Below are 277,777 nucleotides of genomic sequence, written 5' to 3' on the forward strand. Positions count from 1 at the left end.
CTTTTCTCTGACCTCAGCATCTATCCTGAAAAATATAAAAAGAATAAAAAAAACCCTTGTGGTTCATATATTTTATGTGCCAACAAACACATCCTCCCATTCATAAACAGATCAGCCTCAAATTATGATGCCTTGCTGATGTCACATCACTGAATCCATTAACATTGAGAGGAGAAAGTAGGAATGTGTTTTCCTCTCTTTACTCAATTTCCCTCCTGGGATCAGTAAAATCTTATCTTATCTTATCTTAAAAATTATATCTGCCTGTAGTTGAATTATTTTTACTTACATTCATGGTTGCTTTATGTTTTGAAGCAAGCTTTAAATACACACTTGTTTACTTATCTGGTTGCTTCCAACCAAACAGAGGACAGGGTGCCTCCATGCCTCCAACAGAATCAATAATAATTTACTTCCTAAAAATTTGCATGATATGAATCTGTCTTTAATTTCTTTTATATAACATTATTCAAAGTGCTGCCCCACTTTTGGACATTTCTGCATCCGGGAAAAAAACCGTATCAGATGCAGTTCGCTGGTTATAACATGATTCAGAGCAGATCTGGGGGTCTACGCTCTGAGGAGGGCTGCTCCTCCGAGCTGCCAGCCAGAGAAGTGATCAATGGTAATGGATGAATGGTGGACATGGCCACCTACTGGTGACGGTGCGTACAACAATTTACTGTTTTTCACTGAACCGGGGACCTTATAGGGGCTTGTGCGCTGTACTGCTGGCCATTCCGACTCTTAGCAGAGAGGATGATGGAGCTTTCCATTTCTGCATTATTCTCCTTTCTTGCAACGTTTTAATTCTGAGACTTTCTTTTACATTTTAAAAGCAAATCTTTCTTTGGTATTAATATTATTTATTGTTGGAAATTAGCCTACCTCTAGATATTTGTTGGGTTGTCTTCTGCATCTTGCAGTTGCGTAAATGTTTCACTTAGATACGTGGAAACATTTGCTTCTCTCTTTTATTCTCATTTTAGAAAAAGATGGATTATTATGGTACACAAAGTGAATCCCTTCTCCTATCTATTAAGAAACGCATTCTGAGCCTGACAGTAGCTCACTCTTCGTCTTGTCACCTGTGAGGACTCAGAGAAGACTTTGGCACATCAGACCCTCCAGGTGACTGTTTAAGCCACTGTAAGACTGCATAGCCCTGACGCATCTGCAGAGACGAGACTGCGGCAATGGAAAGTATTTCAAACGAAAGTGACTTTTGGCAGTTTAACGAGTCCTGGAGGAACTCAAGTCTCATCAACGGGACCAGCGGTTTGAATCAGACGAACCCCCTGAAGCGGAATGAGGAGGTGGCAAAAGTGGAGGTGACCGTCCTCGCCCTGGTGCTGTTTCTGGCGCTGGCAGGGAACCTGTGCGTCCTGCTGGCCATCCACACCACCAAACACAGCCAGTCTCGTATGTATTACTTCATGAAGCACCTGAGCATCGCCGATCTAGTTGTGGCGATATTTCAAGTTCTCCCCCAACTTATCTGGGACATCACATTTCGGTTCTATGGACCAGACATTTTGTGCCGGTTGGTAAAATACCTGCAGGTCGTTGGGATGTTCGCCTCCACTTACATGCTAGTTTTGATGTCCGTGGACAGGTGTTTGGCCATTTGTCAGCCGCTCCGCTCTTTGCACAGGAGAAAAGACCGTTTCTATGTCATATTCTCCTGGCTCCTCAGTCTGCTCTTCAGCGTCCCGCAGATGTTCATCTTTTCCCTTAGAGAGGTTGGCTCGGTCGGATCAGGAGTCTATGACTGCTGGGGTGACTTCGTGAAACCGTGGGGTGCCAAAGCTTACATCACATGGATCAGCCTCACCATATACATCATCCCAGTGGCTATACTGAGCATTTGTTACGGGCTGATAAGCTTCAAAATATGGCAAAACTTTAAACTGAAAACCAGACGGGAGCAGTGTATCAGCCTGACGCCCAAAACCTCCAAAGGCAACACTTTGGCCCGAGTGAGCAGCGTGAGGCTCATCTCCAAGGCGAAGATAACCACAGTGAAAATGACTTTTGTCATCGTCGTGGCGTACATCGTCTGCTGGACCCCTTTTTTCTCCGTTCAGATGTGGTCTGCGTGGGATCCAGCAGCTCCCCGCGAGGGTAGGTTGAATTTTAAAGTTTGATATGTCACCCTGCGCGCGCCTGTGCGCAAAGGATGATGCACCACATGTCATTACGCATTTGCAACATGCAGCAGCTGACCGCCCTTTATCTTAATACACATATAGACACCATTATCTAGTAGAAATGACACCTGTATAACTATTCATCCTGTTTCCTTTCATGCCTTTTCATGCAATGCGCACAAAGTGGTGCTTTAGGCTTTGTGTATTCTATTCTCCCTGTTCAGAGTACCGGAGGTGTGTAGCTGAGGATCTAGTTGTGTTGTGGGATAAACAGTTGAGGATAATGTAGGCTGGAGCTTTGACCCTTTATGCCCCTAATGAAATGGTTACTTTGAATAAAAATACATCTTTTTAAAAGAAAAGCTCTCATTCTGAGTCCATCATTGGTGTCATTTATCCACATGCACTTTATCAGAGCACTGTCAGGTCAAACAATGAAAAAATAAATTTCTTTTAATTATGTTCCCTATTTACAGTCTTAAATTGTTGCGGTCTGGTTAGGAAAAGAAATAATGGTTGACAGAGTCTGTGCAAAAGCTGCATATAGATTTTTTTTTCAAGTTTCTTACGACCCTCTTTGTGCTGCAGAGACCATCTCCCGACTAATCATTCATCAAATTAGTGTGCGCCTCCGCGCTCCAAGCAGCTTTTATTTGTGCCTCTGGGACATGTTGACATTTAACCACAACAGGCGACAAAGCAGCTTTATACTGTACATGTGACCTCTGTGTGTATCGATCTGCAGGCTCTTGGCCGCACCCACATAGCAATAGAAAATTGAATATTTTTACAGTTGCAAAACCCTGCCCTTCTGTGCAGCTTTTAAAGCATAAAGAATATTACACATATGGACAATTGCATGCAGTTAAAATGTCTATTTATGAGTTATATAATGAAACATTTGTTCTTTAACCCCTAATGATTGTTCATTGTAACAAAATAACTGTTAAAAATAAGTCAATAATATCAAAGTTTCCTGTTGAGAACAAAGTGGTCATGGAGGTTTTTAGCATGCAGGTTTTTAGCTTCTTTGTGTGCCCCCAAGCCCCATTGTCCACACCTACTATTTACACTTATCTGTCACTACACTGACATATTGCATGATGCTTGACTGAAATAACCAAGAAAAAAACAAGTAAGAAAAGTGCTCCAGCCTGTGAATAAAAAAAAGAAAAAAGTAATTAAGCCATTTTCTTGTGAAGAGGCTGCAGGGTGGAGGCTGACGTCTGAGCGAGAACAGCTCTCAGAAAGGGCAGAATTGGCAGTGACACGTGCCTGCGTTTGTGTACGTAAGGACAGACTAGATTGTCATCTGTGTGTGTCCAGATAAAGCTGTCCATTAGTCACAGGCTGCACAGAGGAGTGAGCCTGGACAGAAAAGACAAGGATGAATCTCTATCACTAAACAGAAATGTAAACAAAACACAAACAGATTCATTTTCATATTCTTGCCTAATAAATAATATTTAATACCTGTAGCTGCACTTGTTGCTGGAAGTGATATCATGTTTCAAACATTTGCTTTAAATGTTGGTTTTGAGGTAACAGGATTAGAGAGTGTACATTTAAAAGTGTTTGTTTTGTCGCTTAGCTATAGATTAGCAATTATTGCAGGACATGCAATAAACAGATTAATCTGTTTAATCATTTCCTTGTCTTATATTGACAATAACGATATTTCACAAAGTCAATTAAAACTGATGGTGTATAGTTTGTCTGTTTTTTTAAATGGTTAAATACTTTGGAAAGTATGATTGTTTTCTTGTCCAGGAGAACATTGATGTTACTGTGAGGTCTGTATGGTGGATACAGCCAGGCTAAACATGGAGTGGTAATTGCTTGGAGTTTCTGCTTCATATCTGAATAAATGTACAATGACAGTCTTATCTTTTCTTAAACATTAAACGCCTAAATAAAATATGCTAAAAGATTACCTAAAATTAAACTACCATCAGAATCAGATATCAGATATCAAATACTTTATTAATCCCAGGGGGAAATGGTTTACCATGGTTAGTAACAAGGTGGCATACTTACATAAGAGTCATTTTTGTATCACAAAGGTTTGACTCTTGAGCACAGAGAACGCCCCTGAACACCTTCAACAAAAAGCCTTTTTTTCCTACTGGTTATAGAATGCTGCAAAAAATAAGCTTTGTGACAAAAAATAATGCTTTCATTGATATTTTAAAATGAATACTATTTACCATACCAATACCATAATTTATTAAGTTCCATAAGCAGCACACTAAACCCTAAACTCTTGTTTCACAAACATATTCTGACAGATGAGTCATAAATACCTGTTATGTCTCCTGGTTTGACACCGTCTGTCAAACTCCCAAATTGCACATATTCGCTGTTTATGAAATCTTGACCTTTGATTACTCTTCATTGTTTTCATAATGGCCAATCAGTCTGATATAAATGTAGTCTGAATGAAAAGCCAAAGTGCAGCATGGTTCCAAGTTTCTCCAAAACAATCTGGATGTTGTCTTTATTACCGTACATTGTGATTACAACAAGGAGCCAGGACCTTTCACAGATAGGAGGTTTACCATTCTTAGCAGCAGATTAGGCTTATCAAACCAATTTCTGTGAAATGTCAGAAAGCAAAGTGGCTCATTCCTCCAAGGTTTGTTAGGGGGACATCACTGGCGTCCGTGATTTCACATTTAACAGCCAGACAGATTTCATTATGTAGAGGACAAAAACAGCTGAAGGTTAAACCCTGACGCAGACACTCACACAACCTCCAAAAAAAAATTGGCAAACACAAACATCTCCCTGCTGAGCCCAGTGCCCTCTGACGCTGACTCACACTCCCTATATTATTGATCTGCATTAAGTGCTCAACAGACCCAGAGCACCACTGTTTGAGCTCCAAGTGTTGCATTTTTTAAAGGTCAACAACGATATAGTGTCCTAACAAGAAACAAGAAAAGCAATTTTACCTACAAATATCACGTAAATAATATAAAAACGAAACAAGATTACGACTGATGCTTTTATACCTTAAGGGGACAAGCATTAGGTGTTCCTATAATGAATTGCAGTGTTAGCTCTGACACAGAAGGATGTACCACCCAGGGGATGATTATTCTTTCTCTCCATTTGCTTGTGATTTATTATTGTCCCCTAAACTAGCCTAATCCAGTAAAGACTTAGTCCTGATACTCGTCCAATTATTTAATTGAGGTTCCAGGCTCTTTTTTTTCTTATATACTTTGATAATAAATGTCTGATTACCACCAGTGTAGTTGTTTGCACTGTATCTGTTCCAGCAGGGGCTGAAGAGCAGATTAAAAACCTATGACACTGTAACAAAAGGGTAACTGGATGAGCTACATTCAGTTTGTCTCATAAATCCAAATTTTAATAGCTGATGATCAGTTTTTAATAATCATAACTTTCATTCTGTTGCAGAGATCATTTGGACTGATCATTTTTTGGTTACGGCTCAGGGACTGTCATTAGTGTCAGTGTTGAAAATAGCAGGCGCTCCGACAGACTGGGAGAGAGATTAGCAATCAGCAAGAAGAGGTTAAACACTGGATACGGAACAATTACATAAATCCCAAACTCATTTGCCAAATGTCAGTTGGACGGCAGAGTTGACATGGTGGAAATGTCATCTGACATGATACTGCGGGTTCCTGTCACCTCAGTGTTCTGCAAGCAATGTTTCCACTTCTTAGCAGAGAAGTTTGCAGGACTGCGATCTCTCAGACATTAAACAGTTTACCTTGTGTGACAGTGGTGGAAAGTGACTTTGGTCATTAACATTCAAGTACAATGATTTTTTTTCTCCTCTACAATATTTATCTGACAGCTACAGATACCTTTAATGTGAAGATCTGGCACAGTGTCAAGTGTCCACAAATTGATTAAATGATCAAATATCATTGGGTTTGTGTGTCTACTTCTTCCTCCCTATTTATCATCTGATATCTCATCATAAGTCCACTTACTCTTCAATAATCTCCCTTCTTAATTAAAAGATCAGACCATTTTTGTGCCAGACTGTAAACAGATTAAGATTAAGATTTACTTTATTAATCCCCGCAGGGAAATTAGGTGGTTACATTGGTAAAGTTGGACACTTATTATTGAGGTTTGTGTCGACAGCCTTGAACATCAGTCTTCTGATTGAGCGCAGTCTGGATCTAAGTGGTGGAAGCACTGACTCACCATGTTGCTGTCTGTACATCCACATCGTTAGGAAGGCTAAAAAGCATTAACAGTCAATTTTATGGCAGACAAACACAGGTATATATATATATATATATATAAATGATGTCTGCATTCTATTTAGGGAACGTGCTGCTTTTGTACACGCTGGTTCAATGTTTTGGCTCATTAAGACACTTAATGGAAAGATGGAGTCTGTTCCACCTGTGCAACCCCTCCTGTGATGAGTCATAACGTCTGTTTTTAAAAAGGTCTTTTGGGTATAAGGTGTGATCAAATATGTGTTCATAAAGAAAGAAAATATGTAACTATTGTTTGTCAGTATGCAGCAGACACGCCTGCAAATGCTTTTACTTGTTGGAACAAAATGTTTCAGGTCAGACACAGTGTAACTTTTCTGTCTTTCTGTCTCTCTGTACATGCAGCCATGCCCTTCATAATCTCCATGCTGCTGGCCAGCCTCAACAGCTGCTGTAACCCCTGGATCTACATGTGCTTTGCAGGGCATCTGTTCCAGGACCTTAGGCAGAATTTTCTGTGCTGTTCCACTCGCTACCTCAAATCATCCCAGTGCCGCTGTGAGCGTGAATTTGAGTCCAGCCACAAGAGCAACTCCTCCACCTTTGCCATTAAGAGCACCAGCAGTCAGAGGAGCATCACACAGACCTCCACCACATAGCCCCACCCCCCTCCTTTCTTCCTGCCTTTCACTACATTCTGTCACCCATAAAATATCAAGCAGTTTGACTCCTTCAAATTACCTCTCCCCCACAGGTTTGGTGTTCAAGCCCAGAAGGGGGAAAAAACACAAGTCTTAATTCTTTTCAATGGATGTGTGAACATGAAAAATGTATTATTAAGAGGTTGACGTATTGTACATTAACATAAGCTGAGAAATCAACTGAGTCTTTTCTATGCTTATTTTTACACGTATTGTAGATCTACAGTGTATATTTGTGGGGCAGGAAACTGTGAAGAGATTCAGTATGTCAGCTTTGGCCAACCACACTATTGATTCAGCTCCTGTCACCAGCAAAGCTTATGGGTCCTGTTTGTCCATGTTAAGATGAAACCGCTTATCTTGTGTTCTATAACTATTGTGCACAATGTTACTTTTGCAAAGGATGACGTACATGTAAACTGTTACTTCTTGTTGATGTGAGTTGTCCTGGCTGGTGTCCTGGTTTCAACTAAAGATTAAAAAAATAAAAAATAAAGAATGAAATGAATGCAACAAAATACAGGATTTTATTATTTGCACCACATGCCTTTTATTTATATTACTGGCAGCGCATCCAGCCCTGAGCAGCTCAGACTGCAGGAGTGCTTCTTATTTCTTAAGGTACCTTGAGTGAAGGGGTGCTGCATAACATGACAATCAAGGTAAACTGTGAATTCAGCATTCTTTGTTGTTAGGCTAATTAAGTCTGTAGATGTTGTTTAATTGGGTACTTTAATATTCATCTATAGGGTTCAGACCCCACACGCTCCATCAATGTCTTGGGTCAGAACCATTGGTTGAATTAATTACAATACGTGAATCATTTTTTAATAAAGAGGAAGGTAAGGTGGCTGAAACATGCAAATACTCACAGGCACAACCAAATATGAAATGTGCTGCAAATAGAAATATTATATATAAAAAAAACCTGAACATTTACAGACCAGTTACATGTTTTGAACGTGTTTCCTTTTGTTCATTGTGAGACGTTAACATCTTGGCTGGTTCTATTGTCCTCTGGAAACATTTATATTAGCACTACATGCAGAATTTTGTATTTAGTTTTATTCACTGTGCATGTATTGTCAAATCGAAGAAAATGTTTTCTTAATTTTCACATTGTTTGGAAAGTATTACATGAAGTGAAATTCTGTAAAATATCAATATTTTAAAGACACAAATTAATTCACAGACCACATGAACAACCCTATGTGTAAATTATGTCAGTTCTGTTAGTTGCAAAGAATAAATGAATGAACTCATGAGAACTTTATTGTTGGAGAGTTTGTTGTTGTTGTTGCCAACGTTTTCATTCATCATTTTGTGTGTCTATAGTGAGCTTAGTTCACTCAGAATTCTTTCATTCATTGCAATGCCAATATGTTTATTTACTCTGCTTTACAGCTGATCCAGTATGGATTTGTGACACATATTATTGTATTTTGTCATTTTTTACAGATGTGTTTTCATAGGGTATACGTCAAGAATCACCTGCTAAGATAAAATGACGTTTTTAATGTTTATTTTTAATCAAATGTGAGCAAGTTAAAACCCAACAAATCATGAAGAAATATATTATATCCACAAAGTGAGCTGATAAACAAATTAGGGTGTGGTGACACTGAATCCTCAGTCACGAAAGAGAAGCATATTAAAGATACAGAAACAGCAACCTCTAGTGGGTCACAGGTCACTGCTTCCACTGAAGGTTTCAAAAATAGCACTGAATCAGACGTGTGGTATGAAAACATTCAGAGCCCTACGAGAACGGTTTTAAACCAATCATCAGAAGGTTTTAAATGTCTTTGTTTCATCCATTTTATACTGCAGGAACTTAATAGCAGCAGTCTTTATATTTTTCTATCCCAGTAATTAAAAATAAGTCAAATCTTACACAAAGGTGTTGCTTTAATCAATCAGTAGTTATTGTTTAAACATATGTAACTCAAATATACAACAAATGTGATTATTCCACTTAACACACTCTCACATGCACAGCTGTAACGTTTGTAAACCACAAATCTGAGGAAAAGTGGGAGAATTTATTTTGAAATAAAAACCAGACAATACTGGACAAAATAATGACTTCCCACTACTTTTCATTCAGTTTTTTTTAACAATAATAATAAAATACCAGGCACAGCAACATACAGCCTCATTATAACTTTTAAGAATGGCCAAAAGTAACTCATACAGACAGCATCGTCCACAGGGGCAGCAGTGTTGGGGAGTCCATTACATACGGACAAATAGCCATTGTCTGAGCTTTCAGTGATGCATAAGGGCTGTCGGATCATCCTCATGGCAGGCAGCCCACTTCTCCCTCAGTGGGGAGCACTGAGCCCTCCCAGAGTGCCAGACTTGTCACAGAACCACGCTGTCTGCTGCAGCTGTCATAGAACTTCTGGTGGCAAAAGGCACACTGGGCACGTCAGGGCTCAGATCTCTGAGAGGGTGGGGAGCAGCGTGTAACGAAGCATGGAGGATAAGGTGTTATCTGGGAGTAAGCAAAATGCCAGGACCGATCTTCTGCTGTATAAAAAGATGCCGCACTTCATCCATTTGTACTATAAACACCTCTGTGTGAGTTCTTAGACTTCTTTGCGCAACGCCACACGCACACTGCTGAAGATTTTGCCCAGGGCTTCAAAGAAGGGATCACAGAAGGTCTGGATGCAGAGAGAATAGATGCGGCTGATGCACTGCGACTCAATCAGACAGCTCTTGATGCAGGGAACCACAGCCCAGATGTGGCAGAAGGAGATGCAAGCAAATAGGAAGCCCCAGAGCAGAGCGACAGGAATACCAAAGACAGCAGACAGGATACGGTAGCACCAGTACTTGGACACAGTAAAGGTGGTGTAGCTGAGCTTCCACACTCCATCAAGGCTGTGTGTGCCGTCAGGCTCTGCGATCACATCCTCAAACTCCACCTAATAACACATTTTGAAAGGTATTCATTAATAACAGGTCTCTAAGTGCTTCTTTCCAATTCCCTCTGTGGACTCTGAGTATTGTGCACATGCCAGTGGTAAGTGTTAAGTATGTGCTTTTGAAAGCTGCAGGGAAAGCTGCAGAGGGTCAGATTTATGCAGAGAATCTGTATAGTTCACAAGGAGTCATGTGGGCAAAGCTGTGGCTTTTAAAGCTACATCCAAATGAAAAAAACATTCTAAAAGCTCTATTCCAGCACATTTTTTAACCATCAAAGTAACCTCATGTAAAATTCATGAGTGCAACTGTACAATGGTCCAATTTATTTGAGTCAGTGTGTGCCACCTGGTCTTCTGTAAGAGCTGGCCATTGCATTCTCAGCTGAGACTCGTCTATAAAATGTTAATTAACTTGTCAGTTATCATTGCAGGCAGGCACACTGTACAGCCATTTCTTTGCTTCTAGACCCGTGAATGGGATCAGTATAGAAAGTAACAAGGCCACTTCCCGTGGAGATATGAGATCATCCTCTGAATAAATGGAAAAACATGCACTACTGTTTTTTTCTGCTTCTTTCTTTCCAGTGTTAAAGGATTTGTATACACAATGTACAATTCTTAGAAAATGTCAATGGACAGCTTAGGAACAGAGTCTTAATAGATATTAATGACACAAAATGACAAAAAAAAACAAATTATTTGAAATGTTAGCAGAAAATGTAATAATTCATCACCTACTGTAACACATCATTGAGAGCAAGGCTAAGAATCTATATAGTTAAGCATATGTTGTCATCAGTCTTTAACAGGGTATGAAAATGAATCATTCCAAACTGAGCCATACACACACTACACGTGACTCATCCACACTGACTTTGTTTAGACTGAGCACCTTCCAGTCAAACAAAGTATAATCCTAAAGTATATTGGGTCCTGTGTTGCTAACATGGCAACAATGACAAGATAAACAGCAACCTTAACACAACATGGTTGCACGGTGGATCAGTTTCACTCTGCCCCATTCCCAAAATAAACTTCTGCACAAGCCACAGGAATAGCTCTAGGTCTATTTAGGGCCTTTTTTGACAGAACAATAACCTGTTCTCCTGCCCTTTTTCCCCCAGTAAACACATTTGCCTCCACACATACTGCACAGACAGGATTTAAACATTTCCATGTGTCCCAGGCTGTCTTTTCCATGCTGCACAAACCTTAACCACGTCTTCATTGATCTGCTTGGGGTCTCTGTTAATGAGATCGATCTCTTTGGTGTGGCTGTCCTTCACAATCTTCTCCTCGTTCGTGTTGTACTGGTACTGATCCGCCATGGTTAAGGCTGCAGATCCTGGACGGGCACAGAGACAGTGGAGGATAAACCTTCCTACAATCAAACCGTTCTAAAGCCACCTCACTTCACTTCTGACCCCTGTACCACGACTGGGACGCTCCCTCCTGACATGCCAGGAGACAGCTGCTGCAGGCGTCCTGGTAAAAATGGAGGCTTAACCCCCACCCATCAACACACCCACCCTGACACACACACACACACACACACACACATATATATAGAAAGTATTCTCCCTACACATACGCACAATGTAATACACACAGACAGAACAGGAATGCCTTAAAGGAGAAACCAGGCTTGTGTCACATTTCACATGGGGTTGTTGGGCTAACTGGGCTGGGTTTGCACTGTGGCACTAACTTCCACCGCTATGTGAGGCAGAGAGAGCATGGTATTTTTTTAATGTTTTTATAGAAGACGAATTTTCCTTTATTCCCTTTACTGTAAAATTGTGAATGCATATATATATTCACCAACATTGCATGATAAATATTTTTGTACACACACATACTGGAGCTGTTTTGATCAAAATCAATCGCAGTAGAGCTGCACAGCTGCAAAAAGAAGTCCTCCTTTACGGGTATTTATTTTAGCAAAGAGATAAAATTCAATCGTTCCTCAAAATAAAACTCTTCAGACTTTCTTAAGCTGTGCAGTTGTTGCTATCAGTCATAGCTTTCTATATCAGTGCATAAACACATTTATACAGCTGGGCTGCCAAAAAGAGCAGGAGCTGGTGATGGTGCAGCGATAGTTCCTATGAAAAGTGCCACAACGGCTCATGCACCAGCAGTGCTGTGTTGCTATTTATCTCAATCTGTTGGGTGTAAAAGAAGTACAGGAAGTGTGACTTCTGGGATTGGCATTCCTCTTCCTGGTTCCCTGGTGGAACAGACGAAGATGAGGAGGGGAGAGGTGGAATGAGATCAGAGTGCATGTGATTGGTTGCCAAGCCAATTAGAAGAGTATTCTTGGTGTGGCAGTAAAGAGAGTGGAGGCCAGTTAGGAAGATGGACAGGAATAGCTCTGCACAGAGTCATTGTGGGCATACCTCTGTCTCTATGGGTGTCAGTACAGTTAGCTGAGCCTGCACAGGCTCTTATCTTCCATTTAATGTGGACATGAAGCACTCTCAGACCTATATTTAGAGTCTTATGGTATGTAATGGGTAGAGTATGGGTTTCACCAGCCCAGGCTGGTTTACAAATAATGATGGCATGCCCTGTACAGTGAACAGTGTTGGGTCACATACATAACACTTCTTATTTACACTGTACTTCCTAATGTTCTTACAGGTTTGTTAAAATCATTAGTTTTAATTACCCAAACTGTCACTTTAACACAACTCAGAGGATTCCACAAATGTTTAATTTCTTGTGTGTATCAAGTTTCATAGTCTATTTTTCATTACCCATGATGCAACTCATCTGTGTCTTTTGTCACAGCCCTCCTGATGCATCTGTGTCTTACCATGTCCACACATTATAATGCTTTTCATATAATAGATTTATTCTTTCTAAACTCATGTCAAAAACAAATCAGTTGTCTCAGCTTTGGTTTCACAGTTTGCATTGATTAGCTTGCCTCCTGTGCACATCACTTCACCAACAATCATCACAGCAACATCTTAAAGTCTGACAGTGTCAGCCTCCATGAAGCAGCGAACCAGCATCATGGGACATGGTGGATGGTATGGTGGTATTTTCTCTGTTTCAGGACTACTGTTTAGATGTGTCAGAAGCAAAATACATGATCCCCAATTTCACAGTGTCTGACAGCATTAAGACAGGAGACTGAGCCAAAGGAGAGCTATAATACAAACATGTGGATCTGATGTATCTTTGAGGTTCTCTCTGAATAAACTAACTACTATATACTATAACTACTCTTTATTACTGCAAGTAGGGCTATACTCAACCTACTAGTTGTTGTCCTCAATTTTCCCTAACCCTAAACCCTCAAATTATACCCCAACCCTAACTCAGCTGTTTCTGGGCATAGAGCCTGAACTGAAGCATAAAAAGAAATGTCTTGGTGATTGTGTTGATCATTTGTAGCTGGCAGGCCCTTTTGGGAACAAATGCTATACTGGATCACTGTGACCATAGACTATAGCGTGATATAAAGTGTGAACAATGGCCCCTGAGGCCAGAGCACCTGTTTGGAGGATTAAAAGATTCTATATCTCTCTTGTCCCCGAGTGCTGTTGACACACCCTTAAAGAAAATTAGCTCTCTGGCTGCACTGCTTGCACTACCCTGGAACATTTGCACTCTTGCATATTGTATTCGTGTTTGTGATTTATTGTTGATGCAAAATTAGTAGCAACCATTTTCAAATCCACTCCAACCCCATCTGTCACCTGTTTGTCAGATGAATTGCTTGATGTAAGATGCTATTTCATTCAATGTCATTCATTTACTTCACAATAAAAAACAAAAGAATCATACTCCTTGACACATTTGAACACTTTTATTGAACATTACTTCCCTGCAACACTAATTAAGGCTTGCTTATTTTTCAGTGTGTGTGGATGCATCATCAGTTCTACACTTTGCATTATACTCAGCTCACATAAAGCTTTAACTTTTTACATAATTTGTTGGTCAAAAATCTGTTCTTCTTTTTTTAGCTAGTATTATCATGCTCATGCAATAAACAAGCAAGTAAATAAATTTTAGCCTAACTATTTCTGTTGTTTTTATTACATAATGTTGACTTAACTAACATGCAAACAACCAGCTAGCTACTTTAGTGACAAGATCTAACCCAGGAATTTATTGGATCTTATTATCCACTCTCTAGATTGCTGCATTAGGCAGTGAGCAATTCATCTTCATGAGCAAGCAAGCTAACGTTAGCTGGTGTTCTACAATGAGGCAAGGCACTTTGGATTTTTGCCAAACAGCAAACTAAGATCCACAGGCTATTTTAGGCATCTGTGTGATTATATAAATAACAATAAAGATCATTATTATGGGTTAATTCATTACTTATGGAGTCCACATACATATACATTGCTTTGTATCTTAATACTTTGCTAGATTTATGGTGATTTGACCACAGCACTTCCCCATACTGGCAAAGAAAGGCCTGATAAAAATGTTCAGTATGCTGGCCCACACAGTCTGGACCCAGTGCATATAGATGAGAACGAGCTGCACACACGGCATGATCATCCTAAAGAGACACAAGGAAAAAGGGGCAAAACATGAGCTCATTTAATTAATAGGAGGTTTAAAACTTACACTCCTAAAAACGAGGTCCCACTTGGGTGAAAATGTTCTTCTTGTCATATAGAATGCTTATTAAACAGAAAATAGAGGTAAAGAAACAGTTCATCCTCCTCTTTGTGTAACAGTCCTACCAGATGTGAAGGCAGCTGAGCACAGCAAAGAGGAGCCCTGCTGCCAGTGAGACAGGCACCGCCAGCAGGAGGGAGATGAAGCGGTAGCACCACAATCTGGACACCTCAAACAGGGCGTGACTCCATAACCACACTTTATCGAAGCTGCGCACCGAGGGAGGTTCTGCAATAACGTCCTCAAACATGACCTCCAGACACACACACACACACAGACACTGTTAGTGATTTCTGCTGCATGCAGGCATGAAGGATGCATCCTACAAACACCCGGCATGCAGAATGACACATTTTACTGCCATAATTTGATTTATTGCAAAACACATAACCAATGTGATGTGTTTTAATGTGATAATGTCCACTTGAGGTCAGTATTGCACAAGTAAATAACAATTCCACATTGAGTTATCAGCTGTAATAATTGAAACTAAAAATGACCAATAGGTTACAGGCTTCAGGATCATTATCATAAATCATAAACAAAATATAAATTAAATTGCTAAAACCATATTTCTCGGCTCAGCTTAAGCACATCTGCACCGTCTATGTGCATCAGGTTTGTTTTAGTGACCTGTTGCTGTTTTTATTACCATGCTGCATGGTTCATGCTGGTTAACTCCTTGTGACACTGCACATTAGTTACCTTAAGAATCTTGTTGACTCTTTTAGGATCCCTGTCTTGAATCAGAGGCTCTGTGACACTTCCAGCGAAATCCAGACCCTCAGAATGTACATCCACCTTCACTTCCATCAGTTCCCCTGCTGCTCCATTGTCTGTTAATCTCTCGACTTCCATTTCCACTGAGCTGAGCCGTGTGCCGGCTGGTTATCATAGGAAACATGGAAGATGAGCAAGGTTGTAGTTGAAGAGCTTTGGGCATGACGCTGACACCCAGGTGGAACATAGTATACTGCTGACTGCCTTGACCCTTACTGAGAAATGCCTTTATTGGCTTTTGCAAGCCTGCCTTTAGTGACACTTTGTATGGGACACACTTATTATGTACCCTGCTTGAGAAATACATCCATCACTAATTGCACACAATCAGCCATGAGTTAATAATGGCAGTGTTAAACACAGAGTTTGGCAGCATTGGGTGATTAAATATAGTCTTTGAAGGTTGTTCTGCTGGCTGTCTATCTGAGATCTGCCAGACCACTGAAGATCCTTTTTTACACTTCATTACAATGTAGTTTGTATGACCTTACAGCACAGAGAAATAACTCTGACCTCCTTACAATCTGCTTCCCAGAACTGAAAGCAACACGTACACTTCAGGCTTTTCTTTTATGCAAACTGGTCAGAATTGTTACAGGTAAGTGCTGTCATGCATTACACACCATTATTTGCAAAATACAGCCTCATGTTTCTGTCACTTACATAATTCTTGTCTTTTTTAACATGCCAGTGTTACATCATCCAGTTGCGTCACAATCTTCGTCAGCTTCAGATGTCATTCTCATTTGGAAAAGGACATAACCAGAGAACCAGCAGACAACACGTATCTCACCACTGGCTGAAAATTCCTACAAGCTTTCTTCTTGTCAGAGATGTCTAAACCAAGAGGAGGGGGGGGGGGTTCACTTGGTATATAGCGCACTCTGTTGACCATGATCTGTATTGTAGTTTTTTTTTTAGCTAATGTTACATTATTAATAAGTTAAATCAGCTCCATTTCCTCTTATACAAGCACTCATATCTTTTCTCACACGCTTGAGATTCAGCAGCAGACACAGTGTGCAGCGGTCTTGCTGGAAAGGCCTGATTAGTTGATGATTAATGGTGTGTGGAAACCATGGTGATGAAGAGCCTCTATAAGATTGTATTGTGATCGTGTCTGAGGCCGCTGGATTTTCTTCTTAGCAGAGGCTAATTTGGTTACCTCTAGCATTGATTTGTTCAAAGATCATTTAGAGAACGCTAACAACTTAGCATGAGCTTTTTTCTGACAGCAGCAGCAGCAATATAGGCGACACAAAAGTGTGGTTACTTGATTACTTGGTTTGGTTTCATAGAAATAATGAAGTAAAATTCAGTTGTTTTAAAATTATATTATTGATATAAAGCTGCAAAACATATTAGAGATGAAGAAGATTACAGTTCAAGTTAAATAGTCCTTAAACAGGAAACTGCAACAATTTACTGACTGAATACAGTATCATAACTTGATGTTTTTGTTTTATTTTCTTCGTTGTCAGCTGCAAAAAGCATCACAGTGTACACATGTTTGTGCTGAGATCTTTGACATCTTGGGATCAAAGTGGGTGTTTTTCCTCATTGGGTCAGATAAGATTAACATATCTGTTCAGCAGGTGGTCCTTGCTCCCGCTGTGTCATCTTCCTCTTTCCCAGGTGGCTGGACCTGAAACCTGGAATTACTCTTTTAGGGAAGTTCTGACAGTAACGATGTGCTGCCATGATTATGTAACACCTGCAGCTTAGTCTGATGTGATGCTGAGAAGTCAGACTGGTGTTGCCGCATCTGTGCTTTTAGATGTTTCTGCATAAACAAACTGAAGCAGTAGAGCTGGGTTTGAAAGTGAGCAAATCATTAAAAAAATGAAACAAACTATTTTATTTGAGCTGCTTTCTGTGAAAAATGATGTCAAATAATCACAGCTAATAAGATGCTAAATGACTGTGGTGATTCCTAATTAACACTAACTCAACTGGTGTAGTTTTACTCCTATTATGTTTGTTTCCTTTTGTTTTGTTTTTCACTGTGGACATAAGCCTTTAAAATATCAATATCGCTGTGGTGAGTTACATTATTAGCACTGGTTGTATCCTATGATCAGGATGAATTCAAGTTTACCTTTATAACATAACTAACCGGCATGTAAGAACACTAATGCAGTCAGCCGAGTATTAAATGCACAGTTATGTAAGGGTGTTGTATACTTGAGTACATGGCAGTCATACAGTGAAATGGTGTTTGCTGTTATTTGCTGTAACCACACCATTGTGTCTTTTCTGCTGTTTGTGAGCGACTAATACAAACATCCAAGGCTATAAAACTGCACTTTGTCACCGCTCTCGGTGCATTATCAATGCCTAGTAATGATTTCCATTGTAAAGTCACTATCTCCACCTCCTTATACCTATGTCACTGTTACAGTGCTGCCTACCTCCAGCCTCTGTTCACATGTTAATGTGTCTCTATCTAAATTCATGGGCCTTGTGTAATCAGTCTGCATGTGAATTAGTCCAATCGGGATCTAAAGCATACATCCAGCCAAAACGTTCTTGTTGCTATGTGAGTCACCGGCTCACTCAATTTCCATGACAACAGGGGCCAATGACATTCACCATTTTTCAGCATATCTGATGCACACAGGAACTCAGAGGTACTATCCCTCTGATTTATACTCGCAGTGTAGGTGTCAGCACAAGGAATAATTCAGTGACATGTGGGAATGTGCTGCTGTTTATGCAAGTATTCCTTATATACACTGCAGGGCAACACTAACACTTCACACAAACAGTTGGACATCAAACCGACACTTACACTTTGTTGTTATTGACATAAAAAAAGACACAGTGGCACCAACTTATATTCATAGACTCTGTCCACAATTAAATACAGTAAAACATTAAGGAATGCCCCCAAATTGTGGCCTCGTTATTACAATTACAATCCAAATATACATATTTACATAAAGCATTTCAACATTTGTTAAAATCAGGCCACTGCAATATGAATGGAAAATATACAGTGAAAAATCTATTATCATTACACTATATATGTTACAGTACAGGCATAGTTTGATCAGAATCAAACAAATGACACCGGATGTTCAAGATGTATCTAAAGGTCAGGTACACTTTTTTTGTATACTTGTGTGTATTGTAGCAGGTAGTGTAGCTCTGTTTATACTGGCCGCTGCATTCTGTCTACCATCAGCTTTAAAGGGCGTGTCTTTGTAGCCAGTATGAACAGGGGCACAGTTATATCATGTTTGAAGTGGGTTAGCATGAGGTATGCATCCATAGTCATTGTATTACCCTTCTACGGCATGATAAGCCACCTAAAACAAAACAAAAAAGATCAATTTAGGAATAGGCTATATTCAGACAATTTACCGTCTTTACCTTGCTGTCAGAAGCTATTATAACAATCTATGCACTCTTCAGAACCACCAAACTTGACTGACAAAATAAGAGTAATTATACCTCACAGAGAACTCAGAGCAATCAGCTTGTTTTTATTACTGCACTTGTGTGAGACTTTAGTTTGGATATGAATTGCTTAGTTCGAAGCTCTCAGACTGAGGTTTTTCTAGAAGGTGGTATAAAACACTTACAGAATAATGTCCCTCAAAAAGGTGAACACTGTAGCACTGTGGTCTATAAGTCATGTTGTCTAAGCATTTTCTTCAGGTATCTGTCCAGGGATTTTTACTCCTTGGTCCAAGGTGTTTCTAGGACTGGAGTTGGTACAGCTGGACCGAGTCTCAGCTGTGCTGGTGGTTCTCTGAATGAACTGGAGGAAGTTTTCCTGGAGGGAACCCTCTTGGCTGGATGCACCAAACTCCACAGGCTGAGTCAAACAGCATCGTCGGAACTTCACCAGCTCCTCCCTGATCTGTCTGTTCAGCAGGCCATAGAAGAACGGGTTAACTGCAAAGGAGGAGTAGGCCAGCCACGTGACTGTCTCCTCTACGTCTCCAGGGCTCTGCATGGAGCCAGTCAGAGACATTTGTAGGTGGAAGATGAAGTAGGGCAGCCAACACACCAGAAACTGTCCCACAATGAACACCAAAGTAAGAGCAGCTTTGCCTCCACTGAAGGCCCTTTCAGGAGAGAGTCTTTGGGGCAGAGTGCGAGTGGTGTTGATCATAGTGGTCTGGCTGTTGATGGAGTCTGAGCGGTCTTTAGCAGGGCTTGCATTTGTCCATGTAGGCACAGCAGGGACTTGCTGCAAGGCTGCAGAACGAGCAACTTTGTACACAGCACAGTAAACAGCAAAGATAACCACTGCTGGAGCCAGGAAACAAACCACACTGAAGAGCACAGCGAACCCTCTCCTCAGGCGACTGTGGCTGGCATGAAGGGAACAATGCGCCGCTGCAATAGAGCTCTGAGGTCCATAAGCTGGCCACCCAAACAGCGTGACCAAAGCTAAGATTACTGACTTAATCCAGATTAGGAGCATAACACCAATAGCAAGGTTGATGGTCATCTTGACTTCATAGCGCATTGGGTGCACGATGTAGAAGTAGCGCTCTACACTGATGGCTGTGACAGTGAGAATGGACAGGCAGATAAGGAAAACATTCAGAAAGATGTAAACCTGGCACTCCAGTACAGTAAACGCCATAGTGCCAAAGAAAGGTGAGCTGCATATGATGCCTAAAGGCATGAGGAGGATGGCACACAGCAGGTCCACTGCACACAGGTGACACACAAATGCAAACCTCTTCAGGTGAGGAGCACGGGCAATAGCCACCATCACACCTGTGTTGGCCAACAAAGCAATGAGGTTAAGGGTCACCATGCAGAACAAGCCGAAAAGGTCCTTGATCTGTGACTGAGAGCTTGTAACAACACCCACATCAGCAGGGACTGTAGGATCAGGATCCCATGGGGTTGTGGTAGGATTTGGTACTGAATAATTTGGCACAGAGGAAAGCATGGGACCAGTCTTGTCTGCCATTATTTATTCACAGATCCCTCCATGTCTTCATCTGTGGACATCCTGTGGTCAGAGGACAGTAACCATTTAAAATCATTTATAAAACATTTATCTGTAAACCTCTGGTATTGTGTTTTTGTTGTCAACACTAATGCAAACAGACATAATGCAAACAGTTACCCATAGTTACAGTTACCATAAGTGTAAACAGATACGTGTATGGGTTAAACAGGGATCTATTTACAGTAAAACACATCTTTAACGGTAAGAGCTCTTACTCCTCTGATTCTTCACGCTATCGTAATATATGCACAAACACGCAATGACGTGAGCGATCAGTAGAGTGGGACATCTGTATTATAAAATACCTTTGGAGCACCGTGAGGATAGATGAGAGACTATCAGGAAAATGAATGGTACATGGACTTTATTGGGCACCCCTGCTGTAAAACAAACTAATATAAAGTGGTGTGATATAGACAGAATGAATATGTGAGTTTAATTAACATGGGCTGTGATATTAACCAAAGGTAAAATGCAATTTAAAATGTGACCTGTTGCATGAACACACATTTTTAAGATGCATGTTTTTACTGCTTTGCTTTAAAGAAAGAAAAAAAACTACTCCTGCAAATTACCAGTAACTTAAAAATTGCATTTTGTGGTTCAAATATAAAAACATTTTTTTTAAAGTATATAACATAAAATTACTTACCCATGAGAATTTTATTTAAACTACATAAATTAATCAAGCAGCTGAAGACCCACACATTTAAGCTGACATAAACCAGTGGCAGTCCATCTTTATTTCTGTATTCCAAAAAGTAGAATAATCCACCTTGAACCCAAAAATGAAATCTTTGCTGAGTTTTGTTTCTTCTGTAGAGAGGTGCACCAGCAACCCAAAGTTATCACACATGTATCTTTCCAGATAAAGAAGCACTGACCGATTTCATGATGTTTCAGAGGTTGAATGATGCTTCCTTTCTCCTATCACCCCTCCTCCTCCGACAACCTCACTGCTGTCCGGTGCTGTGTATGGCAGTGACTGTCACACATTGTATTGTGTGTATGTGTTAGTTTTTTTTTTCTCTTTCAAATAGACACACACTTCACTGTCCAGCTCAGACCCCCCCCCCTGGGTCCTAAATGCCACCAGATAAAAAAAAAAACCTCCTGAGTTCTGTATACTGTATGTGTATGAATTATTATAGAATAATATTTCTGGTGAAACCCATTCAAATTTACATATATTATTATATATATATTCCTTCCTCTGTAGTGTCCGCCTACAGTTACCAGTTAAACAGTTCCACTTCAGAAACCAGGATAAGTCTCTGTCCTCAATGCAATGCAAAGTAATGAATATTAATAACAAAATCACATTATAATAGAACAACTCAGATTACAACATTGACATATTTTAAGTCATATTTAGACACAGATTTTTGAGGACTTTTTTTGTGTAGGCCATATATTCTTGAACAGCCTTTGAGCTTCACTTGCTTCATTGATTGACACTTAAGAAACTAAACTTAAGCTGCACCTGACATGTTATAGATGTGTTATAGTTTCACTTTTTGTAGCTTAATTTATGTAAAGCACTTCAATCAGCTGGTGGTGCTAACTACATTTTATTTTTACATACATTGTTCACAGTCACACTGTGTATCACTGTCATGCTACAGAACTACTAATTTCTCAGAAAGAGAATACACAGCAACAAAGTTGGAGCAGCACTTACATTTATTAACATGTTCAAGTGACGCTAAGACACTTTTATCACAGAGCAAGTTGCTCTTTACTGACACCCTGTGGTCACATTTGTGACACAGCTGGGACGCCTATTGAGCAACAGAAAGCTACTGTATTATTAACACGGTCCTAACAACAACATGCGAACATGAGAACAGTTCAGCCGCAACTTGCACTATGTACTTCTGTAAACATGTAGGTTACCATTTTATTTATGGTCTACTATAGTCTTCATCTTATTAACATTCAAATGTCTTTATAAATGCACATGCAGCAAGTATCCCCAAATATCCTCTTCCTGGGGATAAAGTTTTTTTATATATATATATATATATATATATTACCTTTTGGGTAAAATGATGCAAAAGAGACACAGATGGATAGAACCAGAGTTTCAAAACTATAAAGGTTCAAATATTTAGCCTTTTATAAAGGTATGAGATGACTAAACTAAACTTCTAACTAATCTCACAAAAAAATTCCTTTTACTATTTTATGTTTCACCATGCTTCACTGGATTTAAAGTAATAGTGCACCAGCAGCCTGATAACCAGCCGCCACAGTTCAAAACTATGAATATTTGCTGGTATTAACGATACCAGCAAATGGAAGTGTAATAAAAGTGCAAACAGCATCATAAGGCACAGGAAGAAAGTGTCATTTATGTATGTGTGTTGCAGGAGCAACAACACAATCGCTAATGGAACCAAAAAACATATAGGCCAAGAAAGCAGCAACCTCCTAGAATAGAAAGCCCATTAAATAAAGGCAATGACTAACTATTCGCGTACAAAGGACCTGCTCTTCTTCTTTGATTTAAAGTATCAGAACATTTTCAGCTCCAGCAGGTAGCGAAGGCGACACTGACTCTCTTTGTAGATGAGATATTCACTGTTGCTGAAGTAGCTGTCTGAAAACTGAGGCTGTGTTAGGGGCTTACCCTGAGGCACAGCAACCCTCTTACCCTCCAGAGTGATGAAGGTATCCTTGGAGGGATCTGGAAACACACAGGTTTACAGCTTCACTAAACACAACACACACGCACAGTATCACACTAGGACTAGGACAAACTAATACAAGTAGAAATGTACATATGTATGTATGTATGTGTGAAGCTAATAACCTCATAACCTTGTTCTGGATAAAGATCATGCATTTTAAACTTGAACTCACGAGCAAAATATTACCGTGTGAATAAAACTGAGGAGGTACTGTACCTGGCTCCACATTGCCTCGTGCCACCACACAATCATAGCCTGCAGGAGCCTTTTTCAAAGAACAGTCGTCTTTCGTTATGGTGTACTCTTTGCCCAGGGCAACCTCGCTCAGAAACATCACTCCAGTGTTTTTAGAGCAGCGCACTAAGAATACACAGCAGAAAATATGATTCAATATCATCTTACAAGTCAGACTGGATGTCTGTATTCTCGTCTTCCTGTTTGTCCTTCCTCACCGTAACCTGCAGACTTGCTGTTTTCAGATGCAAAGTAGATGCCACTACCTACTCGGCCTCCTGAATGCGGCATAATCCTCAAGCCGCTCTTAAGGATTGCTGCCACAACGGCTATGTTTGTACCATGCCACAGCAGACGGCGGTTCTCCAGATTATCATGCTCACTAAAGCGCTCTCCCTGCAACATGTAGCACATGTATTACTCCACAGGACTACAAGCCCAGCAGTGGCCATAGGCAGGACAAATATAATACATGTGATTGGGAAAACTGTAGCCTGTGGATGTTGATGTCTTCCTCTCTATGACCACTCTAGGGTTCAGTAACTTTGGTGTGAGAGTTATGAAAACAGCTGTAGTACCCACCTCTGCCTCTCGATCACTCTCCCAGACATTGATAATCTTTGGACTACAGTAACTATTTGAAGTCGCTTTCAGGTACTTCTCTATTATCTTCAAATGCAAAAAGAAAGAGAAGTTAATGAAGCAACAAGACTGCTGCACAGGACCCATAAAGAACAAAAGATCATTATAAAACAACACCTTTGTACTCACGGACCCTGATAACACCATACCTTGAATGTTTCCTTTTCTTTGTCCAATAGAGTCAGCCTGCATTTTAGAGAATTGTAGTCCTGGTCCAGAGGATGAGGAACCGTCTCTATCATCTCTTCCTGAGCCTTCTCAGTCTCAGACTTCAGAGTTTGGGCTAGCTCAATGTCAGCCAGCACCTAAAAAGCAGAGAGAGCATTTAAAAAAGAGAAGTTGCTTCAGAACACATTACAACATAAACAAATCTCACCATAAGCATCTCTTTCTTCTTCTCCACAATCTCTTTGTTGTCAATGGTTGGTGGTCTGGTCCTGCCAAAGTTGTGCGGGATTGTGGTGAAGAACTTTGAGGAAAGCTCTTCCAGACATTTTCGGCTGCCTTTTTGGTTCATAGCTGCTTCTATCTCCTCCAAAACTTCAAATCCCTTCGCAATCTGCACCTTGCTGAGCTTACCCAATGGCATCTTTTTGATGTCTGTGTAAAGGCCACACATAGAGAACAACAAATCCTAAACAGACTGCTTATCGTTTCTTTTGTTGTTTTAAGAAAAGTTATTTTAAACTTTGTTTGTATTTCTAATACTTAGATAACTAAGACAAAGAAGACACTGATTATATATGAAAATGCTGACATGAGGATCCATGCAAATATAGACTTTACTCTTTGGTTATAGCAAATCATTTCCAATTTTTATATTGTACTCTTGTGTCTTCTTTGACTCATACGGTTCTATGCAACACTGACAATCAAGCTAAATAAACAAAAACTTTTATTTGTATTATTTTAAAACAGGCCATCTAGCCCAGCGGCCCTGTTACACAACAGGTGTAACATGCACTATGAACACTGACAAACAGTGTACACTGTGACAATGTTAACTGAGACACACCCACCTAGGTTCATACATTCCATCGCCTCCTTGAACATGTCGTTGCTGAAAATAAGCGCGATGAGCTCCTGTGTGGCTTGGTCAAGGGTGCAGGGCTGGACGTTTTTAGTGACTTTATTTATCTTCCCATCTACACTGTCCACCTGCAATGTGTACATGTAGAGACAAAGTTGCTAAAGCTTATGATAGCACCTACACACCCAACATGTTTCAACACCTTCAATATTTCAGACATGATGAAAAATGTTTTTTTTATTTAAGGTTTCATATTCATAGTCAGCACTTTGGTCCAGTGAAATGTGTGTTTATGTTACCTTGACCTCCGCATCCTGCTCTCCATCCACCTCAATCAAGGTGTACTTCCCAGGGTGAGAGACAAAATCGATGCGGTCTCTCCAGTTGTTCTTTGTCTTGTCCTTAAACTTTTTCTCAAAGTCCTTGACAGCCTGTTCCGCGCTGTTAAATTCTCCAAGTTTGTTACATCCCACCTCACCCTGAATCAGAAAGGAAGCAGTCAGCTAAGGTCCAGACATGTTTGTCAGTAGGAGTGGCTTTGTGGGACAAACTTACCACTCTGCCCCATCTGTTCCATATGTAGTACTTGTTACTCACTGCAATAACTTGGATGACATAAAACTTATTATTGTTGTTTCCGATGTTTGTTTGATTGAGCATGCAGTCATAGTCCTCATACACCTGGTGGAGATGACGCAAGCTCAAAAGTTGTTTTAAATTATTTTGATTAATAACATAGCTGCAGTGTTACACAGTGTATTACCTCTGCATGGGATGACAGGGGACAATGCTCATCCACCTTCCTCCTGCTTTTTACCTGTGGCCCCGCAGCCAGAAGGGCCTCTTTGGCAGTAGTGAAGGCATCTTTCGGCTTCTGAGTCTCAGGTTCCTCCTTCACTTTCTTCCCACCCGCCTTGGCAGCAGAAGCAGCTCGTCTCTTTGGTGCCATGATCCAGACTGAAACCCGGGCACAGAAAAACTTACCACGCCGGTTTAATGATGCCTGGACAAGTTCAGACATGCCGGCACTGCTGCCCGGGCAGCTCTCTGCTCTTTATCAAAACCAATTAATGTAACCCACAAGCATGTACTTACACAGTTATTACCGACGAGCCAGAGTTATAAACAACTAGTTATCAAAGAGTGGTTCTGATGAGTTGTGGGGAAAGGCACCTACTCCACCGTCCCGCTGCTCATTTATCCCGCAGCAGACCTGTACAGTAAACGCCTCAGCTGGTAGCTCACCTCTTTACAGTGTCAGCAGCAGGCGGAAGCACACCCTGTGTTCGTCGCTAAAGCAGAACAGTGGCTGCAGTGGTTTGGTAAGTTTACAATCACTTTACTGTCTGAGGAGGAAGAGGAGGAGTTCACTGTACTCGTTCTTTTCCGCTGCTGCTGCTGCTGCTGGAGTCGATGCAAATTCAGAGCTAGCTAACTGCTATACCGCCACCTAGCGGAGCCTGAAGGTACTGACGTCTCACTCTATTACATGTTATACAGATATTCCTGTAAAGCTTAAGTCACACATTATAAATGTATATAATCTAAACTTGTGCACTTTTATGCGTCTATTTGCTGCGACCATGACAGAAAATATGTTATTGTTATTTAATAATTACACAAAAAGATTAGGATAACGAGTGAAATGTAATTTACATAATCAGTCCATTAAAAACAGAAACCACGTAGTGCTACAGCCTAATTATTGTTGTATGCCATAATTTATACTAAACAATATACCAGCCGATGTTGTCATGTGGCAAATAAATAAATAGATACATAAATAAATATTAAAATAGCATGTTTGAAACCTGTTTTCTTGAATAAACTAGTTTTTTAAGTCAATACATTGCCAGCAAATAGCTGACATAACTACAGGCCTTGGCGAAATGTATGTGACAAAATGGTAAGCATCAGCAGTTCCCCTCTGTGACTGTCTGAGTCAGATGTATGATGATATATTGGACTGCTGTAACCACCTTTTTATTCAGTATACATGTGTATAGAGTAATACAGAGCTGTCATTGTATGTCCACTTCCTCCATATTCAAATGTATTTGCAGAAAGCCCCAGGACACCTTTCGGGTTGATGCTCAAGTCAACATCCATAAATGTGGACACAAGGTGGCAGTGTTAAATCACTGATAAGAAACTGTGTGGCTCTGTTTTTCACATTATTCAGAGCCACAGCCTTGACTGCTGTGTGTATTCTGAGGACAGCTTTGGTGGATTTTGTCCCATCTCAGCAGATGATATTTGTGCTGATAATTTTCATTTTAGAGACTGTTTGGTCTTGGCAGATGGTGTAGATTTAGGCTGTTAAATATTGGGCAGAGCTGATTCCAGAGCCCAGCTATGCCAAATTTGCACCAACATCATATAATGTATTTTAATGAGACATTAAACCTCAGTGTTGTAGCTCTGGTGGTTTGATTCTCTGTCTGTGCTCTTCCCTGTGTTCTTTTTTTTTCTGTGCTTATGTCGAAGTGTCCTTGAGCATGACGCTGGACTCAGATCTTGCTTTGCAGGGTCAAGCCAGTTCTTTGGACAGTGTATGAATATTGTGAACAGTGAATGAGAGGCTGAATAAAGAAGTGCAAGGTGAAAGAAATGAAGGCTGAACAGTATTTAAGCATATCATTGGTGTTTCCTGCAGTAGGCAAGGAAGAAACTTACATACAAGGAAATCATCACTTCAAAGAATGTTTGCATATTTTATCCTCTGGAATATGCATTACACATAGATGTTCACAAAATAGACTTTAAGTCATGTTAGTATTAATAAAAAACACAGTTTATTTACATAAATTACAAGAAAGCACAAACTGGTTCACCAGAATCTACATTAAAAATGTCTTGTATATATTACATTTAACAGATTTACTATCATTTATTCCATTGTTGCAAGTAGAATCTTCAAAAACAAGGGCTATATGCGACTTTATTGGCATCTCATTTAAATTTGCTACGAGTCAAAAACAAAATAAAAGTAATTGGGACATTGTACTCACAGCACTTTGAGGACAACAAAGTCAGGACGATCGTCTGTGTGACCTCCTTGATATCTGAGACACCTGATTCAGGACTAGTGATTATATAACTCTGTTTACAATGCTTGGCAAAAGAACAGATGATCTTCACAAGGACGATGTTGTGGAGTCCACCACCTCTCGTCCATTACACACTGTTGGAACAACATTGGAGGCTGACACTGCAAAACATTGGGGAAAAAAAAACAATCAAGTGTAATTTAGAATGAGAGAAAAACATTTGTGCATATATCTATATTGACATCAGCATTCCTTCAATGTGTGTTAAAAAATAACGGTGCCTCTGTAGTAAAGTGATGTCAACATTAGAGGTTCGGCTGAGATGTGGCCTCAGTTTGGAGCAGAAAATGTAATAATAAAATTGTTTGATACCACAGTAGCACTTGTACTTATTGTCTGAGGTTGTACCTTGAGAAAAACTGGAGCCCTGGCCAGTGGTGACACTGAAGCGGGTGGTGGCCACCCTGAGGGTGCTGACATTCTTCTGCGGCTGGAAAAGGATGATGTGGATCTTCGGAGCAAAGAGGCATCCCAGCACCACCGAACCACTGAGGCTCACAGAGATGCACATGGTGGTGGTTTGCACCTGTAGGATGAAAACAAAGGTGAGAAATTTAGTCTACTGTTAAAGATACTACTCGAGAAATAGGGAAGAGAATTACATTTCTGCACTAGTTTATCGGGTGCTGAGAGAATTCATGTGGCTCAATACAAGTGTTAATCATAATTTGACACCAGTTGAATGAAACAAAATGTTAAAATGTTACTGTTATTAATATCATAGAACACACATAGAAAATCACACTCTATATGCACATGTTTAATAATGAGGAACATTTTTGCTGCAGAAGGAGTTAGAAAAGAAATAATAAGCACATCTTTCATAATTCAGGATCAAGGTCAGGTGCTACAGAGGAGGGAGATGCTATCAGCAGGGACTGCAAAATCAAGGTGTTAAGAAATATGTTTATTTGCCTGTCAATCAAATGCTTAACCCTCTTTTTTTTAACTCTCACCCTGCCCACATCTTGCTATTTGTCATCAGTCTGCTCCTTCATTTCCAACTCGTTCACAGCCTTCTTTTTTGTTTTCCTGAATAAGAGGATAGAGCTCAGTATCATGTGGAGCGTGGCAGGTGCATTTCTTTTTCACTTCACAGCAGGTGTCTGTCATCACTCTGAATGGTAATGTTGGTATTAAAATGATGTGTTATTTTGTGCACAAACTGTGCACACATAACATGATAACAGAAAGTAAGTACTTTTTGTAGGCTGGGATGTAACTGACACAAAGTCGGTTTTCATTTGCATACAAGGTTTCATGATTTAATGATATTTGTTTACATATTGTGAGAAATGTATATTAGAAAATAGGGATTCGATAAAGAAGAAAAACTCAGGGAGATTATTTAATTCATCTCTAGTGTGTGTGTGTGTTGCCATGTGCAATGAATCCAACATTAAGATTCACCTCATGCCTTTTTGAAAATACGGCACACACTGACTTGGTCCTAGGTTGTTGATGTAAATTCTTCTTCTCTCACAGCAAGTTTTTCTTCTGTTGATCAGAGCATTACCACAAAGGTTAAATGCTCTCTGCTTAATTCGTAAATAGTTTTAAATAAAACCATGGAAAGTACGGCATAGCAATGACCAGTTAAGTGCTTTTAATAATTCACATGATGTTGCTTTGGAAGAGCAGAGGACAAGGAATCTGCCTTTCCAGTCATATTTATCCAGATGGGTTCTGCTTGAGCGTGGAGAGCAGCGTGTAGAGAGTTAGCTGCTTCGGTTACTTCTTGTCTCTGCTCACTGCTGCTGTTTTTTCTACAGCATTGACCTTTGAAGGTATTATTTTATTTCAACAAATACAGCACTTCTGTTTCAGATATAAATGTGTGCAGTATTCAGGTAGCTGGATCCCTCTTGAGAACCTCACAGTGGAGATGAGATTCATCCTTTTAGTGGGCTTTGCGTGAGACTTGTATTGAAAAGTTTTATTGCATGAACCAGCTATAAGCCAGCAGAGCTAAACGTGCATTTTCCAAAATTCACAAGCAATGTAATGTGGGGTTTGTTGAGATTAAGTTAAGGTTTGTTTTCTTAAGTATTGTAACATTCATAGGGAATAAGACTCATGCTGCACTACACAAGGTATCAACCTACAATTCAACGGTAATAAAACTTCTGTTCCATTACATCAAAATAGGAAATAGCTATGTTTACACCTCTGAATGTATAATTTTCAACGTAAAGGCCCCTTAAATTGAATGATGCTCGATGTTTCTGTGTTTTTGTTCTTTGGTTACTTTTTAGCAAGCACAAAGAATTCTTTTTTTAAGCTAGGTTTTATTTTCACTTTCTGTTTACTCTTTGTGCTGCTTTTTTCCTATGAGGAGGATGCAACAAAACCAGCTGGTTAGGCTTAAATCCTGGCTTAAAAATGTAGACATGTCACATTTTCTAAACTTTAGATGGTTATAGCTATAGCCATATTTCCGTGAGACTGAGTTTACTTTGAATTTTAATCTGGTTGTTGTAAGACAACACATCTGTGACCACTGCTGCATTTTGTAAACAGGCTGTATGGTGTATGGTGTTGAACTAATGTAATGTCATTCCAGCTAACTTAACTGTCAGACATGATTTAGGAAAGGTCCATTTCAACAAATGAGATCAGGCATCACTGACTTGCAGCCTTCAGTGGTTTTGTGTGTGTACTGTGAATTTTGCTATTTAATTAGTTGTGTTTACTGCTAAAATGACCAGAGCTGGGATAAGAGGAGAACCCTCTCCCCCAGGCTCTGCAGAGCTTCTTCAATATTTTATATGACAATCAAATGTGTTATTCACGGCTCACTGGATTGTATTTAGTGTCGTTTTACATTTCATGACTGACTACAATCAAATCTGTATTTGTTATTCAGCTAGAGTTTTGCATCGGGCTGCGACAGCAATTTCAGATGTGGTGTCAAACTAGGAGAACACTGGTAACGTGTTCCTGCTTGTGAAAAACTAGAGACGCCGTGCCAACTCAGTTGCTTCAGTAATTATTCATTGGTCAAAGGGGAGTTTTGCATCATCATCAGATAGACGCAAAACTCCCCAAAACTCTATCAGGCTGTAAATTTGTGTAGCCTAGAGGGCCTTGCGGAAGGGTTCCTCTGAGCCTCACTATAGTCCCATGACACGGAGCACAGCTGGGACACAGCATCCCAGTCTTTCACACTCCATTCCACACAGCTACGCACAGGGACACACAGGGACGTTCAGTTCCCTTTCAGCCCTCATGGTCTTGCCTGCCTTCTTCATGTTTCTGCAGAGGCAGCTGTGTTAGAAGGTTCCTCTTTCTGTTTCTCCCTTCTGTCTCTCTCTCGTTGCACGGTGTTTAAAGCCCACTGGGATAAACCCCCACACCTTAAGCCACCCATTTCTCTGATGTTCTATCAATTCTGTGTATATTCCCACATCTACAGATGACCAACTGTTATGCATTCCATATGCAGGGTGAGAAAATGAACAGTGTTTATGCTGTCATTTTCCATTTTGCTTTGTTCTGTGTATTATCAGAATCAGAATCAGAGATACTTTATTGATCCCAGGGGGAAATTGCTTTAAATTGTATTACACACATGCTCTTCTATCAAGCCTTTCTGTATTAATTTACATCACAGTTTTTATAAGAACTGTAGGGAATAAAGAGATGATAATCCAATCCAGGTCCATGGCAGACTTTCACCAGGCAGATTACATTTAGAAGTAGGCTTTTATTGTGACAAGATGTTTGGTGCCAGGTTGCAGTTCTCCATGACTTTGAAATTTTAGACAGTCAAAATCGCATGTGGCTCATGACCATCTTAAATATTCATCTAGAAAAGCCAAGCAGTAATAAAGAATACATATTCCTATAAGCCACAGGCAATGCAGACCGGCAGACTGTGGAATCAATACTAGCTGACATTAGTTTGTAATTTCACGCTTATAAAACCCAAATTCAGACCCAAAAGAAGTCATTATGTGATCGGATGTTTTCTGCCCAGATTATAAAAACCTGAAGTCAAATGAACAAATGATATATTCCAAATGATTTCCACTACATGCTGAGACAAATGATGTAACAATTCATTAATAGAAGAAACAGCAGGTGACTCACCCTGTAGTCGCTGGCGGTAACGTAGAAAATGGGCTGGAAAGCCAGCCAGATGATGCAGGTGGTGTACATGGTAAACCCGATGAATTTGGCCTCATTGAAGTTCTCAGGGCATTTGCGGGTCTTGAAGGCGTAGACTGTGCAGAGGATAATTAGGATGCAGTTGTAAGTCAGAGACATCAGCATGCTGGAGTCCTTGCTGTTACACTTGAGGGTCACCACATCTCTTCTTTCTGGGCTCACTTCCTTTCTAACCCCAGGGGCCTCCACCAGCAGCCAGACCACCACCACCACCAGCTGGCAAGAGATGAGAGCACCACAGATGGCAACCTGGGAGGCCGGGCTGATAAATCGAGGCCTCTGAGCTCCGTCCTTCACTCCACTGAAGATGCGAGCGATGCGGTTTGTCTTGGTTAGGAGAGCTGAGTAGCACACCGCAAAGGAGGTGCCTAGACCTAGCCGGCGCAGTGTGCACACTGCTGTGGAAGGTTTGGCAATGTAGATAAACGTCATGCTATAGCACATCAGCACCCCTAGCAGAAGAATGTAGGAGAGTTCACGCCCACTGGCTTTTACCACAGGAGTTTCATTGTGCTTAAGGAAGAGGCCAATGACGAAGAGTGTACACATCATCCCTAGACAGGAAATGGTGACAGGTCCAATGGCCCAGGCATCTTCCCAGCGGATGTACTCCTCGGGCAGGTCATAACAGCCCGTCAGATTGGCCAGGGGCCACTGTCCGAAGCTGCAGTCAGCACAGGTGAATTCATCCTGCAGGTACTGGTATGGCTGGCAGGGGATGCAGATCCAGCAGCACACATCTCCTGGCTGCATGCTCTTCACTTCATTCTTCCTGCAGGGGTCACTACACTGGGAGGTGGGCACAACCTGTGAAGGCCATGGGATCAGGCTGGTGTTTAAGGTCAGACTCTGAGCCCAGTAGCCAACTTTACGGTAGATGTAGCGTCCACCCTCTTTGTGATAGTGGAAGATGTTGTAACGGCCGAGGCTGTCTCCAAAGGCATCAAAGCGAACTACATTCTCTGTGTCTGGGGGACGAAAGGGAGCTGAAAATGAAAGGTGAAAAAAGGTAGTGTCATAAAATAGCATGTTTAAAGACATAAGCATGTAGAAAGGACGACAAAAGGAAAAAAGTATGAGAATGACAGAGTTTTTTAACTGTGTCTTGTATAATTCATGTATGTCTGCTGACATTTCTTTGTCTTGCAGTGTGAAGTGACGATGGATGCCACAGTTTGAGTTTTATAGAAAATCTTTTGGAACCATTGAAATTTCAGACATTTTATAAAAAAACATTGGTCCGGGTTTAACATTTCATGGTTTAACTAAATCAAACATCCTTTAATTGACTTTATTTGACCTGATACTTTATTTGCATCATATCTAATGTTTTTTGGAGCTTAGCGGTCTACCTGTTTTTGTGTGTTTTCTCCCTGAGGTGTTGCCATGTCTCATGAGAGAGGCTAATTTAAGGGCTTTATCCAATTTTGAAGTCTCTGGATAATAAAATCCATTGGGTATTTTTTATATTTATTTATTTATTATAAACTGTGAAGAGCAGAAAAGCACAGCTGGATAAGAGCACAATGTTCCACCTTCACCTCCCATCAATGGAAATGTCAGTATTTCCATAAATCGAAGTATTCAACAAAACAGCTAATTTACAAAAGTGAGAGCATCTGATTTGGTGGACTATCATTTGTGATGTGTGGATGAGTTGATTACAAGCTACAGGTCTTGTTTGTGTGTGGATGAGCAGAGAGCAAGTGTTATTTACACGATCCGCATCTGCAGCATTGAAACTGAAGAACACTCGCTCTGCTCACACTTGTGTGGGGAAAAAAAAGCCGCCTCCGTGCGCGAGGGTGTGGAAATCGTTTCATCTTCGTTAATTGAATCATTACAGAATTTATCTGCAGCTGTAGTGTATAAACATGTAGGATTGCTCTTGCATTAATTCAGCATTTTATATAAATTGCCACAATGAATCAAAGCTGCAGTATCCAGTGGCTGTGTATGGCACTTGGGGAAATGAAATGAGTATAGTGAGGTCTGTATGGAGGACAACATATAATTCATTTAAATAGCACCACTGTGAGTTCATCTAGATTCTACTCACCATCAAATTTGACCTTGAGGATGTAGTCCCTGTAAAACTTGCGGCCATTGCCAGGTTTAAGAGCATCGCACATCTTGGTGGAGTTTGGGCACAGGGCTTGTCTCATGTTATGTAAAGCAACAGCCATAGCATAGACAGCATTGATTATAAACATGATCTTGGATTCGGGTTGAAATGGAACCTCTCGCAGTGAGTGTTTCCCACAGCCCAGATCATGGAGGCTGCACTGGAACTGGTTTTCCCAGAACTCTCTGAACCAGGGGTTCCTTGTGTTGTTGTATGGGTGCAGGTTAGTGAAGTAGTCATTGAAATGGGGGATTTGATAGGAAGCCAGTTCAATGGTGAAAGCTCCATCAGCCACAGCTTCACTCCCTCTCACCACACTCTCCTGCGCTCCCCAGCCATCGCTGGCCACCCAGGTGAAGGTCACGTTCATGCGGTTGGCTGCCACCAGCAACTCACGTGCATCTTCGCTACGTGTGAACAAGATGACCACCTTGGCATTGGACTTCTGCTGCAGGGAGCGGATCACATTCTCATAGCTCCAGCGGCTCATGGAGCGACTCACCTTTGCTGAAGTTGCAATGCAAATCTGACGGGCACGAGCCTCCTGCTGGAAGGCATCGATGCCGGTCTCACCATAGTCGCCCTCTGATGCCACTGTTGATACATATGTCCAGTTAAAGTAACGTAGGATCTCTGCCATAGCCTTGGCTTGGTAGAAGTCAGGGGGCACTGTACGGGCAAAGTAGTCGTAGCGGGTCTTGTCACTTAGCTTTGCACTGGTAGAAGCATAGCTGATCTGAGGGATCTGGAAAAGTCGCAGCAGGTTGGCCACCTGGAATCAGACAGCAGAGGGATACGTTTACCGGTGTCAATAAACAATCATTAAGTTAGTAAAGAACACAGTAATTAACCTATTTATGCTACAGGGAAAACATACACCTGCTGGGAATTGTTATAATTGCCCATCATTAAATAAATTAATGAAATTGGCTACACTACATGTTATTCCCCTGCAGATGCCATTAGTCTCTACCCATTCAGTCTCTCATTTCTTCACTGGATCCCCGCTGGGTTCTTTACAACCTGACTCTCCTGCTGACTGACTGAGTGCTGAGATCCTGCACTGCATTGTAGGATTTGTCTGTCAACCTCATTATTTCTGTTCTGTTATTTCATTATTTATTTCTGTAATGCTGTCAGTGACACTAAACAAAAAAATGTCCTGAATAGTGAATTAATTGCTACTGATATCACATACCATAAAATTTACCACACTACAAAAATGAACAGATTTTTGGAAAGTTTTGCAGACAGGAGGAGACAGAGTGAGGCTGAGGACAGCGATTGGGGAGTGAAAGAGAGCCAGAGTATCAGAATCCTAAAACTGTGTTTTCTGTGTAATGGGTTTTGTCAGTGTCATGACACTGCTCAGAGTGCGCAGAAGCAGCTACTGACTAGCTTCTGCTGCAGGCATTTCTGAGGAAGCCTAAGGGGAGCCGTCTGATCAGTCAAAAGAATGCCAACCTAAATCTGGTTGACTTTAATTCCGACTCTCACACCAGCACACTCTTGGCACTACATCTTGAATGCCAATGAGTTGTTCTTGAGAAAGTCTTGGAGGAAATTTACATTCAGACCCATTCACCATGGGTTTAATTCATCATTCCTATATTATCATATTGTGGCTGGAGAGAAAGCTCTTTCACATTCTAAAGAGCTGAGAGCAGTCTAACTGTAGTATGGCACAGAATAATTCATCGTTTTGTTTCTTGATATAATCATGTACTAAAACAAGTGCACATTGAAAACTTGATTTAGTCAATGCATAAACTGAGGTACTTAAAAACATGTTGTCTAAAGGGCTTCAGTGGGAGCTTAAACACACAAACATGCACAAGTAACAAGTGTATAAAACCACACAATGTTAAAGCAACAAATAAGTCGCTACAAGATGAGCTGTACACATACACCCCTACTCTTTGGGGGATAAAGATAAAGAAACTTGGTATTTAAAAATGACACTCTGAATGTATGCAAAATCATCCTTGTTTATCAGATCTTGTACAAATAAATAAATAAATGACTCCAAAGGTATCCTCAAACAATTTAAAGCAAATATTATTTGTACAATACAAGAGCCCTGAAGATATGTGTTTGTGTCTCAAAAGATTTGAATCTTCAGATCTTTGTTATTCTGCAAGTTCACAGATAGAATGAATATTAAATGAACCAGTGATTTTCAGACCACCAGATTTATTGGAATTAATGAGGAAATAAGTGCACAATCAAAGTGTCATTTTTTTTAACACTACAAATAGAAATAATGTTAAACTCTATGACCAGTATAAGACACTACTGACTCTGTGATCTGTGATGTGTAGAAAAGGAAAATTAACATAAAGACCTAAACTGCTGAAACACAAGTGGATTTTAATGCCTTTGAACAGGTCAGTTGCTGCTGCTTAGAGTTTCAGGTCAGAAACTGACATAATGCAAACATCACTTAAACCACCCCCCCTCTTTCTGCAAACCTAGCTGACAGTCCTTATAAACATGTGGTGAAACAGCTGGCAGCAGTGCGCTCGCTCTCAGGAGGAGTATGATCTAAGCGATTATTCAGTTTCACATCACTCAGTCCTTTATTAAAAACTGCAAAACTCCATTTCCTATTATGATAACATCTAATGTGAGTCTTCCTCATAACTCACTAGAAATTGCATGAATACGTTAGAAAAAGTCTTAACAAACGGTGTCACATTCTGAGGACAGTCCGAAACAGATAATGCTGGACTGAAGGACGATTTAACAATTTCTCCTCATATGTGAAAAGATCACTGGTTAATTGTGGACTAGCTAAAAATTCGAAGGATTTGGCTCACCTGAAGGAGTGTAATACGTAGCCCTCCTTGAAATAATTTAATACAGTCAGAAAGGTAGAGAGGGATCCTATAGAGACAGAAGGCTCTCAGGGGATTTGAATCCAGGCCAGTAAGACTACATATGATCCTGAGCACTGAGCTGCTGCACACACATAAGGCACAGAACACATGCTGGTGCAATAACATGTTAGCATGTGCTGGATGTGAAACAAAAGGGTGCAGATTTGCACATTGTAATCAGTAGGTGTAATGCTACATAATAATTACTGATACATTAAAAAAAAGAGGTTGCCTCAAAACAACCACATCTAAGCTGTGTGTCAGTTCAAGGACAACATTTTTCAAAGGCTGTATTTGCTGACCTTTTGTGGTGCAACAAAAATACCTGTTTTTTTTTCAGAGAAATTCATTTTTTTTTAATACAGGATACAGCAGGTCTTTACTTCTTAACAAATCCAAAAAAATCACTGTGTGATTAACATACAATGTGCCAATAACAGTTAGATTGTAATTTAGGGAGAATATGGCTGGTTCTGCAAACAAAACTTCAACACTTTTTAACTATGGCTGAGACTGGAGCTTTATCCTACCCCATCCATCGAAGGATGCAGCCTTTAAATATAGCTGTCTTTGATATGTGTATGTGCATGACCTTATCTGATACTTGTTTAAAAAAGCTTTATTATCAGTTAATTATCAGTCATAACCTTCTGCTATGTTTGTAAAAAACCTTGTTGGACCTTTATGTGTAAGAAAATCAATACATCCGCCTGACATGGTTGTGTTTAAGTCTTAGTTTTCTCTGCAGGTAAAATCCATTGGTGTATTCTGCTGAAAGTGAATGAGTAATTTCTCTGCAGGGTATTAAATGAGGCTCTAACACACATTTGTGGCTTATGAGATTTTTTAAAGCACAGTGTCAGGTGTGACAATGATATTACAGGGATTATTGGAAATCATTATATCGATGTGTACAAGGCTTACATGAAAAGCCAAGACCCCCACACCTGCCAGAGCCTCTTACTACACATTTATCATGTGGGCGGCTGAGAGAGCAGTGGTGGATATCTGGCAGCAGACTTGGAGCATATGAAAATATAAAGTCTATGACCATAGTGGTGACCGTGTTCCTTATTTCTGCTTATGATCATTTAATCTTTTAGTTTTCAAATGAGATATGAAAAGAGAAAAGTTTCAGCAATAAATCAGATCACAGCATAAAATCTGAGCCAACAGAGGGAAGCGATGTGCAATACATAAAATCAGTGTGCAGGAAATGTAAGGTTTATATGTGCATTCATTATTGTTTAGCAATTTGCACTTGGAGGGTGTTCCTTTCCATTGCAGCCACATTCAGCACAGCAAAACAAATATAGACATACATAAGTCTGCAAGGAACTCACACGGTTGCTTTTGCTTTTAGCTCTTTGACAGACACATCAACAGTATGGACTAATTAAAAGAACCGCCTTTGGTCCATAATAAACATTGACTGTCAGACAACAACAAGGGCGTAGTTTTACCATGGACAGAGGTGATGCGTCCCCACCAATTCTCATTGGGTGCAGGAAGGGTTAAATTCAGTTCTTTTCTGGCATCCTACCAATAGATATCTTCCTATCGTTGGTCCTACTCAAAGCCCTTGATATTCTGATTCTGATTGAGTTATAAGGGCTCTGGTCCGTAACACATATGGCCACGTGATTGGCTGTGCCTTTCCCTCCTGTCACGTGTGTAGCTTCGTTGGTTGGCAGCGCCAAAACACATGCGAGACAGCGAGTGTGAGTGTGTTGGAATCTTAGGTCCCCACAAAAAAGCAAATCTATGCCCTTGGATAACAGTGATCACTGTGTCACTGACAGAAAGGTTTGTGTGCATTAGAAATGAAGTACTCATGTCAGTGGCTACTTCAAGAGAGATTGGATGTTTTCCAGTTAGCGGTCAAGAAAAGATGTGTATATTTTAGTCAAACAGTCAAAGTCAGGCATGTCACAACATTTTTTTTCTTGGCTTATCAATTATTATTTGTATTGGCTAAGATTTTACATCTCAATGAGGGACCACCAATTCTTAGACAGCACCTTATTTAATGAAATTAAAGCCTTGTGTAGATTTGCAGTGCATGTCTGGAACTGAGCAGATTACTGTGAAAGTGGTTTCTTCCAAGCAATGAGAGCATGCAGGACCTCTGTGCACACTAAGGAGCCTAAAAATACTCTTTATATATAGAACGATGAGGTTTTAAACCATTACATCTGCATGTGTGAAAAGCCAAAGTACACTGTAGTAGAATTTACAGGGATACTTTTGGATATTTAGCACATATCATGCACCACATTTGTTGTGTTTCTAGCATGATTAGGATGGCATTGAGAAGAGGAGGAGGATTAAAGAAAAGGTAACAACAGAGCCAGAGATACACAGAAACACAGAAATAAGAGGCCAAAAGGAGTGTCCTAGTCCAGCAAATATCAAGCCTATAGAGATGTCATGATTTTTTCTACATGAAAAGCCCATCTGCTCTTCCCAGAAGACTGTCTCAGTCTGCTTCTACAGCAATAACACTGTATTCCCAAATCAACAGTCCTTAGCTCCACTCAGTATCACACATACACAGCTCACTGCAGCACTGCGAAACACTTGGGCTAAAAAACATACATGAGGAGTGCACATGCATGCACACACTCTACTGTACTGCACATACACTCAACAAAAATATAAACGCAACACTTTTGTTTTTGCTCCCATGTTTCATGAGATGGACTTGAAGATCTAAACTTCATTCCAGATACACAATATTACCATTCCTCTCAAACATTGTTCACAAATCTGTCTAAATGTGTGATAGTGAGCACTTCTGCTTTGCTGAGATAATCCATCCCACCTCACAGGTGTGCCACATCAAGATGCTGATCTGACATCATGATTAGTGCACATGTGTACCTTAAACTGCCCACAATAAAAGGCCACCCTGAAATGTGCATTTTGTTTCTGCTTTATTGGCGGTCTGGGGACTCAGAACCAGTCAGTATCTGGTGTGACCACCATTTGCCTCAAGCAGTGCAACACATCTTCTTCGCATAGAGTTTATCAGATTGTCTATTGTGGCCTGTGGAATGTTGGTCCACTCCTCTTCAATGGCTGTGCGAAGTTGCTGGATATTAGTGGGAACCGGTGCACGCTGTCGTATACGCCGGTCAAGCACATCCCAAACATGTTCAATGGGTGACATGTCCGGTGAGTTATTGCCATGCAAGAACTGGGACATTTTCAGCTTCCAAGAATTGTGTACAGATCCTTGCAACATGGGGCCGTGCATTATCTTGCTGAAACATGAGGTGATGTTCATGGATGTATGGCACAACAATGGGCCTCAGGATCTCATCACGGTATCTCTGTGCATTCAAAATGCCATCAATAAAATGCACCTGTGTTCTTCGTCCATAACAGATGCCTGCCCATACCATGACCCCACCACCACCATGGGCCACTCGATCCACAACATTGACATCAGCAAAGCGCTCACCCACACGACGCCACACACGCTGTCTGCCATCTGCCCTGAACAATGTAAACCGAGATTCATCCGTGAAGAGAACACCTCTCCAACGTGCTAGACGCCATCGAATGTGAGCATTTGCCCACTCAAGTCTGTTACGGCGACGATCTGGAGTCAGGTTAAGACCCCGATGAGGACGACGAGCATGCAGTTGAGCTTCCCTGAGATGGTTTCTGACAGTTTGTGCAGAAATTGTTTGGTTATGCAAACCAATTGTTTCAGCAGCTGTCTGAGTGGCTGGTCTCAGACGATCTCGGAGGTGAACCTGCTGGATGTGGAGGTCCTGGGCTGGTGTGGTTACTCGTGGTCTGCGGTTGTGAGGCCGGTTGGATGTACTGCCATATTCTCTGAAACGCCTTTGGAGACGGCTTATGGTGGAGAAATGAACATTCAATGCACGAGCAACAGATCTGGTTGACATTCCTGCTGTCAGCATGCCAATTGCACGCTCCCTCAATGCTTGTGGCATCTGTGGCATTGCTGTGAGACAAAACTGCACATTTCAGGGTGGCCTTTTATTGTGGGCAGTTTGAGGTACACCTGTGCACTAATCATGATGTCAGATCAGCATCTTGATGTGGCACACTTGTGAGGTGGGATGGATTATCTCAGCAAAGCAGAAGTGCTCACTATCACACATTTAGACAGATTTGTGAACAATGTTTGAGAGGAATGGTAATATTGTGTATCTGGAATGAAGTTTAGATCTTCAAGTCCATCTCATGAAACATGGGAGCAAAAACAAAAGTGTTGCGTTTATATTTTTGTTGAGTGTATGAAGAGTTATCATTAGAGCATGCACTGGATCATTATTAGTTTATTTTTCATGATTTAGTTGCTTGGCAACAGCTTTGCCAACAAGGTGAGCTGTTAGATATACTTAGAGCAAGGATGTGTTTCTTTTTCTTTTGATCAGGTTCTGCCCTCTGAAGCTGTAGATAATATGAATCTCTTCTGTGCTGCACTAGTCTGTCAAAGCTCAGAGAGTCACGAAAACAGTTAGACTAAACCACATGTTAAGCTAAGACTGCACTCCCATTCATTTACAATGCCAGTAACTCAGCTTTGACGTGTACTCGGCTCCATTAATTTCATCTCTCATACAGTCAGTTCTGTCACACAAAGACATTCAGGAGACCCGTCTAGTTTACGCACAATACACTAAATTAGGTTTTAGCTGACTTATGCCATCCTGTCACTTATACGTGATATAAGGGGAACATTCATAGAGTTTGCGGTGTGGTCATGATATGTATTTTAACCGCACAAATAGTGCATTTGGCCAAGCCTCTGAATAATCCAATCATGTGAATTATTTATGATTTCTGAGCACGTTCTTTACTTTTATCCATGAATAATGCATTTTCACTGCATGACTTTACTGATACGTTTCATCATTATTGTTCTCTCTGGCATGAATTCTGTCATGTGTGTATCCATGTTTAAATCCTTTGTATGATTTATGTATGCTCCAGAGACTGGCACTGTCTACCTGCACATATAAAGACAATTCTATAAATAGAATTGTTTGTGGGCGATGATGAAAAATGAGGTTCTAGAGCTCGCTGTCTCTTTAGTCTTTAAATATCCAGCCAAGTGTTCATACCTGTATCTATATCATGCATGTGAATGTGTAAAATACAGTAAAGAGATGCCATTACTGACTACATCTCCCATCAAAATAGTGATTTTTGTCTTCTGTCTTCTTGCCTGAGAACAGTTCTTATTGTGAGCATTTGAGTATTTGACATTCCAGAGGTGTTCTTCTTCTATTGCGCCCTGGTGATTATGATGTGTTGCCTGGGGATGCTCTCTTACCAATGAGTCATATTTAGCAGCACAGACTGCTGTCAGGGTAACAAAAGTGGAGTCCCATCCATGTATTAATCAGCAGCCAGGCCTGAGGCTAGATGTTCCTGGACTGTAATTGTAGAATATAATACAGCCCTGATTACCCCCCACATTTAGGACAGCACAGAGGAATAATAGTAATACCTGCAATACACCCCAAAAATTTCACTTAGAACATATCTTATGCTTAAAGGGACGATTCACCTTAAATCAAATATTCCAATTATTCCGGTGTCCTTTGCTGCAGTTTGTCCATCTATAAACTGTGAGGTGCAGAGTTTTGAAGAAAGCAGCCAAAGAGGCTTCTGATTACTTACGCTGTAACATTTGTCGTAGGTAGCTACAAGTTTTGTAGAAAATTCCCACATAATATTGCTCAACGAAGTCTATGGATTTTCTTGCATACCCAGGACATGATTTTTGGGAAAAGACAGTTTAGTTTTTGCAGTTGTGTTTTTGGTATGTTTAGCTCTGGGGCCATAAGCAAGCTGGTTCTCTTAAGAATTCATCTTCACAAATGACTACCGCATTTGGTTAGTATTCACCTACAATACAAATGTCAGATGACCATGTTATTGTTGGAAGAGCCAAGTAACACATCTGGAAGAGGGTCTAACATAATCTGGGCCTGGAGCTGACACATATAAGTAAATATCTATAATTTTAACCCAGACTTTGAAGGCGATGTTAAGATGTGGCTTGGGTGAAAACATATCCTTTCACAGTTAAACACCATGCAACACTGTTCCCCTGGGGAGGACTGGCTGGATAGGATAGTGGAAAATGTCTCAGATAACTCACCAGCACACAGTGTGGCTGGCATTGTAAGCTACAAAGAAAGAATTACTTGAAAGGTGAATGTCATAAAAAACGTTTTAAATCGTTCTTGTCCGATATGAGAAAATGTAGACTAAAGATACTGAGTGGACATGTCTTGTCAAGGTCATTACTTTGCACTGATGACCTGCTGTTTGGACAAACCACAGACAAAATGTCAAAACGTTCAAAGTGCATAAATATGCAGTCAAACAGTCCAGATGGCATCACAGACTTCCCCTAACTGTTTAAGATACAGGCTTTGGTTGTGAAATGCTTTGATGCCATATGATGCCTTGTGACTCACTCGGTCTCCTTCCCTCCATGATCGTATCTACCCATCACTGTGTTTCTGTGAAACATGAGCTCCTGTTCAATCCCTCTACATCCTCTGTGTGCATGCACACCTCTGCCAAACTACCAGACAGCCCGGCTGCAACCACAGAAGGGGGAGACAGGACCTAGCGTGCAAGAGCGTCATAGAACTTCGCCTCCACACTTAACTCAATCTGTGCCCATGTAACGCCAGTATGGCTCGGCCTGCGGCCAGATCCACCCACATATCTGTGATTGTCACACCGCAACACCAGCAGCACAGCAACACGCTTCTTCATTGTGACAGATTTAGACAGCACTCAGCGTTCGCACCACCTGTCAGTTCGCCATGTTCCACCATGTCACCATGGTGATAATGGTCTTTAAACTAATATTGTTACATGTCCTGCAAGTGCCTTGCCTTTGGGGTGAAACATGCACATCTGTACTAACCACCTGCTGTTCACTGGCATTGTAACCTTTCACATGGTCGGGTTGGTTCACTCAAAGGTCTGACAGGCTATAGATTACACAGGAACCATGCAGGCAGAGAGGGTTTCCAGCAGCAACATGAAAAAATGCCTCATATTCTCTTTTTACATAAAAACACTGTCCAACAGGTACAACTAATCCCCTTTTCAAAGGGCACATCCCACACTTTACAACGCTAGACAGATTAAATATTATTATCCGGTCATAGCTGATTTAATAAGCCAGCAAGTGGTAAAGAAATTAAGATGTGAGCAAATACTCTGCCATTATTAGATGCTCAACAACCAGCCGGGAGAAAGAGCGAGAGCTTGCACACCTTATGACTGAACTTCATTACAATGAAGAGAGTTATTCATGGTGAGAAAGGTAACTGCGTCCTGTGGTGCCTTCCTACTGATGAGGAAAATTCACTGAGAAGCTGGGGCAGACCTCAGACCTCAGGCTTGTAATAGTACATCCATAAATTACCACAAGACAAGGGCACTCTCTGAGGAGCCCCAGATGCAGGGCTTTGCTAAAATTACAGCTCGTTTATCAAATTCTTTATTTCCAAACTGTCCTTTTTTTACCAGGAATCCCATTATAGGTGCTCTGAATCCTCCTCTTACAGCATTTCCCAGGAGCTTTCTGCCCATACAATGCATCTGTGTACAGTACTGCATGTTAGGCATTGTGTTTTGCCAAGGCTACAGTTAACACATATGTTTGCAGTGTTCTAGTACAATGGAGGAATATTAAACCTGGCATACATTCAATAATAGCATTTACCTATTTCAAGCTATAAGCTACTGTTTTTCAGTTTTTTTGTTTTTCCTTTAAATTTGTCAAAAAAGGCTGAGATGTGTCCTTATTTAAACAAACTGAGTTTAAATAGTCATTTATGAGTCATTTATTATTGGCACATCAGTGTTGACATGTTCTGGCTGCTGTCATCGAAACATAACTAAAAAAGTATGCAGAAATTTCCCTGCCAGCCTTTGTCCTGAAGTACCCACTGGAAGGAAGCAGCAGCCAGCCACTGGCAGGGATTCCTATGGTTTATCAGCGATCTGAATCCAATTATTATTTCTGGATGGGCAGAAGTGCACACTCTTCTTCAAACAAGCGGATATCTGGAACATGAGACTGCGTGTCTCTAGTGAGGTGAACCATACGCCTCAGCTGAGACAGAAGACTTGGGTATCTGGCTGACTGAGCCAGGATGATGAGTCTGAGTTAAAGCGTTTGGGCATGTATATTTGTGGATATTTACAAATCTCAGTACCACGGGACACACTATCACTTTTACAATGACTGGCTATTACATTGATGTGGCAGCCACATTACAGCTGAAGATTTGGAAACCCAATTAGCAGAGCTTTCATCGCATCAGCTTGAATGAGCCGAAAGGAGCCGTGCTGCTGAGAGTAATCATGCCATCACTAGTCATCCTGTCAGGCCATCCTGAGCACAACATCTGTAGCATGTCTGCCTCCGACAGGACCACTGCTGAAGTGTGAATTACCGGGAAAGAGATAGAGATTCTCTAAATTAGATCAGCCAAGCATTTGGGCACACAGGTAAACAGATCCTCCTTGTGGAACCGATACTCATTAAGTCCCCGTGTTAACATCTAGTAAAGGGTAATTGCGCTTGGTACTTAAGTCTAAATGGACAGTTATATGACAGTCCATCACACTCACTTGGGTGCATGTACTCCCCCCCCCCCCCCCCCCCCCCTTCCTGGCTCACTCTCAAGCTCGGAGTAGCTGCTGATGTTGAAGTGCACCCTTTGTAATTGCGCTGTCTGACCAAATTAATGTAGCATTTTACCATCTCATTTCAAGGCATAAAACAAGAAGGGTTTTCAACAGCAAATTGAACTTGAATTATTGTAATAAAGGTGCAATGTAAGGAGTACACTCTCATTTATTCATACCTGAATGGAGACATCACTGTAGGAACCTCCAATGACCCCAGAGATGGCCAGAGGGACATCATCGTGGATGGCGTAGGAGCCGTCAGGACACGTGTACTCACTGTCATCCACTTTGGTGAGTGAGGCCCTGACAAACTCTAGAGACTGCTCCAGAGCGTAGGTGTCCTTAGAGCATGTGTCTAGTATATGAGCCCCCAGTCTGATCCCAGGAAGGATGTGCTCATCCTTGTTGATTTCATCTAATGCTAGCAGCATGGCCTCCAGTCTCTGGATCCCTCTCTGAGCATTGATCTTCCCACAGTCCTCTGCCCCCTCACCCTTCTGGTGCACAGGGAAAAGGCCACCGATCATCAAATCTCCATCCAGTGTGATCTCCCTCTTGGAGTCAGTGTTATAACCTACCACAGGCAGACCCTGGGGAGCCTGGGCAAAGAGAGACACACATAAGCACAGCAGGCTGAGGTGGGACAGCCAGAGGGGTCGGGGCACAGGGCGCACCCCCAGCACAGGGGATTTCCCCAATGACATATCCCTGGGAAAAACAAGGTCACCGTCCTGCCTGTGGGTTCTGGTCAGCCTCTGGTCAGCTTTTGATGACGGCGGCTCTGAAGGAAAGAACAGTAAGGCGCAGCCTCACCACCAGATCTCAAAGCACCGGTGTTTTTATTCTGACAGAGGCCATTTACAGCATCATTACAATCCTCTCGGCCCCTCTCTTCTTCAGAGTGTTTGTAGATTACAGCCTGCAGATCAAACAGAGAGAAAGTCAGTCACAGCTTTTGAGCTGAAGTACAATGATCCCTTTGTCTCACAAACATGCTGTGTGCCAGGGACAGACTCGTCCCATGGAGATACTTGACATCTGTACAAGTTACAGTAAATATTTGTATCCTCTGATGCCCACTGTTGATAGACATGCAAACAAAATACATTCATTTGTTAACAGCCAAAACACGTGCTACTACACAGCTGCACAAATGTATTGCTTCTTTTTTTTTAACTGTAGCATATAATCTGGAAATAATCTGCTAATATAAATGCTCAAGCCAGAAGACAGAGTTCACTATTAGGGCAGAGTGTTTGTGAGTTTGTGTGTTTTCGAGCATTCTTTCAGTGTGAGAGGTCTTAGTTAGTGTGTGCGATAATTTAAGAACTCTGTACTCCCCCTCTCCCTCTGATGTGTTTGTTGGTGTGACCGCATGTTACTTTTTGTCTCAGGCAGATGATTGTACAACCTTTTTATAATCACATGTGCACATGCTCCTGTACACCGAAGGTCTACAGAGATAACAAATCATGTCCCCAAGGAACACTTTGTCAAATCACATTAACTGCTCACAGTCTTCCAAAAATACAATTATGCACAACAAAAAGAAAAATCCACATGCAAATGAAAGGAGATGAAGGACTGAAATCTATTTCAAGCATACAAATACATTTTGTTGCCAGCAGATTGAATGAGTGGGATTTTATATGAAGATACATAAATATATTCAGCAGTGTATAATGGGGTACATTATGCATTCTCCATACAACATGAAATCACTGTGAGACACATGTGATTCATACTGACACAAATTGAGTGTTTGGAATTCAAATGTTGAAAGAAAATTACTGTATGACTTTATTTTGAGTGATACACCGTTTCTCTGCCACTCCTCACTCCTCAGAGAGTTGTTGCAAAAATTTTTTTACTGCACTGCTGCAGAAGCTTTAATGAATATTTGTATAATGAATACATGTATATGAAATGCTTCTTTACTGAGAGCATGGGAATTCAGATCCATTTTACATCATCTTTACAGAGTTTAATCTTCTAACATGTAATTTTATAACGTTAGATGGTAAAATATATAATAACCCAGGGCGATTAATGTGCTTTTCATATACAGTTAGACAATAGCAGGTTGTCCTAACCCCAACAGGTGGTAACAGTGCACAACAAAGGAAAATAGTCAAAAGGTATCCAAATCTGCATGGCAACGGCTCTAAAGCTGACATGTTTTAGCGTGTTGAATTCCTGTGTTTGTGCTAAGCTAGGCTTAGCAGCTGCTGTGACTGTAGCATCACATGATGGTCCAGCAGCTGAGGCCAATGAACAGTGTTTCAGGATTTCTAGTGTAGCAAGATAGTTGATAATATAGGCCATGGTTGAATGTTACACACAATGCTCACTGTTTACAGTCTGTCCAGAAACATGAAGCAAAAGTTAAAAGGTGAGAGCGGACATCTGGGTCCAGATAGTTTACACCGTCACTACCACTGTGATGTACCTTTATGATACTTTATTTGTGTGACTGATGCAATGCACCAAACCCTGCAAAACATTTGTCAACACCATAATATGAAACCTTCTGCTACCAAAATCTCTCCATGTTTGCACAGATTAATTGATATGGAACACACTGAGATTCAGAGATTTATCTTCTCTCAATCAAAATCATCAAACAAATGTATTTTCCAGAATGTCTTTCTTTATGTCAGTTCAGCCCACTTTAAGCATCTAAAATCCAACATGCATCCGCTGATTATTCGCTGCTGGAACAACAATAATCCAGTTATTTCGATTTGTCATACTGCCAGAAATACTTGCAGAAACATGTCACAATTTAGCGTGACAAGTCCGTGTAACGACTTAAAGCTGATCCAGTCCATGTACGAATTGGCAACAGAAGAGCTGCAGAGTTATTGTTCAGTCCTGTGGCCATGTATCTACTATTTTCTCATTTCTCATAAACTGCTATTTATAAAAGTCAATTGTGTGGTAAAAAATAGTTTGCACACACTTCAGACCAGCCGTGCACACACTTCTAAAACCTGCTGAGAGATATATGATGATGTGGGAATTAATTGCAAAGTGAGAGATGTGATCCTATAGTAAAACAACAATCTGAGCTAAATCCTAAACAGCTGTTCCTTGTTTATTTCAACCAATTTTATTGGTTATGGCTGGGACTCCCTGCTGTAGAGCTGTTTGTATGATAAACGATTGACACATGCAGTGAGTGGTGTGTGTGTAATCACACAAACGATATTTAATTGTGTCTCTACCTCCACTGATGAATTGTGTAACACTTATGTATGTGTGACCAACCACACAGTGACTGAGATTTCTAGAACAGAACCTGGCGTACTTATGTTTCTTTTTTTCTTTCTTAAATCTGCTGAAATCTGCACATCTATATTTGTATGCATAACTGGGTTTCAGTTGTTAATCTGCGCTGAGTTTTACACTCCTGGTCTCCTGGTGTCATTCACTGTAAATCCCAGAGGCTTAATTAAGAAGTAGTGGGAGAAGTGTATCAGAGTAAATTATTGAGCCAGAATGATCTGTCTTATATCCATTGTCTCAACAAGTCAAGTAGGCTGACAAGCAGTAATTAACTGTATTGATGAGAGATAATGAAAACAGAGCAGAGGGATATTATTACCCATATTTCTTTCTTTCAGTTTCAAAATACTGACTTCCCTATTAAAACAACATAAAACACTCCATAGGAGTCAGACTGCATCCATTGGGTTCTCCCTCTCCCTCTCCCTCTCTCTATCTCTTGCTGTTGTTTCCATGGAAACTTGCCAGTAGATGAAGAGGGTGACGGGAAAGTGGAAGACAGACCAGGACAAGTGGGCCAGTCTGATCATGCATGATGCCCAGTCTTGTGGGAGAACTGGGAGGTCTGCACTGTGAACTGACCAGGCTGACCAGATTTCTGCCAATGCTTTTCATGTGTTCAACAACACTCTGGAAATGAAAGGAAAATACCCGCTTTTGTTTCAGAGTCTCTGATGTCTTTAGTTTACTACCTTTTCTTTGGTGGATCAGCATTCGTAGCCTTAGCAGGACTCAGGTATAACATGTAGCTACACATCAGTGAGACTTAAAAGGTACTTTTTGTTACAAACAAAATAAGAGTGTGGATGTCAGACTTTCCATTTACTCCCCCTGCAGCTTCTCAACAAGTAAAACTGCACTGTAACATCCTGCACACAGGGACAAAGTCACTACTACTTCCCATGCATACAAAGGCAACTACAACAAGCCAAGGAATAAGACTGTGTACAACGAGATGGTTTTAGTGCAGCGTGGAAAACACCACACATGCTGTAAATGCACGGCTGGCAGAAATACATTTTCTGACCAGCCAGCTAAGTAAATGTATGTCCTTTAAAAAAAATCTGCAGTCAAGGAATGAAAGCTCACACTCTCAGGAAAGAAGGGTGACAAAAGGATTTCTGGCTGACACATTGTCAGTCGCCTCCCTGATCCTCCATTCCCACAGGATGCCTTCACCAGTGGACTCCATTCTCTGTCTTTGTTCACTCCAGTATCCAACCTATTAAGAGAGCAGAGAGGCTCCTTCTGGGAAAAAAAATCTCACTATCAGACCAAAGTCATGAGCCATAAAGGTTGACCATCCCCATTTATTCTACAGTGTACCTCTACATTAAAGATTTATACCAATTGAAGCAGCAGCTGTTGGGGGCTGACAAAGCAACACCAACATATCCTCACAAATGATGCATTCGCACACAGATGATGACACTTACATCACAGGAACACCACATCTGGCTGTGGAGCCAAGTGTCTGGTTTACACATGTAAACAAAGAGACTGTAGTTTATCTCCACTTTTTCACTGCATTCAACAGAAAACTGCCGCAATAACGCAATTGACATTTCCTATATGGCATAGTTACATCCGTACTAAAGTGCTTAAAACTGCAGTTTCTTACGGGGGCACATGAGGCTGGCTCCAAAAGCAGCTCAGCCCCCACAGACCCACATGTTAAAATGTCCAACATTACAGTGCTTTTTACTTATTTGGATTTGTTATTTTGACTCAGTTGCTGTCGAGATGGCAACGACTGGAGACCGACCATCCTCACAAAAATACACAACTGCACCTAAGGCTGATGTCATGGCATGTGGTTGTTTTTTAATCTATTTCTACAGTCTGTTAAAACAACAGACTCTAGGTGTTTGTAACTTATATCCATATAATGTAAGTCCAAAATTACTCTGTGTACATGCATAAATGACAGATGCTCAGACTAATGTTTGCACATGAGATGTAAAATCCCACCCAGGATTCTGTCTGCACGTTAACTTCAAAGAAAAACTCTGCCTCTCATTTTTTTCTCTCTCCTCCTATCCAGCCATCTCTCTCTTCACCAGATGGCCTTTTTAATTCAAGAGTGTAAAGCCTGCCAGCCTCTTACACACTTCAAACCAGACTGTGTGAAGGAATGGGAGGATGGGGGGGCTGAAAAATACAAGCTAGCAGATGAGGGGAAAAGGGCAGCAAAGAAAAAAAGAAAGCCTAGTGGATGTGACAGTGTGGGCAGCAGCACCAAAAAAAGGCATAAGGGTAGGGTTTGAGAAAGATGCTACACAGACTGATTTTTTTTATGACACTCATTTGCCCCCGGAGTGGAGTGCAGCATTAATATGGTAATGTCCCCCCAGGCAATAGCAAGTGTAGAGGTCATCTACTGTATCTGCAGCCCTGAGCATGGATGAGCAGGTTGGAGATCCCCAGGGGACTGACTCGGAGCCTCGCTAAGAGGGAGCAAAAGTAATGGAAGTCAGGCTTCCCTAAAATCACATTTCCAGCTGACAAAGAGAGTGATCCTAGGTGGTTGTGTGTGTGTGCATGATAATGTGTGTATGTGTGTGTGTGTACACTTTTCAGCCTTTCCCATTAAAACACCGTCTTCAGTGCATGGGCGGCTGAAGACGATGTGCTAATGGGAAAGAAGGCTGAAATGTGCCCAAACAATCAATCATGCACACTATAGAGGAAGCTGGAAGCACCTGTGACAGATGAAACTGTGAAATTAAAGAATGGTACAGTATTCACAGGAAATTTAGCAGCTACATCTCCAATCATCAGCAATAGAAATGTAACATCCTGGTGGACATAATAATTTGAAAACTTTTTCTATCAAAAAGCAGCCACAGCCACAACTTTCATCTGTCTCCTTACAAGCTGCACCTGAAAGATCTGAAAATATAACCGTCCTGACATCATGGGTTTTCCAGGAGTTCATGACATCATACAGGATAATAAAAAAGAAAGGCACACCGTCAAAGGCATTTAAACAAAACTGAATATCTGTGCTAACTTCAGTATAAACAGGATGTTGGGTTGGATTTAGTTCCTCTGACATTGTTAGGGTGTCCCTCTTACAGTTGGTAGGAATGGGAGTGTTTGTTTACCAATTTTTATGACATGCATGTGTCGCCACTGCAAGTACCTGCTGCAGCTCTGTCATGTCAACCAAAAAAAATCATCTCTAATGTTGCTAGTTGGCTTTAAAGGTAGGGGAGGAGATTTTGAAAACTCAGTGAGTCAGCCAGATTTCGAACATAAACACACGCCCCTTTCTTTGGAGCTTAACCCAGAGCTCATCACATGGACGCGCATAACCTGAAGACAAGCTGTGGTCTGTGACTTCGGCCATCATGCACGTACCTCTCTGGTGCACGCAGGGCAGGAAGAGAGTGACAACCAGCCAATACTCCGCGCAGGGTTGTCTCATAGGATTGGCTGATGTTTTTTAGCGTTTTCTAGCTTCCACAGATGATTAATATTCTTTATTTTAAAGCAAAACTGCCGAACTAATTGGTTGCTATCAGATTGTAAAGAGAAGTTACACTAATTTAACAAAAAATGCATCAGAATGAGATCTCCTACCCTACCTTTAAGAGGCTGAAGTAAAATAAATTAAATGCTATACAATTATTAAATGTACATTAAGTATAGTATATACAGTATAGTATAGTATATAGTAAGTAACCCTGGGCTTTGAGGTATAATCCAGTTTTTGGTTACATCAGAAAAAACTTTAAAGACGAGGTTGCAACACACTGAAAGGAGCACATTTGACGCCCATATTTAAACACTCATGGATTATTTCTTAAGACACGTTAGAATCAAACATTTGAATTTGCTTCAATTAATGTTGCTTGGATGACTGACTGGATCAATAATAACTGTTACATCATTAAAACCCTGAAATGTCTCACTCAAACACAATCACTGACCTTCTCTGATAAGGTCATTGCGCCAACTACCAATTAAAGAGTGAGGACTTTGAAGTTTGAACATGAGATGAGAAATGTAAGGCATCTGACATGAGTAGCTGCTGCAAGTCAGAGACATCCACATCACTGTTGCTGAACGTTTGCACACAACTTTCAGTCTAAGGCAGCCTGTAAATGAAAAAACTAACCTCAGATTCAGCTCTAGATAATCATGCGATGCACCTATGTTGGCTGCAATCCAAGCTGCTCCATCTTTCAGACATGAATGTACCACACCTCCCCCTCATCCATCTCCCTTCTTCTCATGTGAAGGGGGAATCCCTTGCTTCCCTTTCTGCCTCCCTCATCAAACATTCATCCACTCTCTTTGTCTCTCAGAGATCATTACTGCCAGGCTTACGATTGGCCTGAGCCCAGTGATGGATGTGTGGTGCTTTTGTTTCAGAGGTTTTTATTGTAGCTTTGCATTATTCACCATCACACCGGCACACTTTTAAAAGGCTGTGGCTTCAAACAGGATTGTTTTGGGGCAGGGTGTAGTGACATTAGAAGTGCTATTACCAGGCCTGGAATTCAAATTAACAAGGTAATTTAAGTTACATTATTTCACAAATCAACAAAATTAGAACTTTTATTTTATTTCTTACCACAGCAAGAAAAAACGTTTGAGACCAATAAAACCAGCAGGCATGATTACACCGTGATTTTTCAGTGGGTCACTGTGTTCTCTAAAGATTATTCTTGACCCTAAAAAAAACCTCCTTTCTAATCATGAGATGAAGATCAATGTGAGAATAGAAGAAGAACAATGCAGAGAACATCACTGAGTTTGATTTCTGATACTTCCATAGATGCAGAATACTATCAACACTATTTTGTGTTTTTACTGTTGTGTGTGTGAATTTCAGCAGGTTGGCTGGAATTAAGCACATCAATCACATGATAACAACAACACCAGCTGATACATCACAGACTGCAAGTGCTAGTAGCTTAGTAAAAAATAGAAACTTGGTCCAATGATAACAGGTACACCGTCTTTTGCTGCCATCTTGACAGGATGATCCCCATCTGCTAACCAAAACGCCAACCAATAAGGGTTTCTATTCACCCTTTACCCTTAGTGTTTTGGCCATAAAGAGCCCTGCATGTTGCCTGTTGCAGCTCAGTGTAAGCAGCTCAGTGTAAAGAATAAATAAGCACCCAAAAGTGAACCCTTCATCATTAGCCCACAGTAAAATCTTCCAAACAGGATGTGACTTGTCACCACTTTTATTTAAACCTAACAAAAAGTGATGATCTGACTTCATGATGATTTAGAAAAACAGGTTGCCAGGAGCAGTTACTAAATATTAACATTGGCAAATCAAAGTTGTGAGTCTCAAAACACTAATCAATTACCTTCAGAAGTGTTTCCACGCTCCCAGCTTTGACTGAACAGCAAATTAGCATCATCAGAAGCAGAGGTCAGCTGGCCTGACCCTTCTCCTCCCACGACTATTTCTACAAACAGACTGTATGCTTCTGTGAACACGGGCCTCTCCTGAAGGTGTAACATCCATCCACAGTCTGAGTTCACCCTCTTTTCATCTACTGCAGAGTATTGTAGTTCATCATTACTCATAGAGGAAGTTATTGGTCCAGCTGACCTGGGATTCACCTAGGAACCTCTCACACAAAGCCAGTGCAGCAGTAAATTTTAATCTGAGAGTCACGTCATTAATTAATTGGAAGCTGCTCTACGCTTTCACTCAAGTAAGTCTGTGCTTAAACCTTTCTACTTGAGTAGAGATGTGCTGAAGGTACAATGTGGTTTAATGTGCTGTTTAGCCATGCTTTAAGCAGGACTGCATCCTCATTGAATGGGAGACACGTGAAGTACATCATTAAAACATAAACAACATACATGTTCCTACTCACTGCGTACATCAGTCTCCTCTTGTTTTTTTTATCATTGGTTGGTCAGCCTTCAACACAACTGTGATTCATCAACATCAGCTTCACTACATAAATGTCTACATTATCATTATGTGCAGATATTAAAGATTTCATTTAACAGAGGTTATGGGTATCATCCACCCCATAAACCCCACCTGCATATGTGTGTGTGTGTGTGTGTGTGTGTGTGTGTGTGTGTGTGTGTGCATGCATGACCATAAGGAAGCGTATGCTCTTAAGCTGTCCTTCTAATAGGACCTGAGTGATTCATCATCCAGGAATTTAATCACTGATGGCTGGTAGCTTATACAGTCCATGTGTGCTGTTAAGAGTTTGAAAGATGATGAAGTAACAAGGCAGATGTCACTTTATGTTAAAGCAAGATGTAGGAAACAGGACAGGCAAAGCTCCATTATAAATGGGTAGGTAGCCAATCATATATTGGACATGATGAGTAAGCTGGTGTGTAGAATAGCACTGATGCTTACTCAACTAGCACTGCATGTAACCGCCAGATGGGTCAAGAGCTAGCCAATAAACAGGAGAAGTTTGCCAGGTAAAATGTGTTTGTGTACGCATTTGTCCTGATTAGGATCTTCTCCTAAACCTAATCAAGTAGTTTTAATGTAAAACGGTGGAAACAGGGGTTTAATGGCACTTGTTGCTTTTGGAGTTTCTACTAATCAACCTATTTTGTCACTAATTTATAGGAATGTGTTGAGGATTTTTGATCTCCAATGCTTAGGAAACTGTTAATAAAACGATTAATTCAGCATCACAGTTAGAATATAACAGGTTCAGTTTCTCTGTTTATAGTGACAGACAGGATGCCTCTGAGCCGAGTGGGAGATGACGCGTTCAGGAAATTGATCAAAGGAGCAGACTGCAGGTACAAAGTCCCAGCAATAAAACTGGAAACAAAATTCTGCTTTGAGACTTCAGTTGTTATCAGGCAGCATCATCAGATAAAATATGCTGTGAAAATTGTAGTCACTCAGCTCTGACCCACAGTATAATTAAAGTGATCCCAGTCCTGACAGCTTAGCTCCAGAAGTAACAGGTGATACGACCTGGGCAGCTCAAAGAGCAGAGGTCAGACCTCCTCAGCCGCCCCCTCCCCCCCCTCCTGCCACGCTTTGTTTCTGGATTCAGATGATGGTAGTAGAGCATGTTCCTCCTCAGTCAGCCATGACCTGAATAATTTACAGCAATCAACATCTTCAGCCATGAATGCTGGGCTCGCTCATCATTCTCAGCCTTTTTACTGACATGCCCACTGTCATTCAGTTATATAAGAAATGCATCCAAATATTTTTTTTTGGTTTAGTATATGTTTACTGAATTGATTGCAGTGCAGGTTCTATTGTGTTGTATGTGCTGAACATGCAGCACATATGCCCCTGGGACTGCAGGAAGCATCCACAGTACAATTTGCTTCCTATAATGACTTTGTCCAGTAATAAGGATGCAGCCTAAGGCTACTCATACATATTCCTCCTGTGTTTGAAATATTTTACAAATTGTGTCACTGTGTGTGTAGACGCATTGTCCTCATACTAGTACAACATGCAATCTACTTCACTGCTGTGCTTCTGAAATTAAAATGTCAGAAACATCTGATGTAAAAGAGACAAAAAAAGCAGATGCAGCCTGTTTGTGAGGATCATTTTCATCTCTACAGCATTGTGTGTCACACAGACCAATAGCCATGAATGAAGTTTTTGACTTTCTCAGCACTTTTAATCACACAAGTGAAGTGCCAAATGAGAGGAATAAGGAGATACGACAGTCGCTGTGTAGTAGCCACTGCAGCGCCTGTTCATAGTTTTTCAGCAGGGTTTGAAGCTAACAGACATGGCTGGAGCTGGAGATGTGGTATTGAACAAAAAAAGGCGGCAAAATGAGCTCAGTAGGTGTAAACAATAACAACGGTGAATAAAAACGTGCAAAAACGCAAGAAAACTGTAAATTACGCACGAAATGAGTCCTATACTAAAAGAATGTGGCAATATTTCAAAGATGTAAACTACAGAGATTGTATCTCTAATCTGAAAACACTGATTGAGTTCTGAAAGTTGGGAAAAAACGAGCATTCAAAACACTACAGCCAAACACACACACTCACAGGTTTTCTTACCTGCGCAGGGTCCCTCAGTTTCCAGCGCTGCCGTGCAGATTTGATCTCACTGTGGGAAACAAACGCATATCCTCCGCAGCAGCAGCTTCTTAGTGTCTGTGTGAAGTACAGAGAGGCTGGAGGAATGAATGAATGAATGACGGATGGAAGGAAGTAAGGAAGGAAGGAAGGAAGGAGGGAAGGAGGCGGCTGCCTCTGACTCAAGTTTGAACCGCGTGCAGCTGAGCCGCGTGCCAGGAGCTGTCCGTGGTGCTGAAAATAAATAAATAACTAAATAAAAACACACCGAGCAGCCGGATTCCTGGAAGTCGAATCCCTCTGTGCGTTTCAAAAGTCACACTTCCTAAAAAACCTTTTTGACAGCTGATGCCCACTTCTTTCTTTGTTTTGATCGAATAAGCCGTTCTCGTTCTGGAGCGAAATCAGCAATCAAATGTGACGTTCATGAGCCTGATGGGACACTAGATTATCTGACTTAACGCGGAGGAAATTTGCAATTTTACAACAAAGTTTGATTTCTACCTGTTACTCGCGAAGGCAAAGCAAAAATCTTCAGTTACTGGAAACAATATTTTTTAAAGCATCGCTGCGATAAACTCTGAACAGGTTTTCACACTTGAACAAAGACGCAGTTGCTCCACAGTCCTGGAGATGCTCTGCCTCGTCGAAAATGAGTGCTAAATTAACAAAATGTAATTTATAGCCTGGTGGAGGCGGCTGTGCGCTCTCTGTCAGCCGCTTTGTTCAGTTTATGAGACAGTTTGGGTGCATCAGTGAGGAATCTGCTCATATTTGTTCATGCAGTCCGGAGGAGGGGGCGCACAATGCGTTAAAATACCGATTCTTTGGAGACTTATTATCTTCTGAATTTTATTCGAGATCTGCCAACAAGTTGTGACACGACACGCGAGAGTGTGAGGTCAGTCCCATGGTGGAGGGATGCGCGCAGGGAGGACGTGCAGTTTGAGCTGCGACCCTTCTCTCTCTCTCCTGCCAAATGCAGCTTCAGACACGCAGTGGTCGGGATCTAAATTTGTATGTTGAGACATCTCGCTCGCCCGCTCCTTCCTTTCTCTCTTTCTCCACTTCCAATGTAATGAGATTAATAATTAACATCATGGGAAGGCAATAATCTCCGTGCCCCCAAAGCTGCATGACACCCCTGCGGGTTTCACAATTAATTAAATCAGTTGTTGACCCAGTGTGTCATCGCAGTTTCTTCCAGACTGATTTTCATTTTTTGCCTTTGGACAAAGGTTGGGGTGCCAGGATTAAAACTGAAAATGCAACAGCCATGTGGCGAGGGCATCTGTCCCTGCAGACAGATCACGCCTCTGCAAGCAGAAGCTACCAATCTCATCGTCTTAACAGCAGACAAAGTGATATGAAAGGTCTGACAGGGGAGAAACAAACAGGGTGCTGTGTCATCTGGTCAGCAGGAGTTGGTGCTTAATTTTTATTCTGGAAGGATGTTATTAAGCAACAGAATTCCAGTATATATTCCAGTGTAGTATTCTAAAAGATGTCACACCTGGGTACTCTATATATCTTCTAATACATACTGAGTTATAAATCATTTTAAATGTCACATTTACTTCAATGTATCCTTACCATAATTCACTCTTATTATGATACTGCACATGTGGAATATCTGCACTGACTGTGTGTGTTAGTTGCTCCAAAATAACCCACAGGTGTAGAACTGGGTGAAGGCCACATCATGCACATGGTTTTTACACTAAGCTAAAAAAGACTTAACTAAAGCTATGAGTGTGAAGATACATTTATATATGTGTGATGTTGCAGATTTATCTAAATATGTTAATGTAAACAACACAGACTCAGCAATACAACACGACCTTGTACCACTAGATGGACCAGTGAGCCAATCTAGTCTGCCTCATCTAGTTTGAGTTTATTTCTGGTATAAAAGTCATCCAACTTCTCACCCTGAATGATGACGTCCTGGCTGCACGGTCACTGCTTGCTGTGGTGACCAGGGACCTTACACAGAGACCTGCTGTCAGGGGAGTGGTGCACAATGAATAAACTGAGATCTAAAAAGAAATTCTCCATTGATCCATCAGAGCATGCGGAGCTGGTGGAGTAGTGGGTCAACTCTACAATTTACTACAGGTTACTCTGCTCTCTACTCAGAGTAGGTTACCACGCTGTTGTGTGTGATTTCATAATAAAAGTAACTTAAAAAAAACTAACCCTTCAATAATAAACTAAACTGAAAATACTTAAATGTATTTTTGACAAACTTTTTAAAGAACTATAGCTACAGCTGAAGAATCTGTTTCTGCTGAACACATTATGTAAATACTGACTCTAATTCAAATATATCATTTAACATGTTGTCATAGCAATAACATATTCTGTATTAATAAGACAACATCCTGCACAGTATCAGCCTGACCTGGAGTGTAAAAGTCTCTCTAAGGAAAATGGCGAATTAATCAGTGAATTTCCATGCCTTCACCATGGTGTTGGACTGGAAAGAAAACAATTATACTTATAGGTCATGATGCTCATTAAGGACTACTGGCTAAAGAACACGTATGTCCATCAAACACCGATAGTCCGCTGCAGCCTATCCTTCCTCTGCTGCTGCACACACACAGCTGATTAAATAAATTGTGACACAAATGCCAAACCACTCAGTCAAATGTGGGCCGATCAATGCTGCTGCTAAATGACAGAATTTAGATACAGTTTGTAATAATAATCTTTAGCACTGTTTATGCTCCTGTTTGTGTAACTTTGCACACTCATGATAAAAAAGTTGAAGTGTGCCAGGAGAAGAGAGCTCCCTGAAGAAATTCTTGTACCAGTTGAGCTTAGTTTGCTCAGCTGGTACGGCCATTATTGCTTTTTCTTTTATTCAGCTTCTGCCTGCAGACAGCAGAGGCTCTGCCAATCGTTGGATTGTGTAAAACCTTGAAAGCAGCCACCATTTAAGAGAAAGCTTAATAACTTATTAGGAGCTTACAGCTTCATCAATGACTTCAGAACGACAGCGTGTCCCGCTGCCACCCACCCTCCGCTCCATCTCTCTGTCTACTTCAAGAAACAAATGAAAATGGATAAGAGCTGTCCTCAGAGCAGAGCAGTAATCACGCAGGCTTTGTGTTCAATCGCTGCTTTCTGTATAGAATACTGGTTACACGCTGTAAAACACAAAATCTATTCTTCACCGGTTCCCGTCAAATAAACTTTTTTTTGAAAGTTTTATTACACACAGAAAAAACACAAACATGGCAAATCCTACACATGTCACAACTGCTAGTGAGAGGATTCAGATGGTTTTACACAACCATCTGTAGAATGGGAACTTTACATTAAAAATCGCAGAGTGCGCAAAGTGACAGAGTGAACAGTCTCTGAGAGGAAAAGCTCACTTCTTTAAATTTCATTATAAATTCTCGTCTTGGTGACTTTTGGAAGTGTTATAAATCTTCATCTCCACCTCAGATTGCAGAATTCCCCCTGTGTACATAACACAATGAAACAGTTTCAACATTTCTACAGCAGCAGCAGCAGCAGCAGCTCTGGCACGTTTTCACCAGTCATTACTGTTTATCAAGACACCAACATCAGGTAATGTACACAAACACGTGACATTAATTTCCTCAGGACATAACCTTGACAGCAGGGGTAAAATATCAACTGTCACACATGGGCAAAAACACTGACCCAGGGTGAAGTGTCGCTCCTAATCTGAAGAGGAATGGTGGACAAGATTACTAATGACTATTTAAACAAATCTTTTAAAACCTACACATCTCTCTGTTGTTCTTTCCTGACGAGGACAAATATAGGAATTATTTTGAAAAACTGAGATTTCAGTATAACAAAAACAAAAAATACAGAATTAGAAGGCATAGAAAAACGGCATGTTGGTCATGGCATGAACAGCTTTAGATCCACCATCAAGATTACATAACAGATAACCAGCAACAGCACAGCTGAGAGACTCTTTAACATGCCTGTGTTACATGGCTACATCCCTTATCTCTTTAGCATCCTCCCTACTCCTCTCCATCCCCCAAAGGCTCCTTCCTCTTCTCATCCACCAGTTTAGCTGCTTCTCTAGCTCCCTCTTGGCCCTGAGGGTTGTCCTCCTCCTGCCCATCTGGCTTCTCTTCCATCTTTTCCCCCTCTCCCTCCCTCTCTTCCTCCTCCTCCTCCTCCCCCTGCTGCTCTTCCTGGTCCATGTCGAGCTCCTCAAAGGACGAGCCGCTGCCCACAGACTCGTCTGAGCCTCTGTCGCTGTGGTCCCTGTGCTTAATGTCTTCATTTTCATCCATTACATCCCTGAGAGGCAGGGAGGAAGCCAGGGAGGCGGCTGTGGACGCAGCCAGGGACGTCTCTCTGCTGTCCCAGGGCATGCCACCACTCACTGAGCTCACATCACTGTGAGAATCTGCACCTGCAGCAATATAAAAAGACAGATCCAAAAGGTTATATGACAGAGGGCTGTGCAACACTAACCCAACAAGCTAAATGTGGATGAACCAAGAACATCATTGCAAAATCATTTCTTGTATCACGTGTGGGTGGAATGCTGGCAAACAAAACAGCATGGAAGCCACTGATGATACTGTTGCTACTTTGAACAATGTGTGAGTACTTCTTTTATATGAAAACATGCAGTTTGTGGTTAAGATTTAAATTTCATTTGAATTGTGTTGGAAAAGGGGTTAATATTAACATCTCAGTGTGAAGGGAGAGAGGACAACTGAGTCTCACCATGGCTGTCACGCTGTTGGGCAGTAGGTATGCTGTATGTTGAGCAGGGTCTTAATGGGTTTTATTTTTAGTGTGAAAAGGGGCCCACCACACTTGGTTGGTTGCAATTTGCAACCATACCACTAGATGTCTCTAATGTAAATGCAACACACTGACCCTTTAACTCACTTAACATGATGCTTTGAATTTAAGCTCATCAGAGCTGATGTAAGGCTGTGAAGATATTTACATCCTCTGATCAAAGATGAGATATATAATGTTGAAACTCTGCTCACTTAAAATTCACAAGATATAGCTCAGAGAAACTGAACTCACCAACGCTCGGAGGAGCCATATATTTATAGAGACAAAAGGTCCTTCATATAAAGTCAAAGACCAGTCGTTAATGTGTTACTTGAATGTGATTATGTTGCATCGTGTTATTGAGCGCTGCCTGTAGCTTTGTGGATTATGAATGTTCTCGCTGCTGCTGTCTGCGACATGTGTAATCATGGAAAACGACTATTAGCCTAATTGATGGAGATTTTCCTCACCCACACTATCAGCTTGCTAATGCTTTCTGTCTAAACCTGATCCTAATTGGCCTTTGATCTATGATTCACTGTGACCTAATGACCATTCATTATCCCCGGCTACTGTTATTCAGAGGTGTTTTTGTGTGAGCGATCCAGAAGGGTACTGCAGAAATGTGCACAGCTGTGAAAAATTCAACAAAAAAAGGTCGACTGTAGTTTAAGTTTAAGTAAACCTGAAATAGATGGAATCACGTATCACACCTACACAACAAATATTATACAAATATCACAGGTAAGAAAATGTGCATAGAAACATTAAATGTGCTTGAACATTAATATCTGAGACAATATATACAGTGATTGATAAGTTTGTGGCCCAACGCAGGAGACAAGTTACACAGTTCTTGTAATATGAACACTAAATGTATTCATCTGATTTCGGGATACCTCTTCCCCAAAATGATTAAGGAGCTCAGCAGTCACCATTTTGATAGTGACGATGATGTCATCACTTCTGTGGATCACTGTCTGAAGATACCATCTTCTAAAAGGAAAGAATACATATCCGCCACACCTCCTGAACTATGTAGGAAGGAAAATGGACTTCTTTAAGCTTAGGCCACAAACATATTTATTAATGTTTTATAAATCAATTGTCTCCCATTGTTGTACAAAACATTTTATCTCCTATTGAGTCCTTTGTTTCTGCAAAGTAAAATGAAGATCCTTGAGATTAAATGTGTTTGGCATCTAAAATTGGACTTCAATATCTCCCTGGACACCAAACAACTACATCCTTTCCTTCTGTGTTCACACACTAAAAAAATATCTCATCCACACATCTATGTGTGTTTGCACTAAATGTGTCATCAGGGACCCAAATACAATAAACAGGGAGTCTCCAGGCTGCTCACCGAGGTCAGCCATTTCTTTTCATTCATTTGAAACTCTTCAATCTAATTATCACATCTTGCAGATCTGATCCTGTCTGGGGTGTAAAATAGCATATATATGGGAAGTCCATTTAGGTTGTTATAATCTCTATTTATGGGGCTGTTGATTAGCTGGCAGGTCCAAACCAAACCAGTGGGAGCGGTGTGGGCGTGACATGACATTGATATTACTTTAAAATGCATATAGAAAAGCCGATGTACTGATTCATACCCTATTAGCTAGGGCTTTTCCCATAGAGACTCTTTTTACAATACAGGAGATTTTATAGGAAATAATGGATCCATTTAGGGTAATTGGGTGCGCAGCTAACCCCCCCAAGGAAGACCCTCAACACACTGGACAGCTTTCACCCTCTCTACAACTGCAAGCAAGTCCTGAAATTGGTCCTGTGGTTGAAGCTTCTGAAAGTCTTTTAAATAACATTTGCCTAAATTAGTTGCTAAATTGGGCCCATTGGGATTATTAGCAGAGAATCAAGGTCTGGTTCTTCAAACTGTTTGAAACAGAGGAGGGAGTTTTTTAAGGAGGTAATTAGACTCACTAAGGGCTGAAGCATGCTGATGGTTTGCAGAATCAGAGTCTGAGTGGATGGCAAGAAAAGTGTGACAGGAAATGCACAAACCTAAATGTGATACAGTAAAATGGATCAAACTGTCATTTAAGGATGCTCATCTTAAAAAATTCAAAAGTATTAGCTGCTTCTCAGTTAAGGGGGCTCCTCCAAAGCACGGTCTCCATGAAAGCCACGCCTTGGTTTGTCACGTATATCTTATGGGGGTGATGTAATGGCCGATAGAAAATATCATATTTACAGTTTTTATATATACATATATATATATGCATATACATATATATATATATGTATGCATATACATATATATATATATATGTATGTATATATATATATATATATATATATATATATATATATATATATATATATATATATATATATATGTATATATATATGTATATATATATATACATATATATATATATATATATATATATGTGTATATATATATATATATATATATATATATACATATATACATACAGCTGTCTGTTCCATCTCTTGGGAGCTATAGATAATACTTACATTTGAAGATGTGCTTTTCACCATTAAAGTCCTGTTTGTGTCTATTATCTCAAATAGAAAGTTGTTAACACTCCGCACAACAACTCTTGGAATATGTTGGTACAAATGGTATAATATGGTAATAAGGTAATAAGGTTCGTGTCCTCAAAAGATATAACAAGTTTCTCGCAGTACAAACAGCTACTGCTGTGATCACCAGATGATCATTGAAGAGTTTTGTGTGTTTTCCGCTGTCTCTCTGGTGGAAGCAGGACAAAGGTTCAGGCACACTGAGGATGTGCAGGAAAGTCTATAATGCGGACAGTGGATGAAGGATGAAAAGTTGAAGTCAATCTCCCAGGTGCCAAAGCAGGATTTTCACAGTTGGCTTGTCAGACAAAGCTTAACTGATTGATCGGTCTCCCATTAAGAAAGCCTGGCTGTGTCTGAGCCTGAGGACACATGTGCACACACAGAAAAAAAAACTGAAAATGTGTTCTAAAGAGCATCAATTCATAAATCGCATATAATATATGAAAAATATTGCTAAAACACACATCCACAGCCACATACCTGCCCACAAACACATGACTCTTCTCATCTATTTTCTACTCACCATTATCGTACATACTTGAAAAATCAACTGCTGTTTAAATCACTTCCTCGGATTTAAAGACATTCAATAAATCTTTCCAAACAAACAAGCATTACCAACCTACTCAATGTCATTCAGTGAAAAGTCCCGCTACCCACTACCAAACACACTGCAGCTCCTCTTCTCCTCTCCTTTGAACAAAAAGACACCCGGGGTGTTTCAAAACAAGAAGCATGAAAAGAATCTTACACTCCAGCATCTAACGCCTGTAATGTGAATCTGTAAGGTCAATATTTCTTTCTTGATTTGGTTTGATTTATTAGTATTGTTTTGTCCATTTGAGGAATGCCTAACAATCATAATTCTGTAATTATTGTCATCATTATTATCAGAATGTAAAACTGAGTGTAAAAACCTTAGGTAATAAACACATTTTACCATATTTCTACTACTGTTGTTTCTGCAAAGTCTCTTTGTCTTTCATGCTTTGATTCAAACAGATTGAAACATGGGCTGGTTTATGACATTTCTCCAAGGTTCTAAAAATCCTGACCAGAATCAGCTCTTGAATCAGAGCTAATAGTGGAAAAGGAGTATGTGGCACCTCTGCACACATTCAGGTTTTTTGTTTTGTGCCTTCTTCTCTGTGTGCTTGTGGAGAAGGCTCATAAAGCCTCAGGATTTGCACAGTGAAAGATTTCCAACATGCATGTCTGCATTGTTGTCTGCACTGTTTATGTCAGTTCACGCAGTCCGGAGTAGATTCAAGTCTCATTAAAAAACTTCGACTTGTGTCTATTTGTGTAAATGTACCAAACAAAAGAGAGCCATGCTAACCATTTGCTGCCGACTTTATGTTAATACAAGCTAATCAGTACTCTGCTTTAGCTCCATTCCTAATACACAAGCATGAGAATGGAAGGCATTTCATAAGTCAGTCACATCAGGTTTGTTACATGGTTACACACTAACATCTAAAAGGGAGAAAGACAAAGTTAATATTAGATAAATCAAAACATATGAGTGAAAGCATTTATGTGTATTTGTGTATTTATGTGAGAGCGCATGATTATGTGTCTGTGTGTATGAGGATAGAAGGCAGTATTAACAAAATGAGTTTCTCCTTGTTTGATTATACATCAGTGCAATATCAACTTCAACTGTTTTCTAGCACTCAAGTTCTTATTAACTTTCTCATTTGTTAGAATAAGAAAACTCCATGGTGACCCCTATCTAAACATGCCAAAACTCACAACCATACAGAGATGTAAATACCTTCCATAAACATCTCTCACATTCAAGCACTGTTCACAGAGTGTCACATCGGACAGTGCCTGTTGTATATCAGCCCACCTCCACCCACTCTGCCCACTCCGACCCAAAGCCTCGCACCATTTTCTTTCTCCAGTGATTTGTACGCTGACAAAGTCAATACTGCCACGAGACCAACCCACATGTCCAGCGAGTTTCAAAGAGTAATGGCAGTGGAGAAGACATTGCGCTTGAAGACACATACTTGTAATGACAGAACAATTACAGATCCTCATATATCACATGTCCTCTGTGACCAAGGGCAGGACAAGAGTCCCACAAAGTAAAAGCTGTCACATATTTTCTCTTTGTTTGTTTCTAACTGACACAAGCTGTGGTCTCAACAGAGCAGAAACTTTCACCAGGCTTCACTGCAATAAGAAAGTGTTCACTTCATTCATAACAGATGGGTGAGGTCAGAGGTGTGGTCTGCAGCCAGGTGAAAGTTAAAGTGTGGTCAGCAAAAATATTCATGAGACTGTTAAAGGGGTCATGGTATGTAAATTTCTTTTTGTTTATTGCCATGCATGTCTTAAAATCATGTGTATGATCACAGTTGATGAGTTTGTTTGATTGGGCTGAGACCTGTGGCATGGCTGGTTGAACTTCTTTGATTTTTGTCTCCCACTATGTCACTCATTCTGGCCTGTTTTTTTTTAATCTGTGATAGTGGAGGGAAGGCATGTCCCCCATCAACAACAGCTTATTTGCCTCTCTGGTTTTATCTGTTTAATTACCTAACTCTTATTTACAGTCAGACAAATAGAAACTTCTCTTCTGTGGTTTGAGAAAACTTTTGTTGGTGATCCTGTCACTTATTTCCTGACAGTGTGTGGGAATGTGTGAAATGTAACCTGTAATGTCCGTTCCTCTGTCCTCATCAGACTCCTCTTCCTTCACCTCTGTTCTGACCTCCTCTTTCATTTCTGGTACAAAGAAGTCTGTCTGGCGGGACAGTGGGACCATGTAGTTGATGACGTCTGAGCTGCATATCTCAATAGTTGGGAATGCACACAGCTTCCTCTCCTGTTAACATGTGAAACAAAAAGGAAAGACACAAAACAGGAAGTTAGTTATACAACATAGACTAGCATCATCACAAAGCTGCTCCATGGTGTATTCTATAGTAATGCATATGCTGCAGAAGCTTTAAGAAAACCCCTGAATAATAGCTGATGTTCACAACTTAACAAATTTGTCCCTCTAATTAGGAGAGTGTTAACCTTTCATAATTACATTGTGCCAGGAGTGGAAAAAAGGCGGAAGCAAGCAAAGTCTGCACAAACTGTTACTACATTTAAGCTTAGAGCTGTTCATCTGCTGAGTTCACTGCTTCACACACACACACAGGAAGACAGAGGAGTGTGAATTCATCCTCATGACAATCAAATACAACAATCGGTCATTGCTTCTATAATCCTTTAAAAATAACCACAATAAAGACAGTCAGCACAAAGCGAAGCTAGGACTAAACGTGGAGGAAGATTTTAGACGGACAGAATACCTCAGATGAGCAGAAAATATCTGCCATGTGTAGCTTTAAAATGTCTTCACTTTGCTGACATAACACTTCACACATTAATATGAATACATGCCCTCCCGTGTGAGTCCATTAAAGTTGCATTACCATCCACATCGATGTGTCTACATTTGCACTCCTCAGCGGTGTGTGTAGAAAGTGGAGAGTTTATAAATATTATAAAATATATTCTCTAAAGCGGACATTAGCCTTGCATAATTTTGCATTATGCATCCATACAGTTCGTGAGGGATTGATGAGGAGTGAGCTCTCTGACGAGCCATCGCAGTCGACCCAGCAGGGTGAGCCGACAGGCTGGTCTGAGCTATGATCAGTCGCAAAGTGACAGATAAATGTTTATGTGAGACACATGACCAAAATGGCTTGGCATAAGCACTATAAGTCCATTGAAATCATCCTCTGTAACATTTTGCTTGACTCCATGACTGTAGAGCTCCCTCACAGTGGGGATTTTTTCATTTTCTTGTGCTACATTTTGCATTCCATCTGATCCATATGAACAGTTGGTGTATCTGCCCAACACTACTGCCAGATACTACAGTAATGAGAGCTGATGTGACACTTTACATGATGCAACTTTTTCCCTGACAGTCTGCAGCTGATCTGCCCTGCTGTGAGGGCTGAATCTGTGCTGTGGAGGTAAGTCCAACAGGAGTATTTGAACCTGCAGTGCTTCAGTAACAGATGTGCAACCAAAACATCACATTAGTGAATACAGTATAGCTTCAATTTGACTCTTATTCTGCATGACCAGCATGGGGTCGGTGGGAGCTATTGTGTCACAGCGAGAGTCGTAACAACCTAAGAACAGCCAGGGCTACAGCCACAATCACATTGACAGCTATGTCATCCCAACGGCCACAGTCTAAATCGTAGTTACAGACTGTCTCATCCAACCACAGCAACAGTCAATCCTCTGCTCTCCAACTACAATGATGCAGATATTTGCATGAGAAGCACTAAGAAATTAAATAACATTTTTCACATCACATAAAAATATGATGTTAATATATATAGATACTTTTGTGTCTGCGCTGTTGCAACAATGCAGTTTCCCTATGATAATCTTAATCTTAATATCAGTATATGTAAGCTCTTCCTATACAAAGTCACTTTGACCTAAAGCTGTGACTTGAAGGTGCAGTAGTGCTATAAACACATGCTGTAGATTGGAAGTATAAATGTTGGACATTAAGGTATCAGCAAAGTAAAAATAAAACCAGCTTTAAATTCATTTTTTTTAATTCATTTTTTTTAATTCAAACCTCCAAATTTTAAAATGACTTGACACTGAATGCATATTTCCCAAGAAGCACTTTCTGAGATATCTTGACCCTTTCTAACAGACATTGCACTTTAATAGTGTACACTGCCAAATAAAGAGACTGAATGGTTTATTCAGCTGCGACTGGATAACTTCATTTTTATGTTAAATAGCTCTTGTGTGTTATCTGTTCCTTTGTTGCGGATCCCTTGTGGTTTTCTTGCACATATTATTTCCCACATGGGCATGCTAACAGATGGATCTCACACTCTTTCTAATACACACTATACACTACACTATAATACTGACTTTCTTTGAATTTTTATGCTCATGCTGCTCTGTCTCTTACTGTGTGAATGTTCTTAGATTTTCATGAAAGCCTCCTCTCTAAAGTTTAAGTGAATGTTGTCATGGCAGTGAGACAAAAAGGGGGCTATTCTGAGAAGGAAAAAAGCTGGTCAGTCTAACAGCAGCCACCTGGCTCATTTTCCTTAGGGTCAGGCTGATCTTGGCTGATTGATTGGTTTTAATCTAATCCCTGCAGAATACAGCTGTGGGAGATGGTATGAATCACCTGGCTGTTACACAGAAAGGCTCCTGTTATGGGACTGCCTATGTAAATGAGTGCCCATCTCCTTGAACCCGTTCCAATAATGAGCAGGGAATCCTAGACAAAGAGAGTTCGCTACAGTATAGGAGAGCACATACATGTCTCCAACATATGCTCTAACAGATATGAGAAAGCAAACAGCATATAAGTGATGATTTGCTTCACGTGTGCATTACAAGCAGCACCTTGTTAAAACTTTTTATATTCCCTGTATGTCCGAGGTGTCAGTCACCCTGTGCTGGGAGTTTTTACTGATTAACACAGCAGAATGAGGACATTTTTTTCTACAAATGTATAACATCATATTCAAAGGTGCAGTAATTAGTGCTACTTTTGACAACACCTTATGTGAAGCTAAGTCAAGCATCTAGTGAAACTCTGGAACAGACACAATGGTACTTACTGTCATCTTTGACAGTGTAACTTTCATCTGACTTGATCAAAACTAGTAATTAGTGTCACATTGTTCACTCCTTCATGTTTTATCTCATAATCCGGTAAAATGAGCATTCACAACTGACAGACAGGGCTTGTTAAAGAAGTGCAAACCACAGATAACAGATAATACACTTATAATACCACTGTGCACATGTGTGGCTACTGAGCTGGTGTAGTGTCTATGAAACACTACATGAGTTCACTAAGAAGATGGAGGGGCTTTGCCGTTGTTTGTGTCTGGACAGAAATCACATGACAATGTATCTGTATGATGACCTGCTGAATAAGCTACATGATCCCTGCTCTCTGTGTTGCCTGAGTCTGAAAGCGAAGTGCAAAAGGGAAGCCCAGTGGTTTAACCCTTTGCGGCTTCACTATCTCAGGCCTGTTTAACAGAAACAATGGCGACCACTGCCACTTCACATTATTTACAAATGGCTCCTTTATTGTCTTTTGTGGAGTGGAGTGGAGATTTCATGCTCACCCTTCAAACAGAAGTGTTTATTACACGGTGTCCATCCCTGCAGGTATACAATGTTTAATCTGGGGTTATAAAACTCATTTTAGTTCCACTTTCTTCTGATATCCAGCTGCCCTTTGATGTATTTCAAAGCAGTCTGTGACACTCTATGTGTGAATATTGAGGTCATTCCCTATCGCCTGCCCTCTAATGGTAAAATGTAAAACCACTCCAAACTAGACTGGACTTTATACACAGCTGTCTCCACCTCCATTTGTCTTTGTAAACACAGCACAAACCATGCACCTATTAAAAATAATTGGCTACAATATATATACAACCTTTTCCAAGTAAGTCTTTTACGGTTGGGCGTTTAATTAAACACACATAGACACAGATGGCCAGGAACTTTTAAGTGTTTTTTTATTATTATTTTAAACATATATTTTATCTTTTTATTTGCTACACTATTTTGTTCTTGTAATGCCCTTGATTTGAGAAAATTCAGAAATATAATGTTTTTATTATTACATGCAGACCAAAGCAGGTGTCCTCTTTGGAAGGTACATTTCACTGACCACTAATCCGTATTTCCTCTCACTGGGAAATGAATAAATAAATAACAGACAGATTAACTGTCCTGTCACAATCAAATCAGGCTCCGGGCATAAATGTTTTAATTATAAGACAAGCAAGATGTTCTATTTCCTCCCAGTCCCCTTTAATGGCCTCTGCCTCCATGTCTGCCGTCTGATTGGGTGCCATCTATTTCCTTATCATAGAGTCAACATGCATCCACTTAACCTGGGTCTGCGTCTTGGCACTGCTGGGATTGAAATGCACTCTCCTGCAGGATACAAAGGCCAATGAGACTGAACCCTGTGAAAGCAGGTCAGCCTGCAGACTGAGCAACAGACTCAACAGTTGTAATCATCATCACTTTAAATGTATTCTCTCAAGACTGATACATAATACAAAGGAGAAGTAAGTTAAAAGAAACACTCACAAAAGTGCCACTAAAACAACAATAAAACCACTAAACCCCTAAAAGAACTATTCCACATTACCTTTTCCTAACCTTGATAACAGCATCTGGGTCATTTTACATCCTGGGCCCCGCACCATGTTCAGCAGCTTCACTTCTTAATAATTAATGATCTTGCAGCACTGAAGTGTTTTGGCTATTAAATGTGTTAACCTTAAATATGTGGAGAAAGAAAGTGATTGATAATAAGTCATCCTGATATATATATAGAAAAAAACAATTTAAGTGAGGTGATTTTAAAGAAAATATTGACAATAAGAAACGTCCTCATTTTTGATGCTTTGCAGAAAGGAATCAGGGTGCTTTAACATCAATTTTTAACTAAGTAACAAATAATGTAGGATAATGGGCTTAACCTAAAATGCTTTGAACTGTGAGTCCACCATTTAACAGAACAGAGGACAATAGTGCAAGCATCAGCTCTGCAGAAGTGTCCTCGACCACACTGAACCTTTTTACATTCCCAGGGTACTACTCTCTGGCTGACGTTTTACCTCCAGTGGAAGATAAAAGTGTCACTTTTTGTATTACTGCTCATCAAGCATCCTTCCAGGAGCAGCCTATTTGCAGTTGTAACAATCCAGATAGGTTTTCTAATCTTCATAAGCCGAAAGTGACAGTCCAAAGCCAAACTGCTTCTCAAATATCCAATGAGCAAGGCCAGATTACAGTTATTTAGGTGAAATAATTGAAAAAGATATTCCCCATCAACAAAAGCAAACAGTTTTAAGAAGCTACTGTTGTTAAAGAAACCGATTAGAGGTTGATGTATTTTCAGTGTAGACAAGTCATTTGTGATTGGAACAGTGAATGTGTCTTTGAGAGCAATGTGTTGTGTGTGGTATGATCAGGGACAAACAGATACAGGGAGGGTCTCATGGGACTCTGTGGTGTCTTTGACCTCTCTGGCAGCTGCTCTGTGAATACACTTTATCCCTCCACCAATAGAAATACCAATAAGAGAAAAGTAAACATAGATAACAACACTCCTGGAGCTAGATTTACTGCATCACTTAACTAAATATGGCCACAGAGTAACTGGGCCATAAGTACAGCAGAGGAGCTCAATAACGGACACAGAGCATTTCAAACTTTCACATATGAAATGTATTCCACCCTCTCAGGTTTGATAAATAATATTAACACAAACAAGCTTCTACTTCCAGATGTGTGTTGAAAGATATGACATTTCAAAGATCTGATCATTAGGTTGCTTCTTCTTTTTCATGTCTCATCTCTCAGCTCAGTGTTTGTGCTCAGTTGCTGTTCTGGCTGCTGGCCAGAAAAAAGACAGAGAGGCGGAAAGAGAATCTCACTCACAAGAGGCAGCAGGCTGACAAAGTCAAGGAGCAAACCACAACAAATATAAGGAGGTCTGACTTGAAATCGACCCAGACAGAGGGGTGATTTTTACTTCACTTCGCTCAGTGCACTTTCAGAGATGCACAACACGCTCTGCATATAAACAACAAAACAGGTCGATTCCCAGAGAATCCCAAACATATATGTGCATGGTCCACCTACAAGATCCACAAAATGGAGCTCCAGACTTCCATGCAGCAGGCTGAGGTTTATGTATCCCAACACATTCTCACACAGGAGTTCGATTTTGGAATTCTAGGAAATTCAAAGCAACACTTCTTTGAATAGATATAAACCAGGCAGGTAGAGAAAAAATATCCACAACAAATCCCTTTACCACAATTCCAGCCATAGTGGACATCAGCATATGATTTTGTGTGTTAAATCACCCTAAAGCTCATATTTTAGAGGTGAAGAAGAAGAGTGGAATTTGGAGACAATTTTCTACTTCACCTAAACATAAACAGTGTTGGTCCATTGGTTTGAAGTTCCGGTCTATAATGCTTAACGCTGGCTAACTTGATTTTTCTTAGCCAAACAGGAAGCAGTACTTCTTCCTTATGTGATTGGCCATCTGAAAAGCCAAGAAATGACTGTGTTATACCTGGCTGAACACAATTTGTGACAGGTAGCCCATGATGATGGCAGATTACCATGCGGGGGGGGGCTGTTTTTTGTGGGTTTGTTTAAGGTGTGTTGGTCCACCGCTTTGAATTGTTTTGAGTAGTAGCTCACAGAACTATTGTGCCTAAATACACCCTTACAGAGCTGCTAGCATGGCTATGGGTCCTTAGGCTGGGTCTCACTTTAACTACATGATGACAAGCATCCATTGTTTAACACTTGGCATCCTGATGCTCATACAAACACCATCTAGGTGATTACAAGATAGTGAATGTGCACATGGAAGGATAGGAGCTTAGAGGCAGCATAAGTCTGTTCATGTTTTTCATGCTGCCTTATGATACATGATAGGTTACTGCAGGCCAGGAAGTGCTGTTGCTTCTATGTTTACACTCCTACTTAGCTACACTACTTGAAAGCAAACACTATATTGTCGGTTTTAGTCACGGTAATCAGCTTTTTCATTCCATAGCCAACCAAACACAAAGAAATCTCTGATACAAGACACACCTTTTTGTACCAAACAATAGCTTCAATTGAAAATAATACAATGTCATGACTTAGTTCATGACAATTATCTAAGTCAGTTTCCTTCTTAACCAAGAAGCTGATGCTTGAGTGGGAGTGCATTTACTAAGAAAGTCAATAGTTACAGCATCACAGATTATTTCACCAGCCAAAGGTGAGTTCTTCCTTTACCTCACTATCATTTAAAGAAACAACTGATTCTAAGACAGAAAAAGCTGTAGTCTTGTCAGCGGTAAGAATATATGACAGCACACCTCCCCCTCAGGGGAAAGATGTGAGATATGGCTGTGGAGCGATGGTGAATAATGAAAAGAAGGCAGAATGTTCCTTCAGCCCTTTGTTCATAGTCTATGGACCCTACTGCAAGCTGGAGAAAAAAACATCCTGTAGTCTCTTCATCACAATAGGTTATGTACAGAACACACACTCCATACAAATACACAAACATCTATTTATAGCTGGATGATTTCTCACCCTGGTCCACAGCACACAAAAACGACAAATTAATACAAAAGCAAGGCGACTCGTGGTGACAATTGGAGGCGGTCCCCCGAGTTCTCTCTTCCCCCTGTTCTATTTACTCCCACTGCACTATTACAGCCACAATCCACCCTACTCACACCCACCATAACCTCATCTCCCCTTCTTGTCTGTGGAGAGAGACAAAAACTCTACTTCACACCTCTGCAGAGGTGTTCAATTCAGACTGTCCCTCATGGTCACACACTTCCCTGGAACAGAGTATTTTTATTCTGCCTGCAATAAGGCTATTTTCTGCACCCCTCTCAGCAAGCCCATGCCTCCTCCGTCACCATCTTGCTTCCATGCTCATGTGGAAGCAAGTGGATGCAGTGGGGATGTTTGGACTGTATAATATGGCATAGCTGTGAAGACTTTGGTGATGAAAGAGCAGAGAGCAGTGCAACGGGTTTGTTGCAACCTCTCTGTGCACCCGTCCAATCAATAAGCACAAACACTTGATGAGCTACAAGTATAGTGACTCTGTCAGCAGCTGCTCTGGTCTCCAGAGCACTCCACAATTGATCTGGTGAGCTGGAAAGGGGTGAGAAGCAATAAGAACAACTTGCTCCCAACTGTGGAATGTAAAATTCCCCTCCATTAACTTCTTCTGACCTAAGAGCGTGTAAACATGCAGATTGATACAAAAATAAATAAAAACAGACCAGGTGGCACTATAAAATATACAGATGAAGTTTTGTTCTACACACTACATAAGATGAGGTCCTGGACAACAGAAAACGTGTACATATTCTTCTAGCTGCATCTCTACATGTTTACAGGGGCAGGTACTTGTTGCGATTGTTGATAAAAATGGTGACCACAAGGTTTTCCATGTAAAATGTGTTTAATGTTATTCGTTTACAAAAGAGCTCGCAGCGTCAGGGGATCTTGATCCTGAGTTTACTGGATTTTTGATGCTGTATCGGTCCCATTATTATATGACGTCAGGCAATATGTTCCATAATTTGTCATATTTGGAAGATGTATTGTCAAATCTGTTAACATGTTGTCAGGTGTCATCTAAAACCTGAGCCATATTTAGCTATGCTGGATGGTCCCAATATTAACTAAAGAGTTTGGGTGTTGGATAACAGGGCTGAACCATGGGGCCAATCTATTAGCACACTTCATTATAATACCAGACAGCATGGTGGATTCTTATACATAGTATTTTTACAAGGATGCTGTAGTTTTAATTTTTTGTTATTGATTTGACTTCTCCAGTGACCGACTTCAGCTTTCATTAGATTTGGGATTCTAAGTTTTTCTTTTGCATCAGAGCAATATTTTCCCTGTCTGAATTTCATGTAAGCATTTGCATACAAAATCAGGCAATGTTGAATGGCTTTTTCGTATCAACATGAATGAAAACATGCTGAATGAATTTCAGGGTTCCTAGAGCTAAAAAAAAACCTTCAAGGAGGAAACTTAATATGCCTACAAGGTCTGAAGTAAACAGTGTACAAAAGCAAACAGCTTCACAGCAGCTGTGAGATTTCCCTGTAAAAAACACAGAAGAATACGAACGAAGGCCATTAAGAAACCCATTGGAGAGGTTTGCAGTCAATTAGTCCTAGACAATAAAGCTTCCAGATTCAGTGAACCATTGCTCAGAAAGAAGGATATGGAAATATAGTAAGTAATATGAATAGTGATTAATTTTAAACAGGCAGACAGATCCCCTCTTCTAATTGAGATCTTAATCTGGGAGTCTAATGTTGGAGATATTCACATCTCTATTCTAATGAGATACAATTAGGAGGAGGGGATGTGGACAGCAGCGGCTGTGACATGGACAGAGACTGAACCGTCTATCCTCTGCTCCTGTAGGCCTCTTATACACAGATCACCTTACATATAAGCCTCCACACTGCTGCAGGGTCTTTGCACAAGCAAAACCCAGAGGCATTTAGTGGAAACAAAAATTATTAGTGAATCATTTCTGACCTGTCAAAGTGAAAAGAGCTTGATTCAACAGAAATGGCACTTTGTTAAGTTTCAGCAGTATAATGATGCTCCACAAAAAACCCCATAAAAACTAAGGGCAGATTATTAGATTGTGTCTATGTCCCTGTGGTATATTTATAGAGGCAACCACAGCCGATCAATGTCTACACACACACACACGCACACACACATCTGGTCCAGACATAATTAAAAGTTATGAAAGGCAGCAGCAAGAAAAAACTATTGTACAAAGACAGGAAAAAAGTGATTAATGTGGCAGCAGAGTGATTAATGTGGCAATAATGAGTTCTGTCTCATGTTTTGTGAGATTTGGCACAAAAAAAATATTTTAACAAAGAATGGAAAAGAAATAATGGCTGATGAAAATCCACCCTCAATCCACACATCAAAATTCCTAATCAACAGAGAGAAACAGAATCCTGTTGATCAGGATTCATTTGAGCAGTTGTCCTGGCCTTGAAGCCCCCAAAATTGGCCATTGGGCATTCTACAGCCTCTCTATGAATAAACCATGCGGAGACCAATTCCTGGCAGGAAGAGGGTGCACAAACCAAATCAAGTTAAACTAAACACAAGAAAGAAAAGGAGTTAAACCAGACTTATATTCTGTATAAGATCCATGTGTCAGTATAGAACAGATTCACAGTCTGGTGTAACTAATTGTCAGAGGTCTCAGCTCTTCATGTGAGACAGTGAAGTCTCCAGTTTTGGATACTTTTTTCTTTTTCTTTTTTAAGTCTAGGAGCAGAACAGTAAGACTTTAACATCCCCATTGTGTCTTGGAGCTCAACATGACATCTCCTTAACTAGAGAGCCAATTTCAGAAGCTCTGTCAGATCATCAAATGGATCCTCACAGCCTGGAAAATTTAAAGTGAGAATTGAAACGAGAGAATGCACACAATTGTTGATGGGTTAACAGATATGGACACCAAGCCAATAACATGGCTCTGAAATCTGCTACTGAGAAGATGAGTAGTAGAAACAAAAAATTACACAATTACAAGGTTTAGACCCAAAAATCCCAAACATCTGGACATCCCCTCTGTTCTCCAGTACAGCTTGAATATGGAGCTGAACTCTCAAATGCTTTTTCAGCTCCAGCCTGTTGTCAGGTCCATTTGACACCCATCCCAACATATAGTCCTCAAAGCAGTAGTGCCAATATCTAATTACTGGCACAGCACAGTGGCTAATGGGAGTTTAATTTTGTTTGAGTCTTTCAATTAACCCCCATAAACGGCACATAGAGCCGACAGAACAGCAATCATGGAGGCAAACAAACTTCACTTCCACAGCCACAATCTGTGTAAATGAAACAGAGAAAAGGAAACAGGAAACTGGAACTAATCTTATGACTAATGGCATGTTTTAAGTGGAACAAAGGATAACAATTTGTTTTCACATCACGCCTCCATCCCCAAAGACCAGGCGAAAAAAAAACACAGGGAGGGATGATCCAGTGTCAGCCACACGACACAAGCTGTTGGGTCTGGGTTAAAGTCGCCATTGCCCTGCTGCTGTCCACAGGGCAAGAACCATGTTTAAGCCACAGGCCACCCTTTATTAAAGCTCTGTCAGCGTGGCACAACGGCAGGCTAATGGTTACAATTAACAATCCCTTCTGCTGACAGAGCGCCGATCTGAATGCTCCTTGCTGCCTGATCCTGCCCTAATCACTGTGTTTTATGGGTGCAGTGAAAGAGAAACCTGAGCCAAAAGATGGAGCAGGAATGTGAAGAAGGAACAGATTTACCGAGAACAGAAGAAGTAAAAATGAGAAATCTAACAATGAAAGGAACTTTGAGAAAATAAAAGAGAATGTGTCGGCTTTTGACAAGCTATAGGATGCGGTGCTATGATTTCATAGATGAAAAAAGCTCTATTACATTACAGAACATAAGAGAAAAACAATTCAGTTTAAAGGCAGTTTTAGAGGTTTGTACTATACATTTGCAGTAAGTTTGAACAAAAAAATGGCTGTTTGAAGGAATTCCTACAATTTTACTGGTTCTTTTGTAAAAAAAAAAAAGGTAACATTAAATTTGTAACCATCTCATAACACGATGAGAAAAACTGTGTACCTTTTGATATTACTGCTTTAATTATTTAGTTATTCAGAATAAAGTTTACATGGTTATTGGCAGTCTGCAGCTAACAGGCCATCTGGAGGAGTGGGAGTTTTTTACTGGTGGGCTGGTGATGAGTCTAGCAACACCAAATATGAAATCAGGAAGAAAAATTATCCTGTTTTTTGATCCTTTGGACCACCTGGCTCCATGCAGATGTGAGTCTGGCAATGTTTAAATTAACATCTCATGAGTGCATTTTTATTTTTTTAATGCTGTTAGCTTCACTTAAATACATTCTGTCTCTAAAACACTCACCTGACAATGACAAAGTATTTGTGTGACGCTGTGTCCAAGACAACCAACAAATATTTAAAATATTATTTTAAAGCCCAGATTTGAAAACAACAATACATACACACTTTCTAAGTAACAAATTAAAAAAATGCATACAGAAAAACAACTTGCTGATTGTCTTTTTATCATCACTGTGTTCTGCTCATACTTTCCTCACTCTTTTCATATAACAGCATATCACCTTGCTCCAGAGGGAACTTATGTCTGCCCCATCTGCCTTCCTAAAGCTCATTCAATTTGGCTACACCTCAGTGAGTCTAAATTACAATTTAAATGGCTAAGAAAATCCTCATCAGAAGAGCCCTGTGTTAGAGCAAACCCCTCCATTAACAAGTCTATTTCAATGGTTTCCTTCACTATTTCTGTCCGTCTGTGCAAAGTGTATTTCCAATGGCTGTCACTCCACCTCTGATAGGTACTTATTATGTGCTGTGCCCGGAGGTAAAACTTTTAACTTCCAATCGACTGTCTCTTTTGAAATTCAACCAGCTTTTATAACTACTGTTTTTACAACACTGAACCCAAAGATATTGCTTTCTACTGTTTCTGAAACTTTCTAAAAAGTTTTTGATTTAATTCAAAGCTTCTTTGCAATGTTTCATACTGCATGGTATTTTATTGATGATGCTGCATGACTGAAAAATATAAAAGTAGTTAACATTTCCTGACATTGAAGTAGTCTGACAAAACTTCGGAGCAAACACCAGACACAGTGACACTGTTAGGACGGACATTTGTCCATTAACCGCTAGGCTGACACTTTTATTTTGACCTTTACTTTCAATTATTTCTATTCTCAACTTGTCAACAAATGTCTAATTGGATTGTACGGTTCCATAGACAGGTCTGTGTCAGCAGAGTTGCTTACAGTCAGGCCCAAGCAGCCCTGAGGCTGCTGTATAAGGCTGTGCAGGTAAAAACTACAGGAATTGTCAGGCCACATCAATTAGACATAAATTATTTAGTCTTCCTGATTTTGAATGCAGCCTCAAACAAGAGTGAATCAATATTTTTTCTCTTCCTGACATAATGTACTGAGCTGCAGTGTATGAAAGTGTCGGGATCTGGATGCAAAGTCTTTCAAATAAAACATTTCACAGCATTAGTTCATTTTACTCTGGCACATCTGAGCACTTCACACAAACCTCTGGTTGGAGGAGAACCTGGAGCTTGTCAGGTACACTTTTATGATTTTTGATAGGAGCTGACAGACACATAGATGATACAAATGTGTCAACGATGAGTGCTTCTTAAAGAGAAAGACATGACACTGACTTCAGTCTGACAGTCTTCCTAAAAAGACACTTTTGCACAGGAATGTGAAGGAAACTGAAGCATTATGCAGCTCAGCCAAACAGTCTCACTGAGACCGAGAATGTTCACTAAATGCACAACTGGTACAAGACTATACACTGCTGCCATACACCACTGTATATAACCAGTAGCCTCAATACCACTAATGAGCACTTTGTGTCAATGTGGATTAACAAAAAAAGGGGAGTGAAACTGCAGAAAAATAATTGTTTTGGGAACACACACATACAGTTCATCAGATGGAAGGGTGCAAAGATCTATCAGTGCAGGTTTATCCTCTTAAGATCTTAAGCTGTAGGATTTTTCCTGCTTTCCTCACCTTGTTCGTCTTACTGTGCAGAGACAGGTAGGTACTCCATCCTGTCAACTGTCTGCCAACTTCCACTTATGTGGTTTACTCTGTTTTGTTCTACCCTTGCTATGGGCAGCTTAACTGAGCTTGTTGCTATGGCAACCGCCTCAGCCAAAGATCCCCCCTCTCCCTGTTTTCCATGGAGACCGGATACTTTGATAATCTGAGGGATTGCAGAGGACGTGGTGGAGAGAGGGTGGAGGGGGCGGCCAAATGTCTTCTGAAGCATGGGAGTCCTTTCAAAAGAGAAAAGAAATGCCACCAGTGATACTGTGTGTTCATGAGATCTATTTTCTCTTTTAAGAGCTACATTTATTTTCTACTAACTAGAGATAAAACAAATTAACAGATTATGGCATCTTTAAAGATTTTTCAGGCTTCTTAAGATGCTAATATTTATGATCATCCTAACACGGTATTGCCTGTGGTCACAGATACTGACCTTGTGTATCAATAATCAAACAACATTGGCCTCACCAGTTAAGATTCTTCTCAACCTTTTTAACAAAAATAACAACAAGCTAAAATTAATTCTTGTCACAGAGGGGATTTCAGAGTATACTCATTGTCATAAAGGGACTTCTTTCCAGCTTTGTATTTTTACTTTGTGGCTCAACATGATTTTAATATAATGATTTGTAATGTTATGCATCCTTCCATTCAGCCTCTGTTTAGGTTAGTTTTAGGTTTAACTATCTGCAAAAAAGAAATGCAGTTCTCATTATTATACTTTCATTGGTGCAACAATGATTCACTGTGTTCTTACTGGTTTAGACTTAGTTAAACTATATCTACATAGAGGACGCAACAGTGAGTCACAATGTTTCTACAGTGACCCAGATTTGAAAAACCAAATTCTGGATCAGGAGGTCATTTGAGTTTTTACAATGAACTCACACCACCCCACATGACTTGGTGAAGAGAAGATGAAGACAAGTCATATCAGATTCTGTGACGTTTGTGTGCAGTAATAGAATTAAATTTCACATACATATATATTTAATCTATTTGTTGGTTTGCTCAGACTAAGAACAATTACACAATAAGTGGAACCAAATTAGTTTCAGGTGATTCATTCAACAATGTACAAAAATATTCTTCAAACTAATTGTTTCCATTTTCAGTCTCTTCTGTTTCTTTGTCAAAAAAAAGAAAAAAGTTGCCCCTGAGTTAGCCTCATGATGTTAATTGAATTTATGATGAAAATTATAATAAAAAGGAAATGATGAAAAATGCAATTATTAAATAAATGAAGAACAATGAAAAAATTTAAAGTTATAAAGTAATAAAACTAATGGAAACATTTTGTTTTCGATAACCATTAGAGATTCAGAAGAGACAACCTATGTAATAAATAAACATATGGTAAATCACCAGGTGACATAAAATGTGAATCTTCTATAAGCATTGCTCATTTAAATCTCCCACAAACCATTACACTGCATCAACAGAACAGTCCGGGTGCCTGTGGGCAGAGAAACACAGAAAATGAGCCTATATGCAAATGAATGAGGGAAGGAGAAAAATGTAAATGTGTTCCCCGCTTTCCACATAAAACAGAGATGCAATTTATCTTCATTTTGGCCAAATATAAAAAAGTTCCTCAGACATAAAAATATGGGGAACAATAAGCTGCCAACGAGTCTCAGGGGACAGTGGATCCATACGAAAGTATTCCTTATAGCTGAGACTGTGCCTGTGACAGGAGGGAGATGAATGAAGGTGCAGCAGATTGTTCTGTTCTCAACAGTGGTGGAGTGATGCCATTATGTCACATTATTAATGCGCAGCAAACAGGGGGCTCCATTCTGGAGTGCCGATCATCAGCTGATTACAACTGTCAGAGGCAGCAATAGGGATGTAACACACACACACATACATACCTACACACACACACAAACACAGTATTACATGGTGAGGAATGTGTCGGCAACAAATTTGACTTCCCACCAATGTGAAAAGGATCCAGAAAACTCTATTTATAGTACATTCTCTGCAATTACCAGACGTGTAGAAGCAAAGCAGCACACCCCCACATACACACACACAGCATAAACTCAAGGTCTTCCCATGACTGATGTTATCAGTTCACCTGGCTCACAAGCACTGAACTGTGTGGGAAAAACATGTTACCCAATACAGTACATGTACAGCATAATTACATTCACGTTACCTATACTTCATGCCATAGCGAAACAGGCTGGCTTGATTACACATCAAAGACTAGAATAGCTCAATGAGGTTTTGGACAAGAGCTAAGACCACCTCAACATAAAAACAGGGGGGCAAATTCTTAAAAAAAAAACTCTATCTTGATATGAATTAATTCAAGCAATTTTTATTATGCATGTTTGTTTTAACACAGACCAAAGCAAATGTTCAGAATACTGGCTCTCTGCATCACATTTCAGGGACTTGTATAGTCTATCCACTTAATTTCCGATCTGTCTTTGGCCTTATGACTGCTGGCATTCAGCATGGCTCCTGCAGGCTTGAACCAGGTAGGTGCGATACATGCCATAAGCCATACATATAAGAGCCATAAAAATACACATCACAAGAATCCAGAGTGGAGGAAGAGGATGATGTTTAGCAATCTAATGGTCTACATGTGCTCTTTAGCCCTCTACTCATGTGGTACTCTTCATTGCACTCGGATGAATCCCATCAACGTCTGCCGTCCTGCTCAGCTAACGGCTCAGTGGCATGAAGATGTTTATGGTATTTCACACCCTGCCCTGCTCTGCCTCATTCCTCTGAGCGACAGCTTCCTGAATGGCATTAATAAATTGAGTCGCCCTGCTGGCTGTCTTCACTTTAGTTCACAGAGGAACAAGCATTCAGCAATTATAAAGGACCTCGAGTCAAAAGGGTCAGTTTGTCTGAAGCATTTTATCATCTGTAAAATACTCACTGTACAGTGTAAGCCTGTAAACTGTTTGCTTTCATATACTGCTGAAGGGAGAGTTTACATGATGTCAATAAAACACCTAGTTTAAAGGGACTCAGACTGTTTCGCTGAACCCACATGAGGATTACCAATGCTTTCATACTGCATCTGTTTCATCATCCATGGTTTTAAAAGGCTACTGCTGGAAGGCACGTTTAAACTAACCCATTTGTATTCATCATCATCTCACATGGACTCACACATGGACATCACTGTGTACCATTAACCTTTCCTCCTGGTCTTAATGTTTCCAATAAACAAACAATAAAATGACAGTGGACATTTAAAGCTAAGGCACGATACACACATACAGTACATACATGCCGTGGTGATTTATGAAGAACGTGAAGGGGAGGTGTTGAGGCACGTGCTTTAGACTGCTGATCCATAATCTGTGGCATGTCGAATGTTAAAATATCACATCTGCCCTTGAGAAGAGAAGCCCTCATCTCTCCCACTATCCCCGGAAACAGCTAAATGATTTAACTTAGTGCCAGGGACGAATGCAGCTGAAAGGAACATACAAGTGTTTATCTTCTTTTTTGGCATGCACCTTATATTAATTGAACATTAACCCTGGGCCAGTTCCTGGAGCATGGTTCTCTGTGTATTTTAAAACATGACTTGAATCATGTTAACAGTTAAACTAAGGGGATTACAGCGCTATGAACATTCACTAAACAAGGAAACACCTCAAGTCACCAAAATTTCATTCATCTCTTGCCATCATCAAAACATAAGCCACAAAATCACAATTTCACAGTACACCCTCCTCAAATATTTGTTCATCAGTGGTAATTTTTAAAGGTAATTAGCTGCAAAAGTTAACCTTGATTCCCACTTCTGTATTGCATGCTTACACAGAAGGGCCTACGATTCGTTTTTGTACTTATCGACAGTGAGTGGATCAAGTTAGAATTTGAGTTAATAAATTTTGTAAATGAAGTAAATTACAAAGCCATGAAGAATACATTCCAAAACACAAGAAAAAAGCTCTAATTTCTCTTTTTGTGTCAGCAAAGTCTGACTATAATAAGCTTTGATTGTATAATTCGGTATTTACTCTAGCAGAGGCTGATGACTTAGTGGTGGACTCGTTCATCACCTGTGCTGAAGTTGCCGAGGTAGTCAAAAAGCTCCCCGGCGGCAAGGCACCGGGGGTGGATGAGATTCGCCCTGGGTACCTTAAGTCTCTGGATGTTGTGGGGCTGTCTTGGCTGACACGCCTCTGCAACATCGCGTGGCAATCGGGGGCAGTGCCGCTGGACTGGCAGACCGGGGTGGTGGTCCCTCTTTTTAAAAAGGGGAACCGGAGGGTGTGCTCCAACTACAGGGGGATCACACTCCTCAGCCTCCCTGGGAAAGTCTATGCCAGGGTACTGGAGAGGAGAATTAGGCCTATAGTCGAACCTCGGATTCAGGAGGAGCAATGTGGTTTTCGTCCTGGCCGCGGAATGCTGGACCAGCTCTATACCCTCCGCAGGGTGCTGGAGGGTTCATGGGAGTTCGCCCAACCAGTCCACATGTGTTTTGTGGACTTGGAGAAGGCATTCGACCGTGTCCCTCGCGGCATCTTGTGGGAGGTGCTCTGGGAGTATGGGGTCCGTGGCCCTCTGCTGAGGGCTGTTAGGTCCCTGTATGACCGGAGCAGGAGTTTGGTTCGCATTGCCGGCAGTAAGTCAGACCTGTTCCCAGTGCATGTTGGACTCCGGCAGGGCTGCCCTTTGTCACCGGTTCTGTTCATAATTTTTATGGACAGAATTTCTAGGCGCAGTGAGGGACCAGATGGGATCTGGTTCGGGAACCATAGGATTTCATCTCTGCTTTTTGCAGATGATGTTGTCCTGTTGGCTTCATCGAGCCGGGACCTTCAGTGTGCACTGGGGCGGTTTGCAGCTGAGTGTGAAGCGGCTGGGATGAGAATCAGCACTTCCAAGTCTGAGGCCATGGTTCTCGACCGGAAAAGGTAGTTTGTCCTCTCTGGGTGGGAGGAGAGCTCCTGCCCCAAGTGGAGGAGTTTGTGTATCTCGGGGTCTCGTTCACGAGTGAGGGAAAAATGGAGCGGGAGATTGACAGACGGATCGGTGCAGCCTCCGCAGTAATGCGGTCGCTGTACCGGTCTGTTGTGGTGAAGAAGGAGCTGAGCCGGAAGGCCAGGCTTTCGATTTACCGGTCAATCTACGTCCCTACCCTCACCTATGGTCATGAGCTTTGGGTAGTGACCGAAAGAATGAGATCGCGAATACAGGCGGCCGAAATGAGTTTCCTTCGAAGGGTGGCTGGGCGCTCCCTTAGAGATAGGGTGAGAAGCTCAGTCACCCGAGAGGAGCTCGGAGTAGAGCCTCTGCTCCTCCACATCGAGAGGAGCCAGCTGAGGTGGCTCGGGCATCTGGTTCGGATGCCTCCTGGACGCCTCCCTGGGGAGGTGTTCCGGGCATGTCCCACTGGGAGGAGGCCCCGGGGAAGACCCAGGACGCGGTGGAGAGACTATGTCTCTCAGCTGGCCTGGGAACGCCTCGGGATTCCCCCAGAGGAGCTGGAGGAAGTGTCTGGTGAGAGGGAAGTCTGGGTGTCCCTGCTTAGACTGCTGCCCCCGCGACCCGGCCCCGGATAAGCGGTTGAAGATGGATGGATGGATGGATGGTATTTACTCTATAGAGCCACTGTATGAGGGTGTTAATTTTGGCTTATTCATGTCAGGTTTATTTATTATAGTGTCACTCGCCCTACATTTCTCTGGTTGTAAAAAGAAATAATTTACAAGTGATGTTTGTTCAAAATGGGTAAAATACCAGTTTACAATGGCAGAAACCCTGAATAGGTGAGAGACTAATGAGGAACCGTTTGATTTGATAGTACAATTAAGGATAATAATGTTTTTCAAATCAAATGTTATCAATCAATCAATCAAAGAATGTTATTTGTCCGCTGGAGGGAAATTCAAATATTACTTTGTGCCCTCGGTAACCCCGGATTTATACCAGACGTGTAACTGCAGCGCAGCATCAAGCGCTGTGAAACGCTTCCATTATAGTCAATAAAATCAATTTACACCGGCCGCGTCGCAGCGCGTTTTAGAAGAGTCCCAGAAGCGTCGCTGTGCGCTGCTCCGCGAGTGATACGCGGCAGTTCTATTTTGGAGATGTGTCGCACCCAAAACGCGTCTGTTTGCACCAACTACATCGAGCAGACAGTAAGTCAGTCACCAGAATAAAAGAGTTTCGGGTAAGAGAGGGGTAAGAGATGTCAGCTTTGACTGTCAGGAAAAGCCAAGTGCAAAGAAAAAATGACCACTTGTGCAGCCACATGTGGCTGTAAAGTAACTTACGGTGCTGTTATGTCTCTAATCCTCATTGAACAAAAAAAATGTAAGAAAAGAATTACACTGTTTGACAGAGCCTCTAAAGCTCTTGTGGCCAGACAAGGCTTATTCCCCAGCTGGATGATACCGCTGACCACAACATGCCTGGTGCTTTGATGGTGGAGCTGTCAAGGTGAAAGTTGAAGGCTGAACCACAGCTTTCACAGTCCTCTTAGGAACAAAGGGTTTCTTTGCAAGTTGTGATACATTACTGTGCATCACACATGGTGCACAAAAGCAATTTAACAGCATCAGATAATAAAATATCTCTTACTTGTGGTTAAAAACAGCATATACATACTCCTGTGTATGTAATTCTGCCAGTACTTGTGTGGTTCAAAAAATGCGTGTTCATTTCATCTTTTAGGTGTGTTGTGCAGTCTTCACCATCTTCTGAAGCTGAGCTAGAAGATCCAAAAGGACAGAGGACCTTTCTTTAAACAGAATGTTCTCACACCGCACACATTTTCTACTGTATGCCATTCGTGGCAGGCCTGAATGCTCATAAAGATCCATGAAGAGAAATGCATAAACCATGATGGAAGCTGCTGTTCTGTCTGAAAAGGAGATCTATAGGCAGAGCAGGTATGAGAGCTGTCAATGTGATGCCTGTGGCACTGGGTCTCAGGCATGCTAATGTGGCATTTGGGTTCAGAAGTGAATGTGACAAGAGATAATGGGAGTGGACAGGGGACAGGCAAGGCCCTTATTATCACTATGATATCCAGCGCTTCTTTTCTCTAAATTTCATAAGAGGTCATTGTGGAAGTTTAATCAACAAGAGCATGCTCAACTTATTCAACATTGCGAGCTAATTAAAAATGATGAATGAAATGGACAGACTAGTGGATTTATAGAACTCAAATGCTTCATGGTAATCTTCAAGAAGAAAGGATTCCTGGATTTTCATTTTCTGTCAGTATGTACACAAGGACAAACACAAACACAAGTGTGACATAAACAGTAAAGTAATAATGGACTGTAGAAAGGCTGCATTGCACCAATAAATGAGACGAAACCTGTCCTCAGATTTAAACACTATCATGAGTTCATGTGTGAAGAAATCATGCATTAATAAATAGTTAATGCATACAGGTGGGGTATACTACATCACTGACCTTCTTCCTCTGGCACAGAAAGTAGTGCAGGATTCGAATGTTGGGATTTGAACAATTAGTGCTACATTTGTCAGCTCAGAAAAGCAACAAAACACAATCTGCCCACGACTGATGGAGATGGACCCAGAGAGCTTGGATGTTTTTACTTTCTGTCATCTCCTGTGTGATCTCTGGGCAGCCCAGTCATATATAACCTGCATGCTTGCTCACATATTACAAAATGTAATGATATAATATAATGTAAAGGGGTGGGTTACATAAAATTAATCACATCCAGAGTTGTTCTGAACTTTAAAGCTGTGGACACAGGAGCCTCTGGGGACTGACCTGGTTTTAGAACAAGCCTCAGATGTTTACATGGAGAACTGCAGCTTTGGCACCTCAGTATTGGACTTTGACATAGTAGGACATTCCTGTACTTCTAGCCTACTGCATTGAACATACTGTGGATTGGGACACCAGTGTTAATTTTGTTGACGAATCATTTTCGTCATTTTCATCATAAAAATGAGACGATAACTAAATAAAAACTAATGCACGGTGCCAAAAACGAAGACGAAATGTATTGACACTTTCGTCAACGAATAAAAACGAGACAAAATTATTGATGGAGACGAGATCCAATCAGAGCAAATTTTGTTTGTGGAAGGGAGGGACGAATCAGGAGACGGCAGCAGAGAGCCAATCAGAAGTGATCTCTCTGCATAAGGACGTTGCCCCGCGATGCTGGAAGAAGGCGTACTCATGCATGGTAACACAACACAGGAGAAGAACAGACACACAGACATGTTTGATGTCAAGACAAACAAGACGGTTTGCGAACCATGTGGAGCTACTATCAGCGGTAAAAACACAATAAACGTGAAGCGACATTTGCAGACGAGTCATCTTAACTTCCGCCCAAAGATACACGTGACAAAATCTATAAATGAAGACACCGCTGCTGATGGTTTTACAGCATGCGCACTGTTTCTAGTATTTTCCTGTAGTAGTAGTAGTATTAATGAAGAAGGTCATGACTGAACAGCGTATTCAGGGAGAGCAGCTCACTGTTAACTGGTTCTTTTGTAAAAAGGTCATAGCAATTAAATAAAGAGGTGTTTGTTTCAAACAACAAAAGTTAAAGCTGTGCCTGTTTTTATTGCACTTCAAACCTTAATTATTTCATGAAAAAATATATATCAGAATTTTAGTCGACTAAATCCACAGCAGATTTAGTCGACTAAAATTCTTTGATATTTGATATATTTCGACTAAAACTAGACTAAAAGTTAAAAAATGTTGATGACAAAAATGTGACTAAAATCAAATGACATTTTAGTCACAAGAATAAAATAAAAACTAAATCAGAAATTGCTGCCAAAATTAACACTGTGGGACACACACTAAAACTTTCTCCTGGCTTACAGGAGAGTTTTGGTAGCTGACCACTGTCAGTCTTGCATTACATATTTTAAAAGCCTTTGCAATGAACTAACTGTATGGTCATGCACAAACTGTGTGCTGTTTTATGTGGGAACCCAAATGTAGGACCCTGACCCTTGCCTGATTGGCAATGTGCAAATACATTTTGAAGCTACACAGATCGACATCCAATCACAGATTGACTACTTGATGCACCCCCTGGTGTGTAAACGTCAGCCATTCTCTGTAGCTGACTGTTCAGTCAAGCCTCAAGAGTTGTGTTTGACAAATCTATGTCCCTTGATGGACATTCTAAACAACTGGTAAAGAATTGTCTTATCAGCTTAAAAAGATTTTGAAACTAAGGCAAATGCTGTCAAATGCAGATCTGGAGATGATTATCCACGCTTTTACTTCATCTTGTTTAGATTACTGCAGTTCACTTTTTACTTGTTTTAACAAATCTGCTCTTAAACATCTACAAACGATTCAGAATGCAGCAGCAAAGACACACTACGATTTTATCTAAAGCTGGATCCATACTCCACGAGAACAGAGAACTCCCTCCCCCTTGCCGACATTACGCCCACAAAATGACGTCATTTTAAGGTCCCTAAAACTTGTCCCAGGCAGACCAATTCTTTCAGGCAGTGGACCCTGACTTTGGAAGGCCCTGCCCCTCCTTTACTGTGGGGCTGACTGTTTATTCTATTATGAAGACACTTTTATTTAGAAAAGCTTTTAGTTGACTGGGTTTTATTGTGTTTTTCACTATTGTTCGATTTTTGTTTTAAATGTTCTTTTTTGTTTTAATGCACTTTGTAAAGCACCCTGTGATTTTATCTGTGAGAGGTGCTATATAAATAAAGTTTACTTACTTACTTACCTCCACCACTCCATTCCTGCTCAGCCTATTGGCACATTAATCCCAATCTGCAATAGCTGCCGTAACGCAGATTGCATTAGCCACTGAGTGATCAAATTAGGCGCCAGCACGCTCACCCGCCTCTGCAATCAGTGGCACTTTCCGATGGAGACAACTACACGCTTACAATCAATTTGCTGCCCTAATCTAATCGAGCAGCTTACACAGCACTGTGGCCTGTTTTTTTTTTCTTGCCCACTTGGTGACATGGAAAACATGATTTATACAGTTAAACAATGGCACACACATCCACAGGCACACACCCACACTGACATAAATTCATGTAAGCGTATGTATAAACCCCTTTCCAACATTCATATCAACACGTCCTCGCGGACATGCATGCCTCGCTGCATCAACAAATAAACAAATTTGAGTCCTGCCTCTCCTAGGAGCTTGCTGCCTACTTGTTAGGAGTTGGTTAAGATGTAGAGCAGTAAGCAGAAAGCAGGCAGGAGATGATGTTGACAGCGTCTCTTAATCAGCACCATTCATCTCCCAAGCATGCTTTTAGCAGCTTCACAAACAGGTGAGAGGAGAGAAGTGGGGCAGACCGTAAACACACCACTACTTGCTCATTGTCAAAGGAGGGAAAGAAGTTCACTGGATAAAAGGGACTTTATATAAATGATTTTACACACATTCAAGTTAAATGTTAACTATTAATTAAACAAAAGCGCATGTCCTTTTTTCCAACTAATTTTTACAGAAAACATCCTGATTCTAAATCATGTAAGATCAAATCAAACAAAGCGTTCTTGTTGTCACACAAACAAACAGTGTCTTTCAGTGCAGCAATTAAAAAGACACAGTAAACAAACGTGGGAGAGTGAGTAAATGAGCTTTTGCACCAGAGCCTCTTTTGCTAATAAAACAAACAATACAACAAAACATTCCCATAACTACAGTAGACATGAAAATTCCTAATAGTTACAGTCTTTGATCATTAATCAGAGCCAAGTATTCAACTACATGGATACAACATTCTTCCCACAGGGAGAGAATAAACAGAATCAATATTTGCACCCATGATGTAATTCTCCAGGCTCCACAGTACAAACTACTGATGTCTCATCTCTTTTAATGAGGGATGGATCGCCAGGCATCTTTAACACATAGACTGTTCCTATCTTAACACATAGATTGTTCCCAGTGCAGCTCCAGGCAGCAGCTAGTTAGAATGTGACATACAGTACAGTTCTGTAAGCGTGCCTTCTACAAATATGCACAGCTGAGAGCGTTACACTATATTGCATTTATACACACATAATAAGCAAAGAAAGCTGGATTTTGACATGTAGTATGATGCATTATTTAGTCTGCTTTTTTGGATGCCATACAAAATACAAGCCTACATATTCTTACTCCTAACTCATTACATATGGACACTTGATCAGTGGGATCAGTCCAGATTAGGTCATAAGAAGAATCAGTCACAGGATGTTCACTGTTGACCCATTACTTTTTAGTTTTATGTTGAGATATAAGCTTAGTTTTCACTCACTGTTTACTTTTGTTCTGTGATGCTGTTTTCTAGAGGTTTGTGGTCTTCGTTAAACCCTAACCTTTCACACTATTAACTGCATGTTACAGCACCATTAGTTCTTCATCTCATGATGTCTATTTCTGAAAACTGACCCTCCCCAGGAAAACAGTGTAAATCTGGCAGTGCATGTTTACTGCTCTGACAAGGTTTACTTCTGTAAATGTGTTCATTTTGATGCCTATGCACTTCTATAGGTTACACCATACAAAACTGCAAAACTGACACTGAAGGGGTACCATCTGCACTGTGTACCCCCGTTCCTGTGTGACCAATGGTGTTTAAATGATGGAAAGCACATAAATTTGGCAATGATGGCATGGTTACTGGCTGCTGATGGGTAATTTTGGCTGCAAACAGGCTTTGCATACTGGGCAACATGGAAATGAGACAAATGTTATGCACCATCAACCTGCCTGTCTCCCTAAAATAAAATACAATGTTGCAACCAGTCAGTGATCTGTATCTCTTGACAAAATGTACCGAGCCTCTCACCAGCCTAACTGTGTCATTTCACCAGCAGCAAACCACATGCACCATCATGCAATCCTTCCCTGTATATTATTGTCACATTTACGTATCACTATTCACCTGCGGTCATGCCTTTACTCACATAGAACTTGGAATCTCATCTATCTGTCTCTTCTCTCTTGATCTGCTTCACTAACTAATGTTTAATACCACTGTTGCTCCATGTGCTTGAATTTAAACAGATATAATGGCTGATATGATGATACATCTGCCCTTGAATCAGGGTTTGGTTTACAGCTGTTATTTGTGCGTTTACACTAGGCTCTGATAACATGGGGATACCACAGGCTGCTCCATAATGACTGCTAAATTACATAGAAATAAATGTTCCACTTTGGGAATTAAACACGCATGCAAGTAGATGTGAACTCAGACAAACAAACACAGTCAAGCACTAATAAACACACACACGCACAGAGTGAGTATAACTGAGGATGGGAGTCCTAAGTAAACCCTTGCTTAATTAAAAGGTATTGTATCGGACGGACAGACTCCCCACCACTGGATTCTAAAGAAGACCCACAGTGATTTGATTAGAGGCTGATAAAAGCAACACATCGGATTAACTTCCCTATAATGACCAATGAGTAATCAATATTTTTTTGGTCAGGTGTTGTTGCAGCAGGATAGAAGGCCTGGAAAAGAATCTGCCAAAGAGACACCAATAAAGAAGAACAAAGTGGGTCACGAGGTTTGATACCATTAGGAGGCGAGGTCAAAAGCAAAAAACAAAAAACAATGTGACCCTGTACCACTGTCATCTACTACTAAAATAAAAGAAACTGTACATAATGTGTGCATGACTTCATAGGGTTTAGAGTGCTTCAGTTGTACTAATTGATTTTATTTTCTTATCTACCTTTGTACTCTGTTTTTATTTCCTTGAGTGCTTCTATTAATCCTATTAAAACTGTATCCTTTTTATGGAGGCTACGAGAATAAAGCACAAGTTCAAGGAAAAAAACTGGTTGTAATGTCACCTGGGACAGAGAGACAACACAGCTTCTCTTGCTAGACCGTCCGTCTTTGAAGCACTTTAATTCCCCCTAAGATACCACAGCGGCAGGTGGGCACAGCTGATAGCACAAAGGGAAGTAGTCAGAGCGATGAAAGAGACCAAAAGCTCAAGTCTTCAGTATTTTATCTGAACATTTATTTTATCCAAATTTTATATAAAACCCATCCTCAGCGGAAAGAACATTGTCTTCACGTTGTTGTTCATAGAGAAATAGAAACAAATACAGAACAATCTTGTCCTAGTACTATACACATCTTCGTCATATCTGAATCTCCCGCTCATTGAAGGTGGGAATACAAGAAAATATTCCCATCCCTCCTGTTTGGATTTAAATGAGATGCCATTTTAAATAAATGTGCAGCTCTGGTATTGTAAGGGGGGGCCTCCCTATAATAATACTCTCCTTCTTGTAAGGAAGAGTATGCATGACAAACCTGTCATTGCAGTGATTTGGTGAAAGGTGGGGGGTTAGTGTCGGTGATTTGCTTGCTTAGGCTTACAAGCTCTCTGAATGGACCAAGGCATTTTTGTGTGTGTACTGTAAATATTCCTATACTGATGACTGACAGTGTACACTACAAAATCAATGTAAATATATAAAAAAAACAGGTCTCTCAGGTTTCAAGGGGGAAAAAATCAGAAAGCAAAGTAAGAGAGACAAGAATCACAGTATCACTGCTGAAGAAGCTGCAGCTACACAGCATCCAGCATAATATTACCACGTTTTCCACACAAACACAGCCTGCCTTGTCTGTCCTTATAATATTATTCCTTTCCTCTGCTGTTGGTCCAGAAAAGCCCAAAGGCCAGTGCGTGTCTGCGTGGCTACTTTACATAAGTCCAGCATCTTATTGTGCACCCACTGGAAAACAGACTCAGAGAGAAAGAGGTCTGCAGCACAACAGCAGCTATAAAATCAACTGACAGAAAAGCAAAACTTGTAACATATTTTATGAAATGTCAACAGCTGATTTCTTTTGACACCTCTGCTCCTGCTCCTCTCCTGTGTCTCAGCAGCCACAGGGTTGTGGATTAGCTGCCGTATGTTCCACCGCAGGGGTCTTTCTGAGTAATCTGGCATCTGTTTAATATTTGTTCACACGCAGTGATGAAGTAATGTGGCCTTTTTACACGCAGACATGATGGATGGGCTTTACTCATGTTGTCCATAGTACAACTTTCAGGCCAGGGCGAAATGTGAGATTAAGACACTGAGGTTTAACAATAAATTGTGAACAAATATAAAGGCTTTTCACTGACGTGAGCACCTGGACTATGACAGGCAAGAATTTGAAATACAGTGAGGTGCATTTCATCCTCTAAAAGGTTGTCTAACCAGGTGCTATGGGCTGGCCTGGTTAGACAAGATGACACTACCGAAGTATCTACAACAGCCTCTACTGCTAAATGCCCACAGCAGGCATGAGTATTAAAACAGGGATCACACACACAGCAAACAACTACCATCTGACAGTCTGTCAAAACATGCCTCCATTTCACCTGGTTTACTTTAATAACACCCAATGTCACTGAGAGTGTAATGTACGTAAACGTAAAGACATTCATTTGTGTATGTTCTATAGAAACTGTGAATCAAAACTAAGATGGACAAACCTTCATTACCCATTGTTTTTTTTGAAGAAGCTTTGTGAGTTTGGGAGCAACCAGTCATGACATCACAAAAGGCATGCATGCTTGCAGCCGTGTGCTTGCAGCCAGTTCGTGCAGGTGAATAAGTGAGCTGTGAGTACTGGCAGTTGTGGGTATACTTTTGGTGTGATAATGACCAATAGTAATATTTACCATTTAAGCACACATTTTCCACAACACAGATGAAGTTATCCATGGATATATATGCCAATTGCTGAAGAAAATGGCAGAGATTGTTGACGTAGACAGGAGAAGTATGCCTTGTAAAGGCTGTTCCATACTCCACGAAACAGAGAACTCGCTCCACGGGTGGCAAGAGTATAAAAAAGTTTGTTTCGGCACAGAGGTACCATACTCCGCAAGATGTGTGTGTGCATACGGCCCTCCTACGCAGCGCACGTCACACACAAAAGGTTGACAATGCAATTGTATTGCAAATTGTGTGCACAGTCGTGGTTACCTGGCCTAAGGAGCTGATAATGTTCAGGGAAGAGGGCGTATAGCATGACAATAGATTAGTGTAGCCGACTGTAGCAGACCTCTTGTCTGTGTGAGTTTAATTCTGTGAACATGTGGATGTTCTGCAATAATACATCCCTTTTAATGTGCGCGAGCCACTGTACCGCTGTGATCAATACTGGGATATTTATTGCCAACTTTTGGACAGACACTCTCCTCTGTGTGCCGTGTTTCTCCTTCCAGGAGCTGTTTGCCAGCTGCTCATCTAAACTGTCCATCGTCGCTGTACTTCCTCCTTCTGTCTGCACCTGAAGAAGCTCTTGCACTTCTCTACATTCATCACGCCCACTAAATTCCGACCAATTACAGCATTGTTGACGCACAACCTTGAGAGAAAAAGTTCTGCCCGGGCCATGTGTCAGAGAGAGCTGCACAACGGGCGGTCCGAGAGAAAAATGACGTCATTTTGTGGGCGTAACTTCAGCAGGGGGGATCGAGTTCTCTGTTCTTGTGGAGTATGGATCCAGCTTCAGACGTGTTAACTGCCTAACCTAATTAGATGGAATTGTGACTTGTGAAAAAAATATATCCTCTGTTATACAAACACAAAACATTTGTTGCCTGCTAGATCTATTAGGTGGGGTTAGGGCTGAACGATCTATCGTTTTAGACCGAAAATTGCGATCTCAGACAACACGATTTTGAGATTGTCAAAGCCATGTTTTTTTGCACTGCTCCTAACTGAATCAGGTTTTGTTTTGTCAAATGCTATGGCTGAAAACGAAGGAACTGCTCCCTAAAACGAACTCCACCTTTATGTTCGGTACTGTTTTTGCCGGCAGCAGCGGCGCGTCTTCTAAGCCTGTGTCTGTGTGTGTGCGCTCGACGTGTGTCGCAGTGGAAGGGCCGCGTGTATACGAATGTATTATAATTCTACGAGCACGTACGCGCCCACCTCTCTGAAAATTATCAGCTCGTTGTATTCAGGTTCACTGCTGTTGTGCCGTCAGCAGCTCTTCTACACCTGTGTGTGTGTGTGCAGTGGGAGGGCCGCGTGTGTACATCAGATGCAGACAGAGGCAACAGCTGATGACGTCACCAAAACAATAACGCAGGCATTTGATGAAGAGGCTCCATGAGGACTCTAGTAAAAGGTGGACAGAGCTGACAGCAGCAGCTCCGTTTTTCCTTAGATATGATTCCCATTAAAGTTTGAGCATGTGTTCTAAATCACATTGAACTTTAAGAGTTACTTAAGTCTCAATACTGTATTTATTGTTTAACCTTAGGAGGCACACTTCAGTCTGTTTAAATGACTGTTGAATAATACTTTACAGAACTACATTAGTCTTCTGTTTAATCTATTTGAAATAAAACTTTATTTTGTTCTGTAATTGTTATTTATATTTTCATAGTATTAATTTTATTGAAAACTAATACTGAGTGCACGTTATCAGAGTTTACTTTTAGATCTACTGATAGTTTTTGAGAAGTGACAGAGTAGGCTACCTGAAGTCATTTACACAGAAACATGCAAATTAGTGTCAATGTAAAAACAAATCATGATAAAATCTTAATTGTGATTTTATCATTAAAGAATCGTGATATAAAATTTTTGCCATATCGCCCACCCCTAGGTATGATGTAAGTTTCTGTGCAAATGCTCATGTGCACTACATTTGATTGATTTCGTGGATGAAATTGAAATCGCAATATTTGCCAGAAAAATCGCAATTCAATTTATTCTTAAAATCATTCAGCCCTAGGTGGGGTAAATCACACTATGCTCTGCTCCCAGGTATAAGCACCGTGCACTACCTTGCAGACTTCATGTAAGGATGATGAGGCAAAGATAAGCTTAATCTTCACAGACCCACTCTTCGGAAATCTGCTACATCAAACAGATTTAGACTGAGCCAAAACCTTCTACAGAGAATTGCTTCTCAAAGGCCATGAACTTCTGTTTAAAGGCCATGATGTCTGTGCAGACTTAGCTAGATGTTATAAGCTGAAATCAAGTCAATAAACCTCACTGAGGTATCTGATGAACATGCTACTTGACTCACACAAGCAGCTTTTTGTGTGTGCATGCGTTTGTGTGGACAGGATAACATTGCCTCCAAAGACGGATTATGTGTCAATATGGGCACCACTTCTATCAACTCTAACTTCTTCAATCTTTAACACTCCCCCTGCCTCAGCTTTATATCCAGGCTGCCTTTCTTAATACAGATGAAAGAGAGTAGGCTCACACACATTTAACCACATCATTAATAGACGATTGTATCACATGATAAACTGACCTCTTAACCAGGAAAAGGCAGCGCTGACTATCATGCACCTGGATTCACAAAATACATATCTGAAGCTTTGTAGCAGGAAATACAAATACAACACAACTTCACCTAAACAGGAGCCAGACAGATGAATGTCAAACAAAGTCAAAAATACAAGAGTGAAAACACTACCTGAGTGCATTCACAAACACAGAGTCTAATTGGCAGCATGATGCGTGATGCCCAGCTGGAGCTGCAGAGGGAAGAGCATCCCAGGGCTGGAGAGAAGCAGGAATCAATAAGAACAGCACAAATGCTTCTGCCTGCTATCAAGCCTTACTTCCCGCATCACTGGATTGTCACTAAGAATAGGAGCCGCAGACCAGTGACTACCAGAATGATTAAAGCCTAGCCCTGCTGAAATGCTTACAATGTGTTGAAAGGTATATTTTAATCAAATATATTAAGGAACAGGTAATGTTTAAGGAAATGTGCCTATTTAGATCGTTATCAATAACTATGATCGATGTAAATTAGCATGGGCCTCAAGCAACCACCAAGCAATTAGTTTAATTAGGTTTTCATAATTACATAATTTTCATAAACACACCAGATTGTATTTTTACCATTCCTACATTGTTCCACTGTTGCTCTTTCTGGAATTAAAATGTTCTGTGGGGTTTTTCTTCATAAAATAGTCCCAAAAAAGAGAGTGTACTTTATTGTTACGAAGGCTCTCTGATGTAGTCTATAATAGCAAATATTGGCCTTACTTTTTAAACTCATTTTTGCCAAATTATCTCAAAAATATAATTAAAAAATTTAAAATTTACATCATACAAAATAAGAATAATGGTGGATTAATTGGCGGAAAAATATTTCAAACATTTTGGCCACTGGAAAGAGTGGATGTTGCACAAACCCTTTAAAAACTGAAAACCAGAAGCCTTAAAAAGATGCAACAGTTTTGTTTTGCCATGAAGAGGTTAAAGATTATTTGTGTTTTCGATGTAACCAAGGACAAGGCTCTGAATGAAAAACAGAAAATAATTGAAAATAGAGCTGCACAATTCTCAGAAAGCCTCCCACAGTAAAACAAGTAAGGCAGCAATATATGAAATTTTAGGAAGAGCCCAGCGAGTACACAGAGTTTTAGCACATGACAGCCCACCCTTTGTAAAGAAAAAGAAAAAAAGTGATGAAACTGTTGTTGGCGTCATTGGAGTCTAAATATAGGATTGTGTATCCACAGCCAAGTGTTCCCTCCACAGACTGTCAAACGGAAGACAGAGAGGATAACAAGCATATTAAGTGTAAACACAAAATATGAGGCATGGCCGGTCAGAGACTTCCTCCACCTCTGTACTGAGGCTTGCTGTTAGGCTAGAGTTATTTCTAAAGAGCCCCAAAAAGTAAGAACCGGGTGTTAACCAATAAAAATGTAAGGAACAATGCTGCAGAGTGAAAGCCTTAATAAATTAAGGGGATTTATCTTACTCTCACCACAAACCGTATTTCACAGCACAGATAGCGCAGACCGGCATGTTCCTCCTGCAACTGAAATTTTCACCCATCTCCTGGCAATCAGTCACACAAACAGATGCTCGCTCACAAACTCACACATCACTTATCGACTCTCACTTGGCTTTCTGCACTTTGATGGCATTGCAGCCACAGCCCCTGCTATTCTGCAGCATCCCACGCAGAATTCGCTGAACAGAGAGTAGTTAAGGGAGTCTGCGCCCTGAGCCTACGAGGCATTAAAGATGTAGAGGGGCTGAAGAACATCAAAGCAGGTGCAATCCTGCCACGCCCTCTCCCTGCCTACATCTCCCTTTGGGCTGGTTTAAAGTTCTCTGTGATTCACAAAGAGGAGCTGGGAGGGTCACCCCTAATATTATGTTAAAAACTCATATCAGCAGATGACAAAGCAGTGGGGTCTGTATGATCTCTTAGTAAACAGAAGAGTGCCTTGTGAGAGCTGATATCACAAACAGAAAGCAGCTGCAGTATCTGGACAGTTTTTCAGATCCCACATACATCCATGAAGTCAGCTAAGGTAATCAGACATTAGTGTTTAAAAAGAAGAAGAAAAAGAAGTTTAAATCTCCCATAACATGAAATATATATATATTGAATTCATTCAATATTGAATGCAAGCCCACTTGCCTATACTCGCAGCACGTGCACACACACACTCTTAATGCTGTCTTGTTAGGTACCCACTCTGCAGCAAAAGCAACTAGCATCCAATATAATTGGGAAAGGCCATTAGCTTATTGTATTGTCACATACAGAGACAGGTTGGGAAAGCTGAAAAAAAAACAAAGCTTCAAAATAATGCTGAATAGATGATCAGACAGCCTGTACCCAAAACACCCTGAACCATTCACAGGCTGTACTTCCAATGGAGGGTTTGGTCTGTACGGTGTCCAAATACTGTAGAGCAGCGGTCCCCAACCTTTTTTGCACCACGGACCGGTATCATGTAAAACAATACTTTCACGGACCGGCACAGAAAAAAAAAAAAAAAAACAAAAAAAAACAAAGTGCATAAACAGACTCTTACTCTTATGCTTAATTAGTGGGAGCCTTTGAGCTTTCTCAGCAATGAGGCGGTCCCATCTGGGGATAATGGGAGACATGACACCCGAAGTGTGTTTCTTATGTCCAGTCCACTCCGTAATTTTGTTTTGGCCGTCATTAATTGCTTCAGTCGTTCTTGTTCATGTTTTCTTCCATGGCTTGTCTTTTAATGCAGGGTGCTCGGTCTCGCAGTTTTGAAGGCTTCGTTGCCTCATTTGCGAGTCTGTCGCCACATATCGCTCAGAGCGGACTTGGTGTGTGAGAATCACCTGTTCCAATAAATCCGTATTTTAAATAGGACTCCTGATATAGTATTTTAAATGCGGGTTTCTTTTTCTTTGAAGGGGTAGGCTCCTCTTCTTCTGTCTCCTCGTTAGGCCTTTTCCCCTTTCCGAAGAAGCTCTCCAAAGACGTTTGTTTTTTATTCATTTTTGCTAGCTTGTGGGCTTAATTTTGGGGCCGTATCCCGTGACCGAGACAAGCGTCTGGGCAGGTGCTTAAAGGCACAGGCGGATGAATCTGATCGATTTATAAATGAAACAGCTGTCAGACTCAGATAATGAATAATATATGTTTTGCTCAGTCTTTCTGTGCGGCCCGGTACCAAATGACCCACGGACCGGTACCGGTCCCCGGCCCGGTGGTTGGGGACCACTGCTGTAGAGCAAAGCAAAAATGAGTTCCTCTGCACACAATTCAACGCTCAAAACTGTACTGAACTCAGCAAGGCAACCAAGGAGAGGAAGTTATAATAATAAAGGCTTAGTGATGAGAGAGGATGAGACAAAGTGAGTGGGAGGACTCCTTTACCTGACTTTGAGGAGAAAATAATTGGTTTTATAACCAATGATGTAAGATTAATACATGGCCTTTGTATGTTAGCATGGGCGAGAGTGAGTCAGAGTGCAATAATAGGTGTGTGCACAGGTGTTTTTAAATGATTTTCTTTTAGGTTGAAACTATTATCAATATAATTTTTGTGAGCTGGTAAAGGGACTTGCTATTCAGTTTTTTTTTCCAGAGGGCCACATGTGAAAGTACATGTGAAAGCATAGAGTTGTGTTGTGTCGCTCACTAACACCTCCTCTGTTTGTGGACTGCCAGCCTTCTGTTGCAATTGAATCCTTATTTTTCTTACACACACACTTTATATCTGAGACACTAATGAAGAGCCACCACCTGTCATTCTAAAAGTGTCCCAATTTAAACATGCTGTTTGACTGACAGACAGCCTATCAGCAGAATACAATTGGTACAAGGCTCAAAGACTGATACACAGACAGCCACACAAAGACATCATAAGGGGTTTCTGGAAACCGAGAATATTCAGAAGAAACCATCAAAGACCGTACAGAAGCGTACAACAATACAACTTCATATTTCAAAAAATGTGGTAGCAGATGTGCAGAAACAATGTCTTACTGCCATTGAACAGATGCATTTATATTCACCCACCGCACCATCTAACACCAGAGTGAGGGAGCAACTCAGTCATCAGGACCCTGCAGCACAGAGCACAAACTGTACCCACCAGCTCAGAGGGGAAGAAGAAGGAGCAACACCACATCAGGAAGGCCCTGCAAACATGTGGCTACCCGAAGTGGGCACTCATCAAAGCCACAAAAAACAAGACCACCCAACAACAAGAAGAAGGACAACACCAGGCGGAGAAAGAACATCTCCATTCCATATGTGTCAGGAGTATCAGAGAAACTCCGCAGGATCTTCAACAACCATGACATCCCGGTCCATTTCAAACCTATGACAACACTGAGACAGAGACTGGTTCACCCGAAGGATAAGATTCCCAGGGAGAAACACAGCAATGTGATATATGCAGTCCAGTGCAGTGAGGAATGCTCTGATCTGTACATTGGAGAAACTAAACAACCACTCCACAGAAGAATGGCTCAGCACAGGAGAGCCACCTCTTCAGGACAAGACTCAGCTGTTCACCTCCACCTCAAAGACAAAGGACACTCCTTTGAGGACAACAACGTTCACATTTTAGACAGGGAGGAAAGGTGGTATGAAAGAGGAGTTAAGGAAGCCATCTATGTTAAGCTGGAAAAACCTTCCCTTAACAGAGGTGGTGGCCTCAGACATCATCTTTCCACCACATACAATGCAGTGATTCCATCCATTCCCAGGAAGTTTACACATACTCACAGTAAGAACAAAGGGCTGTCAATCAGTCCCCCTCCGGCAGTTTCATAGTCGTTAGCCAGTCGTTAGACTCACCTGGCCCAGTCAGCCAGAACATCACAGGTAAGTATGGAAACATTTAGTGCTATTGTTTGTAAGTTTTTTAAAGTTTGACCCAGACCCACCCACTGAGGTCTGTAACCACATATAAACCATGTTTCCCCACCAAACAGTTAGAACTGATGAAGCTGCTTGGATGAGCAGCGAAATGTCTTCTAGAAAACTCTACAAGTCCAGACGCCTTGCTTCAATCTTCTCTACGTATGATGACCTGGATGACTGAGAATCTTCATCAACAAACTCAGTTCTTGTTTATTCGGTGGACACACCTGAAGTCAGCACAGTTCCACTGGCTAACCTCTAATCAAGCCACTGCATGAAATATAGATGCTGTGGACAAGCAAAACAAATTTTCTATATTTAATTCAACAAATAATAAAGATCAAAGTAGATGGAGAAGAGTGGTTGGTGAATAAACCATGAGCAGAATGGAGGTGAGGAATCAACACTCTTCAGTGCTACAGCATGAAGGCGCCGCACACTAAAGAAAGGGTGAAAACAGACAGGATTTTACCAACAATTAGCACCGACACCTCAACGTCATCACAGTGGAAGATACATTCCAGGCTGCAGCTTTCATTATTCATATAAAATTCATCAAAGGTCAAAACAGCTTTGCTGATCAGGGGGACCATATCAAACGTCTTGGTACCAAAAGTCTACAATCAAAAGGTACTAATGTAGCATAGTTTTGTAGTCCATGATCTTCCAGCAATTGTTTGCCATGTTAAACAATGAAGTTCGTATCTTGTCTCTTTGACCATCTGGTTTCAAAGCTTCTCTAGGGATGAGAGATATGGACAAAGACCACAGTCAGACTTTCCTGGTTCATCCTGAATGCCTCTGTCCAGCTTTACCTAATTAAGCTCACCACCAGCTGGAGGATCAGCTGAAAGCCAAAGGGCCCCTAGTTAAAGGTTAATTTCTGTGCAGTTTAATTGTGACAAACCCATCCTCACCACAGCAGTGGTCACATTTAAAGGAATTGTAATGGCAAGCATTAATGTAGCTGTGTGCCCTCCTGTGGCTGTGTAAATGTGCCTTGTTGTTGTCTTAAGGCAATAAGGTATGAATAATTGAAGGCGTGAGTACTTTCAGTAACGGCAAGGTGCTGTCACAGATCACAAGCTCCTCCTTAGACTTGGCAGTCACTGCTAAGACGCCATGGGATGGAGTTCCAGCATCCACCAAGCTTCTGCTGTTCATGGACTAAAGTTTACTACTACAACTGTGCCTAAACAATTATGTATGATGTTTGGGGAATCAACTTTAATCAACCTTTTAAGTGACATTGAATCACTGTACTACTCTCTCCATGGTTTTGGACTGTGGATAAATTTTCATTATTTTTTTGTATCACATTAAAACTTTCTGAGCTTACAGCCACAATTTTTCAACTGTTAATCGGCCCTGTTGTGTGGAATTCCTTCATGCTTTGCATAATGACACATGTCCCACAGGAGGAATCTTTACATTACATCACAGTGTACAGGTCTTCACAGCTTTGTGTATTTGCTTATGGACAGAGCTCGTGTAGCATAGATGTGCAATGACCAAAAAGCTTTTCAGTTCATGTCACGCAGTGTAAGCAATGAAATCCCCCAGCAGAGTTGTGCCATTCCCCTGGGGAGCCGCCCTCTGTAGGACCTCACTCAGATAGCCTGAAGAGGCTGGATGCAAACTCTTCAGCTTAAAGGCACAAAACATGTTCTCTTACATTTATACATTGTGGGAGGTGGTTTACACATGGTGTTCTCGTGCATTCAGGCTGACCTCAGGGCACTCTATTTGTCTATCTTTGTAATATTGCTTCTTTCCAGACACTAAATTAAAAAACAGGAAATTGTGGTGTAAGTGCTGATGCAGAGTTAAGACTTCCAAGTTCTGCTTACAGTGTATTTGTCAGCATTGTTTATGATTGTGCCTTACACAGTGTGAGCAACCATGCCAGACAAAAATAGAGTGCATCCATCTTCCAAAAACAAATATTCCAGATGGCGTAAACTCTTAGGATATATATATATGTGTGTGTTTTTAATTGTTGTTGCACCTGCAAGGCAAACAAACCGTGGCAGCGTAAAGGGAAAAAATAAATGCTTTTACGATGCTTTAAGCTTGATTCAGATAAAGGGATTACTAAATGGGCGGGAGCTATCAGCTTCTCATCTTGTTTGTGCTCATAGAGGCTATTCCAGTTTTGTTAGAGGCAGCCACCAAAATAACAGCGCACTGATTGTTCGCTTTGATTCTTTAGGTGCTGAAAAGGTGCTTTCACAAAGATCAAACAGGGCTTGCCCAAATCCTTTAATACAGTGTGACAGCTATTTCTTTATCCTTTCATTTTTCTCTTCCCTTTAACCATCTGTCTTTTTAACTCCAAGACGATCCTGTGATCGTATCAGCCCTTCAATCACTGCTTCCATTTGGATTGATATAAAAACATATATGAAATCTTATAAATTTCAGTGATACTACAAATTCACTGATATCCTCTGAATACAGACAGCACATTAGAAACATTGTCCATAAACACAGTGGGAACACATCATCTGCTTCCTATGATATATGTGCATATCAGTTTTTGTGTTGTGGTTAGCTGTGATAAGGCAGGGTTATGTTAGAGACCAGAAAGAAAACGGAAAAAGGGCATCTATGCATTTAACCTGCAAACTAATAACTGAAGCTTTATAGGAGAGTATAAAGTGCTTCTGAGTCACTGAGAAAAAAAAACACTTTCAAGCTAAATAAGGCCACGAAGTGACAGTAAGCTTACCTCTTCAAAAAGGCCTACCTGTTTTCAACGGCAGCACAGGTTTATGAACAATTAGCATCAGTAAACCTGCATGATGATCCACAACTTTCTGTTTTTGATAAATCTCACTTTCCTCATAAGCCTTGTTTTTTTAGCAGGTGTAACAGGTCTGAATTGCTGAGCACTAAATTGACCAGAGGGTTAGCAACTATAGCGAAACACAATGCTGAGAAGCTTATAAGCTCACAAAAGGGGGTAAGAAGGGAAATCGATGAGATAGATAAATGAAAGAAATTCGTGGTCAAAAGCTTGACTTGAAATGATGCCTAATGCGTCCCTGTGTCCACTGAATACAATAGCAACTATTTGGTATCATATATTTACTACACAAGATGGACGTGTATATCAGTGTTGTGTCTGTTAAAGTGCTTCCAAAGGGGTGGTTTATGTTAAAAATGTGTAATTGAACTTGCAGACAGTAGAAAAAAAATTCTACATTTACAACAGAATAAACTGAATGGTAATGATTCCTGAATTTGCATGTCATGGTCTTTCGGTCATGCTAGTCAAAAGACCAACAAAGTCACTAATAGAGAAATAGGCTAGATTATAGATGCACAACATTGAAATGTGCCAAAATCTGATATGTTAATAATGGCCAGCTCATTTTGCCTGAAGCTGATGCCAGTATAGAATATCTAATACCTCCAGTAGTGAAATGAACATGTTAAAATGCAGATTTGACACATTACAGACACTGAGAAATCACACAAACATCATCAGTTTTTCACACCTTTCTTTTCTCCTTCCTTCCATCAAGAATGTTTTTATATGAGAATACTTGTGCATCACAAGTATTCTCCTGTACTGGTGCCACAGTGATTATTAGCACCAGCTTATCTGCGAAATAAGGTTCATTATGGACAGATTTCTTTTTACAGCCTTTATTGGTGCTATTAAATGCCTCCCTAGCCTGAATGCAAGGCGATCTCCAGATTTTCACCCTGAAGACCGAGGTTTGCTTCAAATGTTGAAACACATTAAGGAAAATATGATTGTTTTGCTTGAAACCCTTTCACAACATTACAATTACATTGCAAGGTGCATTTATGTTACCTGCAAGAAACTCCTTACCTTGATGATGAGTCCTACCTCATCCACAAGATTTTACATGCAGCACAGCAGGATGCAGAGACACAGTACATAATTTTACTCCCATTAAAGATTGTACCAATATTGCTGAGAGGAAATATAGCTTGCGTTCAATATACCGGTAAGTAGGAAAAGGCTGACTATATGCTGCATCTCTGCTGAGGACTTTGAAAGGGTGACACTTGTGTGACATATCCTCACAAAGTCCTACTCAACTCTACTCAATTAATCATAAATACAGTATGTGCACACAGTCACATACAGTCCCATCCTCTAACCAAGCCTCTCTAAACCACACTCCATTATTCATTAGCCTTGCTGTAGTTGGTATATGCATTGTGAACTCGGCACTTCACAGTTCAAACTAGTTGTTAGTGTGTTATTAGGCATTATACAGTAAAAGCTCCTAAACAACCTTTCAGGAAACTCGGGTCAAGTGACGGACAAGGCACTTCTGTCTCACAGCAAATTAGGGTTACAGCTAGCTCAAAAGACAGAGCTACACGCTCACAAAAATGCACATTGACACTAGCCATGATTATGTAACGGCACTAAAAAGGGAATACTAGTCAGTTTTAACACTATGTGAAGCTATGACCGTTTAGTCTATGTCAGTGCACATGTCACAGCTTTTGTCCTGCCCTTTCATATGCAGGGTGCACTCTATAGCGCCACGTTACCACAGAAAAAACATGAGAAAACTAGCAGATGATTGTAAGCAGATCAGACAGTGTTTCTTTTCATTAGAATCTGTAGACGGGGGCTTGTACAGTGTAAAAATGCCTAAAGTCAAGATCATCCTTACTGAGGCAGATTCGAACTAGCAAACAACACATATTACAGTGTTACAGCTGACTGTTGAACCAGATGAACTCTTATAGTTCAGCTCCTGGCAGCTCAGGGGCGATCATATCCTGCTCTAGCAGCTTCTGCTGGTTGGTTGAGCTGCCTGGATAAATGAGAACGTATCTGGGTGCAGCACCTTCTGGGCAGGTCAAACGAAGCAGCTGGTTACCATAGTGTGTGCATCGTAGTAGATCTAGAGCAGTATGCAATGACAACTGCTGACAAAACTACTGCTGTTTTATTACACAACAGAAAATATGGTAATGGACCAGGGTAAAAGACACACTGCACAACCAAGTGAGACCTTTCAGAAAGGTTGTGCCTATGATACACGGGCTATCTTTAGCATGGATTTGATATCACTTTGATATGCTGGCAGAGCTGGATACAGTGGACGGTGCCACTGGCATCTACTTCCTCTACTCAACAGAACACAACAACAGACAAAGGACTCCTATGTCAACAACAGCATCACTTCTACTTTCACATTTAATCCCTTTGTGTAGTCATTAAAAAAAGCTGCAGAGACAAAAGGTTTGTACCAGTCACAACAGGTAGGTATGAAAAAAAATCCTGTATATTTTCTAGAGATCATGATATATTTCCTGACTAGTTAGTGCATCTTTTTTATCTGGCATGAAAAGATAGATGCTTAAATAAACAGATGGATGGACATGGGGGCACACACTCACACAAAAGCACACATAAGCATTATTCATGCAGTGGGATGCCCCTAAATGAATCCATGTGTGTAAATGTCATCAGTAAATGTCAATAGCTTTTTTCCAGGCCTATCCTGAGGACATGGAGCCCAGCATACGGGTCGCGGGACTCAAGACGTACCTTCAATTCCAACTACTTCATCTATTCTTAATCTTCTTTAAAGACCTCATCTGCTCATGTGATAAATTAAACAACACACAAGTGAGGATCTTGTGACAAGCAGCAAGCAGAAAAGAGGACAGATACAAGATTGCAAGGTGTTGTTACTCACTGAAATATAAAAGTAAATGGCATAAAAAAGAAGATTCCTACCACAGGTTTTCATAGGAAAACATGAACTGTAGGACATAAAATTACCCTTTTGTTAAACAAATCACATACTCAGGTCAAACAGTTTACAACTGTGCTCCTAAAACCAGATCCACGCATTGCACTAATGTCTGGGTGTTACTAGTGTATCTGTACCTCGATGTAGGAAGCCAGTGTGGGGTAGACCCTGTAGGGTCCCAGCACGTGGGACAGAGGGGTGGTGCAAGGGAAGCTGGTGGTCACAGCGTGGCTCACTTCTGGCAGAGAAAACACTTTGAAGCCAAACTGCTCATACATCTTCTGCAATTCCTCATCCGGCTGCTCCTCACCCTCACACAGGACACTGCCCACCACGTAACGACATTTCTCTGGTGGTCTCTGGGTGGACAGAAAGAAAGGATTTGCATATTATAAACATACAACCTTTTGCAGGCCTGCAGTGAGTCACCTCACACTAAGAAAGGTCTTGAGCAGCTGTCAGACACACAGCAAGGTAACGCCCTCTGTTGGAGGAACAATGTGACCAATTTGACCAGTAGCACATTTTTGCTGAGTCTTTGAGACATTTATTTTGAATGATTTATTTAGAACAAATACATATATATGTCTTTGCTATGTGTAAAACCTTTAATACTTATTTTGTTATTTAGTGATGATAAAGTAAAAAAAAAAAATAGAAGATACAGCTGCCAGTGATAGAACTGGATGCCCGTAAGTTGCCGACAAAAAGAAGAGCACAACTAAAATTTGATATACAACCTAGAAAACATTGGTATTTTCTTATCTTCTTTTATTTAATGCTGTAGAAAAACAGAAGGAAAAAAGGCGCCATTTTTATTTACTTGTTGCAAGACAACAAATTATTCCATTGTTCCAAGATGAACATTTTTATGTTCTTAAATGGTTTTCACTCTAACTTGATGCAGAAGAAAATAACATAGTATACATACAATACTATGTATGTAAAGCTATTATCAATGTATTACTCTCATAGTAAATGCTGCTTCAGCATGAAACTGCATGTGTGGAAGTAAAAATAGAAGCTATTTGATTTAAACTTGTGGAGATGTTGCACTTTCACATAGTCTGAAGTGTCAGTGGACAGAGAGCTGCCAGCTCTGGTGAACATCTTCCTGCATATATCCCACAGTTAGGTCACATATGTTGGGGTTCAAATCGCATCTGTGCTTTTTTTATTATTTATCAAAGACAAATATGCAAATATTATCTTGATCCTTCATTGTTTGTAGGATGAGCTGCAGGGCTGGACTTCTGGAACAAAGGGGGGTTGTTTGTCTTGCCTAATGACACTTGAAAAGAACACGCTGACATGCAGGTTGGATCTCCTTCACTTAAAGGCCTCTCTGTGTCTCTTAATGTGCCCACATGCATGCAGATGTGAGAGAGGCAGAGTAACAATCATTGAGTGAGTTGTCAGTCGGAAGAGGATCTGACAGAGAATCTCCCACTCACATCTGCTCGCAGACAGTTTGAGTCTGTCTGACAGCAACAGATGGAGAGTGGGTGCACTTTACATTACAGCCCACCATTTTGTAGATCCTGCAGTAGCAGTTTATATGTCTCTTGGTATTTCCTGCGGAACTTTAGGCTAAAAATATTTGTATTTTAGTAAACAGGATTATGATGTGCTGTGAGAATTACAAGATTTTGTGCAGATTTGTTAAACAAATGACACAATAAAACCAATGAAAGCACATCTATCACTCATCTATCCATCCATCTTCTGCACCTGCTATGTCCTGTAATACAGGGTCACGAGGGTGCTAAAGCCTATCTCAGCTATCTATGGGCGAGAGCCCATTACAGTGCAACATACACAGAAAAACAACCATTCATACTCACTCTCACACCTCAGGGCAATTTAGAGTCACCAATTAACCTAACAAGCACGCCTTTAAAAGGTGGGAGAAAGTCAGAGTACCAGTGTAAACCCCACGCAGGCACAGGGAGAACATTCAAACTACACAGAAAGGCCCCAGCCAAAATCGAACTGGGAACCTTCTTGCTGTGAGGTGACGGTGCTAACCACTGCAACACCATGCTGCCTGTAAAATCACACCCAAATGGTTTCCATTATTCTCTACAAAAATCACCCGCAGATACACATCAGTAACACACACAGGAACAACATAATCTGAGACCCAAAGCAAGTTTTTCTGTCATTGCCGCTGCTGATTTTTCCCATATAAAAAGTGCAAATGAAGTTTACTTATGCACAGTGAACACATTAAAACATACAAAAACCCTGGCATCATCCTTTAAGACCTGCTGCTGGTTTCTGCTATGTGATGGTGGCTGTGTGTGAAGGGCTGGCACCAAGGGGGCACAGATGGGAGCCAGCAACACTCATCTTCATGTCCCTGGCATCCTCGCATAATTAACACATCTAAACACCACAACGTCCTCTTCTTTTCCATCTCATTTCTCACATTCTGGGCTATTTTTTGACTGCACTCTGTTGCTACTACACTCTGTTCCTGCTGTCCTACTTTGTTCATACCTCAGTTTTTGTGCCGTAATTCAGCAGCGTGGGCTGCCAGTGAGACTCCCGGGCTGGGATAAATCTATTTGATCACTCATCCCCTTACCCTCGGTGCCTCTTAATGTCTGTTTCATGTGGGTAATAATAATGACTGACAGTGTCTGTTCAGTATGAGCAGATAATCTTTACTGTCACCTGACACCCTGTTCAACGGTGAGTCAGAGAACACAGATCACCTGCTTTTGAAAGGGAATTATTCATTCAAGGCAGCCAGAGATATACGAGATCTATTTACAATGAAGCAATGACTCACTGCAAACAGGCACTCACAATGGCTGTGTTAGCAATGTCAGAGTAAATTACTGCAGCAATGAGACAATGTACCCATCTGTTTAGTCTACCAACATGTACATACTTTGAATCACGTGTAATGTGCACCATGTGTTATTATTGCATTTTAACAACATAATTTTGAAGTCAAACACTAGAAGATAAAAGCAATACTATATTAAAAAAGCATATTGTTGACCAATAAAACTGAGTGGTATGGCTGAAATAAACAATAAATTATAATTCATGCTGCATGAACTTTTGGTGACCTCCTAACAGTTTCTGTGTTATGAAGGTCTAAATTTTGTTCCTGGTTCATTACTTTTACTAAACGAATTTGTGGACCAATTTAGGGAAGCCAGCATTATTGTGTGTGGAGCTCTTTTGTGCACAATGGACTAAACTCCCTTTCAAGAAAAGCAAAAAAAAAACCCAAACCCCGGTGAAGTGATACAAGGGTCAGCAGAAAAAAGGAAAAGGGAGAAAAACCAACAATCCAAGACTTATAGAATATGCAAATTTTAAGTGAAAGCAAAGTTTAAGAGATCTGGTGGATCTTATAGATCATCATAATTTCAATAAATAATTTACACAAATGTGCCCAAACACACTGATCTATAATAATAGTGTATGTAAGTGTAAGTGTAAGTGTAAGCAGTGTAAGTGAATCCTACGCGATAATGTCAACAAAGACAGAAATTGCTAACTGGGGACCTTTCCAGTAATAGTGGTCTCTAAGAGATCAAGTTTCAGCTCTTATAAAAAAATAAAAAGGCCAGGGTGTGGCTTAAATATTCAATAATTGGAAAAAAAGTACTGCAGGAAATATTGCAGAAATCTTTTAGGAACTGTTTTTCGAACTAATGATTTTATGAAAGCTTAGACCAGGTTTCAACTCCCAGCAAGCACAAACAAAAGGTTTAACCAGCATCAGGGCAGATACCATTTTACTCTCCATGTTGACTCTTGAGTCTTAGTTTTGGTTTCTGGTTTTGTCTGTGTGCAGTTCCTTAGTTATTATTTGTATAAGAACTGTTATAATTTTATCAAGTAACATTGTATGCTCCTCCAGCCATTTTTTCTAGCTCTCGTTTAAAGGGATTTATGTGCAGGGATTGGTCTGCATCGTCCTCTTTCCCACATGGATGCATCAAATGTATGGGCTGTCAGGAAGGCTTCTGTACAGAGCTACTCCCTGTCAACACTGGTGGTCTAAGATAAGACACAGCAACAACTATTGAAACACAGAGGGGATAACAACTGTCCTCCCACAGTCCTGCTTCTATCGTATGTATATCTCACCATCTCCCATGCTCTCTGCACTGATAAACCAGAGTGTTAGTCAAAGCAGTAGTTCACTAATGATATCATTCAGGGCTCTAGCTATCATTCACATCCCACACAGTGGCAAGAACAAACAGCAGCCCTGACTGCATCTCATCTCTGCTTCCCTCCAGATAACACACCCCTGAGACTACAGGCAATTAGGAAGGAGAGGAACACCACTCCATGTACTTGACTTGTCTTGTCTTCTCCAGTACAGTTGTTTTGTTTGTGTCTGAAATTCTAACACCACAAAAGGCAGAAATTCTTAGATGCTGTCCACACTGCTAAAGCTGCCTTTTTGACAGCGTGAATTCCGTTCTCACAGGTACTGGAGGAAAGCAGGTAGTGCCTTTTGATTGGCCTGGGTGAAAGGCAGAGGGGTACATAATGGAAAGACTACCTAAGTAAGTCAACACTTGACATACTCTGTTTCTCTGCCAGGCTTGTAAAACCATTTCAGTTAACTGACTTGTTATGCCTCGGATGATTTCATGTGTCTGTTGTTCCCTATATTGTGCACACTTGTAAATTTTATGGACACACATGGAACAGCTTGTGGTTCACAGACCCTAAAGAGGGCTTTCCTGCACAAATTGTGCCATTCCCATCTCTACCTGATTCCCTTAAGCTGAGCCTCCAAGGACCAGTTCAGAGAAAAAGTAATTTCAAAAGCAATTCTTTGCTTGAGGTTACAAGGGCCGTTTTTGATGAATGAGGGCTCTCCAACAATAAAAAGGTACAGCTGACAGAGGTAATTCTTTATTAGCAGACACTTAATGAGGATTTACTCTCTTCATCTCTTCTGCTCTTGGCTTGGTACCTCTTTCTTCCTGGTCATCATGACTTGGGAATGTTTTGAGGGCAGATCCTTTTACTATTGGTCCTTTCTGAGGTGTAGGGCGGACAAGGATTAACAAGCAGCATTAGCTACCATATACGTCCCCAATGTTGCATAAAGAAAGAAAAGAAAAAGAAATCAAATTGCCAGAACAACAAATTCTGGTCCTTTAGAAAGGTTGATGAAGATTCTCAGTCATCCGGGTCATATTCGTCTGCTCATCCAAGCAGCGGAACGTCTTGAAGAAAACTCTACAAGTCCAGACGCCTTCCATCATCTCAACGTCCTTTAGATACTTGGCAGATGATTGGACGGACAATCAGGTATTCGCTGACTGTTTTTTCTTTCCAACAAGCTGGTCAAATGAAAAACAGTTGGGTCGTTTCACTTTCATTTTCACTCTTGATTGACTACTAAAACTAACATACAACATGCCAGCATTGATATAAGGCACAAAACAGCAGTAAAGAATAAATAATTTCCCATTTTTGTGTTTACAGGTTTGTCAATAAAAAACAATAGTGTCACTATAACGATACAAAAAATAAATGTGATATGTTTGCCTTTCATGCGTGTGTTGGCAAACTAGGTTAATCATAATGACAGACTGGAGTTAAAGAGGCTGTGATTGTATGAGGGTCCTTCATTGCACTGTAGCCAATACATCTGCAAATTTGGAGCCTCTCAAGACCTCTACATCATCTTCACATCAAGGTCTGTAGTGAAGCAGGGCAAGCAGCAAATGCAGCATTTACAATAAACACAAAGTTATTCAAGAGCACATAATCACACAACAAAATCATATTTTATATCCAGACCAGTTGAATCAGATGAATGTTTTGCACAAACAACACACACCACTGCTCCTGTTGAAGAGCTCTCTTTTCCTGTTCACTGGTTCACAGTATCGTTCTTTTTACATCTGGAACACTGAGACAGATGGTGTTTAGGACACTTCCAAGAACAAGCAAAAAACCTGACACATGGGGAGGGAGGAGAACAGAAGACTACAGGACAAGCAATTTCTCAACAAGAGCCGTCTTTCGCCTCAGTGTGTCAGAGAGATAACCTGTCTTAGCTGATTGGATGCTGTTCGCCCCCCACTGGCAGATGAGACAGCAAGAGACACAGTCGCTAGGAAGGAAATTGAAACTTACAGGGCTGCGCAGCACTGGGACCACAGGTATGCTGTGATGCACTGTTTGCAGCTAAATTAATGGAGCAGGAGTTGCAGTGAAGCGAGTACACAGCTTAGCCAAAAAGCAGTTAGGGAAAATGATTATTTTTAGCAGGGAAACATCAAGCATTATATTAAGTTGTAAAGTTCAAACATCAATTGGATGGGGGCCTCAAAGTGTCCAGATGATGTCTCCAGTGATGTGATGAGGTGTCGGTCTCAGTGGCCCCTAAAGTCAGAAGCCAGTGGAAATCTGTTTTTCTGCCTCCATTTCTCGTTCAGCAAGTGCAGCTCTGTCCCTTCAGGCTGTGCTCAGACTTAGCTGGTAATTACACATGGCATCCTGGGAGTTCTGGCATGTATAATTACTGGTGAGGATAAGCAGGCCGCTGGAGGCAGGACACAGTTTTCCTTTGCCACAGTTGTGGAGCTGGTTTACCACTTCTCGGCCAGCTGGACACAGTGTGGCACTCCTCCAGCCAGATGTCACAGGCAGGGAGTTAATCTTCCTCTAATAGGAAATATGAATGAATCCCTTCCTCCTCTGCACAGCCTGACTTCCTTCTCTACAAATGTTCACCCCTCATCCTCCATCCATTTCTCTCTGATAAATATTCAGCTGTGTAAACCAATATCCTGTGCATCGCCAGCTAAAAAGCTTGATTGATGGTGCAACAAATTTAAAGACATTCTTCAACTTCTTGTTTCACACATTAATCAGAACATGTCCGCTGGTAATGTGTTTCCATTCAGCAGTTAACAAATCAAGTTGTATTCCAGGATAAAAATGCAGTCCTCCAATACATCCTGTCATGATTGCTGCCATCTCGTCTTCTAGTATCTCACTTAGTGTACATGTCCATAAACATTAATAGGGTGGTTTACTACAGGGAGAGTTGGTGTTCCACAATCTTGCATAATATTGACTTGAAGACCTGTGGGATCAGACTTCAGAGTAGCGCTGCATTTATTTCTCATTTTATATCCACCTTTAAAAAGCAGCAACCTCTTGCCAGCAGCCCCCCCTTCATGTTGTTGCCGTCGACAGACAGACAAGCGGCCATAAAGTGCTAATAAATTTGACTGGGAGTGCAGCGATGCTTGGCGTTCTGATCTGAAATTCCGATTGATGAATTGGAGCACTGCAAAGCTCTCAAGGTGAATCAGACCCCTACCAATTTATACCCCTCATCCAAGGCAGCCCCGCACCTCGCTTCATCTCTCATTGCCACTCCCAGATTTTGTGTGTCTACACACATGACATTTCATTTTCCCCTACTTGTCATGGGAAGCCGATGAGTGGGCTTCAGAAGCAAAAACAAAGTGGGAATTCAGTGGATCAGAGGAGCAGCTCTAGTTTATCCCCAATACAAACACAACATGTTACGTTCTTCAGAAGCAGCAGGATTAGATGCACTTAACCAGGCAGCATTATGGTTGAAGATATAACCATACATCTAATATCCACTGAGAGACTGAAATTACAATCAATCTCTCTGGTAGTTTATTATTTTATTCTTCACATTCAAACCCACACACAGACACACACACAGGGATCTGTGTGTTCACTGCTGCCCACTCTTGTTCTTGATCTTGCTCTGGAGTTTCCTTGCAGACTGACAGACTGCTTGTGACTTCTCTCCTGTACTACAACAATAGGGTGCTACCTCCACAAATTCTAATGTTTAAGTCTGTTCTTGGTCTAATCTGGGACTTGTTCACACCTGTGCCAAAGCTCCATTACATTACAGCCTGAGGCAACTCTGCCTCAGATGGTTTAACTATAAAGCCTCCTATGTTGTGGGTCACTGAGTACCCGTGAGCTAAAAAGCTGAATTGTTCAGCCCCTCAAGCTTCTCTGCTAATTAGTTATAGCAATTACAAGCATACAAGGATGAATAGTTATGAACAAATGAGAAATTTTGTGTTGCTTCAACAACTTTTACCTGTCTGATCATGTATATATGCATATATACATATGCATCCAACTATTGTAACAGAAGACTTATCAGAGCTTTCATCACATTTATTAAACAGCAACTATTTAACTACTACTATTATATAATGCATGCATTATATACTATTGTAACCTGAATCAGATGAAAAAAAAATAAAATGCCGAGTCCAGAATACACAGTGTCAATAAAGCCTCTCATGCGGGTAGAAAATTTAGTTTTATCAGAATATGATGAAATTCATTTTGACCTGATGAAAAAAAGTCATAATACTTATTGCCATTGTAAAAATTAGAGTGTAAAGATAGACAGATGTGGTTTGGAGGATGCACCTGCTGCCCACACAAACTCCATTTCAGTTCTTATAGTGCCATCTAGTGTCCAGCTGTCCACAGAAATCAAAGCACAGATGGAAAGGAGAAAACTTGTATAAAGAGTTGACTACAAATTAATGAGTGTAGATATTCATAGTAGTTCAAAAACAGCATCCACATTTGACAACTGTAAAAGTGTAAAGTGGTCAGTTTCTTTTACTCCAATACAGCAGTATTTATACTACAATAGTGAGGTGTTTGTACTTTCCTTTTTACAGCAGTAACTATTATTATGTTATGTTATTAACTATTCAATATCAGATGTTTTATGATTTTTCCTCAACTTGTTCACATGGTTTTGTTTAAATAAATTCTTTAAACAAAACAAGTCAACCCTTAGAGAAAACAGATGTAATAATCTTATTTTCTTTCCATTTGTCCCTGGATGTAAAACTGTATACTGTATATTAGTAAATAGTTCAAACAAGAGGGAAATGCTGCAGTCATGCTTCACAGTCAAAACATGTAATCATGTCTGACATCTGCATACATCTGCAAAACGTCTGTGTTACCGTTTTCATCCGCATCGAACACATGTTGGATAGTATTGTAGAAAATAGAATTTTGGACATATATATCAGATTCAATGGTTCCTTTACGAGTCTACAGTCCATGGCAACAGCTCACGTAAATCAAACAAAGTAAGAGTTGACCCCACAAACCCTTTAAACCTCTCAGGGGGCATTAATGCAAAAACAATCCCGCAAAAAATAACAGAAGCCATGCAACAAGTTTCTCGACCTTTAGTGACAAAGAATTTTTCAACAATCAAATGTATTACGCTCTGCATCAGTGAACAAAGCCTTACTGAATGACCTAAAGAATACTATTGTGCTATCTGATTACAGAATGCACACCATTACTTTCTGTTTGAAAGTCTGCAGGCATCTGTTGGATTGCTCCTTAGACTGGTTCCTTCATATCCGACATACAGGTGTAATCACTAAAACATGTCCTGCGCTCCACAAATGTTTGTTCACAGTCAGAGTCAGAACAGCTTTTAAATACACAAGCCCTGATTGCAATGTTCTGTTTAATGCAGAGAAGCATCTAAAACTGTCAGAGGTGAATACAATAAGGGGAATTTAAATTACATTTTAATAACGGTGACAAAGCTGGACTCTTGGTCAGTGTGATAGCTGCTTAATTTGTACTAAATTCACTGAATGTGTTTGTACTGTTTAATGTTTACTGTTGCTAAGAATATTCACTGCACTCTTGTGAAAATGATGGCTGAATAAAGAATATCTTGAAAGTTAAAATGGATTCAACTTAAACATTTACAATTAATTTTAATCCTTAATCTAACCTCTAGCCATGAGATCTGCAGTCTGTCTGCTCTTAGACATACTGTCATTCCCCATTATGATACAAGTTTTCCACAAACTCCAGCACCAGGGGAAATATTTTAAAAGCTTAACTTTTCACTGCCATGACTCACAGTCAGAACCTCTACTAAAAGTCTATACTGTTAGTGGGTGTAGGCAGAAATGCCACACAACACAGTCCTGTCAGTGCACCACATTCTTTGCTCCACAAAGGATGACTGAATTATGATTTGGCTCAGTAGCTGGGCATGAATAAATGCTGCAACTCAGACACAGAGACTGTTTCTGTCCTCTGTCAAATGCCCCCTTTTTCCACACTATTATCACTATTTATCAGATGTCTTATAAACGTAGCACTCGCATGTCTGTGGAACTTACTTGACATAAGGCAATCAAAGAGTGTTGTACAGTTAGTTATGTTTTTTTAAGTCAAAAGTAACATTTGTCTTCTGTGACATTTGATTATACTACACACCTTTTGTGTACACAGTCTTCCCGTATCAGCTGGGAACTCAACAAACATTCCAGTCTAACAAGCAGCTGTTGTGCAGACATATTTGTTGACTAAAAACACAACTCGTGATCAGCAGAGATAAGTGGAACGAAAGCAGGGAGTAACCACCTATCTGAGCAGGAGGATGGCCTGTTTATTTAAAATCAGGTTTTGGATGAAGCTGCCAAAAAAAAAGGCAATCCACAGCTTATTGCATCTGGATTGCGACTGTGACTGTTAATGAGACATCCATGTAAACTACAGGAGAAACCGGTATGTTTTCAGACATCTGTCAACTCTCTTCAGACACACGTGAAGAGGCTGTGTTTGACCCTCTACTTTCCAGTCTAGATGCCATCTTTGAGTCAGAGGCAGACAAATGCGTGAAGCACCTCGGAGCCACACAGATGAGAGCGGAAAAAATATCAACAGTGCAACGTGGCAATGAACAGCTGACTGGTTTCATCATTCAGGCTCTGTTCCTTAAAAGGCAGCTTGTACATTTAACCCCTAAATATGCTGAATTACATCTGCTTACAGTGTAGATTACACCTCAGTTTCTCCAAACTATTCAGACAAGACAGAGTGAATGAAAACAGGCTATTTCAAATTAGAAATATCTCTGTATATTCTAGAGTTAAATGACTAGAGACTGGCAGTAGTACGGCAGATTATTAATTACTTGAAAAAGTTCAAACTGAAAGTCTGACAAGTATTTGTAAAGTCTCAATAAACAATTGTTACTCAAGGTGTATGAAATACACTTTGATTTTGGATTGTTGGCTGGACAAAAGAAGCCATTTATTGCACCTTAAGCTCTGAGAAGGTTTGATGGGATATGTAAATGGAGTACCGTAACAGGCATATGTGGATTTTACTTTCATTTCCCACTAACCTCACAATCACAACATAATTAGATGGTGAAACACTTTTTAAATATACTACGTGACATTTAGGACTCTGTCCAGGTCAAACAAAACCTATCTCAGTGACTGTGACATCTTATCAGGAAACAAAGTACAGTTTGTGGTTATGTCATGGGGTCAAGTGTAAATCAGACTCAGTGATGGGGGTCTCACCTGCTTGGGGTCATCGTAGAAGACACCGATGGAGCTCAGCTTTGGCCCAATGCTGCAGGTCTCTGTGTAGACTGCCCCACAGTCTTTGTAAGATCCCTCTTTGAACTTGTAAGCAATGGTTACATTTCTGATTGGAGGTGGCCCAGTCTTAATCACCACGTCCGACAGCAGCCCCGAGTACAGCAGCAAGCCCCCAACCGTCACAACTAGACAAACAAGCAGGACAATTATCAGGAGCACCAGAATTAAATCAGACATTGTCTCTCCCCAAGCGGTGCAACTGTACTCAGAGCAGAATCTGTCAAAGCTAAACGGTTCCTCCGGGTTACATTCACAGACAGGGTCGTCCCGGTGTTTCGAGTGACAGCACAAAAAACGCGTGTTTTCAATTAATTTGCTTTTAACTGTCGAAATAACGTCAAAACAAAAGACCACTGAACTCGTTCAAGCAGACAGACAAGCTAGTTTGTTTATGGTATTTCCCCAAACAGTGGGACAAGCTTCCGGGATAGACCATTCTTAGTTGCTCAGGGGGGGGAGTGCGATTATAATACTGAAGTGACGAGTTTGCATTTGTAAATCAAGCAGTTAAAATATCAACAATTATAGTAAATATTTAAAACGAAATAGTGAATATTGCTCCTTTTCATATGTGAACACTTCGCTGAGGACAAGAGTAGATATATTATTAATATGGTTAATGATACTCATCTATGATTGCATGAATGGTTCAACCACAGGTTGCGCGGAAAAAAAGAGAAGATAAGATAAGATAAGATAAGATAAGATAAGATAAAACTTTATTAATCCCGAAGGAAATTCTTGTGCCAGAGGTATTAAGTTACATTAAATGCAGTTAAGTACAGAGTATAAGTGTCACTATAATCCAAAAAGAGTACAGTACACGGTATGAGCACAATATATGATACATGGATACAATATGGAGATGTAAGGTGCTAAGTAAACATAATATAGGAATGACAGTGATGCCTGACATGATTATCTAGCGCTTCTCCCTACAGAAAGGGGAGGAGTTATACAGTCTGATGGCCACTGGCAGGAAGGACCTCCTGTGGCGTTCTGTGCTGCTCCTCGGTAGTCTCAGTCTACCGCTGAATGTGCTCCTGTAGGACAGCAGTGTGTCGTGCAGGGGGTGAGACGTGTTGTTACGAATACTGAGGAGTTTCCTCAGTATCCTCCTCTCCGTCACCTCCACCACAGACTCCAGCTCCACTCCCAGCACCGAGCCAGCCTTCCTAATGAGCTTGTTGAGTCTGTTGGTGTCGGCCGTCTTCATCCTGCTGCCCCAGCACACTACAGCGTAGAAGATGACGCTGGAGACCACCGAGTGGTAAAACATCTGCAGCATGGTCTGGCAGACGTTAAAGGACCTGAGTCTCCTCAGTAGATACAGGCGACTCTGTCCCTTCCTGTATATTGCCTCTGCGTTTGTGGACCAGTCCAGTTTGTGGTCAATGTGGACACCCAGGTATTTGTAGCTGTCCACAATGTCCACGTTGGTACCCTTGATGCTGACCGGGTTAGGGAGTGTCTGGTGCTTCCTGAAGTCCACCACCAGCTCTCTTGTCTTTGTGACATTCAGCTGCAGGTGGTTCTGTCCGCACCACTCCACAAAGCTGTCCACCACACTCATATACTCCGCCTCCCGACCTCTGCTGGTACAGCCCACAATGGCAGAGTCATCCGAGAACTTCTGCAGGTGGCAGGACTGTGAGCAGTGTCTGAAGTCCGATGTATAGAGTGTGAACAGGAATGGAGACAGTACCGTGCCCTGGGGTGCCCCCGTGCTGCTCACTATCGTGTCCGAGACGGTGTTCCTCAGCCTCACAAATTGTGGTCGACCTGTAAGATAGTTAGTGATCCAGGTGACCAGTGGGGTCTCTACCTGCATGTCCAGGAGCTTCCTATTCAAAAGGGCAGGCTGCACGGTGTTAAACGCACTGGAAAAATCAAAGAACATGATTCTAACAGTGTTACCTGCCTCCTCCAAGAAATGCGCAACATTTATTATACTGGACAGTCATTAAGGAAAGGTATAGATTATACAGATTGTGATACTTAAAAAAGTTGTCAGTTGTAGCATTTTACATATCGGACTTTTAAAGCTGTGATATAATCTATTTTGGGCCACTATAGGGACAGACCAGCACGTTATTGTTGACTTAATTTAAGTAATATCTGAAAGTAACTGTGGCACTAGCAATCCTTATTTCGTCTTGATAGCAGGGATGTGGCAACTTGAGGATAAAATGCATGTTAATGGTACTTTGTGAGTTACCTTGTTCAAATAAAGGTAAAAAAATAAACAAATAAAAACGTGTGCTGAAGACTGAAAACCTGACTTGAAAAAGTCACTAAAGAAGCCCACATCTGTGATGCATTAAATAAGAAATCTCACACAGATCCGACATGAGATGTTTGTGTATGAACCATGAGGTCATTTATGCACTAACATATTATCAATTGGAACAGTATTAGACCCCTGTCAAACCAATCCAACCCTTTAACCCAAGAATTTGTTAGAGTCTGATGTATTTTCCATACAAGCTGCTAAAGTTGACTAGTCAGAAGACACCAGGCCTGGATATTTCTAACATTTTACTTAAAATTCAATGACTTTCTTAAAGTAGAAAATGCAGGATAAAGAATCTTGAGATGTTTTTGAATAAATGAATCATTTTCCATTCACATTTTCACAAATAAGCCAAGGTCCTCAAAGTATCAAAGATGATGTTTGAACTACAGTTAGAGCTTACGCAAATCAGTGGTGTCCCTCTTTATGGGATTTGCCTACAACAAAGGTCGCAGTGTTTAATCATCATACTGTGATGTTCTTTTCCCAGCCTTGTCTAATTCTTCAAGTCAGAGCTCTTGCATGTCACCACAGCAAAAATCCCGCTGTATATCACTGTAATCATGAAAAAAATGTAAGGTGGTGGTTAGTATCAAAACTGAAAAACATGCATTTTATAACAATTTATTTAGTAATAATTACTCATGTTTAAACACAGGAAATATTTAATACTTAATAACAAATCCATGTATTATGTTCACAAACAAATATAACACAATGTTTTACCAAACCTAACCTAACAGACACCAACAGCCATAGCATGGTGGAAGTATTTCCTAAATGTGCTTATTTTGTTATTGCCATATGTAAGAAAACTTTTTGTAAAGTGTTCAGATAAAAAGCCCCGAACAGTCCTCAGGAACTTAAGCTAACTGTAAATTCTGTAAAAGAAAAGGTTCATTGTTTTTTTCAGTTGTCAAGCATCACTCAGAGTCATCTGTGATTTCATCTTCATCGTCCCTTTTGTGAATCGTCCTACTTTCCTCAGAGTCACTCTCTTGAGCCTGAAACAAACCACAAAAGAACATTTGAAGTTATGCACACAAGGGTCGGGAAAGGAATGCTGTGACTGTGTATCACAGGAACAAACACCATGTAAAACTGTTGCTCTCACTCTTAACTGTCAGCCACTAATAATTAGCTGCAAGAGAACTCCACTCACTATCTTATCAGCACACTTCTCTCCACAATTTCAACTGCCTCCTAACCAACCAGGAACCATCATAATAATAATGATGATGAAAGCAGGCTGTTTGGTTGAAGTGTTTTCATAAATGGCATTCAGTTAGTATTCACAATTGTATTTTAGAGTTTGTTAATTCACAATAAACATTGACATACACTGATCACTCCTCCTACACCAGGAGTAGACCTATTTTGCATCCTCAGTTTCATCCCTGTCTGACACCTCAGCAATCTCCTCAGGAGGTGGTGGCAAAATGGATAGAGATGATCAACATGGGCATCCTTCTGACTGTTTTTAAAGGTAAGCTAGAACAAAAACACTGACATAACATGTCCACAGGCTATGGGGGTAAGCAGTCAGAGAATACTAGGCTTTTAAGAAGTGAAGCCCTTCTGTTAGCTCTTTCATGTGAATTTGATTTGAATTTATTGATGTTTGTTGTAAATCATAATTATTTTAAAGTAGTTTTAGAGTAATGTTAAATAAAAAAAACAACAAACTCATTTGCAACAAATCGACTTGGTGTCAGCCCAGTTCATGATTTAGACATCCCATCGCTCTAGAAACATCAAGTACCTCATCATCTGAGTGTTCCTGTGCTGGTGACTGTTGCACCTCTTCGTCAGCATCATCATCACCATCTTCATCACCTTCTTCTCTCTGAGATAGAATCTCCTCACCCTGTGGGCACAGGGTATCATCGCTTTTGGTTGATGACTCTCAATGCACAAATATGAATGCAGTTCGATGTCTTACCTTCAGGTTGCGATTCTTCAGGTTACCCATCCAAAAGGCCTCCTGACAGTTGTTAAGCGTCAGCATGGCCTTCACTCTGTAAAGAAACTGCTCCAGGCTCTTCTTCAGGGCTGGTACATGATTGGTCAAGCTGGTATCCTGGTGAAGCTGAGTACCAACATAGCATGACAAGGCTACCATAAGTAAACAGTTCCTGTCCTGACTTCAGGTGCCTTTCCTCTAATTTAAAACAAAAAACACGTGAAACTGGAAAGATTCTGTAAATCCAGAGCTACCTTAGAATGTCCACACATGTGGTGGAGCTGCCGAGTGCTGAGCTGAAAGGTTTTCAGCAGGCTCTGCACATCCTCCTTAAAAACACATCACAGGGGGGATTTCATACAACAACAAAAAATATGTTTGTTTTGCTATGCTTTAATGCCATTAAAGTGTGCTTTTGGTGACTGTCTAATGAAACCATGCATTTCAGTTTAGGGGTTCAGAGAGATGCTTTACCAAATAATTTTTGCTTACATAAAATAAGTGACAAGGCAAAATCCCATCAATTTCTGGTCATGTCTGTGATGCTGAAAGTTGCTGTGATGTCACTTCATGTTTACCTTGTGTCCTTTGAAACTGTAGTCTAGTAGTGGCATCCCCAACTTCAGGAAGGACTCCAGGAAAAGGCGACCATACTACCAATTCAAGCATTAAAATAGGTTCATACAGAGTCAAAACTGTTTTAACTGAAAGTAAACCCTTATTCAGCACAGGTGCAGCTCACCTTTAAGCACACATTGAGTACCGGCCGGGAATCAAACACCTGCAACAAAATCAGCAGAAAACAATAAGTTGCAGTTTTGTTTATCTAATTAAAAGATGAGAAGAAAACAAAGTGATAGACTGACTGATATTTAACCCACAGTTTAATAGTATGCTAAACTCTATATGTGTAGGTGTACCTTAACAAGGTTGACCAGGATGTGAAAATCTCTGACTGCCAGGTTCCATGTCAGCAATTTCTCACTCTGAGCCTAGAAGAACATAGGTTTTATGATTATATTTATGCTACAGACAGGAGAACATACTAAACAGTATGACATCTAGTGGCTGACCTCTGTGCTGTCGCTTATTTTGACAGCAGGAATCTTTCTGACAGCTTTCTCGAGCTCTGCCATCAACACTTTGTAAAACACCAAAAATGTCTGCCTGAAGAAAGACAATAACAGGAGAGTGAACAGAACAATATGTCTTGAATATAGTGTTTAATAACACTGGCTAATTTATTGCAATCATTAATTAATTTGAGTCTGCTACTTCTCTAATCTTTTAGCACTCTACTCTCGCAATCTAATGTAAATCTGCTAAATCACTGTCCAGACTAAGGTCCAAAAAGATACAAGTTGTACTACCTGCTGAGCGTGGGCCAGGAGGAAGAGCTTGCATCTTTGGATGCAGTGATGAGTTCAGCGATTCCATTTCCTGCTAGTTCCTCCACTGCCTTTAGAACATCATCAACATTCTCCAAGTAGATGCTGCAGAGAGGTGGGAGAAGACAATGATGTAATTGTTGTGGTAGCATAATATATGATAACAAATGGGGAACAAGGTGATGAACTCTGTAATTACAGTATGATTTCTGAATTGCCTCATGTGTGTGTGATGACCTGGTTTAATGAACCTGGTGGTAATTTATCAGTCTGGCTCTAACACCACCCCTATTGTGATTATTTTCTCTATTTGATTTTTAAGCCTTTAATGAAATGTAAACACACCTCAGCAGAGTGTGAAGTGCTTCATTGAACTTGTTTCCTCTCTCCCTCTCGCCACTGGCTGTTACCCACTCTTGACTCAGGAAACGCTGAGCCAGGGAAGCTAGGAAGGAAAAATCATCCAATTATTGTCACATTTGATTTGAATAGTAGGTAAATTATGTTTAAAGTAACAGACTAACTGATTTTTTCTCTGTAGGCAGCAGAACTTCCTCCTTTCTCTGACACATTGGACAGAAGCTGGGTGAAACATAGAGCTGTGCCAAGACTGGGCATTGTGCTGCGGAAGTTCAGCAGGTACTCAAAACTGTGTCTACACAAAACAAAAGTGAAAATGAATACATTTAATTTTGTCAACACAGACAAGTTGCCTTGAGTATATTCTGCTAATAGGTCCTTCTTTATACGTGTGTGGGTATATATTTTCTGGTTTTATCTTTAAACTGAACACTCACTTTACAAGTTGCTCCAAGCTCAACTCAGCACTACATTCTTTCAGTCGTCCTGCCAAAACTCCCAGAGCTTTCTTCAGTAAGCTCCGCTGTCCTGGCTGACTAAACCCAGACCTGACAAATGCACATGTGCACACAACATATATACAAATTAAAGGCAGGATTAAAGGCATACAGCTTTAACTAAAGAAAAAGATAAATCTATGGTAATATGTTTCTTCTCACACAAAAGACTGTCCTTACCAGCGAAAAATAGTGATCAGGATGTGCAGGAGCAGCTGGTAGCTTGCTGACATTAACTGGTGCTCCTGCACATCTGTTACAGGTCCATCCACAACACCATTGTTCTCAGATAGTAGAGCCTGAAAACATAGAGTCGGTATTTTAGAGACATCTGGAAGCTGAGGCTTTCTATCAAATGTTAAGATGATTTCATACCTGAAAATGGTTGTGGCAGTTCTCTAGGTGAGAGCAAAGGGCAGGCATCAGCTGGACACAACAGGAAGCAATATCTTTGGGGCTCTTCTGTTGTAGATGTGAGAACCCCAAACTCTTATCAGCCCTTCCCTATAAAAAAAAACATATTTTATTATGGAGAAGATATTAAATGTTTCTATAGTGTGGTAGTAATTAAATGCTTTTATCATCATGGGTAAATTAATAAATAGACAAATATATTTTACTATGCCTGGCCTTTCAAATAAATGATTTTAGATCATCATCATCATCATTTACTCTCTTCTCTACCTTGAGGAACGGTGCTCTCTTTGCAGGGGCAGCTGTAAGGCTGAACTCCACTTTACGAAGCAGGTCCTCCAGCAGGAAAACAAGCTCAGCTGGACCCAACAGAACCTCCTCTTGTACCTTAGTAACATCAGAAGATTACAATCCGAATGAATCCATACATTTCCCCCAAGTGATCTTGTGGTTCCAGGATGACATGGGATATTGTTGTTCATGACAACTTAAGACTATCATTCCTACCTTGATTTGGAGCTCAGAGTCCAACACAGAGCGTGACAGCAGGCCACACTGCAGAACACTCAGCACCTCCAAGTCCAGCTCTCTAAAAAACTGCTTGTAGGACACCAAGCTGACCCCTGGCCGGGTCTCCTTCTCTTTCTCCTTTTCTGGCTGCTCCTTCAGTACAAGCAGTATCAGATTGTCAGCTCACTTACTTGTGCAAAAAAAACAGAATCATGTGAGGACTGGATATACCTGCTGAGTTTCATCTGCCTCAGTAGCCTCCTCAGACTGAAAGCTGTTTTCAGAGGAATTCTTTCCAGCAGCTTTCCTCTTCTTTCCTGAGCCTTCTAAACAACAGGAGTCAGGTAGACATTCTTTTACAATGAAATTAGCATGCATTTGTAGATGAGTCCACAAATCAACCTCTAGAAGACAGTTATAAAGTTCATATCTAGTTTAATATATTATATCTTTTTAACCGATTAACACTGAATGTTGTTCGAGCTTGAGCAAAGACAGGTGGAATTTGTAGCTGAGCAGGCACACTGGAAATTAGGATGCAGGTGGTATTTTACCTACTTAAGTCAAACATCCTCTATCTAGGGTGGATACCTTTTTTTGCCTTATTCACAGGAGCAGAGGCACTAAGCACAATCCCCTCTGCGCTTTCTCCATCAAAGTTGCAAACTGGTGGAACATAGCCAGGTGTTCCTGTAATAGTGAAATTATCATGCATCAAATCATCATGCATCATTGTGAGGCCTTCCTCTGTTGAATCATGAACTCACCTGCCAGAGCTCTTTCCAGCAATGACTGTAGGTAAGTGATATTCTGCAGGCGAGTCATCACTTTCATCTTCATCTCAGTTTCTTTAAGTCTACAGAATGCATTTATAACCTGTGGAAAAAACACACACACAGCTTTAGCCACAAATCCATTACTTGACTAATTTGGCCTTAACACGCAGTTACCTCTCTGAACCAGTTGATGGTATGAAAGAGCAATGTACAGAGGAATTCCCTCTCAGTTTTGGACAGGCTTTCTATTTTCTCTACTACTTCCATGTCTGTGAGGATCAGAGGGCACCCTGTTATGCAGCAAAAAAGTAATATAAGAACATAAATTGTTTTAGAACACAAGTATTTTCTAAAAAGAAATGTTTTACTTTCTCTTCCTCACCTAGAAGGCCATCAATCTCCTCAAGGTCTCCCTGATGTAGTTTCTCCTCGCACAGCCTCAGGAGCCGAAAAAATGGAGACAAGCAGAGAGGAGACCCTCGCCTGCCACATAAGATGTAGGATTTAAATTATTATATTTATAATGAAAACAAATCACACAAAGTAAAGCTGGAGCAATACTGGAAGTGTAAGGTCTTATTGACTAAATTTGTATTCATCAGAACTGGTTAGAGGTGGAGCACTAACTTTGGTGCTTTCTGGTTTAGATTGTGCTGCTCTCCTTTGTGTTGGAAGTGAATGTCCAACAGAGGAAGCAGGTTTATGGCAATGCGTCCTTGACTCCCCTCCTCATCCAAATCATACATCACACAAACTGGAAAGGTGAAGGAACTGAAACAAACAGGCATGAAGGATTAGGAGTTATAGGAGTTTATTTAAAGGAATGAATATTTAGACATACTGAGGTGTAACTGCACCAACCTTTTTATTTCTGGTCCTACATCCACTATAAAGTCTTCCTGGAAGTCATCTAGCACTCTCTTTCCGATCATTTCCTGGTGGCAGGACAATTAAGACAAGACTAGACTTTAATCATGAAATATTCTCCTCCCAAAAAGGTAAATGCATGACATCACCATGCTTTAAGTTTAGTTTGGAGCTTGTAGCGCCACAAGCTGAGTGACATATAGTCATAAACAAATCTCTATAGTCATTATCTTCTAAACTCTGCAACTCACATCAAGAGAGTCTAAATGGATTAACAGGTATGTGGGATAACGGAAAACACTGAGGATTTACTTTGGTGGTGAAGTGTCCCTTTAAACGTATGCCAAATAAGATAAGAGATGTAAATCACTGACACTCGCACCTGCACCTGTGGATCCAGGGTAGAGTCCGAAATCAGGTTGGCCAGTTCATCATAGTACAGAGCCGCAGCCTCAGGAGAGCTTTCACTGCTCGATTTCACCAGATCCAACAGGGCTGTCACCTGCAACAAACATGTTTACAACCCAGAAATCTGTGACAGTGGAGACGAAACAAATACTGACTGTTGTTAGGATTAATCTTTGTTCCAGGTTCATGTAGGTGATGTTCTAGACTCTGTACTTGGGTATGAATCAGTACAGTGGTCTAAATAATGAGTGCTTACATCCTCGAACTGAAGGAGGATTTCTTTGCTTACTAAATATACTGGTCTGAAAATCTGAGCCAACTCCAGCCCTTTTTGGCGATGAAAGATTATAAATATGTAATAGATGTAAGGATGAGCAGTTGTAATTCACTATTAAACCCAAACTAAAAGATAAAAGTAGAGGCATACTGGAATAAGCATACACACAGGTCTTATACACACCTGTCTGGACGTTTCTTGTGACAATGACCCATTCTGTGATTCTTCCACTTTGGGCCTGAAGGTGGAAGACAGAGAATATGATGGAAAATGGATAAAAATGAAGAATATTAGCAGAAAATACGGTTTTGAGATGCAGTTTTTACCTGAGAGCACCCATACTCCCTACAATCATTACAGCACCAATGATACCAATGCGCTTGTACTTAGGCACGGTGCTGGAGAGCTGTTTGCGGATCACTATGTGCATGTCATCCTAAGGGAAGGAACGGAAAAAAGAGGGCTCAGTGGGGGAAGAACACCAAGAAATAACTGATGTCTGACCTGGATGTGAGATCCTTGCTGCTGTTGTCCAAAGGCCAGTTTACTCAGAAGGTGGAAGAGTCTACGAATCTGCTGAGGTGAGAGGTTGTCCATGTAGTCCAAGATTCCCTATGTCAAATATCACCATCAATTGAAAACCGTCCATCTGATAGCAATATGGTGTTTTGTACACTATTTATACAGTGCATGTTTAGTAAGTCTTTGAATATTTAGACCAGTGCATTACCTTGACAAAAACAGCATACAAGGCCATTTCTGATGGGTTTTCTGTGACCAGCCCACAAAGCAGCTCCAGAGCTGTGTCAACCTCCCCACCTACACCACTACACACATGGGTCACTAGAGAGCCAACCACCTCCTAAAAATATGAAACAAGGTGGAATGGCTCAGAAGAGTTTACATTCAAATACACATTTTGTGCTTAAAATAAATACTGAACCCACCTGATGGCAGTAAGTGTCAAAAGCAGCAAAAGCATGTCGATACATGTGTCCACCAAATGACACTGCGCTGGGGTCAGGAGAGCGCACCAAACTCTGACCTAGAGCCAGGATGGAGGGAAAGTACCCTCGCAAGACCTAGCATATAAATAAGCAAAATATTTACAACACAATTATCAACAGTTTAAACAGCATGTTCCTGATTTTATATTTATATTTGCACACGTACATACCTGAGCATTATCCCTGAAGGTTTTCTGTAGCAGAGGCTCTTGGATCAGTCCATTCCTCACTTTGGCTTTCAACACTCTCTCTGCCCCCCGTCGGCTCTGGTTGGAGTTGGTGGAGTGCAAGATGAAGAGTACCAGCAGATCTATAATCTGACATGAGAGTAAAGAAAAAAGTGATGTGATCCATGATAACTTAATCTACCAAATGAATGCTTATATAAACTTATTCTAGGCTATTACTCCAATTATACTAATTACAGGCAGATACACAGTATTAGTATTGTACATAAAAAAGTGCTATGAAGATATCACTTTTAGCTTAACACACCCAATAGCTGATATAGTGATCTGTATGTGAATGAGACTTATAGACAACCTGTTATACTGTTTTATAACATATTATCTTTCCAATGAATGTTCTTCAGGAATACAATGAACTCACCTTGTGGTCCTCCACTTCATCCACAGACTCTACCGCCTAATAATTAAACAGTATAAGTTAGTAATACTGAAATGAATTGCTTTAGCACCTATGTGATACAAAGCACTAGACCCCCAAAAGATGCTCATACAAGCTTGGAAATGGAACAGTATTTGTGTGTCTACTATCTGCGCCCTCACCACTAAAGCCCAGAACCTGGACCTTAACCCTTAAAGAACAAAAAATGATTTCACACCTTGAGCCAAGCCTCAGAAATGCTTTTCTGGAATCGCACTGCAGACTTTATGCAGTCGAGTATCAACACAATGCTGTCCTGACTACTTCCAGCTGCTGGTGTGGACCTACGCCAAAAAAACAGACTTATCAGATCACATTAACAAGAACCTACATGTTAAGATGGTGTAACTGGACTGGAATCTGCTATCTTACCCTCCTTTACTCTTCATGCGACTCTGAGAGGCCTGTAGCACAGGAGGAAGAACACACTGCTCCAACTCCAGTTTTTTTCGAAGATTACACACTACCTACACACACACACACAGGTAAATGAGATGCTGTACATATACATGTCAAAATAAATGTGCTGTTGTACAGATAGAATTAACGCAATTGCTACATGACAGCTCTGACCTCATTTGCATCAGAGGCTGAGACAGAGTGCAGAATGAACTTCACCACCACAGGTAGATCTTCCAGTTGCACAGCAGCCAACGTGGCCATAACAGCTGAACGAACCTGAGGCAGTGGAGAATAACAAAGTTATTTACACAGTGATACATGTGTGTTCATGTGTGTGTGCGTGTACTACCTCTGCAAGTAATGAAGAACTGAGGTTGAAACTAGACAGGGCATCCAGGATGGGAACAGTCAACTGAGTATTCTCCTGAAGTAAGGAGCTGTTGAGTAGAAAATAGATTTAGGCCTGCTCGGTGAAGACAAAAAAACTGTCACCAATAACGATTTACGGTTCATACTTGAGCTCCCTGGCTATATCATTGTGCTGGGAATCTTCCAGTATCTCTGGTAGACTGGTGATAATGTCACATTGAACCTCCACAGGTGCTACTGAAACAAGCTCCATGAGTTTTGCTGCCAGTTCCTGCGAGAAAAGGAGCAGAAGTAAACAAGCACATCTATAATTTAGTGATGACTACTATAAAGGAAAATATAATGACAAGGCAAACGGTGCACATCAGCAAAGAACCTATCATCACAAAAAATTATTACCTTAGTGTCCACAACTCTGTCTAGCCATTTAAGCTGGTTAATAATCATGCGTGGAATACTGAGTCCTCCATTAACAGGGCTGCAAGGTCCAGAACACAATTACAGTTACTTTTAGAAAACCAGAGACAATGTGATGTAAAAGTAATACTGCCAATATACTCACCCATCCAACATAAACTCAGGAAGCTTCTCGAGCAATATGTTAGTTATCAAAGTCTACAAGAAAGAGGTTGTTATTAAAGATCTGAGCTGCATCATTTTGTATGTTTTTTTTTGTGTGCAGCTCTGTTCAGAGTTCTTTCACCAGTTATGCAGAAAATTATACCTGAAGCATCTCGATACCTAACAGCATGCGCAGTAGGCTCTCCTGGAATGAGCTGACTGAACTGCAGTAGAGAGAAATGTGTCAGTCAGTAACATCATACTGACTGAGAAGATCCTTTACTATTTAAATCCACTTGACTTATATGTTTAAGACTTTTATCTTATTGTAAATATTTCATATTTTGGAACATACTCATTTAGCGATGGGGAAAAACAGATATTCCATTTTGATTTGTTGGTGGGCCAGTACATAAAATGGGTTTAGCTGTGCCCTGTATCAGCAAAAGAGTTGTTGAATGTAGCCTCTATGGTGTTTCATTGACCTTTTTTCTTTTTTTTACCTGCAGTCTCCATCGGGCAACTGTGGAACACATGGAAGGAGACAGTTCCTAAACCTGTCAGGGTTCTCTACATAGGACTCCAACCCAGAGATGAATTCCTGTATGACCTATGCAACAAAAGGGCATTTTACCATGAGCAACAAACTTTATCACTTTATTTTCGTAGTTCAGGGTTAGTACTTGGGTTTATACTCACACCAGGGTAGCTGGGACTCTTTTGTAGTTGTTTCTGTATCCGTTTCTGGAAAACTAACTGATCAACAGCTGGAGGTGAAAATGTAAAGATGGATGTAAATTCCTGACTCTAGCTCCTGATGTGTTTTGAAACTGTGACAAACGAGAGTGTTTACCAATCTCATTTGAACTGCCACCATTTTTCACAGTGACACCTGCCTCCCTCAGAAACCTGCCAAACACACTCTCATTTGTTTCAGGAACATCTTGCTTCGATTGGCGACCTGTGCTGCGATTTTTCTTTGTCTCTACAGGAAGCAGAGAATAACATCATATCCAGATGATGACAACAACAGGGCTCCGAATAGAATAGACTAGAATACAGGTCCTCCTTGAGCCTCGATAGACATTCGGGATATCTTTCAATGGGTTGATGTGGAAAGAATGGAAGTATGAATAACAAATTAAGGCTGCATTAAACTTACTATTGGTTGAAGCTGGTTGGTCTCCTGTATCCACAGAGTATCGTCGCTTTTTACGCATCATCTGATGAAATATAAAGGTGAGCAGAATGTTAAACGCCGAACTGGGCCAACATCCACAAAGGAAAAACAAGCCAGCCATCGAACACTTGTTCTATACAGTTTAACACAGCAGAACCAAACCACTCTAAGTAGTTGAATTATTCAATGACAACAACACAAGCTTTTTTGTTATATCGGGTGAATACAACGTCTGACAGTCATTAACAATAAAAAACAAAGTGAGACATACGTTTAACAGACAGATGAACTCAGACGGACAAACTGTTGAAATTATAAACACACAAACTTCCGCGCCAGTGAGTTCGCGCTTCGTAACGTCACAACATGCTGCACATGCGCAGTTTTATCAAAGAGCACGTATGAGGAAGCTGTTTCAGTGCCACTTGCTTCCTCCTTCGTCTCCAATACATGAACGAATAAAATAAGCAGTTTCAATAAGACTAAGGCCACTGTAAAAGATTTATGTATCAGGAAAATGTTTTACCTAAAAAATATAATCACATATCTTTATGGCGCCGTTAATTGATTGAAAAATTTTGCATGTTTGATGCATGTTATGCATGTTATATTAACGCTCCGTGGTCATAGAATGAAAATATAAAAGCCAACATTGAATCGAATAAATTGAATAGTAGAAATGTGATTACATATGCCAGAAATACAAGTTACAGCCATTTTTTCATGGTTGAACTTGCCATGCCCGAAGTTGACTATCGGCCGTGAACTATCTTGACAGCCGATACGTCCTCTTTGATGACATAAGGTTAAGGAAGGCGCAGAGGGAGTCAGAGAGTGACAGGAGTGAGAGAAGGACGGATACTGTTATTCTGCTGAAAGGACACGAGAGATGGCGACGAACATTTATGACTTCACGGCAAAACTAATAACCGGAGAAACGTTTAATTTCTCGTCCCTGCAGGGCAAAGTCGTTCTCATAGAGAATGTGGCGTCTCTCTGAGGTACGACCACCAGGGATTACACCCAGATGAACGAGCTCCACGAGCTGTACGCCAGCAAGGGGCTCGTGATCCTGGGAGTACCCTGCAACCAGTTCGGCCACCAGGTGAGAAGGTGAAAGGTGTCTGCTAAGCGGACATATTTTACATTTTGTTTTTTTCGTTTGTATTTTATCGTGATTGTATTTTATTATCCCGGAAATATAATTTATTTGTGTTAAATCACACGCAGCACGCTCCTTTCCAAATTTAAGACATTTCACCAGCATATTATAGTTTATAAAATTACGTTAAATCGTTTTTTATTAGGGTCATGTGTTCTTGTTGTTGAGGTAGGCCTACACTGAGAAAGAGGAAGCTGTGGGGTTTCCTCATGTACTAAAGTTTGTGATAGGTGTAATCAGGGTGAATACAATGAGACAGTTAACATAAGTAACTCATTAATGGGTGGTTATTGGGGCTGAGGCTTCTTGTAGAAAGGAGGAAGTTGAATAGTCATTCCTGGCAGAGAGAGAGAACAAATAAAAGCACAAAGCAAGCGTTTGTAATAAGTTATGTTGTAATCCACCGTGTAGGAGAACTGCAAGAATGAGGAAATCCTCCTGTCTCTGAAGTATATCCGTCCTGGAAATGGCTTCGAACCAAAGTTCCAGCTCCTGGAGAAGGTGGATGTGAATGGGAAGGATGCCCACCCACTGTTTGTGTTCCTGAGGGAAAAGCTTCCACACCCAAGTGATGACCCTGTATCCCTGCTGAACGACCCTAAGCTGATCATCTGGAGTCCCGTGTGCAGGAACGATGTGGCCTGGAACTTTGAGAAGTTCCTCATCGGGCCAGATGGAGTGCCCTTCAAGCGGTACAGCAGGAGGTTCCTTACCAGCGACATCGAGGTTGACATCAAGAAGCTCCTTAGCCAGGCCAACTAACTCCTCCAACCGTCCTACAGCTGCCACCAGCCTTCCAGCTTTCTGTGTCTGACACCACTGTGCTCAGTTATTTTTCCCTCCATAGCGTCTGAAGGTGGTGCAATGCTGTTCCACAGCACCTGTGCTCCCCTGTACATGATGGCTGTTGTTATGTTCTTTCACTGTATGAAGGCACCCTCTGAAACCGCAATGTGAGGAAGGTGTCTGATGAAATGTAAAAGGCAGAACGTTTGCAGCTGCATTGTGTGCATGTCAAGCACAGTGTGACAATACAAAGGGACCAATAAATGTATTTGTTTTTCAATCATCCTGAGTGCCTCTGAATGAATTGTATTATTAGATGATTTCACCTAAACACAATTTCATCATGAACTTGGCAGGCAGCTTCTGGTTTGATGTCTTCTTGATCCAGTTAACACACCTGGTTGCAGATCATAGTTCATGTTCTTCCAGCCGGCTTGAATAGCAGGTAATTAAAGTTGCATCACCTGCAACCTGAGGTCATTTTGTGATAAGGATGGGATGTTTGATATAATCACGGTTTACAAGTGGAAAATGTAATTCTTTTCTTCTCCTTAGTTTAGTGGGGCAAAGGAATTATTGCCTTCATTTGGAGATGAGGCATATAACCCAAAGAAGGTGGTTTCCACATGGTTTGGGTTGGGTGGATGGGGTTAGGGAGGTTAATCATTTTGCCTCCAATTGTAGGTGTTAGGTTATCATGCTTCTCACACCACCTTGTTGATGTCTCTTGTTTTACTGAACTATAAATTTGATTATGTTTGGATCAAAGTCAGATTATGCACCGTTTCACCTGCAAGAGGAGGCAAATGTATAACAGAAAGGTGTATTTCCTAACTAGCTTCTGCAAAGAAAAAGCTTTGGTGTGGGATGAAATTAGTCCAAACAAAGCACCTTGTTGAGGCTTCCAGTCTTTATTGTAATTTGAATTCAAATATTTCTCAGTTAAAAACAAAAACTGTAGATATCATCAATAAGATAAATATGAGGACAAGAATTTATACACCTATTTAAAATAGTGTGATTATTTACATATCTTCTGCTCGTTGAGTTTTAACTGCTACCATGATTTTTGGATGGGGGTGGTATGATTCTTCTGCTGCTGAATTATTGTTTTCAATGTAGTATTTTAAGATTACAGATATGATGTAAAGCTTTTCTAGTCATAGGCATAAATGATTATATTTAGGTAGTCATGAAGGCAGGACCAGACAGAGCACTTGGAGGCCCTATATATTAGCATGCCAATATGCAACAAAGTGCAGATTTATGCCACAGAACAATAAGAATAGATACACAAAGAAGAACCTTGATATTAAGTCATTTCTTTCTAGTTTGTAATCTATCAATCACATTCAGGACACCAGTCATAACTTTGCTTCCTGGATTCATTTTTTGTCAAAAAAAATTGCATTAAGAAAAATTCCACCTAGAAGATGAAAAACACAACTTAGTTGGTTGGCTTTAAAAGCCAGTGGTGTTAAGGTTCTGCTGTCCTGCCCCACCTGATGACACACAGATCATTCCTCACGACAAGGAATGAGTTCAAGTTTTCATGAATAAAGCACCACTTTTATACTGGTTTATTTTGCGTCACTCAGTGTGCTTTTAAAATATCAAATAACAGCCATTTCAATACAGAGCTGCATTAATGTACAACACTAGTATGAACAAGCTGTTGCAGGTCAGCTAGGAGTCCAATCGGGCATCAATGAAATTGTGATTAAAAAGACACACTAAAATGATGTGGAAATGCATGGCTGTCTGTAAGTCCTCAATGCTGGGGCCAAACCATATTGTTCTGTCAGGTCTGAATACCTCAGAAGCAGGTAGATAATGTACTCGTGGAGAATTAAAAGTGCCTCCTTTCTTGTCAGGTTGCAGGAATAAAAAGGCCGCTTTTTCAATAAAAAAAAAAAACTGTCAGGATAAGACTTCTCTTATCAGTTTAGGGCCTAGAAAGAAAGAAGAGACAATGATGTGCGTCAAAGTATCAAAAAAACAAAACAAAACAAAAAAAAAAAAACACAGAAGGCTGAATGAGAGCAAGGCCGAAATCCTGCCACAACTCATGACTCAGGTGTTCAAAATCCTGAAACATCCCCCTCAAGAGTGGCATGTATTCTGTGTGCACATCATCCTGATATAAAGCCCTATGATTAAGAGATAAATCTAAGCAGTATCCCACTGGTGTCTTCAAAGTTGGTTCTTTTTAATCATAAATACCGAGAAATGCTTTGGTTAAAACAATATTTGCATTTGGCTTTTTTTAAAGTATTTCTGACTGCTCTTGTGGGCAACAAACATTTCTTTATCTACATATTTGAGGGCACTTCGAACATTCTGTTCATCCAGTGAGAGGACCTATATTCATTCATACCGACTACTGCTCTATGTTCAGAAATCAGTGGGCCACCCGCAGCTGGGAGGAAGTGTCTCAGTTCACTCTTCTGATGAGGCTGTTGGCTCTAGTTGACAACATACAAGAAGGAAATCGAATCATATGCCGGGAAGGTAGGATTAATAATATTAAGTCTGTGGAATCCTCACTAAAGTAGCTTCATGTGTGTGTCCAAATGTCTATGCGTTTCAGTGTGTCTCTTTGTGTTGGGGCTGCTCAGTTTGTGTCCATGTGGTCGTCAGCTGGTTCAGGGGCTCCTCCCAAAGAGGCTGAAGGTTGAGGTTTAGAGGAGCCTTCCTCATCTCGCCGCTGATAGAATAGTACGTAGGCTGCTTTCGTCTGAAACAGGAGAACAAGGATTAGATTACACTACAGGAAGAGGAACACCTGATACCAGAGACACCATTCTTTGAATACAAAAAGCATCACCGTGTATTGTAGTCACACTAAGAATGAAAAACTTACCACAATCTGGTCCTCTGTGGCAGAAGAGACGCTGCTGTCATCAAAGTAATACCACTTTCCATCTACTTTATTCTTGCCATATGCTGTGTCTGTGAAGACAAGGGGAGGCAGGGTTAGTAACTTTTCAGGTCCTATGCTCAGGAACAAATTTTTTAAAAGGCTTATCACTTTATTCACTAAAGACTGAACAGCAAGTCCACAGAGGACAAGAGTGTGTGACTCTTTGCCATATTAAATTTTAATTAATCAGAGATATTGGTTGTGTCAGCTCCCAGTCTGTTAACACATATTGTGATGATTAAAACTCCTGGTAAAGGTGCCTCTATTATTAGCTAAAATGTTTCAATGTTGAGGATATCATCACATAAGGAAGTGTAACTAGTTTTCTACTCAAAAAGAAAGTGTAATTTAAGATAATACAACAGGAAAAACAGTGACTTACAATGACCTCCTCCCATTCCTCCGTAGTGGTTTGACACGGCAATAAGGTCATAGATGTAGGGCTCAGCCTTAGGGTCACACACAAACTCAGACATGTTCAGATCCCTGTTAAAAAAAAAAATCCATAAATAAAAATAAAAGTCACAAGTTGGTGTAACTGGTGTTTGCTGAAGCCTCTATGAGTAAGCAGCCTTTTTAAAGCAACAGTTTTACTGCTTCAGAGGCTGGTGTCACACACCAGACACAGCCAAGAGTGAGACATGGAACTGTTGGGCCACAATATCCTGAGGCAACTTCTCCTTTTCAAAACTGAAGTAATTTATAGGGTTTCAACAGAAAAAGGGATAATGAGTTGAAAGGTACCTTTGGAAAGCTTACACAATCTCAAAAGGTGAGAGCTGTACAAACACAGGTCTGATTGTTCGTTCAGATAAAAAAATGCATTCCATATTTCCTCATTCAGAACTCAGGATGATTGGTCTGATTTCCAGGCTACTGCTCTCTCTAGTGCAGGGTACATTTAACTAAGTTTGCATGAGGTTCACTGCATGATGATGAACAGGAAGCAAGAGCCCAGTATAACAATACTCACTTGTCAGACAATGAATAGACTTTAAAAGTAGATAATATGTGTAAATACTGAGAAAGATGTAAAATATGTGAGGGGAGAGAGTTTACAGACAAACCCAATCACAGTAGTATTTTTTTTTTCATCTTGTAATTTTTGTGGAATTTTTATTTGAGCTAGGGACAGGCAGGGAATGAGAAGGAAGAATTTGCAACAAAACCAGAAGAAGTTAAACTAAGGATATTGTGGTTGTGTATGTATTGGCAACCAGCTGTGGCTGGGGATTATTAGGTAACAGCATTGTCATTGTCATGTGATTTTGTAATGTTGACATAGTTGTTCAGTAATTATAAGTGGGAAGTTGATGTTGGTGACAATCTCCACATTTGGGTTAGACTCTAGGTATCTTTCATTGTTATGCTGATGATACACCCAGCTGTATTTATCCATAAAGCCTGAAGAAATTGGGTCATTAGTCAAGACTACAGGCATGTCTTAGCAACGTGAAAGACAAACGTCTCAAATCCTGCCTCACCCTCTGACCTCTCCTCTATTGTCATTAGTCTGGTTTATACTGGCGATTTGTGTCAAACTGTTTGCCGTTTTGTGCCTCTCTCTGCAGGTCTCAGCCTCCAGACCTGCATGCTGACCTGCTCTTAAGGGCTCTAGGTTTCTGTGAAGCGCTTTGAGACAATTCTGATTGTAAAATGTGCTATACAAATAAAATTGAATTGTATCATGTGTATAATACATAAATCACAGCTACATGCCTGATCGGAAAGTCCACCACTGTGTCCAGCTTGTCCCTCCAACATCGGTTGTAGGAGAAGCGCTTTAGGTGAACTACCAGAATGCGAGGCAGCGACCACAAGTCAAACTTCTTTGTGGCCTGTTGGTGCTTCTTACATGTCGGACAATACCTGGACAAGAAAATCATATTTGATACAGATGACTAATAGTTGAAAAAGTGGAACTGTGACAGTTAAGTCAGGCTGTGGAATCTTTACCATGGGTCATGTTCTCCCAGCGTCTCCATGGTTGTGAAGAGCTCAATACATTCCCTCAGAGCTACAGTAGCTTTCTTTTTTTGGGGCTGCAGCATGCTCTCATGCTTCTCGTAGGCCTGTGCACAATGTTTACATAGAATATAAATAGACTGTTTGCATGTTGTGTCATAGGCTGTTAGATGAATATCAGCACACTGACCTCTGCTTCCTGTTCATCATAACAAAGTTTCTTTGACTCGGTGTCCCAGTCGATTGCCACTGTGGAATGTGCTACAGGGAGGGGGGGGGAGATCTGTTAATGCAAAGTGTCACTGAAAAGTGAAATGATCACGAAGTTGTATGTTTAAAATATCAACACTGACGATTAAGCTTGAGGACATTTCCATCACTAGGCAGCGGACTGATGTTGGCTGTTCCATAAGAGTTAACTATGCTGAAAGTGAAGAGCTTGGCTGTGTCTCCTTTAGACCCATTTTCAAGGTCCGATGTCTCCTCCTCTTCTTCAGATTGGCCGTTTTCTGGCTCTGGACTCACTTGGTGGTCCATGGCCTCTTCTTCCCCTAAACAGACAAATATTGTCAATGCTTTGGTCTGTGCTCCTGTGATCAATGTTCATGACAGGCACTTACCATCATAAAGCCCATTAGCTTCATTGCAGGTTCCTGAGTGATTGCTGCCATTACTGGAGCTGGCACTGCAGGACGCCCCATCTGACAAGGGGCTGCCACAGCCACCAAGGCTAGCATTGAGACTAGACAACGTAGAACATTCAGGGGTCTGGCTGCAGCTGGCTAAGGTGGCTGAGGCTGATGCCCTGCTTTCACAGTTTGGGCTCTGGGCATATTTTACATAACGTCTGGAAAATAAAAAAAAATAAAAAATCAGTTAATATACAGCAGCTTGAACCACAAGTGCAAAGAAAACAGTCTTTATTCCACATTTCTGAGCAGCCCCGAAAAACTGTGGGGTTGGGTCAATGATGATTGATTAAGCTTTATCATTTCCCTTCACTCTTGGTCAGGGGAAGCATTGGCTTGTGCAAAATCGTATCGTGTGCAATTAATCATCAGAAAAAGATTACCGATTAATATTTGCCACTTATCGATTGCGGCGATTAGTGCCTCGTCATGACGTACTCTCACCATCACCCGCAAGTGCACACATGTGGATGTTTACCAATAATGGCGGAAGGCAGTGGTATTTAGTTAAATGATGCCGTATGTTCCTGACAGAGGTTCAACGTGTGTCACCATAAGCCGGAGTACGAAGAAAGCCGAAAAAAGCGCAACGAGGCCACAACGCTGGTTACAACGAAGTCTCCTCCAGCAGATATTGGAAAGAACTCCATTCAGCCCAGAATCCACGATAAGTTTAGTCAGTTTGCTCCTTACGACCAAAGTAAGAGCTGGAAGAACGTAATGCAGGTTGATTTGCACAGACATACATTTAAATGTGTTTTTTCTGCTGCTGTTCTACAGTATGAGTGAAAACATGCACTAGAGTGTGTAACATATTCCAGTCACAGGTTAATTTGCACAGACACATTTTTTTTAAACTTGAAATAATCATTGATGTGACTTTTTTCTGAACTTATTTGTCCTGTTTAATTTTAATGTTGATATGCACTGCTTTGTGACCTTAAGATAAGAACATTTGAAGGACAAAGTTACTTTAACTTTTTGCTTCATTATTATTCTGAAGCAGTTTGTGCATTGTGCATCTGTTATCAATACATATTTCAAACATGGCTGGTTTGCGCCTTATCACTACTTACCAGCTTAACCTGTTAAGAGTAGTTAACTTGACTGATGATTTGTCAGTATCATCTTAGAACAATGTGGTGATTTAGAGTCAAAAACACGTAAGTGCAATTGTCGTCAAATTAATCGTTATCGGCTAAATGCCACAATTCCTAGGTAGCACAATAGAAACAGTCAAAGGGCTGTTAGGTGATCATGTTTAAACCCCCAAAAACTGAGTATATAATATACACATGTGTATATGTAATATGTACAAGCAACCTGCATTTCTTACCCAATCCTCTCTAGGATTTTGTCATAAAGGACATCTGCAATGAGGTTATGTCTGGGCACGGTGATGAGTAAAGGCTGACCAAACAGCATGGTGCTTGTGGAGCTTCCAGCATGCTTGGAGTGTCGCTCCCTGAAATATACAGGCAAGTTCATCCTCTCACTGTCCTCCTCCTGAACCTCATACCTGCAGAGAGCATCAACAGAAATACACAAGACACTCCCATTAACTGCAGCCACAGTGCCAAATCTCTCACCCTCCAAAGACGATGACAACTTACACAAAGATGTCATCTTTTTCCATGATTTGGTTGAGGCCATCATCCCGTCTATAAATTTTATGGAACCTATGATTGTAAACATCTGCCACCACCATCTATGAAATCAAAGGAAAAACTTAGCAAAAAACACCATATTCAAACTAGTTAAAAACCAAAAGGTCTGGACTAACATTTTCTGGAGGGATCAAACAGAGTTTGGACAAGGCGCTACACAGGTCTGTCACTGTACCCAGTTTAGGGACCACCACTCGAAACTGCCAAAAAGAAAGAAAAAAGAATAAAGCAGGATTTAGGAACTGTTATTATTTATTATATTAGAGCTTAGTTCCACCCTTACCTGAGTGGGTCTAGACTGGGGGTCTGATCGCACCAGGAAAACCTCCATGGTTCGGTCCTTCTTCATGGGCAGAGGTAGTGTGAGGTAGCAGAATGGGTCAAAGGTTACAGACACCTTGGAGCACTCTGGGCACACCAATGTGGATTTGAATAGGCCATGAAAAATATCAACTATGATAGAGTCGTTGCGCAGGCGGTGATTCGTCCAGGCTTCCTTGGCAACAATCTGTGATTTCACAGCAAATAGAGAGGAAACTTTTTTAGCCAGCATTTTAAAACATTTATTCAAGAGTGATGAAACTTGATATTTTGATGCTACAAAATCAAGCAGATCAAACGGCACACTCTTAAGCTTCACAAACTGCAGCAATCCTTATGGCTCAGTCATTCTTTTTGAATTTTAAAGTGGATTTAAAAATGAATGCCACCGCTTGAGCCTTCTCTCTTTTCGAGACAAAAAGCTCCTTAAAAAGTTTACCAAAGCATTATTATGCATACCTCATCTGGACGGCCCTCTGCATCCCTCAGGGCCAGATAAGGCTTCTTCTTGACACGGTTCAGATCTTCATGGAGCCCATCCAGCAGGAAAGCCAACAGCTCCTGAGAGTCCTGCTGCTGGTATCCTGAAAACTGGGGGGCAAAACGTCCAACCTGGGTCTGTGTAAATTAAAAGGTAGACGTTATTAATATATATGAAGCCCAATGATTTTAAGTGGCTATTTGCCAATACAATATAGCTGTATAACAACTTACTTTGAAGGTACGTGGGGCCACGTAGCTGCTGCGGCTCAGCCACATCTGCTTTACTAGATCTGCATAGGCCTCGGCTATCTCACCCCTCATTCCTAAGGGATTCTCTCGGTTAATCTCTGCCTCATACTGGTCATTGAGGAAGTACTCTGTGAGTGGAGAAGCATTGCTCAGGCACTGGAGGATAAGAAACAAAAATATAAGTTACTATAATATGAAAACTTCAGTGGAAACTGAGGATGCAGTGATGTTTTTTTACCTGGAGGGCAGAATTCATGAAGCATGTATTGCCCAAATTACTGAGACCACAAAGGCCAGGCTGTGATTGTGACTCCCTGTAGTTGTAGGAGGAGCTGTACGAGTTGTAGCCACCAAATCTGTTACAAGGACAGACCTGTTATTGCTGGTTTCCTAGAGACATTGAAACTTCACACAGCAACAAAACAAAAGACATGTCAACCTTGTATGCGCACATTTTCTATACATGTATTGTATACTTCTATATAATACACTTTGAGCTTTAATTTATATCCAATGATTTCTTTAACCAAAGTCTTACCATTTAAAACAGTCCCGACTACTACAGATATGGTAAATTCATGAAATTGACTTAAATATGAGCACAAATTAATCCTCCGTAAACTGAATGTTGAGCATCCAGGAACTGTTGTGTTTAAGCGTATATTCTGTGCCCATGACTGCAAGTGATGTTTTCAATCAGCAATAATAACTGCATTTACTGTCGTATTTACTGGACATATAGCAAGCCATTTCAAGTGAGTGATGTTTTTCCACAGTTAAACTGCACTTGAAGCAATCTAGCCAGTGAATGAGGGATGCAACAATTTCAAAATGAGTTGGGCAGCAGGAAAATACATTGGGGGCAAACACAAAGTTAATCTCAATTCTGCTTGTGTGACAAAAGAAAGGATTTCCTATGAAGTATGTGAACTAAAGAGAAACTACAAGATTGATATGCAGATTCTGTAAATATCTAACCCGAACTATCAAGAGCAGAATAAAAGAGAAAAGATGCCTTTCCTGTTGCTGGAAGAAGTGCTGTTGTTAAGCGTGTATCCAGGGCTGCTGCTATCTCCGTTTGTTACAGTTGGGGATATGCTGGATGATGAGTTTGAGGAAAGTTTTGGAGAGGTAGTGAAATTCCTGGATGGGTTTGTACTGGACCTGGAGTATAAGAGAGAAAACATTTCAGAGAAGCACATTTCTACAATGGATTCCAAACTTTTCACTGCTGTTAACTTGGATATTGCACTGTTGTCAGAAACAAGCAATAGTTTGTTACTTGGGATGTGAGACTTGTCTGGGCCATGTGCCATCCTCATTCTTACGCTCTATCACAAGCACCTGTGGAGGAAAAGAAGCTGAATGAAAGCTCACACAACTGATGTCTGTCTCAAAGCTATCATGTCTCAGGTTTGAGTTTATTACCAGCTATGTGCCAAATGCTGCCGAGCTGTTATCTAATGCCTAATGTTTCCCTTTTCAAAACAAATAGTGTTTATTTACAGCTGCCAGGATTGCTCAGGAGTTTAATAGCTGCCGTGGTAAAAGCCAACATATAGCTGAACCACGCTGACATCTCTTATCTTTAACAAGCATTAAAAATAACTTTAATAATATATATTAAAATGCTGGGCTAATGTACCATGCTGCATTATACTTTGATGTTCCCGTTATTCTGCCCACTGAATGAATTATACATACACAGCGAGTACCAGTATGTTAACAAGTTGTGGTGTTCTGTGCATCCATCAGTATTCAAGGTTCTTTGAATGACATGGTTCTACACTACCTGTCCCTGAAAGAGACCAGCGTCCTGTACAGTGCTGTCTGGCTTGTTCAGCTGCTCATAGGTGTTGCTCATGTATTTGTTCCACAGACGTGTCTCTTTCTCTGATGGGATATTAAACAACGTCCTCATCTCCTTCTCTATGGTATCTAGGGGAGAGAAAAAAACAGGAAACTTGATTAATTAAGGACTGAAATCTAAATAGTCCTATGCATGGAGCCATTTATAGGTTGTTTTAGAATGCTGTTGTCATCGCTCACCAATAGTATCAGCTTTACTGAAATGCCGTGTGACGACATTGTCCATGTTGTCATTCTCACACAGGTTTAGCTCCAGCAGATAGACCTCCACCTTACAGTGCTTGACAAACATCCCGTGTTCAACCACCTAGAGCAAGAGGAACACATTTGAGACTATAGCCCAGGCATTGCAGTCTACAATGGTCGCAATGAAAAAACAACAGCATTACCTTCCTGACAATGGGTCTCTGGCCCTCGAGGCAGCCATACCAGCTGACCAGTTTATTCCACGCCTCAGTGGGTACAAGGACATAGTCCAGCTCATCTATAAGGTGCTCTTTAAGTGTCTGAGTCTCCTGGTCTGTAAGGAGACAAACAAAATGAGTAAAGGGTAAAATGTCTGGTCTTTTAAAATCTGTGTGGGACTCTTTGAGAGAAATCAGTCCTACCTGAGAAAAGCCCAGAGTTATCAATTGGGCCTGGGTAGAGGCAACTTTCTCCAATATTGTACATATCCCAGCTGTCAAAACCCACATACTTCTTCCATTGCTTGAACCACCGCGTGTCTATTAGATACCTGAAACAAACAGATTTTTGTAACAGTTATAACAAAGATAGACACTTTGTTGACTGTTTTTTAAAAAGCTTTAACATTTATACTGTATTATCACCTGGACAGAAAGGGGTCAAAACATGACAAAATGTGGGTGTTTAAGTGAGAAGCTGTACTCTGCCCTAAGGCATCCCAGAACATTATGCAACACCAAACTGCCTTGGCATTTGCAGATATAGTAACAGCAAGTAGTCTAACTTAATCTCATCTTCTTTAGTTAATACGCTTGTATTAACATGGTAGCAAGCAGTCGCATGGCAAGTCATATAGCACAGCCATGTAGCCACTTGGAGATAGACAAGGTTCAAACACAGTATTAGCCTAATAAAACGATGTCTTCGCTCCGTCCTTAAACCGGAGGGGAATTATCAAGCCATGCAACAATGTTTATGTGCATTTGGACCGCAGGCATCATAAGACATTAACCCTACTCAGCATCATCTACAGCCAGTCACTTTTTATATGTGACTGTTAGCTTTGTGACTAGCATGTCTCCTAATAAATGTGGCTTTAATATATTGGTTTCATTATTCTGAGGCCTAGATGGTCCTTATGCTCTGGGTCTGTCAGCTAGCACTGGTGGGACAGTCAGGAAACATCTAACACCTTACATTAGCATGCCACTGCAAGTTTATGACACCTTATTAATCCCGTGAACAGGCCTATTTCCTGGTCACAACTTGTCTAGTTACGAGCCGGTTTGACTTAAATGAAACTCATCATTTGAATCCAGGGCCTAAGTTATTCTATAATCGACTGCACTTTCACATCAGCTAACGCTGCCTAACCTCTCACAAATCAGAATTTAACGTTCAATAACTGTATAGAGGAACACCTTTGGCAGTTGCTCTGTTTGTTTTGAACGGGCGTCGACACTCCTAACGACAGGCGTCTCTATTCACAAAAAAATCGTATGACTAGCAGCTAGCATGCTAATCTGTTACACATTAGCTTGTCCAAATATCAGTAGCACAGCAGCTGTCGACTGCAACCATCGCTGTCATTAGCGTGCTAGCTTTAGCATGTTAGCATTTCCTGTTTCTCAGAAGCTAACGCAAGCTAAAACACATTTAAGTCTACCAACTGCCCATTCTTACCATTCGTCGCCCTTTCTCAGGGTTGCTTTCAAAAGTGACCCAATAGTCTGTTTTTGAATCTCGATTGAAGGGGTTGGCATTTGCGCAGCTACCGGCTCCGAGTCGGAGTCTGCCGCGTTAGCCGACTCGGGTCCGCCTCCTTCGGCCATCATTTAGCCAGTGTGCCGGTATCGTGAACGCGCTGGTAGAAACGAAGTTGGGCGAGCTTCCGAGTGTTCCTTATAGGAAACGTTCTTCCTCTACGGTCAGAACAGAGGTCGAGCAGCGCTGTTGTCGCTCTCCAGCGTTCATTTATCACCACTGCATAACCTGTAAGACACAGTCAGAGCTGTATCATGGACCAGAAATTCAGATTCAGAACAGATTTCACAAACTCTGAGCCTAACCCAAAAATTGTAGTTTGTATTTAGAGAAAAAATGGTCAGGGTTCTCTTTAAGTACCGCGTGTTGGAAGGAAAAGTCATCATCAATGGAGCCACGATAGTACGATTCACCATTGTTACGGGAAATAGAGCAGCTTAAGTGTTTTATTCCACTGTAAGCAGAAATATGGTGTGACAATATCTATTTAAAGAAAGCAGCAGTGGACAATTTGGAGTGGACAGAATACCCAGAAGCTACCTACACAAAAAATATAGTACAATATATTTGTTAGACTGTTATTTTATGAGGCTAAAAAATAGTAACTTAAAATTAGGTTAAGACATTTTTAGATCGGTGACTCAGAGGTTAATGATATTAGTGATGTCAAACCTTTCTTAGAAATGAGGTCATATTATCATCTTCTGATGGATCTTAAAAGTCAGAACTCTTCACTCCTACAGATCAGTTTCTCTGGGCTAAAAATAAATTTAACTTACGTTGTTAAGTTTGAAATATAAAATGTCTACACTATAACAAATAAAACTACTTTTGATTAAAACAGTATACTGTACAAAACACGAGTTGCTTCACAAAATAAACTGTCGATAGATTTCAAAAACACAAAGAAATAGAGGCAAGGGACAAGTCAATTAAAGAAACATAATTCAGATCTGTGAGTTTTATTCTCTTGTTACATCTGAAAAGATAAGATATCTGGTCTGACTGCATGACGTAAAAAAAAGAAGAAAAAAGTGCTGATTTGTTCAGATTCTATTACCCAATGGCATTTTGATAGCATATATTACAGTTGGAAGCCATAACACATTTCAATACTTGAATTACTGTATCTCAAAGATAAAATAACAAAGCAATATGAATGGCACAGCAGCAGAACCAGTGTATTTCAGTCATTTCAGATATTTTCTGGACAAGGAATGGAAAAGTAAATATAAATGATAAAACAATGACCACACATTACTTTTTGTAAACTTTGCTTAACATGAATGGATTTGTCTCCATCTCTGTATTTTTACACAAAAAAAACAAATCCCTGCAAAGATCAAATTTCATCTTGAAGGCTCCAAGTTGAAACACTGCGGCCATCAGAAGATGCCGCTCGGCAGCTCATTGCTAAACATGCCTTCAAAGTCCAGCTCTCGGCTCATTAGATCCTCCTCTACGTTCTCCAGCGCCCACTGATGGTCAGTCAGTTCCAGAGCCTCCCACTCAGCCTAAGGGATATCAGACATCAAATGAAAAAAAGACACTAAACCTAACATCAACATCTGTATGCAGACACTAGAGAACATACTTTGAAAGCTTTATTTGTGTCTGCAGGCATGGCCATGGCAGCACCGCTCATCTGCTCCTGCATGATCCTTGACTGATCTGCGCCTGAAGAAGATAATTGCAGAGATCAGTATTCTAGGAATATCACTTTTATTCAGACCAATCCATAAACTATAAAAACGTACCATTGTCTTGGCCGAGAATCAGTGAGTACATGCTTCGAAGACCAAACACATTTAGGAAGTACCACGATGCTGAGCTCACCCTAGATTAAAAAATTCATGCACAAATAAAACAAATCACCAGAAGTTCACATACACGTTTAAGCATTTTGACACTTATACACAATATGTCTACAGACAGGGGTGTTATTAAATTACCAGGAAGCATCCAAAGAGAGCAGCTCTATTCCTTGCTGCAACATGGGCTTAAAGCGCAGTGTGAGAGGGAATGGAACCTTAGCTGTGTGAAGAAAGAGCACATTAAAAACTCACTGTAGAATGTCAAAGTAAACCATCTTATTTTTCTGCTGTCATTATACATCACAATCTGCAACATCTGTGAGAAGATTACTTGTTACAAATCCTGAAAAGGTCCAGTTGATCCAGCCACCGATGAGAATCATGGGAAGCACGTTGGTGACATTGCCTTTCATCATGTCTGTCAGCATGCTGGGATCTGTCAAAACATGCAGCAGGGAGCACATTAACTTAACACATAAGACCGAGTTTGCTTGACTATGCAAAAGGTCAAGGGTACATGAATATATACTTGTTTATTTTCAGTTTTATTAAAGACCTCCAGTAGCTGAACAGATATTTATGGTGCAAACAAATAAAGAGCCGAGTTGAAGCTGACGCTGCAATAACGGAATTCTGGATTCATCTCTCCTAATTATTTTAAGGAACAATTTGGTCTGGGATCTTATCAGTGCTGTTGTTCAGCCTGGATTAATGGGAATATGAATTTACAGATCTAGAAATAAGTCTGAACTGCGTGCAGATTTATTTGGATAATATCATGCTGGACATTTAGCTATCTGACTTATTACATCAGTTCTTTTACATCAGCCATTCAGAGTAACAAGTGTACAATGAGACAGAGTAGCTGATGATGTTCCAGGCAACAGTAAACATTCTAGCTCATAACCTCACCGGAAAAATTATAAAACAGACAAAAGCAAAGTCCCGACTGAGGGGGAGCATCCTCCAAAGGATGCGGTCTATGGATGTCTGTGCTTAATAGACAGCAGGTGTAGCCCTTAAATGAGTACATTACAATAACTATTGACCAACACATAGCTTATGATGTGCTGCATGCTGTATTTGTTTACCTGTCATTGGTGAGGGTGGAACAACCTTTCTTTTGGTCTTCTTGAAAAATCCATCATCTGGATTATTGAAGTAGAACTTCCTCATCAGGAAGGACTGAAACACAGAGATATTTTCAGTAACATTATTCTACACAGCGTACTCATGAAAATATAACTTATGTGAACTTTTTTAACTTTAGGCTATGAATTGTGTATCAATTAGAATTCATTAACACGAATTCCTACCTGTTTGGGAATGTATTTTCCATTTTCTCTGAGGATTCTGCTCCGTATAAGAACCTGGCTGGATTTTAGAGGCAGACCAACACACATCCATCAACATGAACATATAAACTCTTTTTCACCGACTCTACAAAGACAGGTCAAATACCTGTCAGAAACTTGCTCCAACGTCAGCTTTTTGTCACTTTGAAGAAGAATGGACACATAATGACGCATCACACCAACAAGGAAGGTGATGAAAACAATGGGCAACACCACCCAGAGTCGGATGTTGGAGTCCAGCAGAAGCTCCGGCTCAGCCATTTTGTCCGGGAGCTTAACTAAACAAAGATACAGCAAAGTGGGCGAAGGGGGATGCGATGTTAACACTACTTAGCTTTGTTAGGCGCGGTTAATACAAGGCCTGTTTAGCAGATATCAATAAGCTGTATGTCAAGCTGCGCCACACGTTAAAGAGGGGGATGGGTACCAGTTCCTCCAAGCTAGCAAACAAGCGCCGTTAACGTAACCTGGACACTTATCAACTTAACAAACAAAACATAAAACTGCAGTTTGGAGGCTCTGTGTAAAACATCAGTATTTACGCGTGAGGTTACCACAAAGATGGACAGCACTGTCGCTAGTGATGTGCTAACGGTAGCGTTAGCCAGCTAGCTACCTTCTTTCTGATGTCCGGGTCACAGTAGCTATCAGCAGGCCAATCGTCTCAGTGCAGCGACCTCTGCTTTCAGTGTGTGCTTTAGCTGCAACTCATGCGCTCCACGGGGTAGTTAAATCATTTCAATAGTTCTAAATAACTCACATCCACTGCCGCTGTGAACGCGCTCTGTGCCAGCTCCATGAATGAGAGCTAAGACCGAGTAGGTGCAGCGGAGTCACTCCCAGCCTCCTCCAAACGTCATTCGAGGCTAGACCGGGAGAGGCCTGTCAATCACGACAACCACGCCCACTTATTTATCGCTGTAACAGTAAAAGACAGAAGACAGGTAAACCGGTCTGTGGTCTTTTGGTATTTGAATTTTTTTCTTCAAAGGCTGATATTAAAAAAAATAAAAAAATGGTGCATATTTGATTTTCGCTTTACGAGGTATTTTATGTGTATTTTTGTGGGTTTGAATGTTTCCCGAAATTTAAAAATTACTTTGATTTTCTTTCTTTACTTAGAGTAACAAAATACAAAATCGCGAAGAGGCAGAAACGTAAAACGACCGTTTTTTCTTATCCAGAGACCGGAAGTTGTCATTGTTTTCTTCTTCTTGTATTTAATGGAGACCTGCTGCCTGCCACCGGCGGGAGTATTGTCGCCAGGTTAATCATGTATAACAGGATCTCTATTATATGTGTATATATCTATCATATGTTTCATGTAATATCATAGCACAGTAACATACATTGTTTCATGTACACAAAATAATTAATTAATATATCAAATCAGACAAATAAGTAAAAATGTGTATGTTTTTACGGATGTTTTGGTTAGTACAGTGGAAATATTGTAAAATTATCCTTCTGGGTTTTTGTTTGTTTATAGTATCGCTTATTGTATTATACAAGTAATAAACCACCCTGATCAGCAGGGGGCGGGAATGTACAGTTAACCTGTTTACCTACTGTGTGTTTACAATCATCTACTCTGCAGCTGGCAGATAGAAGGAGTTCCTATCCAGGAACTCTCTTACAACTCATAAGGTACAAGATCACATCTGCTTTTCGGTAGTTATTCTGGACAGTATCCATAAACCGTATTTTACCTGATCTTAGCTACTTTTCTCTGACCTGACCTACTCAGTACAGATTTTTCATCTGTTTTCTGCTTTATGTATTTGAAGCAGCCCCTGACACCTCCACATATCAGTATGATGAGTCTGAGGTTACTACTACGATCTACAGACTGGTCTATACTATGATCCCAGCTGCCAAGTTTGTTTTATTTGGATAAACTACCAAACAATGCATTTAGTTATTGTTTTTAATCCAAACATTTATCATCCAAAACATTTTAATCATCAGGAAGACCGGCCATGTTGTGGGAGAGGAACTGGACTCTCTGACAGGACCAACTGTGGGATAGCCTTGTTGTTCTTATGCAGTCAGGATCAGGATCATATCTCTGACATATGCTTTGAATGTATTTGATGCAGATGGCTGGAAAAGGACAACTTGTTTGTGGAAATTAATTTCAATCTTCTCCTTTTATTTAATTTAAACATGGCTGATTTTCTGTGACACCTGTGCCAGTATCTTTTAATTCATAATGACGATAAAAGGAGACACTGTGGCCTCTGTGTTGTGGACAGGATTTTTGTGCTTTCCTCCAGATTGGAGGTTCTGACATGCCCACCCCCATGGTTGAACAATTTAAACACTCAGAGCCAAAGATTTCACTAAAGGTTTGTTATCCCTTAGCCATTTCTTTCCTGTTTGACCTTCATGTGTTTTCATATTACAGAGTGAATTGGTTGCTGCTTTCAGTGGGGATAAAGACCCAGTGGAGGGTGTTAGACCGGCATGTAAGGAAGGAAAAGTAACAGATTGAAGGAAGATGATTTGTCTGCAGTTCCCCACCAAAGAGGCTCTGCTGCGTCACCAGCAGCTCTCTGACCTCCACAAGGTGAGGACGGCAAACAGCAGGCATTTTAATGTGCAAACAGCCATGAATATTCTGCGCTCGGCCATCTGTTCAATGCACAGAGCTTCAGTACAAAATAAAGATTAAATATATAATGGAATAATAAGGAATGGAGATTACATGTCCTAATCAATTATTGTCTTTTTAAAAGCCTTCAATTATTTCAGCAAAACTTGGACATTCGGAGGCAAACAAAGCTTTCAGAGGCTGAGATGGAGAACAAAAAGCACTGTTTCAATAGTTTTTGTTCTTTTTCTGTGAGAACATATTGAGTGTTGAGTGTAATGGTAACTTTAACAGCTGAAATACAGAGACAGAGCTGCAGAACAGAGGGAGAAGCACGATGTTCCTGAAGCTCCCTCACCCAAGAACAATCAGCATATGAGCAACATTCATCCTTCAACCATCTCCTTTAACAGATGGAAACTGCAAGTCAATGTGATATTTTTTTAACTTGCAAAGCAATTAGTGTGTTACCTGAAGGGCACCTGTCTCTTCTAATAAGTCTTTGCTTCACTATGCAGGCTTCATTAAGGACCAACGGCACAAGATTGGGTATCAAAGGAAGCTCGTATGAGCTCTCAGCATCTGACACCTACAAGGATGCTGTTCAAAAGCCTGTTTGCACGCTTCGCTGACATAAAGTGAACTGCAGGGAGAAAAGATCATTTTTGGCTAAGCAAAAGAAGTACTTTAGTTATAGTTTCTGTTCTGTCCATGTATGTCACAAATGTTTCTATTTATGAGAATATATAGGTTGATATGTTTTCAGTGTACATTTTGTATAATTCAAATGCAATTTGATAATTAAACCTAGGTTTGGTGCTCACAGATGGATGTTTTCTTTTAAAATAAATGTGTATTCAGCTCAATAACAGAAACTACAGTGAAGGCCTGCTGATTTAACAAACTGTGCATTCAGTCAGTTGCTCATTATTGCTACTCCAGTGGGACCAGAAGGTTGGACTGCGGGCTTGAGGTGTATACATTGAAGTACAATGATTGGCATTGATGATCTCTTAGATCAATACCTAAAGGGCAAAGTGGTGCAAGAACTAAGACCAACAGTGGCTGGTTTTTGTGCGTCATGCTGATGCTTCATTCTCTGGGGCTGGAACTGTCTGTGTTTGATGTGTGTTTCTTTCATTTTATTTATGAGTCTCTCTGATACAAACAATAACACTGTGTCATAAAATGTAACCACACACTAGAATGAATTTATTTTTTTGTATTGCAGGGGGTCACCTGGTCAGTGGCCTGTAAAAGTCTCGATCAGGCTGTGTGATCCCTATCAAGATGCAACTGCCTATGTAAAGTAAAATTGTATTCTATGGGTAGCCAGTTGTGAAGATAAGACATTAGTGAGAACATTTTCAGTGTCAGCACAAAAAATAAAATACTGCAAGGTCCACCTCTTTCCTTTTCTCATTTCCTGAGGCCTAATGGCTGCCATCTTTCACCTGCTCATGCCTCAAATCCCAGAATTTCAAAGGTGCTACTTTTTGTATCATTCCATTCCCCCTGTTGATGGAACAATACAAAACATAAGGATGTAACCATTTTCTGATTTCAGTTTAAATTGTTAGTAAATATAGGTACTCATAATATGTTTCTAATATTTAATAATAAATAATTAATAATAATTCCTGTGGTTTATCGTGTACATGTAATGATCCCTTTTTATTTGTCTAGATGGCACTTGATACTTTACTATTTCATCCTTGTCACTAGAGGGCAGTGTCTGTTTTGGAAGGGAATGACCTTAACCAGGCATAAAATGTGAAAAAAGATTATAATATCTTTTTGCAAAATCTTAGAATCATCCTCCAACATGTAAAAATGTAGTTTTCAAAAGCTATATATTAGTTGGTGTAATTATGATTTTATTTTTTATCAACATGCCTTCCCTTTCATGTATAATTGCTTGTCAGATTAGATCTCAGTTTTGCTGTGATAGTAGTTTTATATCAGTGTAGATCAGCTGCCTCCCTCGCTGTCTGTCACAGTGACATGTTGTCCTCAACACACTGCTGGGCACAGCGTGGGGACAAGAGAAGGGGATTAAGATAACTTATGTTGGAACATAACGCAACAGTCTATCATGCAACAACATGATATAGATTTAAATAGTTTGTATTGGTTTTCCTGGAAAATTACCTCTACTCACTATTGATCCACTCAAGGCTTCCATGTGTCAGACCATGTGGCATGTGAAGGAAAGATGCCAGCTCTTACCAAGGTCTCCTCTTGACGGACAGCCAAAGCTTGCAGATTAACTAGTAGCCTGTAGTAGCAGAGTGACAGATTTGATCTCCCTGTTGATTAATACTGCAGCACAGAGTGAACTGTGCTCACTGTCTCACAGGGACACTTGTGAATGCCTACTCAGTTTTCAGCATGGCTCAGGCTCAGCTTACCAGAATCTGTGTCAGTTGACTAAGCCGTTTTGCATAACAGTCAGTGGCCACATTTGTGCTCAATAAAATTCTGGGAGGAGGAGGAGGAGGAGGCTGGCATATGCACTGTATATTCCAAACGTGCAGTATAGAGATTGTTAATGTGAATAGGATTTCTGTTCATATATATATATATACACCCATTATTTTGCAGAAACAGTCATCATCAGATATACGTGAGCTTGCTAAAGGATTCTGGATAGCAGTTTTGAAAACGAAACATTTGAACAAATCCGAATACAAGTTTAATAGCCCTTGAAGAGCTGAACAGAACAATGTTTGAACAGTTTCTGTAGCTGAAAGCATGTGAAACTAGTTACATGTCTAGCAAACAAACTCTTGAGATTCTCCGTCTTTATTATTTGCAGCAATCAAACTAATAAATCCAGTGAGTCAAACATAAAGACAGTTGACAGTCTACATGTCAGCAGCCTTAACAGTGTATTTCAGACTTTGTGAACTCTGCAGACTTTCTGGATCAAAGTGAAGAAAATCCTGAAATCAGCATCAAATGAGTAAAAACGCTGTTTGCAGTCCAACAACAGGTTTGTGTGAAGAACAAAGTAAAGAGCAGAAACACAGGAGGAACACACTGAGAGAGTGACTGTCAGACCTGCTGATGGATCCTGCAGTCAGCCCCCAATAATCCATCAAACAGATGTTGTTACAGACTGATGGAGCTGCTCTACATGTAAACAGACCAACACCTCACTGCTGACACTTTTCTTCACTGATAATCACCTTAATGCCACAGTAACACACAAAGTCTTACCTTCAGTCTGTGTGGATCCTGCAATCCTTTTTACCTGAGTTCAATGGTTTCCAAATATCAGGCAAGAAATCAGAAGTCTCCTCTGGTTGACAAATAAACCGTGAAGATTATGAATGTGACTTTAATTTAAAAACTTTATCACTTCCTGTACTGATTTACACTGAGCTGCTCAGAAAGATGCTCATTTAAATAAAACAAGGCGGGACTTCACTTTGAGATCACAACATGACACCTGGTATGAGGAATACAGTCACACTGTGTTTATATTTAGTGTGTGTGTGTGTGTGTGTTAACTGTACAGTCTGTAAATAAAGCAGCTGCTGTTAAGTCTTACAAACACACATTATTAAACTTCACATTGTTCAGACACACAGTGCTGTGTCACTGTGTCCTCATACTTGTTCCTCTGTTGTGTTACTGTTGATACAAACTGCTTCACAGAAGAATAAATACATGAACTGATGTGAGTGTGTGACATGACAACACATCAGAGTCTGTCCAAGTGTATTCTGTTCACTTGAAGGTGTTTTAGGAGCGACTCTATGGCGTCACCTGCTGACAGAAACCTGTGATCAGCTGCTGTCTGGTTAAAGTGAAGCAGAATCTTCATCAGTCAACAGATGAAGTTCTACAGCACATCTATATGAACACAGAGTTCATCTGGATCCATCACATGAACTTTAATATAATAAAAACAAACATGTCAGGATCACATAATTGAACAGTGCAGGTATCTAAAGGTGTCAGTCACTGTCAGATGGATTTCTCTGCACCTTTCTGTCTCTCAGAGTTTCTTCACTTGCTGCCCACTCACATACAAACAAGTTCCTGGATTGTTGTGTTACATTTGATTAAATATATAAACCAGTTTGTTGTTGAATATATCTACACACAGTAAAGTCTCTGTCATTGACAACATACAGACAGTATGAGCAGCACAGGAGGCCATCACCAGTCACAAGAAGAAGAAAAGATAAACAAAGTCAAACTAACAGAAAAACAGTAGAAACAGTGACGATGCATGCAGAGCTTACTTCTATACAGCAGTCTGCACACTGAGTGAGTGAGGTCCACTCTGTCATTCAGCCTCTGTGCAGTCCACGTTGTGAGTCCACGTTGTGTTTCCACACAGTACACACAGCAGTCAATGCACAGGACAACACCAACATGAGCAGTGTGTCTGTGGTAATATGTGTGAATAACTTCTGCAGCAGCAAAATCAAACAATGTTTAAAGAATATGATCTATTTACAAAATGTTTTATGGTAACATTGAGCTGAAGCTGTGTCAGATTCACTGAATTAAGTCTTTGTTGTGTTTAATTGTGCTTTCTATGCATCACAGACATGATGATACACCATGTAAACCTAAACATTAAAAACAGCAAATTACAGTGACTGCTCACATGTTTGTAGCGGTGGCTAGCTGGTTAGCATGCTAGCTGCAGTGATGTCAGCACAACATTGAACAGGTTCTTTTGCATCATATACATATCAATATTTTTTCAATATTTTATTTTAAACAACAACAAAAGAAAATAAATACAACTTATGATGCCACACTACTACTTCCTCTTTAAATTTCTACATTCACTAATGAACAGGTTCTAACAGTGTCTTCATGTCCTCCTGATGGTGTCACTACATTTTATACAAATTACACATTTAATGCCCCAGTTTCGTCGAGAGGAGTTCCATTAGTACTGATGGTTTCTTTTGAGCTTTGTCTCTTTCTTTTCATTATAAGAAAACAAAGTGAAACCAAACCAACGACAACAACCCCTCCTACTGTCCGTCCAATGATGAGTCTTGTCCATCCTCCTGTGTCTGCCGGTGGACTAAGAGCTGGTGTGCTGTTTACAGCAACTGCTGTAAAGGACAAAAATGTGAGTTGAGACTTGTTGATGTTTAAATGAACATGTGGACTGTTTGAATTGAACCTGATGCTGTCTGTCTGTACAGAATATTATATGTTACAGTTAGAAGAACAGAAATCAGACAGTTCTCAGCAGACAGCAGCTTTAACTTACTCACCAGAGACTGTGAGGTCCCAGGAGGCGAAACCAGAACCAGAAGCTGTCCACACTGCACACACACACAGACCAGAGTCTTCAGTCCTGAGTCTGGACAGATGAAGTCTGATTTGTCTTTCTCTGATGGTGTCTGTGTCACTCTGGACTCTTCCTGCAAAACCTTCATCCACAGACTCTGAGAGCTCAACACCAGCATGGACCTGATACAGGACTGATACTTTCTGTTTGATTAAATGCTGACAGTAGACATGAATCTCCTCAGTCTTAGTCTCAGTGTCTGTGGGGAACATCCACTCCAGTGTGATGTCATGGTTCTCCTCTGCCTGATAAGAGCTCTGTGTCACATTCACTTCAAATGCTGCTGCTGAGCAGGTGAGGATGAGGAGCAGCAGGATCATCTTCTCTCTGTGAGAGAACACAGAGGTGAAGAGTCATCAGGTTTAGTCAGACAGATGTGAGGGAAGCTGTCAAAGTTAAAAACCATCAGTCACACTTTTTCCAAACAGATCAAATCAAATCAAACTTTATTTATAGAGCACTCAACACAAGGTGCGTTACAGAAATTAAATAGACTCCCAGAAACACACACACGTACCCACAAACACACACACTTCTACTTGTATAAATAAAATATAAATAAAGGAAATAAGAACAGGATTAAATATACGGACCAAGGAAACCCTGTCATTACAGCAAGGTTTGCAAAGTGAGGAGACACCAAAAAAACCAAAAAAATCCATAAAGTCAAACAAACAATAAAACAATAAGACTTAACATGAGCTAAAAGCACTAACATAAATAAAAACATAAATAAATAATTCATTCATAAAATCTGGTGCGTTAAACCACATAATAAAATTATAATATCATAAATAGTATAGAACTAAGTAGCTATGACTGCAAGAGCATTTCCTGAACAAAATGCAAGCAGCTTTCTCCGTCCCCCTCCTAATGCGTTTCCAATGTAAAAACACCCTCTAAACAACTTCTGTTTTTGTCCAAACCGAAGCCTTCAGACAAAAAATATGGGCATCGTCAGAATCACAAGATGTTGCTCTACAACACAGTATAATGTTTATGTCTATGATGCCAAACATACAGAAGTAAACGCTTATTTTGCGATTCTGGAATCAGATCTCCTAATTCCAGCCTGTAACCCGTCTCCTTATGTCCATTGAGATATGGCAAACAACAGATCATCAGCCAAATAATACCATCTACTGTAACTTTAAGTAGACAATAGCTTCCCCCCAGCGTTTTCTTTAAGTTGAGTCTAACATCAATTTAACGTCACCAAGAACTCTACCGTCTCTAGAGTCCCTGGGTTTACACTTCTCTGGTCTCTCTATCACACAGAATGAAGTTCGCTCCAATACGCACAGACACACACACGGCTTGTGCGTAAATGCGCACAACTCTCTCCCCCTCTCTCTCTTTGAATAAATGCGATGAAGTTGCACTTATCACTCACTACTGTTGGTACTCACCACGTATCTGACTGTATGAAGAAATATGTTGCTAAGATGTTAACCTCCTCTGCAGCTGTGTTTCTCGTTCTTCCTCTCTGATCCTTCTGTTCTCCGCGTTTAGTCCAGAGAAAGAAAGAGAAAGAAAATAACTTCCTGTGTCAGCCTGTCACCACGGTAACAGCCCTGCCTGCCTGCCTGTCTAATTACGCTGGAGACTCAGGTGTGTCAGCCTCCTTTCACTCCTCTAACAGCAGATCCCATGTATTTTAATGGGGGTGGAACCCTACGAACAACTTCTCTTTTTGTCCAAACCAAAGTCTTCAGACACCGTCAGAATCACAAGATGTTGTTCTACAAAGCGGTGCAATTTTTATGTCTATGATAGATAGATTTGATAGAGCAGCATCTAATGAGCTTTTAAGACTAAAAAGTTTGTAGCTTGAAATTTGTAGGAGGAGATACATGTCCTCTGTGAGATGGACATTTTGATAGTTGAATAGCTGAAATCGGCCAATATATGCTGAAGATATGCTGTGCCGAAAAACGTACAGAAGAATAAGAAGAAGAAGAAGAAGAAAGAGGGTGAAGAACAATAGCCTAGCAATGGCAATCAAACTAAAAGAAGAAGAAGAAAGAGGGTGAAGAACAAAAATATTATTTTAAAAAAAGGGGCGACTCGGGGCCCCCCCAGTCACTCCCCACCTAGCTCTGTCTCTCCCTGCCTCCGCAGACTCTCCAGCCACTCCTCCTCACCTCTGCGGTGAGTGCCTCTATTGTGGTCAGAGGGTTCTCTATGTCAGGCAGTGTCCACTATGCCCAAACGCCCGCTCATCACGTTACCCAGTTATTGACGAGTGGGGAACCCCTGGCTGGTTTTGCACAACCTGGTCATCGACTGGGGGGCAAATCAGGTCACAGGCTGGAGCAACCACTGCCAAGCCTCCTGCCTTCTGCTCTGTGCAGTCCCCTACCAGTGACCCCTACGGCCTTGTAGGGGCGCCACTCTCACCTGATTTATCCAAGGTTTCTTACAAATACATAATTTAGCCGAGGTGTTTATCAAATCCAAGGCCCTGCCCCTTCCTCCCCACAGACCATATTACTGTGCCATTGACTTCGGCGCCACTCTACCCAAGGTAGAGTTGTATAGCCTAGCCAGACCAGAGCGGGAGGCAATGGAGAGCTGCCTCGCTGATTCACCTGATTCGGGTTTTATGATGACCATCCTCTTCTCTGGTGGGGACAGGGTACTTCTTTGTGGGTAAGAAGGATGTGTCTCTCCGCCCCTGCATTGACTACCGAGGACTCAATCAGATCACAGTAAAAAACAAATATCCTATGCTCTCAAGAACTCAGCATTTGAATCTCTGCAGGAAGCTTAAGTTTTCACCAAGTTGGGCCTGCGTAATGCCTGCCATTTAGTCCGCATCCGAGCTAGGGATTAGTGGTAAACCGCCTTTAACACTGCTTTAGGCTATTTTGAATACTTAGTCATGCCCTTCAGGTCTAACAAACACTCCTGCAGTTTTTCAAAACCTGATAAATGATGTGCTCAGAGATTTCCTTTATTTGTATTTGTATTTGTGTACCTGGATGATATCTTGATCTTTTCTAGGAGCATCACCGAACATAGGTGGCATGTCTGGTTGGTGCTTCAGCGGCTCTTAGAAAATTCCTGACCCTTCCTTCGCCAACTTCCTTCCCAGGTTCATCAGAAACTATAGCTCTGCTGTGTAACAAACCCTTTTTCCATATTAAAGAACTTGGATTTTTGCCAACACTGACTTCCGTCTTGCATCTGTGTCCACTTGATGATTAAACTGTTCCTGAAACCCGCAAATTTCCCTTTAAAGTACTCTCCACAACGATCCTGAACCAGCTGTTGGTCCCCATAAAGACAGACATTTGTGTAGCTTCACTGACATCATCGGCACATTTCCAAACTACTTACCTTAATTGTTGTGAGGGTTGCCCGATTATGGTTCCAACCTTAACCCCAAAGCCAAGTCATGCCCTAAATAGTTAAACATCCTTAGACCAACTGGTCCTCATGACGATAGCTGTTTAAGTATACGCAAACGCATAAACACAACTTTAAATGGCCTCTTCTTGGCCTCTAAACTTCAAAACAACCAAACCCAAAAGCGTGACTACCAAATTTAATCTAAATTTACGCTGAAATTCTGTCATTTATTGTCTTTCTGTCAACAAAATTAAGACCAATCCCCACAACATGAGTAATACAAGAACACACAAATGCATCTGGCATATCACACATAAACACATAGGCTACAAAATGACTGATTGAATGATTAAAGAAGAGTATCTGTTTTTTATCAATGAGTTCAAATGATTGAAACAAATAATACTAAAATTAGCATTTAACAGTTACACAATTTAGAAACTAATGAGTTGTATTTTCTCAGCTATAGCTCAGATGTGGTTATTTCTGCAGATGTAGACTGTCTTACACATCACTATAGACTGACTACTCATTTTAGTTCATTTTGATGCAGAGTGACACTTACTTGTAGGTTGTTGCTATTTATTTATGTTAACCATTCATTCAAATGTTGTAACTGATCAATGCAACCATTCATAATAGAATTTTTAGGGGTCTTCTTAAGACCTCACAGTGGATTATCCATATTTCATAAACTTCACCAACTGTGTTTGTACACAAATGAATGCTGTGATTTAAGGCAGTGTTGTCAGTGTAAACAGCGAAGACTTGTGCACCACATGGTCAGGTGCACTATTGTCAAGCCACAGTGGTCCTAAGGACATATTGTACAATGTTATGTTTGTCTGCATCCGAAATGTTTGTGTTCCTTTCCTCGGGGATCAAAAAGGAAATACATCTAAGACTACACTCAGAACAAATGACTTTCATACGGGAGAACCCACACTGGTTATATGCTTGTCTCATGCAGGCAAGTGGTTTAAAACCTCAGGCCAGCTGTCCAAACAGACAAAAACTGAATGCAATATCTGAGGTACTTATGAACTGAACATTCATTTAGAGAGAGTTAAGATGTATTATTGAATCTTAGCATTCATAAAATGAGGTATTTCTGCTTTAATATTTATTTGTTACTCTGTGAATGTTTGGGATATTTATCCCACAGGGTCTGAGAGCATCAATTTGAAGACTTTCTGTGTTATTAACTTACACAGGGCATATTTAATTTAATGTCTGTTTGTTTTTGTTCTGTTTGAGTCAGTGTTACTGAGCCACTGAATTTGGTCTGCCAATTATACAAAGTCCATTCTCAAAGCATTCTTGTTACAACATGCAGCCTTCTGTTTCAATTGGAGCTGCCAAAGGCTATACCTAGCAGCTGGCAAAGGGATGAAATTTGATGAGTGGTCAGTAAAACTTTGATGAAGGTAAAGAGATGATGAGATTCAGTTGGATCACAGTCTGTCTTGTGTTAGGAGCAAGTTATTTGTAATGAAATGTAATCATGAACACAAAAGGTTTTTTACAAATGTGTTTATTGCCTACAATCATTTACACACTATCCTTACTCCTTATTTGGGCCTCCGTGTTTCAGCTCCCTCCTAGAAAAGCCAGACTGCTTCCTCAGGGAATTCCACCTGCAGAGAGGAATAATGTTCAGGACATCTCTCTGTCCAGCAGTGTGTGTGTGTATACTACAGTAGAGGCTCTTTGATGGCAGAGGAGGAGGATGGGCAGGTGAGCCAACAATGTGTTTGTGTATGTAGGAGAGGGGACACTTTGTGAACTTCTTCTGTAAAAACATTGTGAGATGATTGAAGTCTGAGAGAATAACAAACAGCGGTCCTCTGGTATGACAGATGTCTCCTCTTGATAAATGCTTCTGAAACTCTTTGATTATTCTAGCTTACTGTGTCATTATATAACACTTACTGTTGCTGGGAATGTGCTGCTTTGTTTCCATCTTGTTTTGTTGCCTATTTGTCGCTGAAGTTTTCACATAGGTGATGATTTTAGTTTACAGAGACAGCTTACATATTTGAACCCTTTTCAATGATCCATGTCTGAGACAACCAAATCAGCATTACTGTTCTTAGATTAGCTTTACCTAACCCTAACCAGTCTAACCTTAACCAGCACCACCATCCTCAACCTTTGCTATGTATTTACCTTCCAGTTTCATTTTCAATGTAATGTTGAAGTTTGTTTTTTGTGGTTTATTTTTTTCTTATCAATAGTGCCAATGCACTTGAATGGACCTAATGCAATGTCCATATTTTTACTATTGTTTATGCATTTCCGTTTTATTATGCAAATAGTGTACATTTTTTCATGTGTTAATTGAGTCATTTCATTTGATTATTGTTCGGCTTAAATTTTAATATAGTGTGCATTAAAAACAAATAAACATTTAATCATAAAGTGACACCTGTGCTGAAATTTGTTTGTTTTTTAAAAAATAGATCAATATCCTGGTAAACATTACTTTTATGAGCAGGCTCTTCATATTTTCCTCCTTCTTATTTACTCATTTTATTCTTGAAAATAAACCTGATCAGCTGAGCAGGCATGCAAATTTCTTTTAACACCTACAAAGTGAGTCATCCTTGAGCCCCCAAAGCACCATGTCAAGTGTTGTCAGTGTTAGCTGATGTTCACACAGTACCAATATGAATCACACTCAGTTCACAAGGCATTAATAAACCGTCACTCTGCTGCCTATAGCACTACACAGAAACATCTGACTGAAACCGGCTCTCAGGTAGTTGCATAAGCACATGATGCCCACAGTATGTTGTGTGTATGAGTGCAATATGTCGTGTGGATAATAACACAATGACTGGAATCTCTTCCCCAAATGATGAATGCACCAGTAGATTGACCTTAATTGACTTCCATTGCAGCATCTTCCAGCAGGGTTCAGCAAAATAAATTGAATGGGTGTAGTGTTCTGTGATGAGATCGTTTCTTCCTGTTGCTCCTAATTATGTAGCGGGTGGAGGCAGTGGGGCTGAGGAGATTGGACAGAAGGCCACAAATCAAGCCCAGAAAAGACCTCAGATCTCAACAGTCTTAATGTCTCACATTATTGTCTTCAAGAGGTGCCTTTGAAAAGACCAAATCCACTTATGTATTTACTCCGGTCTCCAAAGGTATAAGCTGTTGTACTGTTACAGCCGGACCTCCCTGAAGTCACAGACTTCCATTGTTTACAGAAATCCATTCAAAGCTGTTCAGATGGCTGTGGTGCTTTGTAGATGTGATGTAATCAGTGCGTGTACTGCTGTTTGTACAAAGGAAACTTCTTGGGTCAGTTTCTGACAAAATGACAAGAAATTTAGGTATATTTGTGAAGCAAATATGTGTTGCTCTGTAAGGATCTGTGGCTTATTCTTAACAATTGTGTTGATTGTGTAGTTCTGAATGGCTAACTGGAAGTATATTTTTATGAAAATAAACTGCATGATATCTGTTCATGTTTATAGAACAACAATAGGCCACAGTTAGTTGGTGAAAGTTCACCTGTGATCTCGAAGAGATTTTTTTTACGCTCCTTTTGTTTCTGAGTAAAAACTAACAGAGAGGACAGGAAGAACAAACATTTTGACCTCTCAGCCTTTCACATAGTGCCATAATCATGTTATATTTTAGTTTGTCTTGATCAAATACCTGCACAAATGAAGACATTTTATCACCACACTGTGTTCTCTGATTCAGTACTAAAAGGTGTTATCAGACTACCACGCTGACATGATTGTTTAGCGTTACTGTCGCCTTATGCAGCGACTGTCAAACAGCATTTCCTGCAGGCTGAGACCTTGATTTTACCTCATGAGCCAGATGGTTTGTGATGTCATAATTGATGTGAAAATCCAGCTGCTGTGCAAATGAAGTGCTGTCTACCACACAGGTGAGCTTATACTTATATATCCTCAGATGATGTTGTTACACGCTGTGCCACCTTCTACTTTCACCTATGACAAAGCGAGTAAGGACAACAACAGAACTTCTTTAAGCAGCACCTGACTATGCAGTCATATCATCAGTGTTTTTTAACATTTTAAATATCTCTCATGACAACACTGACTTCAGTCATGTTATCTGTAATGTCTGTTTCTGGAAGGTGTTAATGGGTCCAGCTTCATTCACTCAAAATTTCTTCTCAGTGCCCGTCTATGTTGTCATGCAGCTCTTGTTACACCCAGTTTCTATGGTTACACCTTCCTGTGCATTACTCTAAGAGGCCAGGAAGTCCACCAGAGCACTGCATATGCATCACCCTTTTCATCTGACTGATAGGTGAGACAAGGTGAGACTCTCACACCATTAGACGAACAAAGAACAGAAGGAGTTCTTACAGCTAAATGAAAACGTTGCTCCTCCATGTATGATTTGCCAGATGTCCTCACACTCTCCTCATTACCTGATGCTGCTTCAATTATTAAAGTGTTACAAGAGCCATAGGAGGACAGTGCTTTAAAGCACATGCTTTCATGCACTTGATGTCTCCTCCCTGACCTATAGCAGTACATCTGTTGAGCTCCTCCAGCGCCCTTTGGGTGCACAAGCCACTTTCTCAGCATCTCTGGCCCCTTCCTCTTTGTGGAGCCATTCCCCACTGGCTCACCCTCAGAGCAGATGCTCAGCTGAAAGGTTAAATGTCCTCTGCTTTCCACAAGGTCAGACTTACTGTGACAGCTTAAAAAGAAACCATGTTTATTTTTTACTAAGAGGACAATATGATATTTGTTTGCATGAAGTTGGTTTAATGTCTTATAAACGACCTATTCAGGAAAAAAATTGTAGCACACACACACACACACACACACACACACACACACACACACAGGGACATCCACGGGCAGTGGAACCTGCTCTAATTTTACTGCAGGTGCGTGTCTCCTTGTGTGAACATGAGCCGGGAGAGAGGAAAAAAAGGACGATCCCCGGAGCAGTGTGACATCTAAACGCGCTACCGCCGATGACCTAGAAATGGAGCGTACGTATCCTATGTGCGTAAGCAGCAGCGGCGGCGGTGGCACATGGCTCGGGCTGCTGTTTACGTTGTTGATTGCGTGTCATAAAACCAGGCTGCAATTGGATGGCATTTAATTAAAAGTCGATGTGGGTGACACTTTTAGAATCAATTAAAGGGGACACCATCAAATTAATAAACGCATGGTGTGTGTGTGTGTGTCCTTTGTCTCATCGCGCGCGCTCAGGCACGATGATAAATGCATGAACATGAAATGTGTGGCTCGTGAGGACACTGCTACGTCTCTGACACGCTGAAAGCAGCGCGCGCGACCCTTCCACTGAGTGTCGGTATCAATCTGGAGCTGATCGTCGTTTCCACAGCGATTAAAAAGGCGCGTGCCAAGTAGGGGGGGGGGGGTCTCTCGCGTCCCCGCGCGCCCTGGCTTTATGCTTTGTACACACAACAGTAATTTGATTGGTGTCGCCGTGCGTGCGGTAGGCGGAACCCGAACACTATTATTTTTTTGTACATCCCACTTTTGAGAAGATTACGAGGACAATTTACGGAGAAACACATGACATTCGGCTTTGAGGGAAGGCGTAGTGGGAGAGAGGCAGGACAACACGGCACGGGGTCGAAGCAGAGTCGAGCAGCGAGCGCAGCAAAGATCTGTGTGGAGATATTTGGAGTTGGAGGAGGACGCTGCTACTTCTCTGGTAAGACCCTGAACGGATGCTGCACCCTTTAACCTTGATGTTATGTATGAAACTTATCCACGAGCATGTTTATCACACGCACAGCCTGCTACGGAGTCTTAAATAGTACATTTCAATACAAACAAAACGACGTTTATTGCGTGTACAGCATCAACATTCTCGTGATGACAGAGTGGGACTGAGCCGTGCAGGGTAAAAAAAGTCAAGTCTAGACAATGTCGCTAGGCTGTTTATGGCAAATAGAGGTGACACAACGTGCTGCACTTGATCTTGATGTTCACCATTCAGTGCCCCCCGTTTGGACTACATAGATTCCTTCAGTGTACGTTATTTAATGGGGGAATGTGCTGAATTATGTTTGCTACAGATCTGTTAAAAGAGATTATCTGGATGTCACACTCTCACTGCCATGATCAAGTGCAAACTTGGAGGGCTGTGTGTGTACACGTGTGTGTGTCATCCTTGATGCTCCACACTGCTTCTTAGTGTGTGTTTTTATTTTTCATTTCTTTGCACTCTTTAATCCTAAACAAACACTCTGGATCAGTGATGACTTGTGATGCACTGGATGCTTGGATTTTTTAAGGCTCCCACTGTGTAGTTTCGGGATTCATATTTTTACTGAGAGAAGTTTATGTCACACGTGGCTACAGGTGGATCTCCATGTTTGGTGTTCTCTAATATTTTAAGAGACACACTTGGTAGGAGATGCATAGGACCTGCACATTAGAAGCTGCATAAACATGCATGTCTGTTTGAAGTGTGCACATAGATTTTTTTCATACTCCATTATCTAGAATGAATGCATAGAAAGACTCAGCAAATGTGTTGCATCCATCCACCTAGACTTGCTGGAAAAACTCCTCCAGATTGAATGAAACACTTTGGAAGCAGCAGGGTCTCCTGGGTGACCTGCAGCAGTCATTCACTCCTCCATGATGAGTCACTTCAAAAGCTCCTGGGCAGCAGGTGAGACTGTGCCTGCTGGACTTGATATGCCTGAGGAGATGAGAGCTTGTGTCTAAGACTCTGCTGTTACAGCTGACTGCCTGTGTGCTACTCTGTCCCAATCAGAAAGAAATCACAGTGTTAACAGACTGATCCTGCTTCTGCTGCTATTGTGCGTGCTGATCTTTTGATCTGCTGTGTGATTAAAGCCTCCTCCCTGTATGTGTGTGGTCATGCACATGCATGCAGTGTACATGCAGTGCTGATTATTAGATTGAAAAGATACAGTTTGAGTGATTGACAAGTGGGAAAGAGTCAGGCCCATACATCCATTCACAATTATAAATCATTATCATAACAGAATGAAATGATTAAATCACATCTCAGTGCAGCCATCACATCTGTGTAACATCAGTGTAGCTGTCTCCTGCCTCTTCTGTATTAGAGTAGGCAGAGACAGAAGAAGAATTCACTAAGTTCTTCTTTAATTTGATCAAAGCTCTGCATCCATTAGAAATACTGTATTCTGATCCTGCAGGAATGAAAAGAAAACATGAAGGGATTTAGAGTCCTATGTTGTTCACTGTGAGAAGAAAGGAACACCCTGCTGAGACATTGTCAGTAGTATTAAACTATGAAGGGACATGAGCCTCTGTCTGGACTTGAGGTTTTGCAGGGATTAGATTTTAATCTTAAAAAAAGGGGGGGGGGGGGTAAATTAAAGAATTTTCTTCTTTCCTGCATTTGAATTTCAATGTTAAAGTTGATGATTACTTTACTTACTATATCTAAGATCTAACTCTTTGCCCAAAAGGTTAAAAAACTCAAAACATCCAGAATGCTGTGGGCATAGCTTCCAGCCAATCAGATGCTCTAACATGAAGCTAAATTCTGATAAAAGTTGCGGATAGAGGGGTAGTATTGACAAATTATAAAATGCATGTTTGTACACAGTAATATTGCTGTCAGTCACAGAAAAGTAAACACCCTCAGACAATCTTCTCATCCCACAGGTTTTATTGTTTTCTTATGTCAGGATAGTAAAGTTTGTTTCCAGTACATTTGCGCCCATGTGTGGCCCACTGTTAGGTGTAATGTTTGCGCAAAATCATCTAGTAACAAATCTGGATGTTGGTAGCGACTCCTTCAGCTGTCCCTGCTCAACGCAAAGCCACCACACACCATGCTTGCCGGCCTGTAGTTCGTAGTTCTAGCAGCAGCTCCAGAGTTTGGTGGTTGATTTCAGATAACAGGGAGCCCAGGATGCATGCTGCACTGAGAAAGGATAGTTCATTCATTTACACAAACTATTTACATTTAAAAGATACAAATCTGTTTCGCTTCTAAGACCCTTTTAATACTTCTGGTGTGATGCTGAGGGCTATCATCAGATTATCTGCAGCTTGCATAAGGCCACACCACTTAGGATAAATAGCAGCCTGGCAGATCGATTCCCTTTAAGTAGAAGTAGATGTGTTATACACTCAGCACTGTGCCACTAATCAGCAGTGGATGAAGGAGAGTCTGAATCAGTTCCTCATGAGAACAGCTGCCGTTGAATAAAAGTTTAACTAGGCTGAACTCCACATTCTGTATTACAGAGGTGTCACTGAATTTATAGCAGTATCTTTATTGTTGGTTGCTTGACATTTGAAGTATTTCAAAAGGCCTGTAGTATGTAGGAAGAGTAAAGGCCACAGAGAGGTAGACATATCTTTGTGCAATAGGAATTTGTTCCAGGTTGAAAAGCACTGCCAGAGGGCAGAGTGTGTGCTTGTAGGGCCTGATTGAATTGCCAAGGACATTTCAGTCAGACAGACAGAAGGAAATCTCTTAGTCCACCTATAAACCCCTAAAGTCTGAGCATATTCACTCCTGAGCTTCAGCTAGATCTGTATTTTTTTACTCATTATCTACCTCTAGCCCATTGAACTCTTCCTTATTCTTAGTCGTAAGCCTTTTATTGATCTGGAGTTCTTTGTCAGTGGACTGAGATCTGGACTTCCACAGTCCTGTGGCATGTGACAGAGTCAGCAGGACAATGTCCACCGAGGTGGTCACACACACTGTGTGAGTTGTACTTCCAGCTGAATGAATGCATTCGTCCCCAAGATGCCCTCTCTTCCTTCCCCATGTAATGAGGAGGAAACAGGAGAGAGAAGGATGGCAGATGCCAGGAGAGCGTGGTACTTTGTTTTGGAAATGACAGAAGGCAGAGCTGGCATTCAAGACTGTGGTGATGAGGAGGGACTGTGTGGATGGAAGGCCAGTTTTTGTCCTGTTGTTGTCACTCATGTACAGTTTCCTTAAAGATGCAGTCTTTCCTGTCATACGTGTGAAACTCATGACAGTCCATGGTCCAACACACGATATCATAAGCTGTTTATATTCTTTATTTTCATTTTAAACTACTAGTACCAACGCTCATAATCAGTAAAACTAATTTATGGTTCAATGTTTGTGTGATACTTTGATATTCTAAGGAGATGGATGTCCTTAAATATGCTAACTAATATCATTTAAAAAAAATCCCCTGTCATGAAATGTGAGTTTTAAAGTTAGGCTAACATCTTGTTGTATCAGTTCTGCTGTAAAGTTGGGCTGAACTTCACGTTTGAGCCACCCTCAGGTGGCCATTCTAGGAACTGCAGTTTGTTGCTACTCCACATTCAGCCCTACAAGCTCTGCATTTAATGAGATGTTTGTGAGACCTTTGAGGATATTTTTTCCCATTATTAAATACCCTTTTTATAAAGACAGCACACAGGGAAAAAGTTGCAATTTTAAGTCTCCTGATACCTCATTCTTCAAATAAATAACAGGTCTTTCTTCTACATAAAGTGTGAATAGTTTTTTGTATTAATGTCTTCTTATAGTTTGGAAAACTGAGTTAAATGCTAAGTAAAATATTGAGTCTCTCACTTACTTAAACTGTGCTGAACATTTAGATCACAGAAGAGGATTATACTGCAGGACCCATTCAGGACGTTTCTGCTAGACAGGATGATTGTAGCTCATTGCAGAGGTATTATGTGCATCCTGAACGCCCCCTGATGGAAAGATATAAAATCATTATTTTTACTTAAATTGTTCAAACTCAGCTACCCTGTAGCTTTCAGTTTGTAAACATGTATAAAAACAGACTGATTGCATTGCAGGTTGTGTAGATGCAGTCATTATAGCCTGATTTGGCTGATTTGAAATGGGTCGATGACAGCTTTATTTGAAGAGGTACCATGCAGTAATTGAACCACCGAGGACGGACACATGCTGTTATGAAAGTGAGTTTTAACAGCATAACTGCAGCCTTGTTCACATGTTACTATGGTTCTCCAAGATGCCCAAAAATACCCCAGCAGTAGAGGTCAGAAAAGTTTCAGGTCCACGTGATGAACGTTGTCTGTTGTTCACTGCTCAGTATTTTATGCTCCAGATTTCAATAACCATAAATGACAGGTTTGGGAGCAGCAAGACAGAGCTGTGTGCTCATCATTGCCTCGGTGACGCACAGGCCGGCTAAATTTGTCAAAATGTTTTTTAACCTTCACCTTCAACACAATGTCAGTTGTACTGCCTCAGTATAGCCCTGTGTATTGAGCCATTTGTCACATTTTTTAGGTTTAATTTACTGCTAAAAATGTCTTGTTCAGGGGAGTAAATTATGTTTGCTTATCAACATTAAGTTGTCATCTAAACCTTCTGTCAGCAGTCTTTTTCTAACGTCTGTTCCAGGAATGCTACTCAGATTAACATGTTAGTGTTACAAAGTGTTGCTGGCTCTGACCTTTCACTGTAACTTCATGATTCCCTTAAGAAATTCTTTGTACAAAATGTTGTAGCATGGGACAGTGTTCTTCTGCATTGCCTGATTTATCTGTTTTAACTGATGCGTGAAAAGCCCATTTATTTAGACAGTCTGACATCTTAAAATACTCTGAATAGAGACCAATTACATTCTGTAAATATGTCATAAACTGTGATTGAACATTTGCAGTTTTTGGCAGTTAGACCAGCACAGCAGCACAGCGTCACTGAGTTCTGCACAGATGTAATGAAAGTAGCCCACAGGGCTGAGATCACATTTAAAACAAGTGAACGTTTTGTTCTACATCAAAGAACGTTGTTAAAACAGATGCAAGAATAAACGGAAATTCACCTGTCAAATATTTGAAGCGGCTCACCTCAGGAGCAATGCGGCACTTAGAACCCGGTGTGATATAGGGGATGGTTGCCCTTGTGTTTCCACTGTTTCTAGAGCATCTCTGATAATGTACATGCAACACTAAACTGTCAGAGAAATTTGCAGAAAATCTTCAGAATCTGAATCAGAAACACACTATTATTCCCAGGGGGAATTGTTTCTTCAAATAGAAAATAACAGGAGGTTAAAAGGTACAAAAAGATTTATAGTATAAATAATTAGAAAAAGGGAATTAGTTTTATAAATTAGTTTAATGAAATTCAACTTACAACACTTTTTAAGCACAGCTTATGATGCACATTGTCAAAGATCCTGTTTGTCAGTGTGTTTTCATGTCCTTGAATCTCATTTTCACTTCGTTGGAAGTTTGTTTCACAACTCCAGTTGCATGAAATGAAATGCTCTATTAAAACAGCCTAATCCTGCCTCTATGTAAGTAACAATTAGGTCTAATACGATCGAATTGAATGCTGTTACACTGAAGAAAGAAACAGAAGCAAGGCCGATTGAAAAGCTTGCACACTTCATCAGAAGTCTGCTGATTCCTGGACTTTCCTTTCCCAGGTCAGTCAAGATTGTTGCAACACAGCCACATGTTCTCACATTTGGGTCAGCAGGGAGTCCACTTTTTCTCCTCAACACTGCAGTGATGATGTCAGGTATACCAGAAGGCAGTGCACATGCTTTGGTGTGGTCACTCTTCCTCCACTTTTATTTTCTGTCTGTGCCATCTCAGTAGGTAGCTGTATATAACAATTATCAATGTATATATAACAATGTCTGCATTGATTTTAAAGCTCATGCAGCACAGGTCTTTGTGTGGTTATGTCACTGCTTTACTGTCCCTTCCTGTCTGTGGGGTGCCCACTGTTAGACTTGAGCCAGAGTGACAGGAAGTGCTGTGAGATTCTATAAATAAATCCCATTTTCAGTGAGTCACCATGCTGGTGCTCCCACGCAGGCATGTCACGGGATACTGGGGCACCCATCATCCTTAAGGTGCCAGTCAGGCCAGGAGACAGAAGGGTGGACACCTACTCTCACAGACAAAATGCACAAATCAAATTACCAAAAAAATTTCAATAGAAAATGAAAAAAATCTCTAAGCTTGTTGTGATTTGCACCTTGGCATAAACCCAAGCAGACTGAGGATGTTTTGGTAAGAGTTGGTGCTGTTTGGTTGAGTGCAATGTTTTCTCTCAATCTCATGTATGGAACATATACACAATCCTCCATGGAAAGATGGAAGGAGACAGTTGCTGCTGTGCAGTGTCTGACTTTTTAGAGGCCAGGCTAATATTTGGAGGTTGTAATAATGGGTCTGTGTTTCCTCGTATATGTCGTTGAAAATGTGTATTGAAATTTCTATTGCACTTCTACTCTTTGTGAGTTATTTGACAACACTGAAGATGCACACAGACATCCCTAAAACTTGTTTGAAGTACTCAATCCATGGTAGGATTCCTGGACATTAGAACAGATTTGATGACGGGGCATCAGATGACATCTTAGACAAGATCCATCCTTGTCTTTAAGAAACAGCCAGGCTGTAACCAGTGATTTGTCTTAGGCTGGTCTCTAGTGAATATAAATTTAATACACAGTATATAAGGGCAGGTTCATCCAGGTTTGATGTCCTTGTAGAACTCCACATTCATGATGGTGTGTGACACCAGGAGGAATTATGTGATGATGTAAAATTCGGTAAATATTTCACTGACTGTGCAATTTACACTTCCATGTGGCACAAGTCTTGTATACATCATGCTCCTTTTATTATTAAACATCATACACATAATCATCAGTACAGATTGGAGAACAAACCACTGCACTGTTTATTTTTTACCTGCTGTAAAAATACAGAATAATGACAGTAAGTAACTGAGATAATACCAAGCACTTCACAGTGGATATTTAAATGCACTGCCAAACTGAGACCACATCCTGCCTGGTATTATAGGGCTATGACGTGTGTATCTCACAGCAGCTTATAGGAATCCTGGAGATGAGGAGCATCTCAGAAGCTGACATACAAATCATCTTAGGCGGAAGTTAATCTGCTATTCTCCCTGCTGGCTAATCACAGTGGTACTTCAAGACCTGCAGCAGAGAAAGAGACAGAAAGTAAGAGAGAGAGAGAGAGAGAGAGGGAGAGAGATGTTGGAGGGTGGCACTATGAGAAAACACAGGGGAAAGAGGCCCTGTGGGGGAAGTAGTCTCTAATGAGACACCTGAAGACAGTTAAAGGAAGATTTTCACCACTTACGAACATTTATTTTGTATTGAGAGTTGCGAAGCAGCAATAAAAATACCAAAGCTAGTGACACAAGACTCCTAATGTGCAATGTGCAGAACTCTTCCTCTGCTTTCAGTAGAGTAATGCAGACTCTCTGCTGCCATACAAAGGGTGAGTGCAGTAACTACACAGGCTTTTTTAGGCTGGCAAAATGTAAAAAAGATAAATTTTATAATTCTTTTAGGACAGTTATTGTAATGTAATACAATCATGTACCCATGTCAAGTCATTTATTGCCTTTAGATTTTTGTATTATTCCCAGAGAATGTAGACAAGCAGAATGCATTCTCTCTTATATCCACTAGAACTAGTTTGTTCTAGTGTGCACATAAAAAGAGAAGGTATCACAACCAAGCTTTGGATTTTCTCTGTTTTCACTGTGATCAGTATAAGGAATTTGAAATGTAATAATTAGAAATGAGACTTATCCCATAATCCTTCGCTTTGTCATTTTGGAGCTCCTGTTTGTTTGCAGTGTCAATTAGAGGTTTATGGGGGGCTGATCATGTTCCTGAGTATATTACTGTCTTATTATTGTGGGTACTATGATAAAGGACATTGAGATTGGATAACTTCATCCAATCAGGTTCTGAAATGTGCAAGTCTATACAGGTTTAATGAGTAATATGTAAGAGATTCAGTGATGGATACCATATTATACAGGCCACTCTGGTTGCTGGACCACCTGATGTGTGTCAGCACCACATTAGCTTGATGTTCTGTAGAGTGAAAACACTGGTCTATGGAGGTCAGACAATCTAGATGTGAATGTCTTGAGTTGTTTTGTATGCACGATTAAAGAACAAGTCATATATTACTGGGTACTAGAAAACTTAGGCTTCATTATCACATGATTAGTCTCTCTGATATTATAGTTGATATTGACTTTTTAAGGTATAAATTTTGGATGCAGTTCCTTATGTTTTCAACTTTAGGGTTAAATACTAAATAATCTTATAATCTTAAATATCTGAGGTCTGTAGCATGTGTAATTCTTCATTGGTTTTAGTTTGTAATGAGAATAGCATTATTTTCTGCCTGTGCTGGTTGTAGTGTTTCATTTAACGAACGTGTGATTATTACTATGCCTATCATATGTATTTATGTGAATGTTCACCCTGGTGTGAAGAACCAGAGCTCAGGCAGATGGTTGTTTGATGCATCCATTGAGTGTTTACTGCTTATTTGGTGCAGCTGCTGTGTTCAGTGGCACATGCAGAAGCACTTAAATACAGCTTTGTGTGTGACATGGCGTGGGGTTGCAGTCAAGCTATTCACTTCCCACATCTATTTTTACACAGTACATGGAATGACGTCAGCGGTTTGATCCTGATTTCCTGTTTGAATGAGATGGGCCCTAATCTGATCCACTCTGGCACCCTGGTCTGTGTTATTATTATTATTTATTATTATTATTGTTATTATAAAATGCTTGCTCATAGAGTTATTAGCTGCTCATCGGTGAAGCTGTAGGCATGTGTAATCTCTTAAGCCACCGGAAATCAGCTGTGGTATCTGTAATATTATAATATGTGCTTTATTAAGTGAGTGTTTGTTTTTTGTTTTATTCTTTAGTGGTTGGATGATGTGGATCATTTAAATAAAAAAAGAATCAGCTTTTTCATCTGTAGACCTAGGCGTGGAAAAACAGCAGATTACTGAAAATTACACTGGGGACTCAATTAAGAAAGCTTATACATCCGCAGGCCTATTAGAATGTCATCAAGTAGTGGTGGAAGAGGCAGTGTTACAGTTTGGGATTACTCATTACATAAACTACACACTGACACAAAGCCACACACTTAATTACAGTATTCAGCAATTGAACTACAAACACACACATGATAGCAAGAAGTGAGGATGAATCAGCATTCACAGTGCTGGTGCATCAGTGTAGGAATAACAAGCAGTAAAGCTGCCTGGCTCTCCTTGTGGGATGACGTCTCTCAGCAGGGCTGCTTACGTCAGAGCCAGCGAGCTGAGGCGCGCACACACATATACGCACACACTTGCTCTGTGTTGGCAAACGGAGGTGATGTTTTGGATAGGAGCTTGAATAAACATAGCCTCTGCTGTGAAAAGACTCATTCACTCCCACCAAATGCATCACAATGTGCAGTTAACTCTTTCATAGGATTATATGAAATCTGATCACAGTAGAGAGATGCTGGTATGATATCCTTCCATCTTGTCAATTTGTTGTTTTGCAGGTGAAAGTATATGCTTACATGTCTTTCCTGAGACTCATCAGAGAATCCCTCTCTCTGTCAGGCCTGTCGTGTTCATACAAAAAACCTTGTGATGCTGTCCCGGTTTTCCTGGATATGAGATGTTGCTCATGCAGACAGATTTAATGATGTTTTAGCATGACATAGTGTCTGCAGTTTACACAGTGTTCCAGTTCACACACACAATCCTGCTTCTGTTTCACATCACAATGGCTCTATGAAAACGTCGTCTGGAAGACAATTGTTTTTATTCTTTCTCATTTGCTTTAGTTCTAATAATCAATGTTGACTTGTAACAACCTAACACGTGTACATGAATATAAGGCAAGGCATGCAGACATATTTGTACAAATCTGTACACTTATAAATGTAGCAAAATATTAAGACATATGTATGGGATATAAACAATATAGTGTATACATTGTTCGTGATGTTTGAGACTTTAGATCAGATCATTATGTGCTGCCCAGAGAAAGGATTTTCTTTAACTAATGAATAATTGATTATTAGCGACATTATATATATATATATACATTTATAATAAATAAATCCATACATCTAGTGCTAAGAGACAATATTATACTTTATAATAATGTGCCGTTCATGTGCATGCACATGAAGTGAGTTGCTTCAAAAAGCAGTTTCTTAACAGTGTTAACAAGGGTTGAAAGAAATGCACATAAAGGTAAAGATGAAGCAAGTTAGTTGATTTAGCTAACCCAGTCTCAAAATGATCCTTAGCTTTTAATTGACACATGGATGGAGATACTTACAAATTTGTAGATGGTGAGTATATAATCACAATCAACCATCATTTGGGCAACCAGTTCATATCTGCAGCTAACCTTCTCATTTAAATGTTTACATTTTCTTCAAAGCATTTTTGCTGCATTTATCTTCACCTTTTTATGACTTCATAACAAACTTGTGAAAAGAAGGTGGATTGAGTGGATTTTCACTAAACTATTTTCAAGGATGTCATGCACTTCCTTTTCTGTTGAGCATAATGATTGTAGCAGCCAATCAGGTCCGCTGTTTCAAGCTCCACTGCTCGAGGCCATTGAGGAGGAACCCTTGTAGCTGGATAACCCTTCATGCATTGTCTTTGAATGGCTCCCGCAACCTCTTCGTGATTTGTAGACTGAGTGGCAGTGCAGTGATTTGTCCCATGAGACTGGCCCTGCCTTTGCCACCGTCAGCAACTCCGCTACAACTGCGCATGAATACAGGATACTGGCATTTGTTGAATTCAAGGTGGCGTCTTTTCAATTAGAGCCCAGTGAAATACCTTTTCAGCCTCTCGAGTGGCCTGGCAAACTACAGCCAAGGGGCCCCGGCAGTATAATGATGCCTGGCACAATAGTACTAGTGTTCTCCAACCCGTTCCCAGGAAACCGCACAACATGTGCCATTGTGCACTGTGCTTTGCTGCCCAACCACGTTGCCGGGCTTTAGCCAGAGACACCGAGAGGCCTGGCTGTGCAGTGAAGCTCACAGCAATGTGGTTGGTAAGACAGGTTCAGAGGACTTCTAGGTGAACACCAAGGTTTATTCTCCTCACACTGTATTTGATGTGTTAAAATACTTTTTTTTTTTTTTTAGAAAAAAGCTACATTTAAAAGGACTGTGATGTGGGAAAGCCTGAGGGAACAAGGGCAGCTGAGTGGTTGCCAGGAATGGTAGTACAGAAAACCCTGAGCATTGTGGCAAAGCTGAACCCTTCCTCATAAAAGAGGAAAGTGACAAGCAGAAAAATGGAGGCACAAAGACGGCTAGAACTGGTTTATAGCTGGTCCTGGCTGGTTCTTCTCTTTTTATCTCAGTGGTGGGGGTTCAGCCATTTGTGTGTTCCTCCTCCATGGCCCCCCAACCTGGTCTCCACTATAGCTTCCACTGTTGTTTATGCAAGAGAGCAAAGGAGATCATTCAGGGCCAGCCAGATAGGGGGGCTTTAGTCAACAGCATCCAGGAGATACATGTCAGAAGGGCCATTCTGGGCCCCACAAGCCAGCTGGTCAACACAACAGGACACCCAGGAAATAAGAGACCTGATGCAAAGCCCAGTGTGTCATGGCTAACGAAAAGCTGTGTTTCCTCTGAGCGTAGACCTGTCAGCTGATGTGTCAATTATTCATGAGATTTGCCAAAACATCTTTTCATTTCTGCTGAAGGTTACAGGAGCTAATGTGCCTTCACTTTGACCTTCATTCATTCAGATTTCCTGTGTGGGGCTTAAGAAAAAAAATCAGCATTAAAAGGTAAAACAGTATTAATCCCTGAAAGATTTTAAGCTTATTGCTTCACCTTGTTGCTTCCATTGTCATCCTCTTTGTCATTCGCAGAAAGGTTTTCAGTTGAGTCATGGTACAAATGAATGCCCTCATTGTATCCTACTGTATCTTTTGGAAGTATTGCTTGTGTCTTGCAGTACTCTCACAGTGTAACGTAAGCGGTGCGACAGCTGCTGTGAATTTTATAGTTTGGAATTAAGACTATAAGTTTGAGTCAACTCAACTGAGATGGCCAAGTGAGCGAGCAAACAGGCTTTTAGTCATAAAAAAGAGAATGGGCTATCGAGTCGTGGTTTATTCCCAACCTGTGGTGTTAATTGTCTGTATTTTTTTCTCCCACAGATTCCAGGAGCAAAATTAAATACGCCATTGTCTCAGAGCACTTACCAACCATTCACACATTTCAGCAGAGAGATTATAACTAACAAGAGCAGATATGAGTGAAGACAACCCAGCCACAGAGGCTGTGGAAATCAGCCCAGCTGAGGTGAATGCTATTCCTAATGGAAAAGGCCATGAGGTGGGGGAGGAGATCACAGCATCGGCCAGAACACCACCAGGAGAAGATGGAGAAAAGTAAGTATTCAGCTGATTATCAGAGTCTAACAGGTGGTTTGGCATTTTCTTGTTTTTTTGTTGTGCTGTGCTTAACACTTCAACACTGATCTGCTATCACTAAAAACAGTCGATATGATCTGTTACTTCCAGGCTGTCAGATGCAGCTGTTATTTAGATATATTTTAAGGAGGCTGTTCAGTAAAACAGAAACCAAAATCTCAAAAGGAATGTTTGAATGGGAAGGTACCACTAGAGATCAATTATACTTTTTAGATACTGTGTACTGTATTTGGTTGGAATTCATTCTCAGGAATTAGTCACATCTTTTTTTACAGTATGCCAGCAGCTAATTGTGTGTGTTGTGGTGTGACTGATTATGTCCTGTTGCCGGGGGTGACAGTGTATCCCAGTCATTAGAACATCTGCCTCATAACTGAAAGGTTCCAGACTTGTAATACAAAGACTCTGTTGTAACTGCCTGCTGAACGGAAGTGCCTTTGAGCAAGACCTGGTCTTGCTACCTGCTCATTTCATTTTACTAGAATCAGTGATGGATAATGGAGTGAGCTCAGCACATCATTGTTATGTCACTGGTTGTCTAGTAACATTTGCTGTATCTCCTGTCTGTAGATGGTTAATTAAAGAGTCTGTCTTCAGGGTATGGATGATAATGTATCGATGCTGCCTTCACTGTACTGTCAATGCTCCTATTATATTATGATTGTGGGTGTTATTTTTCCACTTTGTGCTCTCGTTGGGTGATGGATGACCTCTCTCTACACTGCTTGTAGAGAAACTGTAGCAAATAGCACAGAGAATGCTAGGTACGTATGATACAATAGTGTGTCACTCATGTCTCGTTAAGCTCTTACTTGTCTCCTCTGTTTGTGATGAATCTTCAGTGTGTTTTTTGTGGCTTTGTTTTGTTATAATAGTGTTTTCTAATTGTTAGTCCTCACAGAACTGAAAATACAGAGAGCAACCTCCCAGAGAGCCAGGAGTTCTTATCAGCCATGGACGACAAGAAGACAACCCGCTTTACAGACGTAAGTTTGGATCAGTCTTACTGTAATTGTTTAAAACACACACAAGAGCTATTGTTTTAATTCCTCTCTCCTTTGTCTTCGATTGTTTGTAGTTTGAAGGAAAAACCTCATTTGGGATGTCTGTCTTCAACCTGGGCAATGCCATCATGGGAAGTGGAATTCTGGGACTTGCATATGCCATGGCCAACACAGGGGTCATCCTGTTTTTGTAAGTTACTCACACACAAAATGCTAAATACAATGTAGTAAATCAGTGATTGCAGATTAGAGATCAAAGCTGATTTATGCTCTTTACAGTGGAGGTCCGTGTCACACATAAATAGCTTGTAATTGTTTTGTAATTAGCAGACTTGTATGACAGCTGATGACAGTCTGCACATTTGTTTGATAGATCATAACTCATACTGTTAACATGTTGGAAACCATTTACTGCTGCTATAAACAAGTGCTGAAAATAACCACATCATTTCTCTGTGGCTGATTGTGGGTGTATGTGCTGTACTGTATATATTTAAGTCTCCATAGCAGCGCCGTCTGTCAGGTTAGTGACATCACTGTCGACTGAAGCTGTGTTTTTCTATGCAATTAAAATGAACTCAAGTTATTTTGACCTTTAACTGGCAGAGAGCTCTCATACCTTGTTACAGCAGCAGCAGCATCAGCAGCATACAGTGGGGAAAAAAAGTATTTAGTCAGCCACCAATTGTGCAAGTTCTCCTATTTAAAAAGATGAGAGAGCCCTGTAATTTTCATCACAGGTATACCTCAACTATGAGAGACAAAATGAGAAACAAAAATCCAGAAAATCACATTGTAGGATTTTTAAAGAATTTATTTGCAAATTATGGTGGAAAATAAGTATTTGGTCAATAACAAAATGTCATCTCAATACTTTGTTATATACCCTTTGTTGGCAATGACAGAGGTCAAACGTTTTCTGTAAGTCTTCACAAGGTTTTCACACACTTTTGCTGGTATTTTGGCCCATTCCTCCATGCAGATCTCCTCTAGAGCAGTAATGTTTTGGGGCTGACGCTGGGTAACACGGACTTTCAACTCCCTCCAAAGATTTTCTATGGGGTTGAGATCTGGAGACTGGCTAGGCCACTCCAGGACCTTGCAATGCTTCTTACGAAGCCACTCCTTTGTTGCCCGGGCGGTGTGTTTGGGATCTTTGTCATGTTGAAAGACCCAGCCACGTTTCATCTTCAATGCCCTTGCTGATGGAAGGAGGTTTTCACTCAAAATCTCACGATACATGGCCCCATTCATTCTTTCATTTACACGGATCAGTCGTCCAGGTCCCTTTGCAGAAAAACAGCCCCAAAGCATGATGTTTCCACCCCCATGCTTCACAGTAGGTATGGTGTTCTTCGCATGCAACTCAGCATTCTTTCTCCTCCAAACACGACAAGTTGAGTTTTTACCAAAAAGTTCTATTTTGGTTTCATCTGACCATATGACATTCTCCCAATCCTCTTCTGGATCATCCAAATGCTCTCTAGCAAACTTCAAACGGGCCTGGATATGTACTGGTTTAAGCAGGGGGACACGTCTGGCACTGCAGGATTTGAGTCCCTGGCGGCGCAGTGTGTTACTGATGGTAGCTTTTGTTACTTTGGTCCCAGCTCTCCGGAGGTCATTCACTAGGTCCCCCCGTGTGGTTCTGGGATTTTTGCTCACAGTTCTGGTGATCATTTTGACCCCACGGGGTGAGATCTTGCGTGGAGCCCCAGATCGAGGGAGATTATCAGTGGTCTTGTATGTCTTCCATTTTCTAATAATTGCTCCCACAGTTGATTTCTTCACACCAAGCTGCTTACCTATTGCAGATTCAGTCTTCCCAGCCTGGTGCAGGTCTACAATTTTGTTTCTGGTGTCCTTTGACAGCTCTTTGGTCTTGGCCATAGTGGAGTTTGGAGTGTGACTGTTTGAGGTTGTGGACAGGTGTCTTTTATACTGATAACGACTCCAAACAGATGCCATTAATACAGGTAACGAGTGGAGGACAGAGGAGCCTCTTAAAGAAAAGGTTACAGGTCTGTGAGAGCCAGAAATCTTGCTTGTTTGTAGGTGACCAAATACTTCTTTTACTGAGGAATTTACCAATTAATTCATTAAAAATCCTACAATGTGATTTTCTACATTTTCTTTTCTTATTTTGTCTCTCATAGTTCAGGTATACATATGATGAAAATTACAGGCCTCTCTCATCTTTTTAAGTGGGAGAACTTGCACAATTGGTGGCTGACTAAATACTTTTTTCCCCACTGTATATTCATTGTTAAACAGACAAACAAAACATTCCACACTCCAAACTTTTTCTGCACATGATATGATTGACATTGATTTTACACAAGTTGAAACAACATTCCACAATGGTTAACAATTAAAAAAATATTTCACTGCTTTTTTATAGCTTCTTCAGGGTTTTCCACTCTGTACTGTGCATTGAACTGTTCCCAGCAGATCAGTGAAAATCCTAGCCGAATCCTTGTTACAGAGTAACACAGTATCACTAGAGTGAGTCAGGGCGCCGTGGAAAAGAGAGGTTTTTTGGGTTGTCAAAGAATCGTGCTGGTGCAGACGATTCTTTTTGCCAATTTCAGCCAAGGGTATACTGTAAACAGTATTTTTGGTGTTGTTTTTAAAGAAAGCCTGAATTTCAAATACATGCGGACTAGCAGTTTTAGACTAGCAGTTTTATTGTTGGTGTGTCATGCACTGTGCTGCCACCATCATCATCAGTTTTGGTAACCCATGCTTTATCCCCTTTGAACCTCTTGCCACAGGGGCAAGTCTAGACTTCTGGATAATACTCATGTATCCTCATATGATTTTAGAAAATGGGCATAGTTCTGATTTATGATGAAAGGATCCTACAAAGATTTAGGGCAGGTCTGCCGGGCAGTATAGCTCTTTTTAAGTTAATACTGCCGCATGAAAGCAAAGACATTGATATGATACTGAGATGACAAGCTGTCATAGATTTACAAGCTCAGTTAGGCTCTGTGTGATGGCATACAAACCCTGTTTGTGAGGTTGATGTGCTTTGTTTTATAATTCACTCGCACTGGCATGATCAACACTTGTAGCTCATAACTCGTCTTCCTCGTGCTGACTTGACACCTCTTCTTGATGGTGTGAGGTGGGTGCTGTTGAGGTAAACATACTTTTTGTGAAGGATTAAAAGGTAAAAAAAAAGTTAAACTACATTTATGAGAGAATTCATACACAGAGTCTACAGAGCTGTTCATTAATATTTAGATGCAGTCATTTGTGGTTCTTTACAACAGCAAATAGGTGACATACAGCTGTCAGGATTCAGGCCAGTCTGGGTACAGTTCAAAGGGTTTTAATGTTCAAGAGCTATCATCACCCTGAAATGTTATTCAAGGACATTATCTGACCTCTTGTTACCAGGCAGTCATGTCTGCAGGATTTTCCCTCGTGGTAGAGAAAGCTTCTTATTTTGATCTGAGTTGTGTGACTGTGGTGTTTCAGGCTGTCGGCTGTCTGGACTGGCTGAACCCTCTTTGACACCATCTTTGACACTTGACTGGCCAGGAACTGCACTGAACTCAATTAGTCTATATTTCTCCCTGGTGTAACACACAATCTTGTGCAAATTGTTAGTATATAACAGCTTGTATTTTATCCATCCTGTTCTTGATGAAAGTTGCTTTTGTTTGTGTAGCTCTATGATCTTGTATCAAACAACAGAGTAGCAGCTAAGTAACACAGGCAGGGCTGGTAACATATTTGGCAGAGATACATTGGCAACTTTTCCTACGTTCCACATTGGACTTCTGGCTAGTGGTGATCGCCTCAAACTTCACAGTTTATGTTGTCTTATCTAGGTCCTGCTTCTAACTGGGACAGAAGGCCAAATAAATGAATTCAAGAACAGGCAAAATAAATGCTTGGGCATGTTACAGAGCGTCATATAGGCTGTTCTGATTCCTAACACTGGGCAGGTCACCTGCAACAGCCATCCTCTCTAGACTTTTATTTTTTCAGTGTGCACACTGACGTAAGAGTCAAAAGTATCGTAGCTGGCCTAATGTCAGGGATTATCTGAACAATAGGCAAGCATATGGTTTATCAGAGCACACGGTCTTCTCTGAAGTTGCCAAACTGACAGTATTAGACTACACTGAATACATACTGTAAATGAACTAGGGATGTTTTTCAGTAATTTAGAGTATCTGATATGTGTTTGGGAATGCCCTTTGTTTCTGTTCCATTTGTGTCTTGATGATTCATAGCGCTCAGATTTTTGTTGGCAGATACAGAGGTCTCAGCAGGTCAGTGGCTCTGGCTGGAGCAGGAATGCAGTGGAATGGAAAGCTGTGCACAGAGCTACAGTGTGACCCAAGTGTGTCAGTCTGTCTGACTGTCAGCAGATCTGTCCTCCCACCGCCACTTGACTGACTAAATCCTCACCCACAAGTCAGCCCTGCATTGTTCCACATAGCTCACAACAAACACAAAAACTGTTAAGTGGCCAGAGTTGAAGTCTAGGTGAAAGACGGGCTGCCAAAAAAAGAGAGGAATGGTGTGAGGTGTGTGTGTGAGAAAGAGTTGCCAACATTAAAAACAAAAAAGGAAACAGAAACTAGTCAGAATGAGGTGAAAGCGGGAGAAAGTCAATTCATCAGAAGTCCATTCAGGAAACTTCCTTCTTTCAAGCGGGGGAAACTCTAAGAAAACTCTTGGTTATGTTTATTACAAATAAAACATTATATTAGATAGAAAAGTACCATATCCACACAGATGCAGGTGTCAGGCATCTGTGTCTGAAGACTGCACAAATCTGCTGTGTATGATGACTAACGGAGGTTTTCATGCTGGGAGCTCACAGAATGTTTGTCAATATGGCCTCAGTCCATTCCAGATGGTTAGATCTGTTTGAAAAAAAAGGACCTGTGCATAATGATTTGTAATGAGAGCAGCAGTACTGACAGTTGAAGATGATTTTGGTCCAGATAAGAATTATTCCAGTCCCTATATAGAGGAAGACAAATCATCATATATATGGTATTACAGTGATGCACAAAGAGGAATTACATGTGAACACAATGAATATAGATGATTGAAGTTCCTCTTGAGGAAATTACAGTTGTTAATGAAAATGGAGGGAATGACTTGTTGTGGGTTATTACACCACTGAGGAACAAAGAGAAAAATGGTTGCTGTTTACAATAGATGTTCCTGATTCATCTGGTCTGCATATGTGTGTGTGTGTTACCGTGGCAGAGGGCAGAGGGGCTGACAGGGCAGCGTCCTTGGCTCAGCTGCAGTAACAATGTGGTGTAAAGTGGAGCCACAGGGACTCTGGTTTTTCAACAGAATCTATATATACTGGCATCCAGAAAATGCATGCCTATGCTGCAGCTGTACAAATAGCCTGTAGGGAGTGTGAATTATAACCTATTAAGCCACGTTTTTCTAGTGTTAAAAAACAAACAAACTTGTATTGACTTGGAAAAGGCAGTGGTAAAGATTGGTAGACCTCAGTGGCACCACTCTCTGCCCCTTCATCTGAAGTCAGGTGAGGTAGTAAATTGTGCCTCTTTGTTGGTGAGAGAAGTGTTTGTAATGTGCATCTGTTGTTGTGTGATTCGTTTCAGGGTACTCCTGACAGTGGTAGCAGTCCTGTCATCATACTCCATTCATTTACTTCTAAAGTCATCTGGGATTGTAGGTACGTACAGTCTGCAGCCGGTTATCACACAGTGAGAGGTCACAGTCTAAGACCCAAAGAGAGACTGGATTCAACACATGGCTGATGCACATTTATCTGATGGTCTTTGCGGCTTAGGTATTCGTGCATATGAGCAGCTTGGCTACAGGGCCTTCGGCACCCCAGGGAAGATGGCGGCAGGTATTGCGATCACGCTGCAGAATATTGGAGGTGAGGTCACACACTGCCATCTGTACTCACACATATACATGCACACGTTCTTTCAAATTTCCCCTCACGTATCTGGGTTAATGCTCAGAGTACTCTCTGCTCTGTTGCTTTGGATAAATGTTGTATTTGTTTATGTATGAGGACACCTTTATGTTTGTTGATTACTGTTAGTAATAATGCATTGGTGCATGTCTCCTCCTTGCAGCCATGTCCAGCTACCTTTACATCGTCAAGTATGAGTTTCCTTTGGTCATCCAGGCATTTCTGAAAGTGGACAAGCCTGCAGGGTGAGTGGTGAGCTGATGACATACATACAACCATGATACAACAGGGGGTGTAAAAAATATTAAACTTGTCCTGTGTTGACAAAATAAATTAATTTAACCAAATGTCAAAATGTGGTGCAACAGATCTCATAAGATCTTAAGAGAGTTTTCAAATTAGATCAATCAAATTGTGTTTTGCTGGTCTGGCCACCCATTCTCTGTATAATATGGATCAAAATCCCTCCTCTTCCCAGCCAGTTCCACTGGATAGACACCCATCATATCTAAAAATGGGTGGGCATGATGCAATGACTTGTTGCTCACCTCTTTCAAAAGGTTTTGCAGAATTGCTGTTTAAATTAGAATTACTCAGGAAATATAAATATCTGTTCTGTGCATATTTTCTCACAATTACACAACTAAATAAAAAATATGCCTCAGTGCTATTAGTGGGGCCACCAGCTATTGTTTCATGGTTAGCAGGTATCCAGATAACATATGATGAACACAAGCTGAACACATGAATGAAGTCACAGTCGATAGACAAACAGCTTTGTGTAGGATTTTTGATTGACAACCACGATGGGTTAGCATGACTGGGTTAATGTCACTAACCAAATAGCGCTGCCACACCTCCCAACAATAAAAACAGGAGTTAAACTCCTGTTCTACGAAACACATGGATTGCACTTTCCCATCACTTCTGTATGGGATTTCATGCATGTGCAGTCAGACTCGAAGACTCCTGTTAGGCTGTGCCAGTTTGCAGAGTGTGGGTGCTGCTGTTCTGGATGTGCTGAGCAGCTGGTGAGAGAACAGCTGTGGTAATGACCCCAGAGGAGGAGAGCAGCACATCCACTGAGAACACATGCATGCAAACACAGCCAGACTCCACAGCTGAGAACGTAAACCATGGGATATCACTGGCAAATGCAGGTGGCCTGAGAAACAAACACTCACTTTCTTGGATTTTATTTCGAGTGTGAGCTTACCCCCTCCACCCTTAACCCAGTTAGAGCTTCTCCTCACCTACTTTTTTGTTTTAGAGAGAAGTGAACAGAGACGGCAGGGTATGTGTACGATAAACAATACACAACCCTGTGTAAAAAAAGGCACACAGCAGGACACAACAGAGCCAACACAAACAACCTATAAGACAGAGAATAACCACCTCTCCCACATAAACATTCAGATCTATGTGTCTCTCTATACAATACCATAACTGAAGTGATATACTGTGACAACATGCCCACGTTGTTTTCTGGCGTCAGCTCTGTTTTTTTCTCTGTGTAGCAGTGTCCGAGCTGTGGGCCACGGACAACAATCACTGTTTATTTAAAATGACAGACTAGATTGTCCCAGCGGCATTTCATCCTGTCTGTGGGTGTGTGTGTGTGTTTATACTGCTAAACTGTACAGGGGTGGGCAAAATACAACCTCAGTATAACCCCCAATACTACATGATAGAATAAAATAAAATAACAAAAAAATAATAGTAATAAAATTACTTATATGTTCGTTATAAGGTTTGGTTGTTGTTTTGGGATTTTAATGAAGTAGGTATTTAACTTACGCCATGTTTTTTTATTTAATCATTATAATTATTTGAAAAAAGTAATAGGTTAACTGCAGTTTACACATCATTATACAACCTTTTACTTTTTCCTGCCCTTTTGTTTTGTACTATTGTAAGTTAACCTCAACTTGAGCTGCAATTAAGAAACTGATGTATAAGTTGTTTATTATAAGAATACTTGTGCAAAACTTGCACTAAATTAACATTATATTACCATCTGTATAGCACAAATGTAAGCATACATGGTGGTGTGTATTTTTGTGTCTCTCTGGAACTGTATTATTATTTTTTTAACAAATCTGCCCACACGCATGATTAATAAACAACCATTGTATGTCTGTGTGTGCCTACATATTTGCTCAACCACCTCAACCTATCTGAGAGATACTAGTATGTCAGTGTGGGGAGTGCTTTATTTGCATATCAGTGAATATTTGTTACTGTACATCTGTGTGTGTGTCCATGTGTGTGTACCAATGAGAGATTGTGTCCATGGGCCAGATGGCCACAGGGCAGGATGACACCAGGATAGATGAGCTACTTCTTTTTCTTGTGTGTGTGTTGCAACAGATGTTGTATCGCTGCGATGTGTACCACCTGACAGAAGACAAGAAATTAATCACGCTTGCTGTGTCATTCTAAAAATAGCTTCTTTCCTAGACATAGTGTGTCTGACTGTAGTGTGCTGTAGGTTGTGTCAGTGGTGACTGTTTCTTATATGGTTGGATCAACTTCCCATATTAATAGTGTTTTACTGTAGTTTGGCAGTGGAATATACCACAACCACAATGCTTTTGCACCATATTCAGTCAAACACATCTACAGTGAATAGTCCATTGCTGCAATTAACCTGTGTATATCATATACATGCTAGGACTAGAAGTTGATAAATTACCCCACACTACAAGCCTCTCTAAGAAAGGTGGCTGTGTCCTAAATACAGCACGGCACAGTTTGCTACAAGCAGCAAAGAGGCTTATCTTTACACTCTACATATTTGATTCCATGCCAGTTCAGTTTGTTTTGTGTTTATTTCTGTTCAGGTGTGAATGAAACTGCTTGGCATAGCTGTGGAGACATAATTAATCCCTTTTCCACCACGTAGGCTATATTTCTCTGCTAGCAGTTCTCCTTTGTCAGTTGGATCAATACACTATCTGACATGGTAGAATTGAGATTGAGAGGAGTGTTTAAGCTGACAAGGTCCAAATCAATATGCTTATTTTTGTGTGTTTCTGCCTCCCCACAGTGAATGGTACCTGAACGGGAACTATCTAGTGGTCATTGTATCTGTTGCAGTGATATTACCACTGGCTCTCATGAAACAACTCGGTGAGTGTGTAATATGTGTATTTTATAGCAGGACGCCTGTTTAATATGTGATCCAGAGCTAGCAGCCACTGCAGCTACCAGTATGGATTAGTTAGTATTTGCTACCAGACACTGCAGGTCAAATAAGCCCCAGTGGCAGCTGCTTCTCAAATGTTACATGTTCAAAAGGACGCTATGTCTTCTGTAAGCACATGTTTATCACTATTAAGGCCTGCTGAAAGCTACACTGTGATGTAATTGTTTCTCTTCTCCTGTGCACAACATGATAAAGCCAATGGGTGCCAGTGAAATCTTTCTATTTTTTCGCATATGTATGTATATATGAGTTTTAAATCTGAATCTGTCTGCCTGCTAGTCACACTAAAGAGGGGAACAATGTTGCCGCAGAGGCAATAAGTTAAAGTGACTTGCAGTATGGTGCAGCCTGAGGCAGAACAACCTAAGAAGCAACAGTTTCTATTGCTGGAGATTAGAATAAAACACTCCAGGAAGATTACAGGCTAATACTTAGAAATTTCCACTGATCCAATACAATAAGCTATTATTTAGGTGGAGTTCTTGGAATGCTTCAAACATTTAGCAAATACTAACCTGCAAGAGAAAGCACATCAGCAGTTATGTATTTTAGCCATACTCATTTGTCACTTTTAACTAAACATACGTCCAAGCTAGATTAGCTTAGCTTTTATATGATCCACAGCTACCTTCTGTGAACCATCAGAGGCCAGTTCACCTGAGAGCATAGTATGTCATAAACACATGTGAACAATGCCTGGTGGAAGGTGGAAACAAAAGCATCGATCTTAGTCACTTTCTATATTAAAATAGAGGCTAAATCTTGTATTTAGATGTCTGCATGAAGGTATGCCTGTTCATGAACTGAGTGCCAGTGCATTTTCCTGCCAAGTGTGCTGCTTTGGTTACTTTTCCTCTTCCCCGGGTGTTCTTGGTAGTTTGGCTTATCCCCCTGCATCCGTCTTAGTGTGTACTCATGCCTATTATTTGCCAACTCTGCAAGATTAGGTTTAAACAGCATATCTGTGCTGCTGTGGAGACACACAGCATGTTTCACAAGGAGCGCTATGCATGAAGAAAAATAAAACTAATGGAAAGGAAAAAAAACAGAGAAAACCAGTTTGAAAGTGAGAAATGGAGGCGCATTAGCTGTCCTCTGGTAAGAAGTCTGTCTCCTGCTTAAACACCAAGGACAACAGAGCCCATCAGTGCAGTGTAGTAATGAGCTCCAGGGACATTTAATCAGTGTAGAGCACCATGAAGTTAAGGAGTATTCAGCAGAAGGTCCAGTTTGACTGGAAAATATGGCTTTTACTTACTAACGATTAGTCATTAGCGAAGGGAGATATTTCATCTTAAATGATCATCATGTGGTGACCATGTGAGAGGGACGCTAATGAGGTGTTTGTGTTTTAGGATACCTGGGATACACTAGTGGCTTCTCACTGAGCTGCATGGTTTTCTTCCTCGTTTCTGTAAGTCCTTTGATCTTGTTGTAAATATATGATGCTTATTGTTCTTGCAGACACCACATTCAGTGCAGTGGGACCTTCCCACCATCTTTTTAGTATTCCCTGCTGTCACTACTCATTGCTGTGGACTAATGTTTGCATGCTGCAGTTTCAGGCTGTGTTGGTTCTCTGTCTTTCTCTGACCTAGTTTTGGCTGTGTGAGCTGTAATCCACTCATTGCTCTCTCTCTCGCTCTCTCTCTCTCTCTCTCTCACTGTGACATATTTTCTGTCTGTCTGTATATTATATTAACTGTGTACCACAGCCTCTCTTTTTTTGAACCTCACAGGTCATCTACAAGAAGTTCAATCTCCCCTGTCCATTTGTGGACTTTGCACTGAATGGCACTGCCAGTGTGGTAAATGTCAGTGCCACAGACCCTGGTGGGGACGAAGATCCTGCCTGTATTCCAAAAATGGCCAACCTCAACTCACAAGTAGGTTTATGCATGCCACTCACCCTGAGAGTGCAAATTCACCTCCACTGTCATGGCCACTGACTTATGTCATCATACTCATGTTCAGCATGTCATCAGTGCCACGTCACACTCCTAGCATGAAAATCTTGGCTTGAAGCACTCAGTTGCACTAAAGAGGAGATCAGGACCTTAATGGTAGACAAACCTATGCCAAGATGGACAGTGACCCCTGAGCGGTGAAATTGATTTCACAATGAAAATTAAAAGGCAAAATCCTCCATTGCTGTTTTTGGCCTCCATGTATCCATGAGCAGCTATTTAATAATGGCAATATTCTTATGTTTGATTATCTGCTAAATGATCTGCTAAATTACATTACATAATTTTTTTCTTTCCAGTGCGACAACAATATTCATTTTCTATCATTTTTTTTCATTTCCCTAAATCCTTTTGATTAGCATCCTTTATGAGACTTTCTTACCCAGGCTAGTAAGACCGATCCCTGCTGCTCAGCAGCTTACAAGTAAGGCATTCCTAAATAGGCTAAAGCTGGTGTGCAGCCAGGCCCAAGTTAATCACAGGGAAACAATTAGCTCTCTGTGATGTGTGTGAGGGAGTAATGGGCAGTAAAGCGCGAGGTTGGTGGTGAGACGTCTGGGATGGCGCTGCTGTATCTATGGTGACCTGTTGGGGTTCATTTTCAGACGGCCTACACCATCCCCATCCTGGCGTTCGCCTTTGTGTGCCACCCTGAGGTCCTCCCCATCTACACAGAGCTGCGCAAGTATGTTCTCATAATGGAAAACTCCTGCTAAGTTTGTTTTGGACAAAAAAAAAATCAGCTGCATAACAAAGAGGAAAGCTACTGTGTCTGCTTTATGCTTGGCTGAGCACAACCTAGTCACATGCACTGCTTTCACCTGATTTTGAGACGCTTGTTTGGTGTAAGCATGTGGTTATTTTAAATGTATCATCCTGCTTTTTGAACCACTACTGCTTGTTTTCTAAGACTCATTTGGATGTCTAAACAGATATTTGCATATTCCTGTAAGGAAACTCGCCCCGGAGCTGAAGATGGTATTTTTTATTAACTGGGCTATAGTACATGCTTTCTGTATGGCCACAAAGCATTGTAATGTGACGGTGGATACCCTGATGTTGTGTATCTGTTTGTGTGTGTGTGTGTTTTTCATCACATGGCTGATTTTCTGATTTCAGTGCCACCAAGAAAAAGATGCAGCATGTGGCCAACATCTCCATTGCAGTTATGTACATCATGTACTTCCTGGCTGCTCTTTTTGGATACCTAACTTTCTATGGTGAGGCCTGGTCCTCCTCTACCTCTCTGTTCTTTTTTTTGGCTACACTGCCTCATTTTGCACTATTTCTTTATCCATGCTTCCAATTTAGTTGTTGTTTACATATTTACATACAATCAAGTGTGTAGTCTATAAAGCATCATGGTGCGTCTAGGCCCTCTAGTGGTCACTATAAATCAACAATAAAACTGTAAATGGGCCATTAAACCTGCTCTTAAAAATGATGTTATTGATTTACTTTGTATTTTTTTAGTAACTAACCCTATGTAATATTTTCCTGTTAATATGAATATTATTTTCACTGTTACCTTTGTAGTTGTTTTCTTTCCTGGGTTCCTCGGCCTTAGACTTGCTTTGTTTTTCTGGACTGCAGGTGAAGTGGAAGCCGAGCTGCTCCACACCTACAGCCGCGTTGACCCATATGACACGTTGATTTTATGTGTGCGTGTGGCCGTGCTCACTGCTGTCACACTCACTGTTCCAATCGTGCTCTTTCCTGTGAGTACATTTCTGACAGTTTAAGAACTATTCACTCATATAGTGCTTCTGATGATGAATTTTCTCATCATGATCAGGTTCGGCGAGCGATCCAGCAGATGATGTTTCCCAACAAGACCTTCAACTGGCCGCGCCACATCGCTATTGCCGCCATTTTAATCACCTTCATTAACCTGCTGGTCATCTTTGCTCCAAACATCCTGGGAATCTTTGGGGTCATTGGTAGGTTATATCATTTGTCCCTGAAATTCACTGCAATGATCCGCTCTCATTATTCTCAGAGCTTCATTTTTGGAGACAGCAGGCAGACACTTGAAAGAAAAAAATTCTTTGTAGATTATCTGCTCAGCACCAAACACCAAATAGTTGGCAAGCTGAGGAGACAGATGCATCATTTCCCTCAGGGGTTATTAGACCTCAAAAGAGACCAAAAACAAAGCTAACGAGAGTGAATATCAGATTTGTTAGGTGGCCAGAAACACACACTTCAAAAGAATGCTGTTGGTGGATGTGTAAATACAAGGTTATCATTAAAATATTAGTGTGTTAGATTTAGGGGGGTCTGTAAGCAGAAATTAAATATTGCATCATAATGCATAATGTATCATTAGGTCTCATATTTAGGTGTTGCAGTGTGCAGCGTCACCACTAGATGCCACTAACTCCTTCACACTGTTTTTTATTGAACATGACACATTTTTCATAGCCTACATACCAGTGGATAATTCACACTTTTCAATATTGTAGGAGTTAAGAATTAGAGTTACAGACAATAATAATGAATCCACCACCAGAACAACACACTATATATTTATTAGCTGATGTGTAGTAGGTATCTAAGGTATCTCAATCGCCCAGTATTTCACGTCATGAAAAATATATGTATATAAACAAATAAACACATTTCTTTCTCATTTACGCAAATTGTCCATATCATCGCCACTGTCAGACTAGCTGCAAAACTATAGATTAATTGATGATTATTTTTTTACAGGTGCCACGTCTGCCCCGTGTCTCATCTTCATCTTCCCTGCTGTCTTCTATATTCGTATTGTACCCAAAGAAGAAGAGCCGCTGCGCTCTGTACCCAAAATCCTGGTGAGCATCATATAACAGAAAATGAAGATCACTTGAGTCAAGTTTATTTTAGGTTAGATGGGCTAAAAATGTATGATGTTGTTTGGAGGTGAAAACATTGAGGGAAAATTTAAATTACGTACAAGGAATTTCAATGCAGAAATGTGAGAAGTGTTTGTTCCTCAATAAACATGTAAAAAGTCTGCTTGCATGTAAACAGAAGCCTGATTTAAAAAAACATGCATTTTAGACCTTTCTAATTAACAGTTTCACCTCGAGCACTGGGTGTGTTTAGATATGTGTTCTATTGAATGCGTAACCACAGTGATGACAAAATGTGAAAAGGTGAGAGAGGGTCAGTAAAATCAGGATTTCAGAACCGATTACATTCAACTTTATTAAATCCTTACTGGCTCCTTTTTTTTCAGCACTAAAACTGTTCTGTAAAATGTAACTATGTAGTTGATCCTGGTGCTCAGACTTTCTCTGTCTCTCCTTCAGGCTGCCTGTTTTGCTGGGATCGGCTTCCTGTTCATGATAATGAGCCTCAGCTTTATCATCATTGACTGGACGTCAGGCACCAGTAAAGCCAGCAGTGGTCACTAGGCCCCACCTTCCATTATTTTTCAGGTTTTATATTGTTGATTTAGTGTTGTCTGTGTTGTAATGTTTCTGTTTTTACTCTGATTCGTGTTTGGTGTTTAAGATGCCCTGTTATTTTCCATTAGAGAATATTGGCCACACAGTGGCGGATGGCTCTCTGTTGTTGTTGTCACTCTGACCAGGTTGTGTTTTGCTGTACATCCTGCCAAACAGTGACTGCAGATCCAGGCCAGTAAACTTTGTTGGAAGGCTGATTCACTGAGAGGTTGGGTGTGGAGAGGAAATTGATAGTGGAGGCTGTGCCTTGTCAGAATAACACAACAAAGTAGAGAGCTGCTATCCTTATACACCTGTACCTGTGCTGGCTGCTGCCTTTTATGTTTTGTCCTGGGATGATTAATAATCTGTAAACTGTTACAGATTGTAACACACAATCTGAGGCATCTCCCTATTAACTGTTCAATGAAATATATTGATAGAATATGATTTTATAACTTTGTCTATTATTAGTATTATTATTACCATTAAGTTATTTGAAAAGCTACACTTATTCCATTGTGTGCAGAGAAAAATATCAAACTGCTGCACAAATAGAAGGATCAGTTAAAGGAATAGTTCATCATTTGGGGACCCTGCTTCTTAAATTTGGGTGGCAACAAGGTGTGTTTTAACATGATTTTTTTTCTGCCAGTATTATTGTCCTTCTATAAAGATGTTTCTTCGGTAATGAACAGCACATTCCACTAGATGTCATGGCTGTGTCAGACCTCAAGATGAGGTCCTAAATCAGATATATGTCTGATTTGTAGCACTGCATCATGAATAAGAGGGGTCATGTCTATCCATGTGGCTTTTTCTTAATTTGTTGCCATTGACCTGCACTGACCTGCACTGGCAGGGTAGTCTCACTGACATTTTCTGCTGTCAGTGACACAGATGACAAGTGCAAAAGTATTGATTTGCACACATGTGCCATTTTAGAAGACAGTGTCGATCAAATTGAAGTAAAGTGGAGGACAATTTTGAAGACAGTTATGAATGTAAATGGTCAAGAAAGGTAAATCTGTTGTGTACAGGTTATATTGATAGGGAGTCACACAGACATCCTTGCCAGGTCATCTCACGTGACTTCTTCTCTTGTGGATGAACTTCTGAAATTCTCACTCAGTGATGGAGAGCAGAAATGCATGTGTAGTTTTGTGATCTTCAGAACTATGTTTTCTTGAGTTCAGTGCTCTGGGCAGGGTCTCCCGAGGCAAATATATCTGGGCTGTAGGCCTTAGTGTGTTAAATAATTGATTACCCTGCACAGAACATGGACCAGCCCAGCACCTGGTGACCAGGTTGCCCTCAGGACTCAGGTTCAGACTAAAATAATGTGTGATACGCCAAGCTGCAGACTGGAGGAGGGACCTCTGCCGCAGATTATTTAGTATGATCACAGTTGCACATGTGTATTTGGGTCTTCCGGCTGGAGACTTTGTATTCATCAGTACATGCTACAATGGCTTCTGTCACCAGCACTTACATTTTAAGAAAGCCTAATACTTGCTTTCTTACTGACAAATATATGAAAAGCACATTCATATTTATACAACAAATACACTAATAAGCATGATGACTGTAAAATGTTGAACTATTCCTTTAGGGTATGCTGCCATCTAGCTCCTATCCCATTAACATGCTGCTGCTGTTTATTTTCAGTTTTGGAGGTGTTAAGATTTTCATCTCTGACAGAGCAGGGTGTAAAACCACAGCATATGTGGCACAGTGAGCACATTTATCTGAACATTCCTACATGATACGATCTAGATGTATATTTTCATTATTAGTCTCGACTTGATAAGAACCTCAGATGATGCAGTATGGACTGATGAGATGCTGACTGAGGTGATCAATGTCAGAGAGGCAGGTTTCAGGTCAGGAACAATTAAACTGTCCAGATTACACTCTTATGTAACAGACTGCCTATAATGTGCAAATTGTTTTTTTTTTTTGGTGTGACCGTGTGAGTGAAATGGTACTGAAAACCTCAAGGGTTGGACTGCACTGATTATGAATGACATCTGACATGGAGAAAAAAGCGCTGCTGCTCCATATTTCTTTTCAGTGAGCACGGATGGATCTTACCTGAAAGTGTTGTTTCTAAATGTTTCCTAGAAAGTAATCAGAGATAACCAAAATAAAACAACAGGGTCACTTCTAAAGTAACAGTCTGTAAATATTGTCCAGCACAAGCGTGATCCCTAATGCTAATGGTAGATATGTTGTTTCTGCCTCTAACAATCTTGACAAGTTGGTGGTTAGCAATAGCACTTTCTTCGGAGAAGCACAACATCTCACAGCCTTTAATATGATGGAACAACACATGGATGTGACTTAAGGGCATGGCCCCTTTGTATGACTAAATCTTTGATCAGTTACTCAGTCTAATGTAGTTTATGAATTAGTAATGTATCAATGGTTGTCAAACATTACTTGAAATGATGACATTAAAGTTCCTGTAAACCCCTCTGATCATTAGTTTCCCCCTCTGGACTGTTCTTTAAATACTAATTAGATGTCAGATGTACTGTTGGAGGTTTTTAGGTGTCTGTGTTGTTAAAAAAAAGAAAAACATGGCTCCACTGTATCTGAACTGTAGTACTTATATGCATTTGTGATGTTTAACCTGCACCTATACTCCGATCAGAAGTATGATCCAAGTGTTCGTCTCCTATACCATTGATAGATTGACTGTTGTTTTTACCGTCATGTTTAATGTTTATTCTGATGTATCGGTTGAACCTGATTCAGTGATAAATGCAAGATGATTGTTTATTTCTTACCTTCGTCTTTTCTAGTCAGTGGCTTGTCATCAGTGGTATAGTTGGCTCATGTCTGACTTCCTTGCTGCTTCTTGGCAGACAGTAGCCTACTAACATGGAGTTAGTGCACTGGTGTACTTTCCTACATTTCGTTGTTTTTTAATGATAAATTCTTTTACACCAGACTACTATAAGTGCTCTGTGGGTAACTGAATATTGTCCTGTGTGCTTGTTACATGATGAACCTTTTTTGGTTTATTATATCTAGATATCTGGTTGTTTTTATGTACCTGTATGCAGAGGAATCATCTGAATCAGCCACTGTTCCAAGCCTCTTGTTCCTAGTTACCTTCATTTCTGGCCGTATGTGTTTTTATGAAGCCATTCGGTCAAAACATGCAAAAATTAAATACAAATGCAACAGCATGTAGGGGTTACACTGTGTGGCTGATACAAGATGGCCTCTAATGACCTCTGTTTATTTCCGTGTGTTGCTAGTCTCCCTCTTTGTGTGATTTAATGGAAATGTGTATGATTGAATCGTAACATATTAAATATTGACATTGGCCAGCATTTATAAATAATGTATATAAATGTCTACCCTTTATATTCATATCTAGTTTGTATAATGTAAATAGCACTTAAAGTTTTAGTCCAATTAAAAATATATATAAATGTAATCATTTTCAAAGTGCTTTTAAACCTTTTTGTCCTTCAACTCATGTCTATTTTTCTTGTATCTCTATATATTTTAATATGTTGCTGGCAGTTATTGTACTGTAAACAATGTTGCAATAAAGATACTGGGGGTAACAGAACAGATTATCATTGTCATCCAAGTGTATTTCCAGTTTTAAGTAACTGGCCTATAATACAAAGTATATTGTTAATAATGCCTAATAATCTGAAAGTTTGAATCTATCATGCATTTATCGATCTACTGCATTCTGTTGTATTGAATGTGTGGGTAACTAATGAGGGTATCAGTAGTTTGGTTGTAAAATATTGATGAAAAAAATCCCTTGTGACTACATGTAGTATTTTTCACAATAAAGTACTATTTAATTTGTGTTTTATGTTTAATGAATGACAGAAATAATGTAGATGTGTTTCTGGAGGTAGTCCACAGGGTGGCAATATAGAGCTACTGTAGACCTGTTCCCTATCAGGCAGCAGAAGGTGATGGTAGGGTTTGCACAGAGAATCTGCTCAAAGTATTAATAATCTTATTTGTACAGGATGCATTTAATGTCTCAGTTTTGGCTTCATATTGTTAATGTCCATGAAGAAAGGTTGCTTCAATTTCCAACCTCAAGACATCACAGTAAGAACTATTACCAGACCTTTTTCATTTATGTTGCTGGCTAAATTTCCCATTAGGTGGATGTTGGGTTGAAATTTCGCATTATTATTTTTATAGTTTTTAAATCACTTTAATTCAAATCACTAATTCGCTCTAGTTTCAAATATCTTTGCTGACAAACACTGAGTAAAATATGCTTTGTTGAAAAATATGATGATTAAAAACAAATGAGCTTGACCTCTCAACCTGAGCAAACTTTGAGCCTATGTTTGTTTTTTTTTTCCTTCAGAAAGATTGAAGCAAGGCATCTGGACTTGTAGAGTTTTCTTGAAGATGTTTCATAGCTCCAAGCAGTTCTAACTGATTTATATGTGGTGGAGGACCTCGGTGGGTGGGGTGTGTGAAGCTCACAAACATTAGTTCATACTTCCCTGTGTTGGGATGACTGACTGTGTCAGGTGTGTCGAATGACTGGCTAATGACTATGAGGCTACAGGGGGGGTGGGGTGGTGGGACAGGATGACAGCCCATTGTTCTTGCTGTGATCATGTGACTTGGCGTGAAGCTTCCTGGGAATGGATGGAAGCTGCATTGTATGTGGTAGAAAGATGATGTCTGAGGCCACCACCTATGTTAAGGGAAGGCTTTTCCAGCTTAACATAGATGGCTTTCTTGACTCCTCTTTCAAACCATCTGTCCTCTCTGTCTAAGGTGGGTCTTGTTTTTGTGGCTTTGACGAGTGCCCGGCTGGGATTGTGAGTTGCTCACAGACCCACCCACTGAGGTCTGCCACCACATATAAACCATGTTTCCCCACCAAACAGAACTGACGAGGCTGCTTGGAGGAGCAGAGAAATGTCTTTAAGAAAACTCTACATGTCCAGACGCCTTGCTTCAACATTGTGAATGAAAATGACCTGGATGAATCTTCATTGACACACAGGCCTATGTTAGTGCATAAATAGTTTAATGTAGTTAATTAAACATATCAATTTAACATTTAACATTAAGTAGGACAGCATTCTATGCAGAGCTAATGCTTAAAGTACATTCTGCTTGAAATTGTTATAGTAGTTTTTCTTACTAGGTTTTATTACAAAATATTATTTTATTACATTTTGTTTAAAATGTTTATTATTTTCCCACCTTAGTTAACTACAAGGGCCCACAACTGGCTACTTTAAATTATGGAAAGTGTCCATGTATTGCTTTTACTTTCATTCAATTTCTCTGGATTATAAACATATATATAATAGATATGGACATTCCCCACAATATCTATTAAAATCCGGTGTTTTTGACACCTTTTGAGGAGAACACGTCTCCTCCCTCTGTGACTACATTTCCCATGATGCACCAGGAGTGGGCGTTTTTTCTCCGTGTTGAAGGCTGGGGAGGTGACGGCGCTGTCTCACTGTTTCATCGGGCGGAGGGGAACTTCACGGCGGCTACGGGTGTGGCTTCAAACGTGATAAATCTCAACGCGGGGGAAAGAATGCGTAGCGGCAATACGGATTAAAAGAAGAAAAATATATACATTAGAAGAGATAAATACCCTCTAAAAAGTGGTGAGTGTGCGTCCAGTAGCGTAAGTGGCGGCAGGAGTCTGTGTGCTCGGTTCTTTCAACAGCTGGAATACTTTTTTTGCTGAACTTCGTGGCCCGTTTTCGTGTCTTTAACCTGCTCTGATGAGCTGCTGAAGGAACTAGCTAAAAGTAAAAAAATAGAAAAAGTTGCTCAGCCTTTTTTTCCCACTTCACTCGGAGAAAAACACCACCAATGTTGACTATCTGACTTGAACAACTAGAGAGTGTTTGGGAATTTCGTACGTTAGCTAGAAAACCAAGTTCACATAGGTGATAGGAAATAGTTTATTTTTATGATTTTCGTCTCTCTTCGCGGATGAACGGACTCCGTCACGTTTGTCGCCACTCACCAAAAAAGGGAAGTCGCCTTACTCAACTCCAACCCTTGTTTTTTAAAATAACACGGGTGGGTTGCGTCGGACTCAGCCGTTAGATACACAATATTTTCCCAGGTGATATTTTCCCACTAAACAGCAGACCTGAAGCGAGCACTGGGAACCATGGGTTGTACAGTTAGTCAGGAAGATAAAGCCGCGGCCGAGAGGTCCAAAATGATTGATAAGAACCTGAGAGAAGATGGAGAGAAGGCGGCCAGAGAAGTGAAACTGCTGCTGCTGGGTGAGTAGTCTGTCACAACACTGACACTGGGTTGCAAAAGTGTCACATTAATGTCTACAGACGACTTATGCAACATGTGCAGGAGTGTCTGCCAACTGTTTCCTTTAAAAAAAAAAAATCTGCCCCTTTTAAACATGGTTCTTAGTCAGTCACTGCACAATTTCAGATGTTTCCCTGTGTGCCGTGCTGTGGAAAGACTGCAGCAGAAAAAGCACTTTGGAGAACAGAATAAAAGGAACTGCCAGTTATTGCCAGTTCTAAGTTTTGAGTGGACTTGACTGAGGGGTCAGACATAGCAGGGTCTGGTTGGTAATGAGTGGGCTGGCATTTTGATTGAACAGCCCTGACTGTTCCCAGCACTAGTTAAAACACACACTGACCCCCAGACGTTGAAATATGTATATTCTTGCTCATGTAACATCTCTGTGGCTCCACTACAGGATGTTATTCACTCTTGTACCATTTTTTTTACACCTACATTTTTATGGTTTCGTTACATGTGAGTGACAGATGTGGGCAGAAGTGACAATTTGCAGTAGCTGCTTGCATGAATGAAAAGTTGCAATTGGTACATTCCTGCATCACTGATAGAGATTCTGTGTCTCATGCTCATTGAATTACCCTAGACTTTACTACTTGAGAGCACTTTTGTGTCACAATTTACAAACCATCCGGCACATCATGTTGTCAGTAAATCGCAATTAACTTAAGCCTATGACGCTGCTATTAGCCAACCTTTGCATCACTCCCAAACAAACTCTTATTTATTTTTTTTAACAGCATGTATCAGTCCATACTTCCCATGTGTTTTTGTTGATCACGTCCTGTTTAGGGACACAACTCAAAAAAATTCTGGTTGAGCTCAGGAACTCATACTGTGTTTTTCTCTTATGCGTCTTTGACGAGATGGCTGGTTTTGAAATGGTGCCCCTGGTTAGGAGGCTAATTACATGCTCTGCACTGTACAGCAGGTTTCATATCAGTAATTACCATCCAGTGCAGTGTGTGAGGTTCAAGAGGAATTACAGGAGAGGTCTGAATTTGAACTGAGGTTTGTGAATTGGTGCGTTAAAAATGACGTCATACAAACAAGAGTTTTCCTCTTCACTTGTGTGGATCGGAAAAACATAAAATCTGTGCCTGGATATACATAGGGAACGTCGTATGGTTTTTTGAAAAGGGAGATTTAAATTACTTCATCCTGCTAGTTCCATTGTGCAGAGTCTGTGCAATATCTAGTTGAGCTTTCTGCTTCCCTGTGTATTTTTTCCTTTGTTTTATTGATATTTGTACTGTGTCCAAAGATTCCTGTGGTATAAATAATAGAAATATTCATCATTACAGCTGAGACTACCTCCTTCTGCATGCTTCACTGATTTGCCAGCCTAGAGTATTTCTAGCGGTGAAAACGCCTGTCTCTTCCTTCCTTTTCTTTTTCTTAATCATACTAATGGAGTTAAGGTTTGATGGATTACTCTTTCTTGGATTAAAGGATGCATTATTGTCTTATGCAGTCAGAGCTGAAATAATGATTTATTTCTGAGTAGCAACTTGTGTGTTAGAGGTGTGACATCCTTCCAGAGGTGCCACATCACACCTTCCGGTTTGCTTTTTAGCATGTATCTGCTGCCATAGTATCTGTTGGAATATCTGAGAAATGTCTCGCTGTTCCCTCTTATGTCTGCCCTACTGCCTGTCTAATAAACCATGAATTGAGTGAACTCTTGAGACTCTTAGATGAGGTGTGGGGGGTTTATGTTCATGGGTGAGCCTTACAGGCAGAAATGGGGAAAAAAAAGAATCTTGTTTTGAATTAACCCTGAATCACAGCGATTGTTCAACATGTAAAGGAAGTTTTTTTTTACTACAAAAAGACCAATCAAAGTGTGCATCTTTCATATTTTACTTGCTGTAAAAGAACACATGCAATTACACATTTCCATGGTAACTGCTTTCTCTAATTATGCTTTACCAAAAAGAAGGCTGTATTTGAGTTTATTAGATTGTTTTGTCTTGTTAGTTGTCCCCAGAGAAAGCCATTAGTTAATGTAGCAGAAAGGACTTCATGCTGTTGAGGCTTAAACCTTCATTAACAGGAAGCACTCATTCACAAGCCTCCCTGCTGAGTTTGGTCTTTGATTGACATTTAATCTGCTCCTATTTCTAAACAAACATTTTGTTGCTCATTTCTGTCAATTTTTCATATTCTTTGACACACTAACCTTAAGCTCAGCATAAATGTTCCAAAACGTTCCTCTTGGCGGTGTGTTCTGTTTATAAACCATGAGAGTAGCAACATGATTGGGCACATAGAGGAATAAGACACAAATATGGTACTAAAAATATCTTTAGTATGTGCAGCACATATGTGCAGTGAAAGATGCCATTTTCCCCAAAGCTAGACAGGGCAGAAATGATAAATGAAGGAAACATGATCGTGTTTCTACTGAGGATAGTAGGCATGTCTATTATGGCAGGTTTGCATGTACTCTACATGTTTTTAGTTTATGACTTGGTTGGTTGTACAGTGTTGAACTGGCCTGGATTCCATCACACAGGTGGTTAGCCTGCGACTGGTTTTATTCATAATCAAAGTTTCAAATTTAAGGAAGTGATGTAAAGAGATGTGCTATAAGTCTAGTCACAATGACTTTTTTTTAACTTACCATTATTATGAATGAACATTGAGTTTTTTTTAGATACATGGGGGGGTGTCGCATAATAATATGTGTAAATGCTTTTTCTCTTCCTCTTTCATGTCTGGCCTCTATACTCTGCCGAAGCATTAGTTGAAAATGCTAAAATCGTTTTGGCATTTACAGTGACATCCTGCTCGTTGTGCCATTGTGCAAAGTCTGTGCAATATCTAGTTGAGCTTTCTGCTTCCCTGTATATTTTTCCATTGTTTTATTGATATGTAGTGTGTCCAAATATTCCTGTTTAATTTGCATATTCACATCAAGTCAAGTGTGTCACTGCAGGGAAAACTCCAGTAACCCTTTCTGAAAATTATATATAGAATTTGCAAAATTTCAGTCAGACTAGTATAATGGATGTGGTGATGATGTGAAATTAGATCCAGACAGTCATAAGTAGATTTTAGTGGATGTGTTCATCTGGACTAACAGTTGGTGTCACATCACCAAGTATTGACCACAGTTCCCATCAGATAAACTTATGGTATGAAAATGAATGGTGCTTATGTTATCAGTGGTGGTTGATTTAAAAACTCATTAACACTTTGGAGCATGTACTGAGAGTTTGCTTTTTAACCATGTTCCAATAAGAATCAAACATATTATATGAAATAGGACCCATTGTCAGAGACATTCTCATTGGACAGTTTTGATTAATTAACTTTGTCAAAACATGACACTGGATTCACAGTATTGATCACAGACTAGAGCAAGGCAACCATTTGGGAAAACCATCAATATGAGTGGACCTGGGAAACCTGAGCTCTAGCTGTTGTGATTGTAGAGAGCACAAAACTGGAGCCTCCCTCTGATATGTTCTGGTCTGTCTTTTTGCCAGTAGGTGATCAGTGTGTTTGACTGGTCTTCAAAAGAGCCTCTGTCCTACCCATTTCACTTTCCATTTGCTTTGTGCCTCTCCAAATCACAAGGATTCCTGTGGTTCTTTTTTCAGCAAATCCTTTAATATTGTAGAATTTAATTCATGCAGTGCATTCTTTGCTGACTTAAATTGTTTCGTTTTACCAGTGCCTTGCAGTCCAAACTTACGTCTTCAGTACACTCACCTGTTTACTGATGATAGTCATGTTTGATGACTGCACACTGTGACATGTTCTGCTGCTATGTGGTCAGCACTGCATAGACACTGAGTGTGTCCCCTCTTATTAAAGTTGGTGGCAGAGCTTTAGTTGGTGTCCAGTGTAATTACAGTTGGCTCATTATAGAGACATGGGTTTCTGTGGAAAAAACTGTCAGACTGACCTGTTCCATGGGAATAAACAGCTCTCTGTTTTCACTGCCTTCATCAACAGCAGAGGACACATTCACAGCTCTCTGAAAAAAATCTCATCTCTACAGCAGCTACTTACCAGATGCTGCTTTGCAACAGAGTAATATTGGCAGAAATGTGCCCTCTCTATGAGCTTTATCAAATGAGCTCGTGCCCTATGGTTTTGGGTGACTTGACCTTGTTTACTCAACAGTCTGCACCACAGTGCTGTCCAATTAGCTGTATGACGCACTGGATGGCAGATCTGTGAATGTGTATGCGAAGAGGCTGAATATCCTGCAATTACAGGGAGAGCTCGGAAGATAAAGCCTGCTCCTGCAGACTGCGTGTCTCAGTGGAAATCCACAGGGACAAGGCTACACTATCCTCTCTGCTCTGGAAATAACTGATAGCTTAGAAATTCCTCCATCCCTGCCTCAATCCTCACCTCTGTCCACAGCTCCTACCTGTTCTTTGCTTACACTAGTCATGCTGCCTTATAAAATACTACAGTAGCAAGTCAATATTTTGCTGTAGGGAGGAGGTTCATTTTATTGTCTCTAAAGCTAACAGCTTTAAATGTATCCCACAGGATTCATCTTATGTCCGAACACCAAGCGGTATGAAGTCAGACATGATCACAAGCCCAATTTTCCGTGCACTTCTATTATCTCTAATGAATTGTGCAGGAGGGGTATAGAGATCCTGCAGCATGTAGACCTGCAGACAGTGTAGCAGACTTTTACATCTTGCAACAGTTCCCAAGAGATACAAGCTTTCATAAAGTAGGTAAAATATGTTTGTATATACAAACATCAATACTGAGATCAGAGTGTTTTACTGTATGTGCATGTGCATGCCAGGCATGTGCAGCCAGGACAATGAAGGTCAAAGGCATTTCCTTTCTGGTGCTCAGAATTGAACTATTGCTACACAAAAGGACAAACACTGTATTGAGGAGATTGTCTCTTTACATTACAAATACAAACTTCGTCTTCATTTTGAACTGTACATCTACTTATTTGAATTTGTCTCCTTGTCATCTGCTGTGGCATTTTGTTATCTAATCGAGGCGTCCATGCTCTTTTTGGAACCAACCTCAGTGATATTATTCTGTAAAAGTGCTCCCTATGATGCTGCTTATTTTGCTAAGGACCTGAGAAAACACTGTTCGGCTCTAAGTTCATGACCCCACCATCCTAGCATCGTCAGAAATGTCAAAGTTCCCCTCTTTATATTGCTTGCATTGTGCCTTTGGGTAGTAGGGAGCCTGGGGTCTGGGTTTCTTTGTCTGACCATGTCATTAAGCACACATGGTTTTAACCATTATCCCTTCTCTCCTCTCCCACAACCCATTTCCTTTTTCTTTCCATTATAGGAAATGAGCTCACTTCAGTTCCTCTCCATCCACATTGAGTTATCCTGTCATTTTTCTGCACTGGACGGCCCAGTGCTCCTGGGTTTTCCCAGGGGCCAGGGTGCTTTCGGCCTATAAACTGTATGTCAGAACAATTTAAGTACACTTACACAGCTAAATGTCAAAAATGTTCACTGTTGATGCAATGATCAGGACATACAGCGGAACTAAACACAAAGCAGTCTCAGTACTGTACCGAAGTCTGAGAGACTCAGAAGCTCCCTCTACTCTATACATTAAAGAAAAGTGGGAGAGGGAACTGAACGAAAACATTACTCAAGAAGAATGGCAGGATATGTGTGAAACACAACACACAACTACAAATTAAAGAATATGAAGGGGAAAAAACTTGACCCGTTACTTCATTACACCTTAACTGAAGAGTAAACAAACTGGTTCCCAACATACATCTTTAACTTAACTCATTTTAATTTGTTGGGAAATTGTGAATAATATAATAAAATGTTGGAAGCTTGAAAAAATATTTTCCAGAAAAAGATAGATATTTAACCAAAATGTTATTGGCCACATGTAAAAAAGCAATAACCAGAAATTGGTGCAAGGCCGAACCTCCCATAACAAATCAGTGGCTAGACATCATAAGAGTGGTTTGCATCATGGAGAGAATGACCCATTAGTTTAGAGTGAGAGAAAATGTCTTAACTAAGTGGGAGAAATGGATGCAGTATGACAGTGAACGATGTATAGGAATGACTGATCCAAATGTACTTTATTTTAGATAATAGATACCGGTAACCATGACTGATATTCTGTTTATTGTTCTTTCCTTACCACATATATCCTAATTTTCTAACACTACAATAAAACATATACAGAAATTATGTATCTTTTTGTGTTTAAATGTTAAAAACTTAAATAAAAATGTTTGTAAAAAGAAATGTTTGCTGCAGAAATAAAATGGCTCCTCTTTTCAATGGAGACTTTAAATCTATTGTACACAGTAACCTAACATTTGTAGAGATCTTGGATGTGTGTTGAGGTGTGGAGAAAAACAGATGATGTTGATTTTAATGTGGGATAAAGTTATTAGAGGAAAGCCCACAAAAAGGTAGATGAGGATGGAGTCGGAGGGTCGGTCATAGTTCATATTTAACTAAGAGGAAGATTGAGCATGTCTGTATGATCAGCAGGGCAGCTTCACTGAACCGCAAATATCACTGCTGTGCTTGTTTATGGTGCAGCCATGGTTGGATCCCTCTAGTTCTGTTCATCTCTTTAATAGTTATGTTCCAAGCGGTAGAGTATAAGCAAGTTCAAGAAGGAGACAGTTCTTAGTTGTGTAATGTAATCTCACAAAATGTCACTGGCATTGCTATGGCTGTATCTACCTTTTTGTACCTGGTGACAGTACGCCTCCATGATGTAGTGACAGCAGGTGAAATGTAGAAACATCCCTCCCGGGAGTCCATTTTAAACTGCTTTTAATATCTTTCCTCTAGGTGCCACACTGTCCTTTCTCGATTCTGTAAAGTTCTTTCATATCAGATGATAGTTTGACCTTAGACTTCACTTGATCCCTCTATACAGGCTTTCGGCTGCTGCAGGCCTCTGCAGTTGTTTGTTCCTCTGAGTTGTGTGCTGCAGAGAAAGTGAGCTCTAAGTGAAGTACCTAACATAACCTGAACAGCAGGGGCCCATGAGAAGTTGATGGTGGTATTTTAAATGCCACACTGGGTAATGGTATGTTTGTTCCCCAGGGGGCTAAGGGTGGTAATGTTGTAACAGCTGCAGTGTCAAGACTTGCATTATTTTTGTCTGTGCACAGCTACACTATCTGACAGGTGGACAAATGGATTGGAATCTCAGGTTATTACAAGGGTGTGCGATATGACAATAAAAGATTGTGAAGGATTGGAACTTGTTGGCAATCTGCCAGAGCAGACCGAATTGCAATTCTAGGTTTGCGCAGATGCATTAGTTTTTTTTCCTCGGCCAACTCTCAGTACGCTTATTGTGAACATGACCAACCAATGACAGCCTCTCTGTTAGATTCAAGGCGTGTAGGAAGCCATGGCTGAAAACGAAAAGAAAACGGTGAAATTGGTCCTTAAAACGAACTCCACATTTATGACATATTAAGACGGTTCGCTGCTGACGGCAGAAACAGCAGCGAACCGTCTTTAAAACCTCTGTGTGTGTGTGGGTGTGCACATGTGAGGTGTGCTGCAGTGGAATGGTGGTGTGTATGCATGTATGTATATTTATCACCTCTCCGAACCATATCAGTTATCACATGTTCCTACATCCGATGCAGACAGAAGCAACAGCTAATGACGTTATACCAAAACAATTAACGCAGGTATTTGATAAAGATGCTCCATATGAGGACACTAGTAAACGGAAAGAGATGACAGCAGCAGCTCCATTTTTCCCGAGATATGAATGCCATAAAAAGTTTGATCATTTGTGTTCTAAATCACATTGCACTCAATGTATTTAGTGTTTTACCTTAGGAGGCACACTTGACTGTTGAATAATACTTTACAAAATTACATTGGTTTAAAGTCTGCTTTTTTAACCTATTTGAAATAAAATTTGAGTGTTGTTTGAAACTGGTTTTTCCTCATTGATATTTTGTACTGTAATTGTTATGTAAATGTTCATGTTTATTTAAAACTAATACTGAGTGCACTTTATCAGAGTGTTGTTGTTTGAAAAACAGAATTTAATTTTATAAAAGAATTCTAGACTGTAGTAAGGCCTATTATCAATATCTGGCCTGTTTGGTGAACATTTTATGTACCGGTATGTCTAATTGATTGAATAACTAGTTTCCTTTCTCTTGCTTGCTCTCGTTTTTATTGTTTTTCGGAAGTGGCAGAACAAAGTGCAGCAGAGACGGGTTGATTGAGAAGAATGCTACTTGATGGGATGAAAATGATCTGAGGGTGCTAAGGCCACAGAAACATACTTTGCAATACTCGTGGCGTGTGGCTTTGTAAAACAGCAGGATGAGTTAATTATTACAGCTTAAAAATGTCAGTCATATGGTCATATGTGTTGCTACAGTCACACTGAAGCATTGCTGTAATAAACATATTAATCAGTATATTAATCAGAAGTGTACTGTTACACCCCTACCTACAGCTGTAACCTCTGACTTTCATGTCCTTTCAGAACACCTGAAATGGCAGTTGTTAGAGGGGCAGAGCTCTCTGTCTGGATGTTTTTTTTTTCATGTGGCTCTGGCCACAGCTAAATGACCTCAGCATTAGTGGCACCTGAAGACTTTAGCTGGTCCTGGGAAATTGATTCTTCCAAGGAAGTTTTCAATAAAATAAAGGATTTCTTCTTGAGAAATTACTTGGTACTTTAGAAAACACTGTGTTCACCTTCCAACACCAATCGGAGCCTTCTACTCCCTCAAATTACAGTCTTCTGTGGGTACAAAATGATTTCAGTTATCAAATATGAATGGCACTCATCGCAAACAGACTATGGGAATAACTACCACCTTTAGCTCCTTTTCATCAGCGAACTGTCTGATATTTTTGAAGGTGTTATAACAGTTCATACCGTTTGTGTACAATTTATTATCATATCAAATTATGATATATATGCATACATCTGAGCTACTACCCTGAATGAGTTTGCCTTCCCCTGTCTCTCTGCTCTCTTTTACCAATTTTGATCATGGTTGCAAACTGTGGCAGATGCTGTCATTTCCTGTTTCAGCCCATGACACCCCCACCCCCACCCCCCATCTGTCACTTCCTCTTTTAGCAGGCTGCATGTAAGGAGAAGTAAAAGTCTTTTGTTTCCCTGGTTGAGGAAACTAGCACACCCATCCTGTGTCAGTTGCCTGGTTCTAGGCTGCACACTGTAGGCACCGCTGAAATGTTTTCATGAAAAAGAAAAGAAACTCCTTCTTCTGTTTCTGTGTTTAGACATGACATGCTAATGGTGCTTGTATATCAGAGTGTAGATAAACGATATATGCTGTGTGCACACCCGTTAATTGGGAATAGTATAGTGTGTGCAGACAATGACTGGAGTTTTAAAACGTGGACTGCTATAACTCATCTTTTTCACTTACTGTTCAGTCACTAGTACAATTATTCCTCACACACCTTTCAAATTTAAAAGGATTTTTGAAATGTATATTTGTGTACTTGGGTGTGTTGTTTTGTTTTCCACCTACTAAAAAACAACTATTAAAGCAGCAGGGTACCATCTGAGAAATGTGTGTGAGACCCCATACTAGGATCTCAAACTCAAACAAATCCCTGGCAATACAGGCTGGGTTGTGTCACTTGTAATTCGTGAGTGTGTGCGTGCTTGTGTGCGCTTTTGTGGGGTGTATAATTTGACATGTGGGAGGCAGACTGACGTTCTTTCAAGTACAACACATAAACTGGTATTCAACTTAATATCAGTTCATCTAACTTTCCTGTAGGGGAAATGTGATTACTAGGCATATAGTTTGAAATAAAGGCCCAATAAGCCCAAATAAGCCCAAATAAGCCAAGGACAACAGAACAGTTAACTAATTTAGATCATAGACTTTTCGATTATGTTCTCTGTAGCTGTGACAAACTGTTTCTCTGAAGAAATTGTGAGTTATTAGCATTGCATGTCAAAGCATGCTGCTGCGCCTCCTTTTCACAAACAGCATGTGGAAGCATCACACAAATAAAACAGTAACCAATGTATTTATAACAATAATAATAACTTAAAAAGAAGTAAAATATGTGGTCAACAATTTGTTTTGTTGCCCAACACTGTAACAACTGGATCCCAGAGTTAGGGAAGTGTCTTTTTTGCAAGCGGAAACTGTAGAAATGCGTTAATCACCAGAGTTATCACCTGAGTTTTCATGTTCAATAGAATAGGAAGAAAAAGCTGACTCAGCTGCTGCTTTTCAGAGACTCTCTCTCATTGACAGGGATTATGTCCTCCAGGAGGGTTCTTATCTAACCTGCTGGCAACCTAGGAGCTGCTTTCACTTTTCTGCTGCTGGGTGTGCATGTGTTGGTGCATGTGAAGTGAAGCAAGATTTATGAGACCATATCCAGAGACAAATTTTATTTTTCCGATTACTGCTGTGTGTGTTGAGCTCATACATTTCACGTGTGTGTTTGTCTTGTGTTAAAAGGGGCACCTTACAGGACTTGTAGTAAAAATAACTTCCCCCTCTCTGTTTCTCTTTTGTTTTTTGTTCTGCTAATGTTCAGCTGAAAAAGAAATAATGTTCTAACATTAGCTGTAACTTGAGGTAAAGAGCTCATAACTGTGGGAAATTCCCAGGCGAATTAGTTTATTGTTTCCTTTTCCATGAAAATGATCTCACCAATAATTTTTAATTTATGCAGTGTTAACATGCTGAAACATGTTGTTATTCCCTTGTTTTTGATATGCCAGCATGCAGCAATTTTCATTGGGTCATACCAGTCAATATAAATGGTTATTTTTTTGGGCTGTAAATGTCTTGTAACCAGTTTTTACATCAGTCTCACTGAATTCTATTTTCACATTTTCTTTTGCACCTAAATAACATGAACTGTGATAACTGCAACAGTGGCTCAGGGGGTTGTGCGTCTTGCTCATTTGTTAGCTGTTGGTGAGCCAAAGGTTAGGAAAACTAATCAGCGGAGCATATGACAGTCTTATTCACAGTATTAATAATTCCTTCCTAAAGCCAGGGCAGTTCATTGTAGTTCAAATAATGCTTGTGTCTGATATAATAATTAATTTTTAACCAAAAAAAAAAAAACAGCAACAGCTAAACAGAGACTGGCTACAGGCCCTAAACTTGTGAAGTGTCTTACATTGCAGAAAAGGGGGCAAGAGAAAGGCCAGGTGTCTGAAGCTACACTTCCCCATGTGACCTATTTTACTCAACTGCTAAACAAAAACGTCTGACAAAACTGGAGTAATCAAGATAACTCTTAAACTAGATAAGTGTTCATAAAAATCACCACCATCCCATGTTATGACCATTGGTCGGAGGGGAAGTTAAAAACAGACATGTTTATAGATCACTGTCTATATGTTAAAAAGTTGCAATGTGACAGGAGTGTAGTTAACACTAAGTAAACACTAAGTACTGTGGATACCTTAAGAAACAACGGTGTGTTTGGAGCAGATTGTAAATTCTGTCCTTAACACAACACCCAGGCCCCAGAAGAACAGATTAATGAGCGGCTAGATAATGCCAACTTTCTGAATGTGAACACACCGTAACTGTGCTGTAAGACTTACAACAGGGACAAGAGAAAGCAAAGGCGGACGCGGGTGCTGAGAGAAGGGGGGTGTAAGCAAAGGCCTGGAGTTTCAGCAGAGCAGGGTGCAGCTGAGCTTCTGGCAGGAACACAGCACTGAGGGCTTTATTGTGATTTGTAATTATGTGGTTTTCTGTGGGGCCTCAGTTTGGTGTGCTCCCACACTGAGGCTCTTTTTAGCCAGGGAATACTGACTAGGAGAACAGAGAAAGGGTGGGACCAGGGTCACTGCTAACTATTTCTGTTAAAGAAGAAGAATAAGCACACATTGCTGGGGCGCCACAGGATCTGAGTGTTGAATTGAAGCCATGCTGGAATCCAGACACAGATTTATATTAAAATCCAGACGTGGAGAAAAAAAAATCCAGTTTTTTTTTTTGCTGCTTCCTTTTTGGAATCGACTGTTTAGTGTAATATGTGAAAAAACAACAGATGTGGAAATGACAAGTAGGAAAAAAAGGAAGTCACAAATTTAGAGATACCAAACATGAATAGGAATTAGAAGAATGATGGACAGGGTGGTGAAGGCAGGAGCTTAAAGGGAGAGCAGAGGTGATAAAGTGTTGACTGGCTGTGCTGCATGTTTTGCTGTCAGTCAGTGGCTCAGCTCTGCCAGTTAAGTTGAAGAGAGCAGACAACTGTACTGAGATACTGTGCCTCTATTGTAGAGCCTGCAGAGTCTGATGCTTATTAGTATAGGCTGTAGGTTTCTGTAAAGCTCCTAGAGTTCTCCTGATTGTAAAAGATGCTATACAAATTAAAACTGGATTCAACTGAGCTGAATATCTGAAGTAGCCTTCGAGGTCTGTCTGAAGTTTGTTTTTAATTGAGTAGGTTTTAACTATGAATTCCTTTTAAATAGTCTGTTGTTTGTTTTTTGTTTTTTTTGTAGCTAGCGATTCAGAGGTGTTCTGTGTGTCTGCTTATCGATCAATTTTCTTTGAGTCTACCTATAAAACCAGAATGAGCTGAAAGCAGAAGGTCATGCACTGACTCAAACCTGCCCACAACTGCTGCCAGTTGCAGCAGGTTGATTTCCTGTTTTTCTGCTTTCTTTTTTTTCTGCTGCTCAGATTTTGGCTTGTAGTTGTGCGTTCACTCAATAATGTGAAGACTGAGGAGATAAGTGTGTTCTTAATGTAGTCAGTTCTTTCTGTTTTCCACACCTTGTAACACAATCTATTAAAGTAGATCCCTTTTTTATATTATTTCATTGGTATTCTGGTATACCTCAAGGTATACCTTGAGTGCAATTGTCCTGCCCTTTCTACTCCAGTTGATTAAAGAATACAGGGAAATGATGCACAGAGACAACAGAAGATTTTGGTGGGGACATCCCTACCTTCTCCAGTGGCTATAAATACAGCTTTCCAATCTTCACAGGAAAACTGTTTATTTTACAGTCACTTCTCAATTGCAGCCTCAGTGGCACATGTGTAATCCTAATGTTTTCCGAGCTGTTTGTCTCAATGTTTTCATTGGCTCCTTCTCATGTTGTGATTTAGGAGAGAAGACAGGGTAGTTTGGGTTTTCAGTCTGGGATGCACAAGGCTTACCAGAATGTTGGTCTAAGCTGTAAAGTCTTCTGTTCAATGCAAGGTAAGTGTAAAGATGTGAGGCTCATTCTGCCGAGGGTAACTGTACACTGTGAGATAAAAAGGTCCAGTGCTGTGTGGTGTAGACTTGATGTATGAAAGGGAGTTGGGGGTGGTTGATTTACTTTACAGAGAAGAAGAAACTGGCATTAACCAGGGCAAACTGTGTGTGTATAAACGCAGACACGGGGAACAGGAAGGGCAGGGCGGAGCTGTGCAGTGTGTTTCCTGTGATGCAGGAAGTGAGCAGGGTCAGACCGCAGAAGCTTTATGAGTTATTGCTCTGAGCTGCTTCTGCCAAAGTCCAAAATAAACAGTCTTTTGGTGCCTCCCTCTTCCGTCTGATTCTTTATTCTGATTAGGCTGCTACATTAAGTTTATATTACTGGCCTGTTAGCAATAACTCTATGTAAAGAAGGTGACTGGCTTTTTCCTTAAGAGACATTATGCAGTTGACTGGCAATGCCAGGTGCAGTTTAACAACCACTAATGTCTGTTGTCCACATGAAATCATTGTTTGTTGCTTCTTTGACATTTACAGATAATTAGGTTGCCTATATGTTTTAAACACCTGTGTTTGGGTTTCCCTTACTACATGAAGGACTGAAGGTTACTGTACCACAGGAAATACCTAATGGTATCTGTAATGCATTAGATTACAAGGGATAGAAAACCAATAGAAACAAACCGTGACCTTTTACATGAAAAGAGAAGAGAATTAAAGAGGAGAAATATGGATGACAGCTGTTTGGATCAAGTTTGTTTATGCTGACATTAATACTGCATTGGATATGTGCTCCGCTTTCTTTTTTGTTTTGTGTTCAGATCTACACACATGCACAAACACATTAGGAGTGTACACAAACTTAATGACGACTGTTGTGCAATAACATTTCAGCCATCTGCCTGCTATGGTTCATATTTTAAAGGTCAAAACTGGAGGTGCCAAACATTCTTACAGAGTTGCATGACAGTGGTTTAAACTAATATAATTTATGGGATGCACTAATAAGCAAATACAAGTTTTTTTTCTCCAACAGTGGCCACAAAACCATTGCTTTTTAATAGGGAAATGAAACTACAAGTATGTGTCATCAAACTAAGCCTTCAAGCACTATTCGAAACACAAATTTACATCAAAGCAAGCCTTACGTGTTATACTATTTTTTTTGTTATACATATTTTAATGAAAAAAAACAAAACAACAATCACATGTAATTCACTGTCCCTCATTTACTCAAAATTTATATAAAAGTTGTTACTTGGCAGCTGAAATGTTGATATCAGGACATGAAACCAAACGACAGCTGGGTTCACTCTCCCAGTTTCTGCCTCAAAGCGCTTCTCATGATGTCTGACTCCTAAGATTGGAAATCAGCAAATGGTCCCCAAATCAGCTCATTTTATGTTTTTAATTTTGCTTCAGAATGAAGAACAAAAACTCCTGTAAGGTTGGGTCTTGATGTAATCTTGATATAATATGACACAAAGTCTTTCTGGATTTTTGTTGAAACATAAACACCTAAACATTTGAAACAGAATGTCTTTGTGACTCAGCCTGATTGTCACAAGGATAACGTCTGCTCTGACTTCCTGTGCAAACGAGGGAGGTTAGCATAGCAAGACATTGCATTGATGCCACATCATTCTTGTTGTTTTTCTTTTACACAGCTTCTTTACAGCGTGAGCCAGTAGTGTATGTCCTAGGATGAAGGTCTATGAACAAATAAATACTAATTAAAGTACTTGTAAAGATTGTAAAAGAAATGTTAATTTACTGATAAAAGCAGATCACACATACATAAATTGCTGCATTGTAGTGAAAGGGCACCACTTGATTTATCTTATTACATCTGTGGAGTTGTCCTTGAGCAGGACACTAACCCTAACCCGAAGCTTCTGTTGCCCATTAGATTAGACTGTGGTTGGACAAGGGAGCTTCTGCTGTGACTGCTGAGCAGGATGTTGCTGCAATAGAGCATTAAGTAATCTGCCTTGGATAAATATGGGTTAAAAAGTCAATAAAAGGTGAAAAGTCAATAAAGGTTAAAAAAAAGTGAAAAGTCAACAGCTACATGCACCTACTGATGAGACCATATCACGATCTTTTCTTCATGCCATCCACTGGGTGAAGACAGAGGACCCTGTTGTCAAGCGTGTGTTGTCAAGGAAGCGTCTGTATTGTTAATAGTCAAGTCTGAGTAGCAATGTTAATAAGTTAATCTGCTGTGTTTTGGTCACCTTTGACTCAGTATTTGATGACAGTCTTGTGTATGTCAGCTTCAGTGAACTGTACTTGGGAAAACGTGTGGAAAGATCCAGATAGCCTTGGGTTCAGCTCTGTGGTTACTATGGCAATTATCACTGGAGCAGAGTGTGTTTTCAAAGCAAACAGGTCTGTTTTGGCACTATAACTGCCCAAGAGGATTTCAGTGACAGGACTGTGTGACCACAGAAAGTTTCTTTTTCATGACAGATGATAGCTATCAGCATCTCATCAGTGCTGGAACTCAATACACGCACCGCCAGTTTCATTTGTATGATTCTATAAAGCATTGCTGCATTGCTGTTTGTCTCACAAGGCAACAACAAAAAAAAAAACATCTAGGCGATCAATCTGGCAGTCAAGTGATCCAGACAGAAAGGACTTTACTGGTCCTTCCATTCTCATGTGAGAAACATGGGCTGTGTCTAGAAATTCACAGGACCATGCCACAAACAATACTTGTTTTATTATGGGAAGTTTTTGTGGCTTGATATTGTGGATACATTTACATACCCACTGAAAGAGGACTTGGTGTGATGGATAGACAAGTCTGTCAAAAGAATGCTATCTGTTAAGTGTTAGTTCCAAGTACTTTGTTTCTTGCATTTTAAGTTACAGCTGTCAGTGACTTGTCAGACTCTTGGGGGTAGAATCGCAATCCAATTTACAGTTAGAAAAGAGTGCAGTATAGTTGTCAAGTTAACATTACCACCACCTCAGCTGGCATCATGTCAGTTACCCTAGGCCCATCCTAACTTCATTTATTTGTCTTTCCCTGCCTGAGCGTCCCTTGCTGCATCTTTCTGAGGCCGCAGTCATCACTCTGGTCAGCTGCAGAGAGAGGAACCTGAAAGGAAGTGGAATAAACAAAAGGAAAGCAAGCCAAACAAAGCTTCAACGAGGCTTTAGAAGACATGCTGGTTCAGGGGCAATGTGCCCACACAAAGAACTCTCTGTGAGAGTGGGAATACTCCGTATTCCTGTGGAGTACTCATTCAGTCTCACAAACACACACATGCACGCTGATTAAAATAACACACACAGCATATTACACAAAGATACATTTGACCCGACCCTTTTTTTTTAAACAATTATCTTTTTCTGGCACACAAGTGTTGCTTCATGTAGTCATGCCTGAGCAATCTGTGGTTATTGCAAGACTCAGTTCACATTTAAAAGCAAATACTAAATAGAAAAAGGGATTGACCTTGGATTGACAGCGATACTACTCGAAAGTTTGCTAAAATGTGTGCTTAAAATTCCTTCTGATGCAAATTTGTTGAATTGATTTGTTTTTGCCCACAAATACATGTTTGCATTTAGGAAATGAGATTGATGAGATGATATACCTCACTGAGCCATGATATATCCAAGAGGCTGGAAAAAGAAAAGAGAGAGAGTTCACAAGGCTGTAAAGTGTGCAGAAGGCTGGGTAGACATTGTAAATCTGTATCTACAGTTCAGAGTAATAAAAGCTGTGCTCATGAATGGGATGAGAGTAAACAGATTTGGTCACACGATAAGCAGTGTTGAGAGTGCACAGATCATCCTTCGAATTTTAGCAATGTCTGTAAATTAGGCTTTGTTTTTGCTGGCTTGCATGGAGGAAGGTCATAGAACATGACCATTAGTTGTTCACAACACCAGGAACTGACAGCAATTTAGTGTTTTGCTCATTCACAACGAGACATGCTGTCCTTAGGCAAGTTTAAACAAGTTAATTTCACTGTTTTCATTTTCACCTGTTGCATCTGCGTCTAAGGTGGCCTACCTCTGTATTTTTTTTTCCCAAGTTGCCTAACTTGAATAAGAATTAGATCAGCCACAGTAGCAACTGCACAACTGTTTATGCTTTACATCCAAGATTTGGAAGCAAGCAAAAGTGTTTCATGAAGAGAACGCCTGTTCAATATTTGGTCACAGATGGTCACATCCAGGTTGTCAAGAAAATTGTGTCAGCTAACCAGTGTGAATGATTGAAAATGAAGGGCACCTTTATTGGATCTATGGAGGAGAGAACTGTTTTGAGGACCTGGTCATCTAAAGTCTTTTCTGCTGTTTGTTCTTGTTAGTGTATGGTGCCGTGGTGTCTTCTTTGTAGGTGGCTGACAGTTAATGGTCCAGTGAGTAGTGGGGACAGTTCAAGGTTATTCATGGGAGATTGATGCATGTTGTGAGAAATCCAGATTCCTTTGGATTTTTTGTTTGTATGAAGAGACAGAGGCATCCTTAGTTCAGCATATGCAAAACAGCACAGTGTGAAGGTTAAGGACAGTAACTGCTTTTGCCTCGGTAATGTTGTAGCTTGACTTCTTTGATGCGGTAAAAGGTATCTGCAGAGCATGTTTCAGCTTGTGTAGAATCTGAGAGAAATCTGCAAACCGTTAAGAAACCTCCCATTCCCCCGACCCCCACCGCATTCACTTCCTGTGCTTTTTTCAAATTGTAAGTTAAGGTTGTACAGAGAAGGAATAAACTTCCTGTCTTTTCTGTCGTGGATTGCAGCCTGCTCTAGCTGTTTCTACTCACTGCATATTCTCTTGCACACTTTAGTTTGGTAGATTTTATATTCTAGTCATTTTTTCTAGCTTATAGATACATTTGTATGATGTGTAAAAGACATTATAAAACCATGTTTGTAGAGTGTTATTTGTTATGCAGTTCCGGTTTTACAGATAATTCATAATTCATACAGACTTTACTGAAAGCAGTGAAAGACAGGAAGTGAGAGTGCGTGATATGACTAAATTGGCATCTTGTAGCACAGCAGGTATCCGGGCTCTGTAGCAATCTCAGAGTCTTTCTCCCCAGCTATTAAAATAATTTTCTCTTCATTTCTCACCTCTTACCAAAAAGTTTAAAACTGTTGTGATGTAGAGAGCTCTTATGTACTATTCTAGGTGCACAAGTAAATGTTTCAGTAAATGTATTTTGCGGCACAGATGATGGCGTAGACTGGCTTCTTTGAACAAAGTACCCTAACTTTTTTCTTGGTCGTGTCCAAGAACTATTGTGTGATTGGTCGGAATTTCAGAGTGGGTGCGGTGAATGTAGAGAAGCAGAAACGCGTCTTTAGGTGTGCAGAATCCACACTGGTCGAACAACATGCTAGGAGCACATACGCTCTATCTCTCTGAACATTATCGGCTTGTTATTAACCCTCATTCAGGTAAACAGATATTTGGGCAAACAAGCAAAACTGTGAAATCCCAAATAGTAGCAATATCTTCCTCCTCCTCTTCAAGCATGTTCACATACACTGCTGTTTCTGCCACCGTTCAGCAGCGAAATGTCTTTAAAACCTGTGTGTGCGCTGCAGTGGGAGGGCCGTGTGAGGAATTCTGCAGACACGTTTCTTGTGAAGTATAAAATGTCCGGGCCGAAACGAGCTTTGTTTTTGTTCTTGCCACCTCAGGATTTCTCTGTTCTTGCGGAATATGTAACAAGTTTTACTGTACACTAGAGAAAGCCATGTGCAATTGTCAAGCATAGCAGAAAGCCATGTGCAAACACATCGGTAGCCTTGATAAGAATCTGGATTAATTGCATTAAGCCCATCTTGGTTTAGCAAGGTGTTTAATGTCAAAAATAAAACAAATCCATGAACAAAACAGCCGTAACATGGACAAGCAGTTGATACTTTAGCTCCACATGTTGTTTTATGCTATCCAGTTGAGGGATAATTAGCATTGCTGTTTAAAAAAAATAAAATAACGTTGCAACAGGTGATAGATGGCGCAGTACCGTATTTAACCACCAATGCTGCTCTCTGGCCTCATCTTGATGTGGCCCTATTCATGTGTGTGTGCAGAAGATTTTTTTTTTTCATGACGGGGGCATTTGTTGTCAAGGTGGCTGCCCTAACTATAAAGCGCTGCGGGAAACCCTGTATACAAAATTGTAATGGCTGTATGATTTGGCTTTAAAGTCAATCTTGAAAGGAAACTGGTATTATCTCACCATTTAAATTGGATTCTTGGGTACAGCGGCTCATTTAAACTTGAAATATAATGCTGAGTGATGATGTTTGCTTTGGCCATGTCAGGTGCAATAGTCTGGTCATGCCTTTCATGTCTGCAGGCTTCAAGGCCAGAGCAGCTTCTGATTTTTAGGGCTGGGAGGGGGTCAACCGTCACAGGCAGCCTTGGTCGCCTCGTTTGCTCTTTGATCGATGGCCTTTCAGTTTGGAGTAATTATCCCTGGCCAGCCTGGAGGCTGGTGACTGTGGGATGTCATGTCCAGACTAAGGTGCATAGACCTTAAAATTCTGACTACATGTTTTAATGCCAGCCATTTTAATTGGGAGCTTGTCAATCCATAGTCAATAATATTGCATCATAGAACACAGAAAGTTGAATAAATAACTATATGATAGTTAGGACAGTGACATGATATTGTTAACATGCTTGAAATTTATTGACTCCTTAAAATGACAAAAGAGAATGTTTTAAGGGCCCTCTTTAAAATGACCTGACTTGTCTGCTCCGTTACGTTAGTCTAAGAGTGTGTGTCTTAATATCTGTACAGAAAATGCAAGACATATAAGCACTGAAGCAGAGAAATATGCTTGGTTCTTAAGCTAAACTCCACCTGCAAATGATCAATAATAACAATATTGCTTTTCCGCACTTTCAAGACGCATCACTTCAAGTTCTCATTTACTGTATTCTTATGATTTTTGCCTTTTGATGTACCGTATTTTCCGGACTATAGCTTGCACCGGAGTATATACATCGCACCAGCCAAAGAATGCTTAATGAAAAAGAAAAAAACATAGGTAAGTCGCTGGACTATTAGTCGCACCAGCGGGCCAGCATAATCACTACGTTTTTAGCGTAATGCCTCTTGAATTCCTCTTAACTCAAGTGGTACTGCTGCAGGGCATTGAGAGTGAGACACACGCGTTTTAACAAGTCCTCACGCAAAGAAATGATTAGCTTCACCGCACAGAAATTCCTATAAATATCCTGTAAATGAGTAAAAGGCAGACTACTACTACTACTATAACTGTCTGGAATTAGCGACCTGTCGGCCTATTGCCTCAGCTGCAAGCACACCTTCCATGAATGTGCGCATCACCTATGTTATTTGTTACCATTATATTTGTAATGGGACGTCAGGACACAAGGCTAACTAATTGTATATTTTTTCATGTATAATTTGCACCTGAGTATAAGTCGCATACCCAGCCAAAGAATGAAAAAAAGTGTGACTTATAGTGCGGAAAATACGGACTCAAGAAAAATATATTTAATTTGTGACCTGTTCAGAGTTCTTTGCTATTGAATATGTCTGTGGAAAGACACTTAAATCAGTTTTGTTTAGCTTTGGTCTTTCTCTTCTCTCCTTGCCTGAGTGAAAGGCTTGCAGCTTGATTTGAATTGTGATCTCTGAGAGTTACATTCAATATTTTTTGAACAAATTTACTTGTTCGTCTTTACCTGGAATAAGTATGTTTCTTTCCAAGTTTTTATATCATGCGTCTTCCACAGCTGATATTTTGATGCACCAATCCATAATTTATTGAACCTTTTATCCATTTTTCTGTCTGTGTGCCTGTGCATAGAAATGTCTCTGTGTGTCCAAATATCAAGATTAGGTTGGGATGGGAGGCTGGTAATGGATATATGTATAATGCATCAGTAGTGCATTTACCAGCCATCCATAGCCTATTGTGCAGTATGCCTCTAAGCTCAGGACCTGCACACTATGTATTTTAACAAAGTAATAGTATAGAAAATAACACTATTGTTAATGTCAGTACTAGTATAAACATTCTCTGCCATGATTCAGCCTCCTAAGTGTGTTTCTGTAGCAGGTATGATAGTAGACTACGAAAGCCGCTGAGCGACCGTAAGCTGCCAGCTTTGTTTGGTCACTTGATGTTAGACTGTAGCTCAGGTAATGAATGTGTGTAGTAGTGTCTCCTGTGAGTGGGGCGTGGATTTCTCTGAGACACAAAACTGTGCAATATGAGCCAGGAGACATCACTACAGTCCAATCATCACTTTCCACCATAAATTGCCTGTTGATACTAGTGAGATTTGAAGAACTGTCATGTGCGTGATATGTGTGACTTATTTATACCAGTAATATTAGTTTGATTGCTGCAAACATGTATTTGTGTACATCTTTTCAGCAAGGACTTTTATGTGTTTTATTACAGTGTTTTTGTAGAGCCGGCACCCTCACCCTCAATAATGAATTATGGCAGAATAAAATGCAGTTTCCTTTTCTGTGAAAATTAGCAAAATGATCCAAAACAACAAATTATACTATTTCATCCCTTTCTCACAGGACATACTAGTGCGTATGTGTTGGAAGTTTATCCTTTACTGGGAGTTAGATTGACACATTTATTTGCTTTGAGGTAACACCATGGCTAAGGAAACTTTATTCAGATGATGTGGCCCCTTGGCAAAAAAAAATTGGAGTTTGAAAATCAACATCAATTATGAATTCATTCCATCTGGTGTGCTGTGATTACTGCTGCTGGCACTGTAACGGCCTGATAGCCACTCCTGCTCACAGCTCTGCCACAGGTATGAGAGACTTCACATATTTTAACATTTTGTCATCAGCCAATTTTAAATACCATTGCGGAGTCATGAAAGTCTTTGGCTGACTGACAGGAGCCCAGTCGACTTTAATATTGATGTTATATTTTTACACACTTCTCAGTACTACTCAATAGAAATTAAGGCCAGGACATCTGTAGCTTGTGTGGCACCTGCTCAGTGGACCTCACTCTGGTGTTCTTTCATGGCCTCTACAGACTGTCTGTCTCCCTCCTCCTCTCTTCTTATCACCTTCACTCTCCAGTTGATCCTCTCTGCTGTCTCCTATGATTAATGGTTTGCTGTCTCCACTCATCTCACTGGCCCAACATTGTCTTGCAAACAGTCCCACCTCTGTTTTACTTGACCTGCTCTGGCTTTGTTCTACCTTTTCTCAGTGGATTCCAACCTCCTCTCCCTATGGATAGGATCCGAAAGGTTTTAGATTTGACCAGCTCTATATTACAAGTTTTCTTGCATGTAGCATGGGTGAAACATGATTTAAAGGAAAAACTTTTGCTAAAAGAGTTGAGAAATTTGCTTTTATACAAAGACGTATCACAAAGGTTAAAAAAAAAACCTCACATTTTCCTCACTTATACTTTTGATAACTACCCCCCACACAATCCTTACAGTCTTTACCTTCTTGAGGAATTAAGCATGGGAGTTTTGTTGTTACAGCTAATTCACTAAAATGAAAAAAAAGGGTTTTCTTCATTTTTATTCATTTATATTTTAATAAGACCGACAGTTGGATGTTAGAGGCCAGGCATTGTGTTTGTTTCTTTCGTCAATAATTTAACCAGTTGTTAGCTTTTGGAAAGGTGCAACATCTGCAGAGGAATAGCAGTGTGGAGAGTGTTAGCAGAGAGCTGTGAGTGTGTCATATGACCAGCTGCTCTTTCCTTCTTTGTGTTTAGCTCACCACAGCCCTCAGAGGAGGTTAAGGGACAGTTTTTTTTTCCAAAGGTCCCAAAGGCCTGTCAGAAAATTGTACCTCTCGTGCACTTTCATGGCTGACGGCTCATATGAGCGTCATTATTCTCCTCTCATTATTCCTTTCCCTGACACACACCTCGGTGTTATTATCTGTCTTTTAGTTGCATTATCTCCCTCAACAGCCCCCTAAATACTACGGAAGGAGGAAGTCTGGGCAGCATCCTTGCCTCCAAGGAAGACATTGTATTGTCTATAGCCTTTGATTTGATGTAAAAACAATACAGATATTTACCGAAAGTCGGAGTTAATTTGATTTGATTGCACCTGTCACCGTATGTTTTGTGTTATGTTTTTTCTTGACACTTGCTAATCGGCCAACCGGTGTAGTATTCACACCTATCTCTAGTCACACACAATGTTTCACTTCAGGCTCTGTTTTATTTTTCTGCATGTCTATTCTTGGTTCCAGAATTGATTATATTAGAGGCAATACCGTTATTAACTTGAGGATAGCAAGTAATTGGTGATTTGTCTCCCTACAAGACATTGTCATTGAATACCTTCTGTACTGTGCAAAACATTTTTTTCGTCCATCTCTGGCTTTACTAAACATATATAGAGGAAGTGGAATTGTTCTTCTCACCTCTTTGCTTTGGCAGCAGTTGTGAGAGTGCTGTCCAGACTTGCTCTTTGCCCGAGGCATTGTAGCCATCTGTTGGATGAGACTTAAGTCGCGCTGTCCCTGCCTTTCAAATATACAGATATGTCGTGTGTGTGTGGTTTTGCGTTCTCAAGCGTACACGTGCTCATGCAAGCTGCTTCCATTTCCCTCTAGATTGGTTCTGAGAATAGGAAGTGGCACATGTGCCTCTCTGAGGGCCTCTGGTTTCGAGTCTGGATTGGCACATTTCGCAACAAGTAGCTAAGGAAAAACAAGACAGCATTGGGCTGCACACGGTTGGTGTGTGGGTGGCTGAAGACAGCGTGAGGAAAAGTTTGAGATGGAGATATGAGATGGAAGATGAAATTAATTTGATTACAGAATAAAGACAGTGAAATCAATGGGAAAATGGAGCACTCATAATGGTTGTTTTGTTGTATAAGAGATATGAGTACATCCAAAGTTTCAGTATATACTGAGGGTGTCTTGTTTCACTTGGTCTGAGGTGCCAGCTTAATTCTCTTATTATTTCCCATCTCTATCTCTGCTCCCTTTTTTCTAGTTTTGTTCCGCTTTTTTTTGTTCAACTCACTACGGCTTTGAAACAAGCTGTTTCATCGCGTTTCCAGTATGTATTGTACTTCGTATTGTTGGGGAGATTATGAGAATTCAGTCTGTTGAGAGTGAGGAAATAGAGTGTAAGAAGTCTTTAGTGAGTGATAGGTGATGTCTACCAGTAAGGCGAGCCTGGCCCACACTACAAGCAGTATTTATCAGCCCTCTAAGGAAGAAGGGAAAATTGCATTAACAGTATTTAGTCTCAGTTTCTCTAACTTGATATTGATTTGGAGCCTTACAACATCCAATGTTTGCATCTGTTGTCCTCTCAGTCAAGCTTAAAGACCGGTGCATACTTGATTTTCATGGGTCAGCCCGTCACCAAGGGGTCAGATATTGATTTATTCAAGAGATTTCTTTTGAAGTGGGGACAGGAATGACCAGAGGGCCATCCCATTATATATTCAGCGGATGAATGTGCCTGACTTAAAAGAAAATATTGTTTCTGCTGGTTTGCTTAACCTTGTTCTTTTTGCTTTCTTTGTTATTTAACCCTCAATACATTCACAGGAGAAGTGTAAGAATCCATCATAACGATAAAGCAAGAAAAAATCATTTTTCTTTCAGCTGAGTCAATGCTTTAATACATTTTCAGCAACTTATTTGCATGCCAAAGGGTTACATACAGATGGCTTATACAATTACACCACATCATTGTTGTACAGCTGCAGTTTTGATAAGTTTGTTAAAGCAATTTGAAAGTTGAATATATGAATATACTATAGGCTGCACTATAAACACTTAGAGGATAATATGTACTAATTGCAATGCAATGTGTGATTCTCCACCCATTCAGTTTAACAAAAGTTCCACTCATCAGAAGAGAGATTTAGGTTCTTCAGTCATGTCCCCTCAAGCATTTTTTGTGCTAGTGGAGTTTTGCTGTGGCTGATGAAGGTAGTTGTCATGCTGACTGAAAGGAGGTGTAGCAGTGTGAGCAACTTGTGTGAGCTATAGCACTGATTGGAATGGTCCAAGCCTAAACATCAACAGCGGGCCTGTGTTCTCAGCTAGCAGGGGCCCACACTGCTGCCTTTGTGTCCTGCTCCCAGTCCCACCAGGATAGTCACACTTGCTCCAAACACATGCACATCTATTCACACACGTATGAAAAGCCTTAATACAGTGGGAGACAGATCAGTTATATTTGATGTGATGGAGCTCTGGCAGCAAAATGCTAATGAAGACGCACAACATCAAGATAACGAAATATTCTACATGTATTAAGTGGTTAATGCTGAGTCTTGCCACATAACATAGGGAACTACCTTTTTCTGTCTTTTCTGTCTAGACTTGTCTGTTTCATCTGCTATACCACCAAGTACAGCATCTTAGTGAATGCAGATTGTTTCAGTGGGTTTTTGTTCACTGTAAAACAACCTTTAGATAATCATCTGTCTGGTCTACTAGTTTGCTGGAGTAGTTTTCTGAAGTTGGAACATTTACGCTAAATATCCCCTGATCCCAGACCACCTGTTTGCACAGAGGGAACAGATGGGTTTCTCTGGGGATAATAATGATAATTGTTTTTTACTCCCAGGTGCCATTAAGCTACCTGCTCACCTGTAATTTGGTTGATACCAGTTAGAAGTGTACTCATTTGGGTTCTAATGAAATGTATAACACAAAATCAATGAGTCCCATGCTGCCTATAAACATAAACATGAATAAATTCCTTTATTGGCTCTCTAATGCTTACATTAATGAAACTGCCAGGTACCCTGCAGCAACAACACTTTGTTTTTGATGTCTTTTATCACCCAAAGGGATCAGTGTATTCTCTCTTTTTTTGCAATTAGTTGATGTTCTTATGTCTGTGGCCACCTGAGACTTGATTAAAGCTGTGCATGTTTCTATGTAATGTGTGAAGGGAGTGTATCCAAAAAGGGTCTCAGTTACTCAGTGTTGTCATCTGACCTAAATTTGTCACTGTTAATGACACCCCCCATCTGTGAACACAGCCCGTCCATCATGGGTCAGGCCCCAGCTCCATCCTGCTGCAGCTGGGCCCCGTTTAATCCTGTAGGCTCCCTGGCACTTTTTCACCTGGCACCATTCTATGTTGGTTCTGCCAGTCATAATGAAACCCATCAGTAATCAAGCAATTTCCTGAGTCTTGCTGGGAGATTTACAAATCCCCTGCTGCTTTTTCTAGTACTACATATCTTCATGCTAATTCCCTCTTCTTCCACAACACACAAGCAAGCAGATGAGCTTTGTGTGCACTCACACTCACTCATTCTAATTTTTGTCCATTTCCTACATATCTTTGAGGGACTGACACACATATTCAAGCTGTTCAGATAAACCTGAAGGCTGCACTTTCCCCCTTTTTGTTTTTTTCCCTCCTGATTTTCTGCCATGAGTCAATGCCAACCCCAACTGTTGTACATGTTGACTAGTTGCTAGGCAATGGATAGCATTTATTTTCTCACAAACTCAACTTGTGTTCATCCACTGCTCTGCACGAGAAGTGTCATTCCTTGTTGCCTTTACCATGTCATTAAATTAAACACATTAGTGTGTGTGCCAATTTAGCTTCAGTGTTATTGTTATTGTGTAAGTTATAGCTTAACAAATAACCTAAAACAAGCATGGTTTGTTTCTGTGTCTAACAGTTTTGCTTACCATTGTGGCAAGTGCTGTGGCCAGTGATGAGTCAGAAAATGTTTTCCATTTTTAGAAACAAAGTATTGATATGGCCTGTGCAATGGGCTGTGTGTGCGGACGTCCATTCGTCCAGCTGCAGTCTTGAGCCTCCATGGTTCAAGGTTGATATGGTGATAATGCAGCTTTAGCCACAGATCAGACAAAATGTGCTGTGTGAAAGTGACAGGATCAGTGCACTCAGTCCAACTGTCAGCACCATGAATAGAAAATCTCAGGCTGTGAGTTCTTGCCACAGCTTTTCTCTTACAGAACCATCAGCAGAAAGTACACAAACTGTATTTTGCAATCAAATCATTTGACCATCAGATTCCTCATGCACCTGCTTGAAACCATGAGGTGTGAGGTTAAGTGTAATTTGTAGACTACAGTAAAGCAAGCTGCTAGCTATTTGTTAATCAAAGCAACAGTAAAATCAAAGCATGTGCCAAACTTCACCACTCATTTCTAATTGTTAGAAGCAAGAGTTTCACTGGACAAACTCCAAAGGGCATGTTTGCTTCTACTGGTGTGTGCATGTACACATGTTTGTGTGTCTGTGTGATTTCATGAAAATTATGTTTTTGGTTTTGTTTTATTTTTAAAACAAAAAACCTTTTTCTTCCAGTTTAACTGTATGACCCACAGACTGTATAGTAATTAAGTTTTTTATAGTGTTATTTGTAAATTGCTTATTGGGCATAGTTGGAACTTTAAGTTTGTTTCTGAACAGAAAAGTATTTTCATTCTGGTGTCCATTGAGACCCTGGACACCTGTCCAAAACTTTGACACACATCTATAGTCTGTTTAAAAACTTGATATATAGCCAACTACATTCTGATTCATGAGCCAGTGAGAACTCATATACCATAGAGGAGTAGAAGCTGACAGCTGTCTGTGGAAAGTATCTTGGTCCATTCCTACCCAGGGGCTTCAGTGTGCATGTGCGTGCTGCATGCTGCGTAGTAGTGTATTTTGAGGGTCATCCCAGAAAGACATTACCCGAGGCTAGTACGAGTGAAGAGTGCACTGACAGCTTCTCCTCGCTGTGTGTGTGTAGTGTTAGATTCCTTGTGGCAGATGAGCTCTCTCTGGTCGCCTCAGGCTGTTAGAATAAACATAGCAGAGGATAAGAAAAGCCCATATCCTGTCAGTGCAAGATGTTTCCATTAAAATGTTAACCGTGATAAAGTGACTTGTCTTGAATGAAGAACAGAGAAATATGATGGTGGGTGGTTTTTGTGCCTTCAGATGTTGAGATTGACTGGGATATTTCTGCTGCAAAATTCAGAATTTCCCATACTTCCTTCTGACATCTATGCAGTGGATGAAAATGAGAGATGAGACATGCTGCAGAGTTGAAGCACAAACCTGCCAGTAGGAGGGGGGAGGAGGGGTGTTAAGACAGGGGTCCAGATGTGAGACAGCCTTGCTGGCTGCCTGTTTACATTTCTCAGCTAACAGGAGCGTATTTTTAACCTCTGCCTGTTTTTGTTCTCTCTGCAGGTGCTGGGGAGTCGGGGAAGAGCACCATTGTGAAGCAGATGAAGTGAGTGACTGCTCATTGTTTTGCTTTTCCTCCCATCATGAATCCCAACCTTATATCAGCCTTAACACCACAAATACTCGAATAAGAATTAAGTACTTTAATAGAAATTGTTTTCAAATAGTTAAGCACTATCACTGCATAAACATAAACTGAACAATCCCAGCAGCACAATTGTTTATTTAGGGTAAAATGTGCAGCACAATTTGAATCTCAGCTTTTCTATTCAGTGTTTACTATAAATAATCAATTTTCAGTTGCAATTGTCTTTGTCTCCACATTCCCATTGTTTAAAGTTGAAATATCAAAAGAAAAAGACTTCATGCTCAGCTTGAGAAATCGCACAAGGCTTAACATAGGTGAATGGAAAAAGCAATAAACCTTTTACTTTTCTGTGAAGTATGAGTAATAAAATGGCTCTGATCATTCAGGGGCTGATCATAATTCGCCAATATTGCCTCTCAATTAATTAATTGGGTGTCTCCAAACAAGAGATTCATAGAAACTGATACAGTGACACAATTTCTTCAAAGACTATGTTTATACTGAAACATATCTATGGACATATGGGACATTGTGGAAGATAAAGAGGGTAGTGGTGTAATGGAACATATGCAATTCCTGATTAACATTTCTGCAGGGAATAGACGCAAAAGCATTAGCTTTTAAATCAGTCCCTAATTATAAAATCATATTTAAAAAAATAGCCTAAATTAAAATGGAATCATCATAAATATTTCTGCAACACTGAATATTCTGATATGTCCAGTGCTGAACTGAGACTTTTGTTAATTTTACCAGCAACCAAAAGAAATGGCAGCCTACAAAATAATAGTGATGCTAATAACAATGAACCATAACTTTTGAACTTACATTGGCTTAATTAATATGTCTACAAACATTCAGTTTTAGGTCGTAAAATGACATGGTCCTGCCTGTATTGTGAATACTGAAGGTGATTAAATCTGACCAGTCAGCTGTGTAAAGCTTCAAAGCACACAACTTTACCTTTAATCTTAGCTCAATGTGTTATAAAAAGAAAGAGAAGGAAAATAACTGGATAAAAATGATTTGTATATTTGAAATGGTTAGAGGTTAAGACCTTTATAACAGGGTTTACACTGGGTATGGTAAACTTTGTATTTTGAGCGTCTTTCATTTAAGGTTGTGCTGTTAAAACTGGCTTACAAATGTTTTATTAATATGTGGGTGCTGCTGCTACATCAAATAATATATTCTAGTTTAAAATCAACCTGTGAATGGTGGTCACTAATTGGCCATTCTATTTCCACAAGTTGGTTATAGGTCACTGGCCTCAAAAACCCTGATCAGAGCACCTTTGATATGGCAGTACTGCATAGTAAATTAAACCCCTACTTGCCTTACCTAGGTAAAAGGGTTGTACAATGCTAAATCTGCCTTTCCATGGTTGCATTAACGAATATGAAATTGTACCTAGTATTAGTTTGTGGTATCATGGGACTTCCTGTTTTGCTCAGTCATTGCACGTCGTGCAACACGTGCCTCATGAAATTTTCTAAAATCAATTCATGGGGAAATTGGAGAAAACCTACAATGTATGTTATATTAACACAAACTATAGATATCATGGATAGCATCCCTGATATCTATTATATGAAATTATACACAATTATTGTAGAATTATTTTATCATAATAGAGACAATTGGATAATCATGCCTACGAAATGGGAGTAACACAGGAAACTGCTACATTAATGAAAGGGTCTCTCATTTTTTTACTTCTGAAGATATTAAAAATCCTTCTGGTTGACACTCGACATACAAAAAGAAATATGAAAAGTGGCAGTCACAGGAAACAATAATATTAATGACAGGATTTCATATCACCCAGTTTGAATGTTTGAATATGTTCCCTCTGGTTGACACAAGGCATTTAAGTTATTTTTAACACAGTAGTCATAAAATATTTAAATGAGAAGGAAGCAGCTCCCACAGCCCATGCAATATGATCATCATTTCCAGGTCTTCTTTTCAGTTTCCTGGTAGTTCAATGAATATTACAAACCTCTTTTCAGTAAATGTTGAATAGGTGCTATGAGGCATTGATGTATTGATGTGTACAGCCCCTTCATCTGGTCATTTATCAAGCTTTTTTATTTCACAAACATAAATTATGAACTGTGACATGCAGAGACAGAATTCCTTTTGAATACTTTAGTTGAAAACACGACTGCTGTTTTGGGTTTTTACCAAATTTAGTCTGACCCTGAGTTGAGTAAATTTCTTGATTATGCAGGACCACTATGTGGTTGCTAGATACTGAGTGGTATCCACAAAGATTTTACTTTTCCAGGGTGCCCTCCAGTATTTACTCTGATCTGTATGTGTCACTATATTTTCATTCAGAGCTGGTTTTTCAGTGCAGATTACAATCCAAGTAATTTTACAGGATTGTTGAATAGGGAGATGAGCAGTTAGAATTTAGTATGGATTCCATGAAGTGAAATCTACTTTCAACAATAATTTTATAAAATCATTAAATAGATTGTTCGAATGAGGGGGAAGCACAGGCGTTCAGTAATCTTGGCTGTGCCTCACAGTGCTTCACAGTGGGCATTTTAATGAGGTCCCATTCAGCAAACCACACAACATCCTGGCTGTGTGGCTCTGTCTCTGGGTTGTGACAAGCCAGGGGAGATGGTGCTGTTTGGTTTCCAGCCCAGCAGCTTCTGTATCAGCCCCACACTTTATCAAACACATGGCTCTTTTTCTCTTCATTTCTTGCTACAAAGCTCTAAACGCAAGTAAATATTTGTTTTATTGTCCTTTAGCCAAAAGATACAAAAACACCTGATATTTCCCAGTACCTCGGCCTGGCAGTATCACGGTCACATGTTGTTAATGGATTCATAAAATAAATCATTCTCATAAATCATCAATTAAATACAACAGCGTGGACTAAATTTGACAAATAAAATGCCACACTTATGCATGAAAAAAAGGAATATAAAACATTTTGTGTTTTATTGTTAGTGTTGGATTTGCATGTGATTCTATTTAAGTTGTATTCCTTGTCTCCTTTCTTCAGGATTATTCATGAGGATGGGTACTCAGAAGATGAGTGTAAGCAGTACAGAGCAGTTGTATACAGCAACACAATCCAGTCCATCATGGCCATCATCAAAGCCATGAGCAACCTTAAGATCGACTATGAGGAAACTGCTAGAGCGGTAGGTGTTAACCTAATTTCCCTTTGGGGGATTAATAATGTTTTCTTATCCCTGATCAAATCCTCAAAACTTTTCCTGTCCTGTCTGCAACAGCAGCGTAGAGTGGAATATTATAAATACTTCATATAATTGTAATTTAATGTAGTTTAAACCTACGTTACTTAAATATTTAATATGATCTCTACTAATAACCATGGAAGTCTCCTCTCCTCTTGAATCCTAACCTCTCACTTATAGCCGTAAGGATTTGAGGCTGCAGAAATCAAGGATTTTTCTCAAGTGCAGTATGAAAGTTTCTGCTCCCAAATCAAGTGTGAATAGCAGACGCTATTGTCTTTGTTTGTTGCAAGCCAAGTAATCTTTACTTTGCAGTATATGTTCATGTTTGGTACTTAGTAAGTAGTAGTTCTTCTGTGTTACCTTCGTCCTCACCATTACAGTGGAGAGCTTTAGGTGTCCTGGAATGTAAAAAGAATTTTTAAAAGTCAGACAAAGAAAGGGTGCAACCTAAATTTAGCCATTTTCCACAGTCCATGACTGATCTGAGTAGTTAATGTCTTTTCTGTGTCATGAATAATAGATTAAGTTTTGTATTGTAGTTACTGTACTTGTTATTATGCACTTTATGTTGACTAAAAAGCTGTTCTGTGGGTTGTATGTAAACTGTATCCAATGGCCCCCGGCATTGTGCTTTGTGTTTTCCTAACATCCATGTAGAACAGTTAGGCTTATCACAGGATTTAACTGATGTCACATGGTCCAGCTGAGATGGACTGGAGGGTCAGACAATCGTTAACTAATACATGGAAGTCAGCTCTCAGTAGCTAACATTAAGGTTTATGTAAGCCCTCGTCCAGGGTCAACACACAAAGTGTCAGAGTGCTGTGGTGAAGGGGATGCAGAGGATGTCCTTCTCAAACTGCTAAAGCCAGCAAAGATAGCGAACAACAAAACAATAGAAGAAGTTAGTATAGAAGGAAGAAAGTCAAAAGAGGGCAGTTTACATCATTCCCTGTAACTTCATTCCCACAGTTTTTTTAATTCACTGCTGTTTGAAGTAACTGTTTCTAGGCCACTGCACTGTAATAGATTGATCCGCTCCATTGCATTTAAAGGGTGGATGGGTCTGTGATGGCCGAGGGCCTGTTGAACATAAACTTGGCCCAGTTGATTGATTCCACATTGGGCCCATTATGACGCTGATTAAATGTAAAATTTCTGGTCACACCATTTATTGCTTTTTTTGTTTACTTTTTTTTTTCCTTCTGACATGTCATTGACTCATATGGAGTGTGTACAGCTGCAGGAACTTAAAATCACATAACATGGAAAGAAAAGCACACCAGCACTAGCAATTGTTATGTCTGTGCATTTTTTTAGCAAAGCAGAATAACAGCAAGGCAGGCTGTTACTACTCAACACATCTGATTTATGTTAGTTATACACTTTAGCAAATTTATTTCACATCAATAAAGCACATAACTATAGTTTTCTATCTTTCAGCACTATCTATCTGAACATGTTTTAATTATAAAATGTATTTGGGTAAATATTAGCCTTGTGGAAGGAAAGTCCCTCAACAAATCTGTGTATGTCATTCTTATCAGTTTACAGCCTAGTGAGGGTTAATAAACGTATAAACCTATAACAAAACCTGCTGCTTCTAATGATGCGTGTGTGTTTTTGTTCTTATCAGGATGATGCCCGCCAACTGTTTGCACTGTCAGCAGCAGCAGAGGAGCAGGGTATCCTGCCAGAGGACCTGGCCAACGTCATCCAACGACTGTGGGCCGATGGTGGCGTCCAGAGCTGCTTCACACGGGCCCGAGAGTACCAGCTCAATGACTCTGCAGCCTAGTGAGTAATAAGAACTAGATGCTTGTGTATCACTGTGTTTTGTTATAAAAGTGTGCATAATACTGCTCTGAAGTCTTGGCGACTTGTCTGTTATTGTCTGTAGTCAATTTATTTCAGCTTTCATTAGCAGATTAGTGGTATCAGTATTTGTTTCAAAAAAATCAACAAATACAGGAGAAATACAGCTCCAATTCTAACTAACACAGAGACAAGTAGAAGATAATAATACAGGTATTGCTGGCAGTGTATAGATGAGTGCTGCCATGTCTCTTTTTGACTGAAAGTCCCCCCAGCACAGAGAGCAGTTACACTTAATAATAATGAAAACTTGACTGTTGTGTGTAACCACTGGCTTTACCATTTAGGAGCAGCTGCATGTGGCTGCTAATGCAGCAACACAGCCTCTCTCCACAGGTCCTAATTAACTCAATGACCCTCAGCTTTGAGTGCTCCATTTGTTGGCCACATTGCTCTATTCTACTAGTATAATAACTGAGAGAGTATGAGGTAAATGTGAGACACTCTTGGTAAGAGGTGAAAGGTGGTTATCGCCCCGATCCTTAGGGATGCACTGGTGCTCTGATACAGCAGTCAGAATATAGAGCCCTGTTCTCCCCCATCTGTCCACAAGCTGCAGGAGGATTGAACTGTGCCTCTGTTTAATATACAAGCCCTCTGATAATACTACGACACCTCCATGATTGTGCTGCAAACTGTCAGGGGAGTGTTAAGTGTTTCACAAATGATTACTTTGCAGTCCAGGCAGTATTTAACTTCCACAGGGAGTGATATTGTTCTGTGTTTGTGTTGGCCAGTATAATCATAACTTTTCCATGTCTGCTTCACTGCTTGTGTTAAAGCTAAGGGGACCTGGAAACATACTGTCACATTTAGCAGCCATACAGTGTTTTATCATGACTTTATAGAGCTTATACAGAGTTGGTTGCTATAAGAGAGGACTAAATGAGTCTGGCACTAGACCATAATCCATGTCTGAGCACCTGCTGAGAGCCACAGAAAGGAGAAGGAAGATAAAGAGAGTGAAATGGCACAGCTCGCATGAACACAGACCTCTCACACTGCAGGTTTTGAAAAGGCATGTGTTCTGTACACTCTGAAAATAATGGATCTATCTGTCATTATTTGAGGAATCTAACCTAACCTTTCCATATGTGTATCTAGAGAAATGGGCTTGAATTGTACTGCAGTTGTTCTGTGTGCATAGTACAGTACAAGGGGCAGCAGATATGTTATACCTGCTACCTGATATTTCTGATTCATTTACTTGTAAATTGCAAGTCAGCTCTATCTAACTCGTAAGTGTTCAAAAATACATTTGAAAGTATTTCTTTCTACCCAAAGCCTCAGACTTGTCAATCATAGAAATCCTTCTCTGCACTCCTTGTTTTTGTCTTTCTCTGGTCTCTTGTTGTTCACTTCAGTACACATGACAACGTTAAATATGCTAAGGTTGTCTCAACATCTGTTGTAAAACCATAGAATGACCATTATTTGGCTATGGATGAGTCTCTGTCACACTGCAGCTCAGAACCCAATTCAATTAATCTTCAGTCCTTATAAACACAATGACCAGATCAAGTGTGGTTAAATCTGACGTGTGAACTACAAAAGCAGACTAAACCACTCTCTGTGGTGAGAGGGATTATGATTAAACTGTCAGACAGGTGGAATGAAGTAGTGTTTTTTTATTTTTACACTGCAGCTATGGTTATACAGTAACACAGGCTTTTTATGCAGCTGAATACTGTGTGGAACAGAAATATTGTTACTCCAGGGATTTGGTGTGTTATCCGTTAAATTCATTCTTTTGTGTGTGCGTGTATGAGAAGACTATCTCAGTGTCCTAATGTTTACACTGCTGACTGCACAGGATCATTTTGTGATTGCCATCACTAAAGAGGGTTTAATGTGAAAACAGTGCAGCTACCAGAATATCTGCTTATCACACTGTATCTGTTTTGTTGACCTAAAGTTGCAGATGGTATTTTAGAAGAATTCAATCTTTGACAGTTTTTAATAGAACAGCATCATGTATTTTGCATATCCTACAAATTCAGGGTTTCATACCACAACTTGCTGTTCATGTTTTCTCATCACTGTAATAGTACACTATGTGAACATCTTGACATCTGGTCGTGTTTTACAGCTTGATTATTTGGGTCTCAGTGACCATATATGTGTATCTGCAAGGCTGCGGATTCTCATAAGATATGCTTCTAATTTTTCCTTCTTTCCTGCCTCCCATTTTTCTCCTCCTATAACAAGAGCAAGAAAGTCCCTTCATAAAGCAGAAGCAGATAGCATTGATTTAATATGTTTGTGTCCTCCCCTGCAGCTACCTGAATGACCTGGAGAGGATAGCCAAGGCAGACTACATCCCCACACAGCAAGATGTGCTGCGAACTCGAGTCAAGACCACGGGCATTGTGGAGACACATTTCACCTTCAAGGACTTGCATTTCAAGTAAGACTGCTTAAATCTCATTCAGTTAATCTGAAAGTATTTAATGTGCAACATTGGATTCAAATTGTGCAGCTCCACATTTAGTTTCACCTGCAAAAGGTCATGACTGAATAATTCACTCATCCTGTTGGCTCAAGAGGCCCTTGAGCATGTTCGCAATAAGCCATATATTTAATGAGTCAGGGTTTAACTGATTATCATTTCATAACAACAGTAATCAAAGGCTGATTGTTTGTTTCACTGTGTATTCCAAAGATGAAGGTGAAAGGATATGCAAAGATTCACATTTTGTGACTTGTGAGAAAATGTTACTCACTGTTTTGACAGTAATGATTGTCATTTTAAGAATGTGCCAGATCAAGTGAGAAACTGTTTGTCCTCATGAATCATGCATTTGTGTTTGTGAAATTGTTGTTTCAGTCTTGCCAGCACAAACTGTTTCAGAAAATTCAGGAAATGTCATCTAATACAAAGTCACTCCATATTTGCACATGTTGCTCACACATGAAAAAGGGGGGAGTACCTTTATTAATGTGAGACTGATAACAATCAGTAATGTGCATATGAACTCAAACGATATTCATGTGTGGGATTTTGTTGACTGAATACTTGCCACAGCTGAGTCCAAACATTAGTAATGACACATGTATTTAGGTAATACAAACTCCTACCACCCCCTGGAATGCCAGTTTTCCACCATGCTTCTCAGAAATGTTTTCTGTTTTTACAGTGTGCTTGCGGTTACTGGTAATGTTGATCTGTATCTGTGTAGCCACCACAAAAACTTTGGAAACAGAGGAAATAGTCTGTAAAACATTCAAGATCAAAAGTGCTTTGTCATACCTTCCTTGGCTGTACTTAAGTCTTTTACATCTGTGACCCCGTTTAAAGACACACCCTTTCAAACAGCACATTAGTCTAGTACTTGGAGCACTCAGGTGATTGTAGCATGTGTTGTTGCTCTGTGGTTGTCTGTTTGGCACACTGCGTTTATCTTGTCGTCATTCAATTAAGAGACAAGCACTTTATTTACACATTTTACATTACTTTAATTGCTAACCTTTAGTTAAAAAAGTCAAATATTTCGGTCTATTATGTATGTCTTTGGAAAAGCTTTAATCCAAATCTAACCGGATATGTTTACACACTGTGTCCTCCTTTGTGCTGGACTGTATGCTATCTCTGGCTTATGTAAGCAGTGCTGGAGATGAAGTAAACACTGTAAGTGTGTCACTGTTATAATGTTCTCCGCTTACTCAGCCTTAAGCTGGCTGTCTGTGAGAGTCAAAGAACTGCTATAATAAGCCAAATTGTGCACAGGGAAAACTGCCCACCAGGAAGAACACACTGTTGTGTGTCACTCTTAAGACGCTACAAACTGTTACATGCTACTCTTAGCTGCCAGTTGAAAGCCTTCCCTTCAATATTGGATGAAGGAAATCTCCAGTCTTGAACAGTCTAGATGAGCATCCATCTCAGTCCCATACGTCTTCATAAATAAGTTTACAGTAAGATGTTAGTGAAAAACCTGCTCTGTGTTATTCCATCCTGCCCTTCTGTTACCACAGCAACTGTACTGTAGTAAAAGCAAAGACAGCAAAAGCCAGGAAAATGACGAGCTCAGTGCAGAAAACCACATACGGTCCTAAAGGGAGAAAGAGGCAGAAAACCGGGGGGGTTGAGGCCGTCTGGTGTTTCTGTCACTTTGAAAAAGTGTTGTTTCTTCTTTGCTTCGTCCCATCCGCTCATAAAAACAACATGGTTACACTGTGTGTGTGTCTGTGCAGGATGTTTGATGTTGGAGGCCAGCGGTCAGAGAGGAAGAAGTGGATCCACTGCTTCGAGGGGGTCACAGCTATCATCTTCTGTGTAGCCATGAGCGCTTACGACCTGGTCCTGGCTGAGGACGAGGAGATGGTGAGTTAGACCTAAAAACTACAGCTTTGCTCAGTTTGACAGAAAACTCCATTAGCAGGAGTAATTGAACATGTGGATGGAGCCTTGGGTTTTACTGAGCTCATTTCCTTAATATGTCCTCATTGCTTTCTCTAATGATCACTTTATTTTCACATTTTTGCCTATCCCACCCAGAACCGGATGCATGAGAGCATGAAGCTGTTTGACTCCATCTGCAACAACAAGTGGTTCACAGAGACATCCATCATCCTGTTCCTCAACAAGAAGGACCTGTTTGAGGAGAAGATCGCCCACAGCCCACTGACCATCTGCTTCCCTGAGTACACTGGTACTGTATGAGTGAACTAATACAAGCACATGCCAGGGTCAGCTAACTGTTAGATTGACACTGTACAAATTTGAAACCCAAAAATAATGTGATACATCGACTTGTTTACAGTAAAGCTGTAATTATAGCACAAACATAATTTGAGATATTTATAGTGGAACCATTTTGGATACATATAAACAAAGATGGGGTTTCAGGCAGTATGTTTAACTTTTAAAGTGGCCTGATGGAGAAAACAAAAGTGATCAGCATAGCTGGACCTAAAAATAATACAACATACATGAGTTATGTATGAGACCTAATTTAGATGACAGGAGTTGTACTGCAAAATCTGCAAGTGAGGACATACCTAATGTTTTGCTCCGCTCAAACCCATTAACAAAGTAGATGATGTAACGACAACGTGAGAAGGGCTGTTTTATCAATAATACAGGCTTTGTATGAATTATTTTGTGCAAAAATCTGTTGTATTAGTTTTTTGTTCTTTGTGCTGAATAGTGATTCTGTAATTTGAAATTGAATAATACATTTTTGGTAAGGTCATGTCAAGTGCAGCCACTTCCATCAATTCCAAGTCACAGTAGTTGGTGTTCACTGTAACCTCGTCTTTCAGGCCCCAACAAGTACGAGGAGGCCCAGGCTTACATCCAGGCCAAATTCGAGGACCTGAACAAAAAGAAGGACACCAAGGAGATCTATACCCACTTCACCTGCGCCACTGACACCAAGAACGTGCAGTTTGTGTTCGATGCTGTCACTGATGTTATTATCAAGAACAACCTGAAGGACTGTGGCCTCTTCTAAAAACAAGTCTAAGAAAGAGTCAAGGTAAGTCTAAAAAAGTAAATTACTCAGAAAGTGATTCACACTTCTAGAAAATCAGGAAATGGAGCTTGTTTGTTATCACTGACGTGCGTGTGTGCGTATGTTTTGTTGTCGTTTCAGGTTACTTGAACAGTTCTGATGACCATATGGGGGAATATACACACATCATGAATGACTGCACTGGCCAACCTGCTTTGATCTGCTTTTTATAAAGACACCTAAGAGACTGAAAGCCTGACGAGCCTTGTAGATTTTCAACGATTGCTGATCCAGTCGCTCGTAACGTTAACTCTTTGGGCTATGACCACAAAAATCAACATTTATTATTGTATTTTTGTTCTGTTTTTTTTTCTTCTTTATTTTCAATTACTAGAGGAGGGAAAGGAAAACTTTTTATATAAATGCATTCATTTACTTTTAGAGATTCTGATGTGGAAATAATGAAACTGAATCAGCTGAATCTTATTTTTTAAATGATAAAGCACAGGCATGGACATAAAATATGATCGATAAAAGGAAAGTGCTTTTTTTTTTATAATGTTTACATCAGTTCATCCTTCATAGCCAAGCCGTATATTGTTCTGCATGACTCTACATGGCAAATATTAGCTCTGTAATCTGCACAAATTATCTAACATTCCTACAAAATTGAAAAAAAAATAAAAAATTAAAAGTTAAAAAAGACAAAATGGCTTCACCTGCAGGGGAAGATTCCGGCAAAATACTAACATATTTAAAGTATGTGTGTACCTAACGTTCTATCACTTTTTATAGTACCATTTCCATGTCTGTTGCAGTATGTTTGTGCCTTGACTTCTGTTTACAACAATTCCTAGATATGCTTTCAGTACTGTTTGACCTACTGTGCGCTTAAATTTTTCTTCCATTTTTTTTTCTGCCTAGCACCTATAAATATATAGTGATTATTAATGAGAGACGAAAATCTAATTCAGAAAAAGGTTAGTGTTTTTGGTAAATATTAAAATGCTTTAAAAGTCCTATATGATTTAATTTAAATAAAAGTAGACATCACCTGACTCAAGTGTGTTTTTTATGGTCTCTGTTTTGATATAGTTTTTTTAGACATTATACCTGTAACATGAATACTGTAAACTGGAATAACATGTCACTAATACTTGGAACTGTGGAGTCAACATACATGGATGACGGTGATGGTGATGTTGTGCTCTTCACCTCACACTCCAGGCGGGGCAGCTTTCACACCAACGAATAAATAGCAGGCATTATGAACCACTTAGGACTTTAAAAAAAGCCTGAATTTCACAGACCTAAGTGAAGATAGATAACATGAACTCCTGATCAGAGCAAACTGAGGGTGAAACCTCAAACCTGTCATGTGTGCTTTGCGTAAGTTTTATATTTGTAGTTCTGGAGAAATTTCAATAGTCTGATTCTGCCATCTAGTGGACTGTTGTAACGCATGGTTACCACATGGTCCTACATGGAAGGCGTTTGCATTCATGAACTTGCTTGGGTAGTAGGCCTACTTTCTCAATCCAAGCCCAGTTTGTCTAAAAATGAATACATTATTGGTTTTGTTCACACATCATAATAAAGTAGAAATTACATAACAACACAATTTTATTCTGTAAACATTTGACGGCAAAGTCTTTAAACTTGCTGAAACATGTAGCTACAGCTGCTCTTAGTAAATTTCATTTTTGCTTTCATCAGTACTGCCAGCAGAGGGTGCTGCAGTTCTGTGTGACGCCTGGGCATCCAACATCTCAAGGGTCACAAAGAGTCACAACATGTGTTGGTAGATTTTTAAATAGTGGCATGTGTGCACTTACAGAAAAGTTAGTGATGTGCTCGAGTTGTGTATCACTGCTGTAGTCTAACCATATCTGCCTCCACAAGACTCAGGTTAGCTCAAGCTGGACAACACACAGCTAAGTTACCTGAGCCTTAATAATTACAGACCTACAGTATAAGTGACTGTAATGTCAATAGAAAAAAACTGGACAAAGGATGGTTATAAAGAGAAGAACACACTGAGCTGAAGATGGATTTGTACAAGTACAAACCTGTGCCAACATCCATTAAGCTGAATAAAGGTCAGCCTCGGCAGAGACATAAAATAATCACAATTACATTAGCAGCCCTGTGTAATTACTTCATTCATAGCGTAGTGAATGCAGGCCTGTGGGGGGTGGACTGCAGAGTGGTGGGCTTTGTGGAAACCATCCTTAATGGTGGCTTTTTTGAAAACAATGTTATGAGTCTTTGAAAAATGCACGGTGTATTTTAATGAAACGTCAACAAGGATTCAAGTGTTCAGCAGGCAGCACCACCGTGTGTAAGGAGCACAAATCACAACATGCTCAACGTCATGAAGACAGAAGGTGAAGAAGGTGCAGTGCCCAGTTTGTACAGAAGCAAATGACCGTGGCCATGCAGGTTCAGCAGGTTGGGACATGTCACCAGTGACTTTATGCTAATAATGTTGGACCTGCTGAGGAGACAAATCTGCACTTGAACAGTGGGCCGTCAGATCAGGATTACTCCCCAGCAGCAGTGCACTGGTGCATTCCTGTGAGCCCATAACATTTACATAAACATTCATTCAGTGGACAATGTGACTGGAAGGTGCCAAACGGCTGCTGGGGCTTACAGGCTCAATGCTCCATTAGGGTGACGATTATCACATTCATTATCACAAACATTACTCCTAGCACTTTTCCACTAACCTGACAGGCAGTCAAGTTTTATGCACAAACACAAATGCATCTTTAGTAAGCGGAATGAAATGTTCACAGTTTTAAAAAAAAAATATGACATTTTTTAAATGTTCAAATCCATGATGATGTGAAATATGAGGTGAACTTAAAGAAATACCTCTATATGTCCACAGGACTCTCCCTGTTACAGCTAATTTCAGACAGCAGTTAGAAAAAAATCCCCAATGTGTGTGTGTGTAAACTGCACTGAAACATACAAGGAATGGAGAGAAAGTGTGTGAATCTTGGAGTTAGTGTCAAATTTCATCTGGATGAACAGTGAACCACACAAGTGTCTGTGAAAAACTTTTTTTGCTTTTGTGCTATGGAGCTTTAGACTTGTTTAAGAGGTGGACAAATAAATAGACCCAATCTATGATGGGAATTTTAATGATGCCTCATCTATATCTGGAACGTCCTGCAGTAGGATAAAAAGCAGGAGTGAATACATTAAACCACAGAAATGAGAAAATAAGTACATACATTAGATTTATAGTTCTTTTTCTGACACTGCTTCTATATTCATGCATCAACTGAGCTTCCTTGCAGATGTGCTGCACTCACAGCTGCTGGGTTTGTAAATGAGCTCGGTGAGCTTCCCGCGCTGATTGGCTCATTCAGACACGCGTGGCTGTGACTGGCTGCTGAGCGCGCAGCTGTAAAAAGGAGGCGAGCGCAGCTCGTTCCTCTCAGCAGCTCTCAGCAGCCAGGAGACAGTGACAGGCTGGACCTCAGCTCCCAGCGACCCGGGACAGTTTTCCTCTTTTAATGGGACGAGCTGTTCTTTTTGGAAGGAGGCTGACACTGTAGAAGTAAGTGCTGTGGGCTCTACTTGTGTCTTCAGCCTTTTTTGTTTCCTTGTTGTGATTTCCGACGGTGGGGTTGTGTTTTAACTCCGGTCCATCGTTTTTTGCAGGGATTTGCGGAGTTTTACAGAGAGAAGGAAAAGAAATGGTGAGTTTAATGTTTACTTATTATTATACACTATGAACATTTGGAAACAAAAATGCAACCAGCAAACTTGTTTAGTGTTGCAGCATATGGAGGCAGCAGCAGGCTGGACAGTCAGAGATGCTCAGCTGTTTGTCCTGAATGGTTCTTTATTGTTTCCTCAGATTAAAGCAGCATATGGAAATGTTTAACCGACTTTAACTGATTTTTATGAGCATGAATGTTGTGTTTTCTCGTACTGTCTCAAGTTCTTGCAACATCTAGCAGAGTTATGATGAAAACAAAATGGGGGCAGGAGGTCTTGCAGCAGGGTCAATTCTTTAATAGACTCAAGAGAAGGGGGGTCATCCAGGTTCAGAGGTTAGCCTGCAGACAGCAGAGTCGGATACAAGTGTGCTCTTCTGTTGGCTGGTGTTGGATGTGACCTCTGCAGGATTGTGTCTCCTCTGCCCGTTCTCGCCTCTCTGTCAGCTCGGGCTCTTATTTGTAGTGTCAGCGTCACACTTAGCTTGAGGTCATATGCACAGTCTGGAAGTCTCAGTGTTTAAAAGTGCAAACACAATCTTAGAAACTCAAACTGTATGAGATCAGAGTCTTTGTTTATAGGGAGCCCTCATTTCTCTTTTTCTCCTAAACTACCACACACGCAGACTCTGGCAGAGTCACATGATCCCTTGTGCCCTGTTTGAGTTTGAGAGTGATGACTGGCTGATTCTGACCAATCAGCTCAGGGAGTGGGGAGAGGAAACAGGAGTATTATATTCCCCAGTATGTCGCTGGTAAATTTCATAGGCAGGCAAGGGAGCCCTTGTAGCTAAATCAAGACCCCACGTTCTCCTTGAGAGCAGATGTTTGTGCTTTAGAGCGGCTTCCCTGTGTAGATAAATTGTAGAGTGCAGATCCCTGTGTTGTAACATCTGTCTGGGTATTCAGCTGAATCACTTCTGAGTCCATGAAAAGAAGGCGTTCACTCAGGTTTTGGTGTGGCTGAGTGAACTAACGGACAAATGAGTTTGCTTTGTCTTTGAACAGCAGGTCAGCTGACCCTTATTAAGAGAAAAGGTGTTCCTTCATACAGTATGTTGAAATGTAGTCCAAGCAAGCCTGAGCATGCCCACAGAGCAGCACCTGAACTTGTGTTATTATTAGAGCCTTTGTGCAACAACAGTCAGGCTTTTAATCTGCATTCAGCCTCATTGTGTGTACAGATTTTTTGACTCTTCCATCTTCTCTCCTCAGCTTTGCTTACGTGACTCAGGAGACTGCTTGCGGGATCAGATGCAGTATATGATGAGGTCACTGCAGGACCTGAAACAATTGCGAAGAGTCTGCCCTGCAGCCAGACAGCCCCTCGCCCCCATCGGCACCCAGCTTCCGGCCTTAGTGCGCCACTCTGCAGTGGCTCGTGCTTGTCAGCAGCGAGCACTGCAAAGAGAGCAGCGCTCCCGCCTGCGGATGTCTGATGCCAGCACTGCCAGTACCTACGACTCTGCCTGCTGCCTGGCAAGTCCGCTGGAGGAGGAGGATGAGGACTCGAGCAGCAGGCTGGACCTGAGCCTCAGGCTGGGCTCTCCCAGCAGTCAGAAGAGTTTGGACTTAGATTCAGGGTACTCAGAGGCATCGTGGCAGGATGAAGGGGTAGTTCTCCGGAGGACGAGGAACGTGCGGGTGTCCTCCTCGGCATGCCTCCGCACAAACAGAGCGCAGAGCGGACGTATTCGACCCAAATCCACCTCTGACGCTTGTCTAGAGACGTGGACATCGTTTGAGGCCAGTGACCCAGAGGACTGGACAAACTCTTTACTGACCAGAGGACGCAACCGCCAGCCTCTGGTTCTGGGTGACAACAGCTTTGCAGACCTCATACAGAACTGGATGGATTTGCCAGATTGTCCTGCTGAACCCACTGAACTGAAGCCGAATGCTCGACACAGGCTGGGGAGAGGCTTCCTCATCAACATGAGGAGGAAGATAGCTGGATTGTCGAAGAGCGTGGAGGACAGAGTGAGGCTGAGATCCACAGACTCTGCTCATGTTAACAGGACTGCCAATGCTTCAAAACGCCTGTCCTGTCCGGTGGTGGCATCCCAGCCTAAAGTCCCTTTTTTCCACCAGTCCCACTCAGGCATCAATGAGCTGGACTCAGACTTCTACAACTTTGCAGCTCTCATGAAGTCCGGCAGCCGACAGCCAATCATCTGCAAAGATATCATTGGTTACATCTGATGTAATGAAGCCACGTGCAAATGTTACAATCCTCAGTCACTTTATTTTTATATGACGTTTATATTACCTTTTATATGCTGATGCTGAGATGTTGAAAATAAAGAAGTTGTCATTTAAACTCTCTGCATTGATTCATTATGATGAGACTGCAGGTTATAGGAGACCGTCTGTCTGTATGGTGGGAGGTTGTTCAGTGTAACTGGAGTGTAATAAAAAAAGATAAATTGAAAACATGATAGGGTCTCAGATTTGCAGACTTGTCCAGGACTAATATGGGCATTTGAGTCCACTTTAGGAGACATTTTGTTGGACATCATGGTTCCCAAAAAATGTTCTGTTCTTGCTCAATAAAAAAGTTAAATCCTTTTGAGACACGTTAAATGGGACGACCACGCTATTTACAGGCCAGAAGCAGAGTCTGTATCAACACAGAGCCCGATGAGGTAATTCCCCATGTGTCTCTGCAGAGCGAGGTGAAGAGAGGCGAAGCAGCTGGTTGCAGATGGAGCAGAAGTTTACTCTTCCTTTTGCTTTATGAAGCATAACACCCTGCCTCATTTCACCTGGTTTCTGCTGTTATTGTGGTCCAGTTCATCCACACACATTGGTTAATGGTTCAATTAATTCTGGCATACTGAGGGGAAAACAGGACAATGCTGAAAGAAAGGAGAGGTGCATGCATCAAGATAAGCTAATGATCACTTCACCTTTGCCTTTCCAAATTCACTTTGTTCCATCAATTCAGAGGAGAAACTGCACCAGACAGAATACAGATAAAGAACACTCCCAGAGGGGATTTCCCATGCTCCCTGCTGCAGTCTGCCTCACCAATCATGTCCGATATCAAGGACACATGAGGTTAGAAAAGAGAGATGGTTCTTAGTGGGTGCAGTTTGTCTTGGCCTGTTGTTTTATGTTGCTGAGGCACATTGCCCAACACTCAGCTTGGACACATGGAACTGCTATTAGGAAACTGTCATAACATTCACATGATAGTATAATAGAGCATTTTTGTGATGAGATCTTTGTTCTGAGCCTTCCCTGGCTCACATGCCGTTTTCCAGCAGATGACTGCATCAATACATCTTCTTTAGGAGGGATGAGAGGGTACAGGAAGCAGTGGATCCAACTCATTTCTCAATCTCTCCTCAGCAGCCGGAATTCTCCAGTGCATGTGTGTATGAAGCATCATTTAAACACTCTGTAAGGTCCAACACAGCAGTAAAAATGCTTAATGTTTGGTATCAGCCCTGTCACTCTGCACACTAAAACCGCTTTCCAGTCCAGACTGAGAATTGTGTAAGACAACAACTGATTGTGAAACTACAGTGAGAGAGAACTTTTAAACTGATGTACAAATGTCACACATCAGGCCTTAATGTTTTTATACAACCGCTGGAGGTGAAGCTCAGGACTCATTATAATAAGAGCTACTGTATTGCTCTTTATTGTCACTTCAACATCATAAAGAGGTGAATCCTGAAAGAGTAAAGGACCTCCTATACTGATCAATGTGCAATGCAAAAATATGGAGCCTTATATAAAAACCTCTCTTATATTATACAGCCATAGGTACAGTTCACTGTCCACATCAGACCCTGCTAATGCAGCCGGGATTAATAGTCATGCTGACACAGACTGTATTCTTTTCTAAGAATCAGTTTCCCTTCTACACATGTGCGGATTTTTTTACTGTTGTAAAGACACATTTTACAGTTGTGGTTTGCTGTGGGCCTCCTCTCTTCACACACAGTTCAACAAACTTCCTTAAGTTGGGAATTCTGGGAAACCTTCAGGTAACTTCATCTGAAAGAGCACAATTACATGCAGAGGATACAGAGCTTAACATTTCCACTTTGTGAGTCACTCTGCTCCACCCTTGCATCATACCACACCTCCATTCCACCTAATGCTTAACATTTAAAATGCAAATGTCCCCATTAAAGCTGTTTCTGTGTAAATACTGGCAATTAGGCAGCTTTAACTGTGAGCTCTTCACCATTGCTATGTTAATGATGGAAATGAAGATTGCGCCAGTCTGTCCACCAATACAGACTACTTTTTAAAAAATGACTTTAAACTATTAGGGATAAAGGATGGCTACCACCCACACTCTGCTTATAGCAAGATACCATAAACAGTATTCATGACTTGGCAGTCAGGATGATCTAAAGCAGAACTGCTGGAGCATCAGACACTAACAGGGTGGCCTGGTGTAACATGGTGGACACACCACATATCTCATGTTAATTAAAAGTTGAGCTGGTCCTCACTGGTGGATCTGAGCAGTGATGTGAGCATGTTCACTGATCCCTATCCTCCATCACTCATGGTGTAATTATGTCTTTAGTAAATAAAAAGAAGGAGATGGTCTGGGAGTTCGAGTTTGGCAGACTATGTGATTCATTTGTGTTGGCAGTCACAAGCTCTAATTAGACCTCCTATCTGAAGGTCTTTGATGTAACAAAGAGATATACTGAGTTACTGTACTTAAAGTGATGGAACACCCCAAAATCTAATAATCATATTTTTTCTGTGGCATACAGTGTATCACTGTGAATCACAGTGAATCAAACTAGATTTTTCCAGTGAGACAGACTCATGCTGTGAGAGATGTTCAAACATCGACCGCCTCTTCTTTGGTGGAGCCATGACATCACGTTTCAGTCATGGGTGGAGACCCATTGGTGCAATAATTCAATTGTCCTGGTATAATTTGGTAGAAAATAGTCTCTACCTGCAACTCCTCACTGCTTGGCCTGTGGATTGTCTTTGTAATTTGAGTGACCTGAATGCCATCGGGTTAAATCACAGAGAAAAGAAGGCAGCTGTATAACATTTTGCACATTAAAGTGTTAACTCTCTCTTTAAAATAGACTTCAAATGCATCTCAGGTGGCAGTTTGAGACATGGTCTGTGATCAACTGCAGTTGTTCCTTAGGGTTGGTGACATGACCCCTGGCCGTCTTCACTACACTAAAAAGACCTCAGCTGATGCTGGTGCTTTTACTTCAAATGTTCACACAGCTCAGCCTACTTTACCCACTTCACATGAGAGTAAATGAAGTCATTAGCTGAATACCTAGAAAGCCTCAGACCTTGTGATATTCTTGTCATTTTCTTGAGAATAAGGGGCTTTTGTTTCCGCAGCTTTTAACATGACTTTCATTACGTAGATCTCCCATTCAGGCACATCATAAAACAGCTTTACTTGGAAGTTTTTATAAAACGGCATCATGTGGTTTTTATGTTGCTGGAAGCTTTTTGACATCATGTGATGCTTCCAGAAAAGGACGGTTTTGTGTGGGAGAGCCTCCAGAAGTCTAGATTTTGAGAGACTTGGTGAAAGAATTTGATTTATGTTGGGTTTGGATGAGTTCCAGAAAACTGATTCACCAAGCTGCTTGTGTAATTTAGGATTTAATGCTGCAGAGAAAGAGAAAGTGCAACATCATCAGATGTGTCTTTTACAGGGAAAATGTGACTTAAAATTTTACAGGAACTACATATGTGTAGTTTAAAGGTCTTTGCTTCCTTGTTTGTTATGTTAAGTATAAACTGATGTGAGACAAATAGAAATCAGGAACCTTTCTGTAAACACTCTTAATGTTGAAGCCTCCTCTCATGCCTGCTGAGACATATACACACATATGTGGGCACTTCCTATTAACCTCATGTGGGACAGGAAGTCCAGAGTGGAGCTGGGTTAGCCTGTAGTCTGACCAACAATGTATGTGATTAATGTTCCACCATCTGACTACAAAATGACTGGATGAATAAAACACTCAGCTCCCACATTTAATCTAACCACGATTAAAAAATAATTTCCGTTGTCATTAATTTGCTGCTGCTCCTATTGTGATAATTATATCTTAATAATACACAAACATCTGCCTGTGGACCCCTGGATTGGCTACTGAACTTGAACGTAGTTATTCCATTTTCATTAGGACCATTCACATATTTTAAAAGGAAAAAAGGAGAAGCTTATTTTGAAATGTATTTTCTTCTTCCTCTTACCATAATCTGGACTGCTGGGTTCATGGGAATCATAACATTTGAGATGACACAAGCTAAACATCTCAGGAGACTCTGCTTTGGTTCTCATGGCCAAACAGGGCCCCTTAGGTCAGACCCTACTTCCTGTGCTCACTACAACACCCTGCTTTACAAGCAAACCCACAACCCCTTAGTGTAAATAAAACAGCCTCATTATGGGCTAAAATTGCAGAATGTTGTATGATCATGTCATAAGTCAGTATGAGTTCCATTTTTAGACAAACCAACAAAAATCTAAATAGAACTTCATAAAACAAATATATGAGCTGTAAAATCAGCAATTTTTTATTGCTCAGTTTGGTTTTCTTGACTGCAAAAGAATCAATATTAATCATAATATTATTGCTTGCTATGACTTCCTGTGCACAGTCCACACATAATTTAATTCTTTTTATGCATGATGGAATTAACAGTTCTTTCCCTGCACTGGAGCTTTTTCTCAGTCTCTTGTCTTGCACATTTTCAGGCTTGAATAAACAACCGCCTTCTCTGGAATGCAGTGCTATTTTTCCTCATCTATTCTTACAGTGAAATATGAATGCAGACCTGTCTGAGCTTGTGTCCCTGTGTGTCCCATTTCACCCACATTTGGCTCAGTGACATGAGGCACAGGCCTCTGCAGAACCTCCCGGCTGCAAACGTGACGTCTCCACACTCTGCCCTGCAAAACCAGAGAAAAACACCACAGTAAAGAGATTGGGGGGAAAAATCAGCAGCTTCTCTGGAGACAATTAATGTTTTTCTATTTCTTGCAGAGCTTTGTGTTGCTGCTCTCTCATAAACCAGGAATTTCCCCTCTACAACGTCTTCTCGAAATGAGACAATTATTTAAGACAAAGAGAAAGACTCAAAAATTTTTGGGCTGTAAGTAAAGACCTTTGTCACTTTGCTGAACTCTAATAGTTCTGTTTGAACACAGTGCACAAAGACGACTTTCCAAAGCTTGTGGAAGATGCCAAAGCCACAAATTCTCTGCATTCCTTCATGCTTTTGGAGGATGTATGTGTAAGACCATCTCTAGATGTTTAGAGCCCTTTTACAGCCACATGACCCAATGTGTGTTAGTGGTCACACAGCCAAGACTTCACCACTACAGCCTGGCAAAATCAAACACACACTTTCTCTGTCAAACACAAATATTCACACTCAAATACACACCAACAGTGTCTCATAGTTTGCCTTGATACAACAGGGACAGACGGTTACACTCAATAAACCACACTCTCCTCTGAAGAACTGAACTCCTAAATCCACAGAGCAGAAAGAAGACGCTCTATTTTTAAAACTGTGTTTTAAATTACTGCCTAAAATGGCCTCATGCTATTTAGAATGGATCTAATCCAGTCTGGCAAAACTACTATACCCCTTCAAATGCGCACAAACAGACTTGTACATCTATTTTGAGGGATTGGTGGCAGTAGTGCAGGGTACGTCTTGTTACAGAATGGTGGAGAAATAAGCAGCTGAATTAGAATGTAAGAGAAAAAGACTGGAAGTTGACTCCAGTCCTGGAAGGACCATCACCACACAGGAAATCGATGATATGATCTTGCAAACACAAATATCCATTGACACATACTTCCAATTCACCAACATGTCTGCTCAGTGAGTCCTGAAACTCTTTTGGTATTGATAAAACACAACACGTCAAAGGACAATCTTGTTTGACAAATCTTAAAAGATTCCTGCAGCACTGATTCAGGTTAGAAGAGGACAGTGCTCCTGAAAGACCCCAGCAATGGCTAGTACTTTGGAATCTGAACATGCACAACAACCTCCCTGTTCACCTGATTTAACATCAGACTATTAGATATTCTCTGGTACTGAAGGAGCTCACTTAAACAACCTCACATCCTCTGATTTTAGAGCCTGTTTTCCATCCTGCATGTGACTCTCTGTAAAAGTTGCCCATCCTTCTTGACTGACATTTAAAGCACAGGGAGGCGATGGAAGGCGATGGCCAAATATCGCAGACACAGGAAGCAGCACAGGCATGAGCAGTGTGGGAGAGCAGGCTCGCTTGGCTCGTGCTCGGGTGAACTTAGAGATAAGAAGAGGTGGAGGAAGAGGACATGAATTCTGCACTATAAGGAGGAGAGGGAAATGAAGGGGCAAACTGAAAAGCATTGCCAGTGAGATGAGAGAAAGTGTTTGGGTGTAAGAGAAGTAATCACAGAAATCACACAATTGGTCTTTCTGCAGAGCAGGAAACAGGGGTCAGAGGACTGACCTTGATAACTTGCCTTCCTGTGGTGCTCCACAGCATGGTCATGGCACCAACTGCCCCTGCACAGCTTCGGGCAGAAAGGCCTCGCTCAGACGGTTGCACAATAGAGTCCTTCTCCAGCCTGAGATGGGCCACACTGACCACCACAGACAGAAAGCAGACATTGTGTGGTCTCAAAGATCTCTCAGTCTCCCGCTTCCTCCCACTCAGACTTTCTCCCTTCCTGCCATCTCATCTTCTATATCATGTCATCTGCTCATTTTACTTTTTAATATGAGAAAAAAAAACTATTCACAACAGCTCTCCATCAGAACAGACCCCTGCAGGTTATTGTTTCAGCAAAGTGGTGCAGACTTTGCTTCAGTCCTCTGTCGAGCCTGTTGGCCAACTTGCACCGACAGCATGTTGGTTATATACAATTTGTTAAGATGGCTCAGCTTATTTAGTGACCTTTTGTACTGATATATACCAGAGCAGGCTGAGTGTAAATAGAAATGTTGAGAAAAATGAGAGAAAATGTCTATGGAGGTCATGCAGGCACACACAAATTATGATCGTGGCACTCTGCGGGTTGTTTGTTTATGTTCTGAGATTTATTTCCAATACGGTGGAGCAGACTCACTGTGGGTGCCTCTACATTATAACTACTGTTGAAGCATTTTAAAAGACAGATGTTGAAACAGCACTGTCTGACTCCAATTCAAATCATGTGTTGTAGAAGATCAGCTGGGGCATCAGGGCATGTCATCATGTGGGTAAAAGAGGGTCATAGAGGTATCATGTGAGAGACATGATGCCTCCCTCCACCACCTAATTCACTTAAAATACAGTTATCCTACTGTAGAAAATATGCAGGAAATTGTGCAGATTGTGGTAAAGGTCCTTGAATATTTTACACAAATAAAATCCTCATGCTCCTGCTCAGATTTTGGCCCAACATAACAGTAAAAACACCTTCAGTGTCTCTAATATTATTGTTTTCTCTGTGGTTAAAAGATTAGTTTAACACATTAGAAGACATTCTTTGTTTTGTCATGAGTTGGATGAAGAATTCAATATGTCTTTTAGATTTCACTACTGCCAAGCTGCTAGTTAGCTTAGCCCCCTTCATTAAAATAACAGACAGACAGGAAATGTGGTAAAAGAGCGCACACAAATGCCATTCAGCTACAGTCAGGCTGGCCAAGAGTTCAGCCAATAACTCACATGATAAGGACAGAGGCCATCACACAAGCAGGCCACAGTTTGCTTTAATTTGTTTTCAATTATGCTGCCGAATGAATTCAGAGGACAGCTGCAGGCACATTATTTTACAGCTTTCATGTCTGCCTGGATTGTGAGAGATGTTATGAGATAAACATGTACAATGGATACATCAATGAATAAAGCCTTCTTTCTCTCTTCTTGGCAATTTTAAGTGCACAAAACCTGAAAACATGGGAAATTCTGACTGCCTTCATATTTATTTATTTACACAAAAAAAGAAGTGTCATTTGTCTAATTTAGCGTTTGGCAGGAGGAAAGTAAGCACATTTCCTGTAATGCTGAGTTATTATTACTTCTAAAACAAGTTCCAACACCATAATGTAGGCACAGACTACCCATGGAAAAAACAATGTAAATTCCTGATGTCATTTTGTATTACAGAGGTTAGTATTTCTGCACATAAAGTACCAACCACCAAATGTACCAGAGCAGCTACAGAGTTAGAAGCCGCTGGCTGGCAGAGCGAGCCACGTCTGCACCTCGCGGCCCCTGTGTCAACACACGGCCCAGTGGAGGTGGGCTGCTGCATGCTCCAGATGGCCGGCCAGGCGCACCTGGACTACTGTTGATTTTAAACAAAGCTGTCAGTCCTAATGCAGACCGCATGGCTGAGTGAGCGCCTAGGTACGACCAATGGAGTCAAATATTAAACTTAAGAGTTGTCACCCCCCAACCTCTCTCTCACGTCTCACTCCCAATCAGTTGATGCACACTGGACACATTGTCCCACTCCAACAGGCGTACATCCATTTGCTTTAGCACTGTTTACTATGGAGCTACAGTGCTTAACATGTCATCACTTTTTAAATGTAAACTTTAGTGGTTGATTATTTTTTGTTGATTTATCCTGTTGAAGTCATTTTCAGACATATAGCCCACCAAACTCAAGGTCTGTTAATCTACTTGGAGGGTAACAGACCATACATGATGTCTTGTCCTTTTTACTGATGACAAGGTGGCCATGAATTTTCCTCATTCTTGAGTATAATGACTGACTCGACTTAATTACACAAGCCTTAAAGATGCAAAAAATTGCAAAAAGTTAATTAAATCAAACAGTAGGGATGCAGGATGTTGAATGTTTACAGATATCTGTGTCGATGTTGTTAAACTCCCATTGGCTGATTGCTTAAAAACAACAAGTTTCATAACCAGTCGCACACTTTCATAACCAGAATTTCAAGCCTTTGGCTGTTATAGCCTTTGACTGTAATTGGTTAGCTTAGTCAATGGTGCACAACAAAGTGAGAATGGTTGGGTGACACGTCACAAACACACATGTGCACGTTAGTCATGGTGTTCTGTAACACTTACAACTGTCACTTTCTTTTTACACATCAGGTTTGCTTTGCAGCTGGATCCCTCCTGACAATCATCATCAGAACAAGCGGTTTAATGAGAATCACACTTTTGGGTCCGTCAGCAGACACAGGCTACAGCGCGCAGTCATGGGGCAGCTATTGTTGCTGGAACCTTTGATTGGTATCATCTGACAGTATTTAAGAATTGATCGGTCATTTGGGCTGTCTAATTTAATGCTGCCTGTCACATGATGATTATGGTTTTTTTGTAGTATATCAGATGTCCTGAGACTAGCAGGTCAGTGCTCTGAAGGCTGGTGCTATTGTATCTGGATTCAAACTTCCAGCAGACGTTAGCAGTAAAATTCAAACTGTCACTGCAGATGAGAATTAAAATAACCTGCTGTCCCTCCTCTACCTGCTGTCACGCCTCCGGTTCCTGAACATGGAGGTGGATAGCAGGATAACAGAAGGCTTGACTTGGATGATGAGTCAGGAAACGGGATGGATCACTATTGCACCCAAGGCGAGCATTAAGGAGCACTTTCGATCACTTTAAACTGGGTGAACCAGCCCTGTGACTGAGCAGGGGGAAATAACAAGGATGTAGCGTGGGAAAACTCTTCCTTGTGTCACTTGCTTTAAGTTCAGCGCTTAAAATTTTAGTCACAGCAACACTTTGGATCATACTAATATTATACTACTGATTACTTTTAACAGAGTACGGTACATATATATTGTTAACCTTTGATAATAAATGGAGTTTTGCTTGAAGAATATACAGCGGCCTTTATATCTGACAACACAGACTGACCACTGTGTTGCTAATTACCATGCTGTTGAGCTCTGTCACCTCTGTGGCCCCTTGTGACTTGTCACAATCCTCCCAGCTCACAGCCGTTGCCCCTCCCCCCCAAACACACTGTCTAATCTGACAAAAGTGAAACTCTCTGGCTTGGCTGACTGGAGGCCTGATAAGATACACAGCTCAAATAACAGACCTCAGTCACCCCTACATCATCTTATCAGCACTATTAAAAGATCTTTGGATCTTATCGGTGCTGCCATTTCACCTTCTGTATTTGAATACAAACATACACAAGAGAAAATAAACCCAGAAAAAATGTTTACACAGTGAAATCAGGCCCAGCTTTTGGCTGGCTTTCAGCAAAGTGTCGCTCTGCAGGGCTGACTAATGTGTGTTGCTCGGTGCAGATCAAACACACATGGGCCCAGTGGCAATTAACATCCACATTCCTACTGAGTGGTAAACCTGCAAGCACGCTGTTTTTACTACAAGTTCAGCGCAAATGGGCTTTCCTGGTTCCACATGATCCTCTGCTGTTCAGTCAGTCGGTCAATGGCTGGGTGTACAGTTACTGCAACAATCTTCTGTACAGCAGCAATGACATGTTTCTTTAAAGGAATAGTTCAACATTTTGAAAAATCAGGCCAGAGGATCATGCAGTTCTCTTTCAAATGTTTCCGGCTGAGATGATTCCTCCATGAGATTCTCGTTGCGTTCCAACTCCCTGGAATCTTCCTGGCACACTTCAGATTTGTTGCATCACCATGGTTCAAAAGAATTTTTATCTGTTTGTTTGTGGGAACTATATAGAAACCGAAACCTCCCTTTCCTGAGAAAGAATCATACCAACTATTACGAAGGCATCTGTCATATAACAACTACAGTACAAAAATGACCCTGCTGTGACCATTACCATTCTAATGTGGTCACTCTTGACCTCAGTGCCAACATACAGCTACCAAACAATTCTTATTCAATGTGCTGTTAAAGCCCTTAATCTCATGCACGTGTCCTATATGTGCACACGGAATACAGAAAATGTTGCTTGACAAACACAGTTGACAAGTGTGCTCGATTTGCCTGCACATTTCCTTGTTTTTTTTGAGGATGAGTGCTTGTTTTGCTTTTCTAGAACAAATGCAGCTGGTGCTGATGCAGAGGCTCACGTTCACCTTCTGCTGATGACATTCACACCACAAGCTCCCCTGTGGACACTTATGTATGCAAAAGGTATGAATTCAGCTTCAGAGGCAAAGTTCCTGTCTCCGTTTGCTTTATTGAAAGACCTTCCTTGGTCTCTATCAGCAACTTTCTATCAGATAAGGATCGCATTTCATATGGAGTCCTTCGGGGGTCATTACTTGGTCCTTTGCTGATAAATCTCATAGGGTTCTAACTTCATCATTAAGCAATAAAAATATTTAATATTAGTCATATGACAAACAAGCACCTTTCACAGAGAGATAATGCTTTAAATACAATGTTTAATTGGATGAGAACTGGCAGCTTCTAATGCCCTATTCAAACTGGTAAAAGTCATCCAGTTCGAATGGGGCTGGATCCAGATTGCTTTTAATCTTAGACATATTTTCAAAGTCAGCTGTTGCACAATATGTGTGCAATAGCTGAATTTATTGTGTCTCAACATAAAATTCAGACCCCGTTCAGCATGTGTTGTGCGGTTTCTTTTGTTTTGTTCATTCTTTCGGTTTCCGCTGTGGTCCAGAATGCAGTTGATTCCTTTGTAGTCACGTCGAAAATAAACTGGGCAAAGTTTTTGTAGTTCGACCGATGTTCGCACACGGCTTTTGTACCGAGCCACATACTGTCCCAGTGAACCTGGAAGTATGACATCGCTAACCAGATACACTAGCCTCATTTATGTTTGGACCTTAGCCTGATTTCAGCGAATCTGGTTCAACCTCCAAGAGGTGGATCTAACTGTCTTTACCCAGATTCTGCTTGAGAAAAATCAATCTGAACAGCAAAGAATCTGATTGATTACACAAGTCTGAACAGGGTCTAAGTCATCAGGAAGACTTTTGGTATTGGTTCCCTTCATTTAATTGATCAGTTTTAGTTGTCATGACACATGACTTGTTGTTCAGTCACAAATACATGTTTGCTTTGTCAGTCACACTCTGTGCCAGACCACAGCTGTGAAACTCAGGTGTTAATTGTTAATTATCTCCTCATGAAGATTTGTTCCCTCATCTGTCACACGCTCTCAAGAAGGGAGTAAAACCTAAAAGAAATGTCTAAAATAAAAGAGTCAGCCTTGTTTACTGCTGTGCCTTCTTTCTTATGTTAGACAAATTGGAAACCACACGATCATCACAAGTATAAATGTACATTATCTGCAATGGGCGCAGCCTGAAGTGCTGCCATTGATTAGATGCTAACGTCATTATCAGACCATCTTGTGGAATACTCCTCCTTCAGGCTGAGGAGGTGAAGACTGTGCTCCTTTGTGTACAGCCATTTTCCCCCACATGCACTCTCCTAATAGGGTTGAAGTGTTCATTAGCCTGCCCTGCCTCAGCCTCTGCAGCACAGCAGGCAGTAGTGGTGGGTGGTGATCTTTCAGTACTGACTCCAGGCGCCACTCTGAGTGACGGAGAGCTTTTATGTCACATCATCAAACCTCACCAAGTCTCTCTTTCTCTGTACATCTCCCTTTCATCATGTTTCCTGTGACCACTAAGGATTCGCCCTCCCCCAAGACAGACATAGAGCTTCCCCACAAAACGTTACAAAACCACCCAAAAGACTTAAAATGAGCTGTTCATGCTGCATTCTGACAGCTAAATTATGTGGAAATGCATGTGCTGTGCTATAGTTGTCTTTCTATGTGTGTCACACAAACTTGATGTCTGAAAAATATTGGGGTCTTAAATGCATATTAGTTCACTTCAATCACTGTCTGATCCATGCATGTCACACTGTTGATGTTTTCCAAGACATTATCATATTAAAAAACATTATACACTTTGAACTCTATGGGATTTATTTCATGTTTATTTTATATTTATTTTGTGTTTATATCACATGTCACAGTGCAGTGGCATTACTCTTATTAGTTGCCTAAAATTTTGTGATTAGTGGGAGTGCACAGAGAGGAAATACAGACACAACATGGATCAGTTTGTAAGATACAGTACAGAGGAGTTTTCTCAGGATGTGAACGTTCAAATTAAAAACAGGAGAACCTTCTACCTGGGCCGTCCTTTTCATTTGCTTGTGTGTTTAATGTTGGCAGATGACTTCTCAACATTATTCACAAGCCCATCTTTCATGCACTTGGTGACAGAGTGCACTGCGGACTTTGCTAGGTGGAACATCTGGTTTGGGGTGATGCTCTTTGGTCTTTAATGGCCTCTGTGAGAGGCCACATCAGTGGCAGGGATGATAAATCTGAACAATGAGAAAGCCAGTAAAGCAGTCAGCAGGAGTTCGGCGGCACAACCTACAGGAAGTGTGGCTCCTCTTGACCTCTGAACTCTGAGGTGATGTGTGGCTGTCGGCCTGATCTCTGTGCTTGGCTCTCTGATGCTCACATGTTATACAGTACAGAGGACTGAGAACAAGGTGTAAACCCTGATATGATTTCCAATACAAATATCAATTAAAAAAGACTTTTAATTGATATGAATTTTGAATTTCCACACATATGTGGACTTTCATCTTGACTCCATCTGTTATGTGTTTGATGCCTGACAGTCAGTAAATGACGCTGACTTGTTAACACCACTGAGAGAATTAGATTTTACAGCAGTCTGGCACAATAGCGGCTGACAGTTGTACACGTGAAACTTCTCTCAATTAGTGCTGAGCAGATGTCCTGGTAGTTGAAGAAGATCAATAGAGCCAGTTGTTGCAGACTGGTCCTGAGTGCAGCATTCTGCTTAACAACACAGGCCCCTGCAGGTCTCTGCCACTTTAGCTGGTAATAACATTAGGAGGAAGTGTGGCAATAAGAGTACAAGAGACAAAAGACACCAGTGTCAACCAGGAGTAAAAGGCTCCTGGACACAGTGACCCTGAGAGCCGCCCCCTGACAGGGGTTCACTGTCTGCTGTTAGTTGGGGGACATGAGATGCTGCAGACAGACAAACTGATGGTCTATATAAGGAGAAGGCTGAAGAGTTTAAACAGTGCAGTTAGCTGCTGCTAGTCCTCCCCACGGCCAGACGTTTACAGCAACTTGTCTAAACAATAGTAAGTGAGGCAGATATGGAGAGGAGATTTTTCGTTATGCCTCCATTACCATATTTGGGTGAAAGTGACAGCTGTGGCTTATCAGGCTCATTCTGATAGGCTCCATTTTGTATATATAACTTGGAATATGTGAACAAAAAATAACATGAAAAATGTGACAGCATGTTCTAAAGGTTTGGCTGTGAGCTGAAGCACACAATATTTCTCATTCCTAGATAGAGAGTGGTTAACTCTGCTGCCCCTGGAACCACTTGTATGCTTGTACTGGCCCAAAATGAAATCTAGCCTGGGCTTAATCTTCCCCACAACCACTGCTGTTCTTAAAGATAAATCAGTTGTCCTTTTAAGGAAGTTACACATCCCACATATTTGTTTTTACTGCAGGCCTCTTGGTAAAACATGGGCACAAGCATGAGACCGAGTTTATTTTCCAGCACCATTTTGTAAAGGAATTCAGCTTCAATTATTCTAACTGTGAGGAGCTCTAAAGTCCAATTTAGTTGAGTGGATTACAGCTGGACTGCACCAGCGGTCGACTCCCTGTGCCCCCTCCTTTACCCGCCATCTCTTATTTCAGGTTCTTCATGTGGTCCCACACCTGATGGTGTGTGGTTTGGGTGCTGGGATGTAATCACGTTCTCACAGCCTGTCCAATCAGTATAATTGCCACCAGACTGCAAACTACAAAGGAAAGGTTGAGCTCAGATTTGTTCCCATCTTAGCTCTGGTATGAGTTTATTAGCGAATAGTTGAGTCTTTAAATGTACTGCCATCAATCAGTTCAATACACGACTATTTCCTGAAGATTTGTTTACAAGAGACCACTGGATTATTTCTGTAAGTCTGTGTCTGTATCAGCTCTCAGGTTCAAAAAAGATCAAATATATTATTTTGTTTGGGGGTTTGACTTGAATGCTATTATTTGTTTTTTTGTTTGTTTGTTTGTTTGCCAGTGTAAATAATATAGCTATTAGGCCATGATGGTCTCCTCCAACTACAAAAATTATGGCTGTTTACAAATAAAAATAAAGAAGAAGAAATTAGCATGTTATTAATGTTCTTACTCTGGCCAAAAAAGTGAATCAAATTTCTCAAACTCTGTGTTTGATAATGTAATATGAACCTTTAACCAGCTAAACTGTAACAGACTGATGAATTCACTGCTGGTCCACTGGTGACCACTTCAATATAGCTGAGCTGTGCAGCAGCTGCCCCTCCCCTGACATCCAGGTGTGAAAAGCTATTGAATGAAGTGTAGGTCTGCAACATGCTAGACATCTAAAACTCGATGAAGATAAGGGTGTTAGATAAACAAGAGGGAAATATGTGAAGTAAAAACAGAAAATGTAGGACAATCATGGTGGGACACATTTTCTTTTGCTTAAAATCACATTACTGAACTTAAATGATTTGCTTACATTTGCATTGCTATTTTAAACACGTATGATATTTACAGAGGCCTCCTTATCTTATACAAATTAGACTATGGTTGCCTCACTAAAGTAGATAAGTGACAATAACATGTTGTTTTTTTAATTGTGTATCACAGAAAAAACAAATCCAGAAGGAAAAGCATAACAAATAATACTTTGCATTTCCAGCAGTCTGTGAGATAACAGTCCTCCTCACTGTGGCCAGAGAGCAGCTTTAGCAGCATTGTGGGGATCCTGGCTTGTGGTGAGAGATCCAATCTGCTCAGCTGCTCTGTGTCCCAATATTTAATCACAAGGCCACACCAAGGAAAAACTCCCAGTCTGAACCCAGAGCGGAGCATCTGGTTTACCACAGAGGAGATTCTCATGTTCAAATATAGACAGGAGCAGAGGCACAGAATGACACAGAGAGCACATTCTTTCCCAGCAGAAGGTCACAGTACACACCCTGAAGCCTTGTCTAAAAATCAACATGTATAGCATCGTGGCACTCGTGTAAATAAACAGTAATGGAGGGGATGCTTTTCCCTCGCTGACCCATGTTTAGAGCTCCATGTTTAGGGCTTTGTGAGCACACTCATCCTCTCCCACAAGGAGAACTGAAGACTTGTCCTTTCCACTGCCTGCAGCGCATGTGTTCTCTCCTGTGGTTTATTGCTCCCCTCAGCGGGTTAGAGTGCATTTGGTTAATGTCGGGATTGTGTTATAATTAAAGTATGAATAGAGTTGTGGGAAAAACACAGGATCCAGTTGTTTTGAGTAATTTAAAGTGTGAGTGTACAGTACACCCACATCTGCCTCTGCTCTCCTAGATGCACCTCACTGCCAGGTTGCTAGGAAACATGAGGCTCATTGAGAACACCTGGCAGGTAAGGTGAGGCCTGGACCACCAAGACAAAAGATGTGCAAGAAACCAAAGGAGAGGGCTGAACTGAAATGAAAAGGGTCTGGCTGGGACGAGGATTAGTGATGGAGAAATACAACACGGAGAGGAAAAGGAGGGAGGCCTTAAAGGATTTACTGCAGCAGTAACATCACAAACTTTATTTAATATAGTGAAAGTAAAAGCAGAATCATTACAAATGCAGATAGATGTAGGCAAAGTTAGATCAACACTTAGAAGTAGTTTATTTACCATTTTGTCCTGAAACCTGAGAATAATCACAATAAACAGAAAAACTGACAGTTTAACTATGAATCACCACATGTTTATGGAATAATAGTTACACTGTAAACATAATCCAATCTCCTTCCCAAACAGCTTGTGACAGGAGAATTATTACAAAATTCATTCTTGTGTGAGTTTGTCTTTTGCTAGGACTCTTTGGCCACTTTAAAATGGCATGAGGTAAACAACAGTCTTCCAGAAACATGACAGTGTGGCCCCTGGAGGCCCTGCCTGCAGTGCGGGGGGTCCCACCCATGGCACACTTCCCTTGACCTCAGGGTTATCACCATGGTAATCGTGGCTACAGCACCCTGGAGGAATGATTGTGGCTACTGGGTGATACCTGGACAGACTGCACTGGTGTGGAGGCCCCCGGGGGGGCCCTTACAGACATATGCCATTCACACACTAGGTTTGTGTAATATCTGAATGTGTGTCAGCAAAATAACAAACAAATGAATCAGTGTAGGAGAGTATATGTATGTGTTTCTTGGTTGTAGCTTCACAAACTATAAGTTGTAATTTCAGTGGATATTCCTGTGTGTGTGTGTCCACATGCAGCAGATAGAGACTGTTTGGGTTGAGTCCAAGGTCAGCTGGATTTTTCCTGACAGTTTTATATAACCAATAGACGACTGGCTGCTTGTACTGCAACTCTCCAATGTTAACTTCCTCTGTTTGAGTGTTTAAAAGCGTGCTGTGATGGCGCGTCGCATGCAGTATTTATGTTTGGACCCTGGCAGTTCCATCGGACCTGGGCTCTGCAAGCATGGACGCTCGCTGAACTGCTGCTGTTGGGGGTTACTCCTCCACCCAGGTTGGCTCCTGTGTGTTGACATTTGAAAAACTAAACACCACTCAGCAGTGAAACGCGAGCCCCGCACAAGGAGCTAAAAAGGCAGGCAGTTTGGGGGGAAAAAGAGTGAGAGAGAGAAAAATATGTGGCCATAAAAAAAGAAAAAATAATGAAGGAAATACCCCACACCCTGCAAGATGAGGGAGATGAGTTTCAAAGCTGCCCCCTCGCTCACTTCAGTCTTCCTCGCAGGCTGGAGCAGCTGAGAGTGGTTTCAGCTGGGCTTTGGCTCAAATCAACTGTCAGAGAAAATCTGTTTTCAATATGAGTGTTTCCTGTGAATGCAGGAAACTGCCCTGCATACAAGGCAAGCCTGTGTGGACTATGATGGAGCTACTGCACTCCTCTCTCTCTGTGTTTCCGTTGAACTTTTTTCAGAGATCTCGGCCTCCAAATAGTGAAAAGTTTTGCTTTGAATCCTGCGGCTTCGTGAAAATTTGAATGAAGTCTCAAAATAATTTAGATCAATGTGGATCCTTCTGATCTTTAAAGTTCTTCATGCATTCACATATTTTTCTGACTCCAGTACCACAGATCATAAACACTCCCTGAAAAAGGAGTATATATGAGTAAAATAATACTGTTTAAATGTGTGATGAGAAGCATTACCATCCAAACATAATATCAATTTAAAACCCCTGCTTGATCCACTGATTCATTAATCCTTGCACCAGAGTATCTTGAAACCCATTTCTGATCTTAAAACCAGCAGTGTAACTTAATATTTCCCAGAGGACCCTCTATCATCGCACCCACCACATACCACAACAAAATCCAAGACTCCAGGCTCGGCCCACAGGATGTGACAGGAATCAAAGAGGCTTCTCCTGCTATTTAAATCAGCAGAAGCAATGCTTCCTTGTGCAGACCCTCAAATCTGCAGCGCTAGCCCAGATTAACCATCAGAAGTCAAGGCTGGGTGACTTGACTGTTTTTACAGATTCAGTAAAGCAGGAAGAGACTGCCCACACAGAGAGGCTGCTCTTCAGAGAAACATATCAGTTTTGTGAATGTTTCTGTGACATTAAGCATCTGTGGCTTTAATATTAGCTGATTAAACTGAATAGGACAGTGCACTGCAGACATTATGCTATAAAACAGCCACTATCATGATTCTTAGTTTTGAATAGACTTGATCTCTATTTTGGTTTGAGACTTCTTTTCTTTTGGCGTTATCCATTGTTTTTCCACATGATCTAATATGTCTTGTGTTTGGTTTCTGTTGTATTTTACTGTTATTTTTGTAATAATAATAATAATAATCATCATCATAATGGTTGTTATCTTAACTTACTGGGAAAAGTCAGTTTTTTTTTTTTGCTAATTAAATTTGTGTGTCTCAGTCTGCATTACTTCCTGTTATTTTCCCTCTAATGTGATTGGCTGCCTCACCTTTCTTGTTTCCACCTATGTCTCTGTGTGTTGGGATTTGTCCTTAGGCTTCACAAGTTGTTAAAAAACACCAGTTTGTTTTTGCGTTTTTAGGAATTTTGGGCATTTTGGATTTTTTCAGCCTTGCTTTAGTAAAGTTAGTTTTTTCGTTTGTGTGTGTTCTGTGTCGTCTCCTCTTCAAGCCTTAAGAACTGTTCCAGAAATGAAGCAATGCCACCGTCTGTTTGGTGGAGACACACACCATCACCCCCCCATTCCTTTCTAAACAACAAGTGTTCCACATTTATTATCCTTCTTTCTCACATTTACCTTTATGACTCACAGCACTTTGCTGAGTATAGCCCAGAGGTCAAGCCCCACAGGGCCAATATGACCCAGCTTCATCTGCATATGTTCAATTAAGTTATTCACTTCTGTCTCTCACTTCTAATGTGAGAGATCAAATGAACAGAATCCTAGCTGTTAAAAGTTGACTCGCTAGTTGTAGACAGCTGGTTGGCAGGATATTTCATGCATTTCATTCAAGAACTCTGAGCTGCGAGCTACGCTTTAAAATACCAATTTTGGATTGTGTTTAAGGGCAGAGCTGCTGGGTTCTTCTGCTGAATAATGGTAAAGATCTAAAAATAAAAGCATTAAATAATTTTCCGTCTGTTAGGACCAGTCTTGCACCTTCAATTGTCTAAGTAGATTTTATTGTTTCCAGGGACATTTCCTTCACACAAGCTTCTGTGATGATTCATTCCTACAAAAACCACATAGCATTGTCCACACAAAGGTGATTTAAAAAACAAAGGCAAGTGGAGAGGTCTCCCTAAACCAGGATAACTTCACAGTCTTCATGTCTGTGGAGACAAACTTTGCACAAAGTAATCTATGGACTGCACAATTAACATTAAAAACCTACCTAAAAAATAAAATCACAAGAGGAATCCATAGGGTTTGCATGGTAGATACTCTACCTGCACATCTTGATCTTATGTCAGTAATAACAAATCAGAAGCTGACAAACTGTGTGAGGACTGAGTGACACAGTGAGTCAGAGCAAAGGAGCCCAACAGTGAACAAAAACTGTGTTTTTATCACCACACGTCTCTCTACAGATGTTTGCACTTAAACAGCAGAGGCTATTGTTTCACTGCAGTGAAACAACAACAGAAGTTTAGATGTATCATATTAGCCGTGCAGTGTAGCTGGTGTTGACTTTTTCACCCGTCCCACAATGTCCATGCCTGAACTGTTATCCTCGGAGCCTTCAGACTGAGGGGGCTGTTAGAGTGTAATGGTCCTGTTCTTTTCTTGGATCATTAAGCTAGACGGGCTGGACCTTGACCTACGGAGCAATCACTGTGAGTTGTGAGATGCTGTGTGGAATAACTTTACACACAATAGACGTGCATCTTTGGCCAGTAATGTCTCCAACAAACATGCTGCACATGAGGTGATTTCAGGAACAATTTCCTACTTGGAAAAAGAGGCCACTGAAGCCTCTCACTTTTCCACTGAAGCTGAGATGCCTGCTGCAGATATGACTGGATGCGTACACGCATGTGTGTGCAGTGTTTGTATGTAATGGGGATCCTCATGACATTTCCTATTCATACGTGACATGCTTCCATCTGGATCCTGCTCTCTGAACACATGTCAGGTAAGCCTCGGCTGGGTAACAAAATACAGGCACAGATGATGAGCTAACCTGCCATATATCTGGTGCTCCGCATGAGGTCACAGGACTGTGGGGGTCACACTTCCTGTATGCTCCAAGAGGAAAAAACACAGACTGCATTAAATTACATACACAACATGGAGTTTCTCAACATTTCCAGTTCATGTCAGAAATTGGAAGAATATAATCAACCTAACACCAGACCTTTCTGTTTGTTTGTTGTTTGTGTACGATATAATGATGCAACTCATGTGAGAATTGTTGTAGCTGAATGTAATGGAAAGCAGGTGAGCATCAGTCTGGCACAAGGTCACCAGAGGTTGAAGAGGAGGAGGTCACCCTACCCCAGGGGGCTGACAGGGGGGCACAGAGGTCTGAAACTCCAGGAGTCAGTTTTCAATTAAGTCACAGCTCAAAGTGTCACAAGGATATATGGACAGCACACCCGGCTGCCTCATGATCAACATCTTAATCCATCTTCCCAGTTAAAGCTCAAAGGAATCACAGAAAGATTATGTCTCTATCGAGCATGACCGTGACTTTCCCTCCTTTATCTATCAGACTTTATCACTCTGAGATATGTGCACTCTCCGTCTGTCTCGTCACCGCTGATAACACACAGGATGCAGCCTGATCTTTGTAATATCTCCAAATAACATTAGAGACAGATGCATAATGTTAGAGGGAGCAAGGAAGCACTATAGTTATACCTCCCAGTCTGAGCCTTTCACAACGAAATGCACACTTAGGTCTGATCTTTGCTGCCCTGATGCTGACTTGAACAAGAAGGAGACAGCACATTACATCTATTCAAAGGTCATACAGTACATTTTCCTGACTGGATTTGACTTGTTTATAAGTTACTGCCTGGTCCTGCAACTAACCAGGATCATAATCAGGAAGACCACACAACTTTTCTTGTATGACTCATTTACTTCTTTTAAAAGAAAACAAACAAACAAACAAACGAAACTTGTTAAGGCAAATTCTTGCGTATTTGTGTTAGTGTTTTGTTTGTAAAGAAGATTTGTGCAATCCACACAGGTCAAACAATACTGTCTGCCAGACCTATTGTTCAAATTTGTTATACGAGCATGTATGCACCCACCTCTCTGAACATTATTATACATTCAGGTGAACAGATATTTGTGCAAATAAGCAAAACAATGAAATTGCAACTAGTAGCAACAAATTTTGTGTGTGTGACGTGCGTTGCAGTGGGAGGGCCGTACGAGGAGTTCTGCATGCACGTTTCTCATTCATGGTGATGCATGTGTAATGAATACATGAATACATTTTTCTGGTTTGCATCATCGAGCTACATATAAAGCTACATGTAAATGTGCTCATACTGTTGGATTTATATGACTATATGAATGACAGACAAAGGGCAGTGAAAGAAACCCACAGAGACAGAGCTGGAGACAGAGACGGATCCTAAAACACAGGAATGACAGACAGAATACTCAGCAGACAGCCGTGTCACTGATGGATGACTCCATATTGGACACTTAGATATGTAATCCAGATGGTGGACAGGCTGTGAAACTGGACTCTGATGATGAATAGCATCAAAGTTCGCATCTGTACATATAAAGCGCTCATTTTATTGCTCAAAGGGTCTAAAAAATGTAGACATTTTAGTCAACAAGTTATGGGTGTCATGATACAACCTAGCAGAATGCAACTTGTGTGTGAGTCAAGACCCAAAGAGGGTTTTCAATTAACCAATGAGTTGAAGAAATCTTGTGACCACCATTCAGTTAATGCTGCTTTAGTGGTGGATAGCTCTAATGTGCAAACTGTGACTACGAGTTCACTCACTGCTCACAAGACAATTAATGCCATGTTACACTTAACTTCAGCCACCACATCCTTCCTTCTAAGCAGCAGAGTTGGTGGTATCACTGTTAGGCAGCAGTGAACACAGTGCCCCCTGTGTCAGTAGCTCCAGAAAGTTCATACTACCAATGCATGACAGCAATGAATCACACAATATTCCTATACAGTGGTTATTTCTGAGTTGTTTACTTTAAGAGGCTTTAATAGAAGAAAAGCAAATACGTTTATCCTGGTTTGATGAAGAGTTCCTTAAAGAGTCTTAACCTTTTGGCACCAGAGCAAAACAGATATTGCAAATAGAAGAGCTTGCTACAAATGCAGCAGAGCCAAAAATGACATTGATTAATCAGCAGTAAACAGACAGTCCTTCGGGGCTTAATGACGGCTTGAGCTTAGCTGGTGTGGGAGGGGAGATGAGAAAGAATCCTTCACAGGCTCTTTCTTGGCTCTTCCTGTTTAGCCTGGTTTATCAAGTAAGTATGTATCCCACAGACCACTGTGGTAACCCCATAACAAGTCTAAAGGAATAGATCTCCTTTAATATTGGGTAATTTACCTATGGACATTTGCCAATGCACGTTCTCCCTCTAGTCTAAATCGGAGTAAGATGTTCATAGAAGTTGCAGTTGTCACATGAAAGAACATTAATGAAAGAACTGGAGGCACAGCAGAAATGGAGGGATCACTTTCAAGCTTCAGACAGAATGGAAGCTCCATCAGTCCAACAACTGTAAAGTCACTGCTTCTAAAAAACCAGACTTGTCTTGAGGGTTCGTTGTGGATGTGAGCCTGCAGTGTGGGATGTGGAGGATGTGGGGTGAGCGGGTTGGAGGAGACAGTGTACTGACACTGCAGAGAAATTAGACAGGCTGTCAGCTGAGTGTGCAGCAGAGCTCCTCTCTGGGAGTGCAGCATGGAGGAGTGTGTGAGCAAAAGGGGGTTGAGACATGGTTTCCTGTGTGTATTTCCTGTGTGTTTCATGTGCAGCTCGAGGGGCCAGAGCCTGTTTCCTGTGTGTGATGGGTGCCAGGCCCAGGACCCCAAAACAAAGACAACCCTCCACAAGACCCCGCCAATGTCAGTAACAGGACAGGCAGCTGGTACGTGCATCAGGACAGATTCACAGGCTTTTATATACATACAGACTCAGAAAGTTAAGAAAGTTTACAAAATGAAGCTGGAGAGTTTGTCTGTCTGTCACTACCTGTAAAAGCTGATAATGGAACAGCATGAGACTTTTTACAGGGGTACAAAGTATGATTGTGACTATTTTAAGCTACACATTAAATCAGATTTCTTGTACCTTCAGAACAACAGGGCAGAGTATGTGAGGTGAAAATATAATAAAATAAAAAAACTCCACCATACTGAGTGCATCTGTGCAGAAACAGAAGAGGTCTCTGACACAGGTTTCACATTGTATCAGCTTTTAGAGAGCTGCAGGAATGAGTCCTAAAACAAATGCATTAGCATTGTAGGATTTTGGGCTCTTTCATGAAAAAGTTATTGGCTTCTTGAATGTGTTTCGAGGATAACACAAAAAGCTACTGATCAAGTTATCTGGGCTAACTTGTTTGAATGTGTGTTTAAACATGTGTGTGTGTGAGGGTGAAGCCAGGCGCTCTGTCAAAGTGACAAAACCTCACTCAGGAAAATGGAGCATGTTTGCCCAGTAAGAATAGCCTTAAACACACAACCAACACAAACAAGGCTCCTGGGCAGATGGGAGGACAGGCAGGAGGTAACAGTGAGGATAAAAAAGAAACCAGAGAGAAGGGGGAGGAAGGAGGAGATGAGATGAACATGACTGGAGCTGCTATTTCACCTCAGACAAGCATGGACACACACACACTGAAACTGTGACGCACTAAATGACTTTTCCTGGAATTCACCACTGTAAATGTGTTAGCGCGTGGTGAGGATGATCAGTGTATGCGCATCCACAGCTGTGACGTGGTCCTGTTGTGACATTTCTCAACAGCACCGCGGGACAAATTCATTAGTCTAAACACACACACACAAACACACTGAAGTGGACAATCAGTACATTTGGTCCAATGTGCAGTCAAGAGCCCGGGTTATGTGAGTCCAGCAGGCACACATGGATAGGTTGGGGGGGACCTCTGGATAGAAAGAGGCTGCCAGTCCTCTGTGGCCACATGTTAACATATCTGTGCTGTGAATACAGAGCCAGTTCAGCCTCATAGACTCTTCATCTGTGCTCTTCATGTGTGCTAAGAGGCAGCAGTTTTAATGTGAAAGCAATGAGGGAATAAAAGACAGCTGCAGCGCTAAAATGTGCCCCACCAAGTGCTCCGCTCCCATGGCTTTTATTAGCATCTAAGTGTAAATGTCTACTTCTACAGTAGTGCCACAAACTCACATCACTGATTATCATAATTAAGGAGGCATAATATTGTTTTTTATCTTCAGTGTCAGCTGGAAAAGACTAAAAATAAATGTCAGTGTCAGATAACGCCACACAACAGGTTTAACTATCAGCAGTGATATGCTGCTTATTAAAGGTATACCTCCCACAAACCAAGGCTAGTAACACCAGTTTGTCCTGGTGTGCAGGGTCACAGGGGGCTGGAGCCTATCCCATCTATCTACAGGTGATTCTTAAGGTGTCAATATGGAAAAAACCCTGACTAAACCTTACATTTTAAAAACTTTTGATGTAAAATCTTAAATTAACACATTCAGCACATGACAGGTGGTTGTGGAGGTACAACAGCCTTGTAAATATGTACTTTATGTGGGATTTGAATTCAAAATGATTTGTACACTGAAAGAGAAAAGACAGACACCATGTGTATATTTCATTCATGCAAAACTGCAGGTAGGTGATCAAAGAACAGCTAAGCATCAGCTATAAGATGAAACCACTGCAGCCCACAGACTCTTCATAAATCATCAAGCTGAGCAGGTATCAGAGGCTCATAGCATTATAAATCCACCATCACTCAGCTCTCTGCTCTTTTATGTACATTTGTCCACCCAGCAGTTCACTGGAGGGGTGCCATTCACTCTTTGTGTGTGTGTGTGTGTGTGTGTGAGAGAGAGAGAGAGAGAGAGAGAGAGAGGGCTGAAAGGACTGCAGGGGGAAGTCTATGTTATTATGTACAGAAAAGACCAGGCTGGAGTCTATTGAAAAGTCTCTTACCAACAGAAAAGACCTCTCACCCATTAAGAGGAATCTCCAAAGCTTTTTTATTTTTTTTCGTTGTGTGCTATTTACTACAGAACTCATTTATCAGAGGAATGAAAGAAACACATCTTAATGGCCATGTTTGTTATTAATCCCAGCAAGAAAAAAAGGATATGTATTCTTCTGCTTTCACCACATGTGTGACTGATAAAAGCACAGCAGTGGCTTAGCTACCAACTGTGTATGTCTGAGGACTGTAAACATGCTGCATAATGATGCATCAATAACTCATTAAAACCCAGACGGGCTCTCACAAAAAGATTAGGATAGGCAGGAACTGTGACTCTGATCCACGCCTTGCCCTATTATTGCCCTACCACTTTGCAGTGTCACACACAGACAGGTCTGAACATGAAGGTGGAAGGAAAACAAAAAGCTGATGGTTTGATTTAGCTGCTTATATTCATTATACCAGCCTGCTGAAGAGAAACAACACACTGTGCGCTGATCAGGCAGACAGGTTCTGTCATGAGGACGTGGTCCTTCTGCTCCTTGGTGTGGCTCAAAAGCTTGACATTCAGCTTTAAGTAGTACTTAAATCCTTCATGAGCAAACTGAACTTTGACATTTGACTTTGACACTTGTTTTTGTTTTTACTGCGCTAAAACTTTGACCTTTACTAACAGCAAGCTGTTTTGGATGATCAACTATAGACAATGACAACAAAATGATGAGATTATCTAAAATACACGCAGACTCGCTGCTCGCCTGACTCTCTGCTGCTCTCTACTGACTGGATGGTTATGACAAACTGTTCAGCAGGGATTTTTCTGCAGCGTCTCCTCCACGCAGACATTTGTTGAACTCTGCAGAAAGAATTCAGATCTTACTGCTACAGCAATCACAAATATCATTCTCCTCTTAGACCATCCACAAAAAAAGAATCCTGTGTGATTATCTGCTTGTATGAATGTGTATTAAAATATGATTAGATCTCAGTAACAATAATAATCAAAATCCATTCAAAGCACACACATGATTTCATTTTATACAATGATAAATACATGTAATTCATTTCCACACTGATGCCTCTCCTAAACCTAATGATCTCAATGAATTTCAGCATGAACAGAGTCTTCAGGAAACCCTGCTATTTAACAGGTTTACACACAGTCCTGTGCTCCCCTCTGCTGGTGGTGCAGCATATTACACACAGACAGTCTTATACTGTGTTATGCTCAGGCTGGACACAATTTGGTCTGAATTAGCTTGTGATGCTGAAGGGAAAACAGCTTACTGTGTAACATTATGAATTCCTGTCTTTTTTGTAATTGTATGCAATTGAATATGAAGATATGACAGGTAATATCAGAGAAAGGAATGCCTGACATTTTTATTACATTAAATTAAATTAAATTAAACTGAATTTGTGAGAGGGGTGGCACGGGTAGTGCAGTGGTCAATTCTGACTGGGGCCTTTCTGTGTGGAGTTTGCACGTTCTCCCTGTGCCTGCGTGGGTTCTCTCCGGGTACTCCGGCTTCCGCCCACATTCCAAAGACATGCTAGGTTAATTGGTCACTCCAAATTGCCTGTAGTAGGTGTGAGTGTGAGTGGTTGTCTGTCTCTGTGCTGATCTGTCCAGGGTGTACCCTGCCTAGTCTCACCCAAAGCTATCTGGGATAGGCTCCAGACTCCCACAACCCTGCACTGCAGAACAAGCGGGTTAATAGAAGATGGATGGATGAATTTGTAAGAATATCAATTGATGGAAGAGCAGAGGACCTCAGACAGGTGTTATGTTTATCAGCTGTAACCCAATTACCTTAAAATGAGACAGATGTGTTTGTTAGAAACCCCCAAATGTCTGTTTGAGACATTGCAGTGTGAGGACGGTCTTAGTCATCTGTCTGTAAATCAAAGAAGGGATTTTGCAGTCACTGCACACACCCCTGAAGCCACACCTCAAAGTTTCCAACACATGAATGTGTAAAACCTCACTGTGATTGTGTTCAAATCAATGATACAAAATGACCTTCGCCGTTACTAATAAAGAATGAAATTAATACAAATTGCAGAAATGAGGATTTTTTTTGGTATAATTTATTTAAACCTAATACTGAAATCTCAATGCACACTTTTATGATTCTTGCAGAGTACACAGGATGGAATACACAGTTTCCATTTCACACACTCACACTCCTTATTAAAACAAGTGCTTCTATTTTTGGCTCATTGGTCCATAAAACTTCAATAGTGCCTCAGCTTGTCCATGTGACTTTTAGCAGAGTGCAGATGTGCATCCTGCTGGTTGACTCATTTCTATGGATTTCTCTGTAATTTCCCAGAATCTTAGTTAGTGGAAATACAAACAGTCCAACTGCTGAGTGATTTTTAGCAGTCATATTAGAGTCCTGTGCAATCTGTTTTGTAAAACCATGATACACCTCCTCAAACATGTATGGTGAAGATCAGACTTCAGATTTACATACAGAGAGAGATATTCCCTGCAGGAGCAGTGTTTTGGTGTTAGCAGTAAAAACAGGACCGCACCCAGGAAATAAAACATGATCATTGTAATTCCTGAAATAGAATGAATTGAGATCAGTTGCTAAGGATGTGAAGACGGCTCTTCCATTTGTTTAATCCTGAGGTTTTGCCCCAGATCTATTAAAACATGTCAGATCTTCCAGCCAAGTATGAAGATGCCCAGCAGTGCTATTATTGAGGAAATTAACATCCACGCCAGACTACTGAGTCATCAAAGACACTGACATTGTTTAGATCAGTGTGTTCAGACATGTTTCCACTTTGAGTGTCAGTATTCATCAGTTGCAGCAAAATGTCAGCCCCTCACAGACTGCTAAAGTCAGCAGCAAACACAAGGATGAACAAGAGGCCAATCACCTCTTTTTACTCACATGTCCTACAACTTTCAACAGGTAGTGTGGTTCTATTGTTTTATAGATGTAATCACAGTGTTTATTAAAATGTCTCCTTGGATCAGGTGTCACCTAACAGTTGTCATTTAAGTGTTTCAGTGTTGTTTCCCTGCAGCTTGTGTAACGTTTTTCATGTCCATGTGTGTGCAAATCTGTAATGTCAGACACTGACCTTATCAGAACAGCTTATCAGTGCACCATAGCTGGTTTTATTTCACACATGTGAGACATGTTGGAGTCTTCTTTTTATCTGAATTTAAGAAATATACCTTCCTCTTTGGTTGTCTTTCTAAGGCTGAAAAACTCTTCTGCATTAAATATGAGGTTCATCCATGTATCTTAGTATAAAGAAACAGAGCAGCTCTGAAAGTAACAACTTCTTTGAGTACTGAACTTTTCATTGTTTTTAACTTAAGCAGTGAAATTTTATTTTAGTCAATCTGCTATTCAAAGACACCAGTAGAATTAAGTTTACAGCGCTTCAACAAAACAGAATTATATACCATAGTACATTTACTCAAGTGCTGTACTTTAGGACAGGTTAGAGTTGTTGTTATTTGTTTCTGTATTGTCTACTACATGACATTTATCCGAAAGCTTTAGTAACTTTAAAGATAAAGATCAATTTATCTTTCAGTCAAAGTGGACCTGCTCAAACATGAAGAAATTCACAAGTGTGATGGGCTTTAGGTGGCAGGAAATGACCTTTGACCTCTGACTTTAATTAATTAAAACTATTCCTTCAATGCATTCCTTTGCACACATCATTTTGAGGGAACTATGTCAAACTATTACAGAGATGTTGGAGTTAACAGGAATGGTGATGAATGACCAAACCCAAAAACACGCCTGCAGCTACGACTGTCACTGAAGTGCAATAAAACAAGCTTCAAAACTACAGCACATTGTTAAAGACTAAATCAATGGTTTGCAATATTTCTGTCTTTGTAATACTTATTTTTGCAGAGCTTCGGAGTATCTTACTTTACACAAGAAATCCTCACTCGTATTGTACTTGTCAGAGCATATTTTATGTTTAGGTTCATTTAGGCCCCTCTCCTGTCCTCCCTATACCCTCCTCTGTTTTGGAGTTATGCGAATAGGTCACTGTGCTATATGTCACCTGGACAGGTGGTATTTGAGGAGAAAGCTGCAGGCGACTGAGGATCAAAACAGGAGAGCCTGGCTGCTCATTCACCTGCTTCATCACCAGAAAAAGGGTGAATTCCTGCCTTTCAGTTCCTGTGGTAAAGCCTGATTCTGGACAAAATTATTCTTGAGGCTAACTCTGAACAAACACACTCACTGCTGTGAGGCTTTGTCTCAGGCTACACACACCTAAGCAGATTTGCGTCTTGTCACCAGTCTGCACTCAGACACGTCTACAAAGTCACAGAAAAAAACTAAATCCACTAAAAAAAAAACACTAAATCCACTCAGACCATTGTATGTTTAGAAAGGTGAAAGGAAAAATGACAGTTTTGTGTAATCTCTCCTGTCAGGCATCATCTCACACATCAACAAATAGAGTTAAATCAGCTTAACATGTGGAGCTACCAGGGAGAGAGAGATCAGTGTCAAAAAAAAG

At 40.6% G+C, this 277,777-nt stretch overlaps 14 protein-coding genes across 18 annotated transcripts; 5 read left to right on the top strand and 9 right to left on the bottom strand.

The window, feature by feature from the left end:
- Nucleotides 1-1,111: 1,111 nt before the first annotated feature.
- On the top strand, nt 1,112-7,040 carry oxtra (oxytocin receptor a). The gene is made up of 2 exons (XM_028405977.1): nt 1,112-2,124; nt 6,767-7,040. Exons 1-2 carry the CDS (start codon nt 1,197-1,199, stop codon nt 7,018-7,020), a joined length of 1,182 nt encoding a protein of 393 aa, XP_028261778.1. The 5' UTR covers nt 1,112-1,196; the 3' UTR covers nt 7,021-7,040.
- Nucleotides 7,041-7,647: 607 nt separating this feature from the next.
- On the bottom strand, nt 7,648-11,527 carry cav3 (caveolin 3). The gene is made up of 2 exons (XM_028406160.1): nt 11,207-11,527; nt 7,648-9,995 (listed from the first exon to the last, which is right to left on the bottom strand). Exons 1-2 carry the CDS (start codon nt 11,321-11,323, stop codon nt 9,654-9,656), a joined length of 459 nt encoding a protein of 152 aa, XP_028261961.1. The 5' UTR covers nt 11,324-11,527; the 3' UTR covers nt 7,648-9,653.
- Nucleotides 11,528-14,345: 2,818 nt separating this feature from the next.
- On the bottom strand, nt 14,346-15,517 carry LOC114436497 (caveolin-2-like). The gene is made up of 3 exons (XM_028406777.1): nt 15,351-15,517; nt 14,711-14,898; nt 14,346-14,523 (listed from the first exon to the last, which is right to left on the bottom strand). Exons 1-3 carry the CDS (start codon nt 15,501-15,503, stop codon nt 14,373-14,375), a joined length of 492 nt encoding a protein of 163 aa, XP_028262578.1. The 5' UTR covers nt 15,504-15,517; the 3' UTR covers nt 14,346-14,372.
- A 3,137-nt stretch (nt 15,518-18,654) lies between these two features.
- On the bottom strand, nt 18,655-21,415 carry gpr61l (G protein-coupled receptor 61-like). The gene is made up of 2 exons (XM_028406817.1): nt 21,059-21,415; nt 18,655-20,406 (listed from the first exon to the last, which is right to left on the bottom strand). The coding sequence occupies exon 2, from the start codon at nt 20,362-20,364 to the stop codon at nt 19,072-19,074; it is 1,293 nt and encodes a 430-aa protein (XP_028262618.1). The 5' UTR covers nt 20,365-20,406; nt 21,059-21,415; the 3' UTR covers nt 18,655-19,071.
- A 656-nt stretch (nt 21,416-22,071) lies between these two features.
- On the bottom strand, nt 22,072-26,391 carry parp3 (poly (ADP-ribose) polymerase family, member 3). Its single transcript, XM_028407331.1, has 11 exons — nt 26,251-26,391; nt 25,769-25,962; nt 25,561-25,686; nt 25,305-25,484; nt 24,995-25,133; nt 24,352-24,575; nt 24,125-24,280; nt 23,916-24,002; nt 23,552-23,729; nt 23,316-23,459; nt 22,072-23,095 (listed from the first exon to the last, which is right to left on the bottom strand). Exons 2-11 carry the CDS (start codon nt 25,952-25,954, stop codon nt 22,923-22,925), a joined length of 1,593 nt encoding a protein of 530 aa, XP_028263132.1. The 5' UTR covers nt 25,955-25,962; nt 26,251-26,391; the 3' UTR covers nt 22,072-22,922.
- Nucleotides 26,392-28,142: 1,751 nt separating this feature from the next.
- Nucleotides 28,143-46,708, bottom strand: grm2a (glutamate receptor, metabotropic 2a). The gene is made up of 5 exons (XM_028406022.1): nt 46,181-46,708; nt 34,345-35,182; nt 32,208-33,271; nt 28,464-28,641; nt 28,143-28,216 (listed from the first exon to the last, which is right to left on the bottom strand). The coding sequence occupies exons 1-5, from the start codon at nt 46,706-46,708 to the stop codon at nt 28,143-28,145; spliced, it is 2,682 nt and encodes an 893-aa protein (XP_028261823.1).
- A 13,805-nt stretch (nt 46,709-60,513) lies between these two features.
- tex264a (testis expressed 264, ER-phagy receptor a) lies at nt 60,514-120,708 on the bottom strand. The gene is made up of 4 exons (XM_028407187.1): nt 120,231-120,708; nt 108,984-109,205; nt 67,362-67,533; nt 60,514-61,734 (listed from the first exon to the last, which is right to left on the bottom strand). The coding sequence occupies exons 1-4, from the start codon at nt 120,486-120,488 to the stop codon at nt 61,334-61,336; spliced, it is 1,053 nt and encodes a 350-aa protein (XP_028262988.1). The 5' UTR covers nt 120,489-120,708; the 3' UTR covers nt 60,514-61,333.
- A 2,684-nt stretch (nt 120,709-123,392) lies between these two features.
- Nucleotides 123,393-134,602, bottom strand: fancd2 (FA complementation group D2). 2 transcript variants are annotated; one of them, XM_028405942.1, is made up of 44 exons: nt 134,521-134,602; nt 134,232-134,292; nt 133,923-134,054; nt 133,769-133,836; nt 133,573-133,679; nt 133,233-133,293; nt 133,071-133,123; nt 132,908-132,986; nt 132,655-132,779; nt 132,489-132,576; nt 132,311-132,415; nt 132,110-132,204; nt 131,916-132,021; nt 131,681-131,716; nt 131,242-131,388; nt 131,012-131,146; nt 130,795-130,926; nt 130,569-130,676; nt 130,391-130,500; nt 130,248-130,302; nt 129,762-129,881; nt 129,374-129,447; nt 129,140-129,283; nt 128,895-128,995; nt 128,687-128,802; nt 128,504-128,612; nt 128,328-128,426; nt 127,968-128,059; nt 127,734-127,889; nt 127,497-127,613; nt 127,188-127,316; nt 126,993-127,111; nt 126,753-126,863; nt 126,480-126,610; nt 126,301-126,400; nt 125,938-126,060; nt 125,641-125,734; nt 125,488-125,559; nt 125,310-125,348; nt 125,146-125,220; nt 124,822-124,896; nt 124,547-124,693; nt 124,367-124,471; nt 123,393-123,608 (listed from the first exon to the last, which is right to left on the bottom strand). In XM_028405942.1, the coding sequence occupies exons 2-44, from the start codon at nt 134,290-134,292 to the stop codon at nt 123,528-123,530; spliced, it is 4,332 nt and encodes a 1,443-aa protein (XP_028261743.1). In that variant the 5' UTR covers nt 134,521-134,602; the 3' UTR covers nt 123,393-123,527. The 2 variants fall into 2 exon arrangements, with proteins under 2 accessions (XP_028261743.1, XP_028261742.1); XM_028405941.1 differs by having other exon boundaries at nt 127,968-128,062.
- A 453-nt stretch (nt 134,603-135,055) lies between these two features.
- Nucleotides 135,056-136,481, top strand: gpx1b (glutathione peroxidase 1b). Its single transcript, XM_028406834.1, has 2 exons — nt 135,056-135,354; nt 135,823-136,481. The coding sequence occupies exons 1-2, from the start codon at nt 135,139-135,141 to the stop codon at nt 136,171-136,173; spliced, it is 567 nt and encodes a 188-aa protein (XP_028262635.1). The 5' UTR covers nt 135,056-135,138; the 3' UTR covers nt 136,174-136,481.
- A 608-nt stretch (nt 136,482-137,089) lies between these two features.
- On the bottom strand, nt 137,090-148,428 carry usp4 (ubiquitin specific peptidase 4 (proto-oncogene)). The gene is made up of 22 exons (XM_028406163.1): nt 148,233-148,428; nt 146,972-147,099; nt 146,753-146,883; nt 146,544-146,670; nt 146,287-146,432; nt 145,777-145,838; nt 145,515-145,658; nt 144,733-144,850; nt 144,477-144,650; nt 144,222-144,380; nt 143,725-143,949; nt 143,558-143,641; nt 143,388-143,482; nt 143,111-143,293; nt 141,706-141,932; nt 141,439-141,636; nt 141,276-141,346; nt 141,077-141,192; nt 140,840-140,989; nt 139,503-139,606; nt 139,061-139,149; nt 137,090-138,934 (listed from the first exon to the last, which is right to left on the bottom strand). Exons 1-22 carry the CDS (start codon nt 148,382-148,384, stop codon nt 138,812-138,814), a joined length of 3,006 nt encoding a protein of 1,001 aa, XP_028261964.1. The 5' UTR covers nt 148,385-148,428; the 3' UTR covers nt 137,090-138,811.
- An 817-nt stretch (nt 148,429-149,245) lies between these two features.
- emc3 (ER membrane protein complex subunit 3) lies at nt 149,246-152,348 on the bottom strand. Of its 2 annotated transcripts, none has more exons than XM_028406050.1 (9): nt 152,243-152,348; nt 151,589-151,760; nt 151,444-151,501; nt 151,219-151,312; nt 150,459-150,563; nt 150,266-150,347; nt 150,071-150,150; nt 149,908-149,990; nt 149,246-149,827 (listed from the first exon to the last, which is right to left on the bottom strand). In XM_028406050.1, exons 2-9 carry the CDS (start codon nt 151,741-151,743, stop codon nt 149,699-149,701), a joined length of 786 nt encoding a protein of 261 aa, XP_028261851.1. In that variant the 5' UTR covers nt 151,744-151,760; nt 152,243-152,348; the 3' UTR covers nt 149,246-149,698. The 2 variants fall into 2 exon arrangements, with proteins under 2 accessions (XP_028261851.1, XP_028261850.1); XM_028406049.1 differs by having other exon boundaries at nt 152,099-152,336.
- Nucleotides 152,349-168,287: 15,939 nt separating this feature from the next.
- Nucleotides 168,288-198,325, top strand: LOC114435970 (sodium-coupled neutral amino acid transporter 3-like). Of its 3 annotated transcripts, XM_028405965.1 has the most exons (18): nt 168,288-168,455; nt 169,302-169,424; nt 180,762-180,995; nt 181,769-181,801; nt 181,930-182,023; nt 182,116-182,231; nt 187,657-187,730; nt 187,848-187,940; nt 188,146-188,227; nt 191,032-191,114; nt 192,546-192,604; nt 192,930-193,076; nt 193,763-193,842; nt 194,277-194,377; nt 194,751-194,875; nt 194,953-195,097; nt 195,870-195,973; nt 196,454-198,325. In XM_028405965.1, exons 3-18 carry the CDS (start codon nt 180,856-180,858, stop codon nt 196,556-196,558), a joined length of 1,581 nt encoding a protein of 526 aa, XP_028261766.1. In that variant the 5' UTR covers nt 168,288-168,455; nt 169,302-169,424; nt 180,762-180,855; the 3' UTR covers nt 196,559-198,325. The 3 variants fall into 3 exon arrangements, with proteins under 3 accessions (XP_028261766.1, XP_028261765.1, XP_028261767.1); XM_028405964.1 differs by lacking the exon at nt 169,302-169,424; XM_028405966.1 differs by lacking the exons at nt 169,302-169,424; nt 181,769-181,801.
- Nucleotides 198,326-202,071: 3,746 nt separating this feature from the next.
- Nucleotides 202,072-242,981, top strand: LOC114435487 (guanine nucleotide-binding protein G(i) subunit alpha-2-like). Its single transcript, XM_028405181.1, has 9 exons — nt 202,072-202,869; nt 231,281-231,323; nt 234,391-234,532; nt 236,229-236,389; nt 238,746-238,874; nt 240,662-240,791; nt 240,966-241,119; nt 241,733-241,947; nt 242,065-242,981. The coding sequence occupies exons 1-8, from the start codon at nt 202,752-202,754 to the stop codon at nt 241,921-241,923; spliced, it is 1,068 nt and encodes a 355-aa protein (XP_028260982.1). The 5' UTR covers nt 202,072-202,751; the 3' UTR covers nt 241,924-241,947; nt 242,065-242,981.
- A 2,397-nt stretch (nt 242,982-245,378) lies between these two features.
- Nucleotides 245,379-247,980, top strand: LOC114436066 (PAK4-inhibitor inka2-like). The gene is made up of 3 exons (XM_028406143.1): nt 245,379-245,497; nt 245,602-245,639; nt 246,876-247,980. Exons 2-3 carry the CDS (start codon nt 245,637-245,639, stop codon nt 247,860-247,862), a joined length of 990 nt encoding a protein of 329 aa, XP_028261944.1. The 5' UTR covers nt 245,379-245,497; nt 245,602-245,636; the 3' UTR covers nt 247,863-247,980.
- The last annotated feature ends 29,797 nt before the right edge of the window (nt 247,981-277,777 follow it).

The sequence above is a fragment of the Parambassis ranga genome, chromosome 5 (genome assembly GCF_900634625.1).
Source record: "Parambassis ranga chromosome 5, fParRan2.1, whole genome shotgun sequence".
Lineage (NCBI taxonomy): Eukaryota > Metazoa > Chordata > Actinopteri > Ambassidae > Parambassis > Parambassis ranga.

What these genes read in the sequence shown, in the direction of transcription:
- oxtra (XM_028405977.1), top strand. Translation starts at nt 1,197, where the DNA reads ATGGAAAGTATTTCAAACGAAAGTGACTTTTGGCAGTTTAACGAGTCC. An exon ending in TCCAGCAGCTCCCCGCGAGG is followed by an intron (nt 2,125 to 6,766) that starts GTAGGTTGAATT and finishes CTGTACATGCAG; the next exon opens with CCATGCCCTTCATAATCTCC.
- cav3 (XM_028406160.1), bottom strand. Translation starts at nt 11,323, where the DNA reads ATGGCGGATCAGTACCAGTACAACACGAACGAGGAGAAGATTGTGAAG. An exon ending in TCAATGAAGACGTGGTTAAG is followed by an intron (nt 9,996 to 11,206) that starts GTTTGTGCAGCA and finishes ATGTGTTATTAG; the next exon opens with GTGGAGTTTGAGGATGTGAT.
- LOC114436497 (XM_028406777.1), bottom strand. Translation starts at nt 15,503, where the DNA reads ATGGAAGTCGAGAGATTAACAGACAATGGAGCAGCAGGGGAACTGATG. An exon ending in GAGTCAACAAGATTCTTAAG is followed by an intron (nt 14,899 to 15,350) that starts GTAACTAATGTG and finishes GTGTGTCTGGAG; the next exon opens with GTCATGTTTGAGGACGTTAT. An exon ending in CTCAGCTGCCTTCACATCTG is followed by an intron (nt 14,524 to 14,710) that starts GTAGGACTGTTA and finishes GTGTCTCTTTAG; the next exon opens with GATGATCATGCCGTGTGTGC.
- gpr61l (XM_028406817.1), bottom strand. Translation starts at nt 20,364, where the DNA reads ATGGCAGACAAGACTGGTCCCATGCTTTCCTCTGTGCCAAATTATTCA.
- parp3 (XM_028407331.1), bottom strand. Translation starts at nt 25,954, where the DNA reads ATGGCACCAAAGAGACGAGCTGCTTCTGCTGCCAAGGCGGGTGGGAAG. An exon ending in CCCTGTCATCCCATGCAGAG is followed by an intron (nt 25,687 to 25,768) that starts GTAATACACTGT and finishes CATCTCCACCAG; the next exon opens with GTGTATGAGGACTATGACTG. An exon ending in AGAGTGATCGAGAGGCAGAG is followed by an intron (nt 23,730 to 23,915) that starts GTGGGTACTACA and finishes TACATGTTGCAG; the next exon opens with GGAGAGCGCTTTAGTGAGCA.
- grm2a (XM_028406022.1), bottom strand. Translation starts at nt 46,708, where the DNA reads ATGTCATTGGGGAAATCCCCTGTGCTGGGGGTGCGCCCTGTGCCCCGA. An exon ending in CCTCAAGGTCAAATTTGATG is followed by an intron (nt 33,272 to 34,344) that starts GTGAGTAGAATC and finishes TTTCATTTTCAG; the next exon opens with CTCCCTTTCGTCCCCCAGAC. An exon ending in GGGCTCCAGTTTTTCTCAAG is followed by an intron (nt 28,217 to 28,463) that starts GTACAACCTCAG and finishes AATGTTTTGCAG; the next exon opens with TGTCAGCCTCCAATGTTGTT.
- tex264a (XM_028407187.1), bottom strand. Translation starts at nt 120,488, where the DNA reads ATGTCTGATTTAATTCTGGTGCTCCTGATAATTGTCCTGCTTGTTTGT. An exon ending in TCTACGATGACCCCAAGCAG is followed by an intron (nt 109,206 to 120,230) that starts GTGAGACCCCCA and finishes CTGTCCACCCAG; the next exon opens with AGACCACCAGAGAAATGTCG. An exon ending in CACTGGCTTCCTACATCGAG is followed by an intron (nt 67,534 to 108,983) that starts GTACAGATACAC and finishes ACATGTTAACAG; the next exon opens with GAGAGGAAGCTGTGTGCATT.
- fancd2 (XM_028405941.1), bottom strand. Translation starts at nt 134,292, where the DNA reads ATGATGCGTAAAAAGCGACGATACTCTGTGGATACAGGAGACCAACCA. An exon ending in AGGCAGATGAAACTCAGCAG is followed by an intron (nt 127,890 to 127,967) that starts GTATATCCAGTC and finishes CTTGTACTGAAG; the next exon opens with GAGCAGCCAGAAAAGGAGAA. An exon ending in ACTCTGAGCTCCAAATCAAG is followed by an intron (nt 127,614 to 127,733) that starts GTAGGAATGATA and finishes GATGTTACTAAG; the next exon opens with GTACAAGAGGAGGTTCTGTT.
- usp4 (XM_028406163.1), bottom strand. Translation starts at nt 148,384, where the DNA reads ATGATGGCCGAAGGAGGCGGACCCGAGTCGGCTAACGCGGCAGACTCC. An exon ending in CCCAGTCTAGACCCACTCAG is followed by an intron (nt 143,642 to 143,724) that starts GTAAGGGTGGAA and finishes TCTTTTTGGCAG; the next exon opens with TTTCGAGTGGTGGTCCCTAA. An exon ending in GTTTGATCCCTCCAGAAAAT is followed by an intron (nt 143,483 to 143,557) that starts GTTAGTCCAGAC and finishes TTGATTTCATAG; the next exon opens with ATGGTGGTGGCAGATGTTTA.
- emc3 (XM_028406050.1), bottom strand. Translation starts at nt 151,743, where the DNA reads ATGGCTGAGCCGGAGCTTCTGCTGGACTCCAACATCCGACTCTGGGTG. An exon ending in GAAAATACATTCCCAAACAG is followed by an intron (nt 151,313 to 151,443) that starts GTAGGAATTCGT and finishes TCTGTGTTTCAG; the next exon opens with TCCTTCCTGATGAGGAAGTT. An exon ending in GATTCTCGGCCAAGACAATG is followed by an intron (nt 149,991 to 150,070) that starts GTACGTTTTTAT and finishes TATCTTCTTCAG; the next exon opens with GCGCAGATCAGTCAAGGATC.
- LOC114435970 (XM_028405965.1), top strand. Translation starts at nt 180,856, where the DNA reads ATGAGTGAAGACAACCCAGCCACAGAGGCTGTGGAAATCAGCCCAGCT. An exon ending in ACAGGGGTCATCCTGTTTTT is followed by an intron (nt 182,232 to 187,656) that starts GTAAGTTACTCA and finishes GATTCGTTTCAG; the next exon opens with GGTACTCCTGACAGTGGTAG. An exon ending in TGGTTTTCTTCCTCGTTTCT is followed by an intron (nt 192,605 to 192,929) that starts GTAAGTCCTTTG and finishes TGAACCTCACAG; the next exon opens with GTCATCTACAAGAAGTTCAA.
- LOC114435487 (XM_028405181.1), top strand. Translation starts at nt 202,752, where the DNA reads ATGGGTTGTACAGTTAGTCAGGAAGATAAAGCCGCGGCCGAGAGGTCC. An exon ending in AGTGAAACTGCTGCTGCTGG is followed by an intron (nt 202,870 to 231,280) that starts GTGAGTAGTCTG and finishes TTCTCTCTGCAG; the next exon opens with GTGCTGGGGAGTCGGGGAAG. An exon ending in ACCATTGTGAAGCAGATGAA is followed by an intron (nt 231,324 to 234,390) that starts GTGAGTGACTGC and finishes TCCTTTCTTCAG; the next exon opens with GATTATTCATGAGGATGGGT.